Raw genomic sequence first — 257,242 nt, forward strand, 5'->3', positions numbered from 1 at the left:
AATAGATTCGATTTGATAAAGAATAAAATAGCAAAAATTTCTTTATATTCTTCTATTCTTTATAATATATTACTCATGGTCACAGCGTACATACATTTATTTTCAATAATTAAACAAGTATTTTAGAAAGAATCCGTGTATTAAAATTTGTACATATAACGAGAACCCAGAGAATAAACCTTTCTGACATTAAAAGTTTTTGAGTTGGATTATATAAAGTTACGACATACTATGAAGTTATTAATACATTTGGTTTCTATTTTGCTTTATAGTATTATAGACTTGCAAATATATATTTTGGTAATATTTATTATAAGCTTCTTCACTACGTATAGCAATGTAGCTTGGCCGTATTAGATGGAAGAAATATGATGTTCATTTACAGATTAAAATTGACGTGGCGGCCTGTGTTTTATCTGGGTTCGGCGTGTACGTGGCTTGATAGAGATGCAGTCGTGGGATGAAGCCATGAAGCCATAAAAAGACGTCGTAGTTATTACAAAACATAAATTTAATGTGATTACTTCCGACCATAAATAGTGTTGTGCACTCTACAAGCCTAAAATACATACACTATAAAAATACTGTACTGCAAGTATTTTTACACTGTTACGTCTTATAATATGTCGAAAACTATTCACATAGAGATAACGTGGCATTTAAACCTTCTCTGTCAGTATTTGATATTTGCACAACACTTTTATTTCTTATAGATAACTGATTAATATATTAATATTTATTGTCTAACAACAGCAAAATTCCTCACATAAAATGTCCTTTTGTGTAAGTTATTGGGATATAGGTTCTTCAGTTAATAGATACCTGAAAGAGCGGTTATTTCTTTCGGAGAAACTCTTTACGGAATGTATTACTTCTTTCCTTTTAAATAAAGAGATCGTATATGGGAGTCATTATCATCATCATGTCAGCTGACAGACGCCTACTGCAAGGCATACGCCTCCCCCAAAGAACTGCTCAAATGCAGCAACTACCCACGCCGCGTCCACTGGTTCGTGGTCGCCACTCCAGAACTTCTCTGCCTTAACGGCCATCGGTTGCATGAGCGATGCCCACGGCGAAATCAGATCTTGCCCTAGCTTAACAACAAAGCCATACATTTTTGTCTCTATAGTTTTTAATTATAAACGTCCTGAAATTAAAAATACCACAACAAAGAGCTTGACGTTGATGTAAATAATTGCACAATTTTCTAGCGATCTATGATGTTTATCCCCGTGGAGAATTTATTTTCAATTAATATTTTTCGCATTAATAAGATAAATTTTCTTGGTAAAAATTTAACAAAGGATTTTAATTGATATATTTCGTAGGTTTTACAAACGGTCTTAGATTGGACACCGTATCAAAGGGCTTATATCCTCGGCGGTTACTTTTGGGGTTACTTAGTATCAAACTTGGCCACTGAATTTTGGGGCTCACGACGAGTTGTTTTCTTTACCAGTATAATCTGCTCAATTCTAACACTTCTTAGTCCTATGGCGGCTAAACACAGCTTCGGTATGATGTTGGCACTCAGAATTACGCTTGGATTCTTTGGAGTAATTGTAATGACGCGTGGCAATAATGATTTTTTTAAATAAATTAACTGTAATGAGCTTTGTATAATGGATTACTTTGCATAACTATTTACTTATTTTTACCTTTTAAAAGTCTCGTAATATTAATCATTGTGTATACAACTATCCTTGGTTTGTATCGTAGGTCCCGTTAGACTAGACCCATTATATAATACGCTTTATTTAGCTTAAATACTTTTTTGCAATAATAGTAAAATCGATACATACGTGTAGCTTGACTTTATTTAACATGGTGTAATAAGAAAATGTTCGTTTACAGATTTATATCGACGCGAGGCGACCTGTGTTTTACCTTGGCTCGGCAGTGTACGTGGCTGCAGGCTTGCAATTCATTATATTCGGCTCGACCGACGTGCAGCCGTGGGATGAAATCAAGTCCAAGGAAGAAAGTGACGTAACATTAAAACTTTAAGCCAATAAAACTTCATCGTTACAAAACCATAGTTTTAATATCATTACTTTATTAGATACAGTGTATCATACAATGTTTACATATAACTTTATTCTCTTTTCTATCAATATAATATTTTATCAAAAACTCTTAAGTGATAAAATGACACAAAAAGATAAACGTGTGCTATCGACAACAACTAATGAATTAGTTAGATTTTTAAAATTTAATAACAAGACTACGGCTAAGTTAAAAATTCTCAAAGAGCGTAATGTTTATACAAAATCTTACTGTAACAATGCTCTACATATAATATCAATATTAGTTTGAAAACTATTATTACGTCTTTGGAATTACATCACCAAAACTCAGGTTATGGTCACACACTTTAGAGATTTTCAGGCGGGATCGACGACACTGCTAACGATAAAATAGATTTAACAACAATCTTGATACATTAACGACGCTACAACTAACATTAGTTACTTGAGATTGCTAACGATGTGATAACGAACGAGTGACACTAGAGAGTATGTATTGCACGTTAGGTGGACAAGCCGCGGCCGTGCCTTCAAACGTATGACTCGGACTCCGTGTCAGACTCGGAACAATCTAACGCTACTACGTTCTTGTCGTTGCTGCTCGGTGGTTCTCTGTAGAGGGGGGGCGGTACGGACTTAGATCGCGAAGCCTTATCGTCCTTGTTGACGTGAACTGGCTGGAACTTTTTCAAAACTCTCTGATAGACCATCTTCCTAGGCGGCACAGGCGGCGGCATATGCGGTGGTTTCTTGTTATTGTTTTGCTCCTTTTCCCCAATGAAATCAGGTTGAACTGACGTTGGAGTCGCTTTATATATATCTGATGTAAATATATTCGATTTGTCTTCGTGGAATATGTCCCTTCTGCGGTTGTAGACCGACGTGTACAACGGTTCGATGTACTGCGTGGTGTAGCAGTTTTCGCAGGAGTTCTCACTGGCCGGCGAGTCGGTGGAGCGACTGTTGAAAGAGCTTTGCGGCTGATACAAGGTGTCATTGCTGCTCGAGTCACTCTGCAGTATAATGTTCGCCAATGATTTCGACTGGTTTAGTTTATTGTTGTTATAATTACGTATTCTAGTTTTCTTATCTACGGAGTTTCCGTTGGCGACCTCGTCGGCGTAGGAGTACGCACTCTGCGTCATGCTTGGCTTCTCTTTCTCTCTGTTGTTCATGGTGAGAGCGCAACTCTTCGTACACATATGTGCAGGATCAAATCGTCTCTTTCTGCAGCAATTGACGACGTTCACATCGAAGTTTCCGTTGCGGATTTTGTCCGGGTGTATAATGTGGCCATCCTCATTGACCTCTAGGCTTTTAGTCCTCGCCGCTTGACGAGTCCAGTCATTTCTCGTAAAAATGGTGGCTGCCGGTGTAGTTTTCACATCTAGCTTATTCTGCGAGGTTTCGCCTTGTTCCCGCTGCCCGTACGGTTGTTCCGCAGCGCAAGTTGTTCTAGTGTTGTAGTTGGTGCTCTTCTTCTCCCAGCCGGTGTAGACGCGTGAGTAGTTTGTGTTGAGATTCGTCATGACCTCCGATTGGCTCTGATATTGATTTTGCCGCTGGATATTCTCTGTGAACGTGGCTAGGTCGTGTATGTTGCTGTATACAATGTCCTCTTGACTAGACACGAGGTCGCGTTTGGCGCCAGACGCTTCTTGTTTCACCTCAAGAAGGTTGTCAGAACTCTTCGCTCGTCCAAAGTTCTTGTTAGCGGCATTTTTGTCCAATTCCTGAGATTCGGCGTACATGCTGTACACTTTCGAGGTTCTCGCAGCTTTCGATACGTTACTCCGCGGTGGTTTCTGTGGTTCCAGGCCTGTTATATATTTGGCTGGACTTTGTGCATATATATCAGCGGTGGAACGTTGTATAGCTGCTTTTGAGACGTAATTCCTGTCGTCAACGCCATTGGTGATCCCAATGTTGATGGAGTTATGAACGTATCGTTCTCCCATGTATGGCATCATGTATAACTCTTCATTGACAGCGCTATACATTTCTGCCTTGTTGGAGTAGATATTCTGGTCTCTTGTGACTTGCGGGAGTCCGGTGACATTGGGGTTATTTGCGTAGCGCAGCATTTTCGTTTCTTGAACATTGCAAGTCGGGGCGGAGAGGCTGTGTAGGATGTTCCGTGGCGCGGGGCTGTTGCCTCCGTTGCTGTTTGAATCGTCTTCCGACAGCGTCAAACCCGAGTCTCGACTCAAAGATAACTTCTCCTTGCGCGGTGTAGATAGCTCCATGGAGTCGAGTGAGATACCAACAGAATGTAGGCTATCACTTTCTTCTGCGCCCGAATCGAGTAAAGCATTCGATGACTCGGGGCTGCCTGTTCCCAGAAGACCAGCTAGTTGCGGTCCGAACAACAGTTCCGCTTTCACAATGAGTAGTTCGACGATCATCGGCACAGCTTTGGGGGCTTTGTCGCAGGGCACGCTGGGCCACAGTAAGCTGGGCCCAACGCACACGCCCAGGTTCATGGGACACATTAGGTTGATGTTGGATTTTTTGGCGATTGCTTGTAAAAGACAGACGAAATATGTGAGCATGTTGTAGTGCGCCTTGGGTAGCTTTAGTAACAGAGATCGTACAGCTGTCACTTTTTCAACTTGCGGTAAACCTGGAACAAACGATAAGTTACATTATTTGCAAAAACTAACACATTTTACTGCAACTTTTTAACTTTTAAAACTTTCGGAAAATAACTCGTTGCAATTATTGTAAATATATTAAATATATTTTGAGTTTTTCTTTGCGTTGCTATTATTATAAAATATTTATATTGAACAACATACATAGAATTATGACTTACCAAGTACTTGCAGCCAGGCGGGATAGAGTTCCGAGACAAGTAGGGGTTGCGGCAAGGCTCTGAAGAATTCTTTAACCAGAGCAGCTAACAGTAAAACAGGGGCACGGTCCAATTCTATGCAACTTTCTGCCCAAGGGCCGAGTGTGTCCAACTAGAAAGAAAAAAAATTAATCAATAATTAATTTAAACATATTTTGCATGGTATTTCTATAGTAACAAGTATTGTAACTGTATTTTCATATTATTTCTTTATTGCAATGTACTAATACTTCAAAACTTCATCAAATATCTGTCAGTGCCTAAGGACAAAGCTCAACGACTGATGTGTTGTCGCCGATGACTTACGACACTGAAATCTGTTTTTTCATTTTGGGCCACATTAATAAGCTCAGTTCCTCGACGAGCCATGGAAAGGATTATGCTCGTGATTTCTCTTCGATATCGAATCAGGAATGAACACGAACAATACACGAACGAAAGACGACATAGCCCAGCGGATTGTTAAGTTGTAGTGGCAGTGCGCAGGTCACATAGCGTGCAGAACAGATTGCCGCTAAGACTTTAAGGTTTAGGAGTTGCAAGAGCAGCGCAGGTCGTCCACCTGAAATGTGGACAAACCTTGTTAAGGTTGTCGGAAGACATATACGCGGCTTGCAACCGGTCTTATTGGAAATGTTTCAGGGTTATGTCTTCAGGTGGGCATCGCTTCGGCTACAGTGTAAACAGTAAAGTAAACAGTCTCACCTTATCTCTTAACAATCTGAGCGCTTTAGCGTTAGCGCTTCTTCTAAAGACCCCGTGAGTGAGAGGAGCGACGACTCTTAACCTTCGAAGAGCTTGAAGCAGCGCCGGTGGAGGGGTGCCGTTACACAGGCGAGTGAGGGCGACGCCGAACAACCGACCTCCGCGTCTCAACAAACGGAGGCCTCTCCCGGGCGTGTTGTTGGTACTGGCAAAGCAGAGAAACAATATTTTAATACATATACATAAAGGTATAACATTCACAATATTACACTATGAATGATAATTTTATTCATAGTATTTATAAATATTTATTGTATTTATAAATTATACTATAAATACAATAATTTTTAAAAGAAAATCAAATTAAAATTAAAAAATTGTTTATTAAACATATATTACATATTTATTTATTGACTTCTAGGCGAGTACCAGCTATTCGGATAAATGCTTTAGACCCGAGAAGAATAGGCAAAAGAAACTCAACATTTTCTAATACAAAAAAAAATTAAAACATTAAATTTATTAACTCTATATTTATTATATATATTTTATTATATATTTATAAATATACGATTTAATATTGTTATAAAACACTAAGCTATATATATAAAAACGCTATTAGCCAAAATAGTAATAACTTTGAATCCCGTAGGTGAACACATTATTCCCAAGATGCTATCTTCTATGAAGCCAAATGTCAATTAACTCATTCCAAACTTTCCATGGGAAGTTACTTAACATATTGCGTATAAGTGTATTTGTAAACATCTTAATTAAAAGAAAAGATCTAAGTTAGGTCTCTTCATGAAATATTTTAAAATACTAGCTGACACAATATTAGCTGACAGCTGACTACATACAGGTAAACGTTGTTTTGCCATATAAAGTATTTCTAATGTATATACAATAATTAACTTATTAGTGTCTTTGGAATTTATAGAAATATCTTTACACTCAGGACAAAATATATAAACTGTTATAGTAAAGTTGTTTTAAACCTGTTTTCTAGATAAATTCTTTCTTATACTCATATATTATTAGCAACACGCAATACAACATTACATGTTAGGAAAATGGAATGAATGGAAAGTCTTTAGCCACATTTTCTTTTAAGTTTCACTCGATATTCACTCAGTTGGATATTTAAGACTTGTATACGACTTGTCCGCGACGACAGAACAAAGTACAAATTACAGTAAAACTTTAAATACTGATCTTAAAAGGTGTAGTAGAATCTTTGTAGAGCTCGTCATTTCTCAAAAGACAAACGCCATGTTCGTCTCGAAATTTATTATAAATAACAATATAATAATACGTCTGGATAGATAACATTTTCTAATATTTTTATGATGTAAAGATATTGAGTTAGTTACCTTTTAAGGACTTGATTTTTCTTTCTCAACTCAAAAACGAGGCCGCATGGATTATTCTTAGCGTTGACATGCTCCAAATCGAATCCATCCTCATTCGATAATGTTTGTCTAATACGAGACATCTTAAAAATAAAAAAAGACAAATTATTAATCACGCTATACCCCTTTGAACCATTTACAACGTAATATGACCTAAAAATAAACCATATGCAAATCACCCTACCGATCCATATTTTAATTAATAAAATAAAATTCTTGTTCCATTGTAATATCATTTAAAAATTGTTCACTAAAAAGGGTTATTTTGGCACAAATTCAGTAAAAGATTTTTAAATTCCATCATCATTATGATTTCAGCCACGGGACATCCACTGCCCCATAGAATTTTAATACGGCACTTGGGAAGCATAATAATATTAATAAACAGCCATAGTTATTTAAGAGTTTTAAAAAAATACAGTAATATTGAAACATTGAAAATTATTGCTTTATCGATTTATTTAGCCCACTGCAAAGAAGTAATAAAATTTTAAATTTATTTTATGGGTTTGGCCATTGCCTGGCCTAATCATTTGGAATTTTTCAAAGAATATTTTTTATGATTGCCTTTATGGATGTACGTGAGTATCTTACCTGAACAGCGTGCGGTCTTTCGTTGCCCTGCAGCGGCGTCGGCGGGGAATCCCTGGCGGTCCGTACATAAAGAGTAAAGTCGCTGGGCGCACCCCATCTCCCTTCATTTTCGTTTTCTCCTTCCCCCTCCCCGTCTACACTCTCCTCGTGAGTTCCATTCTGCATCACGTGAAGAGCTTGACGTACCACGCAGCGTGCATTCATGTCTGGACTCACGGATACTGTTTTACACTGGAAATAATACAGAACATGCTGCATCATAAATAGCATCGTAAAGTGAGGTATAGAGTCAAGAGCATTGTCCATTGGCCTGTAGTGTATGTGGATGTGCTAGTCACCGATTGACATCACGCAAACGACGCAAACAAGACATCTGAGAACAGCTTGATGGTTATCTGTTTTATCTGCTTAGAGCTTACATAACGCTAAGGACATATAAGCGTGACTCACAATTTTGTTAACGCGAATGTTCATTAAACATGTAAATAAACTATTATAACATAGGTGATAAATAATATAACAAGATAAACCTCTTTAAAATTCTAACATGACATAAATAGTGTTGTAAACAAATATGTACACTTACGAATTCGATAGAGTTCGTTAAATCTTTATAGAAGATTTGGATATTTGTTGACTTTGGCTCCGCAGTCAATTGTGAGTTTAAAGCATTTTGTATTTTCCTGGAAACAGAAAGAAGAGTGAATATTATTTAATTGAATAAAAAATATTAAACTAATAACATGAATTGTATTCCTAGCGTACCTGTACCAAGTATCCCTAGCAGCTTGTGTTGGATATGTAGCGAGGTAGTTGGCCACACCGGCGGCTGTGGGCCAGCCTATGAGAAAGCCGGTATCGTCGCCATCAGGTAGCGAGAGCCATATTTCTGCCAGTCTCACACTCTCTTTCAATTTAAAGCAATTCGTTCCTCGGGATTTGCCGACTAGCAGAAGGTCGCTGAAGAGGAACAAATGCCGTTCGAGCGGTGGGGCCGTTGACCCTAATGGGCATAGCTGGACGGGAGCCTCCATGATGAAGGTTCTCGGCGACAGCGAATTGTTGTTGGCGTTAACTGTATTGCCGATATCCAGACTAGGCCTTTTGCGAAGACTTTTTGATTTCTGAAATTGAATGAGTTCTTGTTAATCTATAATTTGTCTGCACAAAAGCATTATTATATGAAACCGACAATTTTTTTTTGCCTGTTGGCATTTACGGCATCAATGATTTCGAAACGGCAAAAACAAAATAGAATGGCTTAACCGGTTCCGCAATTTTTTTTATATTTTAGTTTAGACACGAGGAAGCTTTTTTAGAGAGAAATTTATGATTGCGAGGAAAGTAAGTAAGTAAAATTGAAGCTATGTGTATGTGTACCTTTAAGCAATACAATGGAATTTTAATCACATTATTATAAATCTAGCAGTGTACGAAATATGAACACGTTACAAATAAAAAATCAATAAATAAAGTAATCAGACTAAAATACGTTTTGTCATGTTTACTTCATCATCATTATCATCATTTCAGCCCATAAAGGTCCACTGGTTGGCGAAAGATTTCCTCAAAGACAGCCACGATGACCGGTCCAACGTTGGTTGCATCCAGCGACTACCCGCGACTAACAATTTCGCGGTGCACCTGGGGGCCTACCCATTATCCCATAGTTATACATTGTCAATTTAAAAAACACGAAACAACATATATATGCCAAGGATTATCATGCCGGTAATTATAGTTATACATACCTGTGCATGGTGTGAGGCCAAGGCAGCCGGAGCATCGGCATCGTGGAGCGCGAGGAAGTCGTGAGGGAAGAGGTCTTGAACGCGTTCCAAGTCGGAGAGTCGAGCGGCCCTACGACGCCCGCACCCGCTGCCCACCAGACGCTCGTACTGCGCGAGCCGCTCGATCTGAAATAATAAATATCAATTTTAACCACAGATTCGCTATTACATAGCACCTATAGACAACAAAGAAGTGACTAAGAAAAGTCTTGGTCAAGTCGGTATTACATCCCGGAAATGAAAATTCAAAAAAGGAATAATAACGTTTATATTGCCAACGTTGGTACTTTGATTGGAATACGCAAGATTACTATATGCAGCAAAATGTGTTACATTAACTCTGCAATGCGGAGGTTAGCGGATTCTCGTGACGTACAAAATTATGCTAGTACGCGAACGCCTAAGCCGTATGCAAGTTAATTGCTCGCTGTCAATACAATAATTCAAGTAACTGTCGGTTGTTTGCCCTCTAGTCTGCGTTCCCTTCACGTGAGATGTAAAATATTTCATTTAAACGGTAACATAAATAAATAATTATGCCATAATTTTTTTTGAACAACCTGCATTCGTATTTATTATTTCGTCGAAACATGAAGATACAATCAGCCATGTCTATTTAAAATTCATTCGTTTTAGAAAGAACTAAAAAAACCTTAAATATGGTATAGAGATAGTAATAGTAAATATTTTCATGTGTTAAATGTGTTATGCTTCATTAAATGTAAGCATTGTGAAGCGACGATTTTAATTTAAATTCTAATAGGATTGTACGTGAACTGCGTCTCTAGGGTGACTTCCCGGCCGGCTCACGCTGCCTGTGTGCCGTCGCCCATGTCGCCGACAATGCTGTTCACAATAATAACGTAGGCAACCGTGGGATCCTTAACAAATTTAATGCATTTCTTTAATTAAATGAATCATTCATACATACATTTCAAATAAACGATACTATTGAACGTGCACTAAAATCTTAAGTGAAATAACTACTTAAAAGGATTTTTATTCACATGTTTTTACTTATTTCAATTAATTAAATTTATGACAAAAGGAAACGGTAACCTAGTTTTTGTGGAGAACGATGTCAAGAATGCGATCATGTAAATGAGATAAATACTCAAATGTAATGGAACGAGTTTGTTGAATTCAAAAACCAAACTACTGTTGCATTTCTATATCAATTATTGCAAATTGTTTTATTGACTTTCACATTTTTTCGTAAAATTCCTTAAGCAGCATTGCGAAGTAAAACCAAACAAAACTTGGTTTTACGTTGAATAAGCCTTATGGTAATTAAAAGAACAGTGTTTACCCACGAGTTATAAGCCCATATATATGCTCATTAAAGATTGATTATATATAAATAGATTGAGAAACAAAATCATGCGCAGTATATGATAAGAGAACACATTAATTTAACCCGGTATGTACAAATATACAGCCTAAAGGTAGCAAATATAGACGACGCGGTATCTAGATTGACTACTATGTGGAGAAACGTGTGCTTAGGAATCGCAATAAGAATCATCTATACATTTGGACATTCAATCCATTATGTGTAAAGTCTATAAATCAATGTCAAACTTAAATCGGGCGATAGGTCAGGTAGAGGCTAAACACAAAAAAAAAAAAATTAAAAATTCACTAAGCTTATAAACTGACTTTTGATGTAACTTTATTGCATAGTACTTTCTTTACATACTCTTATTAACCAAGCCAGATGCTGCAGTAATAATGAGTAAATGGTTTGAAAAGTTAAATTTATCTAAAAATCAGACCATATAATATGAACTTTTGTTTGTCATTTATAGAAGAGTTACAACACGGTAATATGAAAGTGAAGAAAAAAAAGTCAACATTTTTAGCCATAGAAACAGAAAGAACATCACACGGTATGCAAAATTCGATCATATGCCAGATTTTACTTTATTAATTTTCTGGAATTAGATACTATCTAATTATACTATTTCGGTTTGATGTTGATTAGTGGGAATACTGTATAATCTCAATAATAGTGACATATCCACGATATTGTATTATAAAACGTCGACCGTTATATTGATATATTTATTACCTATACAGTGAAAATGCTATTGTTGTCTCAAAGCTTCAGATTGTAAAAACAAATAACATGTAACGTTACTAAACATTTTTGTGGTGCCCAATTTTAAATTGTTTTATTACCTTTTTGTTTTAGAGCCTTTTCTTAAGAAAAACATTTTTGAAAGGTAGGGGTAGAGAATTAAAGATTATTATGGCATTATAAAAACTAAAAAGCAGCATTTCTTTACAGATATCAAAACAAAAGCGATATCTGTTAGCTTTGAACAAAAACACCACGCTTCGATTGGGATTAGGCATAGCTTTGGCAGACAAAAGACAAACATTTGTCCATTGTTCCGAGATAAAGAGCGACTGCTTTTAGAGCCGGTTAGCTTTGTTTATTCCCGGTCCGAGTTCTGGTGTACCATTAACAGATCGTATATTGATTGTTTGCCTCCCAATCGACAACTGTGCGCTTATTTTTCACAATATCTGACCAAATACCACGAATTTCTAGCAAACGGTCACGTAAGCGTTATCTTTGAACCTGTTACACGGAACTGCACTTTCTAACTCAAATGTTTACTTCTGTGGGGACGGTATACGTAAGTTTTTAGATAACAAACCACCGTCCTAAAACGCAGATAAACCTGATATGCGATAGTTGCGCGTGCTTTATTGCCCTGTGCTTTTTACAAATCGTCGTTATCTTTATTTTTAGTTTTCTGGACACGCCTAGATTAAGTAGGTGCCTTGTTTGCGTAACCAACTAACATGCATGACCATCCTGTATTTTCGTAACACATTTCCAAATAAAAGTAATCAAATTGCACAATTTAGGCGTGTACTTTAATAGAACGTTTACTAGCATACATTTGGTTTATGGTTTAGATAAAACATTATAGGCATATTAAGTTAGTATATAACACTTATTTAATACGGTGGACGTATATCCCGAAAAAAAAAGGTAATAACTCTTAATGAAGTTTTCTAATTTTCTTTTTAATTTTTTTTCCATTATCTGAACAAATAGTATTGTAATTGAAAAGATTATACTTATAGTATGTTCAAAAGCGCCCTAAAATTAAGAAATATCTATTTAAGTTTTCGTATTGCTACCAGATACAGTTGAAAGTTAAAAAAGCAAATACGTGCCATTACTACGCAACTAACGCGCACATATGCTAAGACATCATTTAGGAGCATTATGCAACCAATACTTACTAAGTCATTAGGATCGATTAGAGAGAGGCTATTTCATTGTGATTACAAAGAGAGTATGAGCGGCTTTTAAATTGTAATTAGTGACATCCATGGTCAAAAAGTATTCAATAGTACAATCTTAACAGTGGACGAAAAAAGTATTAATACTCGATTCTTAATTATTTTTTTACTTTTTTGGTGACAAAAGAGGCAGGATGTTCATTTGATAGCAAAAGTCGATTATAAACTCCCTGTAGGACAGAATGTGCTGAACTGCTCGTAAATCAGATATATATATATATATATATATATATATATATATATATATATATATATATATATATATATTTGGTACCAGAGTAAATTTTGCATATACTACTATACGGATAAACCTACTACCAATAATGCTGAATGCTATAAGGAAAAAAAGTAAAGACATAGTATTTATATGTAAATCAAAAGGTGCATGTCGACAGTGTGGCATTATCTTAAAAGTTAATTCCTCGTCTTAAAGGTTATTAACGGTACGTAATTTAATACACTTGCAAGTTCGCAGAAAGCAATCAAGGCGTGATTCATCAAGGGCCCCAGAAGGTAATTCTCGAAATGGGAACAAGAATGTACCTCCGTCGGAATCCAGTTACTTAGATGATCTTTTAAAACTAGATAATAAAGTTTCGATGTATGTGTCACACACACATTTTTGCGATTATCTACTCCCATTCTACTTGGGTAAACATATCATTTTACTTGTTCACTATTTTGAAGAAGTCATTAAAAATATAATAAACAGATAATATATTAAAAAGGTTGGATTAACCGAATTTTAGTGTACATTGTTTTTTTACACAGTTAATGAGGCTACGTATATTTTAACTATTCAATTAAATTTATTTGAGTCATGCATTAACACTAAACCTTTTTGTCTTTTATTAATAATATGCTATGCATGTAATATGTATGTATTTAACATATATATTATAAAATTGTGAACAATATAAAGTATATATTTTATATAATAATATATAGTATAACATATCATAGGACGTGAACGATGCCTACTGAATAAGAAATGAAAAGCGGTGATAGATAGAGCTAAATCGAATACGTTTGTGTTATATAATGATTTCTTTTAAGTATTAATAATAATTGTATTATTAATAATAATGATTCTGTTACTGTTGAATATACCTCGTGCTTGAGATGATACTGTGTGGTATGTCCTGTCTAGAATGTCAGTGACACGGGCCAAAGGTCTAAGCTCAGCGGGCCCGTGCGGCGACATATATCTATCGTTATTGTTAGTATGCCGAATTAAATGCAGACTCATCTTTAGTGAAAACGCTATACACGATAACCATTGTACGTCAACTTTACTTTCTTATTCAAATGTACACGCCTATGAAAAAATAGAGGGTGAAGTAATACAGAAGAATACGGAATTCGTTGTTGTATAAAGTCACTACGACTTTGCGTTCTGCCAGTTGACAGAATATTTACAAAAATAGTGAAATTATTGAATTTGCAATACTAAGAGAACAAATAGATTACTCGTATAACAATCAAAATTCTACTACTAATGATACTGGTTAGTAATTAAACCATTATTATTTTGGTAATGATTGTACTGACGGGGAATTTGTAGTTAATAATGAATCTATTAAAATTGTGAATAAAATTAATATATTAATTTCGCCTTTCGTAACCTATGTATATTATAGAGACACAATTTTCGAAAGCGTCGATTACGTAAGTTCTGGCTATTTCCTCGATGAGATGTTAATATGCAGCTCGTAGATAAAATATACAGAAGCTCTTTTAAAAGTGATAATTACATTAAAGCTGTAAATTTGCAGCAAATGTTTTTTGTAACAGAACAATTTAAAACGGATTTTAACATCTATATTTTTTGAGTTTATCGGACTTTAACACTTTAATTTACTTGAACTTGTGCATTTTTTTCATAATGATTTTATCTAGATCTAAACGATTTTACTATTGACTTTTTGCCAGTTTTTCTTTTAACAGGTCGTGACTATTTATCTGTCATATCCATCTGTCATTGGCTCGAAGCTGCCAACGTTGGCGTGGTCTACTCCATGATTTATGTTTTTCTTGTTGGAAGAGGTATGAGACAACTATATGTATTGATCACGCATTTTCCACGAATTTAACATCTTTTAAGTTTATAAATACATTTGTTTACAATTATTTGAAGATGGACCTCTACTCAACATAAATTCTATAAAGAAAAAACAAAAACATAAAACAATGTCAAGGAGTAATAACGAGCCGGCGATCATAAATCAAAAAGAAAGCAGCGCAGTTACCGAAGAAGAGATCAAGCGTGGAATTTTCGATCGAGTATGATGTAGGGCTGGGTTGACGCAGAAATGCATTCTGGGCCGATTGTCGGGAGTTTGCGGTCATCGGCCTTCTTACACACCCCGCTCTGTCCCCTGACAATGCTCACATACCTTTAAAGGGATAAGAACACCAAAACCCAATCACTTAATCGTATTTTAAAATTTCGGTCTGAAACCTTTTACGGTTTTAAAGTTATTTGGAGTTGTTTGCGACTTATCGTTCATTGGTATTCATAAATTTAGATGTGGTCGTATAAAATTTGGTAGAAAATTGTGAGTTAAAATGACTTTTTAGATTTAAATTACAAACACGTTTTTAAATTTGCTTTATGTATCATAAATCGTAATCTGTTACAATTAAATATTTTTGTTAGATGCGTACGAGTAATTATTTGGCTTAAGACTAGAATCGCGATATTAACTACTACTTATTACTTGTCAAACAAACATTTTATTAATAGGTGCTGGCTGTTTTTCAAATAGTATTTATAAACTGATTGCAATAACTTTTGACACAGATTAATGTTACACTTAACATTAATATTTACCTATTCGATTTTATTGATATTCAGCGCTCGAATTAATCATTGATGATATTTTGGTACATTAGTGATAAATTAATATGGCACAAAAACTTATATGTAAGTAAAGTTAGAATTTTTATTTAGGTTGAAAGTAGTAAAGCAAATCTCACCTTAAAATGCAACAAAACCGTATGTTTCTAATGATGGTTAGGTTTTATTTTTTAATTTTTTTGTTAGGTATTTAACGTCGCTTACGTGCAGAGAAATAGATCGTCGGATTTGTGACATCTTAGCAGCTGCTGTGCCGCGTATTATGTATGCGCGGTTTCTTAACGTGCGGTACAGCGGTTCCGGTCGAAATATACCTGCACTCAAATATTTTAATTCTTTATTTGTTTTTATTTTGTCGCTTTTTTTGAAATGCAAAAAAATTGTAAATTCTGGATAATAACTGTGTAAATAAGGCCTTGTATAATGACCATTGCACCACGAGGTGATAAACTTAGCATATTACAACAATTGTAACTAAAGTCATAAATAGAAGATAATTGTTTTGGAAAGCATAATAAAACGACTGTAATGATTCAGCTGCAATAGCATCAAATTTTTATGTGATGGCATCGCGTTGATAGGTGTCAATTACGACGCCATCTGAATCCGAGCTCGCCGCGGCTACGACTTCAAGTACAAAGTGATTTGGTAATCACCAGTTAAATGGTCATGTTTGTTGCGAAACAATTAAATGGCAACCGTAAAGAATATGCATCATTACGAGTTAACAAAATAGAATATTTCAGTATATACCTTTTGAGCGACGGCAGATCAAATTGGATTATGTAACTATTAAGTTAACAATGGAACAAGCGTCAATCATGCGTTGGAGACGTTTTTGAAATAAGTCCACAGGAGAAAGTACGGCGCTCAGGGCAGGCACGTAACGTTGTTGGGTGGCACGAGCTAGTCGGTCTATAGCTTAATTGTTACCAGAGAGTTGCACCAACGGGGGATCAAGCAAAATCTCGATGATATTACTATTTACTTCCACCTTTTTCAAAAAAAAGTGTGCGTATTTATATTATCAAACTTTTTGTGTACTTAAATTTGTAGTATTGTAATTTTGCTTACATTCTTATCCTAATTTTAGTCATTAACTAGTATTGTGTGCAATATATTATTATTATTACAGTAACCTGACTCTATCTTCAATAATTACAATTAACCTTTTTAATTTTAAATAATAAACGACCACATTAGCTTTTGTTTCGCAAATGCGGCAGTTTCATACCGTGGGAGTTTAAAAAATTTAAGCAGGCATAGGTTGGTCGTGTTATGCAATAATCGCATTACGGAGATGGGTATAAATTATCAGTGGAAATCCGAAAAGGTGTTCGAGAAGCCGAATCTGGATACCGTTAAAATTTTGATCGGATTTGCGTCGACTTTAATACGACGAGAGTGTTGTGCCGTTGCATATAATCGGCGGTAAATAATCACCTCTCATATTTAAATAAATTAAAAAGATTATTCTCTAATGTTCATATTACTTAACATATTAAACCACTTCGTTCTTGAAAAAAGACTGACGAATATTAATTACTTAAATAAGTAACAGCAGCGTTCTAACTTGGCGACCGGGGCAATGTCTTTACTAAATAAATACTAAATATGGCTACCCTTGCTTTATAAATTGTACAAATGTGCTGTTTATATTAAACATAGGTTGTAGCAGTATTAAACAAAATATGAGACAATAGTGTATTCGCTTGGTCCTAGCAATTATAAGAACCATTTACATCTAAACAGTAAGTAATATACATTAATTATAGGTGAATGGAGACTAAATATTCTTAATAAATTTAATATAAGGAGTCTATTAAAAATTGACGCGAACTCTATTTTTTTTTCCGAAATTGTAAAAAATATTTTTATTTACATTGTTCAATGTCGTTGCCCTTCAGTTTTAGCGTAGCGTCGTTTTTACATGTCCTCCTCTGTTCAGAAGTCCTTAGGAGCCTGGATCTAGGGAATACGGTGGCAGCGTCATCATTAATGTGTTGGGTTTGACGATACAGGCACAAGCAGCGACGTGTGGTTAGAGATGTTATCATGATGCAAAGCCAATCATTGTTGTTCTACAAGTGTGAGCGTTTTAAGAATATCGATTCTTTTGCGCGACTAGCAGGTAATATTCGTGTTTTGCGGTTCTTCCCAGAGCAAACGAAGATAACCAACATAATTCACTGAAAGTTGTCATTCACATCTCCTCTATCGTTGTTGTGATGTAAATGTTTGTACTCACGCACATAGAATTTTGTTTTTCAGAAATTCGTTTTTTGGAGTAGGTAAAAGTAAGCGACGAGCCTAAATATGTCCAAGCAAACAGCTGCCAAAAATTAAACGGACATTCAAAATGGCCGAACTTGTACACATAAGATGTACAGGAAAATTAACATACGCCAACCTATGGAAATTCGCAATAGTTTTTGCTTATTCTTACAAAATATTTCCTTACGAAAATAGCTGGTCACAGGTACTAAAACATTACTCATATTTTAATGCAATAAGTCACAAACACGTAAACACGAAGTAGTAGTAAAAAGATAGTAAAACTGTCGGTAATTCACCGGTTAGCCCGCTTTCTCTTTACGCAACAGTGTCTTTATTAATTTTTTACATCATCGACAGACATACATAATTGTAAAGTCGAAGTCGTGAATCTGTATAACAGGCTATGTGTTGGTGGTAGCCTAACAGCGATATAGTTAGATTTAAAAAGAAATGCTCCATAAAACACAATACTTCCAAAATCGCGTGATAGGGCGTAGGTAGTGGCCATCCAGATTGATTAAAAAAATAACGTACGTATTTATAATATTTTTAAATTTGGATATAGTAACAATTTTCAGTACATGGTTTGACAAAACTGGAGCTACTGAAGTGTGAATTGTTGACTGTCATTTACTTTTGGGATTACTTGTGGTAACATAAAAATGGTAAATAAAATAGGAAAGTAGAGAAGTGTAATTAATTATAGAAAGACCCTCAATAGATCATCAAAAATCAAAACAATTTCTGTTACAGCTTCAAAGCTAAAAGTTAAATGTACATTATTAAATAGCGCTGCTGTATACAAACTGGTAATGTGATCAGTAGGGTGTATAGTAAGAAGTTAACAAATTACAAAGACATCATTAGCCGTTACACAACAATAAATTATATAAGATAAATATTAAATTCTAATGTGACTTCATGATCATTAGAGTAAACTTATGTTCATCACAACTCGCTATGTAATTTCTCACGTGTGCAAATTTATTACTAAAACGCAATTGACGGGGCGACAATTAAATTTATTGTATTCACGAACACAAATGAGAAAGCGTGAAAATAGTATTTTCGGGGAAGTTAATTTTGGACATTACACGCGAATCATGAAACTAGTAACCTACTTTTAATAGTTATGTAAAAAGTATCAAAGATAACTAAACTTCAAATTTTATTAGAAGCGAGTGGATAAATTACTGTCGAGATATTACTTTTTTTTATTAAGTACGATGGTCTTTCCTCATTTCTCGTAAGGACAAGTAATTAAAATACTTTTATTTACAATTTTTTCTTACATCTTCTTTTACCATGCCTTTTCCTACCGAAGGATAGTAACCAATGGAGTGGTTGTGATTTTCAACGATGCAACTCAGATGCACGCCTAGAACAGTCTTTTTTCTGGTTTTCGATTTTTCTTGAAATTCACTAATAACTACTGGTGCAATAAAACTCTTTTTCATTGATCCGTCTAAGATATTTTAAGTAATACCAGTACACTCACATTTAAAAGTCTAAGAGAGTAAGAACTCATAGTTTCAGGATGTGTTTGTATGAGATCCAGAGGTAGCAGTTATGGGATGGTGATTTATATTAACCCTTTCTAAAAAAAACTTGCGATTATATTTAACAGAATTTGTTTACGCATTTTGGAGATAAATTAGGCGCTGTAGTGCTGCATAGATAATTAATATCAAAAGGTAAAATATATTAATAAAAGATACGTCTAGAGAATTACATAATAATAAAGGTAGACCAATTAGTTCATTAGACATTAGCTTTTGATAATTTATATCGCAGTTGTTTTTTGTAAATTGTGAAAAAAATCACAGTAAAATTACGTCATTTGTTATTCAGAAAGGTCCTGTCAACTAAAAATAAAACAATTGCAGGAAACTGTTCCGTTAATTTTGTTTCCCGGAACCTTAAAGCGTTACGTGCACACGTATACACTCCATGATTAGTAACTAATTAGTTAACCTTCTTGTAATAAAAACGAAAAAAGTTGTATACTACAGAGACATACATTTAGAGTTGGACGTAAATAACAATTTACTATGATTATAATGCATAGATCCTACAACTTCTCGGAAATCATCGTGACGTGTTCTAACTGCCGCTATTATTAATATTTAAGTCAATCAATGGATTTACCATTCGAGTGTTAGATGACTCAAGCGACCCACTCTCGATATACAATTCGATTCCCATATTTTTAATACCGGTAACATAACACACTTTGAATGCTAAAGTGGGTAATGATAATTATGTTTATGTTTCCAAATACGTCGTTATCTGACGGTTATTAAAATACTGTGCCAAAAATATATTTCAAAAATGAAGTACTAAAAATATTTATACCTATTTATACAGGTAATATTATATAATGATTTTTTGGATTGCTATTACTAGGACGCAAGTTCTTCACAGAGAAAAGATACGGGTGTGAATTTATCTGTTAGTCGTCAGTCATTGCCGGTTGATTGTATTTATATACCTTTCGTAACTTTAGTTCCTGGATCTGCCGCTTTCTTTACGATGTTTTTCTTTTTTATGTCATGCACAAATGCTGTTTGCCTCTTTCATTTACTTTTCAGGGTTTCAAGAAGCGAAATTAGAGGGGCAAATTTCTCTTAGGGCGGTTAACCTAGACTTTCTTTACAAAAACTAAATTAGAAGGCTTCGTTCGAATGTTTGCGTTCGCCGTATACTTAGGACTTATGTACAAAACTTTTTATGTGGCATACTAATCATGTATGATTTAAGTGTACATTAAAATTAAATTTATTTATAAATTAAATTCTCACTTTTTCCGAATGAGGGGCAAATAATTTAAAATCTTATTTTCGACATCAACTTTTCGTCATATTTTACGTTTTATCTTATCATCATCATCATGTTACCGATAGACACTCGATACACGCCCATTGCAAGATATAGGCCTCTCCCAAAGATCTTCACAGCCGGTCTTGCGTTGACCGCATCTGGGCGACTTCCCGCGGCCTTGACTATGTCGACGGTCCAACTAGTCGAGGGCCTCACCTACGCCGCAATTAATACATTCCCAGATAGTTCATCTGCACAAATGCTGCTATTTACCCACCAATCTTCTGAATGATTCTTTATCCTTGATTTTTCTCAGTCGCCAACCCGCACACCTAACGTGGCAGCAAACAGTCTAGCAAGCATTGCCTTGCTAGACTGTTTGCTGCCACGTTAGGTAAAAGTAAATACGTACAGTATGTATGGATATGATATGGATGCTAAAAATTTCCGACTAGCACGCCAGTAGTACGCTAATATTGTTTTTTAACATTTGGAATTTCAAGCGAAGAAATCGTCTTAACTTTGGGATATCAAAATACGGAGAGAGGATTTTATACGACCAAGTGAAAATTACATTTTTTGATTGGATAGAAATTTGCAATATACTTAATGGGGTAATTGGATTTTCCTATAGATAGTTAAACAAAAGTAAACACTATCGCACCTATTGTTGTTCCGCAATCCTCTCCGGTGGCCTCCGTTGCAGTAAACAACGAAAAACTTTCTTAGTCACGTTTTCTTCTTATGTAAACATTCCTAAGCTGTGAGGCGGTAATGTACCGGCATGGTTTAATTTTTTTAACTACTAACAGACCTCTTTGGTTTACGGTGACAAATAGCTTTTGGCTATTGGAGACAAAATTTATGTTTAAGATTATTTCATGGTCATGTTGTTTAAACGCAACTAAGTGTGCTATCGCCTCTACGGGACATCCACAAATAATTGCGAAACGTGACCGCTTGAAGGACACTCACATAGTTGCCTAAAATGTACAATATTATTGTCTTGTTGTTTATTGCAATACTGTCTTTTTTGTCATCGAACAAAGATGTTTCTGCGTTGAAATATAATTTATCTATATAAAGTACAACTTTACTGGATTTCAGGAGCCTGTTCAAATCGAGGGCTTTTTTTTTTCTTAACCTATTCATAGCAACTTAGTTTGACGACCTTCTTGGGAGTTATCTACTTGTGCCAAATTAGGAAACTTACATGAAAATTTCAAGGCGTGACGGTGAAAAAAATCTCAACTCAGGCTGTGACTAGAAACGCGTTTATCGTTCCATTTCGAGGATGCCTAAGAGGGAGGTGAGTTCAAAATGTTGATAGTATTAGTATTAACTTTTATTGTTTACTTATAATCACTTCTTTATTGATGAAATAGCAGTAATTAGTTCTAGAAACTAAGCGTAAACATAACTTGAATCAGAATGGTTTCTCTCAAGTATACATTGGAAAGACAGTGTACGTCGAAAATTTCTACAGCTAACATTTCCACCACTTTGGCGGTAGTGTAGTATTAGACAGTCCTTGTTGAGGAGTCATTTTGCCTTTTAGCATGTTGGTACATAGACCTAGTTAAGTAGTGCAGCGTAAGTTGGTAAATATAACATATCTTTCGAAAATACTATCTTACGGAATAATAGTTTTTGGCGATCTTTCTTAGGTTTTAAACAATATAACACATTGAGATTTTGAATAATTTCTCTACATATTTGAAGTCAATCAAAAAACACTAATAACCGTTGGAATAACAGTTTTTACATAAGTTAGTTTGTGTTAAGTAAGGTAGTTAAACGTTACGTACAAAACTTCGCTACTTGGTACTTCCTACGTCGATTTTATTAGAATTAACATCGGTGGGAACCGTCAAAGATGCACAATAACGTCGCTTATATTAGATTCCGTCGATGGCTGCACTGTTGAACGGGGTTCCGTGAACGAAGAACAATGGTGGGTAATTTTGAAATATCTTCTTATAACACGGCGCACATGACGCAAGGTTGGAACATACACGCGTATTACAGGCAAACGATAAGCTATGCTTATTATGCATACAAGGCAATAGGGTATTTTAAAATTTAATTTTGTACGAGGTTCGCATTTAAATTATTTGCATTCTTATGGCGTTATATCATTACACATACAGAATGCTTAAAGCTTTAGTTGTTTACGACAGGCTAGCGATTTACATTAACTACAATAACCACATAACTAAACGTTAATTTTTATACGTTTGTTATTATAATTTATTAATTTCAAGGCTCCTGATCGATAGATATTATTTTGTTCAAATCTAACCTTAATTCTACTCTTCTTTTCCATTCGTAATACTTGCATAAATATTCACAAGATTATTTTTACAAATTATGAATACATTATGTAATATTCTAAGATGTATATAAACTCCAAGATGCTCGTGCACGTATATTCATGTATGTGTATGTGTTTTCATGTGTGCGTTTCATGTTTACTTTAAAAGTAAAGGCGAAGGACACGGCTCTATATATGTAATTTCAAATGAAACAATAACCAACGAAACATCATTCCAAACGGGGCAGGGGTCTTTAAATAGAACCACCGGTGAAATATCTTGATATATTTAGAAGCAATTAATGCTACTTGCAACTGCCAACTCAGTAAAAAATTCACTGATATACTGGTTGCACCTTATGCTTGCCTACAATTGACAGCTGCCGTGCGTAAAGCCATATTTCGAAAATTTGTCCTCAATTATTTTAATGGGTTAGTCCAACGAGTTTCTTTCTATTCTTGAAAGTATTGTTTTAATTTAATTTGTTTTAGCTTACGCTATAGTACATTACGATTATTATTTTTCTCGTCAAACCACAATTCTATATTCGCAACGCAGCCTTACCACGCAGGTGGTCACCGGACGCAAACCTACACCACAGCATTAATACTAACGCGCTTTGTAAACAAGCTAAAATAGGAGACGTTATAAACTAATATGTTTTAATTATTCTCGTAAATTCTATTGAAGTATCATAAATCAGTTAAAATAAATTTATTAAATAACATTTCAATCAAAAACATGTAACTATTGTTCTAAACTAGATCGCGATAAGTTGAAATACCACATTTCACATTGTGTTCCTGTCAGTTTTACAGGACACCGGCCCTAAAGCTATGACTCAGTACGGAACAAGATAAATGTTTTGTTCATAACTAAGATAAGATACGATGATTCGCAACGCCAGAAATCTTTAAATGACGCATACATTCACTAAACTCAATCGATTATTTAATATTCCCTTTAGAAATGAGCAGCTATGAATTGTAATTTATAAAAAGTAATTATACATATATTTTTTAAAAATATAGAGAACTGGAATCTAATTTTCCTCTGTTTGGGTGTCAAATTAATTATCGCCATTCAATAAAATTCATGATCCATATAGAATTAAATAATTACATACGGTTACTGTCACATAATTATTATAGTCTTGAAACTTGTTTAAAGGTTTTACCGGCCTCTCGGATAAGTTTTTTCGGTTTTCCAACCTATAAATCTAGTACGCACTATATAAATAAGTTCCACTAACGAAAGCAAAACAAATCTATAGAATCAATATTTAAATAGTTTTTTCAATGTGCAAAAATAAGCGGTCAATTTTAAAGGAATTTTGAGTATTTTTTAATTGTTTTATTTTTGTTTAATTGAAATATGTCATCTGTAATTTTTAAAAATTGTGAAAAGGATAGATATTTTACAATATATCTTTAAAAAAAATATCGATGAAATTTTAAATAACGCAAGTACAGCTTGAAGACATCGATATTAATTTTATATAATCCGCATTTTGTTTGTGATAATGTAACTGTAAACCATCTGTTTTGTACAAACTTAGGCAATTTGTTACATAAAACATTGGACAACTTACAGAAAGAACTGAGATAACCTCTGACCAAGTTATGAAAAATTGACTGTTGCCAGAAGATTTTATCTAGTACCCTGTCGGGACTGGGCGCGTATGTTTTGTGACACAATTACTGTGTTAATTTAGAGTATGACGATAATAGATACTCGCATGCATAATGGTGGTTCATCACGTCATACGATACCAACTGGACACAGCATTAAGTCGCCGTACTTCGCTTAAATGAGCTTATTATTTTTTAAAGGAGAGTCTTATATTCGTTATCTGATGGAGGTAATAGAATACTCGCTTAATGTTCATGTACCAGTGGGGATAACAGCAAGTCTTTGAATTACACTACACGATGCCTACGTGCCTGAACACTCGGATGACAGTTATGTGAGTAGCGTCGGTTAAAGGAGGCTCTAATGTGCATAGTTTTGTAAAGCGATATAACGTCCAGTCACAATTCAATACGATGCAAATGCAAACAGGTAAAGTAGTTAACATTCATCACGTTGTCGATGCGTATGCGCACGATTTAAACTCACGAAACTGATCCCTGCAGAATTATAATATATATTATTAAACAAAATCTTATTCAATTTATGGTTAAAATAAAAAAAATTAAAACTATCCCAAATTTCATTTCAAGCTGTGTCATCTTTCATTTAGTTAAAGCAAAAAGCGTAGTAGCTTGTTGAATACTACATATTTAATTACCCCATTTGTTAATAACAAGACGCTTAAGACTGTCTGGTTTGAGTCCAAGAGTCTGTTATTACGGTGTAAAAAATACTATAAGTTAATAACAGCGATATAGCAATAATATGGTCGAGTTTAGTCCAAGGAATAAACATGTGTAAAAAAAGACTTACATGCATAATAGATGGCTGTCAGTAGTTAACAACACGAAAACATCACGTCTAGAGTCACAGTCGGGATTTGTTTATTTACTACAGCTTGAAGTAATCGTAATACGCTCGCGAGCGTTCAACGGCCAGCGGTGCGTTCGCGCGCGCTACGTGAAGTTGACTGGAGGCCGCATTGACTGCGCATGCGCGGCGCCCGCGTCTGCCAGTACGCGGTCTTCGTAAAATAACGACGAAGATTCGATCTACGTAGTATTAAAAAGAATTATAATAATCTTAATTTAATTATATTCCTATTTTTTATAATTTAAAAGCTAGAGATTCTCTTAAAGATATTTTAAATGAAATGGTGAAATTCTTACGGTTGCTTCTCGGTACATATTTATTAACACATTTATGCGCAAAAATTTTAAATACTTCAAAAATTGTAACACTCATGATAAATTCAAGAAATAAAAGTATAGTCCTAGCTATTAATTTTATGTAAAACAGTTAAATTTCTTTTTGTTTAGGTTAAGTTAAGGTGTCCGTATATATAATAAAATCCCGCAACATATCACAGACAATCCATTTTTTAGTTTTAAATCATAAGTTAAAAGTATATTACTAAATCAATCTAAGTTTTTTAAGATAACTATTTTAAGATATTATAAGATAACTAGCTAATCATAATCTTAAAATAACTTAATATTCAAAAAGGCGTTTAAATGTTTACTTAAATAATTATATTTTTAATTTAAGTTCTAAATGTATAAGCTTAAAAATTACTACATAAGTAAAGTTGGCGGTATAATAACACTCCGCGATTTTCTAATAATATTGATATTATTTATAATATATACGTCAATAATTAAAAGATAACAGGAACATTTTGAATTGTTTTAAAGAGAACACTCCAAACTTTTAATGCTAGTTATAAATAATTAATGTTCAAATGCACATATTGCTGATGACCAACATTTTAAAGGTTTATATCTTAATTGACAGATACCAACATATGGTATCTGTCAATTCTACAGTTAGTTTTCATATTTGTCTTACCTATAACGTCAGTGCACAAAAAACATAAAGTAATAAAAACTTTAAAGTTTTAGACAAAAAGAGTTTTACGAACATTAGGCGTGATTTTGTAACTGCGCAAAAAATTGTCATTTATGAAAAAAAAATCGTCATTGACGGAATAGTGAAAGTATTCTAAATTTGAATTATTACGTAAATTTATATTCGCATTAGCGGACATTTTACTATTCGAGAATCGCAGTCAAGATCACTAAATAACTCTTAAAATAACAGTTTCAATTTAAAGCAACATTGTAATGGCTGAATAGCAGAAAACGGGTCCCACATAGCTGCGCAGGTTTACGGCAAATGGCGTCAATTAAAAGTCTAGATCTTCTTGACAGCGAAATTTATACCACCTGCCCTCTTATATTTATTTGTTTTGCTATTATACCACACATGCCATACAATGTAAGCTGTTTTTGCTAAATAGGTGATATACCCGTACGAATTATTTTTAGCATTCATATAGTTTAATATATTTAAAAAAATAATTGTAAAAGTAAAATGATACAACTGTTATATACAACGATTAAAGTTTTAACTTCAGAAAACATTTTATTTATGTCAGTTTATTAAAAGTGTTAATCAGCACATATAGAATAACTAGATAGTTTGATTTGAGCCATAGTAGAGAGCAAGCAGTCCTTTAAGACAATACGTTCATAAATCATTGGTGTAATACATCGACAATGTAAAAGGTATATTATAATCGCGAAAGATTCGTGATCGGAGATTGTTGCAGAGCGGGACACGCAAGCGGAGTATTGCACGCGGTGCTAAGAAGTAGAGTATGTCACATGTCTTATCAATCAAACACGCTCAACAGCACCATCACGCCACCCATAACGTCCGATTACAGCACAATGGAGCCGAGATCAGGATATGTATCGGAAGCGATCTGCGCTTTTGCAGGCCAATTAACTTATACCAGAATCACGCACGCCAGAATCGAACCCGCGTCGTTTTACATAATACGCGCTGTCTCTAATCTATCGCTTCTCAGCTGCTCGGTGATGAAACTTCCGACAACTTGCGACACTCGTACACATTTGACTATTCGGGTGTCGAACGTTGAATAACGTATTATGTAACTTTATTTATATATGCACAATATATATTTATTAAATAAAACCGTAAATGCGATGAAATTAGTCTGATTTTGGCATAATGGTTATTTAATAAAACATATTAAGATGATTAACTTAAAACAGAATTGTTTTCCTGTATATTTGACCTAAATAAAGAATTGAAGCAGTGAAGCTGTTGTCTCTTCGGCGGAATGACCCGATTTCATTGACCCCGACTGTGTCCGATTGTATTAAACCAGTTAAATTATATCATTGGTTGTCTGTCGTCAGTAATTTGATTACCGTCTCGTCATGCCGCGCTGAAAATACCAACGTCCAATTCTGTTTGAGCATGGTGTTTGCACCGCAATGATGCTCTTGTTGTGCGAAGCGAGAAATTAAGTTATTTATAGTTGTATGTATTATGTACATAAACATATTTTATCATAATCGGTTCATTCAAGTGATTTTATAATATATTTGTTAGAAATTATGTTTATAAGAATATTATTTTATATTATGTGTATTAGAAATTACATTGTATATTGTATGCCAAAAAGATATTACATGTGAATGTTTCCTTAATGGTGACGAATAACATGTAAAATATTTAAGACTGGCTTGACTGACCTTTTAATTTTAATTGCAGTGTTTTTATATTTATTTAAAAATAACTGCCTAGATAGACTTCGTAATAACGATAATTATTAGCGTGTCGCAGTCCAAAAGAGAAAAAAATAGTTTTGTAAGTGATTACTTTATTTATTAATTTAATGACTTACTAATAAACGAAGATTACGTACAAAAATAAGCTTTCTATTCCGAATACTGCAAGACTGTAACAAAGGTTTTTCATTATAATGCTTTTTACCATACCATATTTTTAATGTTATTTAAAGGCGTTTTATCATGTGTAACACGCCTTTAATTAATAGTTATGAACAGGTGATTTTCTTTGTACATTTTACATATAAAATTGTACTACTTACTACTAACTACTACTACTACTACTACTTTGTACTTTTTACATATAAAAATCTTTCCCGTGCCTTAACGAATTTAAGGAAAGAAAAGCGGACTTCATCGAGCCGTCTTCGAATTTTGTATTTAGTAATAAATTTATATATATAAAAGTATATATATATATATATATGTATATATATACATATATGTATATATCAATTTTTGGTTCGTTTTCTTTCTTGACTAACATTTTTTTATGTAAATTCTATTTCATTAAGCAAACCTTACACTTTTAGCAAACAAAAAACCATAATAATAATAAGAGATCTCTGCTAGTGTGATGTTAAATAAAATAAAAACATACTTATTACAGCTTTGATTAATATTCCATTGTATCGAGAGAATTTCAAAGCATTTCACTGACATCTCTATTAAAAATTCTAATCGAGTCGACACTCACCCGTGCTGAAGCGTTCGAACATTTGTCATAACCAAAGTTGCCTAGTGAAGTGGGCGCGTATATGCTTGTTCAACACGCTGAATCGACAATTGACTATTAATGCAAATAAGCAACATTAGCATTTGACACCCCTGGTTAGCTATACAGGCGATGTGGCCGCACCGAATCGCTTACCAAGTTCAAAGTGGGCGATTCTAGCGATTTTTTGGGTCACGGTAATGCTCGAGCGCGTGTAATTTTTATACTTGACAGCATAATTGTAATTTCTAGTCATATCATGTATGATTTGTCAAATTACGTAATTCTAATAATAAAGCTAATGAAATAAATCCAAATATGTATCAGTGCACAGTTGGTGTTTTATAAGTTTCGCGGTTTTCATTGTATACTTATAAAATACGTAATAGCGTTCAGTGATTGTACTTGTTAAGATTTAAAAAAAATAACACACTAGGTAATTTTTGGAAACTTAGGTGTCTTTAGCATACAATCAATATCTTACGGGATAGGTACATATACTTTTTTATAAATACTTACTTTACTTATACAGAAACCGCTTAGATGTCTTCATAATACTGAAGCATTACACTTAAAAAGTTTTATTTGTTCAAATATACGACGTATATCGGTAAACCTAAAGCCGAAGGCATTCTCTACCAGTTAACTATATCGGTGCATAGTAAAATAATAAAGGTAGCTGAAATAAATAAATATAATATGGTTTTATAGTAATAAAATCATATTAAGATTTAATTAATTATTTAGTTCACATTGTTATAGTACGGTAGTAGTCTGGATTCCTCTTATTGAAAATCAGAGCTTTAGTACGAGTTTAGATGTGCTGTTGTACGCAGCTGAGTAAGAGTTCTGGTTGTTTGTACTTTTAATATCTCGCTTGTATTGATTTTGAGCTAAGCCAAAAGCTAATAATATAAATCTTCTTTCTTCATGAATAAAAATAATATTAAAATTCTTCTAAACATCAGTTTATTTAATGAAGTTAAAATTCAGAGAATCGGATAACTTTCCCTTGCTACCATATATGTAAGCTTTAATTTAAATTTTCATAATTACGCAACCGTTGAACGAGAATTTCCATGTCACACAAATGTCATGACATTTATTGTCACAAGAACTTTTCCTGCTACTACAAATTGTTTTTTGGATATTGAAAAATGATGTTGCCTGTAGGCATCACAGTTACCGCACTCTGCCAGAGTGCCAAAGACACCAAATTTAACCTCTTTTAAGTAACTATGGTATAGTCTAAGTTGAGGTAGAAGATAAAAGACTATAAGCACCATTTCCGCGAGAGTTGACGGCGGACTGACAGAACGGACCGGCATTCCCCCTTCGTCTCGGACCGAACCTAAGGAGCGGTACAGCGATTGTGGTATTACCATAAAGTCGAAAGCTTGTAGGGGTTACATTAGAAGGTGTCCAACGCTATATGCATTTCGGTTCTAGGTCATCCAAGAGGATCGTACCTCTACCAATGGCTCTGATTAGATAACTATACATTAATATATGGAGTAGGCCTCAGTCCAGCTGTGGACGTCTTATGGCTGAAATGATGATCATAATAACATAAGTATTACATCGAAATATTCAAAGCTATTAATTGTTTTCTTAACCATAACAATTACTTTTTCAACAAAGCGAATGCGATAATGTCACTACACTCAAAAACAAGATTTATGTTTATGTTTTTATTAATGTTACCGATATGATCATCACAAAAATTGTACAAAATAAATATGCTAAAACGTACTTGCAAGCCATTTTGATTAAGGTTTAACAACAAATATTTTTTTTAAAACGTTCGTTATTCGGTTCTATAGTTATAACTAGTGACCCCATTACTCGATTCGCAACGAATCTTTTGTACAACGCAACGCAAGCGCAAAAGGTATGTACAAATCGACTTTTGTTTAAGCGAATGAATGCCGCGTGAATAAAAATAGCCCAGCGCCGAGATTAATTCGAGATTATTCTCTTTTGTTTTTGTAAGAAAGTTTTTTATATCGTCCCACTATCTGTGACCTTTGGTTTTCAATGTCTCTAGGTCTTCCGGCTTCAAATCAAATATCCGAACTATTGCGATGAAAGCTTGGATAAAACAATAGTAAATCAATGCGCGTTTTTTGCACATTTAGTTTTTATCAAAAATAGTATGCGAAATATAATCCTTAATTATGTTAATAATTTTTATGTGTAGTTTTTAAAGATAGACACGTCATCTGATATCGTTTGTAAGAATAAAATCGACTATCACTAAGTATGTTATTTATATGACAAAAAAATACAGAGCGATCGTTTTGTTGTTGTTTTTCTGCAATATTTTCTAATAATGAACTTCAATATAACAACATTTTAAGACTAGTATTAACAATTAATACTTAGATTAAAAGGGCAACAATAACATACAAATGAAATTAATTTTTTATGTTATATAAAAAACAACTTTAAAAGATCGTCACATTGTAAAGCGAAAATGGATTTATACTCTATAGTGAATTTAGTGACAGACAATTTGAAACTGCATACGGTTTGAAAATTAATTTGATATGCAGTTTGCGTCACTAAAGGTGACGCATGGATTATTACATCGGTGAATTTGACACTACATGATGAGACTGATATCTGGTTTATATTAACACCTACGGTGACCATTTTTATGTAGCAAATTTGTGATCTAATCGATTGTTTTATAGCAAGAAAGTGTTACACATACAAGCATATACTATAGTCAACATAACATTTGCGTAACACGGGATCATACCCACAGAAATATCTTATCCGAAAGGACCACTGAAAGTACGTTCCAATTAAAATTTTTATAAAACAAGTACTCTTAATTCATTACACCGTTCCCAAGACTTCTTCATTCAAGTGGCTACAACCTACAGGATATATTTTCTCATAATACCTTATAAGTGTGTACTTAAAAGGTATTATTTCCTCCAAAGTTTCGAATGGAGGAAGTATCGAATACTAATGAGATTATAAAACTCGGGGACAGATAAAACTCGATAGCGAAGAAGCTAAAGGCGTACATTAAAGCCGTCCCTCCTCATCGTCATGCAGAGTGGTTGCGTGCGCGCATTAGCGATGCGAGGGTGGTTGCAGAGCCGCGCCTGTACTATCTATTGTTTACTGCTACACACTAGAACTATTTATGTTTGTCAAGGACATTTGTTAAACAATATTCAACCTTACCGTAGAAGGTATATGAGACAGCATAACACAGAAAATGTTACAGTATAGCCATGACCACACGGGTCGACAACGATATACCCATTTCAGGAGTTTTGTCACGATCTTACGCACTCGAGAACGCCACTTTAGAAGGGGATATCGACGTTGACCGATGGTTATGACGTTAGAATAACTTTGAATAGAGTAATTAAGTCACGAATATACCAGGCAAATAAAACTTCAAAGAAGTATTTATTAAAACTAATAATTCCACGCCGTTGGCTATCTCTCTTTTAACACTAGCTGTTTACTCTGTCATAACGTCGTGAATAGAAAGGAGATCGTGGCATATCGATTAATCGACAACTTTATCGTCGCTTCTATATTTTATGTTTAATATAAAAAGTTGTATAAGTGAACGACTGCTTCTTACATAAGCGACTCGGATCTAACAATGACTATGTCGTCGATCGCAAAAGATAAACTACTTCTCCGTAATTTAATATAAAAGAGAATTTGGGCATAAGTAATATTATCTGTAATTTATTAAATTTTGAACTAATTATATTATTTCAATTTACAGACAGAGAGAATTTATCTCAAGTCAAACGTGATTTTCTTACAAGAGTATTAAACGATCGACTTTAACCAGCGTTTGCATGAGTAATTTTTAATTTTAAAAATTATAACTAGTTTTTAAGTGACAAAAAAATTGAAATATATACTATTCAAAAAAACCAAGTAGTAAGAATTCACTTGAATTTTTGTTACCTTGTAACTCATAATTTTGTTATAGGAAATGTAATAACTGTGCCTATTCGCACAGATTGACACATTTAACTGTCTTTCTCTTTCGGTCATTAATAAATGCTGTTTGTTCACCGACATTTACAGTTTGTGCCGAACGCTGGAAGCCGCTACTCTCTAGGGTAAAGAGGTCCATGTCTTTACTATAAGAGAAACGAACGCTTCATGAAGTGACAATAAAAAGGCACTTGGCAGGGGACCTACGCTTGGCTGACTATCATTTAATGCGCATTTAGAATTCCAATTGGAAGATGCTAAAGGCGAAACACGACTTAATCGGATGCTATTATCTGATGATAAAGTGATTATCCACAAACTCGTTCTATTGCCATTATTGCAATGCTATAAACTACAGTAATAATTGCATGGTATTAATATAACTTGAATACCCATACGTTATAATAGTTCTAAGATTCAGTGCTTTGTAGCTTACTAACGAGCTTATAACACAAGGTACAAATGTTCAAAGTATCTTTTACAACGCTAAGTAAGGGTAAACCTTTATGTAGGACTTAGTGATGCTTAATACTGAATAAAAAAGAATTACATTTTTACGTACCTTTCATAATTAAATCTAAGAATACATTAAGGAAGTATGAAAATTATTAATGAAATAACGAAGATATGTTTGTAAAACTAGGTATCCACTGATTATCTACATACATTTGAATTAATTGTAGCATCGGAAGCGCTTTATTATTATTGTTATTTATATTTTTGTATTATTATTTAGTATGAATCAACTCAAACAAAAAGTCAATAGGTCAGCATATCCCAAAGCATACCGTCCTTTTGATAAGTCAAGAATAATATATATTTTTAATATACCATTATTTTTATACAAACATGAAAAAGTACAAACACATTACGTTTATAATGAACGTAGTTTTACTTACGTAACAAATTGTAGCCAAGCTGATAGTACATATAAACTCGATGTAAGCAGGAAGAAAATTTTAAAAGCCGTTTGTACTTCACTATCTTAAGTGACTCCATAGAAGGGTCTGCCTACACCATGAACGATAAACGAGTATCATAGCCTCCTCTCGCGTTATGTAACCCTGGTAATGTGTAATGGATAATACTAATGACAAGTTATATTTGAAATGTATTGGTAGTCGTCGTTATCGTGCCACTACATGATTGAGTGAGACAAATTAGATAAGAACAGAGATCATAGCTAAACTTTCACCTGAGGGCTTACTCTGTTCGACGGTAAAAAATTATTTTATAAAAGAGATTTCGTAATACGAAATATGGTGTGGGACATTATTAATTAAATTAAAAAAAACTAACAAAGAAATTTAGTAACGAGTTACGTTGTTAGAAGGGGCTGATTTTAACGTGTTAAACTAATAGTTTCACTTCTCTTTTGTGGTAATATACTTTTGGAAAATATAAATATGATTGGTGTTCGGCGTTGTTCAATAGCCTGGCTTTTAAGACCATAGCTTCGATGTATTTGGGTCCGGTTACTGACCTAGTCATAAGTCAGCGGTTTCCACCGACTCTGACCATGTCGTTGCACCTTAAAGGTCCCCCCCCCCACTCCAGAGCCTTAAATCACCACGGCTGCCATCTTTTCTGAGTGCCACTGCTGTCGCTTACTTTCGCTGCTTATCAATCCGCTGTGGTTTATTGGATATTTATATTTTCAGTTGAAGAAAAAGGGTTTCTAATAAAACTTGTATCAATAACTAGGCCAACACTTTAATTATTATTTAATCAGGTCACTAAAAACAATACTTTTGTTACAGTGATTGCTTCTAACAAAAATACCGTTTTTACCTTCATAGCTCCGTAGCCTCGAGCTAACTCGCCCAAGCGAGTGAGTTGACATAATGACGTAAATTAAAAGTTAAGAGCGTTACGTAAGGCACCTTTTTGCCTCGCATTTCATCACTAGAGGGAACAGTTTGTTGATAATGCCCGTAATTAGCGAGATGTTTGCAACAATCCCTGCGGGCATGCGCTTGTCGCCGGTCCGCATGTTTACGTAGCAAAAAAAGGAAGCTTTTCCAGCGGTTTCGTGACTCCATTTGCAATTAGTGGAGTTGCTCGCGAATTGGAACGTAATGTCGAGCATTTTTATATCAACTTGATTTCTTGAAAAACGAGAAAACTTAACGGAGTTGTTTTGTTTTTGTTTACGCGTAGCTTAACATATATTAATTAGTACATCAACATACCTTATTCTAGATTATACACATAAAGGTAATCGTGTGTAAAATTTATGTCTTGCTAAATTATCAACACTGCAAATGCTATTGAAAATTTGCATTTGCATAAATACTAATGTCATTGGAAAAGACGATGAATTTCAAAAGTATATTAGAATGAGAGCCTGTAGCAATGTTCAATCATATTTTATTCAACCAGAGTTGTCCATGTCCTTCGAATAAGGGTTTAAAATTATTTGTTTAATATTATCAATGTTTTCGTTAAAAAGGCACTACTTTTTGTAATCAGAAACTTTTATAATTATAATATACTTTAGAACGATTTTGATTAATGCTTAATTGATTACCTCTAACCAAATATATTTATTTGTATTCGTGGCTCAACCCCTTTAGTTTTCAAACAATAATTAATCTGTTGTCGTTTATAAATGTTATTACCTGTCCAAATTATAAAAGAACATTATCGAATATAAATAAATCGAAATATTAACTCCATATTACTTTTATAACGATTATCAAGCCATTCTACACCGTTAATAGTCAATAAAGCTCCAAGCTTCAAAAACAAGACTAATTATTTTAAATATTATTTGACGTCCAGAATATCTCCGGCGCACTATTACTATCGAATATGGAAATGTGTGTCCACATAAAAACATTTCTTATCACTTTTTTATACGAGAGAAATTTCCACGAAGTACCGTAGGTTCTAAGTAAAGAACCGACATATCTCCACTTTCGTATACAACCGTATCGAAATAATAAGCTCTCTCCATATTAATTACGTCCTAGAGCTTTCTAATACATGAGATAAATAGCCACGAGACGCGTCTCCAATGTAATGGCCGTCGCGTCGTAATAAGACTACAGATGGGATGGACTTCTTAGATGGATGGATGCACTCCGCATCATTACGACAGACCTAGTCGCGTTACGACTTCCAAGCTGCATTTATGTCTCGAGTCCATCCAACATTCGGCTTCGCTTTCTTTATAATTGCTTTGATCACCGAGACGACTTATGCGACAATAATTATTATTTTAAACCTATTAAACCTTTACGGGTGTCGTTGACATTTTAATAGTTATAAAAAGGTAATATGACTTATTTTAATTTCTCATCCGACGTTTACTAGCACCATAACTTGTAATCCTACTCAGCACTAATCGCCAATAATTCACGTTGTGGTTATTTGTGTAATGGAAGAAATATTACCTACTTTTATTCTTTTCCTTTGCTGTGCTTAATATTTTCAAGCAAGGTTATGTAACTTCACGGTGTCATTTCGAGACAGTACACCGGTTTAAAAGGCCAAAAACAGCGCGCCGAGATAGAGGGTACGCAATACATTATCGGTTCTAAAAGTAATAGAAACATGCGAGCCGAGTACTAAATCATCGTGTCGTAGTTTTTATTGCCTCACGCCGCAAAGGAGAGCCGTGTGAACGTCTCCATTCTACACATCATATTTACATAATCGTTTATTATATTGTTTTTGCGCGTGATTTATGCGTCTATTTCTTTTAACCGATATTTTATATTCCTTTGGCTACTTGATTGTGAAACTTTTGGACTTGCTTAGATAAGGATTTAAATTTTATTTATTTATCAACTAAAGTGCAACCTACGTTAATCATTTACAATAAATTTGAATATAATTATAGTCAGTATTCTGTCTGATGTCATCATAATTGTTTCACCCGTAATACTGCCACTGTTTGACATATCAGCCTACATAGATTTCCAATAGGATGGTGCGTTGGCCGTCTATAGCAGATTCTTAGCCGTCTCTGCTCCTTTACTGCGGTACCCTTGGCAGGAGTAGTAAGGATGTTTATAACTGCGGTATCATATAGAGAAAGTATCATATACGTATATAGGGTAAGTGCCGATTTTCTCCACTCTCAGCATGAGGATTGGCGGGCGTTTATCTTTTTATTTCATGTATTCGGGATATGCAGCTGCCCATCGGCCGTGAATATTTTTCTCAGCGCCGATATCACCACAGCTGACCAATGTAAATGATTATAACGATGTATTAATCTTATTTAAAAATTAATCAAGAACTTAAACTAAAGCGTATTTTGTATACCTATTTTGTTACATACAAAGAACAAGCAAGTTACAACATTATTTTTAAAGTAGACTCTTCAAAGATCGTGCATTTTGAACTTTATATATCGAGATGAATTTATATGTATAAATGATAATTATATAGGATAATAGATAATAGTTTTTATTCAATTGGACTCTTCACTTATTCTTCTCTTGTTCTTCTATTGAATAAACAATATATTCCAGTTTGGTCTCGACCAAACTATATGAACAATTTATACAATGTATAAATATTGACAAAACTAAACTACTTAATATTAATCAAATCAATGAAGAATTGTTTACATGTATATGTATTGAATAAGTTTATGTTGCTACTATTAAATCTTACCCACTTATTACACAATGTGTAGACAAACCATCTCAATTGCTTACCTGGAACAAAAAGATAAATGAAATTTTTCTTTTAAAATCTTCGGCTTCAGTAATTATAGGTTTTAATTATACAGTCGCGATCAAGAAATTAACTAAGAAAAGACGTTTGGGTTTATTATAATAAACTAGTTCATTTAGCTCTGGTAAAAATAATAAACATGGGATGTTGAAAGCAAGTGTAAACATTAGTAACTCACGTTTCCAATTGTTTACGTTATTATACTGAATAGACCGTAGGAGAGAAATAATACAAGTAATTTGTTTTAAGTTTTGTTAACGTGCTGCAAGGTGTGATGTAGATTCAACATCCGTCTGCTGGCACTGGCACGTGAGAGTCACGTGGTAACCTTTAGCGACACGTGTTATTATGATTACATATAATAACAACATCCTTCGGAGTAGTAACTTATACAGGCTAAATCAGTTTTAATTTATTATATTACAAATTGATTAACTGCTTTAAAAAAAACATTACTTGCGTTCACGCAAATTAGAGGGAATAAGAAAAGTGTTTCGCTGTCGGTGTTTATTGACGTTGCCATCAAATATGTTAGATGATTATTTCCATGACCCGAATCATAAAGATCAATCTTCTATTCAATAATACCAATTAATTTACAAATTCTCTATTATAAATAGACTAATTTGTAATAGTTTACAACATTGTGGTGATTTTTTTATTCACAAAACGTTATTCTTATTTCACTTTAATAAATCAAGTTATAATTATTATAAAACTTTAAATAAAATATATACGAAATATAGTAGACAAAACGATATGCTATTGTATAACGGTTGAATACTTTTGAAACAGGCAATACATTCGTCTCCAATACAAGAAATTAACTAGAAAGTGTGTTTTTTTTTCTAGAATGAAGTAGTAGAATATCTAACAATATAATTATTAAAATTTTGTGAAAATTCACTGAAATAAATTTTAAGATTAAGGTAACCCCGACCACTACTATGTCGTAAATTCAAAGAAGACTTAGACGAGGAATGACAATATGTGTTTTTCATATATGAAAGAATGCGAATAAGCTAATATTTTGTTTACATTCATTAAATAAAGGTTCTTAAATTAACGGGTGTTGTAACAATAGACGCTAAAGATTGGAAGTGCATACGGACGTCACTGACATTATAGCGTTATGAGGGTAAACACCGATGCAGTGCAATTAATGTAAAGGTATTTCCTTTCATAGTGTCAGTGTAACTATAATTAATTAATTTTAAATTTTTAGTTCTAATAATGGTTGAATTTTAATTCCAAATATAGTGCGAGTAGGAATCTATTGCAAAAGGCCTAGTAGCGACGCACACACGTTTCTGCAGTCAATGGATTGTGTGAAAGCATTATTGTATTCCGGTTTAAAGGAAGCCATTGTTAGAGAAGTTACAGTGCTAACGATACGAACTATCTTATTAGCGTTTGCGCTCATTGGGATAAAATTGAACATTGGTTCGCAAAGTTTTGTAGTTCAAAGTTGAAAACCTTGATAGGCTTTCCATATCTTTATTTTATTGTATGACATATAAACCGCATATATTACAGTTAGGAAAATCGTGAAAACATTAACACATAAAATCAAACGCGATCGTTAATATTTAAATCTCTATAATAGCAACAGCTATGTATATGTAATTTATAAGCACATACAAACAGATGCACGTAATATATGGACAAAGATGAAAGATTCAAAAGGCAAACGCGTAACAAATAAGGTATCTAAGTGATCCACGAAGCATGTAACGTGCTGTTTACTACGTTGTGCACATATTTCCGCATACGCTACCGAGGAATTTTATCAATCAACAAACTAAAACCCGCCGGCGCCACTGTCGGTTCTTCCTGGAAATAAGCTCCTTAGATCATATCCTATTTTAAACCAGTTTCGACGCCTCTAGACTTATAACTTAGATGGGTTTTACTGAATAATAATAACTAACAATACAGTATCAATTAAGGCTTAGACACTCCCATTAAGTTAATCAAACGCTTTTCGAAAATAAACAAGTTATTTGTAAGCAATAACAAGATGATATATTAACATTATAATGACGAAGTGGTGTTTCTAAAAACTTGATTTTTTAATTTAGTCTTAGGTTTAAATTTGTGAATGAAATTTCTTTACCGATTTTTAAAAAAGATAAGTTTTATTAACACGTTTAATAAAATTTGCATCGGTAGTGTCGTGAAATTAATATTTGATTATGAAGACCATAAAAAATATCAACATTCTTATAACTTTGATAAATTTTAAATTAGTAAATTGCAACTTTAGAAAAGCAGTTTGATTTATCGACATCGTCAAAGCTCGGGTCACATTATGTGCATTAAACTGGTAAACATGGTTTGCAAACCGCTTTCCTGTTATATAGCTTATGGAAGCTCACTCTCACTACGCCAGCGAAAGTAAACTAACAAGTGGAAACGCCCGTTGTTTGATGATTGAAGTGACAATATAAATGGCAATAAGTATGGCTATGTTGTCGAACAGATGTCACAATTGTATCTATTTAACAATACTGAATATCTCTATCGATTTTCGCAACAGTTTTTATCACATTAAAATATTTTTAACTGACTTGAGCCTAAAGGATAAGCAAGTTTAAGTAGTAGTGGGCAAGTCACTTAGCGTGCACAATAGATGGTCAATGGGGTTTTAAGGTTCCAGTTTAGACCACGGACCGGTAAGAACACTTCAGTCCACATAAAAGTGGACAGATTGGCTTAAGGTAAATGTCCTGTAATAAAGTTCTGCCGGCTGAAATAATGATAGCTTATACTGGAATTGGTTAACAGTTACTGAAATTAAAACTAAAAAGTTTAGGCTAAGCGCCTTCAGAGCACAGCCATCTCCACACAATCAGAAGTGGCAATATGGTAAACTTAGCTTATTAAGCTTATTTTTAGTTTTTAAAACAAACTATAATTAATTTTTTTAAAATAAACTATAATTGGTAAAATTAAGTCATAAAAGTTTGCTATTAAAACAAAACAATAAAAGTTAAAAAAAATTTAGATAAATAGTAGTAATGGATGAGAATGACATTTTGTCAAGTTTATAGAAGTGTTGTAATGTGAGTAGTATTTAATTTATAAAATGGTAGTATGGAGACAGTAAATCGGGAGTCGTATAAAGTCGGTTCACATCAAAAGGGAAGCAATCAGTCTGTCGTTTGACGCGCGCATGTAAACCGGACGCATCTAATGCAGTTTCTCCTCGGCCGGTAGCAGGGCCCGGTCAGTTACACCGCGGGCTAAAGATAGAGAAATTAGTTGCACTCCGGCGAGTTAATGCAACAGCACCGGCCGATCGCCGCCCATACCATATACGCGGGAACACGGGCAAGATCGATCTCCACTAATTGTGCACTCCGCGGTCTGCTCGCTTCAAAAAACAACTGCCAGCACGAAATTAATGCTCCCGGTGTCGAGTTAAAACAAAGATAACCGTTTGCTGGTGATAACCTACGTGAATTTCATCATATAATCTTAAGATGAATAGAATAATGTATGCGGACAATGTATGTCGGCATACATTATTCTATTCTTAAAGTGTTTTACCTGTTTTACAATCTGTCTCACAGAAGTAAAATTAAATTAGCTGATATTGTCTTTTTCAACATTACTGCACATAACCTGCATATAAAATATAATGTAACACAAAACATATAAAAGAAATATGCGAATACAATATTTATTTCACTTTGAAATTTCTTTAATTAGTTTTAAAATAACAAAATTAAACATTTTCGTAAATTCATTGTCCAATGTACAATTTATTAATAGAATATTTTATAATGTGATGTAAATATTACTATAATGAAAAATTTATTGCATATGCACAAACAATAAATCTGCAAAATTAACATCAAATATTTAGCCGTGGACAAATGTTGCGCCTTTACAAGTTTTTAAATTTTATTTCTTACTCATCATCACAAAACAATGGATATCCGGTATATTTAACGATCTAATAACAGTTTGATGACGATCAAATCTCTGTAACTCATCGATAATTTGAGTAATGAGTCGGTAAAATTATTAACAAATAATATCAGCATTATTGCATTAAATTTGTCTGAAAAGCGCATAAAGTTTTCTCAGTTGCCGCGTGTGTCTATATTCGTATCACGCATTAAGTTTCGCAAGCGCTTCGAGTAAATAGATTAAAATAATAACCATCAGGTTGAAATAACAACGTCGTAAAATCTCAAGTAGCGTTGTCAGTGCGGTTTATACTTCTCTCTTCCTTTCTTTATGTACTCCAGGAATGATTCCTGTTTCGTTTAATTTTTTTTTATTCATTTATATACATAATTGCTTATTTTAATGTTTTATCATATTTACTTATGTTCATATCATTATCGTTCGGCAACGGATGCTTCGGTCAGTATTTAACGATCACGAAATTCACTTATTCATTTCACATTTTATCAAAAATAAAGTGATTAAACTAAAATATGTTACATAAATATTTTTACCGTGATGTGATAGGCAATTTCTGGCAGTACGAAATCAGTCAGGACAGCTGGTATGCAAGTATAAATTATCTAAATAGGAAATAATACAAAAGAAAACTTAATTAAACATGTTACGACTGGGGATTATCCGTGACAGCTTCCGTTTTTAAAAAAAAATGTGCGTGCAATTACAGAATAAACTTTCAGCGCTAAAGAAACGGGAGGACGTAACAACTTCCAGTGAATAATCGCAATCTAGTTTCATAACTCGTGGTCTCGATAGTGATTGGTTATTATATATATAATAGTGTATGCACAGGAATAGGCTATTTGTAGTAAGCGTAACACCGTAATCACCTCGACTTTCCACACTTATCAGCCATCCGTGCGATTCGTAGCAACGCTGCCGAGAAAGCCGGCTGATCTGCACGATTAAACGACGCACGTATCGTGTTGAATCAAATGAAATACGAATCTAATCCATCGCTACAAATATTGTTGACATTAGTTGACAGTATTTTATATAAACAGCTGTAATGGTTTTTCTTTTTGGGAGTACTTAGTAAACTCGTTGACTCCAGAAAAAAAGATTTTTTGTCATGGTCAATTTCTTTTTGCCTAATAGCATTTATATCTTCATCGGATGTGGCAGATTTTTAACAAAGGCAAAGTTCGAAGTAGTCCCCCGGAAGCTCATTTGTAATGCTTAATTATTGACTTATAACAAAACATAGTAAAAATATGATCGTCATCATCATTTTAGCCATAAAATGTCCACTACTGGACATGTTTCCCCCATAGATTTCATACAAAGACCGTTTGGAGGCGGTCTGTACCAATCGACCGATTTCAAGGTCTCCCATCTTGTAGATGAGCATCCGTTTTTAATCAAATATAGGTACGTATAGCATTTGTTGTCTTACTCGAGGAATCTTAAAGTGTAAAAAACGATTTTTTTTTAAATATAAAACTTTTGGACTAATTCTCTATGCCCTTTAGATTCTACCGCAATATTAAAGTTTGCGCTGTAGGGTATAATACGATTAATAAAGTAAAATAACGGCATTAAAAGAAGACAAAAAAACAAGTGCGTTAAATGTAATTTTTTATAATGAAATGAATAATATCAAGCGTTTGCAAATATCAAAACGGAACACACTAGGTTTCAAATTAATACTGTACGTTACACCATGTTTACATTCAGAGAGCTAACGCAACCTTCTAAGAATTTTGAGCGAACGTAAACACATATCGTATTGCTTCAAAGAATTATTGCTTAATTTTATATAAATGATACGACGGTTTAGAATGACCGGCTTATCTGCACAGGAAGGAAAATGTTCATTGATGCTTGCAGCTGCAAAATTATAAGCATTCTCATTAATAATAGATAATTTTTGTTAACTCTGTTCTTTAGATAGCATTTTTAGAGTTTAGTAGTTTAATATCTGCCAGCGTGTTCTTTGACCACAGGTTCTGCCATGCATTGGAGTCTTTATTAATGCTTTTAGAATGCAAAGTTTTTCTTTCCCAATTTCTTTTCATGGCAAATACTGTTTGCCGAGGTCGTTGTACATATATTATACCGAATAACCACAATTCCACAACCAAGCTTTATTTTGCTTAAAAAGGATATGCGTAAAAGGTCCGAAGAAGAGACGTCCGTCTAGATTGTTACTTAAATAGTGTGTCGATTGGCAATTTTACAGATTTTAACCATTTGTATCTAAATTTGTAAATTATATAAATCTTTTTATCTAATAGATTCAGGCGTTACCTTGAGGAAGTCCATCCTAACTAAGAAAGGGACCAATATATAGCTACTTCCCGCTATGCTGTATTTTACGTAATAGATGAGTGATTTTATGGAAAAGTGTTAAATGAGTAGTGAATTTAGTGTATCAGGCATGACTAAAATTTATTTTATTCTTAACAATTATTTGGTACTTGCTCCTATTGTCCTGCTGAAAGATCGGTTAAAGAGTCGTACCGACGTTGTCATTGCTCAGAGATAGATACACTAATACACGACAATGATAAAATTGAACTTAGTTCGAATTCTAGTGGATATAAAGCTCTACGTTTACCGCAGCGGTAAAGCACATTAAGCCATTAGTGTCACCAGCTCATAGCAAGAAAGTGGAAGCATCGATGCGAGGGCATTAATTGGCGCGTTTCCCGTTACCATAGCCGCATTACCACCCGGCCTAGATTTTCTGTCCCGCACTTACTATCCGTATATATTATATAACACAATACGAACTATTCACCAAATTAACAGAAAAAGTTAAGGATGTGAAAAAAAATCTATTTGCTTTCAAAATCTCTTACTACGGTGTTAATATATATGTCAATTACAGATACGTTGCATTAAATTCATTTATTTACCTTTTTAAATGACAATAATATTAAAAATATGGGGGATCTTTCTTTTTTTCAAAAAATAAATATTGATTTATAGGTCATTACGTTTTTATTATATAACAAACAACAACATATACGAAATAATGAAATTTAATCTTAAATAAAGATACACAAGTGTTAACAAACAGAGCCTTAGAATATTTTAATTTTGCAGCAACATAATTGTTTACGTAGCCGTTGAAAAACCGGAAGTGACAGAGAATAAAGTTTTTGACAATCGCGAGAGAACGCACCTGACTACCCACGTGCCGCTTTCGCTTCATTCACATTCAATCCGGTCGATTTAATCGTCCGTTTTGGATGATCTTTATTTTGCCTTGTGACTAGCGACCTGCTTAGACTTTTTTATTGCCATTTCGTTTTCTGTTCAAATCCTTATATATGATTATAAAGAAGAAATCATCATTAGTGTCATGAAAAATATACCAATTAATATAGACCCAATTACTGCATCCGAAATTTGCAACCACAAATTGAAATGCATATCATGATTCCAAAATTAGCCTAGGCAAGTATTAATCAGCCTTTTATGTGTCATGACCCCACCTTAGCCTTTCTAAAATTCTTACGTCTCACTATGTAACATATATAGTTTTTTATATTAAAGCGAAAGTTTTAAACTCGTGTCGATTCTTCTTTTAAATTGTCTCCCTTAACAATCAAATTGCCCCTTAGTAAGACGTGGGCTCCACGCTGGGAAACACTCACCTAGGCAGAACTCTTTTGCGTAAAGTTCACGTAGTTTCACGTAAAGGCTCAAGTCAAGGTTACCGAAGAATTTCTCAAGCTTTGTAAAGAGATCTAGATTAAGAATCTTTAGAGCTCTATGAACTCCAATCCCATTAAGTTGTGAAAGCCAAACGAAAAATGACAGTGTCTAATTGCATTTGTCCGCGACCAATAAAAAAGCCAATTTGTATATAGATGTTTCTGTAAAGATCGTCGACAGACATACTACTGTTACTAAACTATGGGAAGGCCAGGCCTACTACTTCTTTGGTTGAAATGAATATGATGATAGAAGGCTTTTTTATAAATCGTATACTTTCCTTTTCCTATAAGCTTGTGATTTAAAGATGCATCTATGATGAAGGATGCGCCTTTCACTTGATATCGAAAGTGCATGCAACTGAATCAACCTTCGCCCTCGAGCACTATGCAATACTAGCTTTATACTTTACTAAATGCGCGTTTCGTCCTGAGCCATTGCCTCTATACGTTATTAACAAGCAGGTTAGGTATGAAATTTAAATTAAAGGACGAATATAAAAAGAAAATTACACTATAATGAGAATTACAAGAGCGTTGTTACTCTTTGGTCGTAAATTTCAGTTAAAGGATCTAAAATCAAGAGTGAATACGGATAAGAGTTGTATCCAACCGAGTCGTTATGGTTTAGGTATATGTGCATTCTAGATATAATTAATTATAAACAAGAACGCAATTCAAGATACGCAAACTCCGTTACGTACATAAAAACTTGTCACATACCTTTTTCCATATTTTAAAAGGACTTCCAATCTTGTATCAGTAACAGACAAATATGGCGGGCAGATGAGAGAAGTTTCGTATTGCTGTATTAAATGCGTCGTTATAAATTTAATGTTATAATTATTCAAAAGTACGTACATATTGAGTTAATATCGATTATGGCAATCGTTTATAGTAAAAGTTATAATAAATGTTGTCACTTAATTTTGTTAATTTTTGTAACTACATGCCTGAAATATTATTGGGATAATACAGGTTTTAAAAGACATACTCAGTCAATAATAATTGTGTATAAATTTTGTAATGCAAGTTAAAATTTTAAATCTAAGAGCGTTTTTTTTTAGGTAGTTATTTAATCGAAGTAACACCTCTGTTCAGTAGCTATGGATAATGAACAGAATTTTCTTATAGCAATAAAACTGTTCGCCTGCTGTAATGAAATACATTATAACTTGCGCCCTGATAGAGGAAGTATAACTCATTGCCCACCGCTCGGGATAAATTGATGTTAAAATACATCGAGCACGAGAATAAGCATCGGTATTAATGGCAAACTGGCCTCTTTGGCTAATGGTGTTCGGTTAACCAACTGTCAAATGGCCACCATTTCGCCGGACAAATCGCGGCGGACCACCTACCGAGGTGAATCGTAAACATGCAAATTCATAACTTACGCAGAATCACTTGCATGACGAAGTATCAATAACTCACTTCAACAAAAGTTGAAGTCGGTTCACAAAAAAAAAACTGAAAACTTTGCTCGCTTGTAGCTGGGAGATTTATTATGCGAGCTTCATGTCCTATTGGCCACAGTTAATATCCCGGCGTCATGGGAATATATCAATAGTAGGCTTAACAACAGAGCTTATGCAGCAGTTTAGCAAATAGGAATCACTTGCAATATATTACTGGCATGGAATAAAATCAGACTAAAACGTTTATTACTTGGTGCACATGTTAAGTGCGTTTATGATATACTGTACTTACAGTTAAAGCATTTTCAATATCCAAACATTTATTAAAAGCCTTTAAATGTCTCCTTATGATTATTGATGAAAGAGCAATTTATATATCGTCGAAACTCTCTTAGGAATAGTGTAAAGTGTTTATTTTTTTACAACCCGCAAGCGCTTGTGTTTTACTACAAGGTAACGAGACTATGAATTTGCTTATCTAATTCGTGGTTTCGAATTACAAAGCCCCTCGCGCCGCCGCATTTATGCTCCACGTAGAGTTTTATCTACTCGTTTTTATTTTAACAGATATTTTTGTTATCATAAGATCAAGGGTGGCCAAGCTTCTTGATAGTTTTAGCTATTGTTACAATTGAAATTTTTCGCGAATTGCAATATAATCCGCATTTAAAACACGCAAAGAAATATTTATTTATTTACAAAAATTATTTAATATGCCAGTTAGTTAATTATGATCAGTGTTTGGATTTCGCTAATTTTATGGTAGAATAATAATAATTATTCACACCAGCAATTTTTAGGAGCTGACATAAGTTATGTAAATTTAAATATTGAAATAATTCGAGAACGTGGCTCGTGACCCGCTGTTTGGCCACCTCTGTTTTAAACTATCGCTTTTTTCCCGATTATCTACTAGTGAATTTGAATTAACCTAAGCTATTAGACCTCTTAGGCGGTCATTCCATGGATTGTCTAGGAACCTCACCCCAGATGGGACCTCCGCTTGGGTTATCGATTGTTATACGTGTAGCATTCCGATTCAATGGTATCCAAGAATGCACCTTAAATCAATTTAAAGATACAACTCGATTGGTGGCTATTGTAAAATTGTACAATATTAAAACGAAACAATATAGTTTAAAAACATTATTGACTGGTGTCAGAATTAGTGCATTAAGTGGTTAAGAAGTCCTACCTCTGGAAAGGCTTAAAAATCAACTTTATTCCATACATAGCTGCATAACTTAATCTTTGAAACTCTCGATTAAGACCTTATTAATAGATAACTTAGCCGTCACTAATCCAAATTCGACTAAATACAGTTTTTAAAAGTTGACGTAAGGGTGTTAAAGAAAGGGCACAAACTGGACATAAAATCGCTGAAGTACACCTGTTCTACATATCAGTTGGAACGATAAAAAAGTCAACGTGCAAACAGGATTTGTTTATGCCAAAAAACATAAGTTCAAGATTTGTCCTAACCTTTAGGTACTAACTTGTGCATTGCTGTTATAATAAGTAAAAAAATTATTAAAAATGTAAAGGCGCGACAAAAGGCATGCGAGTGCCGTTGTCGCGGAAGTGAATTTCCAATCTTGCTCCCGAGCAATCAGTGGGAGCGCTTCGACTATGAATCGTGATCCCGGACGATGAGGCAACTATTTCACATTTATCGTCCACACTGTTACTATTACGACGCACTTAGCATCGGCATGCTGGCTATGTTCTTTTAATGCCCTAATAACAAATTGTATAGGAAAGTTATAGCAAAACCTTGTTTAGAACACCCTCTAGATTTTCATAATAGCACAGCAACATGACGTTATATTAGCATTCATTTCAGTATAATATTTCCACTCCGATATTAAATTTGAATGTCATAATAAAATTTGCATTTCATATAACTTAAGATCGTTAAAAATTACAGTTATCGTAATAATAAAAACTACGAGTATTTGCAAGCGCAGTGTATGAACAAGCATAATGTTATCGGAAACAGATCTCCGAATGATAAGCTTTAAACTTTCACTACCAATAAATAAAAATGAATTGTAACTTGATAATAATGGTTATAGATTACAGTTTACAGTGTAAACGTGTTGTATTTAAAACATAACACACGTCAACATTAAACTGTTCATTTCATTACGTTGCTAATTATTTTTATAATTAAATTTCATTAATGTAGTCCTTTTCATTCAATAGTATTTTTATGTCTGTTTATAAATTTTAAAAATGTACTAAAATATTATTAACTATCTTTTTTATTTTAAAGATTACTTCTTTAATCATTTAAGTTCAATTTTGATAATTTAAAATAAGAACTTTAATATACAAATAATCTATACTTATCTATACAACGCAACAAAGAAGTTACTCAATGCTTTAAAAAAATTAAAATACTTATTATAATTACATGAATAAAGTTGAATGAAAATTCGTATCAGATGGCCTTCGTTTGCGATTTAAATAGACAAATATTAGAATAACGCAACACTATAATCTTTGTCACATTGGATATGTATGCTTATGCTGGTACAATGTAATCCTATTATGCGAGTCTCTGGTCTGTTGGTTTGCGGACGAGTCTTGCAAGATGCTTCTATGCTTCATCGTAACAAACAGGTAATTAAAATCGTGACTGACAACTTATGGGTACATTTATATTCTTTCGATTATAAAACCACATTTTGGTTTTGAAACACTTGCAACTAAAATATCGTACTGTACTGTTAATAAATATAAGGTATTTAAATTTTTTCGACTAAATGAAAGCGGAAGTACATCAACGGTAAAATTTTTTTTCGAAATATGTTTATAATTTTGAATACGATCGGCGAATGTCAATGTCAAAGTTCTTAATTTGCATTTTTTTAAATTGAACAAAAAATAACAGACATGTATTTACCATAATTTGGAGTATTTAAAGTCGAATCCTAAGTTCGTTTCTCATGAAGAGAGCGTCTTAACCGTCGCCATTCATCCAGCGTTGAGAAATTAACAAAACGTAAAAAGCATGCCGGCTTTAGATACGCAGCAGGTCGTCAGAGGCCCATTGTCTAGCGTAAGAAAACAAGAAAACCGTAGACAGATGTGCGATTTCGTGAATGGTCGTATTCATAATACAATGTTGGGAACATATGGGGTCCGAATTCATGGTAAATATTGTACTCTAAATTTACTTGAAGAACGTATAGAGTGAAATCCGATATTGAATATGAATAAAAAATATAATCCACATATATATGTTACAAATATAGATACCAAAAAAATTACAACAACTGCTTTTCAATTTAGAATAACTTACATAGCTAAGTTTTTTACTAAACAAATCAAAAAATATAAAAATAAAAGTAAAATCCAATATATTTTATTTTAACTTATCAATTCATAAGCGTGTTTTATAAGTTTTTAAAAATCGTATACCAAAACAGTAAATGATGAAAATCTTTGTTAAATTTTTTTTTTAAAAACTACGTATTAACCCGTTATATTCTCACGAAATGGTCAGTAGTTACGTATTAACATACTGAGTAGATTTAAAACAACTAAATCTATTATTAACTTTTAGTTACGCTATAAACGTGCGTGTAAAGAGGAGTCGTGATAAAATAATTGAAGGTGGTTATTGAATCTTAAAACTTTTATGGAGGTCTCTTATAATTTTTTAATTTTGTCCAATATACATTGGCTCGTGCAAATTTGATTGCTAATTAACCACAATTTTATTGTTGTTAACAATGTTTTTAACAGATAAAAATTAAGTTTGTCTACCTTACTATGAAAGTAGCGCAAGCCCCACGAATTGTTGGAAGATGTAGTAAATCTAAGAGATCCAATGCATCTCTCCGACTACCAAGTTGACTACTTACATAAGACTATAGTGAGTTTCTAATTATGGTTTAATTTTGTGTACATCATGTGAAGAATGCTACGAGAGCCCAATGTGCATGCAACTAGAATCTCTGATTTTGAATCTAGAATTGATCTCCTGCTTGAATGCCATCCAATAAAATCCAGTATAAAACCTCCATATGTGAAAGATATTGGCAAATCCATTAGATAGAGTACAAGTAGCTTAAGAAAGCTTCCTATAGTTTTGAAACCCAAATCATACAAGGATTTAGAATTAAAATAATAAATCATAATGTGGACTAGTTTAACGTCGAAATACATATTTTAAGAAAAAAAAAATCAATTCTAAGTTAACTTACAAGCCCTCATAGATTATGTAACCAGTGAAATAACAGATGCATGGCAGGTGACGTTAAATGGTAGAGTACACGGATAGGGTGGCAGTCCCGTAGAAGGCGCGTGGTGTCAGCTATTTACTCAACCCACAACCAAGTGTCGCAATACAGCACGTGGCATGCCGAGCGCAGGGTTGTCACACGTATGTTTATTAAGTTACAAGTTTAAATAGCTTACGTTATTACTGAAAAGCGTTTCCAATAGTGTTATCATGAGTTCTGTCTTAAATTTGTTACTAATTTTAATGTGGTTATATTTCCTTTGTACATAATATACGGACAGAGTGATTTAAAAAAATTAAAAATGAATTAGTGTCAAATAGTCCGATAAAAACCCCCAATTTAACCGTAGTTTCTCTCTTTATGGGGATTTTAAGGAATAAAATGCTAAATGTATTTGTGTATGTAATGTAATCAAAGAGATCTGTTTCAGGGTGTCTTGTGACCATTCGCTCCAAGGAGTTTCTCCTTAAGTGACCTAAAAGATTGGCGGCATTTCAATTCCAAAGAAATATAACTAATGTAACAACGCGAAGTTCGAGACCTCTTAAGGGAAATCTTTTGCTTAATTACTGTAAAGAGTTTAAGTAATTTCAGAGCTTTAGTTCCAGCTTTTTACTTTCAGCGTTCTAACAAGCCTTTCCTTACCTGTAAAAGCATTTAGCAATTGTCGACGACAAAATTTGTGGCAATGGGAAAAGGGCACAAAAATGGAGAGCTTATCTAGTACGTAATTATGGAAATTAAAGTTACCTTTATATAAGAACCCATTTACCTTGTCCTAGAATTTATCTCGACGCAGAAACCTTTTACGATTTTTAGAATTATAACTTAATAAAAGCAATTAAGATTTGTTAAAAAAACTACGATGGAAGTACTACATCTTGGAATAATACGTCAACGTAGCTGAATATAATATACATAGACTTAAAACAATACCTTTGAAAAATTTGATAAAAAACATCATTAACTATCAATCCGCAAAACTTATAATTTTTAAAATATAACGAGAATATTTTAAATCTGTTACAATGTTCATCAAACGGATTTCAATATTTTTGACGGTTTTCAAATAAAAATGTTAATAATTTGGTCTACAGTGACCTCACCAGGTTTTTATGAAAATTCAGTAAATAACTTTGTAAATCATTTCGGACAGCTTTACAATTTAGTACAGATTATATAAAACGTACATTAAAATTTTCAATCGTATCTGTATATTTAATATCTGTACCTGTCATATTAATATAAATCGAAACCGTACCATTTCGAGACATTAACGCCGTAATCGGCAATGTTTCTGGGCAGCAACGGATTTATGGTCTCAAATGAAATGTCAACTTACGCCTCCTACGTGCACTTTGATTGTTTTATTTTCACTCGACTTTCAATCGTAACTTACGCTTGACTTTGGCAGTAAGCTTTCATTTATCGTTTATTTATCGGACTTGTACAAGAACTTTCATTTAAATTTATATCTTTGGGTATATTAATTAAAGGTCATATCTGAATACTTAATTTCTGCTAAAAGACAATTCCGAAAAAGTGAGATTTAAATAAATACATGTGTGTCATTACACATCTACATATTCTATTCATACCGAGAGGAAAAGTGTGAAAACACAATACAAACATAAAGTACGGAGCGATTTCATAACAAGCTACGCAAGCTTTCTTAGTATCATAAAACGAGAGGAATATATCGACTCAGTCCTTACGTAACGTCCGACGCACCTGTCACAATGGAAAATGAGTAACGCCGCTGTCCGCCCGCCGATAGCGGCCTGATGGATGTCCATTGTTGCGTTATGCGTTCAATTACCACTTGTCTCAAGATGCAACTTGGCCCTACACATACTCTTTGTAATTAATTTTTTATGAAGTTTGTTATTATTTAACAAATTCATAATTTACTTAACATGATCATTTTATCTATAGGCAATATAAGACGATATGTGCATTCAATTCAACTAATGATAGATAAGGGGCAGTCATTTCATTGGAAATATTTTTAGGTATGTCATTTATAAGTATTTATTGATATCTAGATTGGACATGAAAATAAAAACCGCCAAAAAAAAAAACAATCAGCTCAGAAAATAGTTTTCCATAAACTATTTTGTTTTATTGAACATTTAAACACCCATTGATTTACGTTTAATATGAGTTGCTTTTTTTCAAGAAACTGTTGCCTGTAACACCTCAATGTCTAATTCTGCTACTACGCAATTATTACAAACATTTCAACCAAGTTAACAAATGAAGTTGAAATAATGAAATAAAAGGATGTATAAAATAATCGTTAAAGCAAAGAACTAAGACGCGGTAACGTGTAATATATTTGTACCTAAAACGGTATTGTAACCAAGCAGGCGCTGTTAAATAGCTGTTAATCAATTAAACATTTAAAACGGCAATTATTGAGAAATATTTAAACAAAGTGTGGCAAATATTTTGCAAATTTATAGTAGCCATTAATCGTAATAAAACCGAACGCTTTCACAATGTGCATGCTAAAACGACTTGTAAACATTTTGACATTAGGTGTTAAAAATTTATAAAAACTATGAATTATACTCTTATTATGACCTATGGGTTTTATATACAAATACCAATATGAATAGCGTTGTTTTTAAGAAAGTGAATGTTATAAAATGTTGTCTTGATGTTTTTGGACGTTACGTCGGCAAAACGCAAGAATGGATAAAATTCTTACTAAAAAAATTGATTTCAACGACTGACAAATATAGTATACATCAGTTTCCTAAAGAAAAAACATTAGTATCTTTTTTTTATTTATAAGGGTTCTGCAATGATAAGTTCACTTGTATAAGTTAGTGTTTGAATAGACGTAACGATCCCATTGAAACAAAAATACTCGGTGATCATAAGGGAGCGTGAACTTTAACATTTAACATCCACACTGATTAGTTGAAGCGAGCTCTAAACTAAGCACACAATGAGGTGCGTAATGTATAACATCGACGAGATGGATTGCGGGTATCCACCGGGTGTAATAACCTCTGTGCAGCGCGCGTGCGCGGTACGGGGGAAGGGGTGAACAAGGGCCAGGGTGCGTGGAGTGCAAATTCCTCCGCCAAGGAGGACGGGTGTCATGTTCGTTGTTCACGTGCCCCATTATCCTCGTCTGAACTGTACTGAACATTTTTTGTTCAATTAAAAACTCGCCTGTTAATGTTGCTCCATACATAAGTCTAAATAAATAATAAAAAAAACCTCTTGTAATTCTATATATTCATATATACATTTTACGTAAATGTTATTGTTGGTGTGAAGACTCCATTTTCTTCTGTCTCTCTGTCACCTTTGGTCAGTCAGTCTTTCCCCGCTACATCAGTTAAACCATCAGTCCACTTTTTCTTTCCTGCTGATTTCTTCCAAAAGTGTATTCCACCAGTTATTTTCATAACAAGATATGTCTAAACACTTTCATTTTATTTTCCAGACAGGTGTTGTGTTTGAAAATTATCGTTGACTTAGTAGATGGGCCGAGGTCATGACAAAAAAATCTTTTAATTAACTACTTAAACGATTAAGCGAATGCGTTGAAATTGCCATTGACCTTTTGTGTCAAACCGTAAAACAACTTTAAGCTTAAGATAAAATTAATTAATGAGGGAGAGTTGAAACCAGTACATGAATTTTTTTCTCCGAGAAAAGATCAAACATTTGATAAGTTAACAAAGTAAATTTGAAACAACGGTGTCACAAGGGACTTAACGATGTTAATGAATAAAAAGTAAGTATAAAGCGATAAAGTGTTATTGAGTAATACTTTTGCCGACTACAATTTCGCAAATAAACGCTGTTACAGAACCAAAAGAACATTTTGCAAAAGATAGATGTTGATGGCTGACGATTAAATTTAATTATAACTGACTTACCACAAGAACAGTCTATAATCACGTTGACGTGGTAATTTACACCAGCGTGATTTAACAACGATTGTATTTCTACAACAGGTGGGTTCTAGTATATGTAATAAATAAATAATAAGAAGTCTCGAAATTTATTGCAAACTCAAGAAGAGCTGCCATAAATTGGATTATTTTTTTCTTATATCTTCTTTAGGGCACAAGTAAGGATCTTTTGAAAGAAAAAACGGTGAAAATCTCGAACGAAGTAGTAAAAACTACGCTCTTATTTTTCCAAAGAAACAACCGAGTACATTAAAACAAGACGTCAATCAAAATAGAACGAACGTTAAAATTATCTTTGGTTAGAAAACTTATTTACGTAAATGATTGTTAATTTTTATTAAAGCATAACGGTGTCAAAAACGTTTTTTTTTGCACTGTAATAGGCCTCTATTTTTGATAGTATGAAGTTGTTAAGAACAACTAGTAATAAATAAAAATAATTACACGTTGTCTATAGAAACAATAATAATTAATGATGAATTATTGAAATTCCTAATTTAAGTCTAAAATTCGTATTTGTAATCATTTTCCTTATTTTAAGAATCAACTTTTATCAGTTAAAAAAAGTTTTTTCTTCACTACAAATCCTGTATCGCAATTTATAAATATTAGGAATTAAGAAATAAAGGTGTCTTTTTTAGATATCTCAATAAAAACATGGTGCCTTGTAACTTCCCAATTAAAACTGAACAAAAATCGACCAAGCTTCTCTCAGTTTTTTTCTTTTTTTATTGCATTTTTTCTTAACAATCGTACCGTTCTTATACAGTTACATTAGCTTACCTCGGTATTTTACTAACTTGAAAAAAATAACATTAAGCTATCATAAAAATGTAAAATAAATACAAGTAGCAAAATAAATTATTTTAAGGCATTCCGGTTTGATTAAATTGTAAAGATAGTGTAACGAGGTCATATATAATAAATAAAGTTGTATAAATTCAAAAGATGTATAAAAACAAATTCTACACTATAGCTTATGCGTGACTTTTTCTGTTATTTTGGACTTAACTTTAGAAAAATCCTTTGCATACAGTAAAATAAACTAAAAGGTGTGGATTAAGTTTAAGGAGGTACAATTTAAATAATGGAAGGAAAGCAGGTTTTTGTTTCTTTTATTTATTATTAGATGTTTGTTAGTAGGCATTAAGTTCCATTTAAAGTGGTAGAGAACTGAAGAAGCTTAGACACGTTTTGTTATTTATTACATCAAGTCAGGAGACCACCGGCATACAAGGCATTCACTCCCAAAGGGGGTTCCTCGGCTTGGACTGTCATTAAACACCTTTACCATTTTTACTATTATCCGATTAATTTTTTATTTATGAATATTAGTGATTAAAAGAGTTGATGTTAAATATCGCTTCGTTTTAATGTCTTGTGTTACATATGACGAGAATGAAAGCCCTAACATACCTATTTAAGTTCAATTAATTACCATAGAAAATTAGTGCAAATACTACAATACATTATTTTACATGTACTCAATACATATGTGTAAGTTATATCACTTTATTCTCCCAGCCCGGCGAAACAAAACAGTTTGTCGCACACAATGGCGGGAACGGGGATCCACTTCCACTGTTACTAAAAGATAATAATGTATTTTTTTGTTTTGTATGTTATAGAAGTTTATTTCTTTAGATGCCCAGTTGTGTTTTTTTATTTTTCCAAATATGTTTGCCAAAAATGTGTAAGTCAAATTTGGAGGTCATATAATTAACATTTTATTCAGTGAGGCAAGATGGTAGTTAAAACATTCAAAAATGGAGAACATGTCTTCTTACAGATGTCAAATAAATATTGTGTTTCTTTATCAATTCTTTTCTGTTGTGATTAATCTTTTATGTATGCCAAAAGAATTAAACTGTAGTGAATATTTAATGCGTTTCATAATTGTAGTAGATGTTCAATTACATTTATTTTTTACAAATAAAAAACTATCTGGCACGTGGCAAAATGAATGTGCCGCGGCCACGTAGGTGACTATCGGATGCCATCGCTTAATTGATCTTGTGCCCGCGGTGAGAAGCCTCACATGCCGTTAGTTTCTGACTCAGGAAAATACAAATCGTTACCAGGAATTTCAACTCCGCGACACAAAAAAGCCAGCACGAAGCTTTTTTGTTACATACCTACCGCTATTAACTCTGTTAAGATTACTAAAATGTCCAAGAACTCCGAACTAATGGTATAGTTATCAAAATGTTAAATGAATACATATTTACGATCTATACTAACAAATTTAATTATAATATATCTAAATATCTAACTTTCACTTTATACTAAAATCTCACGAATGGAGGTTGTTTGTCTATGTTTTTCGCGCATCGCGAATAAAAACACGAAACAAAATATTACTAACATAAATTAGATGGGTTATAATCATGGGGAATTAAGCAAGTACAGATTTCATGAATACAGAAAAGTAATTTAAATGAGAAGAACATTACAGACAAAAATAACTTTTTTTTAATTTTCTTTTTTATTTTGATGAAATATCAATTAACATTTAGTTAGCTAACAATTTATTTTTTAATTGAAAAATTACCAAATGGAATTCCGCCAAATTACTTAAAATCAGAAGGCAAACGTTACTTTAAAGCCATTTTATTCAAAAGAAAGTACGTTTTACGTGTTGTTTAACATAAAAATAGATGCAGATATGTTAAAGAATAAGGTATGTAATATAGGCGGAGAATGTAACAAGCAATCAGAATCATGAAGTGATACTGTCTTTTTCTGACAGTTACGTAGGTTATTTTTAGTATTCGAATTCAAGTTCATTACTATTTATTATGATTTCTTCATAGTTAAAAGTTTTTGACTATTATTCCGGTGTATGTTTTATCATAATTCCCTTCACTTGACGACTTGGGCTCACGTTAAGTTCATAATTGGATACGTTTACGCCGGGCTAACGGAAAAGTACTACAAAAGAATCTATTATAAAGCTCGTATATGAATAAAAAGTTAATACTGTATTCACGGCCAGCAATAGACGTTTAGTAACAAACATTATTAGACACAAGATATTCATCTGAACATAAACAAAGCAATCTAACGTAGCTCTAGCGTGTCTTTGCGCGTAATTACGTCTTGATTGTGGTACCTGCGGACCGACTTAATAGCAGGTTTCTTTAGCAGATGTTCTCATTGGCACACAAAGGGCGTTAACGTGATGCGATGCACAATGCAGCAAACAGATGCGCGCCCGTAAATCATGTGTGCAAACAGCGAACGCACGTCCCGGCCCGGTGCCAGACGACTGTGTAGTGTCCAAAATTAATTCAGTTAATCACAAAATAAAGTTTTGAGCTCTAACCAAAGCAACAAACATATGCAAGCTAATGTATTACTTCGATTTGCGTGTAACGATTGTCATATATGCTTTTATTTTTATTGAAACTAAATAATATTGCTGTAGAACGGGCGTATAGTTTCGGTACGGTCTGGTGAATTAATTTTAAAACTCTCTTAGATATACACTTGTTTTAATACAGGTGTTATGAAGAATAAACATTAAAGTAACAAAATATTGAAAACTAAAAATTTGAGACAACCGATTAGTTTTCTTGTAGGTTTTATAAAGTAATATGATGTAATATTTGTTATAGCTATGTATAATAATAAAACATAAGTTTATAGTGAACTAGCTGTCCAACGCCCACTTTGCGTTGCCTGCACTGTTTCTGAGGTGTAATTCCATAAACATCATTGTTGATAATAAGAAAAATATAGGTCATATTTTGGCCAAGTTTTATATTTATATAGTTCCTGATTCCAAATAAGCATTTTTATGAACCCTCACGCGGGCGTAATTTCGTGAAATCCGTTCTTAGCTGTCTTGTACTCGCCGATAGGAATATTCGTACCAAATTTCAAGTATTTAAGCAATAATGGTCCTAGAGATATCATGATGAGTCAGTACACAGGTGAAAATCTCTTTTAAATATGTACCAGTACATAAATTGATTTCACCTGTTTCACGTGTTTTAAATTTATCCGCGTTTTTTTGATTTGCGTGTGGACACTGAGTCAGGCTGCCGTGCGCGTGCGAGAGTACCTGTAGTCAAGGCTAAGCATACCTGTCCCTACCTGCCTATCGCGTATCGCATTCTTGCACTATCTGCGGACTATCGGAAGCCTCTCGTCGTATAACGGTGCGTTTTATTTCGGTGTGGACCTTGCTGCTTGGTTTACGTGAAACGATACCACGCCGTTAACCTTGTCATTTTGATCATTAAATTTTTTAAAAGTTACAGGGTGATTATTTTATGCCAAATAACAATAAGGTATACGGCGTATAAGCTCATACAAATCAAGAATAAAATGTAATTTATTTTAATGAACATTAATGTGACTAACCCTTTTACTGTTACATAAATAATTATATGCTTCAGGAAAGCTTCCTCAAATTATCTCTGAGACTTATTTACTTTTGTTTTAACAATGAGAACATTTAAAAATTATTAACTAAATTTTAACAGCGAAAAACATTTAAAGATATAAAAGTGCCTAATGTTAATTATAAAGAAAACAAACAAAGCAATTTTAAATTTATTTATATAAAAACCAAAAAAAAATAGTGAGCTATCGTACCAAATTAAAGATATAAATAAATTTACACAGAGTACTTGACTATGCAGCAATCTAAAAAGCAGGTCATGGACCACAAGCCTCGATCCTTAGTAGGAAATGAAGACTAAACTTATCAATGCCATTAAATCCATTTCCGTTTTAGTATGATGGTGCGTTATAATTAGATTAAAACAATTTATACCGTACACACAAGAGATTTAAATTTGGTCCTTTAATAAAAAAAAAACATGTCAACGTATATTGTGCATGTAAGCGAAGCGACTAAATCAGTTCCTTTTTAATTATTTAGAAATTATTTAAGGAAAATTTAAAGAGGCAATATACGCGTCAGTTAAAGTGATGACGTTAAAGTTAATACTCAATGAGTACAATACATCTTTCATTATTGTTTCACACACCCTTTGGACCTCCGGTTAGGAATACATATAACCTTAATAATTTCTCTATAAGCCATAGCGACTTGCCAACAGATAGTATCTGCCTATTTTATCGGACTTTAATCTGTTTATTTTAATCTGCAGAAGTAGAGTGAGGAATGTATGACAAACTATGCCGAAATATAATAAACAAAATTGGTACACGCACATAAAACAATTGCACCTTGATATGATTCAGCATTATCAAAGATTCGACAAGTCATACACTCAAATGTTAAATCCCTTGTAAGTATTGTTTGTATTATCTCCTACAAGTCGAAATGATGCCATGGTTCAGAAAGCCGTCAAATGTTTCGCAATTTGATGGACATTGACTCGAAGGCGGGCGCAGCAGTTGGTCGTCTAATTGAGAATATTAATCACGGTTAAATTTATTAAATGGATATAATAGGGTCGTTTCTTTACAAAACAACCAAAATTACTTAGTGCTCTGAATAACATAGTTAAGTCAGCAAACTAATAATGAAAAACAACTTCTTTTGCATTGAAGTGTAAAGTTTTATAAGAATGTACACATAATGATAAACGGACATCGTTTTGAACGCATTAAAATAATTGAGATTGCAGCAATTAAAATATATTCAATGAAAGTCCTTACAGCGTATTTTTATATAGGCGAGGGGAAAGATACGATCGTACGTGCTGAAGCAACGAAGATCACATAGAACAATTCGCAACCGCGATGCTGGAAACTATTATCAAGTGTGACAAAAAAAATCCCCAAATAGTTACATAATTTTACTGCTTTTAGTTAGCTTCATTGATGTCTTTCTTTCACCCACACTGTTGTGTTGATATTTTATAAAATCGGACCATAACACAAATTTAAATTCTTTAACTATACACATAAAAGATGAAGGTTATAAGGAAAATTTAAATGTAGGTTTATCTTTTCAAGGATAAGTTTTAAATACCATTCTCATTGTTGTAACTTACCACCGAAGGGCGCTACAACTTCTGCACCGTTCAAAGTTGGTAAACACAACCGATGGTATTAACTGACAGGATATCGTGAGCCGGGTTTTGAAAGTTTAAAAAAATTAGAGCCAATGAAAATGTCTAATAACAACACAGTTAAATTATTTTATCAACTCACCTCTTTAAGACCGTCTAGCCGCCCGAGGGACTTAGATTGTCGCAATGGCAAGAAGGCTTTGAGCGCGTCGATACGAGACGACTTCTCCGGCTCGGCATTTGCAGCAGTGGTGAGGTCGGCGCAGGAGAGCCTCGCTTTTCTTCGCTTGTCGAGCAACTGTTTAGCAGTACGCGAGCGTCTTTGCACAGGGGCTGCTTCTTCTTCGGGCTCGCTGCAGACCTCCCGCGCCGCATGCACAGTGTGCCTACGCCGGGAGACCGGCGGTGACGTCAGCCTCGACACCAATGATTCGAACATCGCACTAGCCAGTATCGTACTTTAACACATCGTACCGGGTCACATCGTTAGTCAAACCCATCGTCGGACGTTCCACACGGCCTGTACCATTGCCTACAAGCAAATAAACACTTTTACTAAAACTGTTAACTTGAGTGGTGAGCCGTTTTTATCGTAGACCGTTGACACCGAAATTTCCATTGTCATTGAACTATATTTACCGTGGGCACACTCGATATGGTTTTGTTTGGGCTTTATTCACGGCGTGCAAAGCGTGACGGCCAGCGCGTAACTCCGGATATGGCAAAACGCGTCCACACGAAACCTACTCTAAAATTATGTACAGCCGAATAAATTCGTAGAGACAGATAGAACACGAAATAACAAGAGAATGTTTAAAATTTTCTTTTCCACGCTTTTGATGGACAATAAAGTATGGGCTCGTTAACCTAGTTTAATAATTAAAGAAAGATAGAGAGGGCGGGTCCTAGTCACACGGCAAGGCGCGGTCGTTGCGGTTAAAAGTATGCCGCTGTCACTGTCGTGCGCCCAAAACATCATCGTGGCAAGTTGCCATGCAAATCGCCCAAACAACATGGGGCCAATAATTAATAGAAAAGAAACAACAAACCTGATACGTAAAAATTTGTTTTTAAGCGAGCCGAGAAAGCTAACTGTAGACGTAGTATTTATAGTTAAAACTATTTTCTCGAGTTCTTTAGAGTACTTTTCATTGCACGTTGCATTGATAACTTAGTTGCAAAATCGGTTAAGATGTTGACACCGAACCTGTCGACGTAAAGTTTTGCAAGCGTTTGTTGAAACTGCGCAGGGAGTACGTAAGATTTTTTTTAATGGAGACCATAACAGATTATTTGCGATAGAAATAGTTTGTAATAGATTAATACTATGCAATTTATACTATCAATCCGTGTTAACACATGTAACTTGCAAACTTTTTCACATTTTTTTTCTCTTCAAATCAATATAAAATTGCGACTGTAATACTCGTATTATCCGCATGAATGTGCCAATTTCACAATTCACCGAGACACATGTTTTAACTGACCTTTATCCCGAGCCCAATGGAGATACCTTGATTAACATACGTTCTGCCATTCATGCATTTACATATTTACATGCGCATCGCGTAAAATGTAAGTAGGTATTAATACTTTTAAATTTTTGATGAATATAAGTAAATATTAAAACTCTTAGCGATAACATTGAGTTACCTACAATGTGCAAGACTTAGCATACGTTATCCGAATGAAAGTGGCAGAAGTTACGTGATTACATCTGAAATCGTCAACGAAACGTGGCTAAAAACAACATGCACACCTGTGTCAAGACGATTGTTTCTATTCGACAATTGTATTCTACGTACAATGCCATTGCAAAAGAACGAAGTCATTTTGTAAAACAGTTCGATGTTGCTGCTTAATATTTATCTTTTGGAGTGAAAAGAGGAGTGTTAATACGCATTCAGACTAAGTTATGAGCATATAAAAATTGGTTCATAATTGATTGAAATGGAAGTTTGTGTTGTGGCGTTAGGGCTTCTGGCAGTGATCGGTGGCTGTAGTTAGTGGCTCAGCTAATAAAACGGTTAGGCCTAAGCCGTGCGGCGACGATGCAAACCGGTACGCGGACCGGTCCCCTCCCCGGCCGCGCACACCGCCCGCCCGCAGCTCACACACTACGTCTCCACTCACTCACACACTTCTTAATACACGCATCACATCACCTTATCAAGAAAGCCGCGGAGGCTAAGCTTGCTCATCCGCTCTCCTATTTCACGGCCCGCTTGCCCTAGGGTAGAAGGTATCCGATTCTAAATAAACTTGCAATATAATATCCGAGTGTTGGTCCGAAAAACCGCAGTTTATATTAAATGTTAACTCTCTACAAAAGAGCTACTCGGTTAAATCCGACCCCACGATGACGCTTCATTGCGTTTGAAAATATGACGCCTGCGAATTATGCAACGGGGTTTAATATGGATATTTTATAGGTTATAACACGGAGAACAAATCTAATGTAGCGTGAAAACAATCGGCGAAAGTTTGGTATAATGTGATGGCCAATAGCCGAGCGAAGTGACAAAGGCGTAGATTAGAAAGTGTGTTGTGTTGTGTTTCAGAGGCCGTGATACGGAGAGCGCATACGCTCTGATTGGCGCCCTATCTGAGAATCTGTCGCGGCAGCCGCGATACGTGACCGTGCCCGTAAAGCTATTTATAAACACCCGTAATTTATAATTTTGGCACAGCCACTTCTGCATTGAACGCTGAAGATGTTTCACATTTAGATCTCATCACGTGCTTTCTTGTTATACACTAATAGTTATACGCAACTATTTATACTTAGAGATAGCTTACAGTATTTGCTCTGTATATACTATTATGTAACCAAATAATCGTTCAACAATTCAATTAAATTTATAAAAAAATATTACACCTATGAATTGTTATTGCAGTATTTTATCAAACTGAAGGTACTCCTTCCCGTTTGTTCATCCGAAAACCCATGAACTACTTTAAAAAAACACTAATTAAAAGCCAATTTAAGTAAATAAAAAAATGAATTGCTTAAGGTGTTGCTAAGCGCAAAACTCGAGAATAAAACCATCTCGCCTAATTTATTATGGAAGAAAAAAAGAAAAAAATTGCGAAGAAAACATCAAAATCAGCATTTTCCTTGCTGTTTCAACCGCAGTAAAATAAATACGTCTCTACCTGTCAAACATTTCATGTCAAGCTAAACAAAAAAAAGTCGTATAAGGATTATGTTAGGTTAATGATAAGTTTATCTTGCAGTGTATAAAATCCAAAATTTTACAAAATGGTTGTTTATTACCTTTTAAGAAATAATTCAGAAGTAGGTTCCATTTATTTATTTTTTTTACTCGACTCCGAGAGGCTAACAAATTTTTGACATTACGATGTATATCAGACCAACAGGTCTATAAATAAAAAAAACAAATTACCCAATAAAGATTTGTTTATGTTACTAGATTCCATTTGATAATACAAGTTAAAGATAAAGAGGCTGAAAGGAATTAGGTCAATTGTTTTCATTTTATCTCTTTGTTGAGTTATGGCGCCAGGGTGCAACGTGTTTAAGTGTCTCTAGTCACGGAAATAGAAAGATTAGGAGGTCAGGCGATGACCTTGAGCGTAAGTGGGCCGCTCGTGAGATGGTCTATCGGGCGGGAGACGTCACGCTTCAGGCCACCGGGCGAGCCGATACTTCACTTTACTCCATCAATTATGCCACCCCGTGTGATGACACTGCTTTCGACTTAACGTTAATGCAGCTACTATTATAATGCCAGTGATTATAACCATAAAAAGAATACAATCATAATGTCTCTTCATAATAATTTATCCCCATATCTCAGACTGTTTAATTGTATTTTCAAATTGAAATAACATTATCATATTCTTTACCGGGAAAAAAATTGTAGACGTTCTATTTTAACTTAAAAATAGAACGTGAACGTGAATGTGTATAGATACTTTAAAAAAATCACTTGTAAAGATTAAAAACAGATTTTACAAAGTCATGTCATTATTAAATAAAACACCAATTCAAGAAAATGAAATTCAAATGTTCGGACGGTGAATATGCGGTTATAATTTTATTCACACATGTAGTGACCTTCTTAATAACTTAATTAAATGTGTAAATATTAAAAAAAAAACAGAGATTTGCTTTTAAGCATAGTCATAAAAGAAAAAAAAACTAAATTGTAATTGTATACTTTGGACGAAATGTTAGTACAGTACTTTTAATTTACGATTACCCATGCTGAGAGAGATAAAATATAGTTACAATTGTTATAGAAATATTTTACGTAATATGAAGGTGATATAACAATTATACTCTTTGAATTTGAACTCCCTTTCTGTGTCATGTCCCTACAGCGGATCGTGACCCTTATTGAAATGTTTGTGGCGAACTATGTTACACCACTTGCGCCGGTCTTCGGCTGCGTGCATTGCTTACTCTACTGTGGGCGGCACCGAGCGTGCTTCAGACCTAATAGGACCAACGCATGCTACAATTTCATTAATAAATATCTTTTACAGTTCCAACAGATATCGAGGACTGACATCGATGTGTTCTTTCTAAATTCATCAAATTAGTAATGTAGTAAATCAGCCTTTCAATTGGTAAATTAATATGAAATTTTATCATCATTTTTATGATTTTTTTTTATCTGCAGTCGATAGCACATGAGAGCAGATTGCTGAAGCTTGTTTAGGTTACGGCATTTGAGTTATGTAAACAACGCCGACGCTCCGTTTGCGGAGTGTCAAACTTTAATAAAGACGTTGGTATTGAGTGGAAACAGAATCTCCGCTATTCATCTAAGGTGCTGTGAAGGGCGAGAACCGTTAGCTGGTACTTTACGTTTTATATAAACATTAACGGCGGCGTGACAGCGTTATTTAAATGTTTCTAACTGTTGCTCGCTTACTGGGAGATTCTAATGCGGTCGCTTGTGTTTCGCATCCAACACAATTGTTATATGCCTTTTACATAAATTTGTAGAACAAATTAGTTAAACATTTAAAAAAAAACTTCATATTCTACTGATTTATATCGATACATCTATTATGTTATGAATTAAATACTGTATATCAATTATCAAAAAATGTAAGCGAACGGAATGATCAATATATGGTACATGCGTCTATATAACTTCGAAATATTGAGAAAATATGAACGTTATTCCGTAATATTCCAATAATTTCTAATGAACATAGTAAATTTTTGGCGCTCACATTTTCAATTGATATATATTGCAAAATTGGTATAAAAATACATGGTAATATTTGTGTTGAAAATAAACTGTAAAAAAGTGTTCTTAGTAACCAAGTAATAGCTTAATTAGCTAAAAGCAACCAAGTAATTAGCTAAAATTTGATATCTCTAAAAAGTGTACAAAAGATACGACTTGAAGAGGATTTAAAAATTTAATTAATAAAATTTAACAATTAAGTATAGTAAAAAAAAATGGAGTACCATGGGACACATTAATAATTATTAACCTTTTAAATAATAACCAATAAAAGTACCTGCGCAGCTATTAAAAGAACACACCGACGTTTTCTTGTAAATTATACTTCAGTGGTCGTCAACCATCTTGTATTTCTACCCGTAATGAATAAAGTTTAATGTTCTCTTTCGGAAGATAATAAAAATTCTTTCTATACGCTTTTAACTGCCTCCTAAAACATACTAAACGTTTTCATGAGATGTTAATCCCTTTCTAGCCAACAAAGCGTGATGCACAATGCGTATAAGCATTTCTTCATGAAAAAAAAAGTATACCGAATTCCAAAGTAGAGGTTGTGGAACTGTTTCGAAACGACGTCGTAAATGATAAATATGGGACAATATTTGTTTAAAGATAAGTAGCGAGAGAAGTGTGAAATTTGATAATTACTTACACCGATTATCTTATCTGGTACCATTAGCTCTGCCCACTTGAACGAACAACATTTGAGGTTCGTTATGATCGTTTAGCAAAGTTTTTTTAAGTTTGTTTATTACTAAAGATTTATAAAGCCGACACTCAAAAATACTATTATCAGATGAACATCTAATTTATGATGTAAAGACGCGAGTCAGGCTCCCCGATAGGATCCTCAAGCTAGAAAGAGATTTAAGCTATGTAGTATGTGGCTCTCTAATGCTAATAAGTCAATAGTGTAGATCCACACACTCCTAAAATAGTTCGTTTTCGTAAATTTATCTTTAACTTCAAGAACCGCCTCTGTGATTTCTTAGCCTAAAACATTATTTTAACTATCAATCCGAATCTGCTGATAAAAGACCACTATTCTGTTTAATAATTAGAGTCAATATCAATTTTATGTTGATTACCGTTGCCGCAGTTTATGATACTCGTAAGTCAGATACTTGGTATAAAAGACTCAACTCTCTATACAGACATTTTAACACGTAGCATCGTCAAGTCAGTGTTTATATTAAGTGGCCTACCACTATTTTTTTTACACATGATCAAGTATACTGCAACCAAAACCGCTGTACCGCGTCTTCATTTCGTCCGTGTTATATCAATGCTCATGGCGACGGTGCTCATGCACTGTTTTGATCGACCCGCACCTCACCATGCTCTCTTAAGGCGTGGACTACCGTTTTAGGCAGTAGATCTATAATGGAGTGTCAAATTAACAGCATTAAACGACAATCTATTAATTGCAACAGAACCCGGACGTGGGTTAATCTTACCGGGCAACTGTGAATCTGAAATATAAACGCAATTCAAGAGACACCATTAGCCGAAGTCTCGGGGACTATTTTGCCAGTCACTCCATGGAGCGTTCGTCTAATGTGTCTCAGTGAGTTCTCGAGCTTAAATAGATAACTAGGCTAAGCGCCTTTAGCTTTCTTTCACTTCAAATACGATGAAGCTCTGAAACTGTGAATACCAATGGGTAAACAGCATTTGTCCATAATAAAAAATAAACTTAAAGCCTTTTTCATTTCATTTTTATCTTCGTTATCATCATCACATCAGCCGTAGGACACCCACTGTTCGACATAAACCTTTCCAATAGATTTCATCTGTCCCCCCTTACAGGCAGACCTCCTAGGCTGCACCTGCGGATCCTTGGTTGTTCACTCCACAACCTTTAGTCCTGGAATCGGTCGGCGATCTGTTCTCCGCGCTATTTAATCTGCCTACTGCCACTACAACATGCCAAGCCTGAGGGCCCTGGCCTATCAGTTACTTCTCATGGCTTTTTTTACTATAACTAAAAAATAAACTAATAACTAAATTATTAACTATTATATAGAGATTATGACTGCACCGGTACAAAACGATAACAAACACAAAGCCAAAAATATTCATATCTCCTTCAAAAAGAACATAAAAAAGTTAAAAAGTATATATTATTCAACGGAAAATTAGTTCCCGTCGGAGTTGGCAGCAGTCCGAACCGCTGAATCACATCTTTTTTAAACTATGAGACCGTCAACATGTAATGAAGAGAGTCGGAAACGGAAAATTTTCTCATTTATAACTATTGAAGATTATCAAGACTTATTAAAAGTTTGTTATGAGCTCTATAAAAAGCAATTTTCAGTGTTTTTAATTACGCGATTAACTTTATTTAGTGTGGACTTTAACATTAATGAGAATTATATAATATCTTACTTAAACAAATACATGAGCTTTGTATATTAATTCATTCTTGACCGTTGTCAAAAGTTATGATAAAGATTAAATTTAAAATTTAAAATTGATTAAACTCATTTATATTTTATATTTAAAACTCAATTCACAGAAAGCTATAAATTTTAAAACATATACCAGAGACGAATTTACTACATATGGAAACAACGTACTTTGGTTATTTATGCTTTAATGCGAAAAATGCGATTTCACTTATTTTGTCCTTCATACGTCGTTAGCTTCAAATTGGAACTTGTTTACTTTATTACGTATTTCGCATTCAGAGAAAGTTTGATTCAATTTAATACGCAGTCAATTCCAATTTGTTTTGAAAACAACCAAGAATCCGATTTTAATTGATCCATTAATATTACCTTAATCTATACTTTAATATTCATACGACTTGCATAAGATATTTTGGAAAGTTATGGAATGGGAGTACATTAAATTGTAACGTTATGTCCTCTCTTCGTGTATCTGTTCTTAAATCTATCCAATACTTTGTCTTCCACACATTTTGTGACCAATACCCAAAAATTAGGTAGGTTTTAATCGAATCGCAGAAGCACACGATGCACTTTTTTGTCTTATTTTTGCCGCCACTACTAAAATTTAATACGAAATTAGTCACTTTAATGATAAAAAGACACTTGAAAAAGTGTCGACAGTAAATGTGGTAATAGTAGTTAAGGCTTTCTCTAGGCTCACAAAATTAGTCACTCTTTTATGACGGACAACTTTGTACGCTTTTTTACAATACATTTCTATGTAAAGTTTCTCAATTATTTGTCATTTGTTGTGGGCTTTTCTCACAACTTGAGCTCTTCTAGTATCTTTAGTTACTAGTAGTTCAGGGTAAATAATAATAATATTAATAAATTAATATATGATACGATGTTTCTCGTAATGTATATAATTATCGAAGTTGGACTTGAACAAAAAAAAAAAAATATATATATATATAGAATAGAAAATAATTATAAGTTTGAAAAATACACCAGTGAAACAGCCTAAATGCTATTTTACTATGACCGTTAAATTTATAACCATAAATACAAATAGTAACAAGCACGCGTGGGTAAATATGGCGGGTCAGACGTCTAGGCACCGTACTAGCGTACTTGCAAAGGCTTACCTTACTAACCCTATTTAAAACACTATATGCCACTATACCGCAATCTATATTTACATCCATTCATAATGGTCACATTTCTTGAATTAAATCGATACATTGTATCTTAAAAACAAACTCCAGGTTTTAACATACTTTCTATTCTTTGTTGGCTATTTTTATTTTGCCATTATTACCGTCTTAATGTATTATTATGTTTTTATGTTTGTCGTTATGTTTAATTTAACTTAAGTATTCAATTGAAATAATGTTTTGTATGCATAGCATGCATTCCTTTTAAAATTTGCTATAAGGTTTTTGTGTTACTTTAAAAAACGTAAAAGCACAACAAAAATCTTGATTTTTCGAGGACGATTTAAATTATAATCCATCTGTTTATGATTAATGATGATTAATTTAATTCATAGAATTATAGAGGACGAGAGCGGTTTAGTTTTAGAAAATTTATTATTTCAAATTTAACATAAAGCCATTTCTCTTTTAAATAGCTTGGATAATAAATTAAAAAATTAACCTACTTATACCAGAATCCAATAAATTTAAGAGACAACAAATGAAAAATATTCAAGTTATAATTATTATAATTCCAATATTTCACTTGTGTTAATTTGTACGCAAAACGTAATGTAAAAGTAAATTGCTATCTGCATTTATCTGCTAAATCAAATCAATTACTAATATGGATAATGAATCAATTGAAAGGGAAAAGGCGAGTTAATTTCTAAAATCTCATAGCCAACGACACTGTAATCCGATCTAAGAGCGACGGATGTGAAGAAAACCGGGAAAAGAAAGTTTTGCAAATAGAATTAGCGGATGTTTTTGTTAACTATATGAATTTTATGAAAACATATTATTTTATTCGTGAAATATATGTCAAACATGGTGATGATAAAAAAGAATAAATAGTCCAAATGTGTTCTGCCTAGAGGCGCACAGATTTTATGTAGAAATGTAAAAAAAAGAAAAAAAGAGAACGTTAGTTATTTGTTCAAATTTAAATAGCGCCCACGATAAGTCGTTAAAAGTGTTAAGATATTTGTTGATTTTCGTAACACGTATGGTGCGTATGAAAATAGGCTCAATTTGTTTTAGATATATTCTGCGTGTGTCTTCTAAGTCATATCAATATCACGGTGAAGCACCTTTACTAAAATGTAAGTAATATTAGTTTCAGTTATAACTTCGTCATTAATTTAACAGTTTTACGTCATTTTTATTTAGTGGTATGTCGAAAGTTCATATACACTGTTTTCCAAAAATTTATTAATAAACTATAACTTTTAAGTCATTCTATTATTGTTCCTAGAGATTCATTAATATCATGTTCCAAAGTATGGATGATACTATTTTTAAGTATAGCAGTAGTACCGTCAGCAAATAAAACTACTGGATGATTTATGGCTTTCGACATATCACAGATGCACACCAAAAAAAGTAGCGGGTCTAAGATGCTCCCCTGTGATACTCCATATTGAATTTTTTAGCCCCAGACGAAAGTGTAGTTTTACTTTTAGTTTTGGGACCCAAAGCATTAATATTTGTTATTTGTGTCTATCTCTTAGGTGCGATTTAATAACATTTAGGTTATTTCCTCGTACTTTATATGCTTCCAGTTTTTTTAATAACACGCAATAGTCCACAAATTCGAAAGCTTTCGTCATATCCAAATTGGAGTCCTAAATAGGGATTCAGGAGTCATTAGTATTTGTCTTTATAGGCTGTAATATTATTGTTAACACTATGCGTTGTACTGCTCAATAAATCAATTTGTTTAATGAAAAAGTTAATAAAAGCCTCAGCAATGGCTTGGGTATCGCGTATCAATTGCCCATTTGAATTTATTTTAAAAATGGATGGTTAATTTTGCAATGTTTATGATGTTCTGCGTACCTTTAGTTTTATCTTCTGAATTCTGTATAAATTTATTGTTCTGGGATTTTTAATAACAAGCTTATTTTTTAAAATTTAATTTAGTTATTAAATATTTGCATAACTATTTGGTGAAACCCGTAATCCATTTTAATTTTTTATATACATAATTTTTTTTATTGACTGGAAAATTAATTTATATGGGTAGCTAATAGATTTTATACAGTGACAAAAATTTTAAGTAATATGACACGGTATTAAGCAACATAATATAGTTTATTAGAAGATAATCACAACTAGCTGATTTTCTTAAATGTCCATTTTATTAATTCATAAAAAAAGACATTGCAAGGTGCAGTCTTGTTGGAACTTGTGCTCCGTATAAAATTCATACACTTGTTACATGGGCGCTCTTAGAACATCTACTCTAACAGAAACAATAACTTTTGAATTATAATTTTACATCAATTTGCTTCGATAGTGTCATTTATGTACGTACTCATGGTACGACAGCCAAGTGGGAAAGGAATTAGTATTCAATTTCAAAATTCTCTTATGTTTATAAAAGACGAAAGAAACTCAGCAGGACTGTGTATTATTAAAAAGAAATATTACTCATTTAATTAACTTTGAAATAGCCTGGAGGCGACCACATCATTCCCGAGCTATGCTATCTTTTATGATTCCATTTACCAACCTAGTATATTGTATACAAACGTTTTTAAATAATATATATAAATATACATCTATATATATCTTGTATAGAGTAGTGTGAAGATTATTTGGGACCTTATAAAATCGTTAATATTGTCAATACAAAGATTTACTAACTCGAAGATTTAATATAAATCTATTACAATTTGGAATATTTTATGCACCTTCGATGTTTTCATGTTTATATCTATCGAGTAGTCTTATTATTTAAAAAACCCGACAATGTTTCTAAAAAATCGTTAGACTATTAATTCTCCTGCAATCGTCTGTCGAAATATAGGTATTCGCGGATAACCTTTTACCTTTAAATCCATACCGGTTTTTTTTCAAACATGCTTTATACGATAGCATTTTAGGAGGAATTTTTATAATTAATTTAAACGATTTACGCCATAGAAACCAGTCTTGTGACTTCATAAAATGAAGAGCTTTTAAAGCTAATATATTACGACAGTTGTTTTCAACATTTAAAAATGGAAATGATTACCGTGTTATCAACGTATACGAAGATTAATACATATTCGTATATCAAATGTTCAGTTATAAAAAATTATAACAAATTTCTCTGTTTTTCAAGTAATAATTCAATGGCTTGAAATAACACAGCCCATTGTATTGTTAATTCAACTCGTTGCGTTTTCTCTTATTTATAAATACAACGTTTTTGTAATTTAATTACACGGTTTTTACTCAGAAACATAACGTTATCAATGAAACTTTCAAATGTGTTTTATTTAATTTTTTACTTACTAATAAAACTAATGATTTAGTTATTTAATACTATACTCTTTTAAACTTCAAAACTCAACCACATCGAGGTGTGCATAATGATTTTTTCGGTATGAATTTAGTTTTTGTTATTATGTACGTGTATGAAAAGATACTGTTAAAAATACTAAATAAAAAGAATCGCAAGATAACGGCACATACAAGACGTGGACAATTGCGACCGTAAGGCTCACCACCCGCACGTAAATAATAAATTATTAGATTAAAAAGATGTGTATAAGTTACCGTGAGATATGTGACATCATGAAATCCAAACAAGAGTCGTATGTTAATTACATCAACAGTTTAATTCACGTTGCCAGTTAAAACAGTCACACACGCGAATGCGGCTTCACAGCTCACTGTGAGCGTTACACGCAATCCAAAACAGCAAAAAAAACACAAATCTTAAACCAAGTATAAATAGAATAAAAATCAAAGTTCTCAAGTCTCGCACTACACCAAAAACCAGTTAATATTCGTAAAATACACTCGAAAAGTTTAGCTGTCTATTTTCGACGCGATGAAGTTTGTTGACAGATAACTTAAAACAGACAAATCGGGCAAGATCGAGACGTTCATGCCGCGCTCGCGCACAAACCGGTGTGAAGTCGGCTACGGATAGGGCGACTTTCGGGCGACGTCGTCCCGCTTCGGAATCATTCGTACGGAATGTGTGGCACGCAAGCAAACCCAGCCACAGACCACGGGTTCGGCCGGTATTAATGGTCCGATCTACGCAGCACCCGCTTTGCTTCGCATACTCGAAATATAATTAAATTGCAACAGTCGATCGCCATCTCAGCATTATAATGTACACTTGCTTAAGATCAGGTTTCGTCCAAAGTCAACATTAAGTCAACGGGAAAGTACTGTTAGATGCAAGCGCGGGAATGTGAGCGAGGTCACGGAACTAGTTGTAAATGACATGTCTTCCAAACAAGTATAATAATGGCTAAATTATAACCCACTTAAGATATTAGAGTTATAATAACAAAATTGTCCTGATAATTGTTGTTAAACAAAAACATATCAATAATATTTGCTGAAACCGTAAAGTTTAAATTATCAAGAAGAGACATTACATTTGCTGGTACAAACATTTATGTAGGTACTACGACTGCTTGAAAATTTTATTTTGGAATGATCAGTTGTTACCTGAATGCGGATCCGCAAGTTTCGCGGGTCATTGACGCATCACCGCCTACACGATTCCCGGTTAAAATGCCTTTGAATAACCGATATTTTTAATGACGTCTAAATAAAAAGTATCTGAACATACATATTATTTTGAGTTCATATGCAATTTCATTCTATTGGTAAGATTTTCGATTGATTTGAATTTATCTCAAAACACGAACACGTGTGCCAGTCTTCCTTTATTCGTGTGTATTCAAAGCTTTACTTTGATGGTTCCGCTGTGTGCCTAAAAACTTGGGTTCGTTTACACAGGGGCTCGAGTTTTTTATATTTTTCTATAATACGAAACACGTGCTACGGGTGAAACTTTTGGCGTTACGTTTTTTTTTAAAAGAAATGTAAAAGATTGTGAAAAAATCTTTTTCTTACACTCACCTAAATTATTATGGTGAACCGTAACGCCGAGAGGTAAGTCTAAAGCTAGGTTTACATTAAGAAAAACATTCAAAGGCACAGCTATCACGCAATAGTATATATTCAACGGCATATGTCGTTCGCAATCTGACAACTGTCTTGAAGCAACTGAGTTGTTCGTAACCAGTTCGTAAGACCTTCATACACGTTTCTACTGTAGAAATAAATTTTACCTTGAATTCAAAGTTAACCTTACCGTTCTTATTTCATTAATTTTTGTCATATAAATTTAAAAAATTATATTGAAACATTCATTTATATATAGTCTATAGCGACCAGATGAACGTTTTTTATTTTATTTAAATTTAGATCCGGAACACAATATTAACGTTGTCGGTAAAGAGTGAGTCAAGCGTGAGTCATGGACGCTCGCGCCGGTAAGAAAGCTTAAGGTTGAGGCTTCAATACACAGGGGCGCGCTGAAACGCCAAAAGAATCCTATTGTAAGGCCCGCTCGATTTATAACCTTATCTTGTTGCGACTACCTAGTAGATGCAGCCCTGTATTGTGCCGCGGCATGAATCATTTAGTCTACGTGCATTGGAATTCTCGCTCCATTCTATAAAGACTTGTTATATACGGAAAACTATTCAAGTTTCATTGATAAAACCCCGACAGGCTTAATATTTGTTTAAAGAATATTCCTGTCCCTAATGACTCAGCTACAAACTTGAAGAATAATGTAATCTAGAAATATAAATGGCGAAAGGTTTCAACCAAAAAAATCCAACCATATAGAACCAAGTACTTGGTATATATTAACTATTGCAAAAAAAAAAAGAATAAATATGCAAAAAATAAATTATATTGTTATTATTACTATATAGTTATTTGTAAATTGAGAAGCAAGGAATAATTTTTGTATATTTTATCACAAAAAGTAAGTAAAAGTAACCGCAAAATTCAAAACGTTCCCGAAGTAAGAGTTACGTTGTTCTAATTTTTTTTTAATAAAGTAGGGTAAAGATTAAGTATGACCACCTCTTACTAAATCATCTTGCATTTATTTAGACACATTAGCTAGTATATATTATGATTTATTACGCAATACCTTCCTACTCCGCGCGAACGCATTTTTTAGTTCTGATGGTCTATGGAGTTACATTGATATCAGCTATCGTTTTACAAGACGGGAATTTCAATTGGCCAATCCAAGCAATGATTTCCCACCTCTAGTATATATTCTTACACAAACCTAGATCAAGTGTTTTCATTACAAGCAATTAATGCGAGTGTTGGATGAAAAATTAGAAGTTCGGTTACGTTTTGTCTTGTCAGTGTGCCCTTTTCGATACACGTAATTCCGGACGATCCAACGAACTTTATTTCTTACCAAAGCTTCACAGAGTCTGCATCATAAGGTGATATTTCTTTAAAAATGCCTATTGTAAAGCATTCTACTGGTCTACGTAGCACACGCTGACATCCGTCGTTATTGTATAGAGATATAATAGCTTCATTAGAAAACAATACCCTATTTGTATTTCAATCTTATTGTTAATAATAAAAATAAGAACAATTATCTGTTTCCTTGAGTAGTTTCTCAAAATTTCGAGCCTGGCAACTTGGTCCTCACGAAGTAATTTAGGGCCGCGAGTCAGGCGATGGCTGCGTAGTAGACTAATTTGTACATTTCTTATTTCTTCGATCTTATTCTAGAAATTTATATACTAGAAAACGTTCATCTCATGGTCTAGTACATGATTTTCTTACAGAAACAGGCCTTCTTTAGAGAGAACAGGCCACTTGATAGTGCTGCTTAGTTCTATGGACTGTCTAACGAATTACACTTGGACTTTTATCCACGAATCATTAGCTGAATCCCTTCGTGAGTGGTGTAATAATTTTATTAGCTTTTATCATAGTACCTTGTATTTTTAAGATAAGTTTAGCAACAATAATACTTTAAATTTCAGAGAGGTATTAAAAATAATTGCAAAACGAGTCGTTTTTCTTACAGAATTTTGCTCCACAAAATGCAGTAAAAAACTTTTTCTTCAAAAATTGCACGGAGTCAGGATAATTGAATTACGAATATACTTTTTGACACACCGAAGCTTTTTTGTTACTGGCAAGTAACATCTTCACATGATCGAAAACTTTTTCTTTATAATGCAGTTCAGAATGGATGTCTGTTTTTGTTGCGAATGAATGCACGTTCTTTATTATGTGTGCCAAATTCTACATTTTTAAAAATTTTGATATTTTAAATTAAAAAAAAAATCTGGAACGCTTTTAAAATAAAAAAAATTACACTGTAAAAAGTAAGAAGTGGCCCTGCGATAGAGAACTGAGACTTGTGATGGTAGGTCGCATGTTCAATTCCTGAGATGCAATCTCATTACACACACACATTTTGTGCATTAATTATGTAGGATTGCCACTGCTTACATAACAAGTTTCCAGGGGATGCAATGTTCTCTACGTACCGTTATACCACACTGCAATCGTTAACTCGCCTGCCAAGCATGGCAATTATTGTATACCCCCCATAAATATCTCGGGAAAATGGCTATATGCTTTTATATATGCCTTGCCGTGGGCACCTATGGGTTGAAACAACGACAACGATAAAGTGAGATGATTGATTAATTTCACGGCTTTGGTGTACCTTATTGATAGGTTAATAGGTAAAACTTAGCTAAACTCACGAAAACGAAAAAGACGAAATCAATAAATTGTGAGAAATAGCTCTCATAAAAAGAGAGGCACATTTTTTCTGCAAGGTAAACAGAATCCCGTAAACATTGTTACAAAAACCGTCCATTGCAGTCACGTAACAGGTGCTAAAACGGCAGGTATTCGTGAAAAATCGCGTGTGACGGAGCAAAAAGCGATGCGGCGCCACAGTGAGTGAAATCGCGCGTAGAAAGCAGAACTTGGTGGGGATTTGCGGTTAACACACGCACCGCAACGCAGCTACTGTCGCACAAATGTAGATAATTAAACCTGCACTTACCTTCATTAAATAGCATAAATTGTTGGGATAAATTAACGAGATTTAACGATTTTTTTCAATAAAAATTATGTATATAAATGTAACTCGCAAAGGGTTTTATCAATTCGGCTAATTATTTGATCCACATTTTTATTAAAGTTACGAGGTTCGCTACAAAGAGAAAAAAAATGTAAAATAATAATAACAACAAATGTGAATAGAGATCATTACCTTTTAACATGATGAAGTCTGAGGGGGCAGCTAGATCTTAAATCATGGATGCACAGACCGCGGCCCGCCGCCGGTCGAATACTGGTGGCCCGCCGACAGCAAAAATAATACTCTCGTACATTAGAAAAATATTGAATTCTAATCATTATCAATTCTTTATTGTCTTTAATTACCCATACTTCTGGTGACCGGCCTGCCATCAGTTCATGATTTGACCTAGTGGCCCCTAGTCTTAATAAGTCTGTGCAATCATGTCTTAAATGAATATGTACAGGGTGATTGATTACGGTGCAAAAGCTCTAAAGGTGTATAGTGCAGTAATATCACCACGTTAGAGCCTTATAGCGTAATCAAGTATAACTCATTTGCTGTCAGTTCAAAAATAATATATAACAGAATAATGATATAGGAAGAAAAATCGTGTTCAGTGCTTGCTCCTGTGGGCTTAGTAAAGCTAGAAATTATCGGTCACTCCATTCCACTAGAATATCAAAATGATAACTTTATGCATGGAAATTCGAAATAGAAGTAAAAGCTTTAAAGCTTTTCGCTGAAAAATTAGCTACGCAATCATATATTTAAACATTTAACACTTACAACCATTCACCATGTATAAAAACTACAAAATTATAAGGAACCAACAAGTTCTACAAAAAGATAAAATAAAACTTTAAAAACTATGTGAATAGGTAATCATCTTGAGCCGGAGGTAAATGTTTATATAAGTTAAATATTTTTATACCTAACAAAGCAATAAGGATATTTAAATTTTTCTCTTCCAAATCATCAAATCGAATTATTGTCACGAATGTTTATTCATTTTTTTTGGTTATAGGCATAATTTACGAACTATTACGTAACCAATATTTATACCTATACAACTTCAACGCTGTGATGCAGCAATTCAACGCTGAATGACAGCAATTCTACTTTTTCATAACATAAATGATAAATATGTGAGTATTATCTAACGAATTTTTTTTTCTAAAGAAGGGAACATAAAAAGAAATAGCCGTCGTTATTTTATGTAAATATGTTAAATTAAATATTTCATTAAGGAATTTAATTTATCTAAAATTATATCATTGGATCCCTACTACGGCCACTAAATCAATATTATAAACATTGAGTTTTTTTCCATCTTGTGTGGTTCATGAATGAAACACAAGCAATATTAGATATTTTAAATGTAATAAAAAAACTTTGAGCATTTCATTAAAAATTGAAACGAGCTATAGAAAGGAAACGTAATGACGTGTGATGGATACGTAATATAATTAAGAAAAAATATCGCTCCATACGTAGAATATTAAATACAGTTTGAATTGAGAAACTCAAATAAATTATTTATTTCCTCATTTACGCTGCTTTGTATTAGAATATTTTAAAGCGTTTATATTTACATAGATACGGTTAAAATAAATATTTTAGTAACTTATTGTGACAGTTTATGCGAGCTTAATGTATAATTAAAGATAGTAAAAAAACTTACAGTTTTCTGTTAGACAGCATTAATTTTGTATTACATAGATATATTACGAAACTTGTGGTCTAAATGTTACATGTTCTTGAAATGTAGTACATATTGGGAGGATAAAATAAAATTAAAATTTAAAGCAACGTAAAGTAAATTTTATAAAAAGTTTTCTTTACAAATTTACAACTTATCAGATAATTTAAAAGACTTCGAGGCTTATTATGGTAAGTAGCGTTAGTGGCATGTATCTCAAAACTGGCAAATGTATGTATCCCCCTGTATGGTTATAACAGGCATTTCTTAGCATGTAAACGCATCCGTACCTCGTTACGACAAACCTCATTGCTTGATATGTTTGGTTGGTAATCTCCAATGAATACGGTAAAGCAATTACTTGAAATTAAAGATTTATATTATTAGTTTATGTTTGCGAGTTCATAAGTGTTAACAAATCAAACAGCTAAACATTTTAATACAAGCTTTGACAGATCACGTTTATGTTTCCGTTTTGAAATCTTAAACATTATTAAATACCAAGAAATGTTAATATAGTTATTGATCCTGTGACATAACTAAATTGTTTGTTACAATACAGTTATTAAGTAAAAGAGTAAGTAGGCGTCAGTCTATTGACATGAAGATACTGTCAAGTTTTAAAAGATTGCCTATACTTGACTGTAATTTTGTATAACGATTCTCATATGTACATTTTCTCAATCGCATGAATACGTTTTAAATATTACAAAACATTACAGATTTCTCTCTACTAATTTGTATATTGCGAGAATTATTTTTTTTTATGTTACGCAGTGTTGTAATAAATTATCCTGCGCAACGTCACACCTGTTCTCTCTAATTTGAGCCATGGAAACTTATCATTAACCCCGTTCACTATAACAGACAAGAAAGATCTCTACACAAATTGCAAAAAACATACAGATTGAGGTGGAAATTAAACATCCATATAAATTTTAATTTTAGGTCCAACTTTGTTTTATTAGATATTTTAATAAGAACTTATTTATAAGCCAACTGTACCGAGTATAAATTAAACTGTAATTTATTTAATTTGTAAATTAAATACCACTTTCATTTAACTCCACTAAAAGCTTAATAAATTCGTACAAAAACAATTTTCTTTAAATATTCTCCCGAAACTATTATAAGTAATAATTTTGGTTATTAAGTGTGAAAAGTAAAACTATTTAATGTGTGTGACTTTATTAAATATAATCGACTGCATTAATGTTTTAAGACATGTGACTATGAAAAACTAATTAAAAATTATTTTATATTCTTGTTATCTAAAACGTTTTATACCATTTTTAGACACTAATCTTACGCGTTCATCTAAAATTATTTACTCGACAAGATTTAGGCTAAGATTATTGCCATTTTCTTTACGTCAGTCGTAATAACGGATATTTAGGTTGAAGAATGTTTTAACTATGGGATAAACTACTGTTTAAATAAATCTTAAAACAAAATCTTCATCCATAAAAATAAATAACAGTTTCAGGTTAAATTGCTATCAGATAACTTTGTCTAATACAACAGGTTCTTTCTCCAATATAAAGTCAAACAAGTTAACTGTTGGTGATAATAACGACAAAAGTCAACAATGGTCAGTCTTACGTTGCATATATTAACCTTTAGGAAAAGTAAATTGATTAATTTTTAAATAATAACACCGTTAATTTAAAATATAACATGAATATAAATAGTAAATAAGTAATTTCTAATAAATCGTCAATTTAAAAGTAATACCTACCTACTAACTTTTTCTAAATTATATTAAGATACGCAAGTAAATAGATTTATTGTGGATTTGATATTTATTTAGTTTTTTTGTTAACTTAAGGCATTTTGAGGTTGCTTCTCATTTAAGTTGCGATTAGTTCTGTAATTAATTTAACTGCTTTGTATTTATATGTAATATTGTGATATTTGTTGACAATCCGTAATAAATAAATAAAGATAAAAATTAAGAAAACCTATATTTTTAATAAATAAAATGCCAAAAACGTAGCAACCATTTGGCTAAATTTAATATTTAGTTAGATCAACTGACCTTTACTATTTATGTTAACACAATGGTCGTTATTTTATTGGGTACGGCAAAACACTAACCTTAAAGATTATCGACATACTTTATTACTTCCAAGAGATAAATGTCACAACATCCTGCCAGGCAGAGTAGAACTATGTTGAAACGCTTTCCAGTATAACAAGTTAGTCTTATTTAACATGTTGAGCTTTGCGCGGCGTAGATTAACATGTTTAAGCTAGTCACATCTGAACACAAATCCGTACATAGAAATGCCGCATTAGGCAAGTGGCGATACTCGACTTAAAAAATGCAAATAAAAAGCTTACGGATACTAAGATTAGCTGAATACGAATACGCTTAACGACTTCAAAATGTTTAACCTATTTCATTTATTTAGTTAATATTTATAATGTTTCTTTATCAACAACAACGTTGTATTTTTATCTACGTCACTTGTAGGACGAAACGTAATTGCATTTCAGAAAGGACGGAAAGGAAATTAACTTACCATTAGAAAAGTATGAAAATTCACTCTTACTCTACTCAATCCAAGACAATTTTGTTTCATCAGAAAAAAACTTTGTCACGCTATGAGGCATCATTATTTATCATTATCATTTTAACTCTAGGACGCCCATTGGTGGACATAGCTCATGCCCATAGATTTCCAATCCAATTAGAAACGGCCAGTATCCCGCGTCTTCCGATGATTTTGTGGTGTTTGTCCAACTTGTGGATGGATGTCCTCCTGGCGCTTGTCAGTACCGACCACGGGGTCTGCATCAACGGCTCTAGTGGCTATCTGGTGTGCCTACTGCCACTTTAACTTACTAATCCATTGGATTTTGTCGGTTTCCTTCGTCTACGGATGCCTTCATCCCGTTACCCGGTTTCGAAGAGAAATCCAAAACATAGCTCTCTCTATCGCAAATTTAGCGAATTTTTATTGGAAATTTGTTAAAGAAAAACACTAATTTCGTCAGAAAAAGGATTTTAAATCAAGAAAGTGACTTGCAAAAACGAGTGTATATTCGTTTTTCCAGTCTGTCATTTACATAAATCAATTGTATCACAAACTGATCGAAAATGCTCCATGCTAAAATGTAAGTCTTGCTAATCATTTAAGCATATCTCTTACAACACATGTTAAAATTATAACAAAGATTCTTAAATGATTAAGTTCGTTTCAAACATTTACTAAGATGCCGCTCTAACATTCCATTTAGTTCATATTTACTTCTTCATGCCATATATGGTACATTTAATCGATAAGTTCAGGAAGACTATAAATTGTCTTCAATTCAATTTTGAACTTTTGCGTTTAGATCACGTTCTCAACTCAATATAAAACATTCTGCTGATAACGGACAAGACACAATAATCTGATGAAAAAGGTAAAACACCCTCAATAATAATATAATATAGATTTGCCTATCAAAAATCTGCTTTGTGGGAATCGACTTTTTGCAATTTACAAAACAAGAAAACAGTTTTATGAAACATTAGACTTGATCATTTTTTTAAATATATCTGTTGAAAATGCAGTCTTAGTTATTGTAGCTTTTGTACAGAATGTCATTATTAATATTATACAACAGTTTTGTAATACTGGACATACTATATATACTAAACAATTTGAAGTGTTAAATAATTCCTCTAAATATTGTATAAACTAACATAACACTTGATACAATATACACAAATACTCTACATCGAATGCTTCGTTTTAAAATAACCTCTCACTGCTTCCGGATCGGACATTCCGACCATACCAAAACTCGCCGCCTCTATTCTTTATTCTGATTTATTTCCATTTCACAAGTAATTACTTAAGTTTATGATAGCATCGTTACATAAATCTTAAAACTTTTACAGTTAATTTAATAACATTAAATCAAAAGCTTTATGTAACACATTTATTTAATTATAGCCCGATCTAGAAACCAGCTTTCTGACTTTATCTCTGTAATTGCGATCATACATTCGTCATAATAGATCAAATGTGTCCAAAGTTAATTTACAATTTATCTTTAAAAGAAGCAAAACTTTTAATGAACCACGTAACCAGCTCTTTATTTACTTTCTAAGTCAATTTTGAAATTAAAATTGGTTTTGCGATTGTAATTACTTTAAATGTGATAGTGATATTAAGGTGAAATTTTAAGAATGGAGAGGAGGAAAATGCGACAAAGTTCTCGGAGTACGTGCGTTTGAATATTTATTATTATCCCGGACAAATGTCGGGCTTCAATGCGATTATTTGCTGTTCGTTTTACAAGGCGAGTATTGGAATTTGTATGCGGACGCGTGAGTAAGATAGCGACTTGCAAGCACGATACGATTGTAATTTTAAATAGAACATCCACGCTTCGACAACTTTTGTACTACGGATCATTTGCCCACTACCTTGCCATCTTAGTATACACTATATTATCTGTCAATTGATAGTATGCATTATTTTTTCCACACTTAAAAACGTCCTGAAGAGTAGGTACAATGTCAATCACATTGCTATACATATGATACGGAAAACATTTATTGGTAGCATTATGTTACTTTAAAATTATTTTGAAAATAATTTGTTTCTTATTATTCCAAACTGAGACCACCAAGTAGTCCTAACGAAGGTCCCCTCGTGGGAATTCTTGAACATTTTTACTCCATGGAGCGTCCGCCGAGTAGTAAGTAGCAGCCTGAACCAAGCCTGCTGGAGCCCTCGAGCTATGTTACCTTAAAAGAGGTCTTAGCCCTGGCGCCCATTGCGCACTACCACCTCAAAACACGGAATCTATAAATGCCATTTGATCAGCTTCAAGCGTCCGATTAAAAAAAAAACAGAGAACAAATAGAAAAAATTGGATGTTATTTTCAAAACGTTACATTATTTTTTATTAACAATCACGATGGCCGGTTTTAATTTATTAATATATTTTCATGATAAATTTCCTTATTCCGGATAATACCATAATACATATAAAAATCTAATAAATTGATGGTGGCGATTAAATTTGCACGGTTACTTCGAGTAACTATAACGCAACTATGCACAGGTGTCTAGACCTTTTTTGATGAAATTTGCGAATAATGCCGTATCTGGTAGACACGAAGAGAAAATGTTGGTTGACAGGTTGAACTAAAAGAAAAGACGGGGGCACCAATGAAATAGTCTTGTTATCAATCCTACAACCTGTCAATAATAATAATAGTCCGAGTTGATTAAGTGAGAATAAAAGTGAGCAGTAGCAAAGTAATTCGATTTATAAATTTACAAATACCACGTTTTAGATAGTATCGCAACATACATATGGTACCACGTTATATTAGACAATTGATCAGTTAAACCTAATTAAGATTGACTTATATTAAGTGTCACACAGATTTTCGTCGTTATAGTTGCTAGGCGTCTAAACAATTTACAGCGCGGAATAGGACTGGCGCATATAAGATTTTTAATTATTTTTTTACACAAAAATTCTATTTGATCTGAAATTTTCGATCACATAAATATTTTAAGTAAATTGGGTATTTAGGTAAATTATCCCTTTTGTAAATTTCTGCATGCTTCGAAAAGATCTTATAAATTATTAAAGTTAAAAAAGATTAAAAAATTAAGACTACCTTTTACGAATTCTTAACAATAAACAAAGATGACCGATGAAACGCGTAGGCGGAAAACGCATGTGGGCCGAGCCCTATGGGCTACCTGATCTAAGCCACATCGCTTAGAATGATTGCATCATAAAATTGCCCTGAGCATATCTGCTGTCTCTATTTATTAACCGTTTAACATAACTTTCTTGCGTGGAGTAATATCTCTATGTTCATTGACGTTACAACGATACGCGTGATTATTGATTGATGGTTATGGAAATTGTGTAATCTAAAAAAGCGAAAGTTTATATTGGTATTAATGAATTACAGAGAACATGGATAATTTGGATAAAACAATAAAATATAATATTTCTGGAAGTGTATATACACATATTTATGTGGAATAAAAATGGATGTTATACCTAATTCTAGGTAGATAACAAATGTATTTAATAAATTGGTTACTGGTTGTACTTTGTTTCGATGTTTCCAACTGGATATTTTATTTGCAGTTTGTAAACGGAACTGAAAAGAAGCATATTAGACGATTCAAAATTGTAAAGTTTGATAAATTATAAACACATTTATACATTATTATAACACTGAAATAACATTTATCATATGATCCAAACAAATTAAAATAAATAAACGTTATATGTAATGGAATGATGTCATCGAAATAATAACCCGCTTGATAATTTGCTAAAGGGATTTAGAAGATAAACCTCGTTTGTTCTTATTTTAATGATACTTGATCATATAATATGATTTTTTTAATTTTTATTTTGACGGTAACACTATTGATTTAAACTGTACCCATCAAAGAGTTCGATAATATATTTTATATCAATTTCTTAATGTTTTTCTTATCGCACAATAACCATTGATCTATTTGATTTTATGTTTACTTGTAAAAAAAAAAACGTTGCAAAGCGGAAGTTTGACGTGAAGCTCGCCCCACAAACATTATGTAGTAACTTGTGCCGAGAAACTGGAGCAGCGGATGTCTGTGTATGGATGATGTCTTTAGAATTAAAATAAATAGACGTGCTAACACTATAAAAACCACTGAATATTTTTATGTAGCGTTGTTTATATTTTATAGATAAAGCTGTCCATAAATCGGTTTGTGTTACAAAAATATAATATTCAATTGTTTTTATTAAATAACGTGACACTAAAGAAATGAATTAATAGATAAAATACACCCATATATAACTTTATTACCTAGCCAGAAGCAGAAATCTGTACCTTAATTTTAATTTATTCTAAATTATGTGTTCATAACGAAATACTTATTTACACTTTTAAGTTTATACATAAACCTGAATCAGGTATACAAAACTATTACAAGATGCTATAAATCAAATTATTATACAGAGATTAAATACTTTATTCGTCAGATATATGTTTTCTATGTTGAAAATCTGTTCATATGCTAATTGGTATATAACATTTCTCGTTCGTTTTTTAATCTGTAGCGGCGGGCACAATGCATTCGCGCGGGAAAGTTACACGTGGACTCTTCCGGCCCATTAGCATTGAATAGCGGCGCGTGCGAGCACTGCGTATCATTGCAGCGGCCGATCAAACCCTCCATCTAAATCAATCCCGGGACCGTATTGTTCTCTTCGCTTCGCCTTTTAAACGTAATGACCATATTTAACACGGCATAAGCTTTCCAAAGCCGAATATAATCATAAAATACAACATGGAGACATACTTTATTGCGTTGTTCTCATAAGACATATTTCTTCTCGCAGTCGCTCATACGGGTTTTTTTTTTGTTTTATCCGCAACTGATAAACCTTTCATGAGATTTTTTATTATTTTTCTTTTTATAGTATCTACGTTTTATATTTACCTACTGTTACTTTTAGACGCGTTGATTAATTTGTAATTGTTTTCAGTTATAGAGCTACAAAACATATACAATGAGTCATTTTGAGGATTTAAAAATTCATTAAATGAAAACTACTCACCGGCAACTCGAGGTACTCGGCGATTGTATACTTGGCGGCGCCTCTCCGTATGTCAGCTAGCGCTGTAAAGTGTTCGTCGCGTCGCGCCTTGCGTCTCAACAACGCCCGCGCGTAGGGATACGCTGACAGGTACTCTCCGTAAGCGTCTAACAACTCTCCCATAAACAGTTGCTTGAGTAATATCGCACTCTCACTTATTTCACCTTCCGATGGCGGAGGCGGCAGTTCGCGACTTTTCAGAGACTCCGGAATCTTCTTAGGAGCGAAAGTACTGATGCCACTTGTCGATTCACAAGACGTGTACGCGCCTGTTGAATCGCTCGATCCGCATTTTGAAAATGGAAACGCGGACGAGGCACCACTTTTGTCACTACTTGCGGAACTCTGGCGAGTTGCGATTGACTTCACGTCATAATCCGGATAGTGAAGCTCCGACTGGCTCTCGGTCGACGGCGATGATTCGACAGCAGCAGCGCTAATATATGAAGTATTTTTAATACAATCGTATAATTCCTCTATGGACTCGTAAGGTGTCATACTTCCACAAGATTCACCTTCATCACGTAAAGTCTCGTATATTTCATCGTTCCGTCGTCTAGTCGCAACAGGAGTAATTGCAGATTCAGAGCGACTTCTTTTTACGCTAGGAACTTGGTCGTACCCGAAGTCTGCGGGATTAAGGAAATCCCACTGCACGTTCGCCCAAACGTTTTCTGATGCATCGGCCGATATTCTATGATCAACGCAACACTGTCGACTATTTCTTAAAGTAACATTTTCATTATCAACTCCTGAGTTATCAACTTCCGATTCATTATTATCGACGGGAATATCAACAAATATTTTACGGAGGCCCATAGATGACACGCTGGAACTATTATCTGTGTCATCTAATTTGCGAGAGACATCACCGTGCTCACACTCTGTAATTTCAGAGGCACAGTCAACATCTTTCCTGGTAAGAACACCTTCATTGATAAGTTCTGTTAAAAGGCTTTTCGGCTCATCATCGTCCACGTCTTTCGAGTTCTCCACTAAAGTCTCTGTATCTGCATTAACATTTTCAGTTATCAATAAACCGGAATCAATGTATTTTCTCATTCGTTCCGTAAGAGCTTCACTAGCTTCCGACACTGATTCCAAATAATAGAAAAGCAAATGGTATTCCTCACGCGTGATGACAGCTGCTCGCAATAATGGCTTGCCATACAGTTCCAAGGCTGAGAACAGCGTCGAAGCTGCAATAAAAGAGAAATTATATATTATTACTTTACATTATATTATTATCATGATTTCAGACATCGTGTAATAATATGTTTCGGTAATAAATGCGTATGAACTTCTAAAACTCACAGTTGAATAATAAATTGGCACAATGAATAGAGCTGTGTGGGCGTCAGAAAGGTCGAGTCGAATGTCAAATTATTCACCTTGCATTAATTCGCTTGACAAAAGAACAACGACCAATTTTTTTGTGTTAACTGAATCCTGTAATAATTATCACTGGCTTTTAATTATTGTAAATGTGTGTGCTGTATGCCATTAGTTTGTCAGTTAAATTTCATTTCGAGTCTCAATTTCCAAAGCTACATAAGAAAATATAAAAATCTGCATAAATTTTTATCTGTTGTATATAAAGCACTTACAGCAATCACTTTAAAGTAAAACGTTATATATTTTATTGAACTCGATACAAAACTAGAGCGGATTACTCAATACTACGTATTGGATTTATTACAGCATCTTTGTATTTTTTTTATTTTAGGCAAAGCCTCATAAACTTGTTCTTTCAGTAACCTTACAAAATTAATGAAAATAAACAAACTTTTTGGTAAACAAAACATACCACTACAAAAAAAAGTTAAATTAGAGGTAAAAATGTGAAATAGTTTTTAGCTGCCTTCTCAGTAAAGCTAGGGTGAAACAGCAATCATAAATCAACAAGAGATGGTACAGAAATTGTCAGTTTTGTTTGCTGTGCATATATATATGTATATATATATATATATATATATATATAAGGTTAAAGAAATTTTGTTCTTGACAGTATATATACATACATATATGTGTGTGTACAAGAATTAGATGTAGGTTATATTACTGAACGTTAAAGATAAATCCCTAAGACATGTTCTGATTTTTTAAAAACGTGTGCCAATTTGCTCTGCTCGTGAAAAAATTTTCAAGCTACAATCAAAATTTTTAACGATTCGCATGAATCATAGCCGAAGTTTTTAACTATGAGTTGACAATCATCTAGATCTCAATCTTTCTTAGGCAAGAGCGATGTAAATTGGTAAGGTTAGTTAAAAATATTTCGTTGATTAAATAAATCATGATTAATCTATAATATGAGTGACAGTAAATCTCTCCCATTTATTTCGTTGGTAGCCCATTTATAAAATCTTACCCAGTTCCAGTGTTCGTATGTCAGTCACGGCGAATACGTTCGGTTTGCATACGAGCCGCTTCTACGAAAGATTACCTACACAATGGCGTGCGTACGCGTTTCATTATTGCCAAAGCGCTTTCTACAAACATCGCTCGTATGCCATCTGAATACTGAGTGCAACTTCGTTTGCACCGTATTCGATAACCAGCATCTTGAGGAAAGTCTTTAGTTTTCCTAACTTAAATAGATTCATTTATACATTTTCACATGCATATTCTTTTTGAAAGTTTTATTAACATGCTTGTATTCTCGATATTACTATACGGCCGCGAATTATGGTTAATCGCACAGCAGACCAAAAAAGGATTGAGGCTTTTGTAATATCGTATTGGGAGAAAATGTTACCCAAGGACAGCAACGCTCCAACATGTGCATCTTCGTTCAACTCAAGATCAAGACTAAGCTCTCTACAATATGTTACCAATGAGTCTTAAATTATTTTCGCCACATCATACGCAGACAACCAGATAACCTTGAAAAACAACTAGCAGTACGGAAAGTAGGCGGTAAAAGAGTACGTAGACGATCATCTACTACTGGTCTGTTGATCAAGTCAAATTAGGACTGGAACTCGTTAACTTAAATCACGGCTAGGTCTATTTTTATTATATAACTAAAGGTTTTTCTTACCATAAATCTTTTCCCAAGCTAGGAATGTTTCTAAATCTTTTCCATCCCACTGTGGAGGTTCATTTTCCACAACGATTACTTCTCCCTCCAATGCCGCGGCAGGGGCTCTGGGGTCCACTGGTGCTTTTGAGCCGCCGAGGAATAGTAAGGCAGCTGGAGGTGCTGAGATCGCTGAAGGCAACGGCAAAGGGGCAGTAAGCGCCAAGATTTGCGGAGCTGAGAGTGGTCCTGATGGAAGCCCGGCAACTACAGCGCCCACCTCTTGAAGCGGCTCACAGACTACTTCTGCAACCGTGCTGTTGCCCCATACAGTAACCTGAGAAGAAATAAATGCCGTAAGAAATGGGCTACAAACATTTTTATAAATATATCTATATCTATATGTATCTTAAAACATTTCTATTAAATTTTCTACGTATATATAATATATATTAAAAAGTATTTTATCACGGCAACAGTCAAACAAAACAAATTTGTTGCGATTTTGAAATAAGTATACGTAGAAAATTTAATACGAATATTTTGATTATGTTATTAAAGTTTTTAGTTAACAAATATAACAGCGTATGACCTGTATTCTATCCAAAACCCGTACCAGTATCATTATTAACGAATTTATTCCATTTCGATAAATTAAATAATGTTCCGGTTCGAACTGAGGCTACAAGGGGAGTTTACAACCTTAGTTAGTGTATGGAGGTCTGGGATCGGTGCTTTCAGCACATTGGGTCTTCTAACTTGATAAAGCAGTAAATGCCGAAGGGTATATAACATATTTCCGTGACTATAAAACTAAATGTATGAAAGAATTGCGATTAAACTTGATAAAGTTACTTATCCAAAGAAAATACATTTTTAACGACTACATAAAGAAGACACCTATAGACATCGACAAGAAAAAATAACCTTACTTTTTAATCATTTGTTACTTCAACGAACGCAATGATTATTTAAACCGTTATCGTAAAGTTAATATTTCGAACCGTCAAGGCTTCCACTCACAGTGAGTGACTGTTGACGGAGACGTCAGGAATTTTTTCTCCGAAATACTAACCGTTATAATAGTTTAGCTTCATCGTACACCCGATTACGTACGAAAACATATTGTAGTGCGACTTGTTTGAATAGTAACTAAAGTAAGGTAAATTAATTATGTAATGGATGATTTTCAATCAATGGCTACTTTTCTTCAATCTAAATGAATAATAATAAATCGCAAAATGTGTTGCTAAGCGCAATACTTGACAACGACTGAACGGGTTAGGGATTTTTCATATTTTTTGTTAACGCACGAGCAAAGTTTGTACAAAGAGAAAGAGAAGAGAGTACCATAATAATACTTACTATTTTACGTAAGCATGTTACATATACTTTATATAAACTAAATAAAAAATACCCATTACCTATATCAATTACCATAAAGCCAAAAAGGAACTAAAGAAATTGATATTATCTGTCAAAATTAATCAATGTCAAGTCTTTTATTGATACTTTATAATGTAAGCTATGCATGTAATTTTAATAATATGTAAATGCAGGAGTTTCGGAAGCCTTGACTGCGAGTTCATGGAGTTTTTACTGGCGGCCCTCGTGACGTCACGGCCGAGTTATGCGCACGCGCGCTCCCCGCTCCCTCCGCGACCCAATCCTGCCCGCAGGATAATGCGCCTGATACATCCTCAACGAGGAAAAAAATTAAAACAACTGCCGACGAGCAAAAAGCATCAGTTTTACACGACTAACGTTTTTTATAACTTACAGATTGCAACGAGAAGTCGGCACCAACCAAATATATTTCAAGACGTGTTTAACTGCTTTTTTAAAATTAATATCTACTATGAGATCTTTTTAGATTACTTAACAGTATGGGTCCCGGGTAACCTAATAGCTTTTTTGCAAATAATTTACTATATAAAAGAAATAAAGGTGACTGACATCATGGAGGCGTTTTAGTTCGGTGCGAATGGAATATAAAAAAAGCCGTTGTACGTCTGTGAGGCCTTATGTGACTACATATTTAATTTTAATCTTTCATTTCGCGTAGGCTTTATGGCTCGATGCCATCAATAACGTCAATTTGACCGGTATTAAAAACAAATACGTTATGATGTAAATAATTAAATTTGCATTTTCCTTAAAAACATGTTTTTTAAAAGAAACAAAAGGACGACTCACAAAACAAACATCTAATACATTAATAACATGGTCCAGTCATGGAAAAAAAGACAAACCACATTTTTAATAAAAAAAAAACAAAATGATAAATATTTTCAATCCATTTTAACCCACAGGTTTAAAATAAAAACTTTAAAACCTCTGTGAAAGTGGAATGAGTGACAGATTTTTAAGGACTTCTTTTTGTTGGAGTCACATTACGGATACAATTGATTGTATAATCTTAACTCTCGAAAGATTTAATAATTTTAATAGGTTTATAGAAGGTATAATGAAATCACTTGATGTTATGTATATTATTACAAAATAAAAAGCGATCTATCGGATTCGGATTCCATTTCTTGATAAAAATATCTAAGCTATACCTAAGAAATCTTCGTTCGACTAAAATTAGACGAAACTAATGTTTAATAAAAAAACTGCATACATTTTGTTTTAATACACCATGCCAGCTTGGTTGCTTAGGTTGTTTTTAAAAGTCGGTACAGACAACATTTTATTTCAACTTTTATTTACGGCGGCAACGGCTTTTACTTCGTGCAAACTAACCATTTAATTAAATGAAATTTTATTATTGTTATGGGTTACTTAAGAAGTATTAAGTTTTACTACAAAATATACGTTCATAATTTGTATGATATAACCTTAAATTTGTCGAATTTATTCAACGGTAACCGAAAGCAAAGTAAAAATATTGACATAATATTTCAATCAACTTTATGCGGTGAAAATATCGCTTAGCTTTTCTTGGTTATGAGTACAATCATGTATTAATTTAATGTAATTACAGGAAGTAATGATACTGCATTTTAATGTTCAAACCATATTTGTTTAACGACCTATGGCAATTAGTATCTGCTAAGCAAATAGATTAAATGTTAAAATATGATTATTTTAATACACATTTCTACCAACTCATAATAATAAATAATAGAGAGCAAATCTATTATCGAGTTAAGATTTTGGTAATTTTCTAAGCATTGACAATTGACCTTGGTGATTAGTATTGGAATTTAGTAAACAGTTTAAATCTTTGTCCGTTTTCTTTGGTAGAATTAAATAAGTTGAACAATATTTAATCATACTAAAAGATTGCATTGGGCTTATTATTAATTATTAACACGAATGTTAACTTATAAAATGAGGTTAAAGTATAGTATCGTTACCAAAAATGCTCTACTAAAAATATTGTTTAGTGAAAAGTGATTCGCATTATTTTTTACTGAAACTTAAAGTTTTCGTCAAAGATTAATGTAGATCATAATTTTTTGCAGCGACAATCGACCAAACAAAAGCAAATGGTCTAGGATCGAGTGTTCCGAATGCAATGAAAGTTAGCAAAAAAATAATACAATGCTGAAGTTTTCATAACATTAATTTGTTACACTTTTAAATAATGAAAAAGTTTACATTAAAAACATCATAAAAAATTACTTCGATAAATAAGATATTTTCGTTTTCGTGTTTAAAATAAAATTAACTGTAATAACGAACCATTTAGAAGGTCGGATATACATTTTTCTTTTAATTTAATTATAACTGAAGAAAATTGTGTTTTTAGTTCTGTTTATGAAACTGATTAAATAAATATGTAAATATGTGTGAAATTCTACTATGATATAAAACTTTAATTAAGGAAAATATTTTGTTACAAATTATTCAAAATCTTTTTCTTATCAAATTGACATTTAGTTATGATCCCGACTTATTGACATAAAAGTTGTCTCGAAACATGTTGCTGAATATTTTATTAACTTTTCCTGAACCAAATCTAAATTTTATTTTATTCTCTTTTAAATAAAAAGAATGCATTTGCGACATCTATTTCAAAAAATTACATTAGAACGCAAACATTACAAAAACGCCATCTAGCGCTTAGCGTAAAAATCATTACGCATTCATTTGTATTCACAATTGGTGTACTGTTCACACTGAAGATGGCAGTAAAAATAAACATATTGGTTAATGTCAATTGAATTTTTAAGACATTTTTATTTTCTTTTTACATTATTTTATGTTATTGTCATAAAATTCCGGTAATTAGAATTAAAAAAAAACCGTCTTTTTTCTATTCAACGTATACCAATTTACCGACATTGTACATAGAGCATAAAGTTTTTTTTATGCTTAATCTCGTTTTTGATTATTAATATGCAGCAAAAATCTTCAAAAATCATTATCTTTTTTGAGTGAGTTAAATTTGGACCAAATTACCAAGGGAAATAATTACAAGATATTGTATTCTACTTCAAATGGAATGAATACGTAACTTTTCTAAGAATCAGAATAACGCCTTTCACAGTTTCTACTTCATCTGATATTGCGTCGGCTCTAGCAAGCCCTTGAGTAAGCTCATTCGAAGAAACAATTATATATTAATTAAAAGACCTAAATGTAATAAACAAAATATTCTCTTTTGAATACGGGCGTCATTCCTTATGTGATTTAACAATGCTTTTACATCATTGCGAACGTTTTTGGTGTTTTATTATTTACAATATAATTTAATAATTGCATCGTTATTTTCTATAGAAAAGTATATACATTGAATAATTACAAAATAAAATAGTTTTTATACTTTTGTAAGCATTCGATACTTTTAAACAAACATGGTTTCGAATTTAAATGGTGTATTGATTATTTTAAAAAAATTACTAAAGTGAAGCCATATGTTTAATAATAAGTTTTTTTCGTTCTCATTAACGGTAAACCTTGTATCCGCGACTCGTTTAAAGGTGCAACAAAACTGGTTTCAAGATGCTTGCACTATTGCAATTTCTTAGAAATTTAGACAACTTTATAGACTACGCTTTCTTTTAGAAAATTAACATCTACGAATTTCGCACGGTTGAGTTTAAACTGAAGACATCAATAACCTACAGGTAAGTTATTACCAGAGTAAAAGTGAAACCAAAAGTATGTAATATGAAATTATTTCTTTCTGGTGTTTTACCTGGCTCTTAATGCAAGTATGTGTGATGAATTGTAGCACATCAATTGCGTAAATAACCTTCAGAACGGTATTGAGATTCAATATTATGAACAAGGTCTTCAGAAGAAAAAGGATATGCATATGGATACGTTTTAATCATTACGAAATGTTAATCATATTGTTTATAATAATGTAATGTATATTTTATATATGATAATTGTTATTTTTAATAGCTACATACCGAAAATTTTATGAAAAACATCAAGTAACTATAATATTGAAGGCGTTGTTTTTTTATAATCTGTTTTTTTTTGTATATTTCTATTGTTTAGATTAAGTTTAAAAGGTTGTACCCGTAGCTAGATGGTGGATATCTTATTATCTAAAATCCAAACCACTGTACCACTGTAACACTGCACACGGGCACAAAAATTGATTTTGATATGATTGACTTCATAGAGTGAATTAGGCTCAATAATGTGATTCTGATGTAATAGACATAAAAATTGTTATTTTATTCAATAAAATTGTAATATTCCTTCCAGCAGAAGTGATAAATTTAGCGAGGAAACAAATATAAAATGCGTAGCAATAAAAAGTCATACTATTTTTATTTGTGTAGAGAAGTTGCATTTATTTAATATTATTGTTAGTGCAGCCAATTAAATACGGGTACAAATAACGTTTTAAAATAGTATACTAGCTACCCTGAGCTTAAAGACAACATCGATTAACCTTTTTTTACCGTTGCTCACGGCTTATACGCATTGGCTGCAGTAAAGAGAGAAACCAAACTCATTATTTCTGTATTTTTTCTAACAAGATTATATTAGACATTATTTGTGAGTATATTAGGCACTTTTAATGTTATTGTACTCTTTTTACTTCGGACTCTCACCGTTACCCTAATGGCATTTGCAGATTAAACTGGTTTAAAGTGGCAGGGCGCACAGGATACCCAGCCTATAACAAATTTTAAGGTACCGATACTCGAGCCCTTGATCAATATGTTTTACGTGAAAATCTGTCCTTCACTTTTGTCCTCATTGGCAAGCTCATACCCTTTCAACAAGATGGCACGGGATGTACTCGAGATCACTCCACGAGGTCGAAACGGGAATGAAGAGATCCATAGATGAACGAAAGTGACCAACAGATTTGCAAGATGAACTAACAGTAGACAGGTGACATAGTTCGTAGAACAGATAGCCGCTAGAGCATCTTTCTCTACGTTTACTGTTCCGTAATATGTACTCCAAATATAAAGGATCAGTAAAAGCAGCGAAGAACGTCCACCCACAAGATTAAAAAAAATGAATTTAGTCAAAGTCGTCAGAAGAGGTTGGATGAAAGCTGCTACCAACTTGTTCTGTTGGTAATAGAGAAAGCTTATGCTAATCAGAGAACCACCTCCAGCTGAATTGATGATAACGCTATAGTAAACCTTGATATTAGCAACCGATCGGGTCGCCAACACTGACCGTTCTCCTAAGCAACCTAATATCTTTACGACTTCTCCATCCTGTGAAATAAATATTGCACCCATCTTGCTCCTGTGGGAATTCTCAAGATTGACTACTTTAAGGAAGTTTAACCAAAGCGTCTTCAGCGATCTGCCATGGATAAACAGAATTTGTTAGTGACAAAAAATCCGCTAGATGGAGCATAATTGTACATTACAGTTCTTACTACCACTCCTCGTATGATAAGTGTTTTATCAATGTGAATGCTAAAAATAACTTAGTTTATTATCATATATATATATATATATTTATATATATATATATATTTATATATGTATATATACATATATATATATATATATATATATATATATATATATATATGTATATATATAAATAAATATATCTTTTATTAATATTATAATTCATGTTAAAATACAATATTTATTTTCTTAGGCTACTGTGTTAAGATATTGGGATATCGTATGTTTATCCGAATTATTATTTTACTTCTCAAATCAGGTTTCATTTATGTGTTCTTTAAATAAAGTACGGCTTGACAGTATGTCTGTATGACAGTTATGGAATGTCTTTGCCTTTCTTAACCATTTTTTGGTCAAGTCTTTAGGTACATTAAAAATCACAGCTTATTTATTAAGAAAAACCTGTATGATAGTAAATCCACGCAACAATGTTACTCTACGACATTGGATTAAAATTACTGGACGGCTTAATTGCGAAGAGGTATCTTTAACCGCCCCTAATTACCGCTGTTCAACCACTGAAAAATTGTATCTATAAGATATTGCATTCCACTTAATTTACATTCCAGATAACTGAGTTAATTAACGAAAACAATCTTGTTGTAGAACTAATATTGTGGCAATAACATTCTTGGCTCCAACAATCGGGTAATTGTTGGATAAAACTGCCAATCGTTTGAATAATGTTTGAATTGTATACGTCGCCCGTTAGAGAGCTGGCTAAAAAATTCTTCTGATATTGCTTTTCCTTTTCGTTGTCTTATTTAAGCGAATTATCATACAATCAAAAGGATCGTTAAATAAAGAATATTCTTGCATAAAATAGTGCAAATCTACAAAATTTCATTTTTTTTTGTAATGGTTGTTGTTTTTTTTATTATAAATTTAGTATATTTAAACTTGTTCATAATTTATTTAACACAGTTTTAATAAATGTTTTCTATTTTATTATTCCATTAAAGAAGATACATGCATAAATTACATTTCTTAATGCAGTTGTTAAAATTGCATCGTACATTTGTTGCTAAATGAGACCGCAAATAAAACCGTAAAAAGTCACAGCAAAAATTTCCACGCGTTAAATCCATAATAACGCTGAAACATATTTTTTAAGTTGCCGCCATTTCGTGAACGGGTACGTGAAAATATTCGACCAAAATGCACTTTCGATTTTCAAATTATTTTTCTAATATCATTTTTAAACTAGCCAATTCTTTAAACTTTGTGTCATCAGCGTAATTTTGTGCGATCTTAATATTTGTATTTTACAAATATTACCTAAAAATTGCTATAAATTTTATAATAATCAATAGAAGTAGAACTGAGATATACCAGCACAATCTCTATGTAATCAGCAGGTTTTTTGTATTTAAGTATAAATAATTTGCTTGTTAAGAAAAACCTACCATAAGCACATTGGAACAAAATATAATTAAAGTCGCGTCGCCTTTCACATACATTTCATATCTAATTTCGCAAGTTTAGGATACAACCCGTGTTTCTAACACGCAAAGGCAAGTTCATTAAAAGTTTTTTGTTGTTCGACTGTGAATATTAGTTAACTAATACTACATTATAACAAATACAACTACATATTTATTTTTTAATTTAGAGAGCTTAAATAGAATCAATTTCAATTTACAAAAAATAACTAAATAAAATTTTAAAGCTTTTACGTTTTCAATCTGTTCAAAATATTAAATGAGACCGACGAGCGGTAAATTGTTCATGAATGTATTAAAGACAGTAACTAAGTAGCAACAGAAAGGTGCGTTTCTTTAGGTTGTGTAATACAAAAATACGTCGAAAAGAGGACACGATGATCGAGAAGCCGGGTAAACGGCCGATTTTCATTTGCGCTGTGTAACGCGAATACGTCCAAAGTGCACGGCTGTTTGCTCCACAAATTGACGATGGAAAGATACATAAACTAAAATTTCTATTACTTAACCATATTAACAATAACATATTTGTCCACAAACTTTCGAAAGATTTTTTTTGCATTTACTGTCTCATAAATATTTATAATTAACCTTCATTTCCGTATGTTTGACAGTATTTATTTTCAACTAATATACTTTAATAATTGTCAAAAGTGATAAGCGGATAACTTGACAAAGGTTCGAGCAAGCCGTTCAATTTTTTCCCACATTTTCTCCAATTGCGAGAAAAATAGTAAAAACAACACTATTTTTTCCAAAATGTCTATAGCTGCCAAACAATTGATGTCAATGCCATAAAATATGTGTCAAAGTGTAATAAAATATCGTGTGCCATAAAATTTGCTGTATTCGCAACAGAGAACTTATTTTGGTTCATATCCTTTTGTTTAATATTATGGAATTTAGAAATGAAAGTCATTAGTCTAGAAGTCAAGTCTTATTTTTGAAGCTGTAAATTGAACAAATTTGATTTTTCTTCAATTATCTTTTAAAATGCTTTCTAATTAGATTGCAATATCAACCGAGTATATTTTTCAGAAAGACGTGACTTATTTTACTGTTGTTTAATTTCTAGTTAGCAATCAATTGCGATACGATGTTTTTAATAAAATTTACAGACACTGATTTCAAAATTGTTCATTTGTTTTATAGCATAACTAATGACGGCTTTCAAACATTTCCGCCGAATTTGTACAAGTTTTCGCAAATACGATAATTTCGTAATGTACAACGTGCATTACATAAGTTTGATTTACCTTTGAATTTTAACTCAATGACGTAATATTATCGAAATGTCAAATGTCAATATATTCCCCACATTCGTGTTATCTTCCGTGTCGTGTTTGAAAATGGAAACGGCCGTCTTCACGGCTGTGGACAGGTCGCCGACTGACACAGTTTCAGCGGGCGAATGTTATAATTTTGTTTTATCAGTACAAACAAACATATATGATATGCTTTCATATAACACATTTTTATGTAACTGCAAAATATTGTATTAATCGTATTATATATTGATTTGGCAACCTGAATCGACATTTTTTTATGAGAATCTAATCTCAGAAACTTTAAAATTTAATCATGTCAAAAACAGCCACATTTTAATTAACAGATATTTATGAATAACATATTGAGAGGTTTCGTTATTATATATATCGATGATTAAAACGTTTATAAAAGATTATCAGTTTTAGACAGATTATCTTAATTTTTAATTGAAATATCCAATTTTACCGCTATTAGTTTTGTGATGACTTATACAAACTCGTTAAGTCGTGTAATTGAAATAAACACAACACATAGTTGGTGGAATGAAACATTATCACTATAGAAATAGGATAAAGCTTTGCTGACAAATGAGCTACACATTCATCCTTTTAAAGGTTTTACTCCTAGAATCAATCAAATTGTATACTTACGAACTATAGTAAGTAAATCAGTTGTTTAATAAAATAAACAGAGAGAAACATGAGTCGATCCTTGCAATTTGTCACCAACAAATAACATGGAGTGAGAGGCACGTGTCATAGTAGACATTTGCAGTGTTTGTATGGCAGAGTTATCAGAGCGTACCACAGACGCAAGGAGTCGACACGTGTACAGGTTTGAAGCATGCACCTGTTTTATGTTGCCGTTCAATTTACAATCTTTCGGTCAGTACGCATGGATATTTCCTTAATTACACATACCGTTGCAAAATGTCCGCATTGAAAACGGTATCAAACATTCTTGATCTGTTTCCGTATGATCATATCGATACGCAAGTAACGGTCGAAGTATACAAAATAGTAAGTAATACGCCTTTTATAACACAATGTTACCCTGGCATTTCATAATACGATAATAGCAACCGATTCAGCCTTGTTGCAGCCTTCCCCGGTACCCTTGAATTGGAATGCTAAACACGTATCGGGTTACAGATTATGGTGTGGTCCGATATCAATATAATATAATTCAGTCACTCCATAGAACCTGTCGAAGCGATAAGAGCTGGAAGGCCTTTCAATCCGTTGAAATTAGTAATATAGCAGCTTTTGTCGAAGTTCCCGAAGAAGTTCCAAGGCCTAAAATGGCGACTGAGCTGTCGGTAATTTGGCCCTGCGGCTAAATTAGCTTCGTCAGCTTTGTAGGCTCTAAGACCGCTTAAATGACATAAGCAATCAGCAATAACCCGCTAAAATAAAAATAATTTGTTTTAAAATACAAAACATTAAGTAAAATTATGTTTGCCCTCGTCATCTTAAAGCAAGTGATTTTATTTCTATTTAAGACACATACTTTCTCAACATTTCAAATCAACTATATAAATTTCTTTAATTGGGTAATTTTTTAAAAAAATGGAACTTATAAGTAAATGAAATTCAGATAAGACATTTAAAACAAACAAATTGTGACTTTACTTTCCGTCAAGGAGTCATGACTGTCAGGCACTGAAAAATCACATCCGACCTTTGTTAACTTCGTGTCACTTTCTACGACCTCCATCAGTTATGGCCTAAATGTTACAAAACGATTTGTTCCTATTACTATTAATTTTATGGGCAGTTTTCACGACACTGTTGTAAAAATAAACATTTTAAATGGTTTTCTATGTTTTATTTATTTTGTACCATGTTAACGAGACCTTAAATGGTTTCTGTTCTATACTTTATTTTGTATTTTGTCAAAATTAATTTTTAAATAATATTTCCAAAGCACAACAACTATCACCTTAGCGAATATTTCTAAAATAAAATAATCAAAAATTATTGTGTCGCTACCAACGATCTTTGAGTTATGTTTAAGGTCTGTATTGTGAAGGTATATACGAGTAGTTCTCATTGTATTGCTCATTTGTTAAAGAAAAATATTAACTTTCATTTAAAACAGACAGTGACCGTTTCTTAATCAGATACCACCAGTAAATAATTTTATATGTATTTTGTCATAATCGTTAGCTGTAAGATGTCCACTGCTAGGCATTGGCTTCCCCCAAACATTTATATCCAGCATTAGCAAATGAACTTAACTTTGTAAGACTACATCCTACTCTGCTCTTGCCACCTCGTGGTCTCAGCTACAAAACCCTATGCCTGATTAGCGGAGATTATATTATTACAAAAATAGAGACAAAAGCTCTCAGTTTATATAGACCGGGGTAGTATTTTCGAACAGCGCCGTGTTTAATCTTCTCCTAATTTTATTTTGAAGTGTGAGGAAGGTTCATCAGTATTGTACGTTAGTCCTATCGGAACTAATTGGAACTCCAGCCTTTGCGTGAGTGTAGTTGTTGGTGAGTTTTTGTTGTATGTGTGTTTATTTATTTGTGTATGTGTTTGTGAACACCTAACTGTGTAACAATGTGGATTATCAAATTAAACAGTCACATAGGCTAAAGAGGTATCCTGTGGATAAGGATTAAATTATTTTCGAAGATATGTTCATCTATAGTGGAAGTGGGCGGGGCACATCGCTTGTGCAACTGACAGCCATTGAGACTTTAAGCTTCTCAAGCCTCCTACTTGGTGAACCGAGGACAGTCATAGTCGCAGGAAGTCGCAAAAAGCGGACAGTACAAGATCGGTCGTCGTGGCGGTCATTGGTCGAGGCCTATTCCTTGTAGTGGGCGTCATTCGGCTGACATGGTGGTGATGATGATGACTGTCAAGTTTATCTGTCTCTATTAACTGTCTCTTAAAGCATTTATGTATTTTATATTAAATATGCGTTGGTAACTAGGCTTCCTTTTTTGTTATTTTTTCGTTAAAGAAATCTATTTAATAATTTTATATAACCATATAGAAGCTGATAATACTACCGTATAAATGAAAAACTAAATCAAATTAAAATGATAACATATTCATTACCTATCTTAATCTATTGATATACTGATTATGCCATCTATAATAGATAGTAGCGAGCTATGATCAGATTACGTCGCAGAGATGCTGATACATTAAATTACAAAAAATATGCTTTGTATATCAGACATGCAATACTAGGAAATCAGAAACCTTCTAGAGTGATTCATTCAAGCGGAAGCTGCTGTGTGATTGCTTCACAGCTATTGTAACTAAAGCTCATGTACTTAAAAGGTGACTTTATTAATATGTCCATGGATGTATTTAACATAAATATCATACAAAAGGCGTTAGGTGAAGTGCTTTATAAAATACATCCTTATTATGAATAATCGTCTTGGTCTAGAGAAGCTTTGTGGTTAATGTCTGAATGTTACGAGTATAATTAGTAACAGGCTATCGTCAATATAGAGAAGGCTCGGAATTTGCTCAGGAATGAGATCAAACGAAAGTAGCCGACATAGTCCAGCCGATTGGCAGTTTGTAGTGGCAGCAGGCTAGTTAGTTAGGACTTCCACCTAGAAAGTGGAGAAAATGACCTGGTTAAGGTCGTCGGAAAATGCTGAATTCAACTGCTTTCAACAGGTAGTTTTGGACAGGCGTTTGTTTTTGTCATCTTTCTTCTGACATATATACATTTTGTATAAGATGACTTCTTTGTCATAGACAATTGTTTGCCTGGTTTTAAATCACAGCTTCACAGTGTGTTCCGTGACAGAGCGCTAATAAGGCTAGACCTAGACATTGAATTGAAGTAAATAATTCAATTAATTCATTAGTGATGCTGCGTGGAGTGGCGCAAGGAGCCCCAAACGGCTGCTTCGGCTTGAGGTATCAGTTATATAAACCTTTCTTTTCAAAAACTAATAATAATAACAATTTTTTGGTCAAGGTCCAAATCCATCAAACTTGCAGTTTATTATATGCGTTTCTAAAATAAAAAGATTGCTTACAATATATAATTTTTTATAAAGTTAATATTTTATACCAACGGACTAATCCTAAAACAACACAAGAAAAAAAGAAGTTAAAAAATATCAATGAATAGTTATAACATCATAATACTTAAAAACGTTATTTTTATTTATTGTTTCGACAAAATATTTTTCAGTTTCCGGTATAAAAATGATTCAACTACAGACAATGAGTACAACCGTACGTTTTAAAAACAAAATATATTCACTACATGTTGTTTATAAATATTCAACACAGACTTGAACCTGGGATAGATGAATCAGACCGGTACACTGACGCTGAGTTAAAGCAGCCTTCAAAATACTCGATTAGCATATTAACGGAATAAGGCTTTATTTAGATTCAAGGAAAACTTTATAACAATATTCAGAACTCACATTAGCACTATTTATCTACTATATTATAGCAGGTTCACTGACCTATTAGACAAGCATAAATTCCACATAAAGTCAGTGACAATCAATATAATGGAGAATGGTCAGCATTCCCGCGTATATTGATGTCGATTTCTTACTGGAATGAAAATAGTTTTTACAGATTAATACCGCTTTGCATTCGTTGAATACCGGGATTATATACACCGAATAAATTGCCTCAATATTTTTTTTAATACTGTGCGAAGTCAGCTTTTGCAGACATCTCTGATATAATTTAGGGTAATTACAACACATTTCTGAAAATCTTATTTTTGACTAACAACGTAGCAACATCGTCAGTGAACCTAATGCTCCAGTGACAAATGTCTTCCTTGTGTCATAAGTTCGTTGTTATATATACCCATTTACTTATACTCGTCCGCCCGCAATAATTACTTTTTAACAGTCAACAAATCAGAGGTCCCCCACTAGGTGGATCGATGACAGGCAAGGTTACTTCATGCGAGTAGTGCCAGGGAATTAGGAGTTTACAAAGTATGTGGCTATTCTATAATACAATAATAAATTTTAAGCAATACCACGATTTTACTAGGCGGTCCATAGCTGGATGTGGACCTCCCCCATATATTTGCAATAAGACCATTAATGTTTCCGAACAACCTTAACTAGATCATTTATCCACCTTGAGGGCGAACGTTCTTCGCTGAGCTTGCAGATCTATGGTTTTCACTCCTTGAAATCTGTCTTTCCATATTGACATTTTCTTTTTAAAAATGTATTCGTGAAAAAGATTAATAATGTCACTAGAAGAAAAGTCTGTAAAAATGTAAAGGAACATTTAGTGCTATTTAGTTGTTGTGAAAATTAAGTAAGTAGCAAATAAGTAATTCTCATTCCGAATATTATTATGAATGATGAAGGTCCAAGCATTTAAACAAAACTATGTAGAACTTACTATCGAGATTGACTTATGAGGCCGACCGACTTCAATGAATGTCGCATGTCGTGATCGAACAATGGCTTATAATTTTAAATATTGCATAAACTACCATTCTAATAAAATTTCGCAAAACATTTTCATATAAACCTAATACTATATTCCATTAAACTTTTAAACATTTTTGTCTCTCTAAGACGTACGTTATTATTAAAATTAGATTATAAAGTTTATATATACTAATTTACCACGTGCTTTTCATAACGCAAGAAATTTCTTCAGTTATACAAATAATTATGATCTAGTACATAAACAAAAAAATTTAAAATAAATGTTCGTGTTCTAATATTAGAATGCGTCGAGGAATAAAGCTATAATTCTAAGCGTTAGTATGTGTAACATCATTATCTAGACCCTAGGTCGCCTGACGATGCGTACGTAGGCGCACTTCGTAAAATTCCTTATAGATAAGAGACCATCGACTCATAAATAGTGCATTGTTCGCCTTGATGGAGCTGCTAATATAGGAAATTCGCTGTGTTTTAATCTTGTTTCCTTTACACTTCAAATTTTCGCGCTCTTTTATATACACAAAATAATTGTATCTTATTCTGATATAAGATACAATTACTCTGTAATACTTTAGAAAAAAAAAACAGATCTTATGTAATTTTGATATTTTTTCTTGCTATATTTGTGACAGACAGCCCAAAAATTGAAATTAAGTAGGTATACTTTATCTTGCACGATCTTATGTCGTAACCCATCTAGATGACATCGGTGTTTAATTATACATGTTTAATTATCATTGAAATAGCCTGGAAGCGTAACACGAAATCTTGTACAACACCAAAAAATTTACCAATCTATTAATAAAATCGTTATTATCTATTTAACCCAGTAACTTCTGTTTTATATTCGCTTTAAGAAAATAGTGACTCAACATTGCAGAATAGCCACGCCCCAACACTAATGGGTGAAATTTATATTGAAATTAACATAAGATGCGTCCAAACATTCTAAAGGGTTTACTGCAACTGGTCACTGGTTACACAGCTTTCTAATCATTAAATTTCTGTGCCACTAACATAATTTAGCCCATTTCTTTATTAGTAATACTATATGCATGTACTTATAGAGGGTATTAAATTTGATAAATTACTAAAGAAAGTTCGGAGGCTTAGCGTTAATTGTCAATACTTAAGTTTCACTCTTATTGTGAAGTCTTAGTTGTACATCTCGTCTTGAATATATAAATAATCAAATTTAAATACTATGTTCGCTGAATACAGTTAATGCTGGTCAGATCTGAGTAATGCTTTTGTTGTGAACAAATTTTTGTAAGCTAATTAAAAGTATAAATCAATTTAATGGCCGATATCATTAGTATAAAGAAATTTGCGAGATAGTTTTCTACTAATATAATACAAAAAATATTTATTGATAATATTATTTTTACTCACAAGATATAAACTAAAATTTTGCCACCAATGTAAACGCATTCTTACGTCGCTATGACCACCGAGATAAAGTGCATTTTCTTTACAATAACTCTGTCTGAAGAATAGTGTTTGTTATTTACTTTACGATGGCCATGAAGCACGTATAGCTCGAAACATAACATCATGAACAAATACATTGTTATCGGATTACATTTGTGTTTTACAATTGAAGAGGGGCATATTAACGCTGTAAACTGTCAAACCAGTTAGTAATTTATACTGTACCGATAGTAGTAACGATAGATTGCGTCATTCGATTCGTCATTACAATAAAGGCGAAACAGGAATATTGCAAAATGACTAACAAAGAGCGAAGACGTAATGAACTAGTGCCGGTGAAACTGTCGGTAAAAGTTAGTAAAGAGATTTACTAATGTGCAGCGTTTAATGCTAATGACCCGCTTCAATTTCACACGGCACGCCGCACTTTCGTTCTCGTAATATTTTTAACCTCATTTAGTCCCTGCAATACGCACTGTACTGTTCATATACAATCACACAGAAAGTAATAATAACAAAGAAATATTCTTTTATCACACCTTTAAACACTCATGTATTAAAAAGAGGTATATTTAAATACTGTACCGTCTTAAATGAACTGCAATTTGTAATAAATAAATATATTCTTCGATTAATCTTATTTCTGATTGCTATCTTTAGATACATCATCATCAATACATCAGCCGATAAATGCACGCTACAAGACATAGTTCACCCCAAAGATCGCCACTATGACCGATCTTGCAAAGTCCTCATCTACCACCTTCCTGCGACCTTGACTATGTCGTAGCTAGTAAGGAGCCGATGACTCTTAATATATTTCAAATTATTCCACATCTTTATTAAGTTAATGAGAACTATAATTAATATTAAATAAAATACTAAAGATATGATTTTTTCGCATAAATTTATTAGTAATATGTTTGTACAATTATATTCTAATAGCCAATATATTAACGTCTTATCTATTTATTTATGTATATTATAATAAATTAAGATTAACAGATTTTGACTACAATTTTATAGGTGCGCTTAACAATCCGTACTTCAAAGAACACGTTTGATATATTTAGAATGACTAATCAACATTTGTCAATATTTTTTTAATTTATTCTGTTGCAATTTAATTCGATCCACAAAACGCACAGTTTATAATAAAATTAAATAATGTTTATATCGTAAATTTGTAATAAATTTGTTACTAATAATTATAGAATAAATTATCTTAACTACTTTAACATAATAAATAGATTTATATTGGAAATTGGCGTTAACATAGATTTTTATATAGTGTTGATATTCTAGCGATGACTTTGCCATGGTGTGTTAAAATGTTTAAGCACGCGATTTGGTTGTAATTAATTATTCCATATTTTTTAATACCCTTTCCCACTGTTGGGACACAGGCTTGGTTTCGGAGAACGAGTACGTTGTATTCTCCTCGAACTCAATTTCGGTTATATGTCTTTCTTTCTTTACTTTCAAGAAACGAGCATGTGATTATGAAGAACATTTGGTTCTGAACAATATCTAAAATGCAGGCCGCTTTCAAATGGTCTTATGGTAAATCCTACGATTGAAACGATAATGACAATGATAAATGTACAATTACTTTTATAGACAACTGAAGTGTAATATATTAATGAAAATACAACAACATTCAGTGTCGTGCATTAATGAAACCAACTCTCAATTATAACACTGATTATTACAAAAATGAGTTAAATAATTAAAAATAGAAAAACTGTAAATTATGGCACACGGCAATCCGTCAAGTATCTCAAAATAGTGGATCTATTCCGAGTGAGGACGTAGCCAGGAATTGTTTTATTCACACCCTTGGTCTCTTTCATTATAGTGCTACCGAAACCGCTGTACCGCGTCATAGGTATACGAGGCGAAAGGGAGTATCGGCAGCGACGCTCTAGTTCTTGTTACCACGACCCCCACCTCGACCTGTTTTCTTATGACACGGGGTGACGAGGTTTCGGTATCACTATAACTTTTATACTCGCTTAACAGTTAGTTCCAGTTATTCTTGCATAAGTACAACCATTTCTTACAGTTAAACTTAATAAAGTAACTCTAAATCAATTAAAGTATGAAATCTTGAAAAATAATAAAATAATAGTCAAACGCATACAAATTTAACTTGTATTTGAATTAAAAAAACGTAAAATTAGTTGCAAAAGAAAGTACCGTAGTATACAATAATAAAGTTAATTAGACATAATGAACCTGATGTAGTATCCTCAGGCCGTCCCACTCTCCGACAACTTTGAGGTTTCTCGGTAAAACTAAGCGGATTACGACATTGCGAACCCGCAAGTTATATATAACATAGTCAACACGAAGGCCTGGGGGCATAATATTTAACTAACGAAGGATATTTTTTTAAACTGGACTAGACAAAATAACTTGTTTGTGTCGATACGTACCGATGTGAAATATCCGACCTTGAGCAGTTATCGTTTCTTTAGTGTACATACGTTAAGTAACTAGTCAGTGTCACTAAGCTCAGCCACGATCCTTGAACAATTAGATCATTGGGAATTAGAAAGCTGTTTTCTCATTTACCAATCGATATAAACCTGTCACAAAATACGGTCGTGTCATTTAAAAACGAATATCTCAAATATCGGCAAGTGGAAATTTTCTTAACAAGAATATACTAAACAATATGGTGTAAATGTTGATAATTAAAGACGACCTTCAAAGAAACCGTCACTATAACAAACCTTTAAATTTTAATATCAAGAATGTTTTTTATCCAACACACACTCCGAAGCAATTCGTTCTAAATTTGCTAATAAAACATGAACTATTAAATAGCCAACAATGTTTTTTTTTTATGGAGCTGTAAAAGTGAATGTAACCTGGAACAAATCAAATAAACCTTGAACGAATGTTAAGAACATAAAATTTGTTTTTATTTTGAGAAGAGTATTAAAAGTTTCCCTCAAATAATAAACAGTACCTAATATCGAACCATTAACAATAGAGTAAGACCTTTGTTAGTTAAATCAAACAAGCGACCACAAAAAAATGTTGTAACATAATGGTCTATAAAAAGCCGAATCAACTCAATTGATTTCTATTGTGCCATAAAAGTACAACTCGCATTGTACAAAGTTTCGGCAACACGACATTACCATGCAAAATGCGTGGCCTATTACTTTGAGTGATGTGAAAATTTAAATAGTACCGTAAATAAACTTAAACTGTGTAATAGAATGTTTTAGTGAAATATAAATAAATATTTATTTTAACACCATAAAATGACAAGTTGTGCACGTAATACTTAGAGCAACTAAGGATTTTGTAACACAAAATTGTTTTTTAGCTAAGGCACGTGCTAAATTTTTAGTTTTATTTAATCCTGTTCATCATTATCATGTCAGTTGATATACGCCGATTGCAAGGCACAGTCTTCCTTCAAAGATCGCCACGTTGACCAGTATTGCACTGTCTGCTTCCATCTACTTCTCGAGACCTTTTGTTATCACCGGCAACTTACACTGTTCAAAGAACTTCGTTTTCAGGCATTGTAATATTTTGATATGGAACTTCCTAAACACTTCCTGTTACAATGAACAAATACTTGCTTACTAATATACTGTTTGTGAAAATGATTTTTCAATTTAAAATTAATTATAGAAACGTAATACACGAACACACCTTGTATATTTCTTTCTTATAACACAATAAATAAATATCTAATGTATTAATTTGGTTCCTCATAAAGTTTTAAATAAACTCGTCCTCGAAGACAACTTCCCGCGCATGTAAAGTAGGAAATCGACAACACAGTCGGAGACAAATGAATGTTATAAACAAAGCATTCGGGTTTATTAAACTTTGTCACCTTCAACGTAAGGAAGCTAATGTAAGAAGTGAGGAAGTAAACAAACGGCTTACGCATTCATGTAATAGCTAACGAAGGGGTCGTCAATTAATTTCGTGCTTTAGTTACCAGAGGTATTCAAGCATCGCATGCAACAGTTAGGTATTACGGTAACGTGCAGGAGATCGCGTGATACAGTCCGACCGACGCTTCAAGACTTGTCGAGTACGTCTTGTAGCCAGTTGAATTCACTATATAACAACCGAAACGTTACTTGTTACGCTTCCTTGTTGCGCAACCACTTTCATTCCAATTCTAACATGAACAATAATAAATTAATCAAAAACAAGTAAAACATTACACGATCAACGAAATTACTACTGATAATAAATTACATTTTTTTGCCGTTTGCAAATCATTAAAAGTAAACACTAAAAGTTAATCCGATTTATGAATCAATGCGTACTTGGCGCCCTTACAACACGGATCTAGACTCGCAAACACGTACATGCTAAATGTTAGCCAGTTTAGCAGCGGTAAGCGGCAAATGACATTAGAAGTTGTCATTGAGATATGTGATATTTATCTATTTATGACTTCGATATTTTTAACTAAGTCTTATCTTCTCTTATTGTCTAGTTATTGTCAGTTCTTTATTCATGACATGGAAGGAATTAAATCTAGAAACTTAGCGTAAACTTAATCTAAATCAGACTTATAACCAGAGACATTTATACACGGCGTTACCCACACCTTTTTTTGTGCTAAGATATACAGCCATAGATTATTTTAATTTAATTTTGAAATGATTTAACTGCGCTTTTATGAAATCTAGTAAACAAATCTTATTACTATTCTTAGAAAATATGCATTAATTGGGCGGTTTTATTTAAATGATATTCTGTATAAATTTCTGCATAATTAAGTAAGACATAAAATGTGACAAAACTGGAAAGTTATTATACATACATACATACATATATATATATATATATATATGTGTGTGTGTGTGTATATATATGTATATATTAATATATAATTATAAATATAATTATATATATATATATATATATATATATATAATTCGAAAATTCCAATTCCAAAATTCCTTTCTCCGGCCTTTGCTTTTGAAATAGTAGTTTTTATTATCATTCAGCCAGTCCTTTTAATTATGGTCTAAATCTAGGATTTAGGTATAAGCATAACAGAAATTGATTTCCAAAAAACTACTACAAATATTGTCATAGTATTTAATATATTTTGAATTACAACTTACCAGGTAAAGCAAGAGGTATGTTAATATGATAGTAGTACAGTTAACTGGCAGTCGTAAAAAAGATGAAATTACTATTTAACTGGTAAATTAAAATAGTAGCTGTACAGAAATAATAGTTGTCACTATAATTAAATGACGGTTATATTTGTCAAGTACCAATTTATAAGTATGAATTTGCATACTTTCTACTATTTAAACCGTGTTACGCAATTTTATAAGCATATTTATAAAAGCGAAAGTTTTTTAGCGCTAACTTACAGGCTGTTAAGTATATATAAATTAATTTATTATTGTTTCATTTGTTGTATACAACAACCTTCAAAACACGAAATACTTTCTAGATAGCCGTTGCTTGATAATTGGCAAAATCTAGTTTAACCTGATATTTGTTATCTGTATTTCCGCTGATTGTTATACTAAATTTTTAACAAGGATTTTATACACACAATATTGATAAAAAAAATGTGAACTGGGCCTTTCTCTAACGCTCGTGTCATGTATTTTTAAAGTTTACATTTACTTGCTTGTTCCTTCTATCTGACTGCGGGTTTAGAATATTACCAAAAATACTGAATTTATTTTCTTTACAAGCTTGGCCGCCAAGTCTTAGTGTCAATTTTTGTAGCAGGCCTTGCAGTGTGCGTCAATCGACTGACTTGATAGTGATAATTTTCTTGTCGTTTATAGATACATAAATATATATGTAGAAGTGTAAAAAATATTTCTTAATTTAAAATTGTAACAAAGCGCATTCTGCAATTCATTGTTGATATAATTAAAATGTAATCTTTTTAATTTAAGTGATTCATTAAGTTCATTCACTAAATATATTTTTCATTAACGTATTTGCATAAAACAAGAACTTATTTTACTTATAATTTACTAATAACAGCAAACAAAAATAATTTTATGATAATACAATAGACATATTACCACAACACAGATGTTCACTCATTTGCATTTGGTCAGAACTGTGTCGCTGATATTAACGCCCGCCTTCGTAATTTGAAGGCGACGGTGTTGATTTCTTAATATAAAAAACATTGAACACAAAGAAAAATTTACAAGGGGTATAAATCTCTGGGTCCGTTGAAATAAAAACAATAACAGAGTTTTCTTAACCTGTAGTTAAATCAGATTTTTAAAAATGGAAACTTCTATATCAAGATGTTTACGTGATCCTATATTAGAACCAGAAGTAAAGTTCTATTCGCCCACAAATTAATATAAAGAAACGGTACAAGGCGGTCGGAACGTGGGCAGAAAGTATAAACGTAAAATCTATCATGACGATCCGAGTAATTGATTTACATTTGTCCAACGTACAAGGACAATGATCTCACGCGAACAATAATAAAAACACTGTTTCTAAACAACGCCAACTCACTTCCATTGAGAGATAGGTTTTGTTTGACAATCATATGTTCAACAAGCCGCGTCGCTATGATAACTCCAAATAGTTTTCAGGAAATAATAAACAAATTCTTTAATCACAATTTATAAACAGTACAAAAATCAGAGTTCGTTTCAATTATTCATACGAATATTCATGTTGTGAATTAATGAAACATTTAGATGACGTACAACGCATGACGCAGCTGCAATACAAAACTCAAGAAAACAAATAAGTTTAAGCGAATATAACAGAGTACCTTATTCATCTCAAATTAGTCGGACACCTATTTTCTTATTAATGTAAACGGATGTTACTGCCCACTCTTACAACTGTTCTACTTTGCGCGCCTCGACAAAAAAGGCAAAGGACATTTACAAGTAAGTCGGCTGATTAAGCAACATACGATGTTTGTGTAAGGACTCGATAAGTAAACATGGCTCGTTGCGTTTTTACTAAAGACACTGTAGAAATGTTAAGTTAAAAGTTGCACTATTGAATCCCACTGACAGTTTTAATTATATTTTAATTTACCAACATAAATTTATGCCTATTTATTAATATTTTTATCCACTTACGATCACTTACAGTGACCACTTGTGTACGACATGAGAATAATGCCATAAGATCCCTATTTTTTAGAAACTAAAATCATATTGAGCTCCCATATAATGGCATTCTTCGACTTAGAGTTACGAGAGTTGCAAAAACGTCCAGATCTGAAATGCTCTTAGCAAATCGCCACGAGGACAGTGTCGACCAGTATCTTTAAGTTTCATTATTTCTTAAAAATCTTTCACGCCGTCATATGATTTTTTTAGGTTATAATATAGTCAACTTTCTAAATTAATTCTATAATAATTAAAAGATATCTCATGGGAGTCTATTGTATTAGAGTTAATAGTAGCCCACAAAAGAAATAATAATTTTATTCTGAACAACATTGTCGACATATTAATATACATAAGTTGGCAAATAAGTCTTTTGGCTACAACGCGAGAATCTATTGAATTCCTCTTTTTTCCAATGTTTTAAACACGTTCCTTAAGATTATTTTACCAAATTTTTTTTAAATATCTTCCTATCTTTAAATAAAAAAAAATAATTCTGCTTTGCCAGTTATTATTATTGAAGTTCATGCTATGCCAAGGTCTTATAAATATTTGTTGGATTGGTCACTGAACCTTTTTTTTTGTATCCTTTTTTCGTATATAAAACACTCAGATCGATTCGCCTAACACATTCATATACAAATATTACCGACATTGATTTTCACTTTAGCTTTGTTTAAATATTTAGCTCGTAAAATGCATATGGCTTTCAACGTTATTATCACGTACGTGACCGTTGTAACTTTCATTGACTAAATTTGTTCTGACCTTTCGAGCTATTTAAATATGGTAATATCATAAATCAAAATACCGAAATGTTAATGTTTGCGCTTTTAGCTTTTGCAACATTGTGGGTTTTCACCTTGAAAATAAAACCAATCGCAATAGAACTTAAAAATTTTATTGATAAACAAATTTTATTTAAATATAAATACCATTCATTTTTAATCCAAATCCAACCATCCAAATTAAAAAAAAGAACGTGAATCGTACCCTAATATTCAAACTTAACAATGTTTTAAGGCCATAATTTTAAAATATATCTTTTCTCTTATGGATTTTTTAACTGTTCATTTATGTTATGCAAGTTATGTAACATGTTTTGTTACATAAGATATATTTCTCAAAAATTTAAGTTAATTTAAATCCTTTTCATCGGTTAATTTTATTCTCTAACTATTGTTTATTAAACAGTATTGCGTATACATTTGAATACTACATATTTATGTTGCGATTTAAATATAAAATGTTTTTAAAAAAATATTAATAATGGTAATTTTCCATCTTATTCTTCTTGAGAAAGTTATCATTGGGGTAACATTAATGATATGATTTTTTTTATTTTTTTTTCATTTAAGGTTTATAATCATAATCGTTATCATTCCAATCATAGAAGGTCGACTGTCGGACATGCCTCCGGAACGAAACCTGCCTACATCCTGACGACAGTGGCGGATATGTAATATTAATGTTTAAATTTCGAACATTATAATTTAAAGATCTCTTTTGGTGGTCGGTATTTTGTTTTGAATTAACACTGCCCCTTTGCATTTACACTTTCATCGGGTTTGAAGGGGTTAATCTCCTATGCAAATTATAAGCTGCAACTTATAATATTTATTTCAAGCAGAAATTGAAAAAATGGTGATATATTTAGTAAACTTTTAAAAATTTTTCATTTGAACAACTCAGTATATTATAAAATAGAATAAAATTGGTTTGTAAGTAATGGATTATTAACATTTTATTTGCAAAAACCATATTTTCCCTTTTTTTCTCCATTATTTATTTTTCTTATTTTCAATATCAAGTAAATGAATCTGTCAGATGAGTTATCTAAATAAATGGTTATAAGCAATAGAATCTTGTATTTGCTACTTGTATTTCTAAAACATAGCATTGTGCCAGTAATGTCGTACGTCCATTGTTATTGAAGTAGTGAATAATGAGTAATGCGTAGTTATTCTATTCACATTGTTATCACAATTCGCCGATGTCTGCGCTCAGTAGGTCAAGCGAATGGTGCATTGGGCGATGATGAAGCGTACCGCAATGGCTTGTCCACATTTTTACGAACACGTTATCGATTTTTATCTAAATAAATAACGAAGTAAAGAAGATAAACTATCACAACTTTTTTCTTTAAACGTTCCAAGTTATTTCGAAAGTTATATATTTCGCATAAATATTGTCTTCGTCATGTCCACCGATGATTGTCTACTGCTGGTTATAGGCTTTCCTCATTGTTTCCTAATAGGATCAAGTGTCATCCGACCTCCTGGACAAAGCTCGTCAGTCCATCTTATGAGTGGACGTTCACAAACACAATCATAACCTAAGGCCCCACTGGTCAGCTGTTCCGAGCACTATGCGTTAAGATTTAAGAATTGATGATTCAACGGCTAAAATAGACACTAATTAATAAATGAAAAGCGAAAGCATTACAAAAGCTAGCGTCAATGAATAATATTGTAACTCTTGTTTAATATATTTTTGCTTCAACATATTCTCTATGTATGTTTTTTTTATAATAAAAATTTTGATGATGAACGAGACATTCAATGGTATATGCCATAACTATAAAAATGTAAATGTTTTAATTATAATATTAGACAAACTCACACTGCTGCCCTAATGGCATTTGCAGATTCCGCGAACGCGAGGGGGCGCAGGCGCCTAAGATCTCCTTTAAGGTAAGAAAGCTCAAGAGCTCCCCGTGGGAACGTCGGTTCGAGCCATAAATAATATTTAACAGAATTGGATTATTTATTTAAGAAAAACTATTGGAGCTAAGATATAAGAATGTTATATTTTGTACTTATTGTAAATACGAAATAAATATTTAAATACCAAAAGATCTATTTATTTTGTACTGTCTAAGTTTAGTCCGTATGTTTACAATTGTTTCACGTGTCCGATACATTTTCGCAACAAAAGAATAATGTAAACATATCGCTCCTGCCAAGCCGCGAGCTTCCTATTAACAGATAATTTTTCAGACTAACTACAAAGCTTTTGCGTCATGCCTTCATACGCCTCTGCAATGTAAACATTTAAAAAAAATGTTGATAGATAAAGTAAAGAGTAACAAAAACCAGAGTTAGAGTTTTAGATGTATATAAGAATGTACTAGCTCTTGCATGCCGTACAAATACCCAATTTATCAAGTGTTCTGAATACTTGATAAATCGGGTATTTTCTAATCTATCAAATAGTATAATTCAATACAATTTTAATTTTAAGACATTTTAATTTCCTGTTAACATTTTAATTTTTTCTTCTATCGAAATTCGTAATTGTTTTCGCGATGGTTAACACCTCAATTGTCAGACCAATTGTGTTTAAGTTTTTGTTATTGTGTGAGAATGTTCAAATTAATCTAAATTTTATCACATCGAAAATAATAAAAGATTTCACACACAAGAGCTGAATTGGATTAGCTTTGTTCTTATAGTTTTATTATCATAAAACCCATACAGATTGTAATCTTATTTCATATTTAGACTTTGACGGTCTGTAACAAATATGAAAAAATTAAAAATGAGAATCCTAGTTCTGATATACCTTAATTGCTTTTAAAGGATATTTCATTTACCCTCCTATTTGCTCGGCACTTGTTTCTGGCGCCCAGCGGTAGGGGACTGAAACTTACGTTATTTTTTTTAAATAAAATAATGTATCATTTATACGTTTATACGTAAATACAAAATATTTGAATTACGTGAAAGGTCTTAAGTGTAAGCAAGACAAAAAAGTTCGTGCTCGTGTACGAATCCGTATGTTTTTTTTTGTGTTAGAAATCGTATGTATACAATTAGCCTTTCTGGGAACTGTTTGTGAGATTACAGTTAAATTTTTTGGCTTGGATCATGCCCAAAAACGTGACAAAAAAATTACAACCCTCTCATTATTAATCCGCCAGTTCCAAAGATGAAATTGCTGACAGATAATAAATTAGCTACATATACCTTTTTTTAATTTTGTCTTGTATATTACTGATCTATAATTATTTTAAAAGGTTATTTTTTACGATTATTTACGCACAAATATGAAAAAACATTTCGTTTATTATACTCGGTGTGTAGAAAAATCGGAGGTTTTTAACCTGATTTGTCGGAAACCATTGGTGTAAGTGGACGGGCATGCGAAATTTATTTAAATATCATTTAAAGATAATTATAATTAAAATGGTAATATTTGTGGTCTTTTTGTTTGTAATGGTATAATATTTTTTTTACATTAACAAATAAATAGAACAAGCATAAGTTACAGAGATTGCTTCATATCGGCAATAAAGAACAAACATTGAAATCATCCTGATCAAAGAGAAAGCGGCGTCACAATATAGTTCATATATACATACATATGAAATTACTATTTACTTTCACCGCCATTCATATACACTCTCAGATGGCAGTCGTGACATCAAATGACAAACAACATTATAATATTAGGCTTTATATGCATATATCATTCATCATATAAAAATTTTGTTCAGCCTCATTCTTAGGAAATGGAAACATGAAATATAGTCGAACTTAAGTCTAAGGAGAGTGCTTAATATGAAATGAATGTTAATTAAATTCAGCGAAAGTAACCCCCAATGTTTTTATTTACAACATCGTTGATGTTTTACGATTTGATAATTAATACTCATTGTTTATCTCAAAACTTTATCAGTTACTTTAATCAATGTATAATTTATGAGTTATTAAATTCATAAAATCTATCTTAAAACTGAATTATTTTTTGTTTTGCAAATATCACTTGACATATTATCCTTGTCGGGTAACATTGAAATGAGAAAACAAATTATGATAGTATGTAATGTAGATTTTTAACAAGCCTAAAGAAAATATAGATAAAAAATAAATGGAAAGTTGAATATATTATTAATAAATAAAAATAAATAAATAAAAAATAAAAATATAAAAGCAGTACTCTGGAGTTGAAGGCGAAGTAAATAAGGTGGCGTAAGAAATGAAAATAGTATTTTCCATGCTTTATTTTCCCTTCGTATGTCAGTAATAGAATGTGACGAATAAAAGAAAGATGCGTGGAAGATAATGGGAGAGATAAAAGATGAGGCTGAAAAATGGTCATTGAAATATTTATTGAGAACATATTGTCCCTGTGTACCTAAGAAAGGAGAATGTAAGAGAGAGCCCCAATAACAGAAGCCAAAAAATATCACAAGAAACCTATTGATATGATTTACTATGTTAAAATCCTTTTAAAATCATGTACAGGGTGATTGGTTTTAAGTTCAAAAGATCAATGCTACAAATAGCAACATTAGGTTCTACATATTCTTCATATTAAATTCTACAAAAATTAGAACGTAATCATTATTTAGAACAATTATATAATATGAAAAATAGGACTTATCAATATTTTTAATTTTACATCAATGTAGAGAACGTTAAATTCAAAGAGAAATGTGGGAGTATAAATTAGTTTGAATACAAACTCTGTTACGAAATTATCGTAGCATAAACAATGTTTACCTTATGAACAATATCCATCAAAAGTATGAATGCATTTATGTGAAAGAAGCTACATAAAATGAAAGTTTTTTCATATCGCATCGTATCGCAAGGTATTTGGAACCACTCGCACCATTGTTAGCGATTCAGTAGATGCGTAACACACCGTGTCATTGTGGTATTAAATCTATCACAGTAGAAAGCGAACAAAGCCTTTGTTTACTTCATTATTATAAAACACACAGAACTATATGAAGCTTAGATCTATGTCAGTGACAAAAACTTATAAACCATAGGTCTACGCCTTCCTTTTAGTACGCATTTAATAATAAACAATATTTTAAATGACCGGTGCATTGCACGGTGATGACAAATGAGCAACGGTGAATTGTGGAGTCATACCGCATTTCAATCGATTATTCAGTCTTTAAATTACTTCATTTAGTTGATCCCTATTATTATTACTTATGTTCCCACTGTTGTAACACAAACAAATAGGATAAAAGGTAGGATTTAAAATGTGTTATTTTTTTCTATTTACTATTTTGTAATGACTGTTTTCCCGTAGACATTTATAGCTTCATCGAGCTAGGAGTGTCAGAGCACTAAACGCTTGTAGATTGAACCTTTTCACCATAATTACTCTCAAAGTCCTCAAGAGACTCGAGCCGTTACAGTTTTCATTTCATCGGTTTAAGAGTCCATGAAGCTTTTAGGGAGGCTGTTTCTCAATGGTCTCATTCTGGCACGGAACGTTTTATTACTGAAATAATAATGAAGCTTGCTTCCACGGATACTCCAAGAAGTAAGCTCTATGCCCACTTGTTTTGGGTTTTCACTAGAAACGCCTTAAGCTTGGAAAGCTTCAAGTGGGCCTGAGAAAGCTGAACTTTGGCTGAACCGGTTCTTGTTATCTGACTATAAAATTATCATTTTTTGCGTTATAAATATTATGTATACAACACATTCTCGCTCCCCGTCTCTACCTTCGCATGTATTGTAGGATGTGAACCAGATTCACCTAGGCAACACTTATCATTGTTTGTTTAACATTTATGCAACAATGCCACGAGGTTACCAAGTAACAGTCATCACCGGAAGAAGTAGTTGCACAATTGGCGACGTAAAAAGATACTTCACTTTTGAAAGTCGTTTAAAAATTCAACAGCAACAGTTATTTAAAATAAAACAAGATGTGAAAGGTCAGTAAAGTTATAAATGTTTAAATAATTTAGAGTTTTATGCTACGAAGGCTATTTTTTGAACGCTTGCGGAAGTTGTTGATGCAACTGTGTCAAATGTATTTAGTTTACATATTTGTGATAATATTGCGTTATATATTTTTTTAGTACTAAAATAGAAAGTGATTTATCTATAGAGCACGAGAGAATAAAGCTCCATGAGAATCTTTCAGAGTCTTAAGGTTTTGGAGTTGAGTTAAGGTCATCAGACGCAAGATGCAGGCCGTTACCAACCGGTCCTATTTGGGGATATTTATAACCTATGTCCAATTTATGGAGAAGCCAAAAGTATAACAGTAGACGTCTTCCGTTTAAAACGATGATGATGATATAGTATTTAATAAAAAGAGGTAAATTCAAACATTAAACAACACAAACAACAATCACTGAGCCTGATGGTATGTAGTGCATTTCCCGAATAAGTAATATCAAGAACCACTTTTAGAATCATTAGAAACTCAATGAAAAAACATTTTCTCTGCAGAGATGGGTATGCCCACTTTCCTAGAATAATGAAAGCGAGAAAGATAGCACCAATGATGTCATTGAGTATATCAAGTAGTCAATCTGTAGTAATCCTGATTTGAATATAAAATGGAAAAGAAAAGTTTTTTTTCTAGATTGTTTAAAATTTGCTAATAGAAATTTTACAATAACTATACAACAGTGTCTTCTTGGCACATAAAAACACTACAGTTTGTCAACATTCTTATTACGTAGGCGTTGTTGTTTTTAATTATTTTTAAGACATAGGTCACATCACAGTTATAGCTTCTAGGCCGCATTAGGAAAGCTTACATGCGTTCATCAAGCTCAGGAGAGAACTGCAAGAACTGGAATTTCTTTGTCAAATCGAATCAGGAGATCTGAATGAAGGTAACCCTCATAAACCAACGAATTGGCAAGTTGAACTGACAGTAGGCTGGCCCCATAGCGCGCAGAACTGATGGCCACTATGATGGCCTTAAGGTACTGTAATTATCGCGACCGGCAGCGGAGGACATTCTCTAAAAGAATGCAGGCTGTCAATACTTTTACAGACCCTATTTAAAATCTATGGGAAATGTCAGCTACGGCTGTTACGAGCAAAATTTTTTCGTGTCAAAAAGTAAATCTCTCTCTATCCTTTGTTACAAAATTAATAATGTAAAAAATAATTATCTCAGTTATTTATTACGCATTTTGTCGATAAAAGTATGCTGTATAAATTATTGAAAATTATTATTAAAAATTCGTTCCAAAAATTTGGATTTGTACTCCTGAAGAAATACTCTTAAGTGCTATCTAAGTCTTCCAGGCTGACTGCATTAAACCTATTTAGTTCATTTTTTCCTTAGGGCACGGCTATGGGAATTATTTTTTACACATCCACAAGAACCTCGCGCCGACGGGCCACGCCCTGTCTACAGAGATTTCTTTCTTTTTACTAAAAATACATCGAGATATGTAGCGTACTCAACTTGAATAGTTATAGTCTTGTAGTCTCACAATTCGCTACTCGGGCAAGAAACCCGGTACTCACAAGTACAATCAATTCTCAGTTCTCTTCGGCGGATGTGATTGAAGACCAGATCCTCCATCAGCCATGTGGAGTATATTATTTGATCACAGCTCTCCCACAGCGACATCTGCAGTCTCAGCCTCTTTAATTACAAACAGGGAATGTGGCATATCGTGAGACCACACTGTCACATTCGCTTTTAAAAACCTGTTTTTAACCAGATACTATTGAGATATGAATATTTTATTATCTTATCGAAACATCTATAATTAATCATAACTTTCGATTGTTATTGTGAAATGTTAGTCCAAATTTATTAAAAAAATATATAATTATCTTAAAGTTACTTATTTAAATTTGAAAAAAATGGTCTCAATTCAATTTTTCATTTTGATTAAATAAAATATGGCAGGCAAGTAGAAAAGAATTTATGAAAAATGTTAATATAAAACATAATTAATGATCAATAAAATAAAAAAGGAAGAAAATGTTTTTCTTTATATTAATTTTACCAAGAAGAATAATATCCTTTATGTAAGTAAAAGTTTCTATATTCATTTAAATCTAAGCATCAAGTTATAAAAACAGGTTAGAAAAAATAACAGTCAATTTCTTAAAATTCTACATTGGTTTAATATTCGTAACACTAATAAAACAAAGTTTAAATCTTAAGAGAATTTGTGCAAATAGTAAACTCATTGCTTGTTTTTAACACAATCAGAGACGTTGGGCGTGCAACACGTCCCTTTTAAAATATTTCGGGATTATTGCGGTTATGGTAATTGAAACACATGTGCATTATCCTGTTAACGCTTATCACATAGACACGAAGAATTTAATTTGGTTTATATATTAATTTATTAAAGGCATTCTCTACCACTAAATTTACTTATTATGATTTTTTACTGATTATATTATGTTTTAGCGATAAAGATAAACGCCGCTGTGGTACTGCCGTACACACCAACTATACAACCTTTTCTTTATAATATTCTAAAAAAAAATTACCGCTTAATACATGCATTCTTGTTTTAAATTGAATTTTTTTACTGTTCAACTTTGGATGTAATATTTTATCTTCGTGTTATTTACAACCACCATTGACGTAACTCTATCTTTCAATGGTTAATTATTACAATTTTACAGAGGCAGCGACAACAAAGGGTTGTTGGAGGTCAACGGGTAGTGATTATTCAGGCGTCATGCATTTGTTAGGTCAAGCATGTACGTAATGCAACAACTGAAACAATGATATTGAAAAGATGAAACAAATGATGATAATAATAAATAAATTGTTATTAATTGCAATTTGGACATTTCTCGAAAACACACCGCACGATGAGCTAATCAAGGGATTCATAATCGAGGATTAACATCTTAGGCAAGAGACAACTTTTCTGAAATGTACTGATACTTTAGACCCCTGTAGCCATGCCTGAACAACTTGAATAAGTCTTTCACATTCTCATATTGGTTTGGTGATTGCTTATGACTTGTTAAGTTTAATTACTTGTTAACATAAGAATGATACTTCGTACTTAAATATTAGTTATTCTTGTAATAATGTTATGTGTACCAAACAAGTAACACAAATTATACAATGAATGAAAATTTCAAATAAAAATTGTGTTAATTAATCATTCATAAAAGCTTTTATTTGAATCGATTTTGACCTCGTCGTCCGCTCGAATTAGTTTTCGCCTATGCCGACTTTCCGAATCCCTGATCTAAATGTTATGCAAAAGATATAAGTAAAACACACTGTGTTAGGCAAGCATAGAATTGTTATAGAAGTAACGATAAGCTATTGCTCTAACATTGATCAACAATTAAAAAAAAAGAAAACGAATTTATTGAGCTACAGTACAATAGTAAGCAACTAAAACGTTTGAAGTATAAAATATTTTTAAAAACGCTTGTTATTTTATCATTCATTTATGAGAATGAGCAAAAATTCGAATTTTTAATTATACATTCTCGTAGAATTTTTGGTTCTTGATTAAAAGCAATGAGTATTTTTTGTTATTAGGCAAGGTATTGTGTATCCATTGGTCCATCATTCAGTACCCACGGCACCCATTGTGTTGCTATAGTATCACAGTTCAATGTGCGAGTACATCCGGAAGGTTTTTGTTAATCCGCATATAAAAAGAATTAATAACACTAAAATTTCAAAGTACGAAAATCGTTGAAGTAATTTTATTTCTGTATATATAATTACAGTTGGAGTTAAACAAGTAATAGTAAAATGGTAGATCGTTCAAAAAAGATAAACAAAAAAAAGTTAAAATTGACAGCACTTGTTTAAATTAAAACATTTAAATACATTTACGTAATAATTGAAATAAATAGTCTAAAACTTTTTTTAAATTTCTTTCATACGACATGATTGATTCTGTAAAAAAAATTAAGCTGAGTAAAAACTTGTGGAACAACGGTAGAAAAATAAACAACAGTAAAATGATTATGTATTTCCGTCGCAGCGGTTTATCATCGCTCATGTATTTTTCCTTCCAACCATTAAATCAATTCGTACAAGGTCAAAGTTATTGTGTACATTTGCAAAAAAATATTATGTACACAGTTTATTTTAAGTCGGGCTGTGGATGGTCCGCTTACCTATACCGACTTCAAAATTATAACCGAGTGATATCCATGAAAGACCAGAGAAAACGGACGTGACGACAGATAATTTTACATCTATAAACTTTTTTAAATGAAACATAAAGAAAAGGTTTAAAAGCGATTGCAAAATTAATGGTTTTCTACAAACAAGTTTCGATTATCTGATGATTGGTATTGTTTTTTTTTGTTTATCTCTTTTAATACGCTCCCTTTTCATTTCAGCTGATAGACACCTACCGCATGTCATACGCCTCCCCCAAAGATATCTTTGGGGATATAATGTAATCGTCACGCTTGGCAGGCGGGTTGGCGATCATGTTGTGGTATTATGGTAGGCATAAGACGCTGGTGTCCATTCTTTAAGCTAGTTTGGGAGCAGTGACAATCCAAAATAATTAATGCATAAAATGTAAATTATACATGATTGCATCAAATGAATCGATACCGAGACACAGATAATGAACACAATTCTAAATCAGTGAATTTAATAAGTGGTACAATAATATTTGTCCATAATTTCATAATTGTTAGTATATGCTAAAGATTGTAACTGCTACTGGCTGTTCTAAAGCTAGCTCAGAATGAATATTAAAAGTGAAACATAGGGAGAAAAAACTGAAGTATTAAAACAGTTTTTGTAGAATTTCAAACAGATGCGCACAAAGTCCAAAGAGAAGAGATTAAATGACTACAGTGTATTTTTAATACAAGCTCTAGTTATACTAACAATATTATATTATAATAAATTGTAATAAAACAAACTCACGTCGTAGAAATCGCATCACTTAAAGTTCTGAAAAATTTACTCTTATAATAAATTTATTCAATTCGTGTCTTCTGTTAATTCGTAAAATTACATAGCTATACTAAATACCTCTTTTGTACTGTTTTTTTTCATCATATAATTCATATAATTACTTATTATATTAATGGTAATTATTTTCCTTGTAAACATTTCAATTCGGCATAAAATTTATATACATATGTTATGTTAAACGATAAATGAAAATAGATTTATGTTAAGATGTAATTAAACAGTGCATATAATTTATGGCTCGAGTTTTGTAGGAATTTCACTGCAAATAAAGTAAGAAATGAAATAAAATCGTTTTCTTCGTGCAGTTATAAACCTATATTAACTTCGAGCAGCTGGGCGCGGCGTCTCATAAAAGAAAAGAAATTATGGCATAGTGTTTATCACCAGTTTGATTATGGCTCTAAAATACTAATTTTATAGTTAATTGTTCTGCTGGCGTTTTTATTGTATGATTGATTATGTCCTCTTGATTTATTCTTCTCATTACATTTTTCGAGACTAATGTAACAAATAATTCGAAACCGAAATCAGATAGCACGTCTATATTTAAAAAGAATTGAAAAAATAAATTGTTCTTGCTTTATTTAACACGTTAAAAAATCTAAAGCCCTTTAATTTATTCAAAAATCAATACGGACTGTATTGATTTCCAAAGATGATGATGATTTATTACAAATTCCATATTGAGTATAGTTATAAACATCTATGAGTCTCAGAGTTTGCTACACATAAGTGGCATTGACTAAACATTATTAACATTGTTCTTAAAAACGTCTTCTTACGTAGACACAAACGAGAAATTTAAATACTCGTCAAGTACTCAGATTTAAATAAGAAAATTAAAACTATTGTATAGTTATTAGTCGTTGAAATATAAATCGTTTTACTTTATATAGTAATAGAGAAAGCGCATAAGATAGCGCATCATTACTACACGTATCTTTTCAATTTCCTACGTGGGATTTATTCACTTACTTAACAAGAGTTGCATAAGCAATAGTCAGCAAAAGCATAATCTTGCGCTTCGATCGCAACGTCATAGTTTTAAACAATTATGAATACCGAGAAGAATTCTAATACAATGCTATCTCAACGACTCGCCCACTTCCGTTGACAGAAGACAAATACAATTTGCTATGTACACGTGTTTTAAAATATTACTGCGTCATACAAAAGATTCAAAAAAGGAGAGACCTGTGTGTTTATATTACATATTATATTTAATTTTAAGCACTAGACCAACAGAAATGTGGACTGGCTGGCCACATGCTCCGACACAAACAAATTAAATGGTCCAAAATAGTCTCAGATCAGTACTTGCGTAAGTCATCATAAGAGATTGAAAGACCTAGAGATTAGCAAGGAATTAAAACCAATAACAAACCAAACGACACATAGATGTGAGATACTATAAAAGAGAAAAATGTAATTATTTGTACCTATAATAACTTACCTATATATATATATATTGTAATATACAAAGATAAGTTTTTATAGGTAAAATACATAACTTATCCTGCAACTCTGCTGTTTTATATAATAATAAAATTTTAATTATAATCACACGCTAGTGTTATATTGATAAACGTATAGTATATAAAATATTTTCTTTATTTGTATGATTAGATTTTAACTCCTCGCTTTATTTTTTACGTTATAATAGTGTAAAATAAATATAATTATAAACAATAAGGAAATATGTAAATATTCACAATATTATACAAAATGTGTTCAAAGTAATTATTGAGGTCACATGTCGAACAATTCAACTGAACATACGCTTGCTTGTTACAGTTATGTTTCCTTTTCGCAACTTATTAGCCGGATCGACCGACTTAACGCTCGCAATACTTAAAAAGAAAAAACATCCTCAGCTACTTGCAACTGTCCGCGATCGGTTTTACGTAACCTTTTTAACAATACGTATGGGCCTTGAACAAACTCCACGCTGGTAGGTTATATTTTCATTTGTGTAATCTACTACATAATTACGACACTGTCTAAAAGGAAGCCTTGATATAGACAGCTAATTATAAATTAATTGACCGATGTCCAGCGTTCTACAACAGAAATGACAATAATAACTTGATCAAATTTAATTCGTTCTTCCCATAACAATTGGAATCAACTATTATTTATGAATTATAAAAGTTTTGCACAGCTCAGCGTATTGGCTTGTGTCTTTTAGACGTGCAATAATGCGTGATTTGTCCAGTGATTTCACACTACTCTGATTTGTATATGAAGCTACCATCATATCTGCTTATCTTAGCTAACATATCTGCTTTCTCCAAATAGTCAAGATTGCAATAATATTTAGGGACGCAGCTACTCGCAGCCGTGCTAACCGCATAGACAAAGACGATTGTATATTAATATCTGACCAGAAAATATAACTAATAGGTATTAAAAATCTGTGAATATTTTATATAAACAAACGGGCAAGATCCAATAAAGTATAAGTAAAATGTATATTTAATCACAAACTTGACCCAGGCCCAATATATTACCTACTAAAACTTCAAGGTACTTTATTAGCAAATAAATTTATTTTCAATATCTTATTGTACCATTAGTAAATAAAGATTATTAATTAAAGACAAAATGTGAACTCTCCATAATTTCTTTTATCACTAACCTTTATATAAAACCAGTGTGGACCGTAGAAAGTGTAAAATTGGTCACAATAAATAAAACGTTTGCTGATCGCAAATTTTATTAATACTGTAATCCAATGACATGTGTAATGTTACGATTAACGAATGTTAGGATTAACAAAAAATCTGAATCATTTATCAGTTAGAAAATATTAAGTTTTTAAATTGAAGCTAAAATTGTATTCTATCTCCATTTCAAATCAGAACAGTTTTTAAACATTTTAAAAATTTACTTTACATATACGAGTATAGTAAAGGGAATTGTAACTGAAGGTATTGTCTGTAAACATGTGCATTTTTAAAAATTTTGAAATTTTAAACTATTACTTTAATATACTTATCATTGACGAGCATTTAGAACAGACTCGTACGATCTTGAGTCGACTGCTCATTAATAGCATACATTACATTTTAAAGCAGCATCATAATTAAAGTTATGCATAATAGATCTTTGAAATAATCACCAAAATATAATTAAAAAAGGTAAGATACCGGAGGAAAAAAAAGTAGAAGTTAAATATTTTTAATAAGACGCACGCTTTATAATGAGCGGTGAAAAAACTGAAATTGTGGCTGCTCTGTTTCAAACTTACCTGCAGTTATTTCGTTGTTACTAGGGCGAGAGAAGGGTTAATGATGTGCATCGTTATCGTCTCCCCTTAATGAATGCCGTGTCAACTGTGCAGAGAACAATCTAAGCAAAAAATATCTCTTTTATCTTTGGAGCATAAAATGTATAGAAAAATTTAAAGCACGTACGGTTAGACGGAATAAAAATATTAATAACGTTTACAAAAAATTATAAGTAAATCATTCAAAACTCTCATTATAAAATTAAATTCGTGTACTCCGACACCGCTAAAGAAAACAACCACAAATTAATTCGACGCCTCCATTTCATCAAAGGATGTTAAATCACTGTAATTGCTTTCGTGGCCTAATTCCTCATGCTCACGACCTTGCCTGACTTCCATATTGTACTCATCAGCGCTATCGTTTATTATGCAAATGTCCTAACAATGTTTCGCGTGAGAGGGCAATCAGATTTCTAAATTATTATCCAGTAATTGCCTATTTTATTTATTATTCATGTGAATAGAAAAAAGACTCAACATACTGTATATGGACCAACTTAAAGATCATCTTTAAACTAGTTTTATCTTTTTTTATTTGCGAGTAGGAGACAAGATTTTAATAATTTTTACATTAGTACTCTGCACCACAAATAACCAGATTCTATAAGAAGACGTATACAAGAACGACAATGATATATCTCTGGTTAAATAACTTCGTAAATCATATTTTAATAATTGCAATAAAAAAATTAATACTGAAATACATAACTAAAAAATATACTTCTATAATCAATAAAATATAGTTTTAATAGCATGAGTAGCCAGTACTAGTATTACATTATTCTAGTTGTATATATAAATTAAAACATATCTAATACATCATTTCAATTTAGTTTTTCAGGTCAACTCTTCTTCACACGTGTTCGCTAAACCGTCGCATCTTTAATCGTTTTATGAAGCGATGGAATTTAACGAAAATAAATCGTTTCACTTTATACCTTTCACCTGCCAACTTGACGTTTAGTTGATTAGTAACACCAAAGGCAAATCCGAGGCGAAGCTAAATAAAAAAATATTTAGGTTTTTTAAATGAAAATTTACGCGGAATTCGGGACTATTACGCGAATGACCCAAAACTGCCGCTCTGCGTTTTCATCTTGTCAAACACCCAGTAACAGCGGTGTGACTTTCTCCTCGCCACTGGCGTTTATTAATCACACGCGCATTGATAAACTGAAATATCTGCGCAACTTACACAATATAATACGGAATCTTCCATGCAAACCAGTCCGGCGAGCGTGTATTTTTTATATAAATATATTAAGAAAACACAAAGTATCCTTCCTATTCTCTAGGAAATTTTCCTGGTTTATATTAAAACCCGATGTAGTCAAAACGCATTGGAATTGAAATAGAGATATTAGATGATTATTGAGATATATAACGAAATATTTATTACTAGTAGTAAGACAATTAAATAAGACATGACACTAACTCAATTGTAAATGCGCGTCTTGCGTTTTTAAAAGACAATGTTTATGTTAAATGAGCTTATTAGTAAAAATTACAATGTCATCTACGTCTTCATCAGTGCAACTTTCTAAAGGAATATTTAAGTACATATACGTAAATACACCGAAATTCTTTGTTGCGTTCTTGTGTAAATTCATATTATGTTCTCATATTAACGTAACAAGTACTTCAGGTTAAAAATAAAGACTACCATTACATCTAGGAATAATACAACAGCTGTACCATTTCAATTAAAAATAACTTTCTTAGAGTTAAACAAAGTCGAAAACTTTTTATTACTAAACGACTTATCTTTCATCTCATCCTCACATTATTATGAGTTTGGGAATTAATATTTTTTTTATCAAATTCTCTCAAAGGCGTGTGACTTTGAAGGTGTGCTTGTCTTTAGATGATTCTTCTAGATAAGGGTGTGAAAGCTTTGAACACAGCACTACTTTACATTAGGGAGGGGAAAAAAACGCTGATAGAGATACACTGTTTTCCCTTTTTTTTTTCAACATCTATGTTAAACATATCACGCGGAAAGCGCGAGAAGAATGTGGTGGAGAAATGTTGGCGTTGTTCCGTTGCAGCCAATAAATCTTTAATATACAGATTTATTTTACGATTTGGTTTTCACTGCGGGGAACTGCTGAAATGTAAAAAAATATTGAGCATAGGACAGGAACGAGTAGTTATAAATAAAATGATTGCAGTAGATAAACCTGGTCTTTTAAGTCAAACATGGGCAGAACTTTGATATAAAATTTGTGTTTTTATGAGGAGTTGGTGACGAAAAATTACAAGGACCCAAAGTTGCGATCAATAATTCAAAAAGAATCTAAAAAAATAGGAGCATTGTTCGGAACTTTAGTATTCCCACTATTGGGTACAAGCAAACTCGCACAACCCACCATAATTAAATCGCGGCCTATGAATGATATATTAGAGAAGAATATTTCACACATCGTTGACAGCAACCTATTCATTCTTAACCAATTAAAAGTTACCGCAAAACTATCATTTTATTCGTGACCTCAGCTGGGAGTATTTCGTTTTACGGAAAAATTGACAATCGATAATTTTAATAAAAATGTAATAGATATAATTGAGGGACAAAGACCACATGCAAACTGCACAAAGCCTCTATATTCCGACATCCATAAGACAGTTTGTCTAGTCTTGTGAACAGCGCGGTATCCACGTAGCTAGTTGACATATCAGTCAAGTCATTTACGTGCTAGCACGACTTTTAGTAATTGCATGAAGAAAACATTCTCACAAATTGACAATTCAAATAGTAAAGCAGCGTAGATCAGACCAAGTTTTATCTTTTTGAGTACACTTTATATTTTGCACAAGCAATCTTGACGTCGCTATTACGTAAGAGAAGAATATAACAGGTTGTCAAATATCTCCCTTCCGCTTTTTTGCTCTTTATTGAATGCTTTATAAAAAGTGTTACAGTGATCGGATTTAGTTCAAATATGCGCCGTTTTGTTCGATAATCTGTTTCCATCTAGACGGCAACTTCATAATACCTCCCTCGTAGAAGCCCCCCTCCTTATTTGCGAAGAACTCGGACAGCCACTTTTCACAAACCTCTTTTGAGTTCAACTTTACACCACCAAGGGCGTTCGCCATGGACAGTAACAGGTGGTAATCACTTGGCGCTATGTCCGGGCTATATGGTGGATGTGATAAAACCTCCCATCCGAGCTCCCGTAGCTTCTGACGAGTCATCAACGAAGTGTGTGGTCTGGCGTTGTCCTGGTGGAACACTACACCCTTCCTGTTGGCCAATTCTGGACGCTTCTGGTCGATCGCCTGCTTCAAGCGGTCTAGTTGTTCGCAGTAGATGGTAGAATTAAGCGTCTGGCCATATGGGAGCAGCTCATAGTGGATGATTCCCTTTCAATCCCACCAAACACACAGCAAAACTTTCCTGGCCGTCAATCCCGGCTTGGCCACTGTTTGGGACGATTCACCGGCCTTCGACCACGACCGTTTTCGCTTGATATTGTCGTATGTGATCCATTTTTCGTCGCCAGTCACCATCCGCTTCAAGAATGGGTCGAGTTCGTTCCGTTTCAGCAGCATATCGCAGGCGTTGATTCGGTCCAGAAGGTTTTTTTGTGTCAAGTCATGCGGCACCCAAACATCAAGCTTTTTTTTGTATCCAGCCTTTTGCAGATGGTTTAAAATGGTTTGGTGACTAACTCCCATCTCTTGGGCGATGTCACGAGATGCCACATGCCGGTCTAACTCGATGTAGTCCATGATTTGATCGGTATTTGTCGTCATAGGTCTTCCGCCGGCTGGCTTATCCATGGTGTCGTTTTCGCCGGCTTTGAATCGTCGAAACCATTCCTCCGCGGTTCGAAGTGATGGAGTACCATCCCCCAAAACACCATTAATCTCACGGAACGTTTCTCTAGCGGATTTGCCTTTAACGAAGGAAAACTTTAATTTCGGCGTTAGTGAACTCCATGTTTACACATCTATAACTATTGAACGCAATATCCAAACTAATCATGCATAGCGTCGTTTTGTAGGCTATGTCAAGACCTTTCAAATTATGTATAGTATTGCCAGATACGAGCTCTGTAGCGCTTTGTACATAGCCGCGAAATTCAAAAGACAAAAAGACGGAAAGGAGATATTTGACAACCTTTTACCACAGTAGAAGTATAATCTTTAGGAGTCTGTAGATTCTACGGCTTCTCTATTCATCAATGGACTGTAACCGCCATTATGTTAAAAGTTAATTATTTAACATATTTATAATATTTTTTCGGATTAAATCCAGGAGTATTTTATTAAGTATTCATACGACTTTCATCTGTATATCATAATATAAGTTAACCCCGCTGTTTATATCGTTGCCATCATTGCTGGGAGTTGGAATCCCGTGGACTTCTTCCTTAAATCGCACCATCTTTTCTTGTCTTTGACATACTGAGCACAGCATCAAGATTGGTATCAACAGATGATTAGGTTTAGTTTAACAATCTGATTGAACTGCGACCTTTCGTACATTTTCCCTCGAGTTTTCCAGTCAATATCAATTATTCGAAGTTTTGAAGTTTTGACCGTCCTTCCTGGCATGCAGCTGTAACGCTCCAGTACTTAAAACAGACAGATGATAAGAGGCCTGGTATATTAAGATCACTTAGAGTGGATAATATATTATTATTATTTTTATATAAATGCATATAACTTTACTGAAAAGGTATTTATCTCCAAAATCATTAAGACTTATAGCGCAACTGCATGTATTCTTTTAAAAAAATTATTTCCTTGTTACAAAAAAAGTTTAATTTATTTATATTCTACTTTACTAACAACGATACCTTATCTCACATACACACGCGACAAAATTTCAATTCATATTGTAAATGCTGTGATTTAACGAATTTGCTGACAAAGAATATGACACATTCATTCCCCAGACACAATTCTTGGAAGTTGATTGCAACTGAGTTTGCTATTATATCACATTTAGGTGATTTATTTATATGCACCGTTAAATTATGTCACCATTATGTCCTGCTGATATACAATAAAAAAAAATAATTAAATAAAATATTTCAGCATTTATTTCATGAGATAAATTAAGTATTTTATCTTTATTATAATTGATACCGTCTTAACAACGTCATACTAGATCAAGCATAATACAATTGCCAGTAAATTGGTTATTACATAATTAGAAAAAAAATATGTCGACCAAATTACAACTTGTTACAAACTGTAGTTTCATAATTTTATGATGGAATTGTTAGATATTTTCGAACTAAATTTCACTAATCGATATAGATTCAAATTATTAGGTAATAAATATTAATATTTTGGCAACAGATAACTGAGAGGCTGAGAGCACTCTGTTCAATTCATGTCACGTATTAAATGTGACGAAGCTAGTTTAGCGCGGTTCATTGCACATCCGAAGGTCCGTTGTTTCTGATGTTAATGGAGACTGTCTACAAAACAACGCCTAACTTGTTTTTGTTCACGATGCTATCTTAAATAAATTACGCGTAAATTGAGAAGCAAATTTATTGATGAGTTTTTCAATTTATTAATACACATTTGCATTTTATGACATAATTAACACAGAGTAAATAAAAACTAACACTGTAATAATAAACAATATATTTCAGAAAGTGATCTAACAATTTGACATTGTTTTTGTGTGATTCAACTATCTCATAACAAAGTACAATAGACAATTAGAAGATTAAAAATACATAAAAAGTTGTCTTAACAACCAATCATTGAGTAATAGTTTGGTAACATTATTATGATATTGTGGAGAATTTATAAGCTTTATGTATTCTGCAATCCTTGTAAATATGTACAAAAAACATTAACATAAAATTTAGTTGTTACGAACAAACATAAGATATTATGAATTACGTCCAGAATCACAATAATTCGATATGCACAGCACTATCTAATTGTTATTTATAACACACAACGAACATACGCCCACTATGTAACGAGCAACTGTGATATTTATCCGGAATACATCTTCTGATTATTTTACCGACTAATATTTCATTTTTAGTTTTTTATAGTATAGTCAACATAATGTACACAAACTGTGTCATGATATTAAATGACATAGTCAATAGAAAATTTATACATAAATAAAGGGCAAAATTGTAGTAGCTATAAGTATAAAATTGAAAAAAGAAAAACCCACAGTTATAAACACAACAGCTCTAAACAATGTCAATGTTATTTACAAACATTTAATAAATTACATGAAAATAATTATTTGAATTTAAACTAAATATAATAAATATTTAGCAACTTTCCTTGTATAGTTAAATTGTACTCATTTAAAAATTACAAAAAAATCTATTAATATAAACAAATTTCAATTTATATAAGTAAATCTAAGCCTTATTGCTAAACTTAATTCCAAAGTAAAACTTTCATTATTTACTTAATACTTTAACATACAATAATTTTTGTCCTAAAAGAATTTTATAATTGAAAACAAATAATGTGTCATATTTGTATACTGTTAATATTGTAGTAAGAATTTTTACATACAAAACTACAGTAACAAATATCACCGATCGGAGAAAGGGATTATAATTGCGTTTTGTTTTACGTGAGTTCCGAATAAAAATAAACGAATATATACACAGGTATAAAGTCTGAAAAACTGGTTGATCTTGAATACTAGCCTCCTGGCTAAGAATTATTCCGATGAGCGATGGCCAGTGACGATGCTTTAGGTATCATCAACCGGTATACCTAGGCCAGGACCGGTTCCAACTCCCGACACAAAAGTGATAGTCATCGCGCTGAAACCTAGGCTCAATCGCTCTCTTGGTCCAGTTACATTGCATTATTATAACATACTTGAATAAGCTAGATGAACGTGTGATATAAAAAAGGTTCGCAGGTGCCGCATTTTCAATAGAACGCAATTATACTGAATTTATCTAGCAAAGTTAATAAGGATAAGATTCGTGTACATGTCAACAAAAGTGTCAATGTAAATCTTGTTTGTGCGGATATGTTGTCTTGCTCCAATGTGTATTGTACACAACTCGTTTCGGCGTTTTTAAATCATTGCAGAACGATTCCTATTTAACATGTAATGAAACAGGTGGAGCTCTTAAAACAAAAAAAAAATCATCATGTGTTACAGGAGATTGAAAAAAAAATGGTTTCCTATGATTTTCATTATATTCAACCTACAAGGGTAATTTATATACAAAATCAAAGTTTTTTTTTCTGCATCCATGTATTTCTAGAAATTATCTGAGTTATTACGGAATATCGATTTTACTGGAATTGAATTTAAATTATTTTGTATGTAATGTCCTTTACGATGTTATTCGAACAAAATTTGATATTGACCGTCGTCAGTAAGGTTGCAATTAGATATTATTCACATTTCTGCCAACTCATTACTGCAATATTTTTTCACAGTTTTTGTCGAGTCACATTGCTTTAACTTGTAACCTTTTCTTTATAATACATTATGGTATTGAAACGGTACCGAAAATATATTTATGAAAAAGTACAAAAGTAGCCAGTAATACTTATTACTGGAAACTTAGCGACCATTTTTCCCGCAAATAATATCGGACTCACTCTAACGATTCTACTTGCAGGGATTTCGTTCCCTTCATTTTACATTAGAAAAATCCCAAAAAAAACTAATGGTGTAACCTCTAGATGCGGAATTTGACAGGAACGGACTAGGCCAGCATTATTCGGTGGGGACGATATTATAATGTGTATCTAATACCAAAAATTATATGTGTTCATTAAAAGGATAGGTATATTTATTATACAAAAATCACATTTTACATATACACGTAGTTGAGAAATAAACTCTAAATGAAACCATTTTTAATAATACATAATATATATTACAGCAATGATTGCAAAGACAGTACTTACGAACCCTTTAAACGTGATGTGTGAACTATAAATAATTAATATTTACGTAGAAATTTGTCGCCCATCGTATGTCAATAGAAATGGCACCAATCCAAATACATCGGTATGTTTACAAACACTGGCTAGACGTGAGTGAAAATATTCATAAGCATATGAATCCTATATTAAAAAGAATGATAATGCGAATTTCGTTTAAGCTTTATAACGAAAAAAATTATCCAAGTATACACTAAACTCTATACAGGATTATTGATTGATTGGTTATAGGTAAAAAAGGCTTTAAAGGGGTGAATGTATAGTTCTTTCTCCGTCAATTAATGTATAGTACACCTTATCTAAACACCAATAATAAATAACGTAATCATAATATAGTAAGCAAAAACCCTTTCAAATTTCGGATCACTACATATTAAAATTAATAATTGTTTACTATTTGTCCCTTCAGACAATACTGTCTCTCGTACAGGCATTCCAAAAGAAAAAATAAATAAACGTAACATATATAAGAGTGATAAAATTATATAGGGCGATGAAATCGGTAAAAAAAAGCTTTTTAAAATGTATTATGCATTTAAATATTTAAAGCTTATACATCTATGAACAAATACTCTGTTTAATTTTTATTTTTGTATCAATTTATACGTGAAACGTGCAGACTAACATATCTTTACGCCTATATTAAATATGCTACTTACTCTAATACAAAACTTGTTAAAAAAAGGAATTTGTACGTATCTATTAAATATGGATTTAAAAAGTCCGAAATGCTATTGAGTTTCTATAGTAAAATAATAGTATAAATTATATTTGATTACATTAAATTTAAAATCAAGTGGTTTACATTTAGAAAAATCACATTCTTTTTCTATTTTTTTCTAATTAAACAATTGCATCCAAAGGTTTTATGTAAGAAATAGCCGTTTGTGATAAGATCGCCACCTGTACTTCTTTCTTTTATACCTTGCGTATCCAATGCAATAAAGAGTAAATAAGCAAATTAATATATAAATACATTTTTTAGTCCGATCACGTGGTAGCAGACTTTAGACAATCATAAATAAATACGTATTTCACAATTGCTATTTGTAAAGTCGTCGTTATAACATAATCATACAGTTGTGTTTTATTTACATATTTTCTATATTTCTAGTTTTCGTCAGATATTTTATTAGAAAACTACTCTATCATTCACTAATAAATGCCATAAAATTATCAAACAAAGTTTTTGTATATACTTTCCTATGTATAACCTATATAAGGCTATACATGTTAGTTAACGCTAAAAAAGTTATCTACACAGAAGTAAAACAGTTTCATTGTCAGGCTATTACGGAGGCAACTATAAATATAGATATTATTTCTGTACTGTTACTTATCGAGAGTTGTAGAGTTTTTCGTTAAGATCTCACTGAACAAAATTGGAATGGTAATGATTTCTAATTTTAAAACGCGGTCATAAATGTATTGTGCCAATTGCGGTACGGTAGCGGCAGACGAAACAGAGCCAATGATTTTTAGATACATCTTTCTGGATAACGATGTTAATGTATCAATATTTTATAACAACCGTTACATTGATTGCAACTTTATGAAAGGCAGCTATCTATTTTATTCCGTTACAGTAATTAAAAGGCCACAGAAGCCTTTTCCTCGTAAACTCTTATGTATTTATTGAAACCAATACATTTAAAATTTTGTACGAAACGATGTAGTGAATTATTAAAATAAAAACTTTTAAAATTTTATAACATTTATAGCATTTTATTATAAAAAAAATCCTATTACAACACGTATATAAACAAATATAAACACGTTACAAGCAATGGAAGCTTAGAGGCATTGATCCCCGATAAAAACTATGTGAATGACGTAATATACTCGTAAGGTACAACACAGAGCCAACAATAACAGACTTGGGGACAACTATAGTCGTTCTAAATGACTCATATTGTACTTTACGTTATTGTACTTTTATTGAGTTAATGAACAGTCCTTTCCCAAGAACCCCACTCTGTCACTTTAACATTTATTATAGAAAATAAGCGCTTAATTTTCTTAATAAAATTTCAATGGCACTTGATCACTACGGTCCTTCATTACACATATATTACTTATGCGTTATCGATATTATTTTATTATTGATTCCAAAATAATTCATAACCTTAATATATATTTTTTATTCTTATTATTATACACATTAAAATATTTACAGTAATCACTAGTGAATATTATGAGAAGAATGCCAGTAGAGCCAAATTTAATAGAAACTAAAATCAGATTGATCACCCCTACAATGGCATCCTACATCTTAAAGCTACGAAAGCTACATTGCAATCAATAACTGCTATGACTAGTATTAATAGTACAGTATTGTATACGTGCTGCAGCTTCTACGATTACGTGTTATTACTAAGTAATGAGGGGTATTCGATGCAATTAAATTGACTTACTCGTAAACGCACTCACACGCGCCAATTTAATAGAGTTCCGATTGCGACATCACTTTCTCTTGCAATCAGTTTGCTTACTTTAAAGCATCGAGCCTTTTACCTTAACGATCGCTAAAGATGCATTAATCATCTGTTTGTAACATAATTTGGAAAATATTTCTTGACTAGCCGCCCTTACCGACTTCGACCAGGTAAAAATTAGTGATCTTTAGCAGTTCAATAGAAATAAAATAAAAAGTATTTCATGTGTTAACTGGTTTAAAATTTTAAACTTTAGTAGTATAATATGATAATATAATTTTGTTGTAATTTATTATTACAGAATATTTTTGATTTATTTACGTGTTAACACGGCTTTTTATGGTTTTGATTGTATCGTATTGTACATATCAAATATTAGCTAACAACAGATGTTTATTTTTATCCGGTGCTTTTAAAGGAAAAGAAGATTTTTTAGTATTTCTCCCACTTTGTTTCATTTTTTCCTCTTGATAAAATCCTTCCTCGCAAATAACGAAGATATGGACAATAAGTAAGCCGTGAACGCAGTCTTTCCTGAGTTTTGCGGTCATCAAGACATTGGGCACAAAATCTTTAAATAGATTATCACTGATAAGTAAAGTTATTTATAGAAAACGATGTCAAATCTATTGGTTTATATGAACAGACCTCAGTGATTTTAGAATTTCACAATATTCCGTGAAATAGACGTGAAAAAAAAATAATTACGGACAGAAAATTATTTTAAAAAAAAGTTTATTGAGTCTTATTCCGCTTATGCGTAATAAAGGTAAAATTCCGAGCTGATGGTAGCTCATTACCTATAATATTTAAAAAATTGACCATTTAAAAGTGCACGCATATGTGTACTTAAATAAAGGTATTTTTAATTTTAATTTGTTAAATGGAATCTAAGAAATAAAATAAAGATCGGAATGTGCTGTAAAAAAGTTACGTAGTAACCACTTTACAGTACATGTACCAAAAATCGCCTAACTATTCCGATCACCGTGCTTATGCAATGAATACATTTTTTGCCATACCATTGTTGAATCGATCCGGTTTAGCGTAATAGTGCCACCTTGTATTTACAAACAAGCGATTGACATTTCTGCACCTGATACTAACAACCTTTTTTGAGATTATTTTTTTTAAAACAAATGCAGATAATAATTTTTCTCGTAATTAACGAGTATTAATGAAACCTAGCATAACCTATTATTTTTTAATCAATATATTTGCAACATTATTCAAATAATACAATGAAATATCATAAAAAATTTCGGCTAAATGTGTTAATAGCTTGTGAAAAATGTTAATATTTTTTATGTTTATTAATAATAGCGAAATGAAATATTCAATTTCATTTTAATAACGATATCGTGTTATGAATCAAAATAAAAATATACGTATAGTATACATACACATAGAATTCGAATCGATGTTAACTGCATTCAAATATAAATGTCCATCACATTGAATTATTGAGGTTAAAATAATAAAATCGTTACATAGAAATAGAATTCGCGCGTTTTAGAGGTCAAGTAATTGTGTATTTTAAACATAACAATAGTTTCCATTTCAACAATTCGATAAAGGTTATTAACGTTTTAAGTTTTTCTTTTTAATAATTGATGAAGTAAAGACAATACGTGTCATAGTAATTGTGACCGGAAGATAATACGTGCTACAATATAAGTATAAGAAACTTATTACCATCTTCTTTCTTATCAGCGTAATGGTTATAAGATTTTATTAATCACGTAGTACACGGAGGTTTCCTTAGGACCCATTCTTTGATTCCTACAATTATCTTCATTTTATCATAACATTTTAAGCGTCTCTTACTAATTTTTAAACAAGTTTTTAAAAAGAAAAAAGTATTCAAAGAGTATATTCTCTTCCAATCTTCTCTTCTCATTCCCCCTCTTTCTATGTTTCGCTTTCCTACTATTTTGGTATCCATGTCTTTTTCTCTGAAATGACGCCTATATCCCAACAGTATAAAGATTTAAAAAACATATATCATTTATTGGTATGAAAACATTGAGTATATAAATCCGAAAGTTTTTTGAATTTGGAATTGATTATTTAAAAAAAAATAAGAACTCTATAAATACTCCAACAGCAATAAAGCAAATAAATAGCTTAGTTAAACACTATATTAACCCGCATAATAAAAAAATTACACTTGTATTGATAACTTTCTATATGAATTATTTAAACATTAAGGAAATGCAATTTTAACGACCAGCGTTGTTACACTAATCACTTATCATTTAATCACTAATTGTTAATCTGAATTATTAAAGCGTAAATATAGTTAAAATAATTAAAAAAATAAACGCTTTCAATACTAGTATTAAAAAAAATATTTCCAAATAATATAAGAAATATTTTATGATTAAAGATGTTGAACACACGAATGCACAGTCATTCCTTGTATTAACAATTGTATTTATTGTAACAGTCACCGTTGCGATATAAATTACTCCCTGTAGACAAAGTTCATACATCATACAATTCAAGTCTTTTATGCGCCATTTCCTGGCTTTATACTTCTGCGATTTTCATCAGATGTGCACTGCATACAGTAGGCGGTCTTCCTCATTGTAGTTGAATGCTACTTAAAGTCTAATAGCACATAATCTTTCTTTTTAAATTCATAATCACATATGAATACTATATTCATTTATTGTTTATATTTGCATTTTATGCTTTAAATTAATTGAAAAAGCACATTTTTTGCACGAGTTCGTACAATTCATCTGCCTAAAAAGCAAAAATGATTATACAAATATTTTTCTACTATATAATATATGACATTTGACAATTTTCTTAGATTATTTTACATGCGTTTAATATACAAAGGAAAACAAAATAGGATTTCAATCTCAAGGTCTCTAATTTGCTTTTTTGGAGGAAGTGCTGTGTAAAAAAAATAGTTCCTAAAACAACCATGACCTTTAATTAAAGTGTGACAGCTAAAAACTGTTAATTTATTTTTGTCATGATAGAAGTTTTTCCATCTACGTACATTATTTCTAATAAGGTGTTCCACTGTAAAAATGTTTATATTAAAAATAGGTGAATAGTGAAATAGGTGGTCAAAAATTATATTAAAAAAATGGTGTTTGGTTAGATTATGTTTGAAGCTCAGAACGTGCTATTCCTTTTCTTAACGTTCAGTCTATCCTATCAGATTTATACCATTTGACTTTACTGAAGATTTTTATTAACACAAACGACCTAGAAAGCCGTCTAAAAATATTATGAGATTTGCTATACCACAATATGGTTTTATCAGATATTTCCAAATACAAAATTCCATGTAAAACTAATTCCCTACATATAAGTACACCTTTAAGAATATATTAGTAAATTTCTACGCTCTCCTTAGATGTATAACCTAATTGTTCTATAGCCCTTTAACGGAAACAGCGAAATTTGAACCTTACACGTAATATAATCAATAGCAATTTTATTTATTTTAAAAGAATAAGTTTGGTTATAATTACATATCTATTAATGTTAAAAATTATCGTAAAGGATATAAGAATGATGGAATTATTATGCACATTTAACGATAGTTAGTAGATACGGTGACCGGGCGGCCGACAGTCAAACAATCGAGCCATAAAGAGCGCGCAATTCCTCGGTTCAATGACAAATGCAAACAATGCCTGACGACGGATTTGAACGGAGGCAATTGCAACTCATTATTATATCAATGGAGAAATCCGCGGTGTGGGCGACGTGACGCAGTGGAGAAACTTCCCCTCAAAATTGCAATGGGTAGCCAAGAGCATTTGCATGCGCGCCATATGACACCGCACGCGTGTATCGCCTAACTCAGACAAAACCTTTTACACGCTTTGAATCCTTAAATATCGCTGGATATGTTGTGTTTGTAATACAAGGCTACTAACTCCTTGTGTTAAGAAAATTAAAATAGAGTAATCAATTTATATTAACAATTAAAGTCCCTGATTATTGCCCTTAAGATAGTATTTCTACAGTTTATTTTTAAATTTAAAATAATAATCAAGGTGTGTTATTTTAACTAACATTTAAAATTATCTTAAATAAAAATAGTTTTTGTAAAATGACTATTTGCGATCAGAAACCCTTACCTGTTTTTGAGTCTTGTCTGGAAGTATGATAGACAATTCGAAGGATCTGTTCTTCTTGTCGCGACTTCCAGGCTTCATTAGCTTAGACGAGGAGCGAGTTATACTCTGCGCTTTTTCTGGCAACTTCAAAGCAACAATTGACATGCTACGTGAAAGCCGCCGACCAAGCTTGCGGGTCCTTAGAGACATGGAACCGCTTAATCCCCGCTTTCGGCCTTCTGCGACAGCTGGAGGCGTAGTTTCCTCCACAGACACACCTTCCTCACTTGCACCCGCCATCGCACTATCTACCGATAACGCCTCCGGTTTAATTATCACAACATCCACAATCACATTTCCGTCATAAAAATTCAATTATTTGAACTGTCGTTATGCATTCGAGAATATCTTATCTTTATCCTAAATACACTTATTTATAATGCACTTTTCAGTTGTTGATCGGCATCACTACGACGATATCTGAGAGGACAACGCGCGTTCGTAAGCCGGATCATATGGCCACATACCGGGTTTTGCACATTCATCGACCTATCTCACGTATGAAACTATCGATGATCCATGCGAAACGAGTTTCTTTGATAGGAACGGATTGCGCGAGATTACGTTTGATTTAAATAGGGCGCGTTAACGTAGAGCGTGTTGCGTTTGAGTGGGAGCAGAGAAGCGACGTGCACACAGACTGCCGCGGGCGAAGCTACTAACGCGGAGACTGGCTCGTCGAAGCGCCGAATCGCCCCCGCCAGCCGCTGTAGCACGGCTAGACCGAAATCCTATTACTTATCGAACCACAGTTACTAACGCGACACTAAACAAATGAACTTTTGTTAGACGTAACAAGTCGCCGTCGCTCCCACGAGATTTTTGACACAGAAACAGGACACTCTTTCTAACTTAACGGAATCTGAATTTACACTACTTCATTTTAACAGAAGGCTTTAAACACAAGTAGCTATGGATTTCCATAGTCACTAATTACAAAGTTATATTTATTAATAACTAGATGTTTCCCGCTCGCTCTGCGTGGCCCACGCTGCCTTGTGTGGGTGTACTTTCGTTAACTCCATTCATGATCATTTTTAAAATTCATACCTATGCTGGCTATAAGTTTTATACGTAATAGAGCAATAGCTTAAATAATTTCATTTTTAATGAACGCCTCCTTAAACCTTCTTGCGCATCGATTTCGTATCCAATCCTTCACGACAAAAGGATTATTTCTGCCAAATTTCAAATTTCAACACCTTATGGTCGCGCAGTTATATGGTGGTCAATCTTTATTACATACTAATATAGATGAATTTTAAATATAATCAATACTTACATATTATGACATAACAAATAAACAAAATAGATACCAAACTGGTTTACTTCCGATGTTTACATTTTATAACTAAAATGTTACACCGACCGCACGCGTTCAGACTAGAGTCCGGGCGTTTTCCTTATCATATGTTATACCTCTTGCCGAGACGCAAGTAACACGAGATCGATACTCCGAGCAAGCACCGCTTCAAGTTTAAACTGTAATTATAAGCTGTACGACCTCCTCCTTGCAATAACTTCATTATGTAGAACTACCAGACCAACAACTTCAGATCGATTCCCTGAACAAGTATCGCTTAAATTATAGATGATATGAGACTACGGTCCATATTATAAGACGATAGGAAACAAATCACATTTTCATTAAATATGTGACAATCTTCATATTAAGTATCTGTTCCCTAACTTTTACTGTTATCATGTCGACTTGATTTAATAATAATGTGACACAAAGAAAAAGGTCTGTAATTTTCTTTATTTGAAGATCGCTAATATATGGAAAAAAATCATATGTGAAAGCAATGTTTCAAAACACTGACAAAGTGGTTTTTTTTTTCATAGTCATTAAAATGAGGGTTCCTGGGACTCCTTTCGGAACGCACAAACAGTCCCTTTAGTTACCAACATACTCTACCCTTGGTATCTTACAACACACTACAGCTCTTATAGGTATGAAAAGGTAAGAATTTTTCAAAGTTAAAATTTACCTTATGGACTTTATTTCACCTACAGCTAGTACTCATATAGTTTCATACTATCCTAATGTTTTAATGATAAAATGATTCATTTAATTGTGGCAATCTTCGGGGGCCGCCTATGGCTTGCAGTGGGCGTCTATGGTCTGGCATGATGATTAATTTGATTGCCTTGTAAAGAATAAATATTAATTATAATGCACGCTTGCTCTACGTGTCGCGCGAATGTAAATCGTCATTCTAAATATCATGCTCTTCAGCACGTGCTGCATTGCTTGCCACAAATGTTTGTTTTTAATACCAAGTGACAAGCACCATTCAACGTTGCCTCTAAACAATGTGACGCTCTACCGGATTGCATCAGCACCGTGAATACTGTTTTTTTATCATTTCGCTGATGAACGATATTCTTTGTTCCCGTGTGTTAGTGCTTCCAAACCAATATTCGTTCCCGTACCGTTAGTACAGCTTTCCGTTTCTATTCTTTTTTCAACTACCTTATTAACTCAATGTTAACTCATTAAAATGTGGCTCATTTCTTTTAATGTATGTCAATGTAATTGTCAATCTTAACTTTGAAATATACTTAGTGTTGTCTCTGTAGAGTAACCGTCTTCCAATATCTCATAAAAAATGAAACTTAATTTTCGATCTGTCATATAAACCCTTCTATTTATATATCTTAACTTTCAAATGTACTCAAGTAGTAATATTTTTTTATTGTTCTTGTTAACTTATTTATTACTTTTAAAGAGATAATCTTTTATTCGATAGGATTACATAGTTTTGCAATAAATTTATACAAAAATATTTGAATTTAAACTGATATATAGACCCTCCGTTAACGTGTCGGTTTTTCCCTTCTTACCAATACAATTTTCACGTACCACCATACCCTAGAAGACGTATACTACTGGTTGACAATTGCTGTTCTACATGATAATAAAGTACGATATTAGCTCAATAATAATAACATAATCACGATTCGTCGCGATCGGTATACGCGTTACTGCCTTTCTTCTTTAGAAATCGCTCTGATATGTTACAATAGGCTTTTAGGTTTTTAACGTGGCTAAGATTGTCCTTTACAAAACATAACCCGGTTAATTTCCCATAATAGTAATGCATTGTTGTTTCACAGCTGTGTGAGTATAAGACATGACCCAGCTGTAATGTTGATTTGTTTCATTTCATTCAAAAATGTCGTTGTGAAATCAATATTTCCAAAACTAAAGCATAACTCTTTCAATAAATCGTACTCCTGATATATTTAAATTTGATGAACACTTTGAATACGTCTTTTTTTTAGGAAATAAGGTAGCAATAAAAATATATTCAAGGCTAATAAATCTTCTTCGTTTTTCTTTTAATTTCGCATGAATAAAAAAGTGTGGTTAAGTTTACGGTGCTACCGAAACCGGTATACCGCGCCTTTGGGAAATAAGGGGCCGAGAAAGAAAAACCACGCGTACCACTTCCGTGACCGTTGACGGCGGAACAGAACGGGCGAAATTACGCCTCGTCTCGCTGAGCGCATACCTAACATGTGGTACAGCTGTTTCGGTAGATAGATAGATAACTAGTCATTATAGTTAAAATAATAAATAAATGAATATATCTCAAAATATTGTAAAAATCTCAAAGGTTATTGTATAAAATTGATCTTAGCGGCGACGTAACATATTATCTATGAACAATATTGTAATGTCATTAATATCTATATTATTGTTTACTTAATAACATACTTGTAACATGTGCAAGTGACATTTTACTAGATGATAACAATAAAGATAATGGAAATTAACATTCTAACAAATACATAATGGGCTCCTACAAAAATAATGATTATTCAAGCATGTCTATGATTGACAGAGATGTTATTTTTCGTTACTGACGGATAAATATAGATAGTAACATTAATAAATTTATTCTATACAAGTATTTTTGATGATTAAATGAGTAATTATGATGCAATAAATATTTAACATTTTTTACATCTCGTCAGTTGTGGGGTGACCACTGGACACAGGCTTTCATTGGGCATCTTCCAACGAACTCTTTAAGATCGTTTGTCGACTTTGTGAGTGTTCATCCAATGCAACCTTTTGCCACTCTGTGCTTTCCACTCCAGAACCTTTAAGCCCCAGCGGCTATATCTTTTACGCGCGAATTTGTCTGTATACTGCCACTTTGCTTGCAAATTGCCAACCTGCTGGACTATATCGGTGACTTTCATTAGCCTTTGGACTTCATCATTCTTGATTCGATCTCGTAGAAAAATACCTAAAACTAAATGTTAGCAACACAAAAGGTGCCGTAACTTTTACAAAATCCCTAAGAAAAAACGCATTATAATGTAACGTTACCATTACAGCGACTATCAATATTTACAAGATTTATGTTAGTTAAAGTGTCGATCACACAGGCCCGTTGATAACGAGATATGATAGTGATCAACGACAAACACCATTCGCTAAATTATGTAATAACAATTTTATTTGGTGTTAACTTTTTTTACATTCACTGTTTACTCTACGGCCTTACTTTCTTATTATAATGAATGTTTAATTACTACTTTCTCAAGAATAATGCTTTCACAAGTTCTTAAAACCAAGCGTCCTTTGATATAAAACAGTTTCTATGAATCGGTTAGCGGAAAACTCACTTCCATGGCCGACGGGAAGTAGCTCATATAAATAACAGATAAATAAAAATAATTATTCATTTTTCAGAATACAAGACGAATTTATTTTATTTTTATAGAATTGAATGAGTGTTTATTTTTTCGACAGCAGACTTTAAACTATAACAAATATTTCTACTACAGAGAAATAAATCTTACTAATTGACATTAATTATCGAATTAATTTAATTTGAATTGAATGATTTACCATAGTTTATAATATATACATTTGTACACTCAAGCATCGCATATTATAAAATGTAGAACAGCGGTCTTAAATACTAAATTATTTATATACGTTAAAAAATATTAAGAAATAACTTTCTCACTACAGATTCAAGTATTTATATCTTGGGTTAATTGGTAAAGAATGCCTAAAGGTATTAAGTCCGTCATTACAATAAGTATAAAAAGGTAAGTAAATAAATTTCTTATTAAATGTAAGTAAACGTATAAAACGTTCCTGCTGCCTCATGCTAGCCGCGTTAGCACACTGCAAACATAAACTAAGTTAAATATTAAATTGAAAAACGTTAGTTTTAATAAGGAAGTTCGTTATAGTGACAAATTAAATTTATTGAATTTAAGTACAAAGTTAATAATTGTTACAATAATAATAAACAAATAATAACAATATCATTTTTTTATAATTATTATTATAATGGATAATAGAAGCACAAAAAATAGTCGAAAATATTACCACAGATATATAATTTTATCGCTCCTCACATGTACTAAGCAATTTGCAGAAAAGATTTAATATGTATATGTCAATCATTTACGCGATGTCATAATTTATTGCTATTTGCTACATTCAAGATTTTAATATGATTTTAAAGTGATTAACTTTTTAATAAAAATGCCGTAAGTATATTTTCATTTAATATAACGGAGAGCAATTTTAATATGTTGTTATAAAATAAATAAAGAAGAATATCTATGTAGCCGTTTCATGTAATTTGTACATTGAAGAGTAAATAATTACAACTAAGAATTTCTGTCAAAAAGAACCAAATAAGAGCGTGAATGTGATTTCATATTTGAAACTAAATGCTAATTATGAAATAGTTAATAGGTAAGTATAACTAGTATACGTCATGAGGAAAATGCCAGAAGAACCTAATTTTACAGAAATTAGCATCTTTAAATATATATATTGTTAATAATAGTTGAGCAATTTTATAGAATATTCCGTCGAATTGAACGTTTCTAATAAGTGAATGCATTTATTTATTATTTGCAAATTTATATGTGTGTACATAAGAGTAAACGATTTCAAAATTGCACTTGTAACACGTTCACTTGCTAAACAGTCAGAAACATACTGTATTAAATCGCTTATGTTTGAAAGATTTACACTTACACACCATAATACTGGTTTCGTGACCTATTCTGATTCTATCCTTATACAGAACAATTAAGACGACAGCAAATCATAGTGCCAACCGGTGCTTCGCCTTACGAACTATTTTTAGGTTTATATGATAGGCCTGGTTTTTAGACTACTAATTTAGTTCTAAAGAGGCCCTACCGCTTCCATAAATTATATCAATCGGTTGAAATTTAATCACGACAATGTCCACTGGCATTTAGGTATCAAATAAGTGTTATAATGTTTATTCATTTCCATTCAATATTTTAACGTAACTGCGTACTATTATTTATTTCCTTAATGTTTGTAATGCAACAAACGTTTAAAAAATTTATTCCTCTCGCGACACAAGTTCTTTGTTTAAAGTTTTTTTTAAAAAAGTTTCGCCGTCCTGCAGTTAAATGTCGCAGACTTTTTGTTGACCTTCGACACGGAACGTGCCAATCTCGGGCACTTTTGCCTTTTAAAGAAACTCGTTTATCAAGGGAATTGTTATCACATGGGCGTAGAATATTCATTGTGGTCACTTGGGTTACTGTATCGCTATATTGTGATTTTGAAAGATCAACGCACACCAATTAATTATTCTACATATTATAATGTACAGTACAGAAATAAACATGTTGATTGGTTATTGTCATAAAAGCTTTAAAATGGCGAAAAAATGGGTTATTGCCTGTGCATTAATGTATAGTACAACCTTTACAAAAATCCATTTTATCGGAAATAATAATTAACGTAATATTTATTTAGTAAAAAAAAGCGTTTTAAAAATTCGGATTACTACATATTAAAATTAATTATTTTTCAATATCTATGACTGCATACTTTGTACTGCCAGAAGCTTAATAGCTTCTGGCAGTACAAAGGCCAACCTCTGTCACGTTCTAATAAAAAAGAAATACTAATGTAACATATTTCAGAATGATCACTTTATACAGGTTGATTGGGAATCGGTGCTTTAAAGCTTTTTGATGAAAAATGTACTATACATTCACATCTTTATAGCACCATTTCCATTTTCCATTCCAATCATCCTGTAGATTATAAATATTTATTAAGATTAAATATAATGTATAATTTATTTAAGTAGATTATGTAAGATTGTAGAATAAATAAAGAATATAAATATATTAAAAATATAAACATACATACATACAAATTTTGAACAAAAGTTTTAAATGCGGCTATATCAAATAAATAGCTTTATTTCTTAAATATACAACTTGTCATAAAACATTACAGCGAGGCCGAATATTCTTGGAGAAAACTAGGAAATTGGAAATCACGTTACTCTAAATTATACTCCACGACAAACATATCATTGTGAGTTTTGTACACGTATCATCTTTTTTCATCTTTTTTTAATGTAATTTAATATCTGTAACTTTTGTAGTTATATTTAGATACTTTTTATATATATGTATATATTTTATATGTGTAACTAAAGTATATTTACGTATTTTTTTATAATTTCACTATTACGGACATGTTCACTATTATGAAAATAAGTTAATTTAGTGTCCAATAAATATCAATGTTTAATAAGCACAGCATATGTCCTGTAGTTTCTTAATTTATGGTCAATTAATTAAAATTATTATTTAATTTGTCATCGTTTCTGATGGTCTGGTACCGTATCTCGGGCGCAGCCCAATGTATTGCGACCAAATAGTGACTCATTGGTCACGTCGTGAGTCACGGATGTCGAGAAAAAGTCAATACAGCTCTATGACTGCAGACTCCATCACGATTTTATTCTCGCCGTCGGCAAAAACACTAACGAACAGTTATTGTTTTCATGCACGTGAGCCATATTTTTATTAACCAATTATTTATTTACAACATTTCTGAAAAGTATGGATTCTTCTTTTTGATTGTCAGAGGGCCATTATTATAAGTATAAATAATATTTATTTAATGCCATAATTTTTGTAGAAATCTAGACATGAATAAGAGTTATCATAACAAAACCACAAATAGGTAAATACCTAGTATATAGTATATTTAGTTATAATTTGATTGTAATTATTTAAAAATTCAATCTGTTAACAATGAACCGTCCTTTTTTATATCAAAATATACTTCGATTACAGAAGACAAAAAACAGAAGATGTTAGTCGAATTTCGTTTATGAGTAACGACTCTGACCCCTACGCAACGCTTGTCCAAAGAATGAGGTCTATAGATTTAAAAAATACTTCCCCGCCTGTAGGTAAACTGTCGTCATTTGTATCAGCCCTCACCGAAATGTACGACTTGAGAAGGAACAGCGAACAGTACGTATAAATTTCACATATAACCTTCAAAGTAAGTCTAGCTGCGCGTAATATGTAAACTTAATATTATGCAATTATTAGTTATGACTGTTTGAGAATTGTCTGTTAATCCTGAAAAATAAAAATTATTAGTGTCATATTTATAAAGATACAATAATTTAAAACTATAAATTCCTAAGACAAAACATCATTTATCGATGAAAAATGAACTTGCTTAAAAGAATATGAATGCTTGTGCATTTTTGCTATATTGGATTTGACAGGTAACATGAACGAACTACTTTTGATTATTGTCGCGCGTATTGATAAAAATTTAATTCAGTTATTTTTAATACATTCGTTATTAATGTTGGCGCGAATAGCGATACAATTTACGTTCCTCAGTAAAACAGGTATGAGCATAAACCAGTTTCGAACAGGTACAATTACATGCGCTAGGCTGCACCGGTAATCTCGATTTCAATATCGAAAGAGAAGTAAACGCACAAACGCATTTACAGCCTTACCGAGCAAAGATCACTTTACATTATTGTAACTATGCAATTAAAGTAAATCAACAATTGAACAGTACTTTTTCACTATATACGCTTTATCTACCTATGAATAATTTACGCTACTATTACCACGCACTTAAATTAACAATTAAATTACGTTGTTGTAAACTAATCCACTGCTTTACTCCTACAGTCGATATCGGCTTTAATTAATTGATGTTTAATTTTTTTTATAAATAGATGACATTTAATTGACTGGTCCATTGAGATTCGAAAACCGACAGGTCGTTAATTATACATTCTTTTGATGGATGGCATTGTTTTTATTTACAAAGTCTGCGGGCTTGAGAAAAAGTGCAGAAGTGCTTATTCTAGAATTAATTTTATGCGGCAAGGCTCGAGGCCTCGGGTCAGGCCGTTATATATAATTTTTACTAACGGATTAGGAAGCCATTGAGCTCTTAGATCGCTTTGGCTAATGCTTTATAGACCTACCGTCGAATTGGCCGGATGCTATTACTTGGCTGACATTATTACCACATCGCAAAGAACTAGTGTTAAAAGATGAAGAAACTCCTGCTAAACGCGCATCTAACTATAATAATGGGCGGTTAATGTCCTCTCTTATTTGTCTTATAATTGCCTCGTGGTCCGGAAATTTGTGAGCATATGATGGTCTCAGGACAGAGGGGCGTTCGATTGACTCTGGGGGAATAAGTTAGTAAGTTGCGGCGGTTGCGGAATCAATGTTATGATTGGGTGCTCGTTCTAAAAGCTTGGTTGTAGTTGGCTGCACCCGATTCACACACAGGTCTTAATTAGGCATAAAACACCATGCTTTCGTGGCCCAACGCTTGCACCTGTTCTGTATGACCTGGAGAATTTTGTATAGAGAATTTTGTTAATTCTGTGTGGCCTTAATTTTAATTGAGTAAAAAAGTTTAAGAAAAAATTGGAAAAGTTTCAAGGAATAACTTCAGTACAGTAGGCCTCGGATATCAGAATTTTGTATAAAAAATCCTTTATCGTACTACGAGTATGTATGCCTATTACTTTAAGGTAAGCAGAGCGTCCGCCATGAAAAAAAATTAAAAGATAACTACGCATTCAAAATTCATATAAAAAATAAGGTACAGGATTATTATATTAAATTAAGCAGTTCTTGTCGTTTAAGCACATGTGAGGAACATTCACATCCTCGTTTGAAATAATATTGAATAAAATATTGCAAATTATTCTAATAACGTATAAGACTACGACACTAGGAAGTAGTACTTAATAATTACTACTAAGTAATGTCATTTGCAATTTTTGTGTAATATATTACCAGTTACCTATTGTTAACTATTAAATGTTTAATGTTTCTATCTTAAGTAAATACTAGATAATGTGTGTAAATGTTTAAGATTTTATTTTTTTAGGTTTCAAGACTTAGGCGTTCATGACACGATGCTACTGAATTTGGTCCGCAGTCAAAGCGCTGACATTCAAGAATTGCAAGACAAAACCATTGAATTACCAAAGGAAAATGATGAAGAATCCGATGAGTAAGTATAGAGCTCACTTAGTATACTACAATATTATGATAACTTTAAGGACAACAGTGACAAATATTCTTTGCAGACCTCACATACTTACTTCGTTTATACATTTATTATTAAACATTGCAATCCAAAGATCAACAAATAACTATTAAAGAAACAATTCCACTTTTATATAAGTCCCATATTTTATTTTAAATATTTCTTTGTGAAAATCTTTTAAAAATTTAAGCCTATAGATTATTTTGTGTTGTTCTATTGCGTCTAAAATATTAATAAAATACTATAATAAAGCGACGTCAATTTCCGTGGGATATTAGATTACGTACGCATTAAGTTTAAACAGCACTTCTCTTTTAATGCGCAGGCCTTGATACAATGTTTCTGCGAGTTGTTCATGATCAGGGTACATTATAAAGACTTACTAAAATTAACTATAATTTCACCTAGAACTTTAATATAAGAGTATCTCTATTGAAACAGACTTAGTGACTTCACAAAGAAACTGGTCATTTTTCGTTATTCACCTACATTTAATTTATTTTCCATAATTACAAAAGAGAGTAATAAAATTAAGATAGTAGATAACATGAGAAAAACACTTTTATATTAATACTAACAAAGTAAGAACTTAAGTAGAAGAACTTTAAGTAAATTAATTTAATATATAAAGAAATGGGTTTTGTTGTATATATATCTTTGAATGAAGAAAAGGCATCATGAATTACAAAATTAAGAGCTCGGTATAACTAAAGTACGGTAAACATATTAAAGTTAAAATTACGTTAATATTTAACTTAGTTATTAACGATAAAAATAATGAAGTGAAATATTAGATAGTGTAGCGTTATTAGTCGTATGCTTTTAATATGAGACTGGTTACATACATTTCTCACAACCCCCCAGCCATTTATCCCCAGGAAAAAATAACGCGTAATAAATATGTATTTTTAATTCAGTGAGACAATCGAGCCTTGCACTCATGGACTCGGCATCCGGATGACGGACCGAAGCGTATCACGCTCCCGATTCTCCCGAGTCTCTACTCGTCGTGACATGGACATCCCTTCCATCCTAGCCTATAACCCTGCAATTCCTGCGCCGGTTTTACTTTTAAAATATTTGTATTTATAATACTTAATAGGTTATATATTAAAATACATATCACTAATATTAAACGATATCATTGCCTAGTTAAGGTGTTGGAAGGAAGCTGCATGCAGACCGCTTTGAACCAGTTTTATTGGAAATCTAGGGGGGAGTGGGGACTTCCTACGGCTAAAATAATGATGATATTGGAACGTACATATATAATTAAGACAAGCACATTCTGTCAGTTACATTAACAAATCATAAAGTTTGCTTTTTAATATTGGATTTTCTATCAAACTGATCATCGTGCTGTTCTTTAAGGAAGGCCTACACTTTGCAGTAGCCTTTTGTCGGTTGTTATGATGATAAAGATGATTCTGATAAAATATTTATATTTATTTGGCTATTTTAATTTATTAATTATCATTCTCTTACACGAAACATCTGAAAGAAAAATTTAAAGTGTAGAGGGCGATTTTATCACTAGTCATTTTTTTTACAAACTACTTTAGTATAAAAACAGAGAGACAAGTAGCTGGTAGTCGACGTGTATATTGTACTGGATATATTAGAATAATTAATGTATAATGTTATAAAAAAGAGAAATACACACTAATATTGAAATTTATATAAGCATTAGGCTATTGTATATACACTCGTAACGGCTTCGACATGGAAACTGGTACGGATATTCTATTCTTCTTTTCATTCGCCGAGTAAAGGCCTACCACAAACCCATTTTGATCGATTGTTAATTATATACAAATAAAAATATGCTTATTGTCCTTTCTAATTTTAAAATATTTATAAATGAAGAGTATTTATTACGTTTTAAGTTAACGAAAGCAAAGTAAACGATCAAACTGCTTATATGATACTAGTGGACTTTTACATCAATCTCGAGGAAGGTATAAGTGTTATCATTGTAAATAATGATCCGAAGCGAAGCGTCTGTGACTTCATCTGGATTTAAGGGTAAACGGCATTAATCCGTGACAAAAAATGGTTTTAAAAAAAAGTAATGGTTATGTTATGGGCTATAGTAACCAATTCTTTTCTAGGAAACCGTTCACTGTAAAAAAAAGTTCATTGAACAAAAACTTGAAAAAAATCAAATTATACTGTAAAGGTTTTTAAAGTTGTTATAAAGTTTGGGAATTAATTGCACTACTATATTTGTTATACTATTAAATATTTACTTACTATATTAGGGGTATTGTAAAAGCGACCACAAAAAAACTGTCTGAAGTTTTTGTGACCTCTTATAAGATCGTTTGAAGCCCTCGTAGTTATAAGTAAGAAGAACCGTTATATTATATTTAGGTTTTTCTGGCATCATTCTCATAACGTACGAAAGCAGTCACTGTAAATAATATTACTATTTCAACCAAATCTAGGTTTATATTAGAAAAAGAAACACTAGTAGTCTAATAGGAAACAGAAAAGCTATACCTATTATTAAACACTTATAAAACTTTTTTGTTTTATAGGAACCACAACTAGGGATACCAGCTTTTCAAAAAGTACCGACGGTTCAGCCCGAAGAGTTACCAAAATGGTCTATCCGACGCTCGGTCTGCCCCGTCTGTTCACAAAAATGGAAAGATAGAAGCTTTTTGAAAAAAATTAGATATTCTGGTAAAATTTTAATTCATGATTATCGTTTTCATCCAATTTGGTGAAAATGTGGTAAGTAGTGACCCGAGCCGAGGCTCCCAAGGAAGACCACGAACTTAGCTAAAACAGGTTTTAGCGCCTTCTACAGCCTTTCCCGTCGAACCTGCGGAATCTAAAAATGCCACTTAAGAAAAACATAAAAAAGTAATAGTTATTACTACTACAGTGTGTTAGTTTATATAACAAAAAAATTACATATTTATATATATTTATACATATATTATGTATATGTAAGATATATATTATGGTAAATGCCATGCAATACATAACTAGGTCACCATACTTACTAGTACGGTGCCATATGCCTATATTTTTAATTAGAACAGTTTTTATCGCCATACTTAATTGTGGAGAAAAAGTAAGAAGAAACTTTACAACAACATATCTTTATAGAAATTTAACAATATGCTATATTAATAACTTTATTTTGCTTTAAACAATGCACATACACTTTCTGTCAGATATAGTCTAATTGAAAAACAAAACAATTAAGCGACATCATTGTCAAGGTCATTTAAATATATTTTTTTTAATAATATGAATTTTCTGTCAATTTACTTTTAATATGCGTTTTAAATTTTTTTAAATGGTAATCCAACAACGTTTTGCGGAATTTTAATAAAAAAATCTTATTCTGGTTTGAAAAAGAAACATTGATTTCTTGCATTTACATGTATTATTTAATTTAAGAGTGAAGTCCTTTCACCTATCCTAATTGCCCATCTGATGTCTAACGTAAATTGAGAGAACCTTTTCTCTATAATGTATAAACTATTTTAAATGTCGAGACGAGTTAAATTCCATTCCACTAAAACCCACATCTATGTAACCAGCGCTAAGGAGCGATACCACGCATCATTTTAAGGTGATAGGCCCAGAACTGTTGCTTTTACGAATATTCTGTAACAAAATTTGGCGCACCCCACAGGTGTACAGTAACATCATGTTACTTTCCATCTTTATTTGCCATTGTCAAACACCGTATTTGTTTATTATCATCAGCTTTACGAGGGTATAAAAGGTATTAAAACATTTTGCCAAGGATTTTAAATGTAATATATAACGAGTAAAAAGTAATTAAATTTCGTCCGTAATTTAATAAAATATCTCATTTTCATGACAGGATTAAAACGAAATTCATCATTTGAATATCGAATACCGTCTGTAATGGCACCAGCAAGATTGAAAACATCAATAGCCCGGGAATTGTTAGTATACAAACATAAAATATATGACTTTTTTATATTCCGTAGACTTAAAGTTGATTTTTTTCTCTTCAGTTCTCCTCGTCCGCTTCCTTCAGAACTTAATGAGTTGAGCGCTTCTCGCAGTAGTTTCAGAAATTCAAGCCGGTCGTGGCAATTGGTTCGTGCACGACGTCTTCGAGTACCAAAATCACTTATGCCTTCTATAGATGAAGAAACCTCTTACGCTATGCGTACAAGAAAAGAGTTAGAACAACGCGTAAAAAAGTTTTTATTAGAAGAATAATAATAAATTTTTCATCGTGATATCATCAGACTATTAATAAAATCAGATTATTCTTATCATCAGATTATTTTGAGAACACTTATTATGAAGCCTTACATAGATATCTGAGTAAATTGAAAAGAAAATATTTACTCATATTTTTCATGGATTTTTTTTAACAACAATCCGTTTTTACTGATTATTTCGCTCTTAATAAGCTTTTCTCAAAAAGATTACACAAATATAAATTACTTTTTTATACTTTATATTCTTATCTTTCTTCAGTTATAAATATATACATTTATGAGACAAAAAATTGTACAACTGCTTTTTAATTTTTTATACACATAGTGCTTACAAATAAACTTGTGTTTGGTTCATAACAATGTGCGGTTTTTCTCAAAAACTAATAAGATTAAGTGATTCTTGTACCAAATTTCAATAACGGTAACTAAGAAAAAAAATAAGAATCTTTGTATTTTCAGATTTAAAATTTATTATTTAATTTTTTTATTTCGCAGATCTCGCGATCTTGCCTGTTGCCAATTCTTCTATTGCCAAGATATATGTATGTGTAATGTGCCGACACATATGATAGTATTAAATATTTCAATGATAAGTGTTCACTAAATATAGGGTTAGTAAATCCGGTTGATCCTTATAATAAACAATATTAGTTAAAGGTTGAAAATTCCTAAAAAAAAAACATTCCTATACATATTTACTGGCAATTGTGCAAGTCACGTGTCTATAATTAATTGAAAAAATAGAAAAGATACGAGAAAGTATGGATCAATCAACGTTACAATTTTTAAAAAACATTTGCTTTATATATTAAAGCTATGTTCGAGTACCATAACAAGGCACCGATAATTATAAAATGTAATAGGTTATTAATTTAGTGGCATTTTTTGTAACATTCTAAAGCAAGATTTAACAAAATTTGAAGTTAAATCCTTCAACGCAATAAAATCTGATTATCTTAGTATTAATTCGTAAGCTTAGAAATATGTTTTCAAATAGGTATGACCTATTTTAGTACCATAATTTGCTACATGCAACACAATGGCAACTGTCAACAAAATTTTCTATTTTACCGAATGAAACTTTATCAACAATGAAATCCAATTTAAATTTATAAGTTGAAGTATAAAAACATAAAATCTCTGGTTACATTGATTTTAAGTAACATTTGAAATTTATTTTGTTATTAAAATATTCCTAAATAAATATTCAAAAAATAAAACATTACCCAAATATTATTTCTTAACAGAAATTACAAATTATGTCTCGTATACCAATAACAAAAAATAGGTTATGGTGTTTTACTCAATTTTCTAAATCTCTTCTGGGAAATAAAATTTTTGTAAGGAATTTGACGTCGAAACAGCTTGTATACTGTGAATTTGGTGATCCCTTAAAAGTAATTAAGTTCAAAGAATGTAAAGTTCCTCCTCTTGGCGGTGAAGACATATTGGTTCGCATGTTGGCTGCGCCTATAAACCCGGCCGATATTAACACTATACAAGGTACTGGTCACATTTTACTATTTCTTATAGTGCTTTAGCAGTTTACAAATATATTGTTTTTACTTCAAGACAAAACGGATTAATGGCTTATAAGGTATTATTATCACACATAATTTAAATTATTTTATGTCCAAAATATAATTATTAAACTGTTAAAACTTCTTACAGGAAAGTATCCTGTTAAAGTTAGCCTTCCAAGTATACCAGGTAATGAAGGTGTAGGAATTGTAGAAGAAATTGGTAAAGAAGTGAAGGGAATTTGCCCTGGTAACAAAGTTATTGTTACTAAACCTGTCCAAGGTACTTGGAGAGATATAGGTGTATTTAATCAAAAAGTACTTAAGGTTGTTCCTGATGACCTAGGGTTAGTAGAAGCTGCAACTCTCACGGTCAATCCTTGTACAGCCTATAGAATGCTGACAGACTTTAAACCTGTGAAAGAGGGCCTTGTAGTAATTCAAAATGGGGCAAATAGTGCCTGTGGCCAAAATGTCATTCAAATATGTAAAGCCTGGGGAGTGAAAAACATAAACATAGTAAGAGATAGGCCAGAAATTAAAGAGTTAAAACAATATTTAGAATGCCTGGGGGCTACATATGTCCTTACAGAAGAAGAATTGCGATCTACAAATATTTTTAAAAATAAGTTGATTGACAAACCATCTTTAGCTTTAAACTGTGTAGGGGGAAAGAGTTCCCTTGAAATGTTAAGGCACTTACAACATTCAGGAAAGATGGTAACTTATGGGGGCATGTCTAGAGAACCAGTAAATATTCCTACTTCAGCATTTATTTTTAAGAATTTATCATTTTATGGATTTTGGATGACAGCATGGAACGAGAAAGCTTGTCCAGAAGAAAAAAATGATATGGTAAATGACATCATATCTATGATGTGCAGTAATAATCTTAAGGGACCAATACATAAATTGGTGAAATTTGATAATTACCAAGAAGCAGTGGGTAATGCTTTAACAGCTCAAGGTTTTACTGGTTGTAAATACATTTTAGATTTTAAATAGTTATCTCTATTCTGCTGTACATATTAGACTATAGAATTGTAAATGCTATGTACTGTGGGCTTTTGAAAATAAAACTTAAACAAAGTTTTAACTGTTTTACTTTAAATGTTTTTACAATTATTCTGCATCTGTGTCAGTAAATATTGAATAATATTAAATATTGTACCAAGAAATATATTCTACTGTAGTATTATATTTTTTCATTTTCTACTTGAAATTTGGTGTTTTAATTTGTTATAATGATAGTTATTTCTTAATGAACCCTGTAATAGCTGTTATATACACACATGTAAATATATTTACATAAGTCTGTTTATATATATGTATATATATATATATATATATATATATATATATATATATATATATATATATATATATATATATATATATATGAGGCGCCAAGAAAGCACCCAAAACTCGGAAAGTTGACCTTGTTTAAATATTTTGGAATGATAACAATTATACAGAAACCAAACTTGTAAATCTCACTAAAATGGAACTATCCTTATGATCATTTATACTAATTACACTTATTAAGCAGTGATGAAAATTCAATAAATAGTTTCTAATTATATTAAATAACAGAAATGGAAGGAAAATTTAAATTTAAAATCTAATGTGAAATTTATAATACACCATTATTTTTTATTTCAGGTAGGGGATGTTGTTTACCACATTTACCTCACGTGCCTGGTGATGAAGGGGTTGGTGAAGTTGTAGAAATTGGCAGAAATGTTTCCACAGTAAAACCTGGCTGCAGAGTTGTTTTAACCTCTAGGTTTTTGGGATCTTGGAGATATTATGGCACATATCATCAAAGAGATGTTCATATTATATCACCAAACATACCTTTACCTATAGCTTCTATGATTACATTAGCACCCTGCGAAGCTTATAGATTGATAAAAGACTTTCGTCAAGTATCTCCTGGAGAAACGATTATACAAAATGCAGCAAATAGCCCTTGTGGACAGTGTGTTATACAGCTTTGTAAGGCATGGGGTATAAATACAATCAACATTGTCGCTAATCGCTGTGGCTATTCATCAATGAAACAACATCTATTAAACTTAGGAGCGACTGCTGTTTACACGCTGGAAGAAGCTGAGGAACTAACATGTTTTAATACATCTGTAACCCGTCCAGTTTTAGCGTTAAATTGTTTGGGCGGTAGATATGAGGATGTTTTGTTAAAAATATTGGACAATTTTGGAGTGATAGTTTACTATGGCTGTGCGTTTGATTTACCTCTGACGAAACAGTGTTGCCGCTGTGATGCAACGTTTTGTAAATTTTCTTTGTGTGATTGGGCCGCTTCTGCTACTAACTTACAAAAAAGTACCATGTTAAATCAAATAATTCAATTAACAGCTGTTGGTAACTTAAAAGCACCTACATATGAACCCGTTCAACTTTGTGATTATGCACTCGCTCTTGCAAAAACTTGTCAATGTGAAGCATTTTCAAATGTTAACTATGTTTTCGATTTTACTGTGCCATAAAAGATTATACATTATCATAATCAAAACAAAAAATTACATAAAAAAATAAAGATACAACATAAAAATTATAAACTCTATGTAAAATGTCAAAGTAACAGGAACAGCTGTTGAAGTGTCAACAAGATGTTGTTGATTAATTAGAAAATCGCCTAAGAATTGATACGTATATGAAATGTTTTTCATATATTTTTGGTTTAAATTGTTTTCTAAACAGTATTAAAATATATCTACCTCTGAATTGTAATAAGTCACCGTTTCAATATTAATATCGTGTAGCAAGATGGACAAAAATTACGATACTTACGAATACTTACCGGCCACTGGAACTGAATCTAATCAATTTTTTGTAGTACAAGACGATGGTACCTACCTTAGTGGTTAGTAATGCATTTAAATTGTTATTGATATATATTCTTTTAATTTTTTTATTTATGAAATTTAACTCAAAGCGACTGACTTGACTTTAGTGCTTATATGTTTTAATTTCAGTTAATAGAGAGATACAATATGTAACACAAGTGCAAGATGTTAAAGAGGTATTAGATGGTGTGGAACCATGTACAGTTTATGATATTGCATCACAACAATTTTTAATTGATGTAGATAATTCCACTGAACTTATTTCTATTCCAGGTGAATGTTTTTTCATTTCATATTATATGTATTACCTCTGGCCATTACACATCTTTTTCTCTCCTCATATTTAAAATACAATTTTTCACTGAATTTTCTTATTTATTGAGTAATTGTTGTATAACACTATAATTAATTTTGTACTGATAAAAACATAATATTTTTATATAATGGTGACTATATCACAATATAATTATAAAACAGGTAATATTTGAGCATTTTTTTCCATTAATTGAGTTAAAATAGTTATATAATAAATCTTTAATTAGTAAATATTGTACTCATGCCCATGCAAGCTAACACAAGTACTTTGTTTAACTTCCCTGTGTGTCATTTACTGTATATTTACTGTGTCAATTAACAATGTATTAATTTTTAGATCAGTTTATATTACCTGATGGAGAGAGTAATATTTTTCCCAACAATTACCTTTTGCCAGTGACCAGCACTACTGAACAGCAGGTAATATTGAAGCTCTTCTCAGATCAGGACATGTTTAGAAATTTTGTGGCCACATATTTTAAATTGAAAGATGCCATTATGAATAAACAATATGATTCTGGTTTTTTTTTATAAAATTGTGCTCTTCTGGCATTCTTCTCATACCACACAAGTGAGCACAGTAATGATCAAATTTGATAATACTACTCATAAATGCAGTACCGATTATTTTATCTAGGCTATATATTATAAAGATTTGTTATTACAGCAATTTGGCTAAAAAAGGATTTTATTTTTCTGCTTTATATATAAAGATATATAAATTAATTATGATTTCTATATAAACATGAGCTCTTTAACTGATAATGTAATATAAATAATTCGTGTATATATAAATAATATTTCTTTTTATGTATCAGTACATACAGAAAAATCATAAATCATCACGTTACCTCTGAAACCATAAAACTTAGACTTAGCGTCTCATGGTATGAATATTTCCTTAACTCAGTAAAAGTTCACTAAGAATGGATATTACAAAATTCAACTGACAAGGTGATAAAGGAGATGTACATCAAGTTCACAATACAGTAGTGGTGGATAGCCAGTAATATAATTTAAAACTTTAGTAATGTTTTTTTTTTCAGGAAAATCAGCATAATGAAGTAAATCAATATGAGGAACCTAACACACAAGTTGAAGATGATGAAGCTCAATCCAAACAGCAAGCCGATAGTTGTACTGAGGTAGTGGGAGTGCCTCTTTGATTTTTTTTTGTTTCTCTGTTAAAAGGGCACAATAAACATAATATCATTAGAACAGTAATTTATATTGTTACAGATAACATTAAGTGATGATCAATACCTAACATTGAAAAGTAAAGGGTGGATTCTCCTTGAAACTAATGAAAAAGTATTTGTTCTTGACACATTGGGACTCCATGACATAACAGCAAATGATAGTATGTCTTAACCCTAATTATTTTGAAATTATCTGTAAATTTTTTTAATCAAAATTCAAGCTAAGGTCACTTTACATTTCTGGATTATTTTTTACCATTTAGTTTATTTTTTTATCAACATTAATTTTATATTTTTGTATTGCCTGTTAACTAAGTTGAAAAAATGTGTAATAAATGTAATATTACTTGTTATTTTAGAATTAATACAAAAGTTAAAATCTGGAGATGAAACCAGCAATGAACATATAGAAGAGGATGGAAACATTAGGTAAATTATTCAAAAAACATTCTTTTATTCATTTGAATATGATATTAATTGGTAATCGTTTTTTTGTACAAAGAAATCTTTCTTATTCGTTAATAGTTCTTGGAAGTAATTGCAATATATGTTTTTTTTTTTTTTTAATGAATGGAAAAAAATCGTTTTCATATTTTCGAACAGTTTGTCAAACCAACAGGATACGGTAAGCTTTATTATAGGAGAGGATGGCACGAAAATTTCAAAAGAAATAAGTGATTTCAATGAAGGCCATGGTAATCATTTAAACAGTATTGAACAAGGTATGTGGTGTTACTTAAATTGTATATATAATAAATTATAAATTACGATTTTTATGTGAATTGCTTAATTTATGATCAAACATTGAAAAAGTGAGAATATTTTACTGCTTATATTGACAATGATAATTAAGTTCAAATTTGCTTACCGGTAATTTATGAATTTAATTTGTGTAAGAGGTAGTTTTAATGGGTTTCTTATAAATAAATTAACATAGGAAAATATTTTCAATCTATACCTGTCACACGAACAGGTCCGCCTCACTCACTTTAAAAGTGTTTTCCATGTAAAGCCAACACACCAGAATAACCAATGTTTGGTTTTACATAATAAGATGGATGATCAAAGTAAATAATAAAGGCAATGTTTTCTTTTTTGTTTTGATGTAGCTCAATATGCAGAAGTTTTGCCCAGTAAGTCTAGCCCAGACATCTCACAACAGTCTGATGATTCATCGCATAATGAAGCAGTTTTAGTAGCAGCTGCAAATGACTCTTTAAAATATACACCTGTGAACAATACTTTTAAAGTCAAAACGGATATGTTTTTCAAAGGTAATAACAAAAGAACTGTTGTTATTATTTAGTTCCATATGTAAAAATTAAGTAATCAAACTTTATATTTGTCAATACTAATACAGTTTTACAGTTGACATTTACAGCTTCTTCAATTCAGTGACAATTTATTTACATGCCGGCGGTGGACAGTTATTTGTTTATATTGGATTGTTATTTATATTAGAGATTCTACATTATTTTGAGTTTTGTCTTTAGTTAAGCTAACTGGAGCCTATTACTGTTTTGGCATAAATTTTTTGGCTTTCATTATTTTGTTATATTATAACATTACTTTGATGTACTTAGTACTGTGTGAAAATATGATCTTTGAAAAAGTTGTTAGTGCAAAAAAAATGTAAATTATGCAATTGGTCTTATTTATAAATAAGATCTGTCAATTTCTAACAGGCAATTAGCAATACTATACTTAATTATCATGCCTTTAAAATATAAGTGATTGGCAACTATGTTTATTGCATTTTATATTATTTCTATTAATTATTAAGTTTATGTAATTAAAAATATATTTTTCTTATTTCAGATATTCCTGATAAAGTTATTTTGGGTGAAACTGAAAATGGAAACAAATTATTTGCAAAAATTACGAGAATAGAACAAAATATTGAAAGTTCATTAAAAAACAATATAAAACAAAATCAAAGAAAACAAAGATCTAATATAAAAAATAAAATTGACGAAAAAACTTCATTCAGTATGTATTAATCCATTTATGTGTTCAATACATTAAAACATCAGTATAGATCAATGATATTAGAACAACAATGTTATATGAAATAAACAAGCATTATGGCACACTGTATGGCCACCAAAATAAAAAAGTATTTATGAACATATGTTCAAAATTGTTTTGATAAGTACTACATTGCCTATTATTATAAACTATTCCATGTAACATTGTGTATGTACACACAAAATAATTTTTATGCATGTAATATATTTTATAATTTGAAAAGTGTATGTGAATAAATTGCCATTGCTCTAACACTTTTCATAAATATACAAGTAAAAGGATTAGAGAAAAAATTATCCAAATTTTATTTGTAAATTTATATGTATGAAGCACTGTAGTCCAACCGTAAAAGATCACTTGCTAACAAAGATCGCGATAGAAGATGTATGACTATAACTGCTTAAAAATTCCTTTAAATTATAATATTTGTTTAACAAACTTACACGTTTATCTTCGTACGTGATAGACATTGATATTTTTACAGGCAACACTTCTTTAAACGAGAATCTTTTTCAAACACTTATTCGACTGACAATGCAAAACAGCTCTGAGGTAAAATGCACTGCTGAGGACATCGCTTCGGCCGATAGTATAGTTACCCAATTACTTAAAGTTCCTGCTTTAAAACCGTCGGTTTTGGATCGAAATATAATTATAACAAAAGTAAGTGTTTTTGCTGTACAAGTAAAAAGATTAAAAGAAATGCATGTATTACTCATTTGATGTCAATTAATGTATGGTACATCCTAACCCCAAATCAATGGTTTCTGAAATAATAAATACCGTGATTATAATATAATAGGAGGACCGGAAAGTAATGTCGTGTCTGTTTCTTTAAAGAGGTGAAAGAATTTGCTGTCAATGTATGGTACACTATACAAAAATGAATGTTTTCACGAATAGTTGATAACATAAATGTAAAATAGTAATATTGAAATTAATTATGGTATACCATATGTCCCTGCAAAGTTTGTACTGCCAGAATCTATGTCTGATTAATTTATTTTTTCCATTGGAGTGTTTCGCATTAACGCAGTAACATTTCAGAGTTATCATTTTATACATGTGGATAGGCAATAGGTATAAAAACTTTAAAGCCATTTGCTTTCAGGAGGTTTCAGTTCAAGATGCAACGGGAACTCTAAACAGCGGCGGTTTACCTAGTCTAGTAACCGGACGTGTGACGTCACTGGACGAGGGTAGTTATTATTTTGTTCACCACCCAGGCCTGCTGGAACGATTAATAAATACATCAGGTACTTACGGATTTAGAACTTTATAGCATCATCTTTTCAGCTATAGAAGCATCATTTTAAACATATGCTTCGGAAGCCGCATTAAACGTGTTTCAAGGACCTTGACAAGGTCGTCTGACCTTGTGAGTGGACGTCCTCCGTTACGCTTGCTATCTCTACTCCAGAACCTACAGGCTCCAGTATTCATCTGTTCTGCTCACTTTGTTGCCTGCCCACTATCACTTTAAATTGTTATACCTCAAAGTTATTATCGGTTGCATGAGCGATGTGCCCCGCCCACTGTTTCGAGCTACGTCGAAGAACTTGGATACTAAATAATAGGTTTAGTTTAGCTGTAAATACTGTGTAAGTACTCGTCACAAAAAATATTTTAAAGCCAGAACTTAACAAAGTATCTTTCTACAGATTCTTCTCTACCGCCACAGAAAAAAGGAATATCTCAACGGAAGATCAATTTAGAGGACAATAACGTTTTACATATACATGTTACAGAAATAAAAAGGGCGGATAATGTTCTAAGAATATCTATTACATTAAACAAACGACGTAAGTGTTTTAATTTTTTATAATTACGTTAAAGAAGCTATCAGAATTCTTTGCAAGTTCTATAATACTAAAACACAAGTGTAACCGTTTATTCAAGACAAATTCATTTGTACAACTTGTGTATTATTTGTTTGTATTTTTTACAGAACTTCCAAACAGCATTAATTTATTGTTGGATAGTAAAAGGAAGCAGCCAAGTAAGATTTTTGGATGCAGTGCTTGTGCTGCGGTATTCCAAACTGAAGAAGAGTTAAAAGAACATCAAGAGGTATTTATTTTATTATCGGAATATTATAAATTGTAACTTTCGGAACTGAATATACGATCTCTGGTTGAAGAGATGTAATATTGGCTCAAAGTATTGTTTCTGAAGATGTCAATGCTGTTAGCCCTAAGGCTTTTACAGCTTCATCGGTACTCAAGTTCACGGAGCGGAAGGGCCCCTGAATAAGATTTAAAACTAGAAACTAAAAGCTGGTGGGGCGCCTACCGCCTACCATACAGGGTGGCTGAAAGTTAATTTTCCAAGAAATTATTGAGATCGCTTTTACAAAAGTGGATTACCCACATCATACACAACCAGGTCTAATTTTAATGACATATTTCGAAATATTCATTGCCATTCTTAGATTGTAAAAAAGATTGTTTTATCCTATATCTATTGACTTTAGAATTTATTCCTAGTGTATAGAAATGAATTGAGGAGTGACTAAACAAATTATGATAATTATATGATTTCCAATTATTCCCAAAAAATCAAACATCGCAATTATTTTGTCTTTGTGCAATTAAAAAAAAATATATGGGTTCTAATAAATAGATAACTAAAAGTTTATTAAGTATGCTTTTTTATTTAAAATTTCGTTTCTATTCTTACGTAAAATATGAATTTCCTATCCGATCTGCGGAAAATATTATCATTTATACTTCTTTGGAAATGTCATGGAATGGAAATGAAATGGAACTTTCAATTTGCGTACCATAAATGTATGACACATTTCATATAATTCTGTTTTGATCCAGTCTTGTTTATAAATATTTTTTTGTTTTTTTTTTTGCTTTAATATTTTATTAACATTTTTAAACACGGAAATATTGATTTTGTCAACTTTAAACTTCAGAGGCAATTTGCTACAGAAACAAGTCTGATTTGAACCACACCAGCCTAGAGAGTATTAAATTGAAATGTTAAATTTCGTATTGCAAATAATATTAAAAATTATTTCCAGGCACAATGTATGGATGTAGATGATGTACTTACGATAGACATAGATAAGAATGTTAAAGATTACACCATAGAAAATAAAGGCAAAGATAAAATCTACTCTTGCAATCAGTGCCAAGTAAGTTTAATTTTTATTTAACTTTTTTAAAAAACAAAACATAAAATATGTTTTTACAACTTGGTGGTTACATCCACCGTGTGATGTTTAATGTATAGAGACCTGATATTCGGAAATTTATTTAGCTAAAGTTGAATAGTAAAATCAATAACCACGTATGCTCGTGCATATAAATTACATTTATTTCACTCTTTATTTTACATCAAGACAGGAAAGGAAAATAAATCATTTAAAATAGGAAAAAAATATTATCGACGGTTAGTAGACAAATAAAAAAAATTGTGGCAAAAAGTAATGACTAGTAGGTAAATAAATGTCAATAATATCTTGTTTTTGTTATTATACCATAAGTATAAAGCATATAACGACAAGCAAATTCGAATGCGACTTCAAAAAATGCGATGAGTAAGTTGACTAAAATATAGCAGAAAAGAAGTGCCTTCAACACGATCAAAATTAGACTACGTAATCTTGTCTGAAATATTGTTACAAAGAAAAACATTCTTTTATTGTAGTATAGTCATTTCAATGTTAACGCCACTTGTCAATCGTAGCACGCACTGTTTATATGGGAAATTTCTTCACTATCAATCATATGAACTGTTTTAGTGACTCCAAATTGTCATTTAGAGCATGCATGCCTTACTCTCTAAATCAGACCATTAATCATAATCCTGTAGATTAAGATCAGGACGGTACGTTCATTTCTAACCAAGATTCGGTGGATCGAACTTTATGACCCGGCGCCGGGTATTGGGTGTTGTTAAGTCTTACTATCTTCTCAAGAATAGTGTCTTGATACAGTGGGCTGATGTTTTGATAACTTTTTCATAAAAATATATCTCAATCATTCCTTCATAGCTGCATCTGTTACCAAATTGGGAAGCTTCTTTGGAGCTTTTTAACTATATATAGTCAAAATGTTCTTACCCGTAAGCAATTTTTTTCTTTCAGCTTCCTTTGCATACCGCTTAAGTAGTTGTTTTGATTTTACCACCATATTATTAAAAATAATATGGTGGTAAAATCAAAACAACATCAAAATAAGTCCTAAGTTGTCTTTTAAAATACTTAATGAATTGGTTCTAAGTGGTATCTTCGTCTCCCGTGAGTAAAAAATCTTTTTTTTCTCACTTCATTTTAATATCACTAAATATTTAACTCTGTATATTGAAGCGAAAATAAAAAAAATGCAATGAACAATCATACAAAAATCACAGATTTCAAATTCAAAAGTAATATTTTGTTTATTATTAATTATAACAGTATTGATGACTAGACTACTAGATAGTAAGAAATCTGATCATCTGAATCCCAGACAATTCGCATGACCACCCGAAGAAAAATCAACACTTTTGTAATGTGGGGCTGGCGAAAAATGTTGCGAATACAGGACTGCCAGGAGAACCAAAAGATCTGTCCTTGATAAACTCTGTATGAAGACTAGGTTCTTCACCGTCTGCTACAAGCGAATTCTGGGCTTCTTCGACCACAGATTCTCTATAAGTTGGTTGTCGCAGGAAAAGTACAAGAAAAGAGAACAAGAGGGCGATCACCAATACTTTTTGCGGGTAGTGACGGACCGCAAAATAAAGGAAGCACTTAGAAAAGCAGATTGTAGAGACAACTTGTCGAACATCTACAGAGCTAATAAGGCATTTATAGTGATGAGTTTAAAATTAGTTATGCCAGGTTTTCAATTCAAATGCATATGTAACATACTGTTAAGTTACACATCACTTCCGATCAGTACAACAAATTTTCCATTATTTCAAGTTTTAATAAAAGAATACCACAGCTAGTCAATTTAATATTGAGATAATATATTTTATTAATACTGTAGATTTTTTATTAATGAATATTGCAAAGAAAATTGTACTTATTACATACTATTTAATACATATGTTGGTTTCAGGAAAAATTCCCAAAGCTCTATAATTGTTTGAAGCATTTAAAAACTCACTTCAACAGCCCTAATGAAATTAAAGATGCTATAAAAACTTCAAGATCTGATAGTGGAGAACATGGTGGTGTTTATAAGTGCAAGATGTGCCCAAGTATATACTTTTACCCATCTACTCTCTCAAAACATATTGTTTCGAAACATATAAAAGTGAAACCAAATTAAAAAAAGCTTACAAAATTTTTGGTGTTTTATTTTAGCAAATAAAGGAAGATTTATCATGAGTTTTTTTTAAATGCTATATTCTTTGTGGGATAGTCTTCATTAAAAAGTAAAACAATATTTTGAGCGTAATTATGTTGCATTGTAACTCTTATTTTCAACTTCATAAACAATATCCAAAAAGAGAATAACATGTTAAAACATCTCATCTGAAAATACAGTGTCTAAATCTTCGAAGAAATCAGCATTATTAACATCATTTCCATTTATTAATGTAGTAAAATCTGAAACAAAGTATCCAGAATTGAAAAATGCATTTAAAATATGGTCATGAAATAATCTTATTACAGTTTCTTTGCAACAGTGTTTGGCCAAACTGTTCAATGTTTAGGCTTTTGCAAGTTAATCAGTCAATCTATCATTATCGTCAGAAACTCTATACCTGATATTTGTGTTCCAAAACTGGTATTACTTACAGATTTTTTTTATGTGAAGTTATTAGTTGTGATATAAAGTTATTGAATTTATGGAAAATCAATAATTTTCAAATTTTAGATTTCTATGTTCACATTAAGGGAATTTTTTAGCAACAACTAACCTGAGATTTGTTTTCCCGTTTTTATAATAGTACAATCTTCTATAGTAACTTTTTCATACCCATTAGGCAACAATTCCTTTTCATCTTCAATTACTATATTACTATAAATAGCTAAAATATTGCTTAAAGTAATATTTAAATAATGCTTCTTGTATGCACTGCCAGTAGTTAACACTGTAGGCTTGTATAAAACAATGGCAGCATTTTCAGGCACCATGTATGAGGAAAAATATGACCACGCATCTCTGTGAAGAGTACATTTAATATTGCCTGGAACAAAAAAATAAGTAACTCAATGTTTTAAAAGATATTTACATATAAGAATTAAGACTGAACTAATAAAATTCCTTACAATGATGAATGATAGTCACACACACACACACACACACATATATATCTGCAACTCTTTCTTTATCTACAACTTTTTTTACATGGTAGATATGTTCCTTATAAAACATGCAAAAAAATCATGTACAAAGACATATCTAATCAATTTGGGGATATATTCCACAATCTTAAAAAATTGTGTAGGTTGAGAAAACTCCTCCAAATATTTTCCAAAAAACAAACATGTAAAGAAAGTAATAATGAAGTCTATATTACATAAGCAAATATGTAACAATAAATGTTTATTTTAAAAGATTAAATTGTGTTTTCCAATCTATAAACACATAACAAAAAATATGAATTTAAATTGAAATAAAAGTAAAGTACTCATCACTACTTGAGAACCAGTATGCAAATTTTTTACAGGCTAGATCAAAAATGCTAATATCAATGAACATGTCAGATATACCTTTTGAGTTGGTGAATGTATTTTATTGTTGTAAGGATAAGTATTAGTAAGTGCTAATGAATTACATTTAAAAATCTTAGAGGATAAAACCCCATAAAAACGTATGCAAAAAAATATTTATTGGTATTAGTGAACTACATTATTTCAAACTCATATAAAAAAAGAATTAGATCTATAAATTTTAAAGCTTAACATACCAGATAAGTCTCTTAATGTCACCATAGGGTCCATTGCAGATCTATCAATACTTTCAATAAGAGCAGTAATTATTTTGGCTTTTCTACATCTTTGATCTCCTTTGATAGCCAATTTCTTAACAGTTTCAATTGTTTCCACAGATTTTAAATTCCATTCATTTATATCTATTAATAATCTTCTCCAAAGTTTTGAATCAAACAAGCCTTGTTGTAAGGTGTTTTGTGAAAATTGTATATCCTGTAAAATAATTGACCATAAAGTAAACCACGGGTTTGTTCTCCTTTTTTTAAATTCTTAATATAAGATTATATTCAGTCATGTAATGTTTTCACAGGAAAAAGTAAAATCTTGTTTTACCATACAACTACAATGAACTTAACACAAATAACTTTTCCTTATTCAATATTGTGTTATCCTATCTATTATAGAATATATTTATATCTAGGACTATAAGATTTATATCAAGGAAACTGCTTTCACAAATTCGAAAAAGTTATTGAAGGATTTATTGGATTTATCATTTTATCAAAAAATTATACCTGTGAAAGCAGCTCAACACGGCTAATTTCTTCATCTTCGTACTCTTTAAGACTTCCTGTTAAAATTCCTGCAGGACCAGGGAACTTTCTTTTGCAATGAGAATCAAAGTGTGAATTGATTATTTTCCTTTTACAATGTTTTGGAGAGTGTAAATTTAAATCTTGAACATTTTCCACTTCATTTTTTATTTTGTCATTAACAATATTTTTAACTTTGTTATCATAGGACGGCGACTGAACATCATAATTAAAGGATTCAGTGGGACCCTCGCGTATTTTTGATGAATTGCTTTTTACACCGACGCAATTTGTTAAAATTGACTTAGGACATAGTTCTGGTAAATCTAGTTGAGAGAGCACCTTCAAACAATGGAAAAAAATTTAAAATGCAAGTAAATGCGGGTAAAAATTATGATAGTCTTTGAAAACACCGAAGTCAAATGTATGTATATTATAGAATAAAAAAATAACTAAATACAAACCTGGTCGAAATCATCGGTTTCAAACATGTTATTAAGAATTGATGAAATTCAAAATTTAAATGCATAAAACACATACTTTTATTATAATCAAGGGCGAAATTATTTTAAAATAAATACTAACAAAAGTGAGCCTAAATAAATAAGGAATGTAATTTGTAATAGGACTTTTTTAACAATTCAATCACACTAAACACTGACTTGTTACCTACTATTTACGTTAGATGTTGTTGGCAGAACTGAAAAAAATTGCCATACTAAATGTACTTCAAATAATCCTTTAAAACATATTAATGCAATCCTATATTTGAACCATGTGTTACAACAGAGAAGGAAGACGTTATAGAAAAAATTGTCTTAGAAAGAATGTTTCATTTGTCGACTACGGTCGGTACGGACCAAATGCAATGGTGTAAATACCCCGAAGCGGCGAAAAGGAGGCAAAAATCTTTTACCGTTGAACTACGTTATAAACGACAACTATATATTTTTATTTCATGTTGGTTCGTCGCATCTGTAGGTATTGGTTCACTTTGGCGCCTGTAATGCGAACAAAGAAAATGGACAAATTGTCCGTGTCTTTGTTACTGTATAAGTATGGAGCGAATATCTTCATAATAATTGTTAATGGGTTAATAAGCAGTTGCGTTATACCAACTATGGCTGTATCGCTCCATTATATCAGTTGTGATAGCTGTCAAATCCTAAACAGTAAATATAAAAAAATCATTCTTTCTGAGCAAAATGTATTTACATTATTTTAAACGAAGGGTGTCAGTCATTAAAAATTTGTAATATCTCCACAGAGCTTATCTTACTTGAAAGAAGGCATATTGCAATACATATAATATTATTACCACACAAACATTAATTTGAATTGATTTTAATTTAAGCAACGTTATGAACAAATTTTCGCCACCTTTTAGTTGCAAAACATTGTAAATTTTTAAATATTGACACGATGGCCTAAAGTTCTCAAAAACATTATCTTTTCACAATGATGTCGCTAACATTAACGTTATATTTTTGACATAGAATGTCTTTTCGGTGTCAATAAAAATTTGTAGTTTTCTCAAAATCATGTTTTGTTTCTAGGATTTAATTTTTGTTATGATTTTTTAAATTATGGATAAAAAAGTGGCTATTGAATTTTTAAATCCTTTAGGCGATAAGATACCCAGATTTTCAGAAGAGCATTTAAATGAAATTTTAGAGTGGTTTGATAAATTTTCAAAGCCATATCAGTACACCGATACTAATGAAACAATGAAATTTATAACGATCGATCGGCTAATGAATTTTTTGGAGGAAAGAAAGTAGCGTATCAACGTTCAATTATCTTTTTATCATGACAGTGTACATTTTTAAAATGTATAACAGTTTTCTATAAAATATTCTGAAGCAATTTAAAAATTCAAATTTGTAATGAATTTTTCGATATATTATCAAATATTAATTCTGTTGTCATGTATTATTGACAAAAAGATCATATTCTTTTTGATTTAGGTTCGATATCATAGTATCAACATTTTCTTGTGATTAAGTTTATAAATCATATCCTTCGCACTCCGATATAATACGGAACTAGGTAACCACTTAGAAAAACGAAGTCTCATTAGTCAGTTTAAAGAAGCAAATTGTAAGAAAATAATGTACATCTATTACCTCTTATCTTTATGAATTAATGTACTTTTATAAATCCCAAGCATTTGCTTATCACATTCCATTTTTGTAAATTAATTTTAATATATAGATATTGTATTTAACTACAGATTTCACGTAAGAAGTTTTAATTACCCTACTTACGGAGAAGTAATGATTGAAGCTGAGAAGTTAAAAGCTGGGGTGTCAAGGATTTTAACAAAGGAACAAATTCTATATTTGTTAGATAAATGGGTTGTTGAAGCTGATCTTAAGCATGAACTAAAATTAGCCTTTAAAGTACGTTATTACAAATATTTTTAAATTATTGCTATATACTTTCATTTCAATCATTTTACATATTATTTTGTTGGGAATATTTTTTTATTCTACCCACTATTAAAAAAACAGAAATACAATACATATTTTAATAAATGTGATATAAATCTCTTTTGATTTTTAAATATTTGTGATTTTAAATTTCATTCTTATTCTAGAGTAATACTAATAATAGTAATAAAGTAATGCACATTATACGGAAAAAAATATTCACCTGAAATAGAATAGGCTCTTTTGTAATATTTGTAATCAAGCCTCAAAACTAAATTGGACAATAAAATTAGTCTATTATTACTATAATCATTATTTTAATATAATGAATATTTCATTTTATGTTAATTTTTAGGCCACGTGTACATTACTGTTTTCAATTTCTCAGAAATTAATTTAGAAAATATCTTTATCGCTTTGTAATTTGTTTGAGTCACGATCATTGTAAGTATATTTAATGGAATCAAGCGTTATTTTGCGGAAGTCCATCCTAAGTAAGAAAAGGACCAATATATAGCCACTTCCGCACAGTCGTAGTCGTGCAATAAAGTGCACCGCCCGCCAGCCCGCTGATAAATGCGCATGCGGCAAACAATGCGAATCATACAACTGCCACCGCCAAATCACTCAACACGTGTTTCACCCCTCCACGGGGAATCTTCAGGAGTAATGTTACACCGATTAGTGCCAAACACAGAGCTCTGTGTTTGGCACGGTAGGTCCTTTTCTTACATTGGATGGTTACTTTAAATATATCCGTGTAATATTTGCAAGGATTATTACAGTATTGTTTTAAATATATCGATTTATAATTGCAATAATGTCATAAACAAATGATTACAGGTTAATCTATATTATTTCTTACTAGGTGTTCGACAGTGAAAAACGGACTTTTTTGGATATGGATGAAATTCAAATTATAGTTATGTCTTTTGATGACCCCTTTAAAGAGCATGAAATATTAGAATTATTACGCGATGTCAATGTACGAGGAGATGGAAATGTTTTCTATGAAGATTTTGTTGACTCAATGTTTAGTCTCGCGCCAGAGTTATATGAAATTAAGGTGATTTTCTTTTAAATTGTTAGATATATTCTGTAAAAATGTTTTGCAGTAGGGTCGTGGAAGATGAGACTTGACGGTCTTGTTTGTGAGTATAACTCGCGGTAAATTTTAGATTTATTTTACCGCCACGACTCGGACTTGGACATTCATTACATATATTTGTATGTTGATCGTTTATCGAACATAAAATTACGGTTCTTCTTACGTTTCTTGTTTCATTTTAGGCAGAATACTTGTACGAAGATCCCAATGATGATCCTTCGATAACCATAACAGAGACTCCTGTCAATTAGAAGAGAAAATTTTAAAACGAATGAAATGAACAGTTTTAGCTTCAAAATACAAGTTTTTGCAGATAGATTTTTTAATTGTCTTATATTCCCATTCATCATTATATTTTATATTTATTTATCGACGACTTTACTTAACGTTGGTAATAGACTTCACTATATTCTTCACTAATAGGCCTTTGGAAAAAGAAAAGGAAGTACTCACCAATTTTTCTTAGCATTTGGACTCTGACAATAGTTTGCTTTATGAAGCCAAATTATTTCCTGGTATCGGTTTACATACGATGTGGTTATAGACTTTTGTTTTTTTTGATTGGACTTTCACTCCTGCCCAAAAGGCATTTGCAGATTCCGCGGGAATGAGGTTGCAGAGGGCGCCTAGCTTAGGATCTTTTTTAAAGTAGTGAAGTTCAAGGACTGCCGGGGAGCCTAGACTTGGGCCACTACATACTACTATTACTATCCGAAACCGACGCCTTTAGATCGCTTCGGTGGATGATTCATAGAGGGACTAGGCTCAAGGAACCTAGACTTGGCACTACTTAGCTATAACTGCTTAACATACCGACACAAAGGCGCCCTAGAAGGCCGGGTCTCAGTTTGGCCGGTTTCTATTACCTAACTATCGCTTCACAAAGCGTTAACGTTAGAGAAAGTAGCGGGAGAAACTCCAGCAAAACTACTATATAGTATAAGTACGTATCTCGGGACGGTGTGGCGTTTGAATGTACCAGGTGTAATTGTATTATAGGTGGAGGCACCTACAATCAATTAATTGTGATTTGAGCGGCGGAGTCACAGTAATGGATTGAAACCCGTTTTAGGATCTTGGCAATTGTTGGCAGTTTCATGTCTACATGCAGGTATTTATTGCGTACCTGCCACAGCGCTACCGTTGCCCTGCGCATGAATCTGTTCTATACGACTTGGATTCTGTGATAAAGTGTGGATTAGCATGCACGAAACTCGGCCATGCGTATATCAGGATGGGTCTGACTATATACAATAGTAACGTATTACTCTCGTTGTTTAGCAATGTATAGAGGCGGCCGTGCACGAAGGCCGCCTTTTTTCGAATTTTGTTAGGGTGCAGATTGTTTTAAAAAAAAATAAGATTTCACTCAAGAAACAATTTTATAATTGAAACAGAAACAATCAGAGCTAAAATTTCATTTCTGGTCAGTCTGTAGAGCGTACAATTCGGATGAATACTTCCACTGGGTGAACCGACGATATAGTTGAGGTTTTGGGAATTCACTGAATCCAGATAGAACAAGACCGGTCTTCGTGGTGATATTTGCAGAAGACCTATGCCTTGCAATAGGCGTCTATCGACTGATATGTTTAAAATAGCTCTTAAAAATACAAATCTGCTATTTACTGGAAACTTTGAAATACCAATAACGCAAAAGAAAAAAATGTGAACAGTGCGGCCGTATTTTGTGTTTTAAGAAGCTATACTATTTACGGTAAATATTGTTAGAGTCATGAAATGAGCAGCTTATCTCATTATTTGGTCATTAAGAGCTAAGAATGCGTTTATTTGTGAGCGCCTGAAAGAACACTGTGTTAACTTTGATACGCGAATGTAGTATAATTAACTTATAATGTTCAAGGGTACATATTTATTTATAAAATGTCTTATAAAATTTTATTAAAATAATTAAAGTATAATCGTTCATTAATTGCTTCGTTATTCATTTTTTAATAAATTTCGACAAATGTTGAAATTTCGGCGACAAAATGTGACAGAATTTTTTTAATAATTTTAGTCTATGTTATTATGTCTATGATATATTCGTATTGTCCTCGTAAGCGATATCATGAAAGACATTATTTTCGTCATAGTGTATTGATAAATAGACATATTTAAATAAATACTACATGTATATACGTGTGCTTTTAAAACAACTATTTAAATTATAACTTAATTTTCATAGGCGCAATGGACCTAGAAGATAATGCGTTGGGTTTGACGCCCGAGCAAACCGATAAAATATTACAATTTCAAGATTTAACAGGTATAGAAGACATGTCAATATGCCGAGATGTTTTACAAAGACACCAATGGGATTTAGAGGTAATTAAAATTCATCCAACTACTTTTTATCCTTTCGGAAAAAGGTGATTAACTATGTATTCACTTTTTCTTTAAAAAAGTTTTAAAACGTTTAGTAAAGTACGTTTAAATATTGTTTTTGTTGAAATGTCATTGTAACCTATATTTTGTAAAAGTCCTTTTATAACTTTACACGTTAATTGAATTAATTACAACACTTTTTAAGAACTGTACTAGTAATCAGGTCACAAAAAATGAATTAAGTGGTGGTAAATTTACGGACGTCCGCTAATAATAAACAAACATTTGCTGATGCTTAAATAAATTATTTAGAAAATTTAGCTATGCATGAATATAATATAATATTTTTTTATCAAGTTAATTATCTTTATTACTAAAATAAGTTCTTACTCATGATGTATATTACTTCATAAACTTTTCATTTTGATAATATCAAGTTTTTCATAGAAGTTATGTAGAAAATGTAAAAAAATCTATCATGTGATGTGAACTATCATGGATGCTTGTTTTTAATAAGTAAATTTCATTTAAATTTCAATCCAGTTTCAATATGTTAAATCTCAAATAAGTGGCTTTGTTTGTATTTGGTAAAAAAAGTTAATAAAAAAAATTATATTAAAGCATATAAACTATAAAACTTATTCTCATTACTTTCTTTATAATAATAAATATGTTTATAATATATGACAATACTAAGAGATGCTAAGTTCCATGAGTATGTGTGTACCAAATTATTTGATTTTTAGGTTGCAATTCAAGAACAATTAAACATAAGAGAAGGAAGACCTTCAGTATTTGCAACAGAAGCCAGAGCACCACCAGTGGTTCATGATCACATAGCACAGCAGGTGTTCACTGATGATCAACCTGAAGGCCCGGGTGGAGTCCGTGGTCTATTACGCTATGTTGTAAACTTAGTTGTTTCCATGTGCTACAGCACAATATCATCTGTAATGAATTTATTATTAAGTTTTATAAGAAATGATGACAGAAGACGTTAGTATCTATCTAAATTTAATCTATCTTACTTTTAAATTTATTGCAGAATTTTTATTCCTATACATGTATTATTTCTGTAAGATATGGTGTCCTCGGTTCCCTTTTTAAGATTTTAGATTTGATTTTGCTATGGAAAAAAAGTTTTACATTCAACCTTTTTTTCTTGTTGATCTATTCTTTATAAAAGCATGCAAAAAAATCTTGTAAAAAATACATGTGGCATGTGGTAAATTTGAAAGATATGTTCAACAATTTAAAAATAATGTGTAAAAATAATGGAAAAACTCTGAACATTTTCGCAAAAACAATGCAAAAGAAGTAATAATGAAATCTATATTACATAACTATTTGAAAAAACAGAATTTCTATTACACATATTTTATTTAAAAAATATTTAAATTAGTGGACACTTGTGTGAGTTTTCGACTCAATTTATGAGTGAAGACATGAAAATAGTAATTGAAATTAGGAATAAAAATTAATTTTACATTCACCACTATTTGCTAACAAGCTGCATATCTTATTACAGATTGGACCATAAATTTTATTATCAGTAGATATGTATAGCATAACTGTTGGCTTTGACAAACTGTTTGACAAACTGTTAATAATCCCTGTTGTCTGCATAAAAACTTATTAGCAGCTGTTTTTGGTCTCTTATGTTTCTTTTATAATTTTTGATATCCAGCTATGATTATCATTACACTGAAATCATAATTAATGCTCCAAGTAGAATTAAAAAAAAAGAAATTTTTAAGGAATTTATGCTCGAGGAAATTCATGTGTAAAAGTGTATTTAATTAATGTTGACAAACTGCATTATTTCAACATTATTTAAAACAAGATCATGTAAAAATATCTTTTTTGCTTTAACAAAGATTTTTTATTGGATCAGATATGTGATGCCAATTTCTACCTCCAAACAATGGTGCATAAGGCATAACTATGTTCAAACTTGAGAATTTAGTAGTAAAGCCAATTACTTAGCTCATAACATTTACAATCTATAGTTCTTATTGATGAGCGGAGATGAATAATGTACAATAATGGCACTCAAAGCTGTAAATTATATATTTATTTCTCTTAGATTAAATATTGCTTGAAACACAGATTAATTTTTCTTATGCTATTTAATTACCTATTTAATTATATTAGACACAGACAGAAATTGTTTTATATACTTTTGATATGTATGTGCTTTTAAAAAATTTCTTTCAGTTGTGACAGATCCATTGGGGGATGTAATGGGTTTTATAAATAATTACCAATCACGGTTTAACCCACATCCAGTGTTCTACCAAGGCACATATGCACAGGCACTTAATGATGCCAAAAATGAATTAAGATTCCTTGTTGTGTATTTACATTCGGAATCTGCTAGTGAAACTCAAAATTTTTGCAGGTGAGGATTGTTAATAATATCATTAAATATGCCACTTAAGGAAATACATATTGCTTGCAGTCAGAATTTTTTTTTATAAAAATATTTATCTGACACAGGATCTAATGGACTATGATGAGCTGCAATTGTCATTTGGTAATTTGAATAAAAAGGCTCTGATTTTTGTGGATATTCTTTTTTGTGGCTTCCTTATGACTGCGGGTCAGGAACAAGCATATCAGTTTCTGTTATAATCTTTTTAAAAGCTATTTCTTCATAATAACCAAGTTCTTATCAAAAATCTCCTCTGCATGTGGCCTAAGTAATAGAATATTCTACACAAAGAGACTGGAAAGTCTGGTCTTTATTTTGAGCCTTTTGAGGATAGATGAATAAGTATAACATGTTGTATGGATTCAAAACATTCTGCTCCAATGACATCTCAAATCCATCTATCCTTTGTCATGTATGAGACTAAAGCGTCCAGGTTATGCATGTGTAGTTTTAATTTAGTGCTTCTGTGGATCCCCCTGTTTTTTCGTACTCTCTCCAGTCCTTGCATTATAAGTTTTCACTCTCTCTCACTTTTCACTGTTTAGCTATTTGCACCAGTGATATGAAGATCAGCATCATAATCTCCACTAATTATTTAAGTGGGATATAGTATTGGTAGTTTTCCATTCTTTTCTGTGTCAGTTTTTGGGGTAAATTTAATGTCCTCATGCCACTGTAGCCTGTAATTAGGGTTGTCGGGTTAATTGATCGTCCCCTAATGCTTGACATTGCTACTTATTTAGCAGCACTCGGGGAGCTTGTATCTGTATATCCACAGGCTATAGTTCCTAACACCCTGGCAAGCAAGTAGCCTTGCACCCCAAGCCTTGTAAGGGTTTTTACTACCTAGGAAGATATATTTATTGTGAACAGCTTGTCTTTAAATACTAAATAATTATTTATAGATTATAATGACAACTTTTGTTTATTTTTTTCAGGGTTACACTTGCTGATCCTGAAGTGATACAATACATAAACACACATGCTCTATTTTGGGGCTGCTCTGTGGAGAGTTCAGAGGGTTGGCGTGTGGCACAATCCGTAGGAGGGCGTCGGTATCCTTTGTTGTGTGTTGTGTGTATGAGGGAGCATCGTATGACTGTTGTGGCAAGGAGTGAAGGCTCTTGTACTCCTCAGCAGCTACTACAACGGCTTAGAAGGGTGGTTGGTGACAATGAACCACATTTAGCTGCAGCACGAGCTGATAGGTTTGTTATGTGTTCTTAATGGTGTAATGTAAGCCAAAGGTTGCCAAAGTGGACCCCCATAAGTCCACGGGGGACTTGACAGGGGTTATTTTAAAAAAAAAAAAAGAAATTTTATTATTTTTAAGCATGGTTTTACAAAAATTTCCCTGCATTGAAAGGTGAAGAAATAGCTATTGGCTTGACTTGACTGACCAAAGTAGTCATAATACTGTAAAAAGCTCTGCAATTGTAACTAGTAAGGTCACTTGAGTTAATGAATCAAATTAGAATGATTACTACAAGAGATTTGACTACATATGTCCCAATTTTAAAGCATTGGTTTATAATATGTGTATAAACACTTCTGAGATGTTAATGGACAAGTGAGACACATAATTACATATGTTTTTGTACAGGAGAGACACTGAAGTAATTTATAAGAAACTTATTAAAACTATCCACATGATCTTTTAATTAGCTTTGGGTGAATATTCATCTAAATAACTTTGATTACAACATCTTGAGTGTATATGATATAATGATTCATCATCATGTCAGCCGACGGAAGCCAACTGCAGGGCATAGACCTCCCCTAAAAATCGCCACAATTACCGGTCTTGCGCTACTTGCATCGAATGACTTCCTTCAAGTTTAACTGTCATCGGTCTATATATCGAGGGACCTTCTTACATCGCGTTTACCCACTGCCACTTCAGATGAGCAATTCTTAGAGCAACGTTGGTAATCTTGGTTCTAATGCAGATCTCTTTATTTCTAAATCTAAATTGCAGATAAGGCCCGAGCACAACCCTAATATTTCTTAATAATGAAACACGGGGAAATATTATATAAAGGTAGATTTAATTTTAACATTAACTCATTTTTTATTATTGTGCAGGGTGGAGCGTGAAGTGACTGCGCGTCTTCGTGCTGCGCAGGATGAAGCTTATGCAGAATCATTAGCAGCAGACCAGGAGAAAGAAAGACGTAAGGCCGCTGCAAGGGAAGCGATAGCTCAGCGCGAACACGAGGATTTGCAGCGCCGCCAAGACGAAGAGAGACACAAGCAGGAAGTAATAACATAATGCTGTTATTATTCACTATTTTTTATTTATAATAATCATCATAATTTCAGTAATAGGACAACTTTGCTGGACATACACATACCCCATAGATTTAATTTTTTAAAAGGATTGGTTAGAGATGGCCTGTATCCAACGATTTCCGACGACCTTAAGGTCAACTGTCCACCTCTTTGCTAGAAGTTCTTTTATGCTGCGTGCCAGACAGTCGTCTCCACTTCACATTCTTTGAGACTCAACCGGCTATTTGTTCCGCTCTTACCGCTTCAACTTACCAATGGCATTTAGGTGGGCTTCTTACGTTTGTCTATGTCCTCATTCCCAATTTAATTTTGCAGAGAAATGCCGAACATAGCCCTCTCTTTTTTATTAATCAAACTTAATCTGCTATAAGAAGAAATGGAAAACAATTGTAATCGTAATTATATTTTTTACTAAAATTAGTTAAATGCTGAAAAGTTTTCCGACGATTTTAAAATTGTTTACCTATGCAATGGGTTTTTTTAAATATGGTTATGAAGTATTTATTTTCTAAAGTACTGAATACCTAATAATCAAAGACAAGATATTTGGATGCGCAGATGCTCATGCAGGGGTGGGTGTACACAAACTGCGTTCGCAATGAACCTAGAGGGACTTCGTAAACAATTCCTGTTGTAAATTTTATAATTAAGAATTCAATTAAATTACCTCTAGCGTTTTTAGGAAAAAACGTACATTAGGCACGTAAATTCTTAGCATTTAAATGGTTTCGTATAACACGGAGTATACCATAGCTCAGTTAAAACCTATGTTATTACAGTTAATAGCGATAATTTATTTGTTTTTATTCATTCATGTCGACCTTTCGGCGCCTATTGCAAGGCCACTCGCTAAGATAGCCGCGATAGCTGGTCTTATGCTGCCCGCATCTAATCTTCTCTTGCAACTATGTCATCGGCTCACGTAATGGAGGATCTATCTACGCCATGGCTCGTGATCTCCACTTGAGAACCTTTCGTTGCCTGCTCCTCACTTCTAATTTGATCTTCTCAAGCAAAGCTCCTACAATAGTAATCTTCTGCTTTCTTATAAACCCCACCGTAAGCGATCACATATCTATTTTTGTTACAAAAAAATGTTTTACTTTTTTTCATGTAAAGTTGTTACAAGCGCGAGCTGAGATGGCGTCGCGTCTGCCTTCTGAGCCGGAGCCCGGAGCGAACACAGTGGTGCTACTCATTCGTCTACCTGGCGGGGAACGACTTACGCGCCGTTTCGCTCTGAGACACACCACACAGGCAAGTGTTGACTTTATATATACGATTTATCAATTATATCATTGTATTTTAGCAGATATGGATATCAATGACAAATGGATTCAACTATTATTACAAACTAAATTCCCAGAATACATAGTTTTACGATTTAGCTTGTGTGTGATGTGTTACGCAGTCTATATAAAGTGAACCAATTCTATTATAGCCTTAAAGCTCTGTGACGTGATTAATAAAACGAGACATTAATTTGCCAAAATATATTGAAAATTTTAATATTAGTTTTGTAATTTTAATTTTATTTAGTAAATTAATATATACATTAATAATTTATATACATTACACACATTACTACATACACATTATTCTATTTTATATCTAGAGAGCTACCACAACCAAGAATATACAGTTTTCATTGCTACTCCTTACACAAAAATTAAAAGTTGAATGATTTTTATATTAACAATTAAAAAGATAATAATTACGTACCATTATTTATATAATTAATTCATCTCAAAAACCCTTTAAGTGTATGAATTTCCGAGATGTTTTGAGATGTTTTGTGGTTTTTATTATTGAAATCCTCACTATTTTTAATGCTGTGCATGCCCATTATGAACAAAACTAGGGCAATTCTTAATTGAGATATGTATTTAACCTATTTTTTAATGTTATAATCAATAACTTACTATAGATTGTTTTTTTTCTAATTTTTCAGGATTTATATGACTTCGTGTTCAGCCACCCACAATCACCTGAGGAGTTCGAAATAACGACCAATTTTCCAAAACGTGTTGTGGCAAGAGGATTTTCGAATTTACAAGAGGTCGGTCTCAAAGACCGGGACGTCTTATTTGTTAATGATATTAACGCATAGGTCTTTGAGTAAAACATTATGTATGTAAAAAAAATTACATTTTAAAAGTTTAGTACTCAGAACAAGCGTGCCGTGTCGGAGGCGACAAAACTGCATTTAGCAACTTTATGTACTCATCAAGTAAATCATTATATGTATTTGTTAATTTCAATTAAAATAACGTTCCATGAAGTTGTAGACTTATACTGAGTCATTACAACAAGGCCAAGTGGCTTACATAAAAGTACGAAAAAAATGGTGATTTAACATACAATTCCTATGTAATTAAAACTACTCTTGAAGCAATGATTTTAAGTAGCTTATTGTCTTCTTTTATTATAAAATCTTGGTTATCAAATCCTTACTGACATGTTTTATATTTATTATCATTTCTGCCCTAGGACCTTCATGAACATTGGAACCGACATGTCTGTAGAATGTATTGTTGTGTGTTGTAAATTGTAACGCAAATGTATTTTTCTGTCAAATTAACAGCCCTGTTCTCCTTTTCTATATCATGAAATCTATCTAATAAATTTATGGATTTATTAGAAAATCATGTTTATAAATCATTAGTACAAAGGACCATCTTATGCCACACATATGCTATATAAAATAAATGATCGCTTATTGATACAGTAAAAGTATAGAAATTCAATTGTACAAGACTCTAGCACCCTAAATCGCGTGTAGAGTCGTAACATTTGATTCATAACCCCAGCTAAAAAGATCGTGTCGCTAACTATTACATTTAAAGCTACATATCTGTCAAGCATAGTTAAGGTTCAGGAGTAAATATAAGCACAAACTGCATAGGATGTCCACCCAAAAAATAGGTGATCTTTTCAAGGTCTTTCAAAGACCCTGGATACAGTCCTCTTCTAACCGGTCCTGTAGGAAGTATTGGGTAGGCTTATATCTAGCAGTCAATGTCCTATGGCTGAAATGACATTGGGTGAGCTATTTTTACATACTCTGTTACAAGTTTTGTGTTTCGTGATGTAAATTGTGTAAGAATTGTCCTAGTGTTAGAGTTTACACATCAGTTATTTCAGTTCATCACCAGTATATCAGTTGCTTGACTAAATAGAATTTGACAGAAAAGAGTAGGGGTTGAAAAGTTAAGGAAACAGACTTGCTGCGCTTGGAGAGGAGTTATAAGGGCGATATGTGTAAATTTTTGTTTCTTTTCCCATGTCGGATTATTGAAGATGCGATTTGCTAAACCTTGTGTTATACTATTAAACCCTTTTATCAAATGGGGGCTGACCAATTTTAACTAAACATCGTAGGTTAAAAGGAAATTTTAGCAAACAGAACCATCTTATATTTCTTTAAGATAGATTATTTTAAATTTAATTAGATATACATCTATAGTAAGGGTATCCAAATTGAGGATGATGATATACATTCTCATTGGTCAGAAAATGTTGTAAATACACGAACAAAACTATTCAGATAGCATATTACAGGGCTTCCTAAAGTTCTGGGTAGTAAAGGGAAAGATCTTGTATATTGTGTATCGGATATTTTATTAAAAGTCACCAATAACAAATAATATTGAATTCAAATAAAAATTAAAAATTTAATAAAAATTGTTTGCTTTTTGTTCGAATAAAACCTAATAAATGTGAAAAAGGATCATTTTTTATGTTGCCAATATTAAAACATTTAAGACAAAGAAATAACATAAAATTTAGATTAATTCGGGAAATAAACTTGAACAAAAATCCAATATTTGAGGGAAATTTCCTTCATGTTCAATAACTCCGGGACACCTGTATACTTGTATGCTTATGAAATTACTGACGTTTGTAAGTAATCATTACCTTATTTATAAAAAATAATTCATTGAAAGAATAAAATAACTATATTTGATCATGAAAGGTAATGTTAGACAACATATTATACCATTAAATTGTTATTTTTTAATTTTTGCAGCATAATAACAATGTCAAGATATTTTATTGTATGTAATTATTTTATAATTTTGATACAACTGCCTTTTGTCTTGTTGGGAGAAAATTGATCACACTGTGTTACAATTTTTTTATTTGTTTTCATAATTTGTCTGGTAGTGACAGAGAAAATATTTAGGTATTTGATTTCAGATATTATTTTAAAATACAACAACATAAGAATGTAAACTAAACTTAAGTACTTTTATCAAGAGCCACAAACCTTTAAAGAGCCGCTAGTGATTTGTGAGTCGCAAATTGACACCACTTTATAGCCTAAATTTTGCAGTTCATACATGTATGCAAGCGCCATTACTAAAGACATTCTTTTAATCGCTAATCAGTAATTTAAATTTTTATTTATTAATATAGAGAAACTATTCATGACGCTGTAATTAATTTTTGCTTTTTCTCATAAACAATGTGGATGTTTTGTATAATGTCGAGCATTTTTTATTTCTGATTTATATAATAGGAATAAAGAAGGAATAAAATTATTAATTTTGTTTATTTACGGAATTCACATTTCGGAAATCATGTTTTTGGTGTCATGGTGCACAACTAGAAAGATTTTTGGGTATTAAGATTTATTTACAAATAATTTATACATACAATATTATTGGCCAGGCTGGCTGTAAAATAATAAATTATGTATTTGTAGAGATCTTCATTTTGTGTACTTAAACATTAAAATTAACAATTGGTTACATGTGAAATTGACTTGTTACATTGTGGAAAAGACTTCTGATAATTGTTAACGTAATGTTTTAGTATTAAAACATTTTGCAAATAAAAACATTTACTTATGTATATATTAGTATAGTGGTCATATATATATTTAAAGATAAGATACAAAAAATATGCGAGTGTAATGCTCTTTATTACTGGCCGATTATTTTTTCATTCTGTTTTGTTTTTATTATGCTTTCAGACTTTATTTTGAGGTTTATATGTCACTGCTCTCATATTGTTTGTTAAGATTTTTCTATTTGTGTTATATAGAACTTATTGTAAGATGTGAATGGTATTGAATAAGGTATGAGAAGTTGGGGTTGAGAATAGAGGCTATTTAGGGTGTTCCTATATTTATGAGAAAGGTCGCTAACCCACGATATAGGAATAATGTTTTAGATAATAAAATTATGTCCCCATTTTGCAAGACTAACGCGCCTTTAAATACAATAAATCAATTAATCTATATTTCGTACATAAGAAGTTGTTTGATGCAAACATAACAGACAAAAATAACTTTAAATAATTTAGAATAACTACCACTACATTAGTGCTGGCACTTTATTCGGTAAATATTTTTATTATCATCTTTTTTTAAGTAACTTTACTGTTTAAAATTATATGACATTTTTTCATTTTCCTAGTTCTTTTTTAAAGTATTAATATATAATAAAGCGCAAAGTTCTTGATCTTTCTTCAGGGTTACCATAATAAACGAAATATGGGAACACCTTTAATAACTTAAAAAGTTAGGTGTTCATAAAATGCCACTGCATTTTATTGATATTTGCTTTTATGTACGTTCATAAGTTTATGAAGCTTGTTTTTCGTTATGATTTTATGCGGCGTACGGTGAAACACCAAAGGTGCTGTGTTGGAATGACTACACGCATTTAAGTCAGGCAAAGTGTAAAATAAGGTTTTGTTGTATTATAATTATGTTCCTTGAGTTGTTTTTTTTTTATTTTAAACCCTTAAATAGCCTTCACACAAAGGAGTGCCGCAAGTTTCTTGAGTGGCGACCACGAGCCGGTAGATGCGGCGAGTGTAGGAGGCCTCCCACTAGGTGGATCACCGACATAGTTACGGTCTCGGGAAGTCGCTGGATGCGGGCAGCGCGGTACCAGTCATCGCAGCGATCTTTGGGATAGGTCTTGCAGCGGATGTATATTGGCGACGCGATGTCATAAAACATTCTATAAAAAAATTCTCAATGTATGGCGATCAAATTCATCGAATGTTTTTAAGCTTATAAGCTGTAGCGAGCTCAGCATTAACATAAACAGAGAGTACGACACTCATCTTCGGTTTTGCCTATGTCATAATGACTAAGTCCATATAGGACCTGGGCATGATGCAAGATTTCAGTAGTGACTAGGGAAAAGTAGGCCTTTAAATGAATATGGACAAAAAAAATTAATATGGACAAGACGAAGGTCTATGCCTAGCAGTGGACGTCTATCGGTTGATATGATGATGATTGTGTCTACCGAATATAAAGGCACTGTAAGAAGATTTAAATTATAGAACGAGCAATTACGATCAGGGAAATGAATGGTACTTTTAAAGAAATTGTAAATACAATAGTTGGTGCCGATGATATCTGTTCATAGTCACACCAAGATTTATTTATTTTTTGATAAAATATTTAAGTAGCTTAAAAATATCCAAAAGTTGATTGAAATTTTATGAACTTCTAGCATTTTATAATTCGTGTGTAAACGTTAAAAATTTAACTATTTAAATATTTCTGATTCTTAACCTATGAAGGCGTGTATTAAAGTATCTTCCATTCCGAGACTCTTGAGAATGTTCAGAGAGCTTTGAGTGAATTCCTTAGGCCCACAGATACAAGCGAAATTTTCGTTGCAATTTATAAGTTTTTTGCCGAAGATATCGATTAATAATTTTGCGCTTATTCGCCCTTTATGTCCAGTCAATGTTGCATTGTCATTTGAAAGAATGTGATAAACTTTGAACCTGTGAAATAAATAAAGTTTATTTCATATGATACGAAAAACTTGAGATATCTCGTGAATTATATTAAAGGTGTGTAAGGGACAGGAGATTCATCTGATAAATTAAATCTAATATATAAACTCTTAACTGTATATTACGTAACGAACATATAACCCCGTAGTAAACACTATCGACATCAAGTTGCGATTCATGACTGAGCGACAGTGTGACATGTTATATAGCTTTTTATCATCAGTGTCATTTAAATACGTATATTTATTTGGTTGGTTGAAAAAAGTAGCAAGCTTTTCCAAATATACCGCACTGTTGGTAGAACCTACTTGTTGGGTCTAGTAATCTAATCCGTGAAGTAATGTGACATCGATGTTAAAGACGACTAATCGAAGTTAGATCACCACCATCCTTCTCGGCCGAATTGTGGTCGGTGACTGACTCAAAGACCAGATTCAATGCCAAGGGGCCGAAAAGGCTAATCCTGAAGGTTAGTTCATAAGAACTCAGAAGAATCTGCTGTTCGCCTAAAGCAATTGCCCGTCTTTATTTATTTCATATAAAACAAAAGATGTCATAATACTAACGTAAGTATGGAGTATCTCACCTGTCATCCAACTTTGCCAACTCGTCCAAATTGGCTAGAAACATTATGTCCTTCTTAGTTTTGTTAAAGAATAGTAGATGAACATATTCACTGCAATAAAATAATCACGGAATAGATCTAGTTAGTCAGCAGATAAAAAGAAAAAAATATGTACCACATTACTCGCTAGTTTAATTTAATGTATGAATATAAAATGAATCGGAAATCATCATCATTTCATCCGTAAGACGTTCTCTGCTGGACAAAGGCGTCCCACATAGATTTGCAAGCTGACCGACCTTATCAATATTCTTATCTATATCCGACCTTAACAAGGTAGTCTGTTCACCTTGTGGGTGAACGTCCTGCACTACATAGCCACAGTAGCCATCAGTTCTGCACGTTATGTGGCCTGCGTACTACTATTTCCACTTGCTAATCCGCTGGGCTCTTTTTTCCGCTGGAACTTCGAGTCAATGAAGCACCCCGCTTATTTGAGATTAAGCGAGGTCATTCCCGGCAGTTGGTAGGGGACCAAGACCTGGAGATACCGGTCAGCTACCTGAGACTATCACACCCATCTGGTAAAATTAATGTGGACTTCTCCTGCCTGGGGGAAGGAGGAAGTCTAACTTGCCACCGCAGCTGCCGATCTGGTTATTTTTTTAAAATAATATTGTACTAATAAACTTATTACCTTGTACTTATTTATTTGTAGCATAATTTATCTAAAATTTAAACTATTTTTGGCGACTTAAAGAGTAAAAAAGGGTGACCCCATTGAAAGTTTTATGATCATTGCAGGTGCAGGGCTATACAGGGTCATTGGTTTATTAATCTATAACATCATCCTTATTAAGTTATTACAGACTTAAAAATATACTTACCAAAGTGGATTAGGTCTTGAAAGCATAAACTGAATTAAATTTAACATTGGTGTAATACCACTCCCGGCCGCCAGCAGATATATCGTCTTTGTTGATTTCAGCTATGGTTATAGTTAATTGAATACATGTTTTGTAAAATGATCGCATTATTCATTTAAATAAAAACACCCAAAAGACATAAGGATACATTAACATTAATTTTTACAAATGAATTTGTAAAATAAATTGGATCTAAAATTATATGACAATTTTAACGATTATAAATTATTTTTAAATGTCGGATCATAACTTCTGTCAAAAATAATAAATTTTTAATAACTTTAGAGTCAGTAGTCTAGTGTGCGCCATGTTCACGGTAATAACATGCAATGTTTTAATAAAAGATATTTTGAGATTCAAATTTCTGGTACGGCTTGTTTTTAAAGTTGCCATCTTTTGTAATACGACAGGTAATGTTTGGACTTGAAGCGGAAACTTCGTCGCGCGTGTTGTAGTGATCATTTGTCTTTATGAAGTATAAAGACGAAGCTCCGGTTTTCGTTTTAATGACGACAAACTTAGATCTTCATTTTGCACTCGAACAGTAGTTCTGTTAAGCTCTTTGTAATTTATGTCTGCTATGAAGGTTGTTGTTACATTTAACATACTTATATCTATATTTCTTTTTTGTTAATATTATAATATACGTACCATTTTTGCTTGTCTTTCATTCATACTTCTTTGCGCATTGTTGTCTAACCAGATTTTCTACGAATTTTTTTTTTCGCAAAATCATAAAGTAATTAAGTCTCAAGACTATTTACGGATTTGATCAAGTTTTAAATTCTAGTTGGCACGTATACGTAGCGGTTCTATACTCTCATTGCGTCTACGCATTTCCTTTAAACGGTATAAATTCAATTGTTTTTACTTTAGATATGCGAGAGAGTTCTTATTCAGAAAAAGTTCAAATATTTTAGACCAGTATTCAAAATTTTAATTAAATACGAAAATGACAGAATTTCTAACCGGCAGCAAATAACCTAGAAGCTATATAATATTCATAATTATTATCATCATCGTTCCAGCTGTAAGAAGGCCAATGCTAGACATAGTCCTACCTGAAAGATTTCCAACTGGACTGGAAGTAGCCTGCATCCAACATCTTTCCACGACTGTCCACCTTGTAGGTAAATGTACAACACGTCGCCTGCCGGTCGATTGTCTCAACTGCCGCCCTGTTCTGCGCGGTTTGTGGCCTGCTCATTGCCACTTCAACTCGCTAATTCGCTTAGTTAAGACAGTTACTTAAAATAATTTTTAAAAGTGTTACCTTATGTAATTGAAACGTGCCGTAAAAACATGAGACTTTAACAATGTCTCCAGTATTCAACGAGGTGAGCATCGGTGAAAGAATGCCGTTGTCGTATCGCTTTACAGCGAGATGGAGCTGTGCAGCGGCGTCCGCGGAGCTGCCCGCAGCCCAGTAATCTTCCATGGGTGTATACGCTCTGACGTATTCAGATCCTTTAAAAAATTACAAATAAAAGGTGATTATTTAAAGATGTTAATGTTTTAAAGAGGTAAATGTAAAGCTCTTATTTGCAACCGACGGACGCCCACTGCAAGGCATAAGCTTTCTTCATAGATCGCTCCGAAGACCGGTCCTGCCCTGTTCGCACCCATCGACATTAACTATGCCGACGGTCCATCTAGTAGGGGATTTACACACGCCACGTTTACTTGCTCACGGTCGCCACTCGGGAATCTTTCGACCCCAATGGCCATCGGTTGCACGAACGATGACGGGGCACATCGTATGTCATCTGCATTTTAAGGCCTACTTGTCCGGAGGCTAGTCAGACCATAGTCTGAATCATTACGATTATTAGTATACACACACATATATATTTAAATATATATAGATAAATAAATATATATATATAGATATATATATATATACATATATATATATACATATACTTATACACATATAACTGTTTTACGTATGTATAGCCTATTTGGTGTCCAACAATGTACACAATGTCCAAATATCACCGGTTTCAGAAATAATAAATAGTGTATTGACAAAATAGTAAGAATGTTTTCAAAATTCAGATTATTACATATTAAAATTGAATATTGTTTACTACCTGTCCCAGCCGTCTTTGTGTCGCCACAAGTAATAATTATTATAATGAACCTGTCTGTGGCATATAATGAAATAAGTGGAAAACCTTTAAAAATTTTGCTGACTAATGAGCTATACATTCACTACAATTTTTTTACCTATCACCAATCCTCTTGTATAGATTGAAAGTGATATATCTGTCCTTTAAAATTGATGGTTGCAAAACAAACAAAATTGATTCATGTGGCCTCTGCCACTTCTATTTTTAAAGCTTTGCGAAATACAACTTACATTAAGTTCTCCCGATAATACAACAATAGCAACTTTCGGACCCAAGTTGGCTAAATGAAAAGGCTAAAATAATGGATATATATAATTTCAATTTAATAAAATGTACATATTACATAAGCCGCATGCCATTTGATAAAACAGTTTTTTTTTATAATTAACCATTTTCAGTCTTGTGTTAGAAAATATATTTTAATTTATCCTAGATCTAAAATTAGGTCGAAAATAAAGTCAACTGTCCCAAGTCCGTCAGTCATATAATATCGGAGTAAAATATAAAATGTCTTTTTCCTGTTCTAGATTTGAACAGGGATAACGATTAAATATACTCTCTGTATTGATATTAGGAATCAACATCTTTACCGCATGAATATCACTGTAACTTTTTTATGCAAAAAGCGACAACGTTAGAACAGTTTACTTTTAAATTAAAAAAAGTTTCTAAGTTGTTATCAAGGACTAATAAAATGAATCTTATTTACCAGCAATTGCTTGATGAATCCGAACGTGATGTCCAAGAGGGAACACGATAGATCCTGATTGTGGAGACATTGAAATCAATTTAGTGTCATGTGTTAGCATTGAGTTGGACAGAACTTTGAATCTCATTGTATGCCACGAAGGTATTTTAGTTGCCGTGCCTATCGTTACTTCACCACATCTCTTCCACAATTTACTATCGGCTTTTTGAACGGTTATCTAGAAAAAAAATACTATCAATATCTCCATTTCATTATTTACTTTCATAATATTTACATTTTCTTTGATAATTACATACATAAAATTAGTTTTATACATATCTCGATTTTAAACATAGTAAAATCAATTAATGTTTGACCAGACCAGATTTAGACGTGAGATACGTTTCACTAACCTCAATTTTACCGCTATAAATACATACACTTGTATGTATTGGTTCCCGAAGAGTTTCTTCTGGTACCAGCCTGATTTTCCTAGTCCAACCATTGATTGTTACGTCGATAATAAAACATCGTTCACTTAATTGTGAATAACAACCAGGATTGCTCAATGGTCCTGTGTATACAATAATTGTCAATTGTCGTACAGTTTGCTCCCAGTCGTAAAATAGTGCAGGTGGTACATCTTCTGCGTACCTTTCCTTTCTGATATCCTTTAGTGTACCTAAATAACCTGGTAAGGATAATTCTTCCAGTTCCAGACTTGTTGAGTTCGGCTCCTCAAGAAAATCTTCGGACAGTATCGGCCTTTTCTTTCTTGGCGGCGTTGTATAGTTCGTTAATTGGTTTCTTATGATAACTCTCTCCTGTGCAATGTACGATGGTATAAGAAGATCTGATTCGGGAAATGAATCATTGGCGTCGAAAAATATGTCATTGTCGGGCGAATCAATACGTAGAGGTCCGACAAAACACTTAAAAAGAAGAGAGTCGTAATTGATCCACGGGTGAATTTTATCGAATAGTTCTGTGGCATCTTTACCAGCACCACGCATTAGTTCTTCTGTACCTAGCAAAATAAGAATTAATTTTGTTCTCCGCCTAATTAAAATTTTATAAAATTTACTTCATTAGTTCAACTTATAAACATGACAAGAAAATTTGACCTCGTTTTTACAGTAAATATAATTATGCTTAAATCTACTTTGACTTAAGTAATACCTTCAAAGTTAGGTTTAAATGAAAAGTGGAGTAAGACTCTTAACCTTTTAAAACTTTTGCTTTTTTATCCTCATTTAGTCCTCGTTGCTAATACAATTAACCGCGTTTAAGTATACGATATTGAGCGAAGTCAAGACGAGGCTTACGGCGGTCCTCCAGTCAATTGCGCCCAGTCAATCTATGTAGCGTCCGCCGCAATTAAGAGCTTGGCGATATCTATACTCAGTGGCATATAATCATCATCATTCCAGCCATAGGAAGTCACAATTAGACCTAAGCCTTTCCCGTTGATTTTCCAATAGTACCGGTTGGAAGTGGCTTGCACACAACTTCTTTGTACTTCCTAAATAAAGTTTTCTGTCCACCTTGTGGGTAATTGTCCTATACTGCGCATGAAGGTCCGTAATCTCTACTCCAGAACCAAAAGGCGCCAGCGGCCAGCGGTCTGTTCTGTGCGCTGTATGACCTGCTCACTGGCAGTGATTGGCTAGTTGAAGCTGCCATTTCATTCGTTTGATAAGAATAGGAGCATAGAAGCTTCTCACTGTTTCATTGCATACCTGTCTGATAAAGTTGAAAGAGTCATTGATCTTATTGTGAAGAAACTTAGTCATCTCAAAGCTGTAAAATGCTTCACCGGTTTTGAGTTGATAAGCAAATGTCGTATAAATACTGACGGAAAAATAACTTCATCAATCAATCAATGACAAAAAACGTCGAGTTAGATATCGTTGGATGTCATTTAATAGAAAGATTTTAATAATTACCTCCAGGATGGTAATGCATGTAATGTGTGATATTATAAACGCGTCCGCGAATCGCGATCCATGCATCATCTGTGAAGGTTATTTAGAAGTTTATTGTTTTATTAAGAATATATTCCACTTAAACAATTTTACTGGTGTTTACCTTTTGTATTATGTCGCCTCAGTTCAGACAGATAAATTAACCTTACTCGACCGCCGACCCCTGTTAAATCAACTCCGGAATTACCCAGTCTTATCCAATCAATCAGTCCATTCCCGGTTTTGAGCGAGCGAGTTTTTGTGTCGCCTGAAAATATTGAGAGATGAAGTAAAAACATTTACAGTTCATTTATTATATTGTTATCTACGTAGGAATACTAACAATGACTACGTATGAAAACGACATAAGGATACCAGAAGAGCCCAATTTTATATAAACTACACGCAGATTGAGCTCTCCTATAACTTAAAGCTACGAGAGTACTAAAAAAGCCTGGTTGGAGAGAAGCCAAAACCAAACTTAGACGGGTTGATTTTTTGTGGTCACTTTAAAAATATCCTTAACCCCTATATTAAAGACATATTATAGTAAAAGTGATTAAAAAGTAGAACAAGCTTTGTTATCATTTAAAAATCCTAAACACTGTAAGAAGATTAAATAATTTTCTTAAGTTTTTTACATAATAATTCATACATCACTTGGCAGTGTACTTTTATACATTACAAACCTGCCCATAAAAGAGTTACGAATATAATGAAGCCTAAAGAAAGATACTTATTTGTATTTAAATACTGGTCATCTGATTAAAAAATGAAAAAGATATTTTAAAAATCCAGACATACATTGTAAAAATCGTGTCGGAAGATATTGTTCTAAAACATCTGCGAGTTAATGAAGCAAACAGATATTACTTTTAGACTTTATCTTAACATTGTAATAAACACGGTAAACACTGGAATAATGGGTATGTAACATAATACATGGTCTAATCCAGATGTTGTGTACAGGAATCGAAAATAATTAATATTGATTTCCGGCGGTGTACGGCCAAGCCTAACCACCCCGGGAATAGGCTTGATCGCTATTTCCATTATTGATATCGTTGATTGCGAATTACGTGTTACGTCTCGGTGGACGAGTTTTGAGTTGAATTAATTTCTGAGATAAATAATTTTTATGTGTCTAAGTCATAATACAATGGAGCATAAATGATTTCCAAAATTTTAAAATAGACACAGCATTAATTAACTTTTTTTGCAATTATATATTAAATTTCAAGTTGTAACAAGTACTTTGTGTTAATTATACTAATGACCGCAGATCGGATTTTATGTTGAACGTTTAGCACAATTATATACCGGGTTGAAAAATGAGTGAATAAGTCTGGTAACACAATTTGGTACGTGGGAAGACTCCGAAAATAGTTCCTGTGTTTTATTTATTGATTAATAACTAATTTAAGCCCCCTCCATAATGTCGTAGACCTCAACAGCCATCCGTCCTGTGCGTTATTTGGTCTGACTACAGCCACTTCAAATTGTCAGTGCCCTAAAGTGTAAAGGAATGCCCAGTTATATTTGTAAAGCTACGGCTTAGGCATTACGGCAGGATACGCCTGGCGAATGGAACAGGAGGTATGTGGAAGGCAAGACGGCTTCGGTAATGCGAAATGTCTTCCCAGGTGCTGTTTCTGCCTATCGAGTGCTTGGCTGATGCGAGCTGGACACGGTGCTTGTCCAAATGTTTACGGAGCACGAGGGATTCTCCAATTACCTTAACAGGTTTAGGTTCAAAGTGAGTCACTTGAGCGTGGACCAGACGGTGGTGGACGTGATCACCAGCTGTCCCGTCTACGGGTTGTTAAGAATTTAATGCCACTCTTTGCTAGCAGAGAGAATAGAGGAGGACAACATGGCCTTATCGGTAAAAAAGAGGAGCATCGCCAGATTTATTTGGCTTTCTGTGAAAAGGTTATAAAAACAATAATAAAAGGAAAAAAATAATAAGTTCAAATAACAGTGATAAAATATTTTAATTTGAAATAAAAATTGAAAATCATGACCAACTTAATCTGTGATACAGCTAGAAAGAAACAGAATAAGAAATAAGAATTTGCCAAAAAAAAAATTAAAATTAATATTGAACCTAACGAAAACAAGTTATAAAAGGAATCAATAAAATTTCAGAAGAAAAGGCAATGAAAATGAGGCGATGTATGTATGAAAAGGAATTGAAAGGGATGAAAGATAGTGTGAAATGAAGAAAAAAGAACGAATGGTGGACATTAAGGAGGATGTAAGATGAGAGTGAAAATAAAAGATAGCACGAAAAAATTATTAAGGAATACAAGAGGCTACAAAAATGGGGCGATTAAAATATCCGCCAGGCTTCATCGGTTATTTTAATTTATCTAAGGATCTCCTCAATTCTAACTTGATATCGTAGAGAAATCCTCAGTATTTTATTTCATGGTTCAAAGACGTAAAGTCATGTTTGCAGGATGAATTAGTGCGCTATGCGTTGACTTTTATACGTATAACTTCAACTTCACGACGGCATAATATAGTAACAGTTATAGTCATATCTACTTAAGTATGTATTAAGGTAAGTACTATGTTATACATTAACACTCACTTGCAGTATTCGATGAAGTTTCATCACGATCGGGCCAGTGATTACAAATGCAACAGCTCCACAATTTTCTAACAATCATATTTCTTTCAATCAAACGTTTAGGCACTCTCCTTACCACTGGCTAAAGTGAGCGAATAACATTGTATGCAATGTGTTACATTGCCACATTAGTATGCTGATCAATGTCCCCTTATCCTGAATATGGAGCGAAGGTTTTGGAACAAAGGAAAAATGCGTCATTGCAACGAATTGTCTAACGTTATATTGGTCCTTGTTATATGTAACGTTAGATTTGACAAAACAAAGCAAGCAGTTACTTCTTTACAATACTTATCCTAAGGTTGAGGTTACGAAATAATGATAATCGCGATTTTCTAATAAAAAAGAACATTGTTTTTAAAATTTATGGGATCACCAAAAAGTTCGGTATTCATAATTAAAGTTAAACAAATTTTTATAAAATAGTTGTGATTATAGAATATTCTTGATTAGTATTTCCCTATGATTTATTTCATTAAGATTTTGTCATGGGTGCAAACAATACAGATGACATTTTTTGCTTTTTAACTAAAAAGATAAAACATTAAATTTGTATAGTTTTATTTCATATAGGAAACCGTACAAAACCATCAAAATTTAGTTCTACGCGAACATGCATATAATTTTTTTCATCACTGATTTTTATATCTTAATATTTAAATGTTGAACAGAAATGATTTAAAAGAATAACAATAATATTGTTATGTCATCGTCATCATCATTTAAACCGTAGATCGTCCACAGCTGAAAAAAGGCCTCCCTCATATATCCAGTAGAATCGGTTGGAATCTGCCTGCATTCAGCCTTTCCTTACAGGTCAAGGTCGTCAGTTCATCCACAAAGATATCCTGTATTGAACTTACCGGATTGTGGTTTTTATTCCAGAACTGTAAGACCCAAGCGTTCGTCTGTTCCGCAAACTAATAGTAATAATTTTTAATGGTGAGAATTTATACTTTTGTAATCTATATGTAGAATAATAACAATATTAAGTGGTTTGTATAAAATATAATGTAACTCTTATATAACAAAGATATTTTGAACTCTTGATTCTTTAATAAATACTATTATTTATTTATTTACAACTTTCACACATTGTGTAACGGCGGACTGAATCCTTTAAATATTTTTTGACTCAAAGCGACGCAGAGACAACAAGTAAGTAGGCATGTTTGTACATTTGTGATTTGTGAGGAAGACAGAATAGTAAAAGGTTATTTGACGATTGTAAATTTCTCCCATGGCTTGACTTAGGGAATTGCAATGATAGGCTTAGGATACCGAAAGGAGAAACAAGGAAAATAAGGTACTTAAAATTCGCACATTTCTATATAATATTTTAATGGAAAAGTCATATGAAACAACAACGACGAAGACATTTATGAAATGCATCAGCTTCCTTAATAATTAATTATTAATTTAGATCACGATATTGAAAAAATTTGACATTGTTGATATAGTGAGTGACGATTCAAATAAAACAATATAAATATCTTTAAAAGGAATAATCACTACTCATTAGTATTAAAGACTAACTACTAAACTAAAATACATTCAAAATAGTTACCATACAGATATTTATCTTTTAAGCGTGATAGTTTTCGTGTACAATTATTTTCGAGTGTACAGTTTATAACAATTTTTAAAAAGAATCCCTAAAGTCAGTAAAATTAAAATGTAGTTGAATTTTTTTGGAAAGAGATAATAATTTATTTTATTTGGCAGTAATCGATTTAGAATAAAAGTGCCTTTTTAAATTGATCACGCACGCTCTCACCTGGCACGCACCTTATTAAATATTCGACAAGGGTTGGCGCAGAGATTGACGGCTTTAGAGGGATCTCCCTTAACGAATATCTAATGAATATTAATCGTATACAGGATAAATTGTAAAATTATTGGCGTGAAAGTGTAATAAAGCGAAATAGCAATTAACCAGTACGAGTATTTTGTACTGGAGAGAGATTAACTACTTTGCGTTAGATTTTTAGAGTTTGCATCTACACTGGGTTTTGAGGAAGCAAAGCACTGAAGGCGCTTAACTTAAACATCTTTATTGTAATTAAGCTACAGATGCTCTCTTGCGTTATAATGCAAGATTATGATTATATAGAACTACGGTTTTATAGTATATGGTAATATGGTTCTATGTACCCACTGGCAGTGCCTTGGCGAAAATTTTCAAAAAACCCCTGTTCACATCGTGAAAATTTTCTGCTTGGGCACTCGGTATAGCTGGAGAGAGCAAGAGGCAAGCGCAAAAAGAAGTGACAGTGAGCAGGCCACCTAGTGTGCTAGACGGATGGTTGCTGGAACTTTAAGGTTCTGAAGTGGGAACCACGGACCGGCAAACGCAGCGTAAAATGTCTGACAAAGAGATGGTCAGATGACCTTGTTAAGGTTCTCCTTCATAGGAGACATATGATCAGAGAGAGATGTGTGTGTAGTGGATGTCTCAAGGCTGAAATAACGATGATGAAACATTAGGTTGGTGATACAAATTGCGTTCTTCAAAATGTTGTGTTGCACATGCATGTGTCAAACATCATTTACTACCATTCTATTTCTATATTAAGGTTTGTTATGCATATGTAATATACTTTACGGCGTTTAAAATTCGGAATTAATTTTATGTCATCTTTAAATAGTATTGCAAGCATTTTTAAGTGTGAAATTATTTAAAACGTTATTGCGGCATATTTGAAAAAAAATTATAAAAAATCATTGATCGAACTCTGTCTTTAGTACTATCGTTATTGTTGAGAACAAATAAATAAATTTTTTGTATCAATTTTCATATATTGGATATTCTAAATGAATTAGGACTTCTGATAAAAACTAGCTGCATGTTTTAATAAAGATACCCGTTACTCTCATTTATTCATTCAAATCCTTAACTTAATTCTTGGATTCTTTTGTTATTTCTCATAAATTCAAGTGTATATTAATTTTGTTGGTTAGTCTAGATCAGTGTTACAGTGTTACAGTTGTACTCGACATTAATCCTTTCGCTTTAAATTAAAAATGTGTTTGTTACATAGTGGAACGTAAGAATTTTAGAATGGCTTTGGTTTTGATTATGTATTTTAGCTTCAATATGTGTCACGTTTGATATTTTATCATAGCTATCACCACCCTCATTCGCTTCGTGAGTGTAATTTCATGAAATTAAGAATTACTCGCGAGTGTACCACGTGTAATTTTATATGCCAAACAATTTTTGCCCAAGTGAAAATTGAAAATATGCCTTTTCTAATCAACGCCCTCTCAAACCCCTTTGTGGGTAGAATTTCTAAAAATCGGACTTTTTATCGAGGAAAGAAATATTTTTACCAAATTTCCAGTCCCTCCAATTATGTCGTGAGGAGTTAGAATAAATTAAATTGGGCAACTAACAAATACTTAAGTAATGTCAAGGGTGGTCATATAGCATCACATTATTATTAAAAAAAAAACAAAAATATTTTAAATATATTTCTTTACAAGTTATACGTGTGTTAGCGCCGTTAAGTTCTTTATAGTCATTAGTTTAACAATTGCAATAAAAGAGATTTACAACTATGTGCCAGTTTAAACATGTGCCAAAAACAAAGATGTAGAGAAATTGCCAATTGGCAGAATCGCTACGCGGAAAAAGAAATTATATTCAAAATATATCTTAAAAAAAATGTAATTACTCCATTTTATTTATTTGTAATATTGTAGAATATTAATACAGTAACATAAATTGTATTATACGAATTAAAGACTTAATGAGCTTCTATCTTAAATACGGCTTAAGTAACTTTCTTAATTTAAGTTACAAACTTAAATAGCGGAATTTTTGGTAGACAATTTAACAGAACAATATCGTGAACGACATCCAGTGACGGAGAATTTAATGAACTTATTTAGAGTTTAACTATTGATGAAATACTTGACATGAAATTTAAGTTATATAATAGTAGTAATAAAGTTTATATTAAAATAAGCACAAACAAAGAGTCATTAAAGTTGTATTAAATAAAATACCATATTTCGAGGTGTATTTAAAAGTACGCCTATACGAATGATTGGAGATAATAAATGTTTCAAAATGATAACAAAAAAAGTCAGTGACCTGATATAAATAAAGTAATTAACATAAAACGTTAGGCGCATATTTAATGTTAATATATAAGTTTTGTAGGATGGATTGGTTGTATTGACACGAATAACACTCTGCAAGATGACAGTTTACGGAATACCTTGTATATTATGAAGTTTTTACTACATACACAAACTAGACTGTAATGTTTAGCCGTTTCATTCAGACCTTGACTGGACCGGACTGATTATCTGCCCCTTTACTTATGCGAGTGTTCTTATCATGGTATCTTTTTACAGATTGCTTTAAAATTTCTATCATTTTAATTTTATAACGTTTTGAAGGTATGTCAATGGGGTGAAAAATTATATCCATGTAGTCGTATCAAAAAATCATTTTGGTTTCAACCTTCCGTCTTAAGTTTCTATTATACACAAATTTTAAAAGTTTTTTTTTTCTGCACTCTATCTAAATAAATATATAATATTTGTTAAGATAAATTTTAAAATTCTAATATATTTTGTTGCTAATTGTTAAACGAAAATGTAACATTGTGACATTTTAACAATATTTTATTCTAAAGTATTTAACTAAACTCTCATTTGCTTCTGGCTGTATAGATAAATAACAGGATACATTTAGATTATGTCAAGCGAAAGCACAATAAACCGTTAGTTATCTATATTAATTGGGCAACGCGGGATTACGGATAGAAGGTGTAGTCGAACAATGGAACTGAATATTTTACTAAAGTTATTACAGGTTTTTTCTTTAATTAAGAAACAGCTCACATTACGGTTGATTATTCGGAGAGGAAAATGATGATAAAAGAAATCATTTAACATGTGTCTATATAGTATTAATAATCAAATTCAGTTACGTTTTGCAGTTAATCGGTCACATTGTTGCGAAAGTTGTGCAAATAAAAATCCATATGTTCACCCGAAAATATTATTATTAGTTTCATTAATTTGACTTTATTGACTGCATTAATAAAGATTACGTTCAAAAATTTGACTTTTCTTTTTAATAATTATACTAATATTATACATATATAGATTCTGTGTTTGGCACTAATCGGTGTAACATAACTCCTGAAGATGCCCCATGGAGGGGTGAAACACGTGTTGAGTGATTTGGCGGTGGCATGATTGATGATTGGTGGTATGATTCGCATTGTTTGTCGCATACGCATTTATCAGCGGGCTGGCGGGCGGTGCACTTTGTTGCACGACTACTATTGCATGTGCGGAAGTGGCTAAATATTGGTCCTTTTCTTACTTAGGATGAGCTTCCGCAAGGTAACGCCTGATTCCATTAAGTAATTATAACTCTCTTAAATTATAAAAAAAGTGGTTTAAAATGAGCTCTGCTGGACATTGGCTTGTCCCATAGATTTCCGATACGATAGGTTGGAAGAGGTCTGCATCCTGCATCTTCTGACGTTATTAACAAGGTTTTCTGTCCACCGTAAGAATAGATGTCTTATGGTAAACTGTGCCGTGGTCTCTATTCCAGAATGCGCCAATGTTCATCTTTTTTGGCGCGCTATATGATCTGCCCATTGTCACTTTAACTTTCCTATCCGCTGGGATATAACGGTTACTTTTTTCCGTCTATGGATCTCTTCATTTCTAATTCGGTATCATAGAGAAATCCCGAGCAAAGCTTTCTCCGGGACTCATTGAACGACTGCCAGCTTGCCTATGTAACATACAGTGATATTAAAGAAATTTACCGTAAGGCTACAAATAAAGTGTTTTTTGATCGTAATTAAAAATATGTGATTCGATTGCCAAGTTTAATCTCACCTGAAATATTTACGTGGATAAGCTTCTGTATATAATTCAGAGATGTTATCTGATGTAAAAAAATCTTTCGATTCCCAAAACCTTTCTTTTTGTATAGACGTACTCGATGGCAATAGTACAGTGTGCACACATACAGCAGGGCATAAATATTGTTGTGATCCTGTTCAAAGACGCTAATACTTGTTCAGTTACTGAGGTAATTTATCATCTCAAGTCTTTAGATGATCCGATGTTTCTTACCAATTAAGCCTAGGTTCTGCTCACTCGGGCATTTTCGAAAGGGTACGCTAAATGCGTTTCAAGGGTCAAGCGAAGCAGAGGTTGACGATGAAGGCCGTCTTTAATTGTCTATTCTACTAGATAAATTGTATATTAACCTGTATTAAACTTCATTAAAAGATGAGTTGTTGTGGATTTTCTCCCTATTTCGTCTCCACAACGGCAAGACCTTGCTTGCAAAGCAGAGTAGAGCTAAAAATAAAATAGATTAAAAATAGTTAGGTAATATGTTAATGATCAATAAGATTTTTGTTAAAAATTCCAATATTGAATAAATGAATTTTATGTTTTATCTTATTTAAGTTACACGGCAAACTAAGCACATATTGCCTTTTGAGCCATAAAGATTTATTTTTCAGCTCTCGCAACATGCAACTATCATCACAAAGTTACAACGTCATGACGTATATAGTATATTTATTGACTGATAAAACACGAGTATGCATTTATTTTTCTCCATTTAATTCACTTTCACATTTTTAATCTGTTTCTAGTCGTCTATTTTTACTTTTTTTTGTTTATATTTATTTTTGTCTCTATTTATTTTATATTTGTGATCAATGTAAAGATATTTTGAAACAACTTAAGAAAATATTAAGTTATATGCACTGAATCTACTTTTAATTAATATATTCAAATAATTATTTACTGGCAGCCCGACTTTGATATAAGATCACTGCGCTGTTGTATAAGATTAATAATAATGCCTTGTAAAACACAACGGTTATTAGACTTTAAAAAGTAAATTAAATTCCACCGTCTGAACTAAGTTACACCTCTTTAAACTTTCGGTCATTCCATCGTAATAGAAATTTTCGATCGGCGTTCAAAGGCCTCTGCCCTCGTCAATAATATAACTCGATAAATCGATATGAATACACAAGTTTGAAGGCTTCAATTATTATTAAAAAATAATTTCAATTCCACTCGAAAGGCTTGATTTAAACTGAACCAGAATATTTTAATTTTTCGTTTATAGTAAAATAGGTAATGAAGCAATACATACGCTAAAAACATATAGATTTCAGATCATGTTTGGTGTAAAAGTATATTTAACGAATAAGTTATCAATCGTAATTGAATATTAAAGAAATAATCGTCTTTATAAAATATGCTTGGCTACTAAACAGTAATATTTATCCGTTCCTTATTTTATTTCTAGTCATTATTTAAAAATTACAAATTTGGTAATTTTCATTTGGTAGAAAACTTTGTAATGAATATTAGCCGGTAATATAGGGTGTCTGGAGCAGTGGGAGCGCAGCAGTAGTGGACCGAGACTTGCGATTGTACGTTTCGAAATTGATTTCCGGTTTATAATCTTAAATAATTCACACTTTGTATGCACAAAGTGGCAATCCCATGTAATTAATGCTAATTACATGGGATTGCCACTGCTCACAAACCAATTTCCAGAGGGTCGGCAAAAGTGTTCTTTGCATGTCATAATACTACATTGCCTTCGCCAAGCCGCCTACCAAGCGTGACGATTAAGGTAAATCCCCCCCTAGATATCATTAGAGGAGGTCTTGCAGTGGGTGTCTATGGGTTGAAAAGGCGATAGGGTATCCAGTGACAGAATTTATATATCAAATTCAGTTTTTAAAAAAACTGCTAATAATCATTTATTTTAATTAAAATTAGAAGTGAGAATGTTGCGGATTTTATTTCTTTAAAATTATGTCGTCTAAATGCTGACCATCACTTCGGATAAAACTAACCTCGCGAACGATATTATCTTTAAGCGCTGTGATGGTCATTGAGTTCGTATCGTAGACTTTACCCTTCAGATATGTATAAAATTCAGAACTTTATGAACATTAACGTAATAAAATTAGGTCGTAGGAATTCAATGTATATCAATCAATAAAATTTCCTGAAAATAGTACACTAACTTACAAATTATGCCATGAAATGAAAATTAAAATAATAATGTCGTTTATTGCTACTAGTAACTATAAATATATATGTAAGAGAGGTAAGCTTGTACTGTGAACACGTATATCCGAAACCACCAGTAAAGTCTATTGACCTTTTGGGTACCCTTTCGGAGCCTATGCCAATAAATTGATTTTAATTTCGTCTCTGAAGTTTAAGCCCGAATAATTAATGTTAAATTTAATCTATCGGCAATTTTAGTACTTCCTTGAAATCTTGGAACGTGAAACTTTATAACAGAATCTTTGCTGGTGGGTATGGTTCTTTAACTTCATTATGTTAGAAACGCAATATTAAATTTTAAGTTATTCGTTTTAGAAAACATTTTATAAATGTTCAAATAAATTGTTGGGTAAACTTTTCCAAACGAAACTGATCGTATAGTCGGAGTGAAAAATCTGTGGGGTATAAATTTGTAGATTACGGCAAAGTTATTAAATTCATAAAATTTCATTTTCTTAAAAAAAATATGGTTAAAAGAATTGGATGTAAAACAAAGAGTTATTACGAATTGTGCCAAAGCAGTCCTTTGCTCATCTTTAAAGTTGGTATTGTTTTGTTTTATTTGATTGCAGACAGCTAACTTTTTTCTTCTTCTTTCGGCTTTTTTAGTCTAAACCTTATTAACGTACAGATATCCTAGCTGGTGGACTGCTTCCAGAGCCTTGACTTGGATCGTTACATCACAGACAACATTAGCAAGGTTGAAGGCCGCCAACTCTACTGTGTATGCTCTAAACCTTCATTAAAATAAAAATATTGGGTGAGTATTAATTATAATACTATCAGAATGAAAATTGCTATTGTTATAAAAATATAAAAATTGTTCCATTCTTCATAAACAAAGATGAAGTTGTTGAATGCTAAAATATGTAAATATATAATAGATGAATAAACATACATCTTAAGAATAGTTCGTGTCTTTTGTAATAGAGTCATCATAAAAAGGCTCGTGGAGACGGTTGTTATTCATTTCTAAATGGAACAAGGTTAATGTTTATTTCTCTTTACCTAAATACAGTTGTTATTGTCTTATTTACTACCTTAATAAAATGGTATGGGTTGAGAAATTGTTTACTTTTAGTAATAATTATTTATTTATGTAATAGGAAGGCTTAATATTGAATATTTTTACGTGTTATATAGCCCAAAGTTAAAAAGAGGTTCATAAATGTATATATGTCTTCTATTACATTATATTCATCATTATTTTAGCTGACGAACGTTCATTGCTAGACATAGTCTCCTTTATAAATTTATTGTGGGACCTGTTGGAAGTGTTGCTTTTTTCAGCGTAATCCGATGATCTAATCTGTTCACCTAAAGACCAATTAAAGATATATGTCCCGGTTCATAGCTATGGTTTTGAAACTGCGTTAATAAGTTGTCATAAATATTTTGAATTGGTACTTAAAGATTCATTTATAGTTATATTTAAGTACACAGTCAGGGACGTGGAGGTCATATGATTGTCAACCATATCCTCCTACAACCCTCCTAATGGCGGTAGATTCTGAAGCCGCACGTAAATACGGAGCTCTCGCCCTCGTAATAATTTCATGCTTTTTTTCTTTTTTTATGCTTTAGCTCCTGCTTTATATTAAGTCATTGAGGCAAAACATCAGGGCCTAACGGTTTACTAGTATGCGAAAGCGCTCCTGTAGTTTGGGCTACAGACGTCAAGAGAAGACCATAAAGTTTTCATCGGTAAAAGTTTGGCATAATCAGTTAAGCCCACAACAAGGGCGCATCCAATGAAGGATTTCTCAACGAGAAAAATAGAAGAATTCCATATAACATCCACCTTCTACAGTCGAACAGTGCCCATAGTAGTGAGTCTTCTCCCGTTTTATTTGGATTTGATTTACAATGCTACCCAAATGGTGTTTGCAAATTCAGCGAGTTCGAGGGGGTACGCCGTGAAAATTTCACCTGGCGCAAAGGCCCCCGAGACGGAATTTCGGCTTGGCCTGCCACTCTTAATTACTACGGTAATCGTATGGTCTTATGTATGAAATAAAGTACGTGTTCTGTATGATCTAAAGTCTATTTATGACACCTGGATTTGCACGCGTGAAGTACAGACTTGCGATGTAGGGACCTGTACTCTTACATTGGTTATTATTAATTTATTGGTGAGGGATTAAATTTATCGAATTCAACTGTTTATGACCACCTAGAAGGCCTTGGTTTAACCTCGAAGTCCGATATATGGGTTCCCCATATCCTCACGGAGAGTTTTGGTCACTCGCCAAAAGCTTTTAGAGTTTGGCTGGGATGTACTGCCTCTCTCACCATATTCTCCAGACATGGCCCCTTCGGATTATTATTTGTTCCGGTCACAGCAAAATTTTTTGAACGGTAGAACCTTTACCTCAAATGAACACGTAAAAATCACCTGGATCAGTTTTTTGCCAGGAAATACCAAAAATTTTAAGAGCGTGGAATCATGCTACTACCAGAAAGATGGCAAAAGGTGTTGAATCAAAATGGCCAATATATAATTTAATTAAAAATTTATTCATTATAGGAAGATCGTATTATATATGTATTTTCACCACAAAAACACGAAATTACTTTCCGAATAACTTAATACTTTTAAAAATAAATTATATAAAAGAGACATTGAATTTCATGTGATTACTAAATTAATGAGACGCATCAGATCACATATCCTGTTCGGTTACAAGATATTGGACAATATTGTCGTGTACTACAATATTGTCAGGCTGTATCATTTTACATAAGAAGGAATTAAAAATTCTCTTGCTTTTCTAATATAAAATATGAAAATCTAATTTTACTTTCTCATAAGCTAATGCAGGGGTTGTTGGGTACTTCAAGTTTAATCGAGATCGAGGAAGTAAACGCGCGAGCTCGTATTTTATCGGAAAAACTCTTGTTCGAAGAAAAAGTTAGCGCTTCCATAAATTTGTTTTTTTATTTTACGAGTTCCTGAAGGATACACAAAGTAAAATGAAACAGGAGATTTATTTTATTAGGAAAATAAATAATGGACGAGGAGTCTTTAATGTCGCTGCGTTTGTTTACTTTTTGGTTTCAGATTGAATTGTCGATTAAAATTATTTTTACAAAAATTCTTATAATTAATCTTTTATTTTAATTGAGATATAGAGAGATGGCAATCACTTTTTAAGTCGCAAGTAACTTTACTATTTTTGGCGTTTAATATGCCTTTTTCTGTATAAGAACATATGTATGAGACGTTTCAGAAAGCGAGAAAGAGAGAAAGAGAGTACGAATGCTAAAAATATATGTAATTTCATTGAATTCTATGAAAATACCACAGATTAATTTATCATCATCATGTCAGCCGACAGACGCCCACTGCAAGGCGTACCCCGAAAAGATCGCCACGATCGACTGTTCTCGCGCTGCTCGCATCCAGGGACTAATTTTGACTATTTGCTTTATGATAATTCTTATTGTACCTACTTAAGGCACCATCCTAATTTAACGAACAATTTAGGAACACTTTTTCTAGAAAAGACAATGATGTTTATTCAATTTTTAGAGAATAAACTAGAGAAATGGCCACGAGATTTAACATAAAATTTGCTACAAATAAAATTACCTTATTATTAAATTACCTTACCTCGTTTGTGGCATTGCTATTTAATTTATTCTCAGTAAATTAAAGTCCGCAGTTTCGGGGATTATTACGCAAGCTTTTCTGCATTACTTCGTCTAAATATGAATAACTAATTGAATGAGTCGTCTTTGTGGGGGCCTGTCAAGTGGTCGCTTACGATGCACCTAATAAGAAGACTCATGGTCACCCAAAGAGCAATGTAAGCGGGCCATGCTCGGAGTTTCATTGCGTCATAGGTCGAAGAACTGCTTGTCTTAAGTGGCAGTAGGCGAGGCAAATCGTTCGTGAAACGGATGGCCGTTGGGTCCGAAAGGTTCTTGTGTACAGGTCCCCCACTAGGTAGACCGAGGACATAGATAAGATCACGGGAGGAAATACGGGCAGCGCAAGACCGGTTATCGTGGCGATCTTTGGGGTAGGCCTATGTCTTGCAGCGGGCGTCTTAAAGTGAAAAAAATGAAAAAAAATTAGATGAGGTAGTTGGCAGGTCACACTTGCTGAGATGATGAAGACGATGATGGATGCGGCACAAAATAAAATTTTTAATTACAGAAATAAGCCAGTTTGTATCCAAATAGTTCTTCGTAATTTTAATACACTTTGTCCCTATCGAGGTTATATCGTAAAATCTCTTTTAAAATTTCTTCTTACCACTTGTAAACAATAGGGTAGATTACATTGTTACCCTTTAGTCGTAAAAAACGCCCTACCAACTTCATTGAGGGTGAATATACTGTTAAGGGATAAAAGGGTTCCCCTACTATTTTCAATGTATGGATATCGAAATCACATAATGTTTATAAGTTATTAAAAGTGGCCTTCTAAAACGAACTTGAAATAGCTGGCAGTAGCACAAATTTCTAATTTCACTAAATACCTCTAATTTAACTACACAAAAATAAGTTATTGATAATTATTAATTATTATACATAATTTTTACTTATATCAAATAAAAATTACAGTAAAACTTATTACTTCATTAAAACAGACACGACTACTGTCATAAGTTTAAAAAACATTTTGGACTGGTGTGTAGCGTTAGACAGTACTTAGGGTTTTGAAAAAAAAAAGGTAATGGAAATCACTTCGATATTACAATTATTTGACACTTTAATAAAATTTTGTGTTTTTTTTTAATTGGTACAGTTTAACAGTTCTTTTGTATTGGTATTATCTGTATCGATATATTTAAAGTTGTAATTTTATTTAATTTTATTAAATTTGTTACATAAATAACCCTTTATAAAGAAACTTAAGCGTCAGCAAACACTGTTCGCACTGGAAGCACTGGTATAACGAATATACGATTAGCCGCTAGGTATTTAAATTCAGGAACGGAACGAGCTACCCTAGCAGTTATTAATTTTAGTCGTAGTATTATAATCAAGGACGTTAGTGCGGAGGCTTTAAAGAAATTACGTTGTACCTCTAGTATCTTTTTTAGTAGGATGGTATCTCAACAGCGGGCCTATTACAATGTTAAAAAAAAATACGTGATGTGTAGGAAACTGTTTAGAAAACCTATTAAGGAAACTATTGTTTTCTAGACAAAGTTACGTATTTGTCCGAAAAAAAAACATTTTATTCTCCTTTAGTTTTTTGACCTAAACTTTTGACATATGTCTACCTTTCTATAATTTAATAGATCTAGTTGAACTTGTAAATTTAAGTACTCCTTTCATAGTCAATTTTTAATCATTTGTTTAGAAATAATTGATTAATTGGTTACATAAGAAGTAAAGTAAGTCTATTGCAAAATTTACCACAACATCACCACAGGAAAAACGGAATGTACAGTAGGTTTAAATAAAAAAAGCAATCAAAGCAACAATACCAATTTTATTACATTTTTGCGTGACTAAAGTGTAGATGAAATTGTTATATAAACCTGTTAATTGAGTTGAATTAGTCCCGATTTTTTCTAAATAGACGATCATTGTAACGATATAAGAAATATTTTCCTAACATTTCTACTTTTTTTATTATGTTGCCGCTACTTATAGCAAAAGACATTTATTTTTTGAGTATTAGTCGCATTATTATATTGTGTTTGTTCACAAGTTGGACCGACAAACTTGTGAAGGTATTGAAATTAAAACTTAAAAAATTGTTTGTAAATAAACTAACGATTAATTTTGTTTATTTCATTTTATTAGTTATCGTAATATTTATTTCAGCTGTAAAATGTTTATTGCTGCAAATAGGCCTCCTCCGTCCATTTAGAACCTCTTTAAGGTAGCGAAACTTAATGGTGTCTTGAGCCCTTTGTACTTTAGCCGCTAATAAATTTCACCGAATTGGGAGACCGCCAAGTTCTTAGATTGCTTAGCTGGTTATACGAATTTACTAGGCTTTAGAGCATAGGTGTCGAGCAGGCTTCGGCTAAGGTTGTCGTCACTAGGCGATAATATCCGTACCGACATGGATTCTTATGATTTTATGTAAAAATCTGTACACCTCTCAAAAGTATTCTTGTACAATCAACACAAAGTACGCCCACACAGGGCACATTCCAAGTAAGGATTGAGCCGAGAAACTCTTAGTTGTAATATTAATTTATTCGCTACAGAAATGTCAGATTAATATTAAGATACCCTCAAAATAATTTAAAAAATGTATTAATTTAATTAAAAAGTGATTTGACCGATCTTCTTCTTCTATGTTTTTAACGATATACTTCGTCTTTTCATAGCTGGTAAGTGTAAATATAAGTTTAATTAATACAATTCAGTTATTTAAATGACTTTGTTTATCTCAAGTGCACTTAAATCTTCACATGCCTGTGAGGGATAAATATCATTACTTTTGGTGGTTTATGTATGTTTTGGTAGCGTGTTTTGTTTGCTAGAAACTGTTTTGGTACCATCGTTGAGACTATAAGTACTATCAAAAGTTACATACAAGGCATACACTATATTCCAGTTTGAAATCATCTTCGCAAGGTAATTACTGGACTAATGAGACCCTGTGATCATACCAGTACATGTGACTTCAAGCGAACGGGCTTTATGTCAAATAGTCATCGAAACATAGCCATTGAATAATCTTTTCGGCAATAAGCTAGCAATTATGCGATGATTTTATCAATGGATTTTCTGTGGAACTATTTTAAATACAGTATCTATATAAAGTCAATTAATCAAAAAATCTTTTTTTTATTTCTTAAGTTAAATTCACATGAATACATTTTTAACAAGTTTTGATTTCTATCAGATCAGATCAAATCAGCAATATTCCAATTTATGATATATTGCAACCTTCGTTGCTAGCAACCTTTTTCCATCTAGTATACAAATTTTCAATGTCGGCGCGGTAAAAATCAATCGGTTTTTTCTGTAAAATAAGTTGACAGGAAAATTACTTTCCGGTCTCCCTAACACAAATGATCTTTTACCTAAATTCTTTATTTTATTTTAATAATAAAAACAAATTTGCTATTGAAAAGCCCTTATTAATTGTAAAAGTATTCTCATATTTATATTTTAAAACTATATATCTGTAATACTTTTGTTACGTTAAAGTATGTTTATTTATTGCATCCATTAGCACTGGCCTTGTGTCATTTTTAAATATAAAGATAAAATAGAATACTCAATTAATCAATAAACGAACAGAGAGAACATTCCATGCGTGCACCGAATAAAATAATTTGATCATGCTCTTACATTAATAGATGGTTAAAACTGAACATCGACATTTACGTTCAACCTTTTTTATATGATTATTAAAATGATTATAACTGTAAGGAATATTACTCTGTCATTAGATTTCGAGTACACTCAAAATATAGAAAACGGCTACCGTAACGCACCGTCAACGTAAGATTAATATCTGTAGAAAGTTAAAAAAAATTTTAACACTTTTTCGTACAACTTCTATTGTCAAATATGAGCAGGGACGTAAAAGCCATTAAAACTTCGTTGAAGACTTATTATTTGGAAAGTTATGAAAAAGTCGTAATAAAAACTTGTGTTTTACTTTCAGGTTATCTTATTTTAATGATTGTCTTTTTTAGTGTTTTAATGTTGAAAATGTTAATGGAAAAGGTAACTTTATTGCGTGACCTACATGGCCTTCACTAGTTCATATTGCACAGCAGGGGTTACGAAGAGTGAGAAAGCCTCGCACACATCCTCCATCCCGTAGCGCTTCCGTGCCAGCGGCTTCTTCCCGGGGATCACCATTACTTGCCTTCCATCCGTGATGCGTTGAGCAAGGCATCTTGTCTTATATGGTTTCGTAGTTAGCCTAATGCACAAAGGAATAGTAAATTTCTGAAACTGAACTATTCGTTCGCTTCAAGATGCTCTTTAAAAAAGTTATCTCAGAGGTTTGAGGATGCTTATTGCTTTTTTCTAGAAAACTTTAAAGTGTAATTGGTGATGAAAGTTTTAAAAATGGTTACTAACATGGAAATTTATTAAAACTTTGGGATTTCCGTCAAAAGGGTAAATATTTTATCTTTAAGCGTCGGTATAATTTAGACCCATATCCCAGATGAAATTTATGGTAATTCCTCTGTAACGTTATTATATTTTATAACCAGGTTTAAAAATGCCTGTGTTGTTTTTTAATAAAAATTTTGGGTTATTTTTCTAGGTCGGACATAGAGTATTTTAATAAAAATAATTAAGACGAAATACAATTTCAAACAACTTTAACTAGAGCATTTTCATCAAGTAATATTTTTAATTAAAATAAACAAGGAGTTTTAATTTTAAAAGATAAAGGAATTAAAAAAATAAGGATAAAAACAAACGAACTAAAGTAATAATTAAACAAGCATATATACACTTGTAACAATTAAGTGACCGTCATCAGCTGTAGGATAGCAATAAGCCTTCCCTAGAGATCCAATAGAGCCGGTAGGAAGTGGTCTGCATTCAGCGTGTTCCGGCGACCTTACTGTCGGTGGACACTTGCTGATACGTGGCCCGAAGCGTGAGAACACGCCTCACAATGAAACAAATCAAAGTAATCGTAAGCTAATAATAACTATACACGTATACGTTAACACTGTTAAGTATTTTATTGTAAAGTGCATTGTTCCGAAAGATATAGTGTCCGTCTTATAATTAACAAAAGTGCTGTTGGCGACTGTTAATTCTTTTAAGTGATCGCTACAAAATATTTACTGGAGAATGTTCTATAATTTATTGAAAACCTAAATAAATAGTCAATATATATTTAACGATCCGGTGTATGTAGATAATAATATTAATAAATTTAAGAAAAAGTATATAAGGCACCAGAAATAAAGAAAAGCTTATTATTTCTTTCTCTAGGCTTCTTAATAAAGAGTTACAATTTTTTATTATATCGTATTATTTGTATTGTAATGTCTTGCACAGTTCTGTACGTTGTTACAATATACTCTCGATGTAATGTCTCTAAATTATCTTGGAATAAACATATGAAGCTCATAAAACAAAAACTTGTAAAAAATTCTGTTACAGTCTAAGTGTTTTTTAAGTGTGTGAGCAAGGAATGAATTGATATACTGCATTAAGAATATTGTAAAAGTGACCACAAAAAAGCTGTCTGAGTTTGTTGTGATCTCTTCTCAGGTTAACGCGATTTTAGAACCCTCGTAGCTTTAAGTTGAAGCATGTCTTATATGAGATTTCAATATGATTTTAGTTTCAATCAAACTGTACTCAAACATATAATTACATAAATCAATAAAATGTGATGCCTATGTTTAATTTTGCTAAAATCACCATATTTATTTAGACGCAAAGACCTTGTAACTGGTTTTTTTTAGTATTACGTTTCTTTTAAAATTGTTAATAATGAAAATCCTCCAAATAACGGCCCCAAAATCAACACATAATAACTCTTATACATTTATCTCTTCACTACATTTTTTTATTTATTTTTTCAATAACACGTTTGTCAGATTTAGGTATATTATCATTATCATGCTTTTTTATTACTTATATAAATTTTAAGTGAACATTATTCTAATGCGGCAAAACAACTATAATTTATCGACAAGTATAAGCTTGCCGCGAGTGTAAATTAAATACGATTTAGTTTTTATACAATTTTTATTTTTACAAAAATATATTTTTGGCAGCCAACGATAATTTAAATAATGCGCGAGTGAATTCAAAAAATTAAAAAAAATTATTATTCATTTTTTTATGTCAAACTAAATAAATATAAGGTCACGCTAGCTTGTTTCTACTATCAATTCATGCGTTTTTAAAGTGATACTTTTGAAAACGTAAGCAGTGAATCTATATATAAATGCTTAAATTTATTCTGACTTTTTATAAAGTTTTTGTGATAAGATAATTATTACAAATTAATTTTAAATATTAAAATAAAGTAATAATATGCTACCGAGGAATATGAAAGGGAACCGTTTTGATTTTGATTTACTTTTTAATCAATTTACTTAATTTTTACTTACTTAAACCCAAATAACGCGATAGGATATAATAGAAAAACCAAAGGTAAACTGGAATACTGTTTTACACTTATTCCGCCATTTTATAGCACTCTCAAAAACTCTTTTAAACATTATTTTTTATTTACTTATTTCCTACTATTTCCGCAATAATATTTTTATGTTAGATTTAACCATCTGCAATATGTTTTGTTAATTCATGAGTAGTAAAGATAAATTATGTAATAATTAAAATAAAATTTTTATTCGAAGTGTTAGTTGATAATGTTTCTTGTAATCCTATGTATTTTATCTTAAATATAAAGAATTTTCGGAGAATCATTTTTAATACGATTAAAAAATATTAAAATAAGAGGTTATTGTAAAAATGCAATTATAATAACTTTGTTGGGTAACTAAACAAATAGTATTTAAAAATATAAGCAATATTGACAACGGATCTCGGTTTCTTATTATTTTATAGACGTTTCGAAACCCATTGATCACTACAAAATTCAACTTAATTTTTAAATAACTTCTTGCTATAAAAGTTTCTTCATGATTTGGTTTCTGCAGGACGATTGTACTAGTCACACATTTAATGCAATCATGGAGGTCGTATGAGAAAAGTTCTCAAGAAACGTCTTATTGAAGGGGATTGTCACCAATCTAGGTTGCCAAGAAGTCCAGATTTTACGCCTTGTTATATTTTTATGGAAATATCGCAAAAGCGGTCTTCTGTAGTTCCTCGAATTAAAGCAAAACATTGAAATGGCGGCGTTTTAGGAATGATTTCCCAAAAAACTGGAGGACACACCGATGACATAATTTTCTTATTTTTAAATTATCTTCCTTCTTTAATAAAAATATATTTGTTAAAGCACAACACGTATTTCGCATATAATTTTCAAAGGTTATTTTCATTACGGCCCACAGTTTATAACATAATAATATAACCCACTATTAATAAAAAGCTTTTTTCAATGATTAATATTCTAATATACCTAAGAAGTTGTTATAAATAAACATTATCGAATTCGAATGAGATAGGAACAGACAAGTCAAAAATCTATTTTTACACCATTTCAATGTCAGAACTAAATATATTTAGCAAATCCAAATATCTACGAGTCAGAAGCGGGTTTAATTTAATCAGTGTGTTATAAAACATTATTATACATTATAATTCACTTCTAACTAATGTTATTTTTTAACAACACTAAAAATTCAATTTGTAAATTCGTTGCTTTAAGTAAAAATGAAGTTACTTTAACTTAAATGAAATCCAAAAAATATTTGAACTTAACAACGTAAATACATACACGTGTTTGTAGAACTATGCAAGTGATTGGAAAAAGGTGGTTTAAAGGGCTATGTATTTTAGTACATTTGGTATATTCAAAAATGAATAATTTCTGATGTAATAAAAAATATCATGGTAAAAAATTGAAAAAAATGTTTCATTGCAAGTTATTTAATTGTTTATTGTTATTAATTGTTTATCTGCATTTAGTTTGTATTTGCAGCATAATGAAGATATTTATTATCTCATTAAAATAGAAAAAATATATGTCTGAGTGTGATCACTTTATTCAGGTTGATTACAAATAGGTGAAAAAACTGTAAAGATATTTGCAGCCAAATGAATTATACATTCACCACTTTAAAGCTTTTACCAATCAATCACCCGTAGAGAGTAAATACAAAGTAACAATTGAATTATAATACGCTCTGTCTGTTGTGTATAAATCCTTATTACTGTTTGTAGTAACAGCGGTGGTTACGTCACAGCCGGTGCACATCCTGTAATTCAGATCTTAATATCGGATTAGAGCTTGCGGATATTCTACGTGATTAAAAATTAGGCGACCTCTGGTATGCGGTCAGAGTATCTCAGAGCTGGAATTTCATATTTGATTTGATTTTAGTCTTATTGTACAAGTATTTATTGTTGTATATAATGATTGTAGTATTCACGATCATAATAAATTTATATTTATAACATTAAATATAGCAATCGAACATAAAATTTAATGCCTGTGATGATTTTATGAGGAGAGACGGGCATTTTTATCTGCCACTATGTGATCAAATGGTGATAAATCGCGGCGCCAACTTTCCCGGAGCCAAAATTAACAGATTTTATCTGAAGATGTCGCCCATTAAAGATAAACTCGACGTAATAAGCGTTTCAGTTATTTTCGTTGTGGATTATTTTTTATTTATTAGTTTTAAAGTGTATTTTGGTCTGGTATTTTTCCGATTTTTTAACTAAACTTTTGTAACATTTGTAATACATTGTAAAATAACAAAGAACGGCATATTGTGATGTGGAAAATGAAAATTACTCAAATTAGTTTATTTGTTTTTCTATTTGTTTATTTTCAAAGAGCGAATTATTTCTTAGCAATATTAATTGGATGAAAACAAAAGTTTTAGAAACGAAGTTTTTCGATATGCCGATAAAGACATCCCCTGAGTATTAAGGCTTTCAACGAGAGTTTTGTTTCCTAGTGAAAGCCTTAAAGTAAGATTATCTTTAGAACTTGTAGCAGTAAAATTAATGTCATTAAGTATGATATTATATTTTATATAAGCTATATAATAAGTATAACCGTATAAACATTGTTGTATTAACTTTTATAAAGATTTTTATATAGTTAAGAACGATAACAACGACTATTTATTTAATTTTCAAATTAAGCTAAGATTTCAAGGATAATTCGTATTAATATAAAAAATTAACTACATTCCAAAATGTTTAATATAATAAAGCAGTGCGCATACGTTTGAAATCATCAAAATCACCCGGCGTGTTAAAGGCCCGCCACTATGAAGGACCTACGACATAATTAAGTCCGAGGGAGGACAGTGGACACGAGTAGCGCAAGAACAGTAACCGTGAAGATGTTTGGGGGAGGTCTATGCCTTGCAGTGAGTGCCTATCGGCTGAAAAGAGAAAGAAAAAGAAGGCGATCGTCAACTAAATGTATCAAATGGTTTGTTTCGTCAGTAGAACGTATGTAAATATTACGTCGTTATATACATGTGTTCAACTTTTCTTTATAATAGGACAAAAAAATATTTGATTTGCCTTTTCAATTTTTATATAATGTAAAATAAGTACTACAAGCCCCTGTTTTTTCTTTCAATGACAAACAAATTGTTTATAGATACATTTCAATAAATATAAATTTTATAGGTTATGAGAATGTATTCTATTCTTCAAACTACTTGAATCTGAGAATAACTATCAATTAAGTTATTAAGCATTACAGCACTCTGCAGCAACTCTTTCAATGAACCTGTAATAATACGTTATAAGGCAATGGTTAAAGTATAAACATTGTTAAAGGCATTTTCCTTGTACTATTTAAGTATAAAATATATTTATACTAGAGAAGTTTGAATGATCTTTAGGACGTGAAACAACCCGACTCTTATTCTCCAGTGAATGGCGAAATAAAATTATTATTCGAATTTTTTTTATCTTTATTTCAAAGAATACCATCAAAAGTGAATATATTTTACAACATTGGTAATAAAGAAGGTTTTAATAAACAATAAAATAATTAAATTAATTCACTAAAGGTAATATTGTCTAAATAATTGAAGATAACACTTACTAAAATTTTGGCTATATTTCTAATTTTCATGCGACTAACCTGAAAAATGCTGAAAATTCCGTTCAAAACGACTTACAGCTTCAGTTTTTTAATCATATGTGGTGAATATAGTTAATCGATCTTCTATGGTGTTGATGAAATCGAGGATTTTGAACACGAAATAAATATAATCACCTATATTCAATAAATGTAATGTTAATCTACTTCTAGTGTCAAAGCAATACATCAATAATCAGTGTATATTAATTAAAGCATCCTCATCATCATTTCAACAGTGGAATGTCCACTGTTGGGCGAAGGCCTCTACAATAAATTTCTAATAGGACCGTGGAGAAGCGGCTTGCATCTAGCGACAGCTGAGATCCTTGGTAAACATTCTGTGCTGTGAGAATCTTTATGCCCCAGATGCTAAGTTCTGTGTTCTATGTGGCTTGCTCAATACCATTTCAACTTGACAATCCCAAGTGGAATAGTTATATACCTATATAGCCTAATGTTGTGAGAAGAAAACCTTTTTTGACATAATAAAATTCTTGTGAGCAGTGGTAGCCCAGCGGGAGAGGAGTGAGACTTGGGATCGTAGGTCGCTGGTCCGATTCCCGGGATACAATCTGATATTATTTACACTTTGTGCATTAATAAAGTGGGATTGCCACTGTTCATAAACAAGTTTCCTGGGAATGAGCAGCGGCGGCAGTACCATAATACCACACTGCAGCAACCATGATGCGCCAACCCAGCATAACCATAGATATTTTGGAGGAAGCCTACGCCTTGCAGTGTGACTTATTATACTTATGTACCATAACGCCTAAAAAGTATGTTAAAAATACGCAGCGAAGAAAATATATAATTTTGATCAAGTCTAAACTTTAAAGTCAACATAAAAATATGTTTGGAGTTTTTAGACAAACAAAATTTTCTCTTTTCATTTTATTTTACATTTTCAACGTTTACGACGTTGATGTAGAAACGTAAATAAGATGAAAATATTAGATTTTTAATTCAGGCAATTTTTTCAAACAGCTCATTCCTGATTTATGACTGTATGAATTGTTTAATATGTTAAAATCTATGTAAAAATACACGTATATACGTAGTGGCATATTATGTAATATATACTCAATGAATCTTTGTTCTAACCTTTGGGTAACATTGACTAAGCAATGAATTAACTTTATCTAATTACTTAACTTGCCCCGCAATGATGAAAGTACATTTACCATCGTAATTGTGCCCCTGGGGAAATAACATCGGAACGTTCGATCTGTGAAATGTACGACCGAAACGTTGCTATTATTCCCGGTTTTCAGAAATTCCTTACTGCCCTCCCTATGGGCCAACCATTATCGGTTACAATTTACAACTATATAAAATTTAATCCAAGCAAACTATTTCTAACAACTGCTTTAGCCCCATTTATTCTTATATCAATCATCAAGCGATATAAGATTGATTTAATTTACTTATTGATTATTCATAGTTTTCTTTTATAGTATTTTATTGTCTCGAATGACTCGTTCGTGAATAAATCATTCACCTATTATAAATCTCTATTAAACAAACATCTCCTATTTTGCCTTGGTTTGAGTTTGTCAAATTTACTAAATTTATTTAATGAGAAGCAGATTTACCCGGATATTTCTAGCCGGGTAAACCGGGTCCGCTTCAGACGACTTATTCATGAAACCGCTTTTTTATTATAACTAACAAGCCCGCTCGCTTATTTACATCTTTTCATTTGAATTTTTAAATACGTACTACCGGTGTGGTTTATTATCAACCTGCACAAGTAATTTCGACATTTTTATTTTTCTTCTCGCTCAAGAAATATCTTTACAAATTGAATATAAAAATTCTCTGAAATTTGTAGGAATCTGATATTGTAATCTGAAAATATTTATTTTTATTAAAACATTGATAGTAAATTTCAAAAATATACATTTCCCGTGCCGCGTATTTTAAGTTAGTTGCGAGACTATTTCTATTACGTACAGGAAATTGGCTTGAAAGCCTGTACTACACAAGCAACTTTAGTATAATGTGATTTTGTTATTTCCTATTTTAATGGAAGCATTTTATAGGGAATATACAAACATAGAATATCTAATATTCCTTAGTGCCTAAAGACGGAAAGCTGCGGCTAATGTGTGTTACAGGTGATGACTTACGGCACAGAACCACGGTCTCTGACTATGGGCCTCATTAGCTCATAGTCATAGTCGCTTAACTAACTATCGAGATTTCTCTACGAGATCGAATCAAGATAGAGATCCATAAACAAAAGAGTATAACCGATATCGTCCAGCCGATTGGCAGGTTGAAGTGGCAATGAGCAGGCCATATAACGCGCAGAACAGATAGTCGCTGGAGTCTTATTCTTCTGGAGTGACTTGCTCTTGCTGTAGTGTGTTAAGACGTTTATCCATCTGGTGGACAGATGACCTTGTTAAGGTCGTCGAAAAACACTGGATGCAGGCAGCTTCCCACGGGTCTTGGAAATGTATGGGGCACGCTAATGTCCATCAGTGGATGTCTCGCTAAATTTACACAAAATAAGTTTACTACAAACTTACTACGTATTCAGTAATTATACAATAAGTGCGAGCCTTTAAAAATATAGATTAAAGTCCAGATATACTAATTTACCCGGCGGTTTTACTTTAAAGCTTCGGATTTAACCAAATTGTTATGTAAATATTTATAAAACAAACCCGACGGAGCGTTATCGCGTCCGTGATTCGATTAAGAGGATTAAGGTTTTATGTCTCACTGCGTACATACATTCTGTTTTTTTCGCGAGTTACAACTGCTTGTCCGTTACTATTCGTAGCTTCTCCTTATATGAGGACTGCAGACGCTTTGTTTGAATTTCTATATAGTAACTAAGAATGAAGGATTCTTTGGGAGCCTGGGCTTGGGCTATTATATATACATTAATATTGCTTTTTGTAAACTACAATATATTTACTACTTAATAACAATAGACAGGGGCTTATTATTGAAATAACAGTTGTGACTGGTTATAGATGTAATTGGTTTATAAAGGTAAACGCTAATTTGCTGTCAATTAATGTATGGTACATACGGCCCAAAAATCAATGGTTTCAGAAATAATTAATAACGTTATAATAATAATAATATATTAAGAAAACGTGTATTTGAAATTTGGATTGTTACATATTAAAATCGGTTATTGATTAAGGACAAAGAAATTGAAGATTAAAATTATTATTAAATTGTTAGCATGTACCTTTATTTTCATTGTTATTCAATTCCATCAAACTTTACATAACTATAACACAAACAATTCGACTAAACGTAAAATACGTTTGTGTGATTACGAGTGATGGTTTTGGGTAGGATACAGTGGTCTCTCACAAACCGATGCTTTCTCGCTCTGCTCGGTATATCTCTACGAGATCAAACCAAGAGGGAGATCCGTAGACGAGTGAAAGTAACTGAAATAGCGCAGCGAATTGGCAAGTTGAAATACCACAAGGTAGACAAGCAGACAATAATCAATCAGTAATATAAATATAATAATAATAAGGAGGAAGGCCTCCTACGTCAAAGTGGGTGACTTACAGTTAAATTATGGTGATGGTGATAAACCTTAATTGGTGCATTACACACGCATTTTGAATGTTCCTCCAGATTGAAGCCTCAAAGTTTCTTTCGGTGCAAAGGCGAAAACTTCATAAAACGTTCAAAAGGAGAAAGGACCTCGACTTGAGCTGTCATTAGAAATGAATTTAGCATTTCGAATGATGGAAGTTCGGTAGAAAGCACATCTAGTTCTGTTACTATGGTTCGGTTATTATTCTCAATATTCTCCATGTATAATATTATATCATTTTTTAAGTAATATTGACAAAAAAAATTGACTTATGAGACGGATAAAAAATAAATTTAATTAAAAAATCATGGACCGAACAATGTAATAAAATATGTATGTCTCTTCATATGTACAAATTTAATTAAAATAAACAAACAGTTCACAGTCCACTTGACTTGTTCAATCTATGAAATACATTGCCGACAGCTTTTGTACGCAATATGTTTTGCCTCTCTTACTCTGAAAGTAGCTTTACCCTCATCAAATATTGTATGAGTGTCTGATACTTGAAGAGTAATTTAATACTTAACCTATCGTTATGTACATACGTATTCCCGTTGAAGGACATTTTTATTTACCCCTATTACTTTATTTGTTGATAATTTTTAAGAATAATTTGTCTTGTTAAAATTATAAAATATATTCTTTGATTATCCCTGCAATTTGTAGTATTTAAAATAAGAGCATAGTCTGCTTAATTATATTTTACTCCATAAATGCCGCTTGTATTAAATAACTTTGCGAAATATTACATATTCATGAAATCTATGGCGGCCAAAGTTGTTTGTATGCATAAATTATCATAAAGTGACCCAAACTAATGTTAACTTATAATAATTAAATATATTGTATGTTTTGTGAGACTTTAATAATTATCTCCAATAAACAACAACGTATTATTAATAAATTCTAATTTCACATACAGTTCTTGAAAATTCTAAATAAAGTAAAATGTGTAGATCAATAAATAAAGAAGTTTTTTTTAAAGAATAAATTATGATACTGCTATATTACTGCTGTATTGATGGTATAGATGACACCATGCGTTACGATTACTTTGTGATTACGTTCTATATAATGTAAATATTTAATGTACCAGTGTTCCTAGATACTTAAATGAAACATCAGGGTACGATAATTCAAATATACTTAATTTATTTCAAAATGAAGTAATAGAATATTGAGAAAGTTTAAATGTAATGGTAGTGGTAGGGGCACATCGCTCGAGCACTCAACGGCGGTTTAGGCCGGAAGGTTCTCGAATGGCAATCACAAGCCAGTAGACGCAGCGCGAGTAGTCCTCCATTAGAGCGACGCTATAGTCACTTCTGCGGGAAGTCACTCGCTGGGGTAGCGCAAGACCGGTCATTATGGCGATGATTGAGAAGATCTATGCTTTACAATGAGGGTGTGATGTGGTGATGACGATAATGTATTTCAAGAAATAGGCACATCGTAGCCAATCTAAAACTAGATCTCTGCAATGCAAACCTAAATCAGATCCCGTAATCACAAAACAAGTTTTCTATTTTTGTTTTTATGCAATGTATTTAAAGTTTGCGTCATTTATTACTAGAAGCCGTCAATCTTGATGCTTATAACTTGATTGTCTATAATAATTTCTTGTAATTTGTACCTTTCGCTTATAGAACCAAAAAAATAATTATTTTCTCTGGGTTTCATAGCCAATCTTAGAGTCACTTAACGAGCCATGGAGAAGGCTATGCACGATATTTCTTAATGAGATCGATTCAAGTATAAGGAGATCCGTAGACGAACGGAAGTAACAGACAGTCCAACGAGTTGGCAAGTGGAAATGACAGTGCCAGGCCACATACGCGCAGAGTTGATGGTCGCTGGGGTCTTAAGATTCTGGAGTGGAGACCACGGAGCGGCAAGCTCAGCGCCACCCACAAGGTAGGCAAATGACCTCTCTTTGAGGTCGCAGTAAGACGCTGGACGCAGCCGGTTCTCTTGGAGATGTAAAAGAAATGGTGACGATGTGGTGAAGTTATTTACCTCTTTTGTATTATATCGTAGGCTATTTTAATATATGAAGGCTATCTTAAAATTAAAAAGTCTTTAGCTAAACTATAATAGGTACTATTTATTTTCCCGTTCGCTTCTCTACTCTTAATTAACTTGCTTGCAACCTTCGAACGCTTTAACATGAGTATTACAAAAGAACAGTTTTAATAGTTTGCTTGCCGCTCTTAATGAAATTATGAATTTGATAAATTGAAATGTTTTAATATTCATTGAACCAATTCAACGATTTATTTATGGTTTATTAACTATTTTTTGGTAGACATACCCCAAGTATTTAAAATGGTGTTTCTGAATTATTAAATTGAAAGTTCGTAGTTAAAGTGCTAATTATCAGAGAATTATAGCTGACCGCAAAACTCAAAAACGGTGCGATTAATTAGAATCAGCGAATATGTTGAGAGTTTAGAACTCTTGTAGCTATGAAGTGTTTTAAGTATGTCCTTATAGGAGAGCTTAATTTTATTCTAATTTCTAACAAATTTGGCTCTTATAACGTTCTATTCGAGATTCGGTAGACTCTACACAAGAGACCAATATAAATGAACTAGAGAGGATAATAAAAAGAATAAATCAGTATATGTATGTCACTAATTACGCCGAAACCGAACCGGAAACTCGGGTAAGCTGAGATCGTGAAGCTCATAAACATCTTCTCGTTCAAAATACCGCAACATCTGAACACCCTTCGTCTTCGACCACTGTGTGTTGCTGGTAACTCTAAAGAGTTCGCTTACGACAGGCCTTAAAAGAAGGCTCAAGGTCGAAGGTCACACAGACAGTAATAGAAAGGGCTTTGATTGCGAACCGATAGACGCAGACTGATTAAGGCTTCCACTACGTGGACCGACTATATAGTTACAACTGCGGGAAGTCGTTGAATGCGGGCAATGCAAGACCGGTCGTCGTGGCGATCTTTGAGGGAGGCCTTTAACTTGCAGAGCGCGCATATCGGTTGGAATAATGATGATGATATAGCATACTATAAGGGGACACAGTCAAAATAAATCAAAATGGAAATGCTTTTTTTTAAATCTTTGATATTCATGTTATTCTTAGAATTCAGTGAGTCCTTCAAGGACAGAAGTTATTGAAGTACGAAAATTAGGGAGTCAAGATTGTGTAATTCATGTTAAAACTTTGAAGGACTTTATAAATTTGAGACATTTCGTTTATTGTGTTGGGGCTTGTTAAATAATACAATGCGCATGAAACAGTATATCCGTTAGAAACTTTAACTTTTCGTCTACAGAAACAACATTTGTCCTTTCACAGAATAACACCAATTAATTGTTATATAAAAAGGGATAGAGCGTATAGACTTTCAATACAAAGGCGACATTGACGAGTGCCTTATTATTTATAATGAGTTTGTTATTAAACCTCTACGTTGACGTTAAACATCAGGTTAAAACACAATGAATCGCAGTGTGTTCGTTAAAGGGTTGAATGTAGACTCATTTAGCAGAAATAAATTTCTGATGATTTTACACTAATTTTCTGCCGCTCCGTATAAAGTTATCGCTCTGAAATATGTTATATTAGCTTATTTTTATATTAGAACGCAACAGGCCAATGCAAATTCTGGCTACCAATGCTGCAATGACTGATACTCAAGAATAATTAATTTTAGTATCTAGTAATATTAATTGTGTAAACTGTTTTTCTTACTGTATTATCATTATACCACACATTAATCGACATCAAATCAGCATTAAATCAGCATTTACCCCTTAAAATTTTTTACACCTTTAATATATAGTGCATCATCTGGTATAGGTTAATCATAACTGGCTTCAAAGAATATAAACGAAAACAAAAACGTGAGAAAAAAACGCGTAGAAATAGTATTCGTTTGTAAACATTTTTTCACTAAACTTACAGCAAACATTTTTATTGTCATTACCATTCAAAGCTTAGTTTGGTAAAATTAAATGATTACTAATCATGAACTTAAATGTAATAACTCTTTCTTTAATAATTATAACAATTACCGGCTTACTTAACGTTTGCAAAAACCTCCGGTGGTTCAAAACAAAGAATCGTCATTTCAGCCGCATGATGTACACTGCTATAAAGAGGATTCTCCATAAATTTCCAAGTTAGCTTCTTCACAGCGGACTGCGTAGGATGTCCACTCACTCTCCCACGCTGGGCCTGCTAGTTTGTGGTCTTAACTTCAGAACCTTAAGGCCGCTGCGGCCACCTATTTTACGCGCTATGTGACCTGTTCAGTGCCATTTCAACTTGCTAACCCGCTGAGCAAAATCGATATTAGATAAATGCAACAAATGGTAAAGGAAATAAAATCGCGTAAAAAATATTTCTAGTTATTATACTTTACCGGTTGCTATAAAAATAATATCGCCCTTCACAAATACGCCTTAACAGCGGTAAAACAAAGAAAAATTCACGGTTTTCCGACGTCCTTTAATCCAATTTATTCGAGTGGAATGTGCTTTTGCGTTTCGATCTTATTTTATTTACTTCAGAAGACCTTCAACTTTTTCATATTCAAACTTAATTTTGACATAATATTCAAACGCTCTGAGACTTTTTTATTTGAATAAATATATACAAGTATTTCTGGAAATACTTTTATTTTGCCTACCAGGAAGCTCAGAATTAATTGAATAAAATGCGCTGCTATTATAGCGACGTATTTTTAAAACGTCGTGGCTTTTTGTCAACGCTATTTGTAGCGTAGTTTTTTTTAATCCAGGTAATCACTTTCTTTTTCAAACATTATAACTAGCATCTCTATAGGGACGTCAATTAATTCGGTATAACAAACTAAATAATCAGTAATATAGATATAATATTTAAAACATTCATATGAAATCAAGAAACACAGATCACGAAATAGATGTAGTATGAATATATAATTTTGAATCTGTATATACGAACACGTTATTGGCTATGGATTTTCCTTTAATTCGTTAAGGGTAATATTTAATTAAACCGGTAATTGTATTCTTGCGGCTGTATCAACACGTACTAGCGTATTATCACGTAATATAATCCTCATTATAATCCCTTTCAAGTTGATATTAAACGTTATATAAGTAGTAAGAATAGAAAGGAAATTTTCGGTAATCATTTTACTGTTTTCATTTAGATAAATTCGTGTAGCTTGTATTTAGATCTTAGATGACCTCATACCAAATTTCAAGGCTTAAGCCTTATGGTTACAAAGATATCGTTAAGAGTACATAGGCGAAAATTTTTCATGTATATAGAAATAGATATATATTTTTACTAAGTATATCTTGATGTAACATCAAGAGATATAAATTATTTTTTAAACTATTTATATCTTTGACTTCTTTTGACTTTGTGGCACAACAGACAACGTACAAGATCAGAAAAAATTTCGTCGTTTCTGCCTTTAGACGCCTTCTTCAAGGCATAGGCTTCCTCCGTAGATATTTATGGAGAATATTTCTTAACCGCCACGCTTGGCTGGTGGTGGCCGCTGGTTGGTGATCGCAATGTGGTATTTATAGTGTAAATTAGTTTGTGAGTAGTGCAGATCCTATATAATAAATGCACAACGCGTGTATTATATAAGACTGTAACCTGAGAACCGAACTAACGATCGCAAGTCTCAGTTCTCTACCACTGGGCTACCTCCTGAATAAGCTTAGTTTTCCGGTAATGTTTTTTTTGTCATTAAAAATAAAAAAAACTGCAATATTCCATTTATATTATCCATAAGATATTTAAATATTTGTTTTAATAACTTGGACATCTAACTAAACCAAATGCAATCTAAAAAGGTTCACTTTTTTAACGAAAATTATTAGAATTATGTCTAATTCTAAACAGAGATCTTAGGAATAGTTGAAATTGACAATGAAAATATATATAATTATATTATGTCTCTCGTAACCTCTGGTATAGAACCTATTTAGGGAAAATCGATAGTAGCCGCAAGTCGACTTTATAATTGAATTGCTGGCTAAACTTGATCGACGCAACTTAACCGTTCAACAAACTGGTATTAATGAATACGGATTTATAAGTTTTATTGCTTAAAGTTATGTTTTGATCATTATTTCGATCAAAACATGAAACTATGTTACTACTATGATACTTAAATACTTATTTACGTGCTTCCTTTTCTTTTTGTTTTCGGTCAATAGACGCCCACTGCAAGGAACAGGCCTCCCTCAAAGATTTTCACGATGACCGGTCCTGTGCTGCCTGCATCCAGCGATTTCTTGCGATCTCAACTGTGTCTTCAGTCCACCCCGTGGTAGGAAGGCCTACCCACGCCACGTTTACTGGCTCATAGTCTTCACTCGAGAACCTTTTTTCGAGCTAAGCCGGAGCTTTCTTTTACTATTATAATAATGATGGCACAACAATTGCAACTTTTACGTTTCTAGCTTCACTCAATATTCTCCGAAGAAGCGAGCAGTATAAATATTATAATACCCACTTCATCAATCAAAAGTTAAATAAGTACAAAAAGGTATTCTTTGGCTTATTTTCTCTTTGTTGAATATTTGTTGAAATATTTTCCTTACAGATCCTCACTCAAGGTATATTTACTTAGAGTTGTAAAGTGTGTAATAGTCTTGATACTTTTACTAACTTGAATTAAATAACCTTTTTTTTCGTTGTGATCTATATCGTTCTATATAGAGCATAAAGTGGTAATCACCTCAACTAACACATAACTTTTCTCTTTTTACTTTGTTATGGTTTTTTACAGAATAAAAAGCTCCAGGTCTCAGGTTGACTTGAAAATAATAAAAATCCTAATTTTTTTATTTTGTAATGGGAAATATTGCATATGAATAATTTTATTAATTAATTTATACATATGAACTCTTGTAGATTTTTTAAAATGATTATGTATATAATATAAAGGTAAATCGATGAGATTTATTAATTAAATAAAAAGTTTGAGAGTTTGTTGTGTGCGAATTTTTTGTTTGATTTTAATTGGTTGTATTACTTGTACCAAAACAATGTGTATGATTTTTTATTATTATTTTAAAATTATAATAAGTGCCGCGAGTTGAGAGCACTGCCATGGTAAAAATGAAAACGCCTTTATCCTCCAGAAAATCTAAAGAATATGCTGCGTAAAGCTTACTGCGACATGTTATATTTCACATCGTTTCTTAAATTTCTCAATACTTTCAAACAATGTGCTGAGTATGATTTCACGTCGATTTATCGGATATGGATTCAAGACTTTTTAGCCTTAAATCGCGAGAGCGACACGACGTTAGTTGCGATTAGTTTTAAAGATATTTTTTGGAAGAAAAATTTATATAACATAAATTCTTATTAAGCGTTTTTAAGAACCGAAATGGTATTTCTAGTGTAAACGGAACCTAATTAAATAAATAAAAAGATTTTACAAGAAGTGCGCTTCTTTTGGAACCGTAAAACGTATGAGGTTATATAAACAAAAGTTTCGTTTTGCTCAAGATAAGCAATCGTATTTACTTACAGATATCAGCTGTACGTTATTAAAATAACCATTTTTGTTATGTTACGTGAGAGCAATGCATTCTAATCCTTTGATACCTGGAAACAAAGATGGTTTTGTACGGTTTACAACGTAACAGTATACGTCATTTTCTGCGCCTTAGAGAAGTGAGGTGAGTTCAAGAAAAATGTGCATGAGCACCGCGGCGTGCGTTGACGGTGGACTAAAGCAACCGTGCGGCCGATTCTACGTTCCTCCCTCTCTTGCCGCTTACCTTAGGCCGCAGTACAGCGGTTTCGACAGGAATATTGTTGTGCGAACGGTTTTCCATACCGCTTTAACGTCGGTCGTTCCCATAGTAATCCTATGGTATACCGAAAGATGCAATGCACTTTGTTACCAGGTCTCTTCTCTTAATCAAAGAAATAGACTCCGATGAAACAGAACATCTAAAATTTACCATAATTTCGTTATAGATGATAGTTTTTTTTATTTACCGTGTCGTCTGCGGTGGTAAGCAGCAGCAAGGTACGTTTCTTCTTTTCTGCATAATTTCTAATTAAAGAATACTTAAACTAGTGTACGGGAAACCTTTATAGTTATAACGAATGTAACCCTAACAGCTCTTCCAGAACAACCTTCGCCACGAACAGACAATGTTCTTTTTGTTTCACGGCTAATGGCAAGGGAACAGATACGCTCTTCGCAGCGAGAGGGCGACAAGGTCGAAAAAACAATAAGATCATTGTAATAACTGTAAGGAAACAATTATTCATTGATGACTATTTTATGTACATTTCAATTAAAGATCAATTAAGAAATACATAAAATTACAAATTCATCAGGAATACAGTCACGAAGACGTATTCTATTACTAATCTCATATATTGATTAAATAACATTATGTTAATTTAATACCAATAAAAATAAATATATTGCAGTATAACTTTATCGGACCCCCAGACTTTATTATCTAGAACGAGATAGAATAATTTTATAGTTGTGAATTATGAACACATATCAATAAATAAAATAAAATTGATGTAAAAATAATCTATCACTAGAAATCTTTAATCAACGTCCTTCCAAATTGTATTAAATTGATTATTATGATAAGCAATCTTACCTCCGGGGTGATAGGACAGTTGCGTAATTTTTATATTTCCGCAAGCCAGGCGTTAATTCAACTTAAATATTGTTTAAAAATATTTTTGTGCATTTATGAAGTATTTGACATTTTTAAACCTATCTTTGATTTATATATACTTTTTGTTACAGATTTATTGTTATTATAATAGAAGCATAATTAAAAACTCGTTGAAATGTTATTCTTTAATGATTAATTCATTTGTTTAGTATTGAACAGACATATTGCAAACCTACCATTCTTGAACCACATATATATAGAAATGTTGCATGCCTACCATTGTTGAATTTTTGTATACTTTTGGCGACTTTTTTTAAGACACGTTTTATCATAAAATTGATATAAGCTCAAAAATTGTAGGCACTTCTAGAAGTAATTTTTATATCAAAAATAACAAGTTTATTCCTATGTATACCTCAATGTCCCTTTTATGTTATAATTAGTAGTATAAAATAATTTAATGTAATAAATTCCTTTCTTTTAAACTAACCCTGATTCATTGATTATAAAATTTTGGTCCCGTATGTGTTAAGACAAGGCAAAAATCATTTTTTTATTAAATGTCAACGGATTACTTAACATAACAACATATTTCCTCTCTGTTGCTGAAATGAAAGATAAAAGTTGTTCGTTCTAACGTGAACAATGTTTAGCCTTGTCCTCTTCCATTCCGCCACGATGAGTCTGTAAACCAATACAACATACTCGTATATATAGTTGAAACAATAAAATAGTTAAAGAAATTATTATAGTTTTAATATATACAACAATAAGATTATTCGTGTAAGCAAAGCTAGTTCGTTTTAGCGGAAAAGTAAGAGATTAGCAGAGATGTATTTCTGAATGTTTACATTTACAATGATATACAAGCATCTGCTGGCATTTTAGAACAAATGATTCCAAATTCTAACTAAAACATATTTTACAATAAGTTATCTAGAGCTCTCAGTTTACGCCTCGAGTAAGAACTCAGAGTCTAGAGTCGTGAATGTTAAATTTCAAAAAATATTATTCTTACATAAAGACTCTAAGAGAAATGACATCCATGAAAATGCAAGTTTTTGTATTAAAATTGCGAAAAAGAACTTTGATAAGTGTTAGCTTTAATATAAAAAAACTGAAACAAAACAAATACTATTCGTGAGCAACAACGCGGAGAAATTTCTTCAATATTAAAAATATAAAATAAACTAAACTTTATTGCACTACGGTTAAGTTTTAATTAAACATAAACTATGCTAAAGCAAAGTCGCCAGTCTTATCTTTGTTTAAGTAAAACGATTATAAAATCAAATCCACAAAAAGTACTCATTGTATGTTTTCAGCGTACCAAAACGATTTTGAGATTTCTTAATTATTTGCCAAATCATTAACCGTACTAAAATTACATTTTGTTATTTATTATTTTTAACGACTTTAATTACAAGAATTATGGATAAAAATATTACATATACGCTTCCCATATACAGCGTTCAAGTTTAGTTCCAAACAGGAATAATCAATTCATCGCAAACACAAAGGTCCTTCAGAGACTTGCCGTAATTATTATTGAGCTTATCCAATTATAATAGGACCCTAAATTCACTCTCTTAGCTGAACGCATTAATGGAAGTCTATACAAGTGTTATATTTAAATTAAAATATTTGGGAGAAAGTCATGTAAACCAAATATATATTATGCACTTATTCTATTCTATTATGCACTTAGTCTACTGTCAATTAATGTATGGTACACCATAAACAAAAATCAAAGGTTTCAGAAAAAATAATAACGTAAATATAATACTGTACGAAAAATTGTTTTTAAAATTCGAATTACTACATTTTAAAGTTGATAATTGCAGACTCCCCAGACTTTGTAAAGCCAGACGTTATTTGACTGTCGCATTCCATTAGAAAAATAAATTAATGTAACATATTTCAGAGGAATCACTTTATGCAGGAGGATTGGAAATATGTGTAACAGCTTTAATTTTTTGGGTGACTAAAAAGTATTTACCCTTATAAAGCTTTTACACTTATAACCAATCACCCTATATAATAATGACAAATATTTATAACGATCAAAGATAAAATGTAATTTTAAAACATATTACAGTATTTTTATGATAAATAAATTTATCTTTCGGAAATAGACACAAGGAAATTAATTAGCATTGATAATTTAGTATTTTCCCATGACATTTATCACGTATTTAATATTAAAAGGAATTAATAAACATAGGATAATTAATGTAATAATGTAGCGTTTTAATGAAAACGAACGAACGCGTCTTATACTTTTTAGATCTAATATTAGAACTGTTATTTGTTGATAGAATTAGAAATTTAAACCGTTGGAATTCGGGCGCTGTCGTTGTTCAATAATGGCATCCTATGAGTATATTTTACAATAATAACCAATAAGACAATTCGTCTTAGTTATAACTGTTAATATTATCTCTTTAATATACAAGACTTAGATGACAATTGGCTTTTATTTCCTTGCTAAAAACAAGTAAAGAAATACGTGCACGGATGACTTCGCACAGCATCGTTCAAAACACGTCCACGTGTTAATGTCGTGTTTGCAATGGTAAACTGTTCTAATAGGAATGCTTAATTACTAAACGAAGAGCGATGATGTCATATTTTGAATTAAACTGATAAAAAATGTAACACAAAAAATTTATGAGATTTTAGTACACGTGATTGTTATTTTCTATATTTACATAACTGTCGACAATATTATTTGCTGTTGTTCCTCTGTAAAAGCACCTGAAAGTGATGAACCTACTAGATATAAAACATATATTTATATTTCAGAAAACCTCATTTAAACTACAGATTGGAAGAGTCGGATATCTTTTCGTTTAAAATTAGCATAATTATCATCATCTCAGTCGATAGACGCCCACTGCAAGATATATGCCTCCACCGAATATATACCTCTACGATTTGCTTCTTGATGCTAATTCGAACAAAATAGAAACGTTGGTGTAATTTTGTATGATGTCAACGATATCTGGTTGTTTAATCACATTTTCTTAGTCCGGTATGTTATAAACTAATATCCTGATAAAGTGAAATTAACTTTACCAGAGACAGCTCGATTTGAGCAGTGATATCAGAGTAGTAATTTTAAGGAGTTCGATTTGAAGAGTAACAGTTTGTTGAACTCTCTACGGATACCGTTCGATTTGCAACCGGAAGGGGACTGAAGATTTCTGTACGGATGAAATACTGAGATGATTTACAAGACTATATATATTAAAGGATGTCTTGTGTGTCAAACGCGTAAAGTCTCGATGTCATACTGCATTGGTTCCTCGCGATTTTTTGCCAAATGTTTTCGACTCATACCGTTCCGCAACTAACGTTTTCACCTGATTTGGGTCTGTGCGACTTCTGGCTATTCAGAAAACTTAAAAGACCAATGCGGGTGACACCGCTTTGAAACGACCGAGGAGATAAAAACTGAATCGTAGATAATCTTAAAGGGTATAACGAAAAAGAACTCCGAAAAGAGATCTTAAAAAAGCGTTGGCAAAAGTGCGTTTAATCGGACTGGGACTACAGACATGAAATTGATTTGGAAGAGTAAATAAAGAATTTACATTTCATAAACAAATTCACCTTACTTAATGATAAAAAGTAAAGATTTTCTTCTAAATCTTCGGAATTTTATTTCTAACTAGAAACAATATTTTTCCCTATTGTTTTATAAATATATATCTTTAATATTATTTACCAATACCAAACACGGTCATTTAATACGTCTGTGTACAACTACGATTACAAAATATTTGCTATACATTTGATTAATATTTGGTCTACAATAAGAAGGTCATAAAATAAACGAGACTAGTCTTTCATTGAAATAACTGCGGTTATAAATGATTTCATAGCCGTAGGGCGCCAAGGTTTCTGGAGCAAAAATACCCTGTTATGATTCCCCCATTACGACAAACTCATGTGTAAAAAACTTTACGATATTTTCGTCCACGAGACCGACTTATTTCAATATCCATTTTCTCAGATCCAAATTCACTCATTCAATATTTTTAAAAATTTACATTTTTTAAAATGCTAATAAGCCCATCTAATAAAATAAATGTAGTGAAATAACTACATATTTAATAAATTGAATAGGAATAATGTTTATGATGAAGTAACTTATACCTTTTAAGTAGTCCCATATGTATTTGAAGGTACTCGTCGATGCCTTGTAGTGGTGAAGAAACCCGTCATCCAGTGAACCTAAAGGGAACCATCATACCCGGCGGGAGGTGTAGATCTTACCTGTGGCCATTGCCCTGATTGGACAAGATGTAATGATCCAGGGCAAAATTCGGCGTCGGTATGACTGTGGGAGATATCATTTTCCACGGCCGAATAGAGGTTGGCGGTTAACCTGACGAGATCTGTGGCAGGGGGCTGAGAAGGGCCTGTACTTGTGTGGCTACTCGCTATCTTGGTCGATAAAAAGTTGAAAGTTAAGCAGTGTTTTATACTGACAATTAATGTCTATTTGGCAATAGGTCGTATCATAGACTTAAAATTCAGCTTAAAGGTCAGAAAAAAATTACATATTTGCCGTTCCTACCGTGCATGTCAAGTAATTACATTATGTTAAGCCCATTTATTCCAAAATTATTTCGTAAGCTATGCTCTTCCAAGAAGAACACAGTAATGTTTATTAATTACTGTTTGGGGAAAGCAACCGACGTCACAGTGTTATCTATTTGCCTTTACTATTCAAGTACTGTAAATGGAACTGAGCAAATGAGCAGTGGAGTCCAGCGGTAGAGGACTGTGATTTATAAGCGTAGGTCGCAGATTCGATTCCCGGGACACAATCTTACATTATTAATACTGTGAATTTATAATACATAATTGCCATTATCCAAAAACTAGTTTCCAGATGGCAGCAGCGTCCTCTGCATAACAATACCACATTGCGATCGCCAAATCATCTGCCAAGCGTGGCGATTATGGCATATTTCGCCATAGATATCTTTGGGCTGAAAAGACGACGATGAGATAGCGTTTTAAAAAGTGTTAAATTATTTCCCTGCCTATTTTACTTTGTATTTTTGTCAATTAAAATGGTTAAAAATGCGGAAAAAATATTAAGAAAATGCATTACAATTATTAATAAAGCTCATATTCAACTTGTTTCACTTACTAGTAGCATTGTTTGAAATATTACTAATTGCGTTTTAAAATAATCTTTACATGTGTAATTTTGTACTACTAAAAATTATTTAAAACGCCAGATTGCATGTGAATTCCAGAAAACTAGAGGATGGGCGGCAGCGATTCTGCGTACCATAATATCATACTGTGATCGCCAACACGCCTGTCCGGTGTGGCCATTATGAAATGGAGGGAGACCTATGCTTTGCTGTAGGCATCTATAGTATGAAACGACGAAATAGAACAGCTTAAGAAGTAACCGAATCATGTTCAATTTTTAAAAATAATAAAGCACTGCGTTCTAAATTTTACTCGTGTCTTTTCTATTACATAAATCACAAGCATGTTTCTGTTGGCATTATTGGCTGATTTTATTATATTTCATGTCAGAATTAAACTAATTTGGTTGCTATTGAACGCTCTTTTTATAAAGAAATGTATATTTTTATTCTAAACAAATTATAACCGTTAATAGAGCAACGCTAACCAAAATTCGTTTGTAACTTTTTATTTTTCATGTATACGAAAGATATTATAGAAATAACTATTTTGTAATGATATTAAATCGAAACATATATACTCGTATATAGATGATTCTTTTCATTTTACTAGCATCAATAACTAGACGTCACTTTAGACTTTTTATTGTGACGTGTTTGACGTTCTCATGTCAAAATCGAGATATTAATATCATATAAAGATTTGATATAAACAAAAACTACATCGTTGTAAAAAAACAAACACTATATAGTTTTCAATTGATATCATTTTATTGTACTGGCATTAAAAACCATGGGATACTTATATAGAGCTTAGGTGATCATTTGGAGGCATACAGAACATGGATGGTGCTCTGAAGTGCAGTGGCGTGGGTTCGTGGCGAAAACTTCTCAATTCTATTGTCTTTATTATTTAATTTATTGTTGAAACCTATCCATAACATGTGAGTAAAGTCATATTTGTAAAAATAACTAGTATAAAAATCATCATCGTCGTCGTTTCAGTCGAATGACCTTCTCTGCTGGTTATAGACCTCCCTAATACATTTCCTATAGGACCTGCTTGTAAACTTCCTATATGCTAGCCAATGAGGCCAGCAGTAGGAGACCCCATTGCGGTGCAGGAAGTCAAAACTAGTAAGCAACATAGAAATAAAAGCCATACACATGACAAACTGAATTTAAAATATTAAGTTTATTCTACAATAATTATCGGAAATTGTTTTTAACTTCTATAAAGTATTTGAATTATTTTTATTAAGGAAACGAAATTTCAATTGCCTGTTAATTATTATTACTTACACAGGGATGATTACTTAAGTGTGTAAAAGTTTTAACCATGGTGAATGTATGGCTCATTTGGTGTTTATGTATGGTATAATGTAACATAGTATACCTTATCCTAAAAATCGTAGAAATCGTAAAATCGTAGACGTAAAAATAAAGACATCGTAACTATACACTGTCACATTGCAGCCATCCATCTACTTAAAAAAGCGCATGACAATAACGCAATATTAATGTATTGCTTGTTATAATATTGGAGGTTCTTTCACCACTTTTGTCAGCTCTAACGTTTTAAGCAATGGTTTTGCGTACGCTCTTTTGAGTAACTAATCCTAGGAGGGGACGTTCGCATGGGTTGATACACGTCGATAATATCCACTGATCATTCCGACACAAAAATACCGAGAACATCGGACCTTGACTTGGTCGGTTGCTTTTGCCTGGCTAATAACACTACTGCCACTTCGGAAACTGTTAAAGCTAAAAAAACAAGTGTATGTAGTGTGTGTATTCTATATAGTATGATTGGGATAGTAGTATCTGTGAATTGGTAGTAATTTTAGAAGACCTGTTTTTAGTTTAATAATAGCAACTGGACATGCCAAGATAGATAAGTGTATGAACGCTAAACATGATACAGTGACAGCCTAAGTCGTGGCGTAGAGCGTCCCGCATGCCTTTACACCCAGTGACTCCAAAGAGTGTCTGCCTGTGATCCAAGAACTTAGCGGTTTACCAATCCGTTAAACTAAACGATGTACTAAATAATATGTCGGACCAGATGTTTCTGATTTAAGCGGAGATTGGTTGCGCACTTTTAACAATCTGTTACCTCAAAATCGATGAAGCTGTAAGTACTAAAGGGAAAAAAGCTCGTTAATGTATACAACCCCTCTGCTGACAGAGATAATCGATTTGGACCATTGGAGAAAGTTAAAAGTCTCTCTGCAATATTGAGGCGGTGAAATGTGAATTGATAGCAACGGCTACTATACCGTTGGAAACGGTGCGGACAACAGACCGGTGGCCAGGTCGATTAAAAATGTATGTCAAAGCTAAGCGGGCGTTCTTGAAATACCCGTTTCACTGTATAGTAAAACAAACAGTGAATAAATTATATTTTATTTGTATATATTTTCTAGTTAGATTCGGGTATATTTTAGGGAGACGTTCAGTTTTATGTAAGGGCTAATTAAAATTGCAAATGAAGGTTATTATTTTTCTTAATACAAAAAGAAGGCAATAAATGCATGCGTCGCCTACGTGTGTTTGTAGATAGATGACAGACGCATAGACATTAAAGAGCAAAGAAAAACTTTTTTACGGTCTTTATCACTAAACTATTTATGCAATATTTATTAAAGCTTAGTATATTTATATTAAGTACGTAAGAGAATTTTATTTATATAACCAACTCTTTTTTACACGTTCTTTTTACATGATTTTGGAGTTAAGCTGTTGACCAATAAAATAAGAATACTTTTCTACATTACATTTTTGTTCTAGCGCAAATCACTAAAATCTTTTTTTAATTCTAATATTGACAGTGCTTACAGAAGCTTGTCCATACAGCCACAATATATACTTGAGGTAATACAATGTTCTTTAATCTCCATTATAACACACACTAATTAGTATACTAATTAGTATTTTTTTCAATTAAATTAAAATTGTTGTCCTTGTATAAATACTTATATAACCTGCATGATTATTACTTCTTTTGCATCGTTTTTAAGAAAAATATTCAAAATTTTTTCATCTCACTTGATTTAAATAATATTAAAAGTTGTGAATCGTGTGAAATCACACGTATTTTTTTAATCATTGTTTTGTACGCTTTTTTTAAATATCATATCTACGTCGCAAATAAAGAGTTGGATCTTTGATGTTTATTACATTCAATATGATATTTTGTATTAAAATAATAGCAATGCATTTTCAATAAAGGAAACTTACTTCTTCGTTCCGTTGTCTTACAAATACTCAGTTAAAGCAAACATGATAAAGCAAAACTACTAGATCGATTTGTACGTCTTGACCTCGTTAAATAACTTCTGTTAGGTGAACATATGTTTATTGATTTTTATTTCAGAAATGATGACCTGTTTTCAAAATAATACTTTCATAAATTTAGTTAAAATATAAGATAATTAATTAATATTTCTATCTCAAATAGTGCGAGCTGTTTTTGCACACCATTATCACGACAGCTATTGGATATCCACTGCTGTTCATAGACCTTTGTAGATCTCCAATCAGACCAGATGTAAATGGCTTGCATCTTGCTATTTCCGACGATTTTGACAATATCATCTCTCCGCCATGTGGGCGGACGTTGTGCGCTGCGCTTGTTGGTCCATGGTCTCCACTAAAGAACCTTAAGACACTAAAGTCGCCCACTAAACCTTAAGACACTAAAGACACTAAAGACTCTTCTGCGCCCTTTGTGGCCACCCACCCACTGTCATTTCAACCGACTAATCCGCTACGCTAATTTGGTTTCTTTAAACCAGATTTGTAATCAAACCATAATATTTCAATTTCAAATTTACTTGCCAATTAAACGTATAATATCGTACCGTTTCATAAATGCGACTTTCCGCTTTGTGCCTTCGTCATAAACATAAACCGTGCAAATAACGTGATATCTTAGTCACGAAAATATTATTGTAAGTTTGAAGATAATTGTTTAATTAAAAAACAAACTTTATGGGTGAAATATATCAGTCTTTTGAATTTTCCGTAAAAAATTTTAAGCATGTTATCAGTTTTGAATAAAGTATGTCCGATGTAACTAACTCGGCATGATGAAAATGTAGATAAAAGTATCGTACTCGGCACATATTTTAAAAGTCATTGTAAACCATATATCGTATTCTTCTATAATTAAAATCTATACAAGTACGAACTAGCTACCTGAAATATAACATATATGAATGATATAAATTTCAGGATCTTATACGCGGTACGGTTCCACGTTCAAACGCACACTCGAGCGAGACAGCGATAAAACTGTGACGTAGAACAGCACAGTGTTTATTTCCCTTCTATTGAGTTGAACTTGGACATCGCACAACGCGTGCCGCGCCGTCTCACCGGTCTCTAGATACCTTAATTCAAAACAAAATAAACCGAACTTTTGAACAGTTATTGAGCGACTATCGAAGTTATAGATATAAACGCGGTGTATAAATTAGTGTAAAAATGAGTTTAGAGACAAGTAAACCGGTAGCATTAAAATATAGAGTGTTACATGTTGTGAGGTTAGCCATCGCTTCAATTACAAGATTCTTCTTTAGCTTGTATTACGGTACTGAAGGTGAAAAACTACCGCCTATAACGGACGAAATACTAAAACTGCCTGCTGTTGAAGTTGCAAAGAAAATCAGGAAAAAGGAGGTATTTTAATTGTTAATTTTGATTTTTTATTAATTCTTTCATACAATATAAAACATAATAATAGCATTTAAAAGTAGATAAAGATAAATACTGGTAATATTATAATGTGTATTTCACTCGTGTAATAAACATATTAAATAATAGTAATAATAGGGTAAGCACTCTAAAAAAATATAAATAAACCATTGTAAAATTATTACATGCCCAATAAGAATATATCAGTAATGGGACATAAATTATCACTTTAATTTTGATTACAAATGTTAGTAACCTACGTCGGCAGTTTCAATTACATTTTAGTGAATTGCGAGGGCCGGCACAATTCAAATTAATGATGACGTCATTGAGTGATTCAGGAGCTAGAAAATCACCGACAAATTACATGTATACGATTTTTTCGATTTACTTCATATTATATTACTGACGATACAACAATAGTCTGGCACTTGTTCGTTTATGCTCCGTCGATGGTCTTTGAAGATAAGGATGACAATAAAGTCACAAAATTAAATACAGCATTGATGCTGTACTCGAACAATACGTACTCTCGTACTCGAATAATCTTTGTACAGAGAGTGATTTAGATTGAAGTATTTTTCGTCTAGTGCTACTTGTAACATTCATAATGTTACATGATTCATGATACATTTAAATTTTTTGCACGACAGTAACGTTTCATGCACCCGAAACGTCGTTGTGCAATGTTCAATTGAGTCATTTATCTATGTAATCGGTTAGTAACATTGGATTGTATGATAATAGATAAAATTAGTTTGAAGATATGTAATTATTTATAGCTTTTTTATAATATTCCATTTGACATCTTAAGTATTGCAGCTGTTACTTTTAAGAAATATTTAATTACTCCACAAATTTTACTTTGAATATTTTGCTCAATTTAACTTTTTGAACTCATGACAGATATTTCACATTTTAATGCATTGTACCACTGAATTTAGAGACAAATATTTTCATTACAATGTTTCTTAAATACGTGTATATGAAAGAGAGCATATCTTCGGTGTAAATTATTATTTCTCAAAAAAAAAATAACCTAGAATGTTGTTACATGTCATTATCACGTGACGCATAATATCGAAATTGGACAAATTAAATTCTTTAACAATTAACATAATGCACTTTCCAATAAACGTAACTAAAAAAATTATTATACTTTGCATAAATTTGCAAACAATGTTAATGCTTAGCATGCGTTTATTCGAAGAGTTGACAAATAATGTCTAAAATGCGAGATTAATTACGGTGTTTTGATATAAAGGTAGTGACATATTGACGCCATTTTATAATAATTATTATTTAGAAAATTAATTCATCTATTTATTTTCACTATTTAAAATCAACTATTAAATTTAAATAAAATTTAACCTTTCACTCAAATAGTTTTCGGATATTATGTCCAGACACGTATGCATACACAAGTTGAATAACTTAAAATATAAGAAGTGTGGGTACATCCCTGATATCGAAATGTTTCTTCCAGATTTCAAGTGTGGAAGTAGTAGAGGCGTGCATCCGTCGTATAAAAGATATAAACTCTGTCGTTAACTGTTTTGTTGAGGATCGTTTTACGTTGTCACTGAAAGAAGCAAAGGAGGCAGATGACCTAATCCGTAATGGGTCGAAGAATGAAAAGCAAATAGAACAAGAGAAACCTTTTCTAGGCGTTCCTTTTACTACAAAAGACTGTATAGCTGTTAAAGGTAACGAAAAAAGATAATGCAATGTTACAAAAAACGTATTGCCTCGTTATACATTGAGCTGAACCTTGATAACAATTTTGCATTCACTCTGTAATCAATCATACACATATTTAAACACAAAACATATAGTACTAAACTGGAACTCTGTTACCATATGCATGTAGATAGAAGTATCTTAAATATCTCACAGTTCAACGTCAAATATGTACAAGAAAGTGACATAATCGAAATATTTCAATAACGTGACTTAAAGAACATGTCATTCGCACCAATGTTTGCTAATATCTCTTATGAGTGTGTATTTTTAGATGTGGACTATAAAATATTTGTTATTGCTTTTCCTGGTAAAAACTTTATTTTTATTAGCAAGTTTCGGTCGAATTAAATGCAGTTAGCCTTGTATTATTGATAGGTTCATAGAAAATGGGCTTGTGTGACCAGGTTTTCCAAGCTAAAAAGATAGCTTTTCTTTTAGATGCATAAAGACCTCTTTTTGGATTTTCTTATTTTTCCAAAAATTGATCAAGGTGTAATAATTAAAAAAAGTTTTAAGAATTAATGAGTCATTTATTTGTTATATACTATTTGTCGTCCTTTCAGCCCGTGTACGCCCATTTCAAGGCTTCGCCACTAGATATCTATAGGGGGATATACACTAACGCGTTGGCCATGGCATTGTCGTTTAATGATACGCAGAGGACGCTGCTGTCCATACTCTGGAAAAATGTTTGTTAGCAGTGCAATCTTATATAATTAATGGACAATGTACGAATCATATAAAATTGTATCCCGAGAATCGAACCCCCGACATACGGTCGCAAATCTGTCCTTAACTGATAGGCTACCGCTGCTCAAAATGTTACATGTTATTATTCATTTTAATTTTATTGTACTAGTTATGGTTTGTTTTAACAATATAATAATTACACTAATAATTGATAGTGGTAAGCTTGGAAATGGGCGGCCAGCCACAATGTGCACAGATTAATTTGTTATGATGGGACAGGATACAGGCCGCTTCCTATTGGTCCTGTTGGAAATCTACGAGGAAGGTCAATGTCTCGGTGTGGACGTCCTCCGGCTAAAATTATATTGATGAATAACCTATTATTATATCAGGCAATATATATATGATGCTAAAACTGATCTTTTGAGTTTACAGATTACATTATAAATATTAATAGCGCACCCAACACTATGGTAGAGCAATAATTTGTAAACGTTACTGTTTTTACAAAAAGTAGAAGAAGATAACGTAACCCTTAATGTGATACGCGAAAACTACGACCACTGGTAGTCAAGCGGTAGTGGAATAATACTTGCGATCGTAGGTCGTAGGGTCGATTTCCAGGAAACGAGCAGCGTCTTCTGTTTACCATAACACAACTACGTGATCGCCTACCCGCACGCTGAGTGTGGCTATTATAGCTTATCCCCCCATAGAATTTTTTGGAGAGGTCTTTGCATAGCAGTGGGTATCTATGGGATCAAACGAAGAGGACTAAAACTACACCACTGTGTAACTGCTCCCACTGTAGCATATTACGTTATTGCATAATACTTTGACATCGGCATTCAATTATTTAACATTCATCATAACACTTCACTTATTCGCAAAAAGCTCGCGAAAAAGGCTGATAATACAGCTTAATACTGACGCTTATTGAGATTTAACAGTCGACTTTCTACGGATAAAATGATGATGATAAAAGACTATAAATCCAGCATTCTACTGTTCATAATTGTTTTAACACTTTAGGATCTGTTTGCGAATGGGCTCTGATTTTCTACATTGACAGTGTTTATGCTTCCATCTGAAAAAAAACCAGCGTTAACGAAATTTAAATTGCTCGTATATTTGCAGGTCTACATCACACATCGGGAGTGGTGTTACGTAAAGACGTGATCGCAGAAGACGATGCTGATGTCATTAAACTTTTACGTGACAAAGGAGCCATCATTATAGGACTAACCAATGTTCCTGAACTATGCATGTGGTATGCTAAACATTTGTTAGCAAGCAATTAAAATATGCGAGATACCTTTCATGTTTCTATAACAAATTTATAGCATGTAATAATAGTAAAAACAGTAAATTCTGTTTCTTCATCGTCATCACTCCTGCCGTAGAATATCCACTGCTGGATATAGTACTTTCATTTAGATTTCACATAGGATCGGTTAAGAGCGGACAGCGTCCAATGACGTTCAACGAACTTAAGAAAGTCCTTTGTCCACATTGTGAGTACGCTGCGCTTGACGATCCGTGATCACTACTCCAGAATCTTAAGCTTGTCCATTGCCACTTTTGACACGCGTTTGACATTCCAACCTGATACGGTAAATTTTATGAATAAAATACCTTTTAAAAACTATTTAAAAAATTTACGTCCAATTTCGAATTAAATACGGTGTCAGTTTCTTTTTTTCTAGTTTTGTGTCTTAAAGGGGAAGAAAAAATTTTATTTATTCAATGCTATAAATAATTACACATATTATACATTGGAACTTCTTATTCAGCATAAAACACATACTCGTTCGTATGTGTTTCATGCTTGTTTAGCTAAAACGCTAAAACCGAATGCAAATAATATTTTGTCACGAACTAAATGACGTTGTGATATAAGAGTGTAGTAGTAGTAGTTTAGATTACGACTATTTACGACTTTTTACGTCCGTTGTGAGCAATGGCAGACAATCTGTGTTTTTTGCCCTTTACACTCTATACGAAGAATTAACATCAACAATATAAAATTTATTAGACTTCCTTTGTTTGTAATAAGAGCTCCATAAACGCGTATGTGCGTACTTTTACCTAGGTAAAGGAGTGTTAAATCAAATTATTTATACATATGTATATATATATATATATATATATATATATAATATATAATATATATATGTATGTATAAAATTTTTTTTTTCAACAGAGTTTTTTTTATAAGCATTGTGTTCGTGTCCATTTCGCACGCTTTTTGGAGGGATAATTAAATTATGCATGTCACAGTAAAAACGAATTCTAACGAAAAACCGGTTTTAACTGTAACATTGATACACAACACAGAATGAACAAAGGATTTTAAATTCTGTACAAAACATCGCGTCACTCATTTATTGTTTTATTTTTAGACATCTAGATGATATCTGCTTGTACCCTACACAAACAATTAAAGTAAGTTGTCGTTTAAATTTGGACTATCAACTTCTCTCATTTTTTTATGCTGTTGGTGGCTTAAAGAATTTTATGTTACAAAGTTTTTTAAATTCTTTTACAAAGTATATGTTTAATTCAATGAAATATAAGAAAAATAGTATATTTGTGACAATAAATGTTAAGTTAATGTAACTTAACATTTATTGATATATTAAAGAATACAATTACGTCGTTATAAATATTTTGTTCTGATATAACAAACCAAAAACGTTAAACACGAGATCATGAAACCACATTCAAGTTTTTAGTTTTTTGGTGTTAGTCTCGTACCTCGGACTAACTGGTTGTCAACAAACCTTTGAGAGGACTTTCTTGGGGTTTCTATAAGAGATCGAATTAAGAATGTAGAATACGATAGATAGACAAGTTTAAGTGGCAGTGTTCAGGCCGTACAGCGCGCGGAACAGGATACAATAAACTTCCAACCGATCTTGCCCTGATCTTTTTTGAAATCCATTGGGAAAGCCTATGAAAACCAGTCGACTTCCTACAGCTAAAATTATGATGATGACGAAGTTTAGCTATAATTTTTTTAATGTTTTTAAAATTTAAAACTAATCTAAATCCGTAAGTTGACTCATTTTAACAGGTTAAGTAATTGTCCTTTGTGTGCTATACTAGACGAGATTTACAGGTGGGAAACTCACAATCATATATACGGAAGGACCAACAATCCATACAATACAACAAGGATAGTCGGTGGGTCATCTGGAGGGGAGGGATGCATTCAAGCAGCGGCTGGCAGTGTGTTCGGAGTTGGTACGAATTACTATTATAACAATAAAAAGAGGAGATTTTTTTTGAGAACATTTTACTCTAAAAGTTTAAGGTGTATGACATTTATTCTTTATTTGAGCTTTCGAAATTCTTATTTTAAATTTGGTAATGTTCTCTACTTTTGCTTTAATAAACAAATAACAATAATCATTGAAAGTGGACTTGTGTTACAAAATTTTAAGTTTAGTATTTCGTTAGATCGGTCTTTCCAAAGAACGTTCTAGATCGGTTTGTTAACCATTTTTTTTAATGAGAATATCTAACAAAACTTATTATGTATGCCAGAAATGTGCCCCGGTACAATCAACATTTATTGGGTTTTTAATTATTTCGGAAAATGTAAAAGTGTGCAAAGAGTTTTCTTTAATATATTATAACTAATATAATTAATAAACGATACTCGAACAGAAAGATTTGCAGTCGCTAACACTGTTGATTTTATAGTACATATATGACTCATACCAAATTGGTCTTTGTAGAACCACTTATTATCAATTCTGTCAATGATAGGGCTTTGATAAGTGGTAACCTATTAAGGACTGACTGACTGAAACGATGATCGAATCGTTTCGAGCACGTTTTATTTGAATACGTAAATTCAAAACTGCTTGCTAAATACTAAGGCAAACAAACAGAGAAAACAGCTCACATCTTAGTATTGAAAATTGGAAAATATGTGTTATTCGTCGCAAAATTATTTTGGTCCGTTAAAAGAAACTTCATATTTACTTCAGCAAATGAAATTATAGACGTTCGTTTTAAATAATGTTTTTTATACTCTGAAAGTAATATACATAAGAACATTTGAAAAGACTACTCCAGTACAACAAAGCTTTTTTTTTCTTAATTTGAAAACACGTTAAATATTTAGTGTCTAAACCTAACGGTCCACCCTCGATAGATTTCAATTAGAGCATAAATTGTAGCTGGTGGAAAGCTTCACTTCGTAAGCAGCAATTGAATGCCTTCAACATTTACTGCCATCTTGTTGCTTTTTTTTTTGTGGAACGCTTTACGATTTTGCGTGTCATCCTTGCGCAGGGGCCATGCTAATCTTCTCTGTATCGTTCCAATTTTAGTATATGTACTGCCGAAGCAAGTACACCGCCATCCTGTTGCTCATCTAACTTGACAGATATGTTAGTGGTAATGCTCAAGAGAACTTTTACACGATCCGTCCATCACAAATCTTAATGGATTTTAAACCGTTCGCACTACCTTTAATTACTAAATTTTCTTATTAGTATAATTTCTGTATTATCCTCGTTCATATAAAGGTCGGCTTCTCTTGTCCAACGATCCACATATCCGGAATTAAATACAGCAGCCTTACTTTGCTTACCACACTCTCCCCTCTGAATTTGTGCGTTTCTATAAAACGTTTTTAAAAAGTTTCTAAACTTTCTATCGTAATAATTTATATTAGGTGCATGTCAACTTAACGGCTTATTTTATGTTAAGTACATAGATTTTACTATAAATCTTTAAAAAACTATTTCAGGTTCGGACATTGGAGGTTCCATAAGAATGCCAGCCTTTTTTAATGGTATCTTCGGACACAAACCTTCCAGAAATATTGTTTCAAACAACGGACAATATCCTGAACCGGAATCTGAACTACATGATTCGTTTTTAGGTATATATTAATTTTTCATTGTAACCTCAAATATATTAATGTAAATTATTTTCTTTTCTTATATTTGCCATTTTTTATTTTAGGTATTGGTCCCATGACAAGACATGCTATCGACTTAAAGCCGCTGTTAAATATTATGGCCGGAGAAAATAGTAAGAAGCTTAATTTGGACAACGAAGTTGATATAAAGCAATTAAAAGTATTTTATCAATTCAGTAACGATGCCCCGCTAACTGATGCTGTTGATCCCGAAATTATCGCTGCCATGAAGAAAGTCGTTGAATTTTTAAACGTCAAACATAAAATTGAAGCAAAGGAAATAAAAATTGATCTACAGAAATCTGTTCCGATTTGGATGTCGACAATGAAGAACGAGAAAAAATTTGGGCATTTTATTATGGAATCTGAAAGTGTACTAGGCATCTGTAAAGAAATATTTAAGAATTTGATTGGATGTTCTGGAAATACTTTGATAGGCCTCTTTACGTCTTTAGTTGATTACAGTGGTCCACAGATAGGTAGTGAGAAATACAAAAAATATTTGAAGAAACGTGATGAAATGGAAAAAACGTTTAAAGATATTCTAGGTGATAATGGGTTACTATTATATCCAACGCATCCGACAACAGCTCCTTATCACAATGAACCAATATTTAAAGCTATGAATTTCTCATACACAGCTATTATTAACTGTCTTGGACTACCGTCGACAACTGTACCCTTAGGTCTCAGCAGGGAAGGACTCCCAATTGGTGTACAGGTTATTGCTAACCATAACAATGACAGATTATGTCTAGCCATGGCCGAAGAGCTTGATGCTGCATTTGGAGGGTGGATAGAACCCCATCAAAACCAAAAATAATATATTTTTCCTAATCAGACATGCTAATTTTTATATGCACCTTTAATCAATATTATATAACAAAATATATTTTAATGAATTATATAAATAAATGTGAATTAAATTAACCTGTTTTTCATTTTGCCGTAACACGAAAGACTGAACGCAGCTTGAAAGTGATAGTTAAAACTCAATTTATGTACGCACTACTATTAATATTTTCTGTTGCGTTTCTACGCAACACGCTGCTGCACACTATTTTACATTTGAAACTGTAACGTAATTGTTTAACATGTAAATAATTTCTTGCTCGTTTAATATTAAGCATCCAAACAATAGTATGAGTACACGACATGCCCTGCTGAGCATAGCTAAGCTGGGAAGCTAATGGACTGGTGGAAATCTTGAAAAAGAAAAAAAAATTAAAGTGTGCATACATGGATACTTTTATATATATATATATGTATTTATGTATATATTTATAAGTATATATAAATATCTATTTAAAGACTAGTTCAAATAAAATAAATTGTATTTTTTTACGATTCAGAGTCAAATAACAAAATGTCAAAAAATACGCCAGTTACTGCCTAGATTAACGTTTTCCGCGATTAAATGGTTTCGAAAAAAATAATTAAAAATATAAAAAAACTGCCACTAGTTAAAAAAAGAAGTAAGAAAGTCTTAGGTTAACTTCTCTGACATATATTCGTTGCAAAATTCGTGCGTGTAAAAATACGCAAGAGCAAAGTCAAGAATAGCTAGCTATATCAGTTGATACAGGGCCCAGTGCAAGGCTCCTCCACCAAGGTTGCCGCGATGACCTGTCTTGCGTTGTCTGCATTAAGTGATTTCCCGCGAACCTATATCGTCGGTCCATTTATTAGAGCCCACCCACATCGCCTGTTCACACTCGCCCGCCACGTGAAAGTTAAGTCGTGCTGTACGTAAAATACAATTGGAAAAAAAATACACGGTACATGTGTGTTATAGTTTTCGGAAAAGAAAATATATAATTTTCTATTCCTTGTATACTACGAAATAAAATATAACTTTTATTGAAAATGTACAATGGTTTGGTGAATAGAAACATCTAGTTTAAAATAACTGCAATCTTCAACACAGAAAACCTTTTCTGGAGTTTTATTACAGTAATAACAAGGGGCTGGCCCTTTCTATTTTTACTCCAGCTTTTTATTACCACGTCTAAGCAATAAAGTAACTAATATCGGCTAGTTATTTTACCTGACCCATAAAGACGATTAAAATATATAAACCATCATAATACGCTACCGGAGGATGTAAAATTCATTTTGCTAGTTTACCAAAGACTACAAGCCTAAGTTTTTTTTTTGTTTACTTTCCGCTTCTGTTCCATGGCATTTCACACGCGGATATTTTGTGTAGTAACAATATATTTAAACATTATTACTATTGTTACGCTAAGCAGCATTAATTATATACGTTTGAATAATACAAAAAGTAAAATACTATAAAGTTTTGAAATTCAGATAAACTTTGATATTCCTTGACGCTAATAGCGATCATGAAATAATAATAAAGAATAATGAAAACTAAACGAGCAATATATTTACATAACATACAATAAAAAGTTATTATCCAAACTTAAAATATTTTTAAAGCACATATACGACGAAGACGACTTATATATTTGTGTATATATAAATATATACATAAATATATATACATATATATATATATATATATATATATATATATATATATACCAATTATATACAATATACAATTGACAGATACATAAAAATATATATGTATCTGTCAAATGATGCTCTTGTGACATTTAATAGAGTTCATCACAAAAAGATAAAAGATTAAATAGTTTAGTAAATAAACATGGTTAATTTTTTATTATAGTTACAGTGCTTAATTAAATTAACGAGTACACATGCATTTGTGGAAGAGTACAGCGCGAACATAAAGCAACAGCTGAATTATCCAACGCAATGTTTGTTGTTTACAAATTGTTAATACTGTTTATAGAACACCGTTTGTTCCGTCACGGCTTGTTAACATCATGTATTTCTGATCTTTCGTACCGAATCGAAGCTTTCCAATGCTTTATGAAGTTATAAATTAAGTGCCGCTTGCTTAAACCATTTTGTATTGCCAATTTAAAAATTAAATTGAAATTTCGTTTTCGCAAGAAATACCACAAAAATTATTTTCTAATACAGCTCTGAATATATTTGAAGACAGTAAACAATAATTAGCATGAATATAGTATAAGTTCGTTATTTATTATTTTTCAATACTTTGATTTTTGGAAATGGTGTACCGAACATTAATTGTCAGCAAATGCGCTATACCTTCAGTCTTCTGAAGCTTCTGTACCTTTAAATCGCCTTGTATAATATATATATATATATATATATATATATATATATATATATATATATATTAAAACATCACAAAAAGTAACTTATAAATATGTATATCATTTTATAGACATTTTTCAATAAATTTTCTATCTCTTTATTTGAAATAAGAATACACAATGTTAATTTATATTCTGTATTCGTCCAGGTCGCAAAAAGAATCATTATGTATTCAATTTATTATGTTAAATATTTTTTTCTTTTATGATTGCTTTCCATTCTAATCTAAAACTGTCCAACTTTCAAAAATAAGCGCTGCGCATATTTATGTTTACCCATGTGCATGTCTGACGAATAGCTGCGACGACTTACAAATGCACAGAGAGGTGGTATACTGGACCATTTCATCATTTAAGCACAGGGATGGTTGTACAATTCCCGGCAGCGATGCTAACTGAAATGAAAAATCCCTCGAAATAGGCTAGTCATTGAAGCGCATAAATATAAAAATGGAACGCGACAATAATCGCGCTTCATTCAATACATTGTAACAACATCATAGATACTGCTCAATGTCTCTTATAAAGCGGCAGATCGCAGTAGGTATAAATGACAGTAAAAATTAAAAATCCGAGACGCTTTTCATTTTTATACAAAAAAAAAATTCAAATTTATTAATTCAATTCAATATAGAGTTATCTTAAAAGTATATTTTTCCAGTCCTCTACATATCTGTTATTGTACATATTGCTAATCACTTAATGAACGTTACCTAGTTACTTAACTTGACCGCAACCATGAGAATACGTCATTTAATTTCGTAATATTACCCTCGAGGGAAATATCTTGGCGACGTTTACCCGAGTCTTCTACTTATAAAATGGAGGCTCGAAACGAAGTTTTTATGCTCAATATTTTACAAACGAAGCCCTTGTATCTGTCAGTTATAATTTATGTCATCATATCTGCTGTAAATGGACTTACTATATAACACGATCGAACGAACGATAAGAACTATATAACAACACCATGCATTATAACATTTAATAATCTTGTCTTATTTAATCAACGATCACTGGTTCCCCTTTGTCTTATTAAATTCCGCAAAGCAGTTAATTGCCGCTAATAATTCAAGTTGATAAACAAACGATTCACGAAATACAAATAAATTCTCTTTGATTAATTTCTCCTTTTTGGCTTTGCTTGGAGTTTATGATTTATAAATTTGTTTAATAAGACTGAGATTAATCCACGTATGAAGCAGGAGATATTCATGAAAATATTGTTTAATCGATGTAGTCCGATTTTTATTTAATTCTCATTCTTGTAATTTAATTTTTAGTACGTAATTGTTAAAAAATTATTATTTTAGGATGTATACATATATTTTAAACATCCGTTTATTGCGTCTAAATAAATAACAACGCACCGATGGCTAAAGGCTACAGTTGTATCGCTGAGCTCTGAAGAGGACCTCATCGTGTAATGTATAATAGTGATGCCGGCAAAGCCGACGTCTTTAAGAAAAAAACAATAATTTGTACAGCATATTTGTTTAAACGTGTAAAGCTTTACCAATTTTTATTAAATGGATTATATTGATATATATGAAAACAAATTTACCATTAGAATTCACTGAAACTTTCACAGTCGCCTATGTCTATCGTCAGAGTGGTGAGTATACAGTTTTACTGTTACAGCAGGCGCCGCAAAAGTTCTGTGTATCGCGCTGAATTATGTGAAGTTGCGCATGATTTTATATTGCTAGAATGTTTTGATTTTTTGTGATTATTTATAGAAGGCTCTGACCTTCGAATGTCCCCATGAAAGATTACAATGCGTCATGATATGACTTCGACATGACTTTTCTTTGGAATATATCTTGTACGATCTCCATGCTGGCATAAGGCGTGTTAAAAGCGGCCACGCAGTTAGCTGGGCTGCCAAAACTATCACATGGACTTGTACTTAATGAACCCTTGTCACTTTGTTTGCAGAAGATATTTAAAAAAGAAAAATGAATTTTAGACCTACCTTACACTAGCTATGCTACGCTACACCGTTATGGGTTAGCTACTAATTACACTTCTTATTGCCTTGATTCTTTTAATACCATAAGTTATTATCGTCTGTGAGTTTCTTTAAAAGTACGACCACAATACATAATTTGTTTATAAGAAAAATGCATTGTACTAAAATTTTATTCAGCATGCCTCGATTTTAGGAATAATTGTTGAAAATAAAAAAAAACACTTTAATTAAAGGTTTTAATAGAACCTAGAACAACCTGTTCATGTGGAACTAACTTAGATAATGAAAAACAGCCGCAACGCCAGTTCTTAATTAATTTGCGGGCAAAATCTAACGCTGCAACTGAGTGCTCAACAAACTCAAATAGTCATGTAACATGTTACGTTTTGTTGCAATAGACAATTACATAACGATATAAAATTACATATATAAGATTGTCAAATGTGAAATTTACAGTTTTATATCGAAATATGACAATTATTTATTAATTAAAAGAATATATGATTCACTTATGCCTCGTTCATCAATTCCTTTGCTAAAAGAATCGGCAAGGTTGAAAGCATTCTTTGAAGATATATTTGACTGTAAATATTGATTTATTTTATGCAAGAACCAATCGAAACTTCGAATGAGTCGAGCTTCCCAACCTTTTTTCGCTCTTGTACCCTTTTATGAAACTCTTAATTTATACGTGCCTCTTCCCTGATTACTCCAAAAAATGTTTCTCCTTTAATACAAACTTGTTAAGATACCTTGTAGCGATTTATTATTGTAGATATAATACACACTATAGTCGTAAGACGTTCGCTGTTGATATAGGTCTTACATTTAAATTTCTTCTAAGGCTGGTTGATTCCACGTTGCGCTTCTTGATCTCTATTTCAGGACCTTAACCTCCTAACGACCATTTATTAGCTAGTCTCGTAGAAAAATTCCGAGTATTCGACCTCGTAGAAAAATTCCAAGTATTCGACCTGGTAGAAAAATTCCGAATATTCGGCCTCGTAGAAAAGATCTGAGTATAACTCTCTACATGGCTCGTTGCGAGACCGTAAGTGTAGAAATGAGGTTCGAAGTTAGAAACTACGTTTTTTAGAGAATAACCAACATTGATAGTAACTAGGAGATTTTCTTGTCGCAATTCCTCTCATTTAGCAAACGATAGATGTACAGTGTGACCATTCTGATAAAGGAGTAATGGGCTACGACTGACCAATCTCCTTTATTAAATGGCAACCTTTTTCGTCATCGTTTACCATTGTTGACAATACATATCCTAAGTTATCAATGAATCAGATTAAAATTTAATTTTATTCATTACTTTGTTAGAAGCATAAATCTACCAAACAATAATTTCTTAGAATTAACTTTCATATAGAATAGACCTTTGTCCTTTTTTCTTGATTGATATGCAATGCTAGACAGAGTTATGACAGTCTTCACAGCTAAAACTTCACCGATGTTTTACTTGTTCGTCTACCACTAGGACTGTGGAAGAATTTTAACACACAGATTGGCCATTTATTTTAGGCACTCTCCGCTTTTCCTTGGATGTCATAGGAGACATTGACAATAAGC

At 32.3% G+C, this 257,242-nt stretch overlaps 9 protein-coding genes and 1 non-coding gene across 10 annotated transcripts; 6 read left to right on the forward strand and 4 right to left on the reverse strand.

Annotated features, from left to right (window-relative positions):
• Positions 1-2,078: 2,078 nt before the first annotated feature.
• LOC137919063 (uncharacterized) lies at positions 2,079-143,606 on the reverse strand. The gene is made up of 11 exons (XM_068762034.1): positions 142,959-143,606; positions 89,997-90,312; positions 86,915-88,152; positions 9,347-9,511; positions 8,361-8,719; positions 8,182-8,278; positions 7,596-7,826; positions 6,963-7,084; positions 5,590-5,794; positions 4,846-4,996; positions 2,079-4,653 (listed from the first exon to the last, which is right to left on the reverse strand). Exons 1-11 carry the CDS (start codon positions 143,235-143,237, stop codon positions 2,561-2,563), a joined length of 5,256 nt encoding a protein of 1,751 aa, XP_068618135.1. The 5' UTR covers positions 143,238-143,606; the 3' UTR covers positions 2,079-2,560.
• A 4,423-nt stretch (positions 143,607-148,029) lies between these two features.
• On the forward strand, positions 148,030-157,605 carry LOC137918992 (uncharacterized). The gene is made up of 8 exons (XM_068761951.1): positions 148,030-148,073; positions 150,277-150,357; positions 151,131-151,310; positions 153,226-153,351; positions 154,305-154,449; positions 155,928-156,075; positions 157,238-157,322; positions 157,395-157,605. The coding sequence occupies exons 1-8, from the start codon at positions 148,030-148,032 to the stop codon at positions 157,603-157,605; spliced, it is 1,020 nt and encodes a 339-aa protein (XP_068618052.1).
• Positions 157,606-158,694: 1,089 nt separating this feature from the next.
• Positions 158,695-161,693, forward strand: LOC137918713 (enoyl-[acyl-carrier-protein] reductase, mitochondrial-like). Its single transcript, XM_068761593.1, has 3 exons — positions 158,695-159,113; positions 159,282-160,109; positions 160,793-161,693. Exons 1-3 carry the CDS (start codon positions 158,870-158,872, stop codon positions 161,638-161,640), a joined length of 1,920 nt encoding a protein of 639 aa, XP_068617694.1. The 5' UTR covers positions 158,695-158,869; the 3' UTR covers positions 161,641-161,693.
• Positions 161,694-161,758: 65 nt separating this feature from the next.
• LOC137918711 (uncharacterized) lies at positions 161,759-170,815 on the forward strand. Its single transcript, XM_068761591.1, has 15 exons — positions 161,759-162,017; positions 162,130-162,273; positions 162,653-162,735; positions 163,362-163,460; positions 163,555-163,675; positions 163,874-163,943; positions 164,118-164,236; positions 164,624-164,788; positions 165,333-165,503; positions 166,027-166,205; positions 166,654-166,798; positions 167,204-167,344; positions 167,491-167,612; positions 168,574-168,687; positions 170,603-170,815. The coding sequence occupies exons 1-15, from the start codon at positions 161,921-161,923 to the stop codon at positions 170,813-170,815; spliced, it is 1,983 nt and encodes a 660-aa protein (XP_068617692.1). The 5' UTR covers positions 161,759-161,920.
• Positions 170,816-170,845: 30 nt separating this feature from the next.
• Positions 170,846-173,698, reverse strand: LOC137918712 (uncharacterized). Its single transcript, XM_068761592.1, has 5 exons — positions 173,426-173,698; positions 172,944-173,303; positions 172,404-172,641; positions 171,411-171,680; positions 170,846-171,096 (listed from the first exon to the last, which is right to left on the reverse strand). Exons 1-5 carry the CDS (start codon positions 173,450-173,452, stop codon positions 171,008-171,010), a joined length of 984 nt encoding a protein of 327 aa, XP_068617693.1. The 5' UTR covers positions 173,453-173,698; the 3' UTR covers positions 170,846-171,007.
• Positions 173,699-174,547: 849 nt separating this feature from the next.
• On the forward strand, positions 174,548-176,763 carry LOC137918993 (uncharacterized). Its single transcript, XM_068761953.1, has 4 exons — positions 174,548-174,738; positions 175,195-175,363; positions 176,262-176,459; positions 176,684-176,763. The coding sequence occupies exons 1-4, from the start codon at positions 174,548-174,550 to the stop codon at positions 176,750-176,752; spliced, it is 627 nt and encodes a 208-aa protein (XP_068618054.1). The 3' UTR covers positions 176,753-176,763.
• Positions 176,764-178,574: 1,811 nt separating this feature from the next.
• Positions 178,575-189,283, forward strand: Faf2 (Fas-associated factor 2). The gene is made up of 7 exons (XM_068761625.1): positions 178,575-178,829; positions 179,576-179,825; positions 181,047-181,230; positions 182,202-182,471; positions 183,349-183,523; positions 184,675-184,812; positions 185,507-189,283. Exons 1-7 carry the CDS (start codon positions 178,695-178,697, stop codon positions 185,663-185,665), a joined length of 1,311 nt encoding a protein of 436 aa, XP_068617726.1. The 5' UTR covers positions 178,575-178,694; the 3' UTR covers positions 185,666-189,283.
• A 777-nt stretch (positions 189,284-190,060) lies between these two features.
• Positions 190,061-199,297, reverse strand: LOC137918911 (cytochrome b5 reductase 4-like). Its single transcript, XM_068761846.1, has 9 exons — positions 199,198-199,297; positions 196,726-196,869; positions 196,584-196,652; positions 195,051-195,664; positions 194,659-194,875; positions 193,091-193,284; positions 191,779-191,879; positions 190,913-191,002; positions 190,061-190,314 (listed from the first exon to the last, which is right to left on the reverse strand). Exons 1-9 carry the CDS (start codon positions 199,274-199,276, stop codon positions 190,092-190,094), a joined length of 1,731 nt encoding a protein of 576 aa, XP_068617947.1. The 5' UTR covers positions 199,277-199,297; the 3' UTR covers positions 190,061-190,091.
• A 43,431-nt stretch (positions 199,298-242,728) lies between these two features.
• On the forward strand, positions 242,729-251,389 carry LOC137918699 (fatty-acid amide hydrolase 2-A-like). The gene is made up of 6 exons (XM_068761576.1): positions 242,729-243,087; positions 244,589-244,808; positions 246,673-246,805; positions 248,657-248,781; positions 250,301-250,435; positions 250,519-251,389. The coding sequence occupies exons 1-6, from the start codon at positions 242,893-242,895 to the stop codon at positions 251,295-251,297; spliced, it is 1,587 nt and encodes a 528-aa protein (XP_068617677.1). The 5' UTR covers positions 242,729-242,892; the 3' UTR covers positions 251,298-251,389.
• LOC137919071 (U6 spliceosomal RNA) lies at positions 249,796-249,902 on the reverse strand. Its single transcript, XR_011106715.1, has one exon. It is a non-coding gene; the product is annotated as a U6 spliceosomal RNA (small nuclear RNA).
• Positions 251,390-257,242: the final 5,853 nt, after the last annotated feature.

This window comes from Battus philenor, unplaced genomic scaffold (assembly GCF_028537555.1).
Source record: "Battus philenor isolate CCGP_79_NKW_IND1 unplaced genomic scaffold, ilBatPhil1.0.hap1 SCAF_15, whole genome shotgun sequence".
In the NCBI taxonomy this organism is placed as follows: Eukaryota; Metazoa; Arthropoda; class Insecta; order Lepidoptera; family Papilionidae; genus Battus; species Battus philenor.

Bases quoted from the DNA above. Each gene is read 5' to 3' on its own strand.
- LOC137919063 (XM_068762034.1), bottom strand. From the start codon at position 143,237: ATGGCGGGTGCAAGTGAGGAAGGTGTGTCTGTGGAGGAAACTACGCCT. The intron at 9,512-86,914 runs GTGAGTAGTTTT...TTATTATTTCAG, and splicing joins CCGAGTACCTCGAGTTGCCG to ATCGAGCGGCTCGCGCAGTA. The intron at 4,654-4,845 runs GTAAGTCATAAT...CGTTTGTTCCAG, and splicing joins CGCCTGGCTGCAAGTACTTG to GTTTACCGCAAGTTGAAAAA.
- LOC137918992 (XM_068761951.1), top strand. From the start codon at position 148,030: ATGCCTAAAGGTATTAAGTCCGTCATTACAATAAGTATAAAAAG. The intron at 150,358-151,130 runs GTGAGTTTTGTA...CGATTACAGAAG, and splicing joins TCCACGACAAACATATCATT to ACAAAAAACAGAAGATGTTA. The intron at 151,311-153,225 runs GTACGTATAAAT...TTATTTTTTTAG, and splicing joins TTGAGAAGGAACAGCGAACA to GTTTCAAGACTTAGGCGTTC.
- LOC137918713 (XM_068761593.1), top strand. From the start codon at position 158,870: ATGTCTCGTATACCAATAACAAAAAATAGGTTATGGTGTTTTACTCAA. The intron at 159,114-159,281 runs GTACTGGTCACA...AACTTCTTACAG, and splicing joins CGATATTAACACTATACAAG to GAAAGTATCCTGTTAAAGTT. The intron at 160,110-160,792 runs GTAAATACATTT...TTTTTATTTCAG, and splicing joins AGCTCAAGGTTTTACTGGTT to GTAGGGGATGTTGTTTACCA.
- LOC137918711 (XM_068761591.1), top strand. From the start codon at position 161,921: ATGGACAAAAATTACGATACTTACGAATACTTACCGGCCACTGGAACT. The intron at 162,274-162,652 runs GTGAATGTTTTT...ATTAATTTTTAG, and splicing joins TGAACTTATTTCTATTCCAG to ATCAGTTTATATTACCTGAT. The intron at 163,944-164,117 runs GTAAATTATTCA...ATTTTCGAACAG, and splicing joins GAAGAGGATGGAAACATTAG to TTTGTCAAACCAACAGGATA.
- LOC137918712 (XM_068761592.1), bottom strand. From the start codon at position 173,452: ATGTTTGAAACCGATGATTTCGACCAG. The intron at 173,304-173,425 runs GTTTGTATTTAG...CATTGTTTGAAG, and splicing joins AAACCGATGATTTCGACCAG to GTGCTCTCTCAACTAGATTT. The intron at 171,097-171,410 runs GTTAGTTGTTGC...ACTTTGTTTCAG, and splicing joins AACGGGAAAACAAATCTCAG to ATTTTACTACATTAATAAAT.
- LOC137918993 (XM_068761953.1), top strand. From the start codon at position 174,548: ATGGATAAAAAAGTGGCTATTGAATTTTTAAATCCTTTAGGCGATAAG. The intron at 174,739-175,194 runs GTAGCGTATCAA...ATTTAACTACAG, and splicing joins AATTTTTTGGAGGAAAGAAA to ATTTCACGTAAGAAGTTTTA. The intron at 175,364-176,261 runs GTACGTTATTAC...ATTTCTTACTAG, and splicing joins AACTAAAATTAGCCTTTAAA to GTGTTCGACAGTGAAAAACG.
- Faf2 (XM_068761625.1), top strand. From the start codon at position 178,695: ATGGACCTAGAAGATAATGCGTTGGGTTTGACGCCCGAGCAAACCGAT. The intron at 178,830-179,575 runs GTAATTAAAATT...TTTGATTTTTAG, and splicing joins GACACCAATGGGATTTAGAG to GTTGCAATTCAAGAACAATT. The intron at 182,472-183,348 runs GTTTGTTATGTG...ATTATTGTGCAG, and splicing joins GCTGCAGCACGAGCTGATAG to GGTGGAGCGTGAAGTGACTG.
- LOC137918911 (XM_068761846.1), bottom strand. From the start codon at position 199,276: ATGATTGTTAGAAAATTGTGGAGCTGTTGCATTTGTAATCACTGGCCC. The intron at 195,665-196,583 runs GTAATTATTAAA...TTATTTTGCTAG, and splicing joins CATGCATTACCATCCTGGAG to GTACAGAAGAACTAATGCGT. The intron at 191,003-191,778 runs GTAAGTATATTT...ATTTTATTGCAG, and splicing joins TCAAGACCTAATCCACTTTG to TGAATATGTTCATCTACTAT.
- LOC137918699 (XM_068761576.1), top strand. From the start codon at position 242,893: ATGAGTTTAGAGACAAGTAAACCGGTAGCATTAAAATATAGAGTGTTA. The intron at 246,806-248,656 runs GTATGCTAAACA...CGAGATTTACAG, and splicing joins GTTCCTGAACTATGCATGTG to GTGGGAAACTCACAATCATA. The intron at 248,782-250,300 runs GTACGAATTACT...AAACTATTTCAG, and splicing joins TGGCAGTGTGTTCGGAGTTG to GTTCGGACATTGGAGGTTCC.